General features: G+C 39.3%; 1 protein-coding gene and 2 long non-coding RNA genes across 28 annotated transcripts; 2 read left to right on the forward strand and 1 right to left on the reverse strand.

The window, feature by feature from the left end:
- Positions 1-24,830: 24,830 nt before the first annotated feature.
- NETO1 (neuropilin and tolloid like 1) lies at positions 24,831-155,197 on the forward strand. 10 transcript variants are annotated; one of them, XR_007411637.1, is made up of 12 exons: positions 24,858-25,191; positions 27,166-27,219; positions 27,453-27,590; positions 34,174-34,422; positions 94,477-94,518; positions 94,633-94,760; positions 104,776-105,004; positions 129,278-129,391; positions 135,092-135,650; positions 136,640-136,714; positions 150,264-150,736; positions 151,149-155,197. XR_007411637.1 is itself a non-coding variant. In XM_049111840.1 (11 exons), exons 1-10 carry the CDS (start codon positions 25,164-25,166, stop codon positions 136,698-136,700), a joined length of 1,602 nt encoding a protein of 533 aa, XP_048967797.1. In that variant the 5' UTR covers positions 24,858-25,163; the 3' UTR covers positions 136,701-136,714; positions 151,149-155,197. The 10 variants fall into 10 exon arrangements, 8 of the variants coding, with proteins under 8 accessions (XP_048967799.1, XP_048967803.1, XP_048967797.1 ...); XM_049111840.1 differs by lacking the exon at positions 150,264-150,736; XM_049111827.1 differs by lacking the exons at positions 150,264-150,736; positions 151,149-155,197 and adding an exon at positions 145,772-148,523.
- A 391-nt stretch (positions 155,198-155,588) lies between these two features.
- LOC125755357 (uncharacterized) lies at positions 155,589-176,369 on the forward strand. Its single transcript, XR_007411688.1, has 3 exons — positions 155,589-156,065; positions 158,199-161,576; positions 174,411-176,369. It is a non-coding gene; the product is annotated as an uncharacterized LOC125755357 (long non-coding RNA).
- Positions 161,462-186,515, reverse strand: LOC112643977 (uncharacterized). Of its 17 annotated transcripts, none has more exons than XR_007411686.1 (9): positions 185,356-185,524; positions 184,965-185,083; positions 184,004-184,080; positions 182,320-182,456; positions 179,218-179,327; positions 177,080-177,824; positions 176,243-176,422; positions 164,817-164,937; positions 161,462-161,738 (listed from the first exon to the last, which is right to left on the reverse strand). It is a non-coding gene; the product is annotated as an uncharacterized LOC112643977 (long non-coding RNA). The 17 variants fall into 17 exon arrangements; XR_007411687.1 differs by having other exon boundaries at positions 185,372-185,515; XR_007411644.1 differs by lacking the exon at positions 185,356-185,524 and having other exon boundaries at positions 177,080-177,180; positions 177,458-177,499; positions 177,684-177,824; positions 184,004-185,237.
- Between the last annotated feature and the right edge of the window lie 101,843 nt (positions 186,516-288,358).

The raw sequence follows: 288,358 nt of genomic DNA on the forward strand, positions 1-288,358 counted from the left end.
TATGAAAGAACACATTTATTGTGTGTAAGCTGCCCAGTTACAGTAGCCCTTAGAAACTGATACACTCCCTACACATTGGCCCAAGGATGTGACTGTAGGGCCCTGGCTCTAGCGGCCCAGAGGCAGCAGAGCATTGGCAAGGACGATGGCAGCATTGTGGAGTCCTTCTTTCTGGGAACACGGCCTCCTCTTCAGTCCATGAGTTCTACTTCAGAAAGCTGGCTCAGGGCCAGAAATGGAACAAAAGATTTTGACATTTTGGGGGGATTTCAGCATCCTAGGCATATCTCCTTGATGTATTCTGGTAGTACCAACCCTGCTGACTTGCCATCTATGTTGTTCTTAGGGTTGCTGTGTTCTTTTAATTATCTCCATAACTTGCAGTAGATTAGCATTCTTTCCTGCTCTCATTCCAATATGATAATGGTGACACTCTAGCCACTTGGTTTCTTTTGTTTTAGGGTTCTGTTAGCCACATTGCTATTATTGTGCCTAATTCTGTAATGACTTCTCTTGCCATATGCCCTGGTGTAAGAGGAAGGCCACCACTAAACATTTGGTGATGCTGGAGCTCTGGTCACCAGCTCATTCTTCATGATGATAGTTAATGGTAGATCCTTTGGACTTTATTGTGGATAGTAATCCTCTGCAGGTCTTACAGAGTATGCCCTCACTAACATGCCCATTTACCCCAGCCTTTCCATCCCTTGGCCACTGTCTGCTACACAATTCTGGCATATCAACTTCACTTAGTGCTGGAGATGCAAGATGCAAAGGAGGGTGGACATTCATCTGGGCTGAAAAGAGGAAAATTAACTGAAAAACCTTTATATACAATTGTAGACTGTCATACCCTGCCTTCATGCACAGAATTTTGCATGTCTGGCATCTGTCTTCCCTCCCATTCCCTAGGCAGGAGATCCAAGCTTTCGTCCCTGGGGAAATTAAACTTTCTTAATAGAAGAGCAATCCATAGTCTAGAATTTGGTTCTCTCTCAGCATAATTACATCTAGCCTGCTTCCAATCATTCTTAAGCAAATCTGACAATAGACAAATCTTATAAATGTATCCAAATTTCCCCTATCTTTTAATCACATTATTCATAAAAATAAAACCAAGTACGGACAAACAGATACTTGAGAAAGCCTCCAACTCAAAGTACCTATTGAGGCTCCTACTGAGATGAAGAAAAACAAAACAAACTAAATAGACCAAGGTGAAATCTCATAAAATTTAAGATAATCAGGAATAATAAGAATATTCAGAATGCTTCCAGAAATAAAAACAAAGTTAAGTTACATAAGAATAAGTTTCAGAATTTTTTTCTTTTACTTCTTATTCTCAATACCAGACTCTAAATGCTTTCAAAATATGAAAGGAAAAAATATTTTCAATCTAAATTGTTATACCTCACAAAGCTGTCAATTAAGTGAAAGTCAAATAAAAGACTTTCCAGTCATGAAAGAACCCAGAACAATTTCTTCCCCTTGTAAGCTTTTCTCAGGAAATTATATGACAAAGAGTTTCAGCCAAACTGAATATTAGGCCAAAAATGTTTTTGATCTGATGTATCATTCAGGTCACTTTTCACTTTGAATATCCTAATACCAACAAAAGTAGCATAAGCAAATAACAACAGCAGCAGCAGGGATCCCTGGGTGGCGCAGCGGTTTGGCGCCTGCCTTTGGCCCAGGGCGCGATCCTGGAGACCCGGGATTGAATCCCACATCGGGCTCCCGGTGCATGGAGCCTGCTTCTCCCTTTGCTTGTGTCTCTGCCTCTCTCTCTCTCTCTGTGACTATCATGAATAAATAAATAAAATCTTAAAAAAAAAAATAACAGCAGCAGCAGTCCTTAATGAGAAGGATATTCTTTACTAATTTGCATAATGGTTTAAGGGGGAGGTTGATGTTAGACTCAAATAGTGCTTTCCACACGATTGATGACCTTCATCTTGTAGGTCACTCTTGGACCTGCTTACTCAATCCTCTCTTCCTTTGACTACAAGTGAATGCAGGGATTCAGGCACACCCTCTTAACCTCATGTTTTTGGGAGAAAAAAACAGCTTTTTTTCCTCACAGTGACAAAAGACAACAGTATAATCCCTGATCACTCTTCTTGGCCCCAACTGATTACTCTAGCAAAGCTGGAACAAGACGAATTAGAGTACGAAGTTTAGACTATTCAGAATCCACCTCCTGTTATGAGGATCACTCTCAGTAAAATCATTATTATCCAAGAGTGGAATAAGGTGATTCCCCCAAAAGATTTCATGGCTGCAGAGCAACAGATGCCAAATACCCGCTACACGGAAGAAACAGGAAACAGTACATTGAAAAACAAAGGAATGAATGAATATCACCAGGTTTATAACCTAGAGGCAACTAGATCAATCGGGAGCTGGAAGAGAGAACATTCAGTTTAGAGATTACCAAGAAAAAAAAATGTGATTCCCCTAGAACACTTGCTAGGTTGAATTTTTAAAAACCTATTTTATTATGAAGGGGACATTACAGTAGGAAGAGAAAGTCTGAAAGCCCAGTGACAAACAAAATTTCTAACTGAAAAGAAATATAATCATGTTCCACATCTTGACTTTGGAGTAAACATTATTTACCTCATCATGTCTTTATACATCTTTTATTTAAGTAAATCTTTTATTTAAGTAAATATACTACAAATCTCATGAAAAGATGAAGGAAGGGAGGTAGTTTGCCATGAACAATAGATAAATCTTTAGCTGTCATAACAGGAAGGAAATGGGCTGTGTCTCACTCTGAGAACTCAGTATACGGTGGCCTAAGTAACTTCACAGATATGGGTGTTAGCACCCAAATGAAAAGCTGAAGGATGAAAAACCTATTGCCTTGGAGGGAAAGAAAGAGGGAAGGAGGAGGAGATCGTTGTTTTTCTTTAAAAGTCTTTCATGATTACGTTATTTCTGTCCATGTTCATGTTATTTGAGAAAAATAACTTTGTAAGGAGAAGCTCAAGGTGTCTCTGTTGGTCCAATGCCAACTTCAAAACCGTGGACTTTTTGAAGTAAGAATCTTCCAATGTTATTTCCATTATTTTCAATAATTTGTAAATTTTTGTTTTTCCTTAGATTTGCTTGTCTGAACGAAATATCTCCAAGAACTAAATTGGAAACAAAATGGCCATTTTCCTTCTTGCATTCCACTAATGTCACCTTGTCACTGTGGGCTGGTATGATCACCAGTCAGAAGTTTGTACAGCCCAGGTTTTGATGTCATGGACCAACAAATGAGCGTATGAAATTGGTTGGATAAATGAGGGTGCGAGTCATCATATACAAACGGTCCGTGCATGGCTTCCTCTCTTGTCTACAAAATGACATATCCAGTCTTATCATTCAACTTCTCAGCAGATACTAAAAATTGTCTTTAGGTAACAGTGACAGGAAAAGAAAACAAAGATCTGTTCAGTTTTCTACAATTTAAATGTATCCATAAATGAACAAGACCAGCAAACTTGAATGAGAAAGTAGAAATGTATTATGTCAGGAAAAGAAGCCTACAGCTTGTGAGTGAATCTAAAAGAAAGTAGAGAGAGAGAGAGTCTTGTAGCTTGCTGCCATTCCACCTGTTTCTGCTGAGTTGCGTTTGCCAATGCCACAGCCTATCTTAGTCCTGCCTCGTGGGTCCTCACTTCTTCTCCTCCACCTACTCCGCTTCTCCAGGCACCTGGTTCCTCTCCCAAGTTGCTACCCCACACGATTTGTGGCAGTGACTTTATGCACAGTGATATCTTTGCTGTTTGATAATTCTTGAAGCTGACTTAGGAAAAGGCAACGGATGACAGATGATGTGGCTTCGGGTGTTACTAGCTGCAAATTATGCATTTGGTGCTTTGTTTTCCTGATACCCAACCCTTTCCTCTATGCGTATCATGGGGTGCTTTTAAAGGGACCAATAGTCTGGAAAGGGTTTTCCATCACAGATGTTGAATTTTAATACAAACAAACCTAAACACTATTTAAGAAGCCTTATAGTCAAAAATCTAAATGTTAGTGTGTGTTAGAGAAAATTTTGTGCATTTTTTTGAAAACTAAAAATGACTTAATAATAGTATAGATTTTCCACTTCCTGGAAATTCTGGAGGTAATTTCAACAGCCAAGTGATATCATCAAACCGTTTCTTTCAATCTTTTCATACTACCATCTTCAGTATATTGACATTAGCCTGAAGCTTGTCCCCTCTTGGTCAAAGTGGCTATGTGACTACCTATTTGTATAAACCCGAAACATTCTTGTAAAGATTTATATGAGAATGCTTACAATTGCTGTGAGTTTGCCTCCAGGCTGATATAATCATTAAAAAAATAATAGATTATATTACCTTATTACTCAATTTTGGGTCCTATAAAACAATTTATCAATAGCCAACTAAGACATAGGATATTTTGTCCCTTGAAATAAACAAATAATAGAAATTCTTTCTCATATACAGCGTATTTTGGTTAATTCAATTTTCTAAACTTAGCTCTTATTCCTAAAGTATTTCTAAATGGCAATTCTAGTAATTTCTTACCATATCAATACTCTATTCATTAATTTAACCATTCATTTCATTTACACACCAATATTTATTTATTGAATTAAACAAGTAATAACATAGTGGAGAAGCAATGTGATCTAATGTTTAAATGTAAGGCTTCTGCAGCAAAACTGCCTATGTTTGAATCCGCTCCTTAGTATATAGCTCAATCTCCCCATGCCCTAGTTTTTCTTTTTGGAAAAAATGGATAAGCACATACCTCAAAGAATTATCCTTTTTGTATCAGTTACCATATGTAAATTGATTAGGAGAATGCATGGTTCTCAATAATGACTAAATAATCATTACTATTTGGTTAAATGCAAATAAACAAATACACAGTATTGAAGGAAAAGATATACTGTTTTCATAATTGCCATATTTAATTGTTTCTGTATTGATAGAAAAGCACCAGGCATCAAAAGCAAAAATAGATAAGTGAGACTACATCAAAGTAGAAAGCTTCTGCACAGCAAAAAAATAGTCCACAGAGCAAAAAAGCAAAACTAAGAAAGAAAATATTTGTAAACCATATATCAGATAAGGGGTTAATACCCCAAAACACATAAGGAACTCTTATATTCAACAACAAATGAACAAACAAACAAAAAAAACCCAGCAAGAACAAAACCCGTGACCAAACAAACAAATAACCTGATGGGAAAAAAAAAAAATTGTGAATAGACATTTCTTCAAAAAAGTCAAAAAAGACATACAAACAAAAAAATAGAAAATAAGAATTGTGGTAAGGATGGGAAGAAACTGAAGCTTTCTTACAACGTTGGTGGGAATAGGAGATGGTTCCCTCTCTATGGGAAACAAAATGGAGGTTCCTTACAAAAATGAAGAATTGAACTACTTTATGACCCAACCATCTAACCCTAGAACATGGAGATCAAGATCTTGAAGAGATAACTTGTGCTCCTGTGTTTACTGCAACATTATTCACAGTAGCTAAGTAGTGAAAACAATTTAAACATGTGTTGATGGATAACTGGAAAAAGAAAATGTGATATATATCACACAATGGAATATTAGTTAGCCTTAAAAAAGTATACCCTGCTGTATGCGCTAACATAATGAACTTTGAGGATGCTATGCTAAATGAAACAAACCAGAGAGGGACAAATACTGCATAATTTCATCAACATGAGGTTCCTAAAATAGTCAGTGTCATGGAAGCTGAGAGGATAATTGTGGATGTCAGCGGCTGGGGGAAGGGGGCCAGCTGATCAGCAGGCATAGAGTATCAGTCACACAAGATGAAAAAGTCCTTGACATCTGCCCTGCAATAACATGCATTTAAATAACAATACTGTGTTCTTCACTTAAAATTTTGTTAAAGGGTAGATTTCATGTTATGTGGTTTTACTACAATTAAAAGAAAAAAAAATCAGTTCAATCAATTAAAATCCAGAAACACTGGGTTTGTTTTGGGTGCATATCCCACACAATCCAACAACCAGCTGAGGACCTGTGTTGTTCATGGTCTGCTTCTCCCCCTTGTAGGACAACACCTCCAGAGGCTGGGCTCTCTGCAGCTATCCCTGCTGTCAACCCGACCAGAGCAGGATTTCTTCAGACAAAATTGCTTTAAATCATATTGTATCAATTTGGACTCCTTTTCTGTGCAAATGATGATAAATCAATGTAAACGGACTTCTGAGAAACTAGACTTATTGACTTATAACACTGAAAAGCCCAGGAGTAGTACTTTAGACACAATTTAATACAGAAACTCAAATTATTTGGAATAATTTGTATCTGTTCTACTTCTACTTTCTCCTCCCCTCCTCCTCCTCCTCCTTCTTCTTTCTTCTTCTTCTTCTTCTTCTTCTTCTTCTTCTTCTTCTTCTTCTTCTTCTTCTTCTTCTTCTTCTTCTTCTTCTTCTTCTTCTTCTTCTTCTTCTCTTCTTCTTCTCCTTCTCCTTCTCCTTCTCCTTCTCCTCCTCCTTCTTCTTCTTCTTCTTTTGCTATTGGCTTTTATTCTAAGGTTTCTCTTTATTCCCAGTCTTACTTCTTCCTCTCTGGCACCTGTCCCACCCTGAAAGCTTGCATGCTTCTTTCCTTGCACATCTGTATTACCCTGTATAATACAGATAGATTGTATATTGGTATAAAATTATCCTTCCTGAGCAGGTTCAGTAATACTTAACAGACAACATAGCCATTTTCTTAAAACCCTAAGGTAAACATCCATTTGGCTCCTGTCCTATGGAGATACCTCAACGGACTCCTACCTGAATATTTGACAGAAGTCGTGTCGCTATGTCTCATTGTTTTGATCACATGATCATTCCTGACCAGTCACTCTGGTCATAGAATTTTCTGCATTAGTTGGCTGACCCTAAATCATCCTGTAACCCTGGAGGCAGGAGTGGAACAATCTATTTTTACATTTCATAGTGCTTAAGCAAAGTGCAGACTTGTTAGATTTTAATAATCCCTTTAAAAACTGTGTTCCATCTTCCATTTCTAGTCTCCAAACTCTGCTTTCAGTGATAGGGCTTTTATTTTGCATTCAGTATTCCAGAAGAGCAGATTTTCTTTTCAAGCACCTCTATCCATATGTATGTAGTTACGAATCCTGAGTTGTGTGCCTAAAATAAAAGAATATGAGTCAAAGGTATATACTAAGAATAAATCATAAAAAATCCTTATTGCTAAGGGTAACAAGGACAATGTGTTCCATCTTTAAATTAATGTATAGATTGCCTAAGGAAAGGCAAATCCTTCACTTCAAAAAGATGGATAGTATGGTGCTTGAGAGTAAAGTCTAGGTAGATGAAAATAAGGTATTAAATTCTGTCATGAATATTCATTTTCTATCTATCTATCTATCTATCTATCTATCTATCATCTATCTATCTATCATCTATCATCATAATCATCATCATCATCCTGTATTTCCCTATCTGTTTATCCAATCTATTTTCATTTATTGAATGCTTTTTTCCTATTTACGGGGGGTCAAATTATGACTTTTTCATTCTTTTTAAAGGTAGTATACACTCTTGGTATCACTGCCGAATTCAGTTGGCCTGGGTTTTGCAAAACATACCCTTTGGCTGTGTAAGAAGTGTTACTCTAGCAAGCACACCGGCGCTTCATGAATCAATCTGACCTTCTCTCACTGCCTTGCAAATGTACTCTCTGTTTATTCAATACAGAATCTTCTTGAAAAGGAAAATAAAAACGTGAAGAGAAGAGACTTTATATATAAGAGCTTTGCTCTTCTCTTGAGACTATGTCATCTGAAAAAAAAATAATTCGGGAGAAATTCCAGAAACAAACAAAAAGATTAATTGTTGTGATCACAAATCTGCACAAATAATCTATTTGACACTAATTTGACTAGCCCCCTGGATTCTCACGAATCATCCTTAATATGTTCTGTAGGTTTCTGTAGCTGCCACATTTATTACAATTATTTTTCCCTTTTTCAGTTTTGAGAAAAATTTTTGCATAAGATTTCAGGGGGAATCTCCTTGGTAGCTATATGCATGTCATGAGGAATGCTTCATTCAAATTTGGAAATAAATTTGTTTTGTGGAGCAAAGGAAGACAGCTGGGTATAAATCTAGCAAACTATGCATTCCATGAACAAAAATATGACTAGCTCCATTTTCTTATTTCTGAACTTAGCCTAACCCTCAAACCCTAATATTTGCTCAAATATAGGAAAACAGTTATTTTCCATACTGAAGATAACATGATCACTTATGATTTAAAATTTACTTCCTCCCTCACCTTCCTTGTTTCCAGACCAATGACCAAGTTCAAGGATCAGCATGTCCCAACTGGGGAACTCCTGTTACTGCTTTGAGAAGAGAATTAGTAGCAGGAACTGGGAATTAATGGGCAGGTACCAGACTGGGGACAAAGCATGAATATCAATAAGGTGATTTTGATATGAGGGAACTTTCCCGTGACCCAGAATGTAATGATTTGACAAGGATACTTGAAGCAGGTACTGATAATAAACCACTGGAATGTTTCCTTGATGCCTTCAAAGAATAATGTCTTACAGTGAATCATCTGAAGATGCTGCTTTCAAGGGTACGACATAGCACCTTCAAGATCCATTCCCAGATATGGTTGATGATCTCTTTTGCCTCAGAAGAGATAGGACTTCCCCAGTTAAGCCACCCTGAGACCTTAATCTAGTAATTGGTTTAGAATCAATGAAGGGAGCTGAGGTTCAGACCTTGAGAAAATACTTATCCACCTCATGGCATTTGCCTGAGGGTAGGGAAGTTATGCGGTTTTGAGACAAGGGGAGGCTTTTCTAGCATGTGTAGATGAGATACTTGTGCTGGCCCAGAGGAGTTAGAGGAATCTGAATATTCAAAGTTCTCAGGCACAAGCCACCACCTCCTGACCATCACAGGTCTTAGGGTCCCAGTACATTCCCATTGCAGCCTGACTTTAATACAGATGCAGTCGTGACTGGCAAATGCCAGGGCACTCTGTTTTAATTATTCTTCTATGCCAACTTTCTGTAGGCAGAAGCCTCAGCCATTATGATATTATACCACACGGGGGGCATTAAGCTTCTGATTATCCCCATCAATGGAGTATTTGTTACTATATGACCAGTGAATGATTCAAATCCAGAATCCCATCTTTAGGATTGGCATCCCAGGAGCACTTTGGGTACCAAACCAATTGTTTTCTTTGCTTTTCCCTTGAAGAAAACCAAAACCAAAACCAAACCAAACTAACAAACCAAAAACAACCTCTGGAATAAGAATCTGTACATAAGTGGTTATTTTAGAGGTTCTTCTTGGAAGTATTATCAGGGTATAAAGTTACTGAGGCTAGGAAAAGAATCAGCCATCTGTGTGTGTGTTATCCAACAAGCTACTGCTGGGAAGTTTAGAGGTCAGGGTCAAACATGGGCCTGGGGATCCCACCACAGGATGAGTGAGGGACACCAGCTCCAGACAGTCCTTGTTTGAAGGTTGCTTGCACTTTTCCCCCTGGCTGAGAGCTACTCAAGGGTGGGCCTCCAGAGAGAGCCTGTTGAAAACCGTTGGCACGTGCTAGCAGTGGAAGATGAGCCAGTGTGAACCGACAGGATAAGGCCCAAGAGGATAATGCTGCACCAGAGTTCATTGTATCTGGTTCTGATGCTGAAGCTATACCAGCTTCATGAAATGAGATTTTCAACTTTACCTCTCTTAAAAAAAATCTGAAAAAAAAAAAAAAATCTGGAACGCCGTGTATAGAACCTAGATTATGTCTGCAGAGGTAAAATTTGTCATGGATGTAATCTTGTCTTGTCCCGGGATGCATTTAATGTATTTTTTCATTCACTCATGCATGTATGCATTCCTTTCTTTCCTTCTTTTTCTGTTAGTGGTGAGATGAGAGGTAGTGAATAGAATCAACAATTCAATTTTTTTGCAGTTACTGATATACCCAAGTTTCTGTATTTTCTTCCACAAATGTTTGTCTTTCATATTTTACTCTACCTTTATACATGTCATCCTGGCTTTCAAATTTGTTTACATGTGGTTGTTAATAATATTCTTTGGCTTGTTTTTAATCTCTGATTTTCTCCTTTTCTTTTTTTACGTTGTTTACATGCATCTTATTTCCTTTCTTGTTCTTGTTCAATCTTGTCAGAGACAATCTATTTAAAATGGTTTTTCAAAGAACTAGAATTTGGATTTAATAATCATCCCGATTCTTTCGGTCTATTTCACTGATTTCTAGCATTCTCTTTGTTCCTTCTTTCTTTCTTTTTCTTCTTTTAAACTTACAGTTTTTTATATGTAGGGTTTTTGTTTGTTTGCTCTGTATTAGAAACCTCATTTGCTTCTAAACACTGCTATATAGCAGCCCACAAATTTAGAGATTTGTCTCTATACTTGTCATTAAATTCTAGATTTGGATCTTTCCCTTGTAATTTCATTTTTGATCTAAAAAGCACATATTAAATAGAAGTAATTTTAATGTCACTGATATTATTGTTTTGGTTTCCAGCTACGTGGCACTAAACTATACTTTGCATATTAGTTTCTAATATTACTGTATTCTGATATTTGATATATATGCTTATTCTTTTAATTTACCAGTTTTGTTTTTTTGCATAGCATGCATTTATTTTTAATAAATGTTTACTAGGAGTTTAAAATATGTTTATTTTAATTGGATTTAAATTTCTGCTTATATCAAATAAAATGATCTTATATTCATGGGTTCTCAATCTTTTAATTTCAGATATATTTAATCAAGTTTCTGAGGTGACTGCATTAAGAATTTTAAGCTACTATTATTTTTTTAAAAGATTTTATTTCTTTATTCATGAGAGACACAGAAAGATGCAGAGACACAGGCAGAGGAAGAAGCAGGATCCCTGTGGGGAGCCCGGTGTAGGACTTGATCACAGTACCCCGGGATCACAACCTGTGCCAAAGGCAGATCAACCACTGAGCCACCCAGGTGCCCTTAAGTTACAATTATTATTTAATATAATTCACTATTTTTTCATGTATCCTTTGTTAGAAAAATGTTAATCCAAGGCTCAATTTTCACTGCAAGTATGTTCAGGAACATTCTATCAGTTTGCCATATACTCTTTTTCTACAAATATATGACAACATTTTTTCCTTCATGATGTTTATTTTGTTTTAGTTCTATTTGGTTAATAAAAAAATTGTCATCTGGTGAAGAATCCAAAAGACTCCACCCCCAAATTGCTAGAACTAATAACAGCAATTCAGCAGTGTGGCAGGATACAAAATCATCACACAGAAATTGGTTGCATTTCTATACACCAACAATAAGACTGAAGAAGAGAAATTAAAGAATTGATCCCATTTACAATTGCACCAAAACCCATAAGACATCTAGGAATGAACCTAACCAAAGAGGTTAAAGACCTGTACTCTAATAACTATAGAACATTTAAGAAAGAAATTGAGGAAGACACAAAGAGATAGGAAAACATTCTGTGCTCATGGATTGCAAGAACAAATATTGTGAAAATGTCTATTCTACCCAGAGCAATTTACACATTCAGTGCAATCTCTATCAAAATACTATGGACTTTCTTCACAGACTTGGAACAAATAATCCTAAGATCTGTATGGAACCAGAAAAGACCCTGAATAGCTAGAGGAATACTGAAAAAGAAAACCACAGCTAGGGGCATCATAATGCCTGACTTGCAGCTCTATTACAAAGCTGTGATCAACAAGACAGTATGGTACTGGCATAAAAACAGACACATAGGTCAATGGAACAGAATAGAGAACCCAGAAATGGGCACTCAGTTCTATGGTCAACTAATCTTTGACAAAGCAGGAAAGAATATCCAATGGGGGAAAAAAAAACAGTCTCTTCAATAAATTGTGCTGGGGAAATTGGACAGCCACATACAGAAGAATGAAACTGGACCATTCTCTTAACACGATGCACAAAGATACACTCAAAATGGATGAGAGATCTAAATGTAAGGCAGGAATCCATCAAAATCCTAGAGGAGAACATAGGCAGCAACCTTTTTAACCTCGGCCATAGCAACTTCTTGTAAGATACATCTATAAAGGCAAGGGAAACAAAATGAATTATTGGGACGTCATCAAGATAAAAAGCTTCTGCACAGCGAAGGAAACAGTCAACAAAACTAAAAGACAACCTACAGAATGGGAGGAGATATTTGTAAACAACATATCAGATAAAGGGCTAGTATCCAAGATCTATAAAGAACTTATTAAACTCAACACCCAAAAAACAATCCAGTCAAAAAATGAGCAGAAGACATGAACAGACATTTCTCCAAAACACCTACACATGGCCAAGAAGCACATGAAAAACTGCTCCATATCACGTGTCATCAGAGGAATACAAATCAAAACCACAATGAGATACCACCTCACACCAGTAAGAATGGCTAAAATTAACAAGACAGGAAACAACAAATATTGGCGAAGATGTGGAGAAAGGGGAACTCTCATGCACTGTTGGTGGGAATGCAAGCTGGTATAGCCACTCTGGAAAATAGTGTGGAGATTCCTCAAGAAGTTAAAAGTAGAGTTACCCTATGACCCAGCAATTGCACTACTGGGTATTTATCCCAAAGATACAGATGTAGTGAAATGAAGAGGCACCTGCACCTCAATCTTCATAGCAGCAATTCCCACAATAGCCAAACTGTGGAAGGAGTCTCAATGTCCTTCGACAGATGAATGGATAAAGAAGATGTCGTCTATATACACAATGCAATATTAGACCTCAGGAAGGACAAATACCATTTATATCAGTGTGGACGAAACTGAAGGGTATTATGCTAAGTGAAATAAGTCAATCAGAGAAAGACAATTATCATATGGTTTCACTCATATGTGGAATATAAGAAGTAGTGCAAAGGACCATAAGGGAAGGGGGGAAACTGAATGGGGAAAAATCAGAGAGGATAAAAAGCCTCCTAACTCTGGGAAACAAACTGAGGGTTGCCGGAGGGGTAACTGGGTGACAGGCATTAAGGAGGGCCCAAGATGTGGTGAGTACTGGGTGTTTATACTATATGTTGGCAAATTGAATTTAAATTAAAAAAGGGGGGAAATAAAATTGTCATCTGGGTATACATATTTGACTGTGATGCATTTTGCTAATCATTTATTCTAGGTCTATAAACTATGTGAAATATTTCCCTTACAGATATCTTGTTTATGAATTTCATTTTAGTTGATATCATTTGATACTGAATCAGAAACACTGTTTTCATTGATATACTTAACCCCTATGTGTTCATGGTAATTAAATTATAATTGAAATAATTATTATAGATATATTGTAATTACAGTTCTCTTTTGCTTTCTTGCTTTATTTATTTAGTTATTTATCTGTTTTTACTTGCATCTTATGTTGGATGGGTTGAATATTTCTTAAGTGATACAAACATTTTACATTGTTCTACTCATATAGTGATTACCCCTAATTTATTTATATAGAGTTAAACTTGCCTTCCCTACCAACGGCTTGTGATATTCAATATCTATATTTTTTATCCAAACCAGACAGGAAACTTAAAGCACATTTATCCTCTCTGTTCTTTCCACCTTCCCCCATAATGCAATATATGTCAATTGCTCATTTAGAGAACAATAAATCTTCCTAAGACTTTCTTCACCTTTACTTCCATATTGTAATATATCCTCCTGAAGTCATTATTCTTGTTTCTTTAACACATCTAAGCATTCTTTAAAATTGGGTGTGCTGAAAACATCTTTCTTTTCCCTCTTGAATTTAAGCAATGGTTTGCAAGCAGTGTTTTTCTTTAACATTGACAATACAGCTCTATCAACTTTTTGTGCCTAGTGATGCTTTTCAGATCGCTGTGAATATAATTCTACTTTTGTGACATGATCTATGTTTGTTTCTGTTGGGCTGTGTTTGTTATTGTTTTCTTTTTCCTTTCTTCTTAATGTTTCAGAATTTCCTTTTGGTTTTGATTTTATTAAATGTTATTATTGGTATTCAAGTTTTTTATTTTTCTCTCCGAAATAAGCTGTTCAGTACTCATATGTGTTTTTTTAACTTGAGGTCTGATAAGATTCTTTAATTATGTTATTATTAACTTGAAATACTTCTTATATTTTGTCATGTTTTTAATCCTTTCATTCCAAGGTGTATGTATAATCTTATATGTCTATCCTCCACATCTATTAACATTTTCTGGATGCCTTCTGAGAAAGTACTTCAATTTTGACCATTTCAATACATTCATTAGTTTTTTTAACATTTCAACAATGATCATTCTCATACCCAATACTTCCAATGTCTTCTCTTTCTGTGTCAGTTATCTATTGCTATAGAATAAACCAACTCAAAACCTAGCAGCTTAAAGCAATAATCAATTTATTAACTCATGATTTTGTAGTTTGCAGTTTGTACTGTGTTCAGGTAGGTGGTTTTAAAGCTGGTCTTGTCTGAAGTCATTCATTCAACAGTAGTCATTAGTGGCTCAACTAGTGTTGTATGGTCTAAGATGATCTCACACAGACATCTTGCAGATGGTTATGGCACTTGGCTGGGAGTTTGTTGTTCTAGGAGCCTTCCCTGGGGTGGCTCATCTATGTTCCAGGTAGTATCATCCTTTAAGAGGATGTCAGGTTTTCTCAATGATGATAGAAGAATTCTCATCAGCAGGAGGTTGAGCCCAATTTGTAAGTACTTGCTAAGTCTATGCTTATATCATGTTTGATAATGTCTCATTGGCCAAAGTAAGTCACCAGATTTAGGTGGTAGAAGTGAACTCCATGATCTTTATGGGGGGGTGGGGTGGGCATCAATGTTATATTGTAAAGGACTGTAGGAGAGAGAGGAAGGGATTATTGTAGCCAGGTAAGAGAACATTCTACTCAGCTTTGTAACTTCTTAAAGTTTTCAATAACCTTCTTTTATGGTGCATATTTCTTCCTATGCTTGTGTAGGTATTATGCCTTGTCTTCTTTTCAGAGTGCTTGCACAAAGTCATTTGTTATTCTCTTGGGGCTAACAGCTATTTTGATATGATGCTTATTGCTAAAAGAGAAGCAAAAATCCAAGTGTTAGTTTGTTCTTCTCTGAGTTTAGGGGATGGGAGTTTAGAGTGTGTCTCAGAAGAGGAAAACTCTTGTGTTTGTATCTTGATTTCCCCATCCTTTGCTCACCTCATAACACTATCCCAAGTTGACCAACCCAAGAAGGATTGGATATAGATTAAACTAAAAGATGCTGGTAACTGCACTATTTCAATAGCTCCCCAGTATAGCCTCATTCCTGGTCTCCCTGGATATTGGGTGTTGTCAGCCTCACACTCACCCTGATGTGTTCTAGCTTGAGGACAGCAATGGGGCAGTTGCAGCAGATTTTATTTTTCAAAGATGGTCTTCATAATATCTCCAATCCCACAGGCTTTTCTGCAATGCAACCATGTCATTCCCCTGTTGAGAGATGGATTCTAATTTTCTATTCCCTGAAAACTGAGTGGACCCCATGACTTCTTTGACCAACAGATTATGACAGAAATGTTATCATTCTGCACTTGCATCATACACTTTCTCTGGTCTTGCAGTTTGCAGTCCCTGTTGAGTCAGAAAGCACTACAAGAAGGGCATGTAATCTTGAGAATACCATGATGTGAGAAGCCCCGACCACAGTGGAAACACGGGAGGAAGATATCTCATTAAGGAGAGGGAGAGCGAGAGAGAAGGAACAGGTGTCAGACTTTCGAGTAAGGGAGTTTTGTGGAAGCTGAGCCTCAATTCTTGCCATTTCAGCTGATACTATGTAGAGCAGAACCAAACCACCCTTCCACACTCTTCCTGATGGTTTGTTTTCAAGCAATGCCCTGGAGCAGTTTGTTACACAGAACAAAATTAGTACCTAGAAGTGAACAGGTGCTGCTTTAAGAAAGAGCTGAAACTAATGGCACTGTCTTGGGGACTGAGTGGAATTGGAGGCCCTAGAACCCTGAGGAAACTGATGTAGGAACTGAAAAGACAATGTGTAAGTTGTTACTGAGCAGAAGAAAAGTTGGCATGTGTTGTGTAGTGATAGAAAGTATAACACAACTGTTACCTGTGATAATGTAGCAAGTAGAAAATATACCTAATGATGGAATGAATTTGGCTAAGGAGCTGAGAAAATGCCAACAGGTGTCTTCTAGCTAAAGATGAAACTTCATCTTTCAAGCAGAATTTAAAGGAAATATGAAGGACCTAGAACGTGCTAAGTTCAAAAAACAAAGCTTTTTGTCATCCTTGGCCTTTCTAAGGTCAGATCTGGGTTAGGTCCAGTGAAACCAGGCCTCACAGTAAGTTCAAATCAAAGGTGAAGTTATAAGAATCATGGTTAAAAATGCAGAGAGAAGAAAAGGCCTCAAGAATCTTATGTGTATCTTGTAGATCCTCTCAACTAGACCAAGAGAGAAACTAATAGTCTGAAAGCATTGTTCTATGGTGCCTAACTCTTAGCCCAAGGCTGAGAGAGAAATCACTCAAAGAGATTAATGAATTTGATTTTTATCTGATGGAGGAGAGCCGTTCCAATAAGATCTATAGGAAACCCACAATGTTTTTAATAAAAGTATATTGATCTAAGCTTCAGAGCAACACAATGGTAGATTTATGGCATTAATACAAACTCTCTGGTATGTCTGGGTGTCTCAGTCAATTAAGCATCCCATTCTCTTTTTAAAAAATATTTTATTTACTTATTCACGAGAGACACACAGAGAGAAGCATAGATATAGGCAGAGGGAAAAGCAGACTCCTCACAGGGAGCCCGATGCGAGATTCGATCCCAGACCTGGATCACGGCCTGAGCTGAAGGCAGATGCTCAACTGCTGAGCCATCCAGGCATCCCAAGCATCTCACTCTTGATTTCAGCTCAGGTCATGGCCCTGGGGTCCTGGGATGGAACCTCTAGTCCATGACACGAAGTGCGGAGCCTACTTGAGGGTTCTCTCCTTCTCCCTCTGCCTCTCCCCCTGCTTGCTCTCTCTCTCTCTCAAATAAGTAAATAAATCTTTAAAAAAGCCATGCAAACTCTTCCTCAACAACCCCCGCCTTCCACACACACGCTCATATCCCCTTGCCTGCTGTGTATCTGCTATCTCAAGTCAGGATACCAGTATCTTTGATTTCTTGAAGAGCATCTCACAATATTTGTATTAGTTATTGAGCATGGCTGTGATATATGCTAACCTCTCTCAGCTTAGATATGAATCAACATTGTTACATTAAATTATAAAATCACATATGTCTTAATGATAGAAGTATGTACTATAGGGATTGGTAGAGACTGAGATATAAATTCAGAGATAGTACGGACATAGACACAGAAATAGGTATGGGTAGAGATATTATCCAGGTACTTAGGTTTTTTATGAAATTGCTTCCATCTACCAGACACAAGAATAGGTAGTTTCCATCACTGTGTGAATAAAAAAAAAAAAAAAAAAAAAAATAGCAACATTTATTTACATATGCCTGTCAGGCTCAGTGCTTTGTATGCAAATATGTTTAATCATTAAATAACTTCTGTATGTTACTATTCTTGTCTTACAGGTGAGAGAAATAGGCTACGAGAGTTTAAGTAATATTTACGTATTTACTAATTGAGAGATCTTGCATTCTACCACCAAGTTCCTGACTCCAATCTTCTTAACTTGTACACATCACATTTAGACACTGTAAAAATCTTCTTAAGGAATTGTCATGTCTTCTAACAGGTGATGCTATTTAGCTTGGTTATATGTAAGGCGTACCCACCTGCTTTCTCCTTATGTTGCGTGTGTGTGTCTGGATGAATAGGTAGTAATTGTCTCCGGTAAGACTACAACAGTTCAATGAACTCTGCCATTCCCCACTTATACTTTCTGTGTACCAAGGCATTTCTGCTCCTAGTGCTTTTTTTCCTACAATGCACCTGCTTTTTTCTTTAATTGCTCCTTGAACTCTTTTTTTTTTTTTTTTTTTTTTTTTTTTAATCCTAACCCTCATGGACACTTATGTTCAGCAGTGGTGGTTCTGGAGGCATAACACAGTTCGGTCAGAAGTGAGGAAGGACACCAATGGCAGATTAGGGCTTTCCTTTGAGCTCAGGGGAAGGAATTCAAGTTGAACAGCAAGGTTTGTTTTTGTTTTTCACCATGAGTTAGAAGATCTGGATTCCAACAGTTACTATGTTATAAATAAAGTAACACTGTGGAAATTACTGCACTTCCTTTGCTCTCATTTTCTTCATTTTTAAAATGATAAAATGGGAGAAGATCAAGTACTGCTAACTCACACGCATAAGCCTTAACCATTCTAACTCTTGTGTCCCAAACAGTCAAAAGTGGTGTCGTAACAGTTTTGGCAGAGATGTAAAGCTACGTTAGTGAAAATGGTTCAATAGTGTGGATATTTCCTACATCATGTCTCAGAGGAGCAGAGGATGGCAGAGATTGTGGTGAGTGATCAATTGTTCGTCTGGATTACAAGGGCTGCTGACATTGGGAATGTTGGTAAATTGTGGTCCAGACATGATTTTTAAGTGAAGCAAGGACCGTTAAGAATTTGGACTTAATAAAATACATAACTCAGAAGCATCAGATTTTAACCTTTGACCAAAAGAACTGTTGTGCTTTTTCATTATTAATTAAAATGATTTTAACTTAGTCTTCTCTGATGCTAGCTCAACTCAGATGTTACTCAGTTCTCGTACCCTGACCTCGTGGGAACTGGTTCCTATAATACCAAACATGCCATCCAGCTTACAGTCTCTAAGCAAACCTATTTAAAAAAATAAAATATTCAAATTTGTATCTTGTGCATATATAATAATTCTTACCGGTCTGGGTCTGTTCCATTCTTTCCCTATCTATTCCTTGACAGAAGGCCATTCTGTGCAAAGGACTGTGTTAAGACAGCTATCAGAGTGCCCCTCAGAAGTTTAGTGCTTTATATCCTTTCCAGCCACCTCTTCTTTTCTTCCACTCAGTTAGAAATCATCCTTTTAGAAGGAACAGCAATTATGACAGGAGGCATGTACTGTGCACAGCCAGTTGTAACTATAATAAATCCTTTATTTCCAAGAGACCTATATTGAAAAATTAACTACATATGTCAATTAGAAAACTATTTTGAAGACTACTATTTTAAATGATACATTTACGAAAAAGCATTGATGGCATTTTCCCTTGATGTTTTAAAATCATCGTAACTGTAACGCTTGGCAAAAATTCTGCTGCAGTATCACTCCCTCTGAAATTGTATTTTTTTGCAATTCCGTCTGCCCTAAAACTGGAGGAAAGAGCTATTTTATATTTCTCTTCTTGTCTTGCAAAAGGAAATGAAAACATTTGGGATATTTCCTGATAACATATTGAATATAAAAGAATGGACATCCAAGGAAAGAAGAGTAGATACATGACTTTGCTATTATATATATTTAAAAAAAACAGTATTTTGATTCAACATTCATTTCCATAAACCATAGCGGTTCACTCTAGAATTATTTCATGAGTCAGACATAAGTCTTGTCCTAGCCCAATATTCAGGGTTACTCTCAACAAGCACATCCTGACTTTTGCTATTTTCTAAAGCATCTACTTGACACCCAATGAATCACCATCATAATAATATTATGTGTCCTAAATATATAAAGGAAGTAAATTTCAGTGATGCTTTTAACTTATATAATTAAAGATAAAACATTATTATGATTTTTAAAAAAGATTTTATCTATTTATTCATGAGAGACAGAGAGAGAGAGAGAGGCAGAGACATAGGCGGAGGGAGAAACAGGCTCCATGCAGGGAGCCCAATGTGGAACTCGATCCTAGGACTCCAGGATCATGCCCTGGGCTGAAGACAGATGCTCCACCGCTGAGCCACCCAGGCGTCCCAAGGATAAAAAATTATATCTGACCCATAGGCCATAATCACATATGTGATTTAGCAACTTTAAGTGAAACTTTGTATTTCTTAATGAATGTTTTGCCATGAAATGCATACGTTTGTTTTTCAGCTAAACTTATATCTGCCAAATGTGGTTAAATGCCTTTTTCAACCAGAGATTGTTTTCTTCCCCAAAATCACAGTGAGTAGATGCTGTGGCTTAAGTCAGTACAAAGGTGGATCCTGTACAGAGAGTACAGGATCTTTCTATCTCAGGATGATCATTATAGACGTCTCTTTTGTTTATGCTGATTTATAGACTACAAGCTATTCATTAGGCTAGTGATTTTTTTAAAACATTTTTGATGTTATTTTTATAAGCCACTGTCAACTAAATATCAGTCAGAAGGAAAATAAGGTTTTTCTAAATTTTTGCATGGACTGGTGGATCATGGAATTATTTTTATTCATCTCACATTTCCCCAGACAGAGATAATAATACATTGTTCCTGGAGCACGGCTATCATTTGATATGAAACAGTGTGGACAATGACCATACAACTCTAAGTACTGATGAAAACTGGCTAAATAGCATAGTGGCCCGATAATTTTCCACCACAAGAGGCTAATGGTCCTGTGATACCTAACAACACAACGTATTCATACTTCTAAGAAAAACATGTTTTATTTCTCTAGCCATGTTCATAAGATATCTTGCCTGGTTTAAATGTAAGATTTCGATGCTTTTAACTATTTTCTGTAAAATGAAGATTTTCTACGCTGTCATGATATATTTACAGGCTGTTCAAGGGAAATGGCTTCCCATGTTGGTTCAAACCAGTTTCATGTAAGAATTGCAGACAATTTTTAAAGACACTCTGATATTTGTCAACACATATGTATGAATAAATGTGTTTGATAAACTAACACCATGATGGGTAGATTGGTGAGTTAATAAAATGAAAAAAACTCACAACTTTATGTAACTATGTAAATAAACGAAAATAATTTCTTTAAAATAAAATTGTTTAATATAGAGTGTGTCAGAAGCACTATTTCATTTGTTGTTTTGTAATATCACCTGTGACAGCCATATGAAAACAACTTTGAGGATGCCAATACCACAGATGAATTAAGGAAAGAGTCCGAGAGGCTCTGGAGCATTTAATTTTCTATACAGAGCTATGAGCAAGCAGACAAATACTACTTGCTTTTGAATCAGAGGAGCAAGTGTCCTAAACCAATTCTTTTAAGGGCTTTGTTATAAAGTGGAAGTGTAAGGAAACCACTGTCACCTTGACTGGGTTCCAGAAGTATGCATTTAGCCTTATCTTCTAGAAGCAGTCTCTATTTCGAGGTTGATTTTGAAGAACTATGACAAGCATGCTCTTCTGGGACAGTTCTTTGAGGGAAAGCTCTCCGCTTATAACCACTCCGTTTCAAAACAATCATGTCTTGAGGTTGGACCATATGTATGCATAACCTTCCTTGGAGAAGCTCAACTTTTCCCATATGTTGGTTTTTCTCAGAAAAAAAATATCTTGTGGGTTCCCATTAGGGAGGTAGCATTACTCAGCAAGTGGCGGTTCTGAACTCAAAAGTGAGAAGGCAGTGTGCCAACAGAGCAGAATGTGGTGGGTAGTTAAAAGTATTTCTGCATGCCTGTGTAGGAAAATGAATAGAATTTTCAAGGAAAAGTTGCAGTCACAGCCCAGGAGGATTAGGGCAATAGTTCAAAGCCACACCACGGGTCAGTCTCAGTCTCTGGGTGAGTGAGCGGAGGACCTGGTCCAGGACGTGCATACTCATGCCCTCAGCACTGAGGTCTGAGCAGAAATGCCATGTCTTAGCCCCAGACACGCCCAGGAGAGCGCTGGGGTTCATAAATCAAACAGGCCACTATGTCAGAGAATTGGACTTGCAACACAGACACGCGGAGCCATTAGGTTATGGTGGAGCAGTGAGAAAATGTATAAACGTTTGTATCACCCCTGCCATCCCCTCCTTTTTTCTCTTCTGGGATTTCCTTCCTGCATTTCCAGCAAAATTTCGGTGGCCACTTCCTTGGCCCAGTAACGTTCGGGGTGCTGGGAAACTGACCTGGGTGAAGAGTAGGAAACACGTTAGACATACCTGAGTGGGTGGATTTAGCAAAGACCAAGTTTCTATCCTCTTCAAATGGCAACTGAGAAATGCAGTAATTTCCCTTCAGATATATAATTTAACATCGCTGCTGTTGGATGGTTTTATCATTTTCCTAAAGAAGACATATTTTCCGGATGTAAACTGTAATTACCATCCGGTTTTAAAGGTTTCAGCCTTCCACTATGAACATTTGGTGTGGACTATTTCTCAGGGGCCGCCCTCCCGCCTCGGGCCCCTGCCTCTTCGCCATCTATCTACTCACGCATCTACCAGCCACTCTAAGGGGCTCCTGACCACCCTCTGGTCGCTTGTGCTTCTTTGCAGTTGGGGCATCTCTTCCGCATCTGCACTCCCCTCCACCCCCAACCCCAGCGCTGGCGCAAGAATCACGCAGGGGTCCCCCGACTCCCGCGGGACCCCCCCCCCCCCCCCAGCCTACTTCCCTCTCGACCCTTCTACAGGGACTGCGTGGCCAGATACAACTGGTTTCCCGGGCGCTCCTCCTGGCTTCCTGTGGATGCGCCAACCCCGGGCTCTTGAGCCGGCAGCTCCTCTCTCCCGCGCCAAGTTCGCGTGGAGCTGGCGCTCGGCGGGTGCGCAGTCTCTGCTGTCGATCTGTCCCTCTGGCCTTCGTTCCTTCCTGCCCCATCTACCCACCGTTCATGAAATGGATGGAAAGACACACGGACACACGCGCGCGGGCACACACACACACACACACACACACACACACACCCTCTCCCGGCCACGTCGAGGACTCGCAGTTGCCTGGGATCCAGGAACCAAAAGCTCAGTGGAAGGAGTCTGGAGGTTGGGTCTGGTCCCGGGGAGCCCTGCTGGCCTCCGGGGTCGCCTCACGGTCCCTCTGCCACGTGACGGGCAGGAGCCCCCCCCGCCCCCGGCCCCCAGCGGCCACCGTGGGGGGCAGGCGGCCCGGGCGCGGGCACCGCCACCCGCACGCACGCCCCCAGGCGGGGGCCCGCGCCGCAGCAGCAGGTGCGGGGGGTGGAGGCCAGGCCGGGAGCCCCGCGGCGGCCGCAGCCCGGCGCCAGCGCTCTCGCGTCGGCGCTCACGGGCCTGTCCTCTCTCCTCGGCCTTCGGAGGTGATCCCAGGCTCCGCGGCGCCCCGCCTCTCGGCCGCCGGCCTCCTTAGTTCTGCCGAGCCCCCAACCAAGCCCCAGGCCGCGCTCGGGAGCGGGGGGTTTGCGGGGGGCCGGGACCGCGGAGGCGGTGGCGGGGGGGGGTCTCCGGCTTCGGGGCCGCGGGGTCCGGGTGGCGCGGCCAGTCCGCAGCGGCCGGGGAGGGCGCCGGGGCCGGGGCCGGGGCCGGGGCTGGGGCGGGGGGGGGGGGAGGAGGTGCTGCGGCAGCGGCCGGGAGGGCCTCCCCCTCAGTCCCGCCGCTCCGGCCCTCCGCCGGCCGCCCGCTGTTTCCCGTTCCTTCCTATTCATTTATTCGCATTTTACGAGCCGGGGCTGTTCCGGGGCTGTTTCCCCAGCAACTCTTCCCCCCCCGCCCCCGAGTTAAGCGCGCTGTGCGCGCGCGCCTGTGCCTGTAGAGGTGGGGCAGGAGGGGTTCTGGGCTTGCCTCGCGGGTTCTAAATGCCGTGGGGAGGAGGAAGGCGACTTCGCAGAAGCAGTTTGCTGGGGGCGACCTCCGCATCCGGCCAGGCCACTGACCGCGAAACTTTTGCTGCTGCCTTTGCCTGCGGCGCGCCCCGGCCTCGGCTCCAGCCCGAGAGCGCGGCCCACGGCAGAGCCCGCCCCCCGCCGCCCCCCGCCCCCGCCCCCGCCCCCACCGAGCCCCGAGGAGAGGGAAAACCCGCTTCCTCTAGACAGAGCAATCTGTGGGGTACAGATCGACCGCAATCTCCAAGCCTCAAAAAGTGAAAACTGAGCCCCAAAGGGGGTTGTCACGCGATGGCCCCTCCCCCTCGCCCGCCGAGTACCGGGCGTAGGGATCCGGCTGGGGATTTGCCTGCTCCGCTCGGGCCCCCTCAGCCCGCGCCGGCCGAGTGACGGATCCCAGCCTGGTCCTCACCCCCCTCCCCTCCCCTCCCCCCGGGATCCGAGCGCGTGTGATGTCCTTGCAGCCGCCGCCGCCGCCCCATTCCGCCGCGCACCAGCCCCGGGGGCGCCGGCCGCGCCGCGCCGCCCAGGTTCGCCCCGGCCCCGGGCTTCCCGGAGGGTCGCGCAGCCCACGGCTATGACTCAGGCGCCCACCTGGTAACTCTGCCGTCTTCCCGCTCCTCCCTCCTCCCCCCTCCCCCCTCCCCGCCCCCTCGGCCACCCCGGTTCCCCTCCGCCACCCTCACGCCTCCTCCCAGACGCCCACCCACCCGCTCCTCTTTCCGCAAGATCGCAGAGGTGGCGCGGAGCCCGCGAGCCGATGACGGACCCCTTCCCCCTGTCTTCAATGCCTCAGCGGGAGATCCCCAAGGGCTGGCGAGAGGAGGGCTGCTGCCGGACGTCCTCCCGGAGACGCTGCTCCGACCTGCTGCTCGTGGTGTATGAAACTGGGGACTGAGCGCGCCCCAGCCGCCGCCGCCGCCGCCCGCCCCGTCGCTGCCGTCGGACTGGACTGGCCCCCGCCTCGCCGCGCCCGCCGCCCGGCCCCGGCCCCGGCCCCGGCCCCGGCCCCGGCCCCGGCCCGGCCCCGGCGCCCCAGGGCTCGCCCCGCGCCCGCCGCCGCCCGCGCGCCGGCTGCCCGCGCGTCCTCCTGACAGCTGCGGCGGCGGCGATGATGCAAAGGAGGAGGGTGATGCCGCCGGCGGTGCCGATGGTGGCGCCCGGCGCCCGGGTGTGATGCGAGCGTCATGGTGGGGATGCTGGCTTCGCGGCGGTGAGAGAGCGAGCGACGGCGACAGCGACAGCGACAGCGAGCCAGGGGCGGAGGACGCCAGGATTCGGATCTTGCTGCTGTGTGGGCTCGGCTCTCTCCCCCCTCCCTCTCCCCCCTTAATTCGGTTGTGGGTTCGCACATTTACAATCCCCCCGACTCCGTCCTCTCCCCACCACTGCAAGTCTTCCCGTCTCTAAATGGAATTCGTGGAGCGCGGAGCCTCTGGTGTAACGAACAGACATGATCTATGGACGCAGTTTGTTGCACAGTGAGTACCTTTCCCGCCGCGCGGGCCCCGCGCCGTCCCTCCTCCTCCCCCCTCCTCCCGCGTGGCCGAACGCGCAGGGAGCAGCCTCGCCGCCGCCGCCGCCGCCGCCGCCGCCGGGCCGGCGCCTGTAAACTTTCTGGGTTGCCGCGCGGTCGCGGGAGGCGCGGGGGCGGCGCAGGACCGCGTCCTCCGTGCGCCCGACGGCCTGGGGCGGGGGCGAGCACGTGCGGGAGCGGCGGCGAGGGGGCCCGGGCGCGGGCGGCGGGCGCGGGCGGCAGGGGCGGGCGGCAGGGGCGGGCGCGCGGGCTGAGTCCTCCCGCGGGGCCTCCCGAGCGCCGCCGGCCCGGGGTTCACCCCAGGAGGGACTCTCGGGCGCCTGCGGGAGGACGAGCGCCCGCGCCCGCGCCCGCGCCGGGGGCCCCGAGACCTCGGGTGTCGCGCCGCGGGGTGCGTGGGGGCGCGTGCGGCGGGGCGGAAAATGGCCTCGGAAGGCTGCAAAGTAAAAGGCAGCGCGAGGCAACGAGTGCTGGAGATTTCACGTTAAAAAGCTAGGATTCCAGCGTGAGTCCTGTGCCACGCGGCTCAAAGTCCGGCTTTGTGGATGCGCTCGTCGTAGTACGTGTTTCCGCGTGTGATTCCATCAAAACAGGAAAAGCAGAGTAAAGACAGCACCGCGCGTACGTCCTCGTACTGACGGCCGTGTACCTGTGTGCTCGTGTGTGTCTAGAACCATGGCAAGTTAAAATAAGATTTTATTTTATTGATTATTATTATTATTATTATTATTATTATTATTATTATTATTATTTGCCTGTTTAAACCACCGCCACGGCCAGTGTGATCTAAAAGCAGATGAGCAGGCAGGAGTACAGATACGGGAACTGATACACTTTCTCAGACATCGATAGAAAGGCCCGCATTCTTTTCTTGGAAGAATCTGAAAACAAACGCGTAAGCTCCTGCCGAGAGCTTCAGCTTGGGAAATCCTTGTGAATTATACCTTCCCTTTCCCAAATTAATTTTGAGTGGAAATAGGATTACCCACCTAGTGGAATTTAGAGCTTTTAGGGAACCAAACAAATAACAAGGACAGAGTAAGAGAGGAAAAAACTAGTAATTCTGAAGACTAGCTTGTTTTATTACTTTTCTAGTTTCAGGCTCTATAAAAATGTTGAGTGAATCAAGATGTGAAAGTAAAACAGAGAAGTTCCGGTTGCGGGGGGGCTTTGCAGACTTACTCTTGTTGCAGATCATCTCTTTGGTAACTGAAAAACTGGCTCAGTAAAATCCTCAGAGAAATCACCTTTCTTACAGTAAGAGTCTATTTCTGGGTAATACTAAATATTAAGTCGAAGTTAAGGTTAGGAGGAATTAATTTCATAGCTTAGGAAGTGGTTACTTGGTGGTATAGTACCTTTTTGTAAGAAACATTTTTATAATGCTGCTTAATGCCTCCAACCCACATTTATGTTTTTCTCCTGTTCCCCTCCCCCCACCGGCCTTAAAGATTTGCCTAAGTACTTATTTTCTCAGATACAACACCACCTTAGGTCAGTCATGGAGTCCTTCCACATCCTTTGTCCTTACAGCCTTTCAGCTGGTTCACTCTTCCTTCAGAGGCCCTAGCAAAGCCATTCCCCAAGGGCAGTTTAGAAAAAATACGGGTCCTGAAGTCCTACTCTAATGTGACAAGACTAGATTACAGTATTGCCTCTGAAGTCTTGAGGTACACATATGCAGTTTTTGAGTCTCATCCATCCTTAACTTGCATTACTTCCTGGAGGGATTCCGAAATTTTCCTGATTTGTGCATTTCTAACCAGTTTTGGCATATTCTGAGTTAACGTGGAACAGTTAACAGTAATACAATTAATCTGCTTTGATATTATTTGATCCTTATGTTGTTATAGAATGTGATCATTTCAGTGTGTATTGATTGATATGACCTCTTTCTAATTTTTCTTTTCTGTTTCAGTTGTAGCAAGTTTAATCATCTTCCATTTGTCTGGGGCAACCAAGAAAGGAACAGGTGTGTTTCTTTGGGAAAATGCAGTGGAAGACCTCTAATTATTTACCTTTTCCTGTGTTCCCTGTATTCTTAATATTCCAGAATATCTGCACATTTTATAGTGTGTATAACTGATTGATTTTGACTAAGACAACATTTGAAAATTAATTTGCTAATGGATATTATAAGAATGTCCTCTCTATTTTTAGTCCTAGAGAAAACTGGATGATGGCTTCTGTTTTTATTTTTTACAGAAAAGCAAACCACCTCGGAAACTCAGAAGTCAGTGCAGTGTGGAACTTGGACAAAACATGCAGAGGGAGGTATCTTTACCTCTCCCAACTACCCCAGCAAGTACCCCCCTGACCGAGAGTGCATCTACATCATAGAAGGTAAGGGGGATAGAGCCAGGGCTGGGGAGAGCTCCAAGCCAAACCTGGCCACCTCTATGCTTTAGACGGAGAGTATTGCCTACGGACGTTACAAAAATTGGTTTTGGAGACCGTGCAGAGAAATATCTCTTAATGAATCAATAACTGTAAAATTTGGAATCAAGCTAATTATTGAAATTATTAGTAATGGGATATGAATAAGTACATTCTGGCAAATAAAAGCTAATCGATAACAGTTGATTTTGCAGTTGATTTAATTGATTTAGAATTCTAAATTAATGGAATGGATGCAGAGTTGGCATAATGTTACCTAATGTATAACGATTTTAGAAACTAGTATTTTTTGGGTGACAGTAGAAAAACCTATATATTCGTTATTTTTTCCCTTAATAATATCAAGTACAAAAATACATCTTAATGTCAAAAATAAATCTATAGTCATGTTTCCAAACAATCTGAATGATAGCTGCCTTAATTTGTGCTCACAAGTGACATTATCATACTTCAGTGCCAAAGTCAGGATTCCAAATTATGATGCTTCTTTTCATCATTTTCTTTCCTAACTCAAAAGATAAATAGTGCTGAAAAAGAGATTCATTTGCCTTTGAACATTTCCAATTTCCATTACCCTTGCGGACACCACTCGATTAAGTACAGCTTTCTAAAATGAATGATCATTTCATCTAGTGATGAAGATTTCAATATTGTTTAAGTGTTAATACCTAATAGCCCCAAACCTGCAACCCTTCTTCATCCCTCCACCCACTCAGGCAGAGACAGATTGAGCCATCTTAATGAAAAAGACAGTGTATGCTCAGTATTTATACCTAAATGAGGGGCAAGTTCATTTGGTAGATCTTTGAAAGAGAAATGCTCTCTGTTTTACTGATTCCAAGAATTCTTATCTAGAAATGATTCTTTTTCCTTTCTGTGACTTTTAAGTTAAAGATACTACCTCTCTCTTTTTTTGTGCTTGAGGGTGAACTTTTACTAAAGACACCCTGCGCTAAAAGCAGAAGGGAAAAGAAGCTTCTTTCATAAAAGGATAAAACTGAGAAATCTCAGCTCTGGCAGTTTTATTCCTCATGTGATTGATAGAAAAGGAAATTGAAATATGGAAATTCTGGCTTATACTTAGTGGTTCTTTTTACCAAGTTAATATTCCTTATCTATTATATGCATATGTGTGCGCGTGTATTATATATACATATATATATATAAATATATATATATACATATATATATAAAATATATATAACTCTGAAAGAACTTAGCATGTATTAGAACATTTAATCGTAGGAAGTAGGGTTTTTTTGTTGTTCTCATTTTATAGACCGAGAAATAGGCACAGAGAGGTTAAATGTCTTGCTTAAATTCACATAATTTGTGTTTTGAAGCAATGGTATTTTAGAACTTTGAATTATTAAAAAGAATAAAATCAATTAGTTCTCTCATTTAAAGGATTAATTCAGAAGCAAATCTTTGCAAATTAATTGTGCTTTCGTGTTTATAGTTATTTAGAATTAAAAAGCATCACCAGCATTTTATTTTAATATTTATGCACATATTTACATTCTTTCGTAGTTATGTCAAGGCCAAAACTTAAAGTTGTGAAGTCAATAGAATCTCCTGTTACTATTAATCATACGTCTACACTCTTTTTGAAGTACTTCCTACCAGCCACTGTTTTTTTCTTTTTCTTTTTTTTTTATTATTTTATTTATTCATTTGAGAGAGAGAGAGCATGAGAAAGAGCTGAGAGCACAAGTGGGGAGGGAGGATAGAGGCAGAGGGAAAGAGAGAAGCGGACTCTCCAATGAGCAGGATGTCTGACATGGGCTTCCATCCCAGGACCCTGAGACCATGACCTGAGTGAGCCAAAGGCAGATGCCTGACCGACTGAGTCACCCAGGTGCCCCTAGCCACTGTTTCATCCAAACATTTATTTAACAAATATTTATTGAACAACTACTAAGAAACCAGCACTCTTCTAGGTACAGTTTAGAGAGTCTTTAACAAAACAACCATGGAACTTGCCTGGGGAACTTATAATATGGTCTGAGGACCATGCCCCTTTCGTAAACAATCTAAAGGGACCCCAAATCAGCAGTATTTGGAGCAGAGAGGAGAGGAGCCTATCAGGAGGAGGAGATACTTCTGCTTAGTTTTGAAGAACTTCTGAGAGGTAATTCTCTATACAGAATGGCCTGTGCAAAAGTTTGAGATACGGTGTGATCAAGACCCATGTGTAGAAGAGGAACAAATAAGGAGGCTCATGAAGTCGACAGTCTCAGATAAAGGAAAACTTGGTTTTCTATCTACTCCAGCCATGGCAGTTTGAGCTTTGTATGATAGACAGCAGCGTGACATGGAAATAATTTAGGTGGAGAGATAATGTGTTGATATTTTGGACTGAAGCAAGAGATGTAAGCAGAAGCTTTTGTGAAAGACCATGTAAATCACAGAGAAAGCCTGAACTACACAAGTGGCGTTGGCTGTGTGTGGTGTCAAAGGAAGAAGTGAGAGGTCTTTGGGAAACTGAGTCATGAGTGATGGAATGTGGGGAGGAAAGGGAGGAAATCTCAAGACTATTCCAAAGTTTTTGGCTTGATGTATAGTTGGAATTGCTATGCCAGGTAAAGAACATGGGTGGAGAAAAAGGGTTTACAGGAAAAAATAATGAATTCCATTTTGGTGTTTATGGAGATGTCCCGTAAAGAAATAGGATACATGAGTCTTTAGCTGACGGGAGAGCTCTAGGCTAAAAATAGATATTTATAAGTCATAAATATGGATTGTTGTTGAGACTCTTGGTATGAATAAAATGATGCAGAGAGAATAGTTGGAGCACTATGTTTTAAATCTTTCAAAAAATACAGATGCTTGGGTCTGTCCCCAAGAAGTCTGGTTGAATCGGTCTTTGATGGAGCTGTGGGCCTCATATATTATAATAGCTCTCCATTGGAATTCCAGTGGCACCCAGAGCACTGTTCTAGAAGGAGCGGAAAGATGACATAGGATAGGTTTCTGAAAAACAACAGGTAAGGGTTGGGAGCATAAGGAGAAGGGTAGCAGGGACTGTGCAGGACAAACCTACAAGATGGACTGGAGGTCAGGTGAAAGATGACCTAGCATATAGTGCAGGTAACATTTCAGGAGGAAGGGAGTAGTTAAAGTACCAGTTATCACAGCAAAGAGAGATGAGGAAAAAGCAAACACATCTATTGCAGGAAGCCTTTGAGAGGCTGATGGTAACCTTAGGATTTGTGCACTCATTGCCCTCATGGGGGCAGAGGCTGGCTCACAGATGATGGAGTTGTGGGGGGTGGATATTGGTGGACCGAAGGTAGAAAGACAAATTCTCTTTGTCCTTTCTTCTTTCTGGGGGCATATTGTCATGTTTCATTATGAAAAGAGTAGCCTATTCGATAGAAAAAGGTAAATGTAAAATACAAGAAAGGTCTAAGTCATCGGTCAAGTTTCTTGAGGGCAGATAGATTCTGAGGAATGAGGGTGGAGTCCTAGTCCCAGAAATAAAGATCCCTTTCATGGATTTCAGCTTGTCCACAAATAGGAGGCAATATCTGGTACCTCTGTGCACTATTCAGGTGAAAGTACTCAGACGTTCCAGTGTGTCCAAAGACATGTTAGGAGGGGTTAAGACCTCTCAAAAAGGAACCTCAGATTTAGATACAAGATGACTTAGAGAAAATGTAGAAGCGCAAGGCAGCTGTGCATTAGTGATTGGAAAGGGAGGAAAATGTAAGTGTAGGGAGCTAAACTTAGTTTCCAGGGACTCGCATACACTATCATCCCTTTTTTAAAAAAATATTTTTTTTATTTATTCATGAGACACACAGAAAGACTCAGAGACATAGGCAGAGGGAGAAGCAGGCTCCTTGCAGGGACCCTGATGTCGGACTTGATCCCAGGACCCCAGGATCACGACCTGAGCCAGAGGCAGACACTCAACCACTGAGCCAGGCATCCCTATAATCACTTGTTTTTAATTACAACAACTCTATGACATGCTTATTTTTAAAACGTTATTTTACTGCCTTCTAAAATTCAGTTAGTGGAATTTCATGTATGAGTGTGTGTAGCTCAATGTGCTGGACCAAAGAAAGATGGACTGTCCACATTAAGTGTAGGCCTACCCAAAGCCATGATGATAGTAAGTGTTGTGAAGGAATGTTGAGAGGTTTCTTCATCCATGTTGGACAGAAGTTAAGCAACAGTGAAAATAAAGATATACATAAATGAGCTCATGTTTGATGGCCCTGCATTTCTTAATAAGGAAAAATAGATTGATATTATTGCTTAATAGAGATTTAAGTAAATTAGCAAAGGTTGCCCTCATTGCTTTACTATTCCCTAAGCCATACATTATTTACATCTAAAAAAAAAACATTCTTCATTCTGAAATTGTTTATTTTCCTCTAAAACTTATCATACTGGCTTGCCAAAGAGGAGATAACCAACCAGGCACAGTCTATAAGATTGTAATACATATAAACAATCTGCTTAACGCTAATAATAGGTCCACTTTCTTAAGCCTTTGCCTTTTTGTTATGGGACTAATAACCTCAAGGGGAAAAACATGGTTTTCCAAATAATTTCTTAGGATACTTTCCAATTTGCAGATGTTTAAAAAAATCATTGAAACATCATCAAATCTACCATTATGGTAATAGTACATTTGTTGACCTCTGTGAATATACAGTAGTGGTTGGTAAAACCATTCCTGTTTTTTTTTTTCTTTCTTTTCTTTCTTTCTTTCTTTCTTTCTTTCTTTCTTTCTTTCTTTCTTTCTTTCTTTCTTTTTTTTGTAAGAGTAATAAATATCTCTTCTCAATGTCCAAAGAGTCATAAACATTTTTTAGAGATTAAAAATAATTCCTAAAAAAATAATAATAATTCCTAAAATAGTCTTGTCACATTCATTGACCTTTAATCGAATGAGCTCCGATTATTCTATAATTCTCTAAATTTCAAGTCATCATGTATCTCAATTCTCTATAAATTTTTGATATCCATGCATGCAAGGCTTTAATTTTAAAGCAATCAAGGATGATATTCAGTACATATTTAAGAACTGGTGTGGTGTGGATAGCAGTCATTCAGAATGATTACTGACCACATGGGGAGCAGACCCTGCTGTGCCAGTTTGTAACTTGCAAGTTTCTGGAGGGTGTTGGTCCCTGAAGAGGGCCACATGGCCAGGAAGCACTCAAAGGACTCAAGGCAACAGCTGTTTACTAACTAGGATAAATGTGTGCAGATATTTCGACAACTGTTATGGCTATTCTGGGGTATCCTGGCTGAAGATCAGTCTGGAGTGCCAGGATTTTGAGCTTTTTTGGACATGGCAAAGGAAGAATGCAAGGGAACTAGCAAATGCATCCATGTGGAGGTTTCTAGAGCTGCTGGCCAGCCCTATGAGGCTCTTCCTGACTCTTTAGAGAGCTATAAAAAACATTTATGAAGATAAGCTCATTTACTATTCATCCAACAGAGATTTTTTTTTTTGAGAAATCCTCAATGACAAGTACTGTACTAAATGCTGAAATAAGGTGAATAGATTTTGTCTTTAGTGAGCAGATTTAGAGGAGTGGTTCTTTTAAGCAAGATTTTCCTGCATAAAGAGGAGTTAGCAAATTGAAGATAGATACTTCAGAAAGTGGTAAAATACATGAGAGCCTGAAAGAACCTGTTGCCTTAGAAAACACAGTGTGTCTGAAGTGGCCTGAGTTTGGGCTGTGTGTGGAGTGGAGAGACCCTGGAAGTATGAGTTGTAGGATACCCATAAAGCTCCTGCAATGTCAAGTGCATTGATCATTTTCCTGTAGCTGATAGAGAGTTGCTGAATAAGTTGAAACCTGAGGGTAACATGGTAAGATTTGTGTGCTAGAAGAAGTATTCTTAATGCCCTTGGATATGCATTTGGGTCTAACCAAGACGTTTGACTGAGACTATTTGAATGTTTGGATAACTCTCTGCTGAACAATTCCTAAGTGGTTTTTTTTTTTAATATTATTCATGAGAGAGACAGAGAGAAAGGCAGAGATACAGGCAGAGGGAGAAGCAGGCTCCCTGCAGAGAGCCTGATGCAGGACTCAATCCCAGGACCTCGGGATTATGACTTGAGCCAAAGGCAGATGCTCAACCACTGAGCCACCCACCTACCCAAAAGCCACCCATTAAGTGGTTTTTGATCTTAAAACTGGATACTTAAGAAGATATGGGAAAGGTGACAAAAAGACGTCTACTTTCTAAACCTGATGTTAGTGGTCTTTTACAAAAATACTGTGATTTATTAGGAATGTGTTAGACATCGAAATGGTCATTTTATGTCCAAATAATCTTGTGTGCAACATCATGAGTTTTAAGGAGCATCCCTAAGACATTCTTACAGAAATGTTATCCCTTAGAATGCTAAGTGTTAGAAACTTGCTTTGCACTTCCATGCATGTCATGCTCAAAGTTTGATAGAAGATGTACAGATGAAATCTGAAGTAGAATTACAAAAATCAAACTAAAGAGTAAAAAATGGCCTTCTAGATAGAATCTTTCCTTTTTTCAGCTGCCCCAAGACAGTGCATTGAACTTTACTTTGATGAAAAGTACTCTATTGAACCGTCTTGGGAGTGCAAATTTGATCATATTGAAGTTCGAGATGGACCTTTCGGATTTTCTCCAATAATTGGACGTTTTTGTGGACAACAAAATCCACCTGTAATAAAATCCAGTGGAAGATTTCTATGGATTAAATTTTTTGCTGATGGAGAGCTGGAATCTATGGGATTTTCAGCTCGATACAATTTCACACCTGGTAAGTGAGGGTTTGGTTTTTTTCTTATATTTTTTTCTTCCTTAGTTGTCTGTCTTTGTAGTACAAGAACTTTTGTAAGACAACTTCATATTTTTTCAAAGAATTTTCTAGCTCTTTTTAAAATCACATATACAGTACTTTCTCTTTTCGTTTTATAAATTCTGAATGGAAAAGAAAGTTTCCTTAAAATTTAGTCTCCACTAGAGGTGAAGTGTAGTGATTCAGGGGTCGGCATGATCGTCAGGAGCACAGTTAATTAAATGGACTTCCATTATGCTGAAATGTGTAATTTGAGAGGAAGCCTGTAATAAAGAAACTAATTACAGCATACATTGAATCCCTATAAACTTGAAAAGGCAATTGTAGTATTGTAAAATGTATCCATCAAAATAATCTTTGGAGAATTTGAATGAAAAATTCTTTTGTTCTGAAAATTATAATTTTTAAAGCAAATGGTTCTTAGTATAAAGCAGTATAATTCCTTTTTAGAAATGCAAATTCCTAAGAGTTCTGATAAAAGCAAAACTGAGACCCATAGTGGCCAAATACTCATTTACAAGGTCTGCAGAAATTATGTGTCATTATACAATTACGCATTCTATGTCAATTTTCCTTTTAACCTGCTAATATCAAAAAAGAGTCTGTGATGTTGACTGGCTCACTTGATGAGTTGTCATTTATTACAATAAAAATTGGTTATCACATTTTTGAATTGCAACATCAGGCTGAAGCGATTTGAGATTTGATGAAGTCATTTTTTTTAGTGGAAAGATGACTCAACTTACATAAAACGTGTTATTTATATGTAATTGCATATTTTTCCAGGTTGTATAAATTGTTTTACTAAGGTTATAACAGGCAATACATGAAATTGGAATATACGTAAAATTTGTTGAAGTTTCTATTCCATGTTACTGAGGTAGCAGTATAAGAGCAGGGCTCAGATGCTCGGATAAAGCACTGAAATTTTTTAAATAATTAATATAAGATTAAAGATTAATGATTCATTATGATATCATGGTTTATGTTAAGTAAATCATATATTAATGGTACCATATGTGCTAACCTTAAACATTAGGAATGTTTTCATTGTATCACTAAGAGACATTGTGGTCTTAATTATGCTTTGTTAATATTGGATTGTTCACAGAAAGCATGGGTATTTCATATTGGCGATCAAACTAACTTGACGTGTTCTGAAAAGTTGCAAACATTGGGATTCCTTTATTAGTGCTAGAGTTATAAATGGAAATATTTTTTTTTTTCTTAACTGATACTTTCGGGTATAACCAGGACCCAGAGATAGTTCTAGGCTTTTTTATAAATTCTGTTTTCATCCTGGGATTGGAGATCATGGGAATAATGTCTAGGATTTTGTATAAAATTGTAGGGTCAACCCTATCAAATAAGGAATGCGGTTCACATTTCTAGCTTTAACGGGGAGAACATAAGTGTTGGAGCTCAGTCGGCTCTCCCAGGGTTTTAAAAAGCCACTCTGTTCCCTGTGCGATGTTCTCTGGGCCGTGTTCCTTTCGAGCCACTTTATCTGTATATAAAAGGAGACTTTATTGCCATTAACTAGTGAATCAGACAGAAACGTGAGGAAATGATTTCCATGAAATTGAGGATCAGTGATGGAGCCAGGCTTCTGTTTCCACTTAGATAAACTAGAGTAAGTACATGGAGAGGCACACACTTGGCTTATGAAGGGACAGTAGGACCATAAAAGGGAGACTTGTAAAACTTCCATGACTGCAGACATTGACGTTCCGTGGCCCATGGCCATTGCCTGAGTGGCACAATCATCTACAGCTCATTCCAGAAAGAGGCAGTATTGAGGAAGCCAATTAGTTAATGAAAGAGGAAGGGGGGTGAGGATGAAGTCATAATTTAGACAGCATTTAAGGACTAGGGAGTCAGGCAGGCTTCAGTTTAATTTGGGCTTAATTTTGATTTGGTTGTATGCTTCAAGCGGTGGTTTGGGGAAATTGAAAAGGTAGAGTTCCTGAAGTCAGCCTCATGATTTAAGCCATAAAGCACTGCTGAAATCACCAGGGCATCCCTGTGGACCGGGTATTGGAGCGGGAGACCCTGGCCACCTAGGTTACTTCAAGAGCTGGACCCCACTGTGGCTGGTTTTGGAACAGATCTGGCCTCAGTCCTGACTTTCTTATTTCTTGCTTGCTGTAAACTGTGGACATAGTCCTTCATGGTCTGTGCCTCAGTATTTTAATTTATAAAATAGGGATGCTATTGACCACCACATAGGATTAATCGAAGATTGATGGCTTGCCAACCAATGCTTATTTGTGGATTTTTCACTTCCTAGGAGATCTCAACTATTGGTTGCTATTATTTTAATTTATTTGATCATGTGTTCTTTAAGAGCAAAGGGGCCTCGTTAATAGTTTATTGAGAGAATGAGTGTCCCAGAGCTTTTAGATTATAACTGCTCTTCCTCTGATTTGGGGGGCAGATGTGTAAAACTCATACCTGTAAGATGTCACTTTTCCCTGTTAGTTTGTTTAAATGGGTCTAGGCCTCCATGCGAGGGTTGTAATTATTTGTGATGGCAGCCATAAAATATGTCTGAGCAGAAATATCAGTGGGAAGGCCAGGTGATCTTTCTTATGTTTGTGAGCTTACTCCCATCTGGAATCTGGATCTTAGTCTCAGAAACTTGAAGTCAGCTTACTGAGAATATACCCACTTTTAGGAATGAATCACGTCAACCAAGCTAAAAAGCCTGAACATGCATGTAGACATGTACACATTGATACACACACACATACACACGTACACACGTGTAAACCTACATGCATTCTCAATAAGAATTCTTAGAATCACACAGCTCAGTTTTTCTTGTAAGCAAACATACATACATGGATATCAGGTTTATAATAAGATTATGTAGTGAGTGGCAATCCAAATAGTAAAACTTAATTACATAAATGCCTGTTGAGTAGCACCCAGCTAAGGTACATGATGATTCATCTCCATAGCGTGGATCATTTTTTCAAGGGTGCTCTGCATCTCAGACTGCCATGGTATCAATTCTCTGTACAGCCTCTGCTTTCATCCTGTCTGACCGGGACACTAATTTGGGTCAACTCTTGTCTCAAAATTTGTTTCTATTTCTTAATACCTGAGTCTCTTTGACTTTTCTTCCTACACAACGTCAAAAAAAGCCAGCCTTTTCCTTTGAGCTCCTGTGTTCCTAGTAGCCATACTTCTGGACTGGTGGTGGATGGGAGCTAGCTAATTGGAGGTCATCTGTGAATATGCCGGGTAGGAGGGCAGAGCCAGAGAAGATGCCATTGAAGCACTCTTGAAGGGGTAGTTCCTGTTTCTCCGGATACATTGGACTAGTCCTCACTTTTTATTTCATGGATTATGGTTATCTTTGGATACTGTGTCAGTTCCCTGGCCCACGAAGTGCTGATGAGTCACCTAGGGTTATAGTGGAGCATGCATAAGGATTGTGAGGTTGAGCAGCAGTCAGAGAAAAATCAGCTGGGTGTAACCCTGCAATCTGCAGAGACAAAGGACAAGGGTGGGGCCTGGAAGGACTAAGGGACCCTGAGCCCTCATGGGAGGCTCCAGGGTGATGTCTGTAAGGGAACCTCTTCCTGTTTCCTGTGTAAACAGACTTGTGTTGCTGGGTCTCCTCACCAATGCACTTCCAATTCTGAGAAGAGGAATGAGTTAGAATCCCTGAAAATGGTAAAAATTACATGATGGAAAATTTGGGAGCCTACACATAATTTAATGAGAAGAGGTATAAAAATACTCATTGTGATAAAATTATATTGTTTTCTCATCTTCATAAGACAATTTTCTTTATCTTAAAGAAAGATTTAAATCAAGTGTATTGCAGAAAGATGAATAATGATTAGCCTAGCTAGGTAGGGGGTAGAGGAGAATAAGGATGAGTTGAAGGGATATAGATGGAGATGGTGAAGATTTATTAGCATTTATTAATAATGCTTTCATATTTTTAAAGGATGCTACATTTTTGGTACTACTTATGTAAATATCAAAGAAGAGAAATACTATAGTCGATAATCTTTAGATGAATTTTTGGAGCAGAGGGATACCATTCATCCATTTTTTTTTAACTCAAATTGAGAATGCTTTTCAAGTAGAAAAGGATTCTCCCTTCCAGCCAGCTGCCTACATACCTCAATTTTCTTTACCACTGGAAAATATAAATGAAGGAGAAAACGTGTAACATCTGGTGTATCCCCCAGTCCAGTAGCGTTACGAGAAGCTTTATTCAATATTAAGGAAGAAAAACATCTAGGATGCTCTACTCTTGGGGAAATTAATCTTTTCAATCTCTTTATGAACAAGTATCTTTTGTTAGCCTTGTACTTTTCATCTTAGCAGAGACATTTTCTGCTAATCATAGATATATAACGTAATGTTTATGAACTCTCCCTCTTTTGATGATTTTTTTTTTCTGAACGAGTTTTGTGAAACAATGTGTTATATACCCTATTGGAGAAATTTAACTCAAGGATTTTGCCTCAACATACCAAACAGGTGAGGTATTAATGTGCAAGTGAGTGGAGTTGTTAAATATATTGAGATTATTAGAATACTTTGTACTTAAACAGCACCTTTCATCTGAGAGCTGAAAGTGCTTTAGGAACATTCTGCCCAATTCCTAGTTTCCTGTTAGACTCCAAGCTGATTGACATCAAAGGCAGTGGAAGGGATATACTGCAGTGATTGAAATTGAGTGTTCTAAAAAGATTTCTATGCATATTAAATGAAATATATTATTTAGGTAAAATATCATCATGGACTCGATGCTATTTTAATTATCTAGCATAGTGCTTTTCTTCTTTGCCTCTGAAATGTGAAAGTATGTGCGAGTATCAACCATATTGAAAGCTCTTACATTTTCGCTTCTACATAATCAGAGTTGTGATATATGCTCTGGTGAGAGAGGGGAAAGAATGCATACATGTATCTATATCATTTTTTTTCAACAACTGAATTTTAATTTGAACTTTGCTCTAAAAGATGAAAGAATAAAAGGTTTTAAAGGCTGAAGTTGGAGGAAGGACTTTGTCTAATTACTTGTTTTTTCACATAGAAATAAAAGATTAAGTACATTGAGACAGATGGCATTGTGTCGTCTTTCTATTATCTTTACGCTGTATATCCAAATAGTCTAACTTCAGCCCAGCAAAAGCTGTCAAAAAGAAAATGTGTGATACAAAATCACGTTTCCTCTTCTTTTTTTTTTTTACTGAGGTACAATTGACATGTAATATTGCATTAATTTCAGATGTATAACAATAATTTGATATTTGTGTACATTGGGAAATGCTTACAAGAAGTCTTGTTTCTCCATCACCACATAAGGTTTTACATGCAATACATTATTATTGGCTGTGGTCACCGTGCCATACATTACATCCCCACGACTCATCTGTTTATGACTTGGAGATTGTACCTCTTGATCTGCTTCTCCAGTTTCACCAACCCTCCAAATTCCCTCCCATCTGGCAACCACTAACCCGTTCTTTGCATCTCTGAGTTGAGTTTTGTTTTGTTTGTACATTTGGTTTGTTCTTTGGATTCCATACGTAAGTAAACTCATACAGTATTTGACTTTCTAAGTCTGATTTACTTCAAATAGTGGTGTAGTGCCTTTAGGGTTCGTCATTGTTGTCGCAGATGGTAAGATTTCATTCTTTATATGGCTGAGTAGTATTCCAGTGTGTGTGTGTGTCTATCAGGGAATTCATTGTCTTTGTACGTATGTGTATATATTATCTTCTTTAACCGCTCATTCGTTGATGGACATTTGAGTTGTTTCCACATCTTGCCTGTTGTAAGCAAGGCTGCAATGAACATAGAGTTCATTGTGTATGTTTTTCAATTAGTGCGTTTGTTTTCTTTGAATAAATACCCAGAGGTGGAATTGCTGGATCATATGATAGCTGTATTTTTAGTTTTTTAAGAAACCTCCATATTGTTTTCCACAGTGGCTGCACCAAGTTATAGTGCACCAATAGTGCACAAGGGGTCCCTTTTCTTTTTTTTAAGGGGTCCCTTTTCGATGCGTTCTTGCCAACAGTTGTTATTTCTTGTCTTTTTGACAAGATCTATTCTTGGAGATATGAGATGATGTCTTACTGTGGTTTTGATTTGCATTTACCTCTGACGATGGGACGTTGAACATCTTTTCATGTGCCTGTTGGTCATTAGTATGTCTTCTTTGGAAAAAATGTCTATTCAGATCCTCTGCCGTTTAAAAAATTAGGTTGTTTTTTGTTATTGAGTTGTATGATTTCTTTAAATATTTGGGTTATATCAGAAATATATCATCAGAAATGTGATTTGAAAATGTCTTCTCCCATTCCATAGCTTGCCTTTTTGTTTTGTTGATGGTTTGTTTTACTGTGCAGAAGCTTTTTAGTGTGATATAATTCCATTTGTTTATTTTTCCATGTGTTACCATTACCTTTAGAGTCAGAGCCAAAAAAGTATTGCCAAGAATGATGTCAAGGGGCTTACTACCTATGTTTTATTCTAGGAAGTTGTGTGATTTCTGGTCATATATTCAAATCTTTAATCCATTTTGAATTAATTTTTGTGTCTAGTGTAAGATAGTGGGCCAGTTGCATTCTTTTCTGTGTGACTCTCCAGTTTTCCCAACACCATTTATTGAAGACACTGCCTTTTCCCCATTGTATGTTCTTGCCTCTGCTATAAATTAATTGACTGTATATGTGTGAGTTTATTTCTGGGCTCTCTGTTCTTCTCTTAATCTCTGTGTCTGTTTTTATGCCAATACTATGCTGTTTTGATTACTCTTTCTTTGTAATGTAGTCTGAAATTAAGCACAGCAATGCCTTAATCATTGTTCTTATTCTTAATATTGCTTTGGATATTTGGGACCTTTTGCGGTTCATACAGATTTTTGGATTATTTGTTTTATTTCTCTGAAAAATGCCAATGAGATTTTGGTATGGAATGCATTGAGTCTATAGGTTACCTTGGATATTATGGATATTTTAACAATATAAATTATTCCAATCCATGAGCACAGAATATCTTTACATTTATTTGTATCTTCTTCAATTTCTTTCATCAATGTCTTGTAGTTTTCAGTGTACAGGACTTTCACCTCCTTGGATGAATTAATTCCTAGGGTTTTTATTGAAGCAATTGTAAATGAGGTTGTTTTCTTAATTTAAGAATTTTCTTGATCCTTAACTATCCTAATTGATAGTTTTTTTTGTTAGTATATAAAAAGACAACAGAATTTTGTTATTGATTTGGATTCATTTAATAGTTCTAACAGTTTTTTTGTGGAGTCTTTAGCATTTTCTGTATGTAGAATTACGTTGTCCTCCAGTAGTGACAGTTTCACTTCTTCCTTTCTAATTTGGATGCCTTTTATTTCTTTTTCTTGATCCGGCTAAGACTTCCAACATTATGTTGAATAAAAATGGCAAGAGTGGGCATTCTTGTCTTGTTCCTAATCTTAGAGGAAAAGCTTTTGGCTTTCACCATTAAGTATGATGTTAGCTGTGGGTTTGTTATAGATGTCCTTTATTATGTTGATTTACATTCCCTCTATACCTGCTTTGTTGAGTTTTTATCGTGAGTGTTGAGTTTTGTCAAATGCTTTTTCTGCATCTATATTTGAGTTGATCATGTAATTTTTATCCTTCATTTTGTTAATGTGGTATATTCTGTGAATAAATTTGTCGACATTGAACTATCCTTACATACCTTGAATAAATCCCAGTTGATCCTGGTGTATGTATATTAATCATTTTTACTGAATTCAGTTCGCTAATATTTTGTTGAGGATTTTTGCCTCTCTGTTCATCAAGGGTAATGGCCTTTTCTTTCCTTTTCTTTTCCTTTCTTTTCCTTTCTTTTCTTTTCTTTTCTTTCTTTCTTTCTTTCTTTCTTTCTTTCTTTCTTTCTTTCTCTCTCTCTCTCTTTCTTTCTTTCTTTTCTCTCGTTTTGTGATGTTCTTGTCTGATTTTGGTTTCAGGGTAATGCTGACCCCATAAAATGGGTTTGTAAGTATTTCCTCCTTTTCAATTTTTTCGACAAGTTTTAGAATGATAACTATTAAAATTTTCTTTGAATGTTTGGTAGAATTCACTGTGAAGCCATCTGATCTTGTATTTTTCTTTTTGAGACGGTTTTGATTATTTATTCTATCTCCCTGCTAGCAAATGGTCTATACAGATTTTCTACTTCATGATTCAGTCTTGGAAGACTGTATGTTTCTAGGAATTTATCCATTTCTTCTAGGTCATCCAATTTGTTGGTGTATGATTGTTCATGGTAGCTTCTTATGATCTTTTGTATTCCTTTGGTCACTTGTAACCTCTCTTTCATTTCACATTTTATTTATTTAAGTCCTCACTCCTTTTCCTTTGTGGGTGTAGCTATAAGTTTATCAGTTTTGTTTATCTTTTCAAAAAAAAAAACCCAGCTCTTTGAAGCCATTTACCTTTCTTCTTGTCTTTTTAGTCTTTATTTCATTCTTTTCACTCTGATTTTATTGTTTCTTGCAGTCTACTAACTTTGGGCTTTATTTGTTTCTCTTTTCCTAGTTCCATGGGTGTAAAGTTAGATTATTTATTTGAGTTTTTCTCTTGTTTCTTGAGATAGGCCTGTGAGCTCTTAGAACTACTTTTGCTGCATCCCGTTGATTTTGGTATGTTGTATTTTCACTTGTCTCAAGGTATTTTTAATTTCTTTTTTAATGTATTCATTGATTAATTAGTTGGTCAGCAGAATGTTGTTTAATCACCACATATTTGTGATTTTCCCAGTTTCCTTTTTTGTCATTGATTTTCAGTTTCACACATTTTTGGTCAGAAAAGATGCTTGACATGTTTTTAATCTTCTTAAATTTATTGAGACTAGTTTTGTAGTTCCTCTCTCTTTTTTCTCTTGCTTTCTTCAGTTGTAGTTTGATGTCTTTCTTTGGTGTTATGTTTAGATTCCACTCTTAGTATCTTTTGTGTATCTACAGGTTTTTGCTTTGTAGGTACCATGAAGCTTATCAGTTCACATATACTAGTCTATTATAAGTTGATAAAAAATATTTTTATAAAGATTTTACTTATGTACTTTAGAGTGAGAGTGTGAGCAGAGAGGAGCAGAGGAGGAGGGGGATGGAGATAATCTCCTGCAGACTCCCTGCTGAGCACAGAGCCCTGTGTGGGATTTGATCCCACAACCCTGAGATGGTGATCTGAGCCAAAATCAAGAGTCGGTTATTTAACCAACTGAGCCATTCAGGCATCCGGCAAGTTAAGTTTGAATGCATTCTAAAACTGTATGTATATACCTTTCATTATGTTTTATGTTTTTGATGTCCGCTTTTACACCTTTTTATTTTGTGTATCCCTTAACTAATTGTTTTAGTTATGGTTATTTTTATTTTTGCTACTTTTGTCTTTTAACCTTCATGCTAGCTTTTATAAATAGTTAATCCACTGTCTTTATTATGTATTTCCTTTTACCAATGAGATTTTTACTTTCATATGCTTTCTTGCTACCAATCAATGCTATTTCTTTTCAGCTTAGAGTAGTTCTCATGATGTATAGCTCATACATCATACTTAATGGTGAAAAGCCAAAAGCTTTACCTCTAAGATTAGGAACAAGACAAGAATGCCCACTCTTGCCATTTCTTATAAGGCCAATTTAATGGTGGTGAACTCTTTTAGTTTTTAAGAAAAACTTAACTCTCCTTCAATTAAGAATGATAACCTTGCTGGATGGAATATTCATCGTTAAAAACATTTTTTGCTTTCAATACTTTGAAAACATCATGACACTGTCGTCTGGTCTTCAGAGTTTCTGCTGAAAAATCTGCTGGTGGTTTCCTGGACATTCTCTTTTTTTCTTTTTCTTTTTTTTTTTTTTTTTTTTAAGATTTTATTTATTTATTCATGAGCGACACAGAGAGAGAGAGAGAGAGGCAGAGACACAGGCAGAGGGAGAAGCAGGCTCCATGCAGGGAGCCCAACGTGGGACTCGATCCCGGGTTTCCAAGATCATGCCCTGGGCTGCAGGCTGCGCCAAACTGCTGTGCCACTGGGGCTGCCCTGGACTTTCTCTTATATGTAACAATTTTTTTCTTTTTTTTTTTAAGATTTTATTTATTTATTTGAGAGAGAACGATCACGAGCAGGGGGAAGGGTAGAGGGAGAAGCAGACTCCCAGCTGAGCAGGAAATCCGATGCAGGACTCGATCCCAAAACCCTGGGATCATAACCTAAGCTGAAGACAGGCACTTAACTGACTGAGCCACCCAGGTGGCCAAAAGTTGTTTTTTTCTTGCTGCTTTTAAGATTCTTTCTTATCTTTAACTCTTGGCATTTAACTATAATGTGTTATGCTGTAGGTCTGTTTGGGATTATCTTATTTGGAATTCTCTAGGATTCCTGGGCGTGGATGTTTGTTTCTTACAACCCTTTGCGTCTCTGTATGTAAGCCCCATTGGTTTTTAAAGCCAAAATTTTTTTAAAGATTTTATTTATTTATTCATGAGAGGCATAAAGAGAAGGAGAAGGGCAGAGACATAGGCAGTGGGAAAAGCAGGCTCCCCACAAGGAGCTCAATGTGGGACTCTATCCCAGACTGTGGGATCACACCCTGAGCCAAAGGCAGATGCTCAACCACTGAGCCACCCAGGCATCCCAACCCAAAATTTTTGAAGACTCATCACTCCAGTGCAGGTCTCATGAGTTAGAATGCCTGATGTAGGGCTCAGACTTCTTGTTCCTCAGTAATATATTCTGTATGTGTGAGATTCTTCCCACTTCACCTGCTTGGCAAAATCGTGTCTCTGCTTCTTCTCACCTCTTAATATCCTTTGTTGTAGAGGAGCTATTTGGATAGTTTTCTGGTCTTTTTCAGAGAAGATTGTTCTATATCTAACGGTGGAATTGATGTATCCATGGGGTAGTTGAGTTCAGGGTCTTCATATGCTACCATCTTGAACCCCCTCTCACATTTCTTTTGGGGGCTTAGTTTTTAAGAAATAAAATAAAAAATTTGAGAGTCATAGCAGGAACAAAATTATGAGTGTGTAATGGACACTGACATATTCATGTGAGGGCAGTTTTGTATATTCCTTACTTTCATCCACCCAGCCTGTGACTTAGTTCATCTGATCTATACAATACAGGACTTAGGGGGAGGGATGAGGAATAGAGAGACAAAATGCTATTTGGTCTTGGTGGGTGTTCAGGAGAGAAGTTGAGAGTGGGAGAGAGGATTTCCAGGATTAGCTGCCATCTGTGCAGAGAATACTGAAGGCAGTAACAAAGGAGAAGGAAGATTTTTAAGAAGTTTCCTGTACAGAAAGAATGCCTTCTTCAACTTGTTTCCTGGAGAGGCAGAGAAAAGTGTTTTTAGTTGTTTATATTTATTTAGTGGTTAATTGCTGGCACATGAGATTGATTACAGTACATTTGGGACTCGACCACATGGAGACTCAGGCATATTTCTGTTGTAGATGTGTATTTTCTTTAGATCTGAAAGAGAGCTTGGAGTTCACCTCATTCAGCCTTTTCATTTTAAAGATGAAGATACCAAAGGTCTAGATAAAATCTGCTGCCCAGGTTTATGACTCTGTGTAGAAGTTAAGTTACTGCTTGTTTATGTGTTATATAACAATTGTGCTGATACACCTTCAAAGCTTAGAGGTATGACTTTAATTACATCACACATTGCAAGCACTTTTAGTACAGTTATATTAAGAAGTTTAATTAAGGGGGCAATACTGTATCACATTTTACCATTAGCTGGCATATGAATTTAAAAATTAATCTTTTTCATGTTGTCTGAAATGTCTTTCCATTCAAAATGACCAAAGAGGTAATGATGTGGCTCCTCTCCCTCTAGTGTGTTATAAAACTCTGCCCTTTCAACCCATCGGAGCCTGAGGTGTGTGATTCATTTCCTGTTCTCAAATATCTGCTGTGATTGACATGGTCAGCTGTGTGTAAAATGTTCTTGTGACTCGAAACCTGAGGCTCATATGTGAAATACTCAAGGGAAATCTTCCATTTCTGTCTCCTGGGTCTCCCACAATTATTCCTCCTTCCTTGCACATGTCTCTGGCTTTTTCTTGTGATGCCAGTTGCTTCTGATCACCAGCACCATACTCCAGAGTTGCTATGCACGGTTGTGTACCTCAAGGACACTCAGCTGAAGGAGAAGGAAGGGCTGATCCCATTTACATTCAGATGCCCTGGGGCAGAGCTGTATCCTGAAGTCAATAGTGCTTACTAATTTGCACAAAGGTGTCTTATGGAGGAGCTGAGGGTATGCCTTTATCAATCACAATAACATCAACTCTGTACCCAGTCACACAGTAGTCCCAGCATCAAAGGGCCAGCTTCTACCCTTCACTTAGATAGTCTTAAAGAGAAATTATAGCATTTAAGCAAGAGGAACATATAAAAAACAAACCAAAAGAAAAAAATAATGCATATGTTCTATCTTCATTGTCATGTTTTTTTTTTTTTTCTGGGTATCTGGAGTCATCAAGCTTCTTGGTAAAATAATCTAGAAGGTTCTCCTGTTTAACTTACCATTGCATCCTCAAGAAGTATACATTTCATATTATAAACATTTGCTGTATTTTGCCTCAGAAAATATTACCTAATTTTAAAAAATATTATCTTTCATAGCAATTTGCATATTGTTTGAGGCCTATTGTTGTTTCATTTCTATGCAAAAAAATCAAGAAATTATCAGGAAAGCAACCCATAGTGTTTTTTCTTGACCAAAAGTGTTTCCCTGTTTTAGAATTTGTATGCCATTATAGCTACTTAAGTATAGTTCATACAACTATTCTTAAAGTGAATGCACAGAATAGCAATTTCCACTAGGCGGTATTTGCCACTACATTTATTCAACAAATGTACTGTAGAAATGCAGTATATACAAGATAATAGGGATCCCTGGGTGGCGCAGCGGTTTGGCGCCTGCCTTTGGCCCAGGGCGCGATCCTAAAGACCTGGGATCGAATTCCACGTCGGGATCCCGGTGCATGGAGCCTGCTTCTCCCTCTGCCTGCCTCTGCCTCTCTCTCTCTCTGTGTGACTATCATAAATAAATAAAAATTTATAAAAAAAAAAAACAAGATATATGTACTATATATAAACATTGTACACGATTCTGTCCTCCATACGATGAGTTTATATTTTATAAGATAGTGAAAATCAGATAGACTGTAGTAAACAGAGTAATTCCTCTCCACCCTCCCCCCACCAAAACATGGTTATGACCTAATCTCTGGAATCTGTGAATATATTTCATTGCATGGTGATGGGAATTAAGATAATAGATTGTATCAAGGATGCTAATCAGATTACTTTAATGCAAGGACATTAATTTGGATCAACGGGGAGGGCCCACTGTAATCACAAAAGATCATCAGTGTGAAAGAAGGAGGCTGAAGAGTCAGTGTCAGTATGATGTAAGAAAGAATCCAATGCCTCTTCTGTCCTTAAAGATGGGAGAAAGGACCATGAACCAAGGAATGTGGGGAGCCCCTAGAAACTGGAAAATGCAAAGTGGATTTTTCCCTAGAACCTGCAGAAAGGAAAAAACAACCTTGTCATCACCTGGATTTCAACCTAGTGAGAACCATTTTAGATTTCTGACATTAAGAACTGTAACATCATACATTTGTGTTGTCTAAATCATCTAAGTTTATAATAATTTGTTATAGTAGTGATAGAAACAGATACAGATTTTCCTACCTGAAAGTAGAATGCTGCTGCAAAACTCATCTAAAAAATGTGGACATGGTTTTGCAATTTGGCAGTGGGCAAAAGCTTGAAAATTTTTGAAGAGAAGCATGATAGGAAAAGCCTGTATTGCCTTAAACTGACTGTTAATAGATATATGGGTATTCACAACGTTGCCAAGGAGGACTCACGAGGAAGTGAAGAGCATTGTGTGGAAACATACATGCCTTAAATGATACATATGTCGTCATATGCAAAGTGCTGATAGAAATATGAATGGAAAGGTGCCAATTTTGAGGACTCCCAAGAAAATGAGGGACATGTATTTGGAAACAGGAGGAAAAGGAATCCTTGTTCTCAAGTCAGAAAGCTTACCAGAATTGTGTCCTGGAATTATATGGAAAGCAGAATTTTTTTTTTTAATTTTTATTTATTTATGATAGTCACAGAGAGAGAGAGAGAGAGAGGCAGAGACATAGGCAGAGGGAGAAGCAGGCTCCATGCACTGGGAGCCCGACGTGGGATTCGATCCCGGGTCTCTAGGATCGCACCCTGGGCCAATGGAGAGCAGAATTTAATGTAAGCAATGAACTTGAGTATTTAACTGAGATTTTCAAGGAAAGTATTGAAGATTCAGCCCGGTTTCTTCTTGATGCTTTAGGAAGAAACAAGAGGGAAGAGACAGATTGGAGAAAGAACTTTTAAACAAAAGCAATTGAGGCTTAATGATTTGTTAGATTACCAACGATTCTAAAATTAAGAGATTCACATCCCATTGACATTTATGGGATCTTGGGATGGGGCTGAAAAGACATGCTCTAGAGAGAAAAAAATGAAGGTAGAGCTAGCCAACCTTTTCCTAATCCTATGGAAAGATAAAAACATCAAAATATTCAGTCTCACAAAAGGCTCTTTCAAATGATTAAGTGTGTGACTCATAAATCTCTTCAGTCATCTCAGCAGAAGCCAAAAATAGACATGGGATTATCTAGAAAAGACCTGTGGAGGAGACTCTTGGCTAATAGAGTGGATCTTGTGATATACACAGGAGACTTATGAGGTTGTTGAGAATGTTGTATCAGCAGAAATGTTGCCATCTTGAACTGAAGGAGACAGAATGAAGTGAAAGAAAATGGTAAGACCACCAAATATCTACAGGCAAGAAACCTGCTGATAAAACTTCTCAGCTCCCTGGGCATGTTCTACTTTTCATGCAAGAGGAAGGCTGATTCAGCGGGCACAACCCCAAGCCCAGATGATGGGATTTGGAGCCCAGAAGTAGAGCTGAGAATCACAGAAGATAATTTCCAGGCCTTGAAACCAAGTGCAGTTTTCCAGATGGATTTCACAGTTGGCTTGGGACTGTTGGAATTCTTTTTCCTTCTACTTTTCTCCCCCTCTAAGAAAAAATGTCTATAAATGTTACCCTATGCCTGCCTCACCATTGTGTATTGGGAGCAGGGAAGATGTGTCTTGAGTTAAAGGTTCACAGATAGAGAGAACTTGTGCCACTGGGAAGTAGCTCTTCCATACCTGAGTTAGCTGATACAGATGTTGAGCTGATGGGATTTGAACTTTGAGTTGATATGTAGTGGGTTGAGATGTTTGGGTGCCTTGGAATGGGATGAATGTATTTTGTGTGTGGGGTGGGCTTGAATCTTGGTGGGCCACAGGCTAGATCATGGTAGAAAGAATAATGGCCCACAAAGATGTCTTCATTTAGAAATCTGGAACCGGTGTGTATATTCTTTTACATGGCAAAGGGAAATTAAGGGTATGGACAGAATTAAAGCTGCTAATCAGCTGACCCAAAGATAAGGGAATTATCCCAGATAATCTGGATGGGCTCAGTGTAATCATAAGGGTCCTTCAGTGCAGAAGGAAAAGGCAGAAGAATCTGTCAGAAGGATATGATGTGAGGAAGACTCCAGCGGCCCTTACCTTTGAAGATAGAAGGTGCCCATGAGCCAAGAGATGCAGGCAGCCTCCAGAAGCTGAAAAAGGCAAGGAATGAAGTGTCTCCTAGAGCCTCCAGAAAAGGAACATAGCCCTGCCAACACTTTGATTTTGACTCAGTAAGACCCATTTCAGACTTGACATCCAGAACTTGTAAGATAATAAATTTGTGCTGTTTTAAGACATCAAATTTGTGCTAATTTGTGATAGGAGCACAAAGAAATTAGGGTAGCATGTCATTAACTAAAATGTCTTAAAATTTGGGGAGTGATAGAGAAAGTAAACAAATAATGTAAGGATTCATTGTTGGGAAGAAGAACATTATACTTTTGAGTCTATCAGTTGAAATTTTTAAAATACCTGTGTTCCAAATGGAGAATACCAAATCGTTTCAGCTTGACGTTCCTACACGTAAATTGACAGTCTCCTTCTATGTGGATGTTTGCATATGTCTGTAGATATATCATTTGATTTTATGTGAATGCCATCCTTATGCCTAAATATGGCTGAAATCGCAACAAAGTAATGACTTGCAGTCCTTCCTGAAGATGTACATGGGATGGTGGTATTTTTGTTTGTGGTAATAATAGCTATTTGTAGAACCTGGCACTCTGGAAGCCTCTGCTTCTTCACGGTGTATCTGCCCGATGCCTCTGCTTCAAAAGAGCTCTGCTGTCTGTTCTTGCTTGCTCACTTGGCCAGCTTCCCACCATTTTCACAGCTATGCTGACTTGCTTGAAATTCTGCCTCAGTACATCCTTATGGCATTTTCCCTTTCCGACTACTTTCAGACACCTCCCTTCAACTAGACTACCACAAGAATTACAGAGTGATAATAATATAGTAGGACTCTTGACAATCAGCAAGTCATGTACCCACAAAAGAACTAAACTTGACTTTTTTAAGCAGGAGGACATGTTAGTCATGAATATGTCACTTCTGTTCTGTTCTCTATTGATCAGAACCCAAATCAGAAGTCTTTTATTCCCTGGGAACTTCTCTCCTGAAATTTGCACTTCAAAGTCCCAAGGAGGTTCTCTAAGTGATTCAGAGAGAATTGTGATACAGAAAATCAGTTCTACCTTAAGATATTCCCAGACTGTTGTACTTTCTGATGCTGTGTGAGAGGAAAGTGTAGCAGATTGGGCGGGCAAACAAAGTAGAATTTGTAGAATGGTCAGTGGCTGCGCTGAGGGAACTAGGAAAGAAGACAGTTGTCACAAGATGGCAAGTAAAGTCCGAAGTCGAGGGCTTCCATGGGCATGAGGATGAATTAGCTCTGCAGAGACCTTCTGCCATAGATAATTGGCTAACTGGTGAGAAAATTCTTCGTAGTTTTTGTTGCAGGTGTTTATTACTATCTTTTTTTTTTATTGAAGAAGAATTTCTTTTTTTTTTTTTAAGATCTTATTTATTTAAGAGAGAGAGAGAGAGGCAGAGACACAGGCAGAGGGAGAAGCAGACTCCGTGCGGGGAGCCCAACGTGGGACTTGATTCCCGGTCTCCAGGGTCACACCCTGGGCTGAAGGCGGCGCTGAACCGCTGAGCCACCCGGGCTGCCTTTATTACTATCTTTTAATAATAATTTTCAAATTGTATTTATAGCTCAATTTTAAATTAAGGGACAATGAGCATTTAAACAGTAATACAACCATGCTGATGTTTGGTTGACAGCTGTTTTACCTTTTATATGGTTTTCACTTAGACCATCCCATTTGTTATTTTCTTGGATTCTTCCTCTGCTTCTGCCTGCCACCCATTCCTTCCAGCATTTTCCATTTACTGCCAGTGGCTGCACACCTCTTTTCTTGACGACTCCCTGGCAGTGTGTCTCCCACTCCCTTCTCCTTGCTGCTCCTCCAGGCTGTCGAATATCCAGGCCCTATATTGCACTTCCTGACTCTGCCAGTCCCATTCGCTCTTAGTTTTGCTTTTGTTTTGGTCTGTTTCCACATGTTCTAGAAAAAAAACGATCCAGATACCATTTCCATCTGAACTATTTATGACCCCCTAGCATAGGAGAGATGTAGCAATTATATAAATAAATATGGTAGTTAGGTTTCTGTTAGAAATGTCAAGGTTGGCACTTAGGTTCTTTGTGCTAAACTTTTCACTGCCTAGGCTTCAAATTGGAATATGGTTTTTCTTTTAACAACAACTTACATGTTCTATTCTAGAACATAGAGTAATCCACAGTAAAGCCCGACTTCTGTGAAGGTAAAAGTCACTCTAAAAAATGTGATTTGGGGGAAAAATGTGATTTGGGGACACCTGGGTGGCTCAGCGGTTGAGCACCTGTCCCTGGCTCAGGGTGATCCCAGTCTCAGAATCGAGTCCCTCTACAGGCTCCCTGCCTGGAGCCTGCTTCTCCCTCTGCCTTGGTCTCTGCCTTTCTCTCTCTGTGTCTTTCATGAATAAATAAAGAAAATTTTTAAAAAATGTGATTTGGTATGTTTTTCTCATTATTTTTGGATGAAGTATTCATTCCTTTATGCCTATAAAGTACCCATGTTCTAGAGATTCTCACTGTTTTCAGACTATTTGCTTTTTTTTTTTTAATTTTATTTATTTATTTGTGAGAGACACACACAGAGAGGCAGAGACATAGACAGAGGGAAATGCAGGCTCCCTGCAGGAATCCCGATGTGGGACTCAATCCCAGGACCAGGATCACGCCCTGAGCCAAAGGCAGATGCTCAACTGCTGAGCCACCCAGGTGTTCCGGTTTCAGACTATTTTCAATGTGACTTATATTTCCTCATCAGGGAAAAAATATTAGTAATTTTAACTCCTTAATAATTTGAAGCTGTAGTATTAATACATATTCAGCTAAAAAGAATTTATTTTAGGTCTTTCTTTTAAAAGATGTTGGAAGATACTTATTTCCTTTCAGCAAGTATTAGCAATGTGCCAAATCATTACTATAGTTTATTTGTATGTGTCTTTAGTTCTCCATTTCTTCATAAGCCCATTTTTCTCATAGTCATAGTTTTTGCATAGTTTCATATAGTATATGGACTTGCATATATATATGTGTGTGTGTAATGTACACACATATATATATGTAAGTACACACACGTATATACTAGTATTATGAAATGTGGTCAGACATGGGCCCTAGTGCTAGCTTTTGGCTAAGTTCAGATTCTGGCTTGGAAACTTTCTTATGTGACTTTGGCGATAGCAATTTACTTAATGTCCTAGCTTTAGTTTCCTCATGAGAGACCAGCACTAGACACATTATCATTATAGATTTTTCTACCTAGCGATGCAGTCAAAATACTGACATTACTTAACATGTGGCGTGATTTTCCCTGAGATCACATTTGAACCTCTGATTCATTGTTTTGTAGATCCATTCAACAAAAATAAAAGAATATTGACCCATAATTGGTTCAGACTCTATTCTAAATGCTGAGATAAGGTTGAGATATAGACTCTGTTCTTGAGGAAATTAGTGTATTTGAAGAAATTGTATTTATAACCAGTGTGATGAGTACCATGGATAAGTGGGGGAGCCACTGGATGAGGCCTGTACTGCAATGGCATTTCCCCACACAGCCCTCCCTCCATCCCTAGGATGGGGATAGACGGAGACCTAGACAGAGGGAGACGCATAGATGTGTGTCTGCCCATGCTTACTCAGCCATAGCTCTACCATGCCCCTGAAGAGTCCATTACAGAAATATTCTTTTTCTCTGTCAACACCAAACTTCTTAAAAGGAAGGAACTTTGGTTTACACCTTTAAATTTCCAGTGCCTTAACTGTGCCTAGCATTCATTGACATTTAAAAAAATTGATTTGAATAAATACTTGGATATGAATAAATGAATGAATGAGTGGAGCTGAATAATCCAAGAAGGTAGGAGTAAGATACTAGGTATGAAAAAGCTGGTAACATGTATGGTAGGTAGTCAAGACCATTTAGAAAGTAGATGTGTGACTTTGAAAGGAGAGAAGTTGAAAGGACCAGAAGAATAATCGGATTCAGATAGTGAATGGTTCTGTAACCTCTGTGAATGACACCGACATAACTTCAGGAAAGGTCAGAAATGTGCTAATATTTTAAATTGAATTGCAATGGATGGATGGAGTAGAGACAGACTAAAAGCACAGAGAATGAAGATAAAATAATTCCCACTGCACGGAAGAAATTGTGAGAACCAAGATTTGAGTAGCGTGTGTGGCACAGTAGTGAAAGAGCAAGTTAAAAGATGTAATGACACATCAGGTGTGCATGTAGAGAAAGAGAGGTGGAAATGTCTGAGGTAGCTATCCTCAGTGATTTGGTGATTGTGTCCTAACTTATGTTGGAGAATAAAATAATAGAAAGTGATACGTTTGCTTTTAAAGATATTGAAAGAGAGGTTACCGATGCCTACGATTTAGATAGTTGGACTGAGAAAGGGGATCCTCTTTTGCAAAATATTCTTATATGTGTATCCTGCATATTTACAGAAAAAAATAGCTTCTTTCTCAGTGAAAGTATCTGGATTTATTTATTAGATAAAACACCTCTCTCCCAAATTTCTCTGTGAAATTATCTGGCTTAACAATAAATAAATGTAAGTCATTCAAAATTAATTCATATGAAATAATGGTATAATTAGGCAGTGATTCCTGCTTTCTACAATCTTATTATAAGATATTCATCTTAACAAAAATAATGAATTATTGAGTTCTTACTATATACCAGGCATTGTTCTAAGCACTTTGCGTGCATTATCCCATTTGATTTTTATAGGTAGTATATCATTGCCATTTTTGGATTTTTGGATTTTTGAAAAAAAAAGATTAAAAATGTAAATACTATGCTCAAGGTCATCTCTCTAGCAAAGCTGAGACTTGGATAAAAGAATTTTTAGGTATTAGTCCCCACCGTCAACAAATTATTTGCTTCAGGGCTTAACTTCTTAAAAATATTGATTTTTTTTTTCACCCTTTGTGATTTGATTGTGGAGTTTTGAGATGTTTTTGGTGATCCTAGAGTTTCTCTTTTCACTATAGTCTAACATCTTTCATACAGCAGCAACATTTTCCCTCATATAATAATTAAGCAAAACATTTGCCCTGGATTTTTAAAATCTTAATTATAACATTTTATTTTCATCATTGGTATCATCATCATCATCACGTTAATCATCAATATTAGTAACAATAGTATCACTGCTTATAATTTATGTTATGAGTCCATTTTTATTCCATAAAAATAATATATTGTCAAGTACATCATAATGCATATTTGTCATAGGAAAAGACTAATTCACTCAATTTCTGTGTTGTCAGCTAGTAACAAAAGAGTAAATGACTGTTTCAAATATTGAAATCATAACAGGCCTCAGTCATCTTCATTTTGTATATTTGCCCCCACAGAAGCTGAAGAAATATAGATATTTCTTTGTACTTCTAATGAAAATAGTGAAGCAATTTCAAACTTAGAAAAGTTGCAAGTGCAGTGACACCCTTTTTCCTCCCGCCTGCAAACATTTCCTTATATATTTTGTTTTATTAAGTAGAAATAGCATCTATTGGCTTTTTTTTTTTTTTAATTAAACTTCAGAAAGAGCTCTATGTCTTTTCTCTTTATTGCACTTTCTTGACCGCGGGTGCCAAAGTGGGACAACCCCTGGTGTGTGTTAGTGGTGACAGGTCCGAGTGCCACAGACCTCGGACCCTCTCTGAGGGACACAGTAAGGGGACCCTCTCCGAGGGACACAGTAAGGGGAGCACAACTTTTGTGCCAGGCAGCACAAAGCTAAGACTTTACTTCTGGGAAGTCTGGCAACAGGTTAGGGAAGTAAGGTGAGCCTGTGTTTTGCTGCAGTTAGGATACTCTCCAGCTACTAATGAAAACAAAACAATTAGCCCCTCTGTGCTTGAGATTTCTTGTCTGCCAGGTGCTTATTACAATGACTTTGATCTGATTTTGCAAGGACTAAGTAAGATAATATATATGTGATCTGTTAGATAGGACACTGTGAGCCTTCTTTTCTCACCTTGGGCCTGTTTATAAACTGTTGGGAACCATTTCATCCCTCCATACCGAAGCCACAAATATCATAGCCAAGTCCCTGATCCACAAGGCAAATTTTGCTAAAGGTTTCTCAAGGAGCTGGGTTAGGTAATTATTTCAAATATCAAAAAACAGATTTCCTGAATATTTTATTTAAATATTTACTTCCCCTCCAAATATTCTTTCCTTCTCCCTATCTCACATTCTTTTGTCTATCCATAAGTCTGACTCAGCCTCTGCCTCCCAGATGCCTCTCCTTCATCCCTTTGATGATCAGAACAACACCTAGAAGAACAAATGTCACCAAAACAGAAGGGTACCAAATAGTTAAATAACCAGCAACTGTTTCCCCAAATTTATGCTGCTGGTAAGGGTGAGGAAGGGGCTCCCTTCTTTGGAAAATAATACATTGCCTGGGGTGATATGAATTAGCAGGGACACTACAAAAGGTCGCTAATAACCTGCTATTAAGTATGTTGGTAGTCACCATTCATCTGCTCTACTTAGTGTCTACCAACCTTTTCATTACCCTCCCACTGTGATCACATCTGGTGTCAATCATTCTACCTTGAACCCCTAAAACAAACACTGGGTCACCAGGAAATTAACCCACCTTTAAACTTAAATTAACCACAATCTTATATCTATATTGTTGGTTAAATCCCAGAGTGCAATTTTCAAGAAGCTTTTTTTTTTTTTTTCTTCCTCCTTTACCTCTGAATTTGCTATTGGAGCAAGCTCAAATTCCTTATTGGGTTATATAATGCATGTTTGTGGAAAATTTCTTTAGTCCACTAGCAGTCTTTCTGAGATCTTTATAAATCATCCACAATAATTATTCCCCTATTGCTTGTATCATTGGAAGAATGATCCTTGAACTAGAGAATGCTTGACTGGCACCCAAAGATTTATTTGTTGGGTTGTTTGCCTTTAGATGGCACTCTGATAATGTCTGTGATGGCTTCCAGATCTAGGGTAATCACTGGACACATAGAAATTGAATGTTACTAGATCAAGGGTACTTATTTAAAAAAAAAAAAAAAGGTGCTTATTTTAAGACTATTCTGGTTTCTCATGAGAGAATAAAAAGCAAACCGAGGATGGAGAAGGAGAATTGTGGTTAATTCATTCTTAGCTTTCAGTATTACACTTTCCCGCTTCCACCTGCCATGTTTCCCTCCCTTGTCCATGGTCAGAACTCACCTTAGAATCTCATCTGGTGTCTCTTTCATGTAGATATTTATTCTGAGCTCCTGTCCTAACTGGAAAATGCTCCTATAAACCAGTCTCTACTGATGGGGAGTTGTACTCAAGCCAAGTCAGGACAACCTGCATTTCAAATGGTGACTCATAAGCCCTGAGAAAACTTCCTGGTTTCAAGGGAATAAAACACGGGGGTTATACTTCTAGGCAGTGGGACAAATGATGAAGGGGTAGGAACAGCTTCTGACTCTGAGAGCATTGGAAATCCTTCACTTGTTCTCCACGTTCACAACCAGTGGTCATTTAGCACCTGCTTTGTGTCCTCCAGGAGTCGGAGATAAATAGACAAATACAGTCAAGCAAATACAAAGGACTATGGCTGAATTAAAAACAAAATCATCTTAATAAGAACCATTCTTAAATATTCTTGGATATTGGAAGCTTAGAAAAAAATTAACCTTTCCCCTTTCTCTGTTCCTTTAATGTGGATAATATCTCTCTATTTACACTCTCTATATACCTTAGGGAAAGTATGTACTTTATTTTTTGTGAAAAGAAATTAGAGAAGTAGGCATTTTAAAGACATTTGAGGTGTTCTACTAAAATGAGAGAAGGTTATCTCCCCTTCAAGGCACTTATGTAATGCCAAGGTCTGATGGGTCCTGGATTAAGAACAAGCCATGTGACCTTGAGCACGTCCTTCACCCACTTAAGACTTCCATTTGCTCATTTATAAAAGAAGCGTATGGGACTTGATGTCATCTGAGACTGTTGAAGCTCTAACATTCTAAAATTGTAGAATCATTCATATCCCATTAAAAATGTTTTTAGAAATGTTGATCACTTGATTTTTCAAAACGAATTTGTATTGTTTCCCCTGTTCCTCTGTTTTATAGGTGAGTAATTTGAACTTTGGAACCTGTCTCAGCCTGTTTGGGCTGCTATAACAAAATATCAGAGACTGGGTATCTTCTACACAACAGGAGTTTGTTTCTCATAGTTCTAGAGGCTGGAAGGCCAAGATCATATTGAGTATCTGGTGAGGGCCAATGTCCTGGACCATAGACAGTCCTCCTCACTGTGTCCTCCCATGGAGAAGGGAAAAGGCAGTTTTCTGGGGTCCCTTTTATAATGGGATTAATCTCATTCATGAGGGCTCTGTCCTCATGACTTAACCACCTTCCGAAGGGCCCACCACTTAATACCATCATCTTGGAGATTAGGTTTTCAGTAAATGCATTTGGGAGGTCAGGCAGAAACATTCAGTCTCTAGCAGAGCAGTTAAGTGCCTTGTACAGCCTGGTGTAGCTGGTGACTAGAGGAGCTGACCATGACAGCCACTCTTTCTAACTCCAAATTCTATATCGTTTCTTTTGACTCAAGTAGGGAGGGGACAGATTCAAAATCTTCACTTCATATATTCAGCAGAACTTCTTGTTACTCAGTTCTTAAGAGCTCTGCAGCAAGACAATTATCATTATTTTATTTACTTTTGTTTGACATTATAGTAACAGAAGTATACATCTGTTAAAGGTTCATGTGATTGTCAGTGATTTGTGAAAGAGCAGAAAAAAATAACAGGCAAATCTACTTAGGTCCTCTATGCATTACTGCCTTCAACCTCCACGACAACCCTAAACACTTAAGCATTATTACAGATATAACAGGATGTAAGGTTTTCTGTTGCCTGCAAATTTTAGTCAAAACCTTACAGTTGAGAAAAATAAGTAAGGAAAAATGTTAAAATTCTAAGGACAACTGTTAGGTATATTCATGTGGGACTTAAGTGACCAAGACTGTGCCTCAAAATTCACCCCACAACTTCCCAACAGACTTTATTATGAAGAAACCTGAAAATTCACAAAGTCTTAGAATAGGAGAATTTTCATCCTGGTTGGAGATTCTCTAAGAGTCTTAAAAGAGTCTTAAAAATTTTGAGTTCCCACAAGTGGAGCTGGGAAGTTGTCCCAAGAGACGAACTGGCACCATGTGACCAGAGAGTTCTGGGACACCTGTGCCCAAGGGTTTGGAAATACATGTGAGCCAAGGGAATGCTGCCTGCTTCTTACTTGAAGAACTTAAGAGGCTAGGATCTGGTTGGACTGGCTGGTGACAGAAGCAGAAATACAGGGGAGAAGAGGGTCACACCTGGACTCTCATGTCTTGGCGTAGCAAGATGTATGTTTCCAATGGGCCAGGTGGTCCCTGCCCAGCCAGGTGGACCATCAGGGAGGTAAAATCTAGTGGACTTAGGAGAGCGGTCTCACGGCATGAGTCAAAGAGGACAAGTTGAAGAAGAGTCCAAATCGCTCTCATCACTGTGACCTCTGTGTGAGAACCATTATTTAAATGCCTGCCACTCACAGGGATTCCTCAATAGTCAAGAGATAATTCCTAATTTCTACAGCTAAATCTATAAACTTCTGCTCCTTTTCCTTTAACCTGTGACTCAGCCAGATAGTTGCAGGAGATAAGAGGTTTGAGGAAGCTAGGAAGAAGGAAGGAAGGAAGGGAAGGAAGTCATGTCTCCCCTCTCCCTCTGCAGGGCTCTCTTAGAGACATCTGTTAGGGATGGAGAGGGGAGGGGTCAAATGTGATGATATGTGACTATTGGATTTTGAAATGGCTGGAATATCAGAAAGGGAGTCTTAACTGTTCATAACAAGTGGTGTCTTAGGAATTAAAAACCTGGGGGAGCCTCCCAAGCTCTCATTTACTAACAGGGAAAGGAAATTCTACCACAGTCAAAGGCTAGAGTGGGAAATGAAATAAAGTAAGATTATTCTTCTTTGAACCCCATTGAGATAAGCCACCAAATCAGTTCTGTATATAATTATTTTCCTTTAATAGAAAGAAGAAAGTAGAAGCCCAAGAAAAGGTGAAAAACTTACCCAGCATCACTCAGTTTACAAAGTCCAGCAGAAAAATCAAAGTCCTTGCAGTCTGACCCTAACACTTGCCTTAACTCCTATGAAGTACTTCCTGTGTAAACTAAAATGACAAATTAAACTTAGAGATATCTTCACAGTAAGGAAGAACATTACTTTGACTCAATTTTTATTTTACCAAGAAATGCAGTGATTCATTGATTCTTAAACCTAGGGTACTTGGTATCCTTTCATTTGTGTTACTGCTCTGTCTCCAGAGATCCAATTCTGCATTCAGAGCTACTCACTAGGCATCCCCTAAATGCACTCCAGATGTTGAACTTATGATGTCCAGCCTTGAGCTCATCGATTCCACACCCCAGATGAAGACGGAATATGGAACATTCCCTAAACCTAGGATTTGTGATTGCTCAACAGCACTATGGTTCCCCTAGAAACCCAAGTCCACATCATATGAAATAGATTTGATTTTCTCTTTCCTACTCACTGAGTCCTCACCTCTCACTCAAATGAAGTAGCAGAAGATGAGGGAGTCAGAACCAATCTAGGTGCAGCTTTGAATTACATAATAGCAAGTCTAATTTAAATCTTAAGAGAATGAGTAAGTATTGAAAGCTGAGGAATATGGGAATGCCATAGTTTGATCTGTTATTTAAAAAGAGTATTCTGCCTTTCGAGGCTGCTTGATAAACATTTGTTTGTTTGAACTGACCTAGAACGTGGCGTAGAAGTGGAAGGTGTACCACATTGCTTGATCCACGTATATATCCATCAGGGATTATCACTGTCCTGTTAGCTGACACTTCCATCACCTCACACCATTATCATTTCTTCTCTGTGGTGAGAACATTAATGAATCATTTCTAAACGCTACTCTCTTGTTCACTTTGTCTTTACACCTTTCCTCTTCCTGTCTCAACACAGAAGGATGGCTCCATTCCACTCCAGTATGTGTGTGTGTGTGTGTGTGTGTACCTATATCTTTTCCTTGCTCTCTCACATTGCATTGTAATTATCTATTTACATATTTTTTTCTCCCTTTACACTGTGAGATTCATAAGGAAGTGAGTCACATTTGTGTTCCAAACATTAGCCATAGTGTCAACATATGGAAGGATATACTTCTCACCCATTTATTTCCCGACACACTGCTGCTTTCGCTTGCAGGTCCCATTTCCTCTTCAAACTCGAGAATATCAGTATTTTCTCCTCAGAAAACTGTGGTTTTCCTTCTGTGTTTCCTATTTGGGATAATGACACAGCCAACCCTGCTCTGCCAAGCAGTGACCTGCCATTATATCCACCATTCTTCCCTCTACTTTATGCTCATGTACCACAGAAGTGCTTTCTGGTGATTTTTTGAATCTCCACCTGATCATTCTACCTCAGCACTAATTTTAGGTGCTCCTAATATTGTTTTTTACCCAAGTTATTAGAACAGATTTTTATTTATTTTTTAATAAATTTATTTTTTATTGGTGTTCAATTTGCCAGCATACAGAATAACACCCAGTGCTCATCCCGTCAAGTGCCCCCCTCAGTGCCCATCACCCATTCACCCCCACCCCCCGCCCTCCTCTCCTTCCACCACCCCTAGTTCGTTTCCCAGAGTTAGGAGTCTTTACGTTCTGTCTCCCTTTCTGATATTTCCTACCCATTTCTTCTCCCTTCCCTTCTATTCCCTTTCACTATTATTTATATTCCCCAAATGAATGAGAACATATAATGTTTGTCCTTCTCCGATTGACTCATTTTACTCAGAATAATACCCTCCAGTTCCATCCACGTTGAAGCAAATGGTGGGTATTTGTTGTTTCTAATGGCAGAGTAATATTCCATTGTATACATAAACCATATCTTCTTTATCCATTCATCTTTCGATGGACACCGAGGCTCCTTCCACAGTTTGGCTATTGTGGACATTGCTGCTATAAACATCGGGGTGCAGGTGTCCCGGCGTTTCATTGCATCTGAATCTTTGGGGTAAATCCCCAACAGTGCAATTGCTGGGTCATAGGGCAGGTCTATTTTCAACTCTTTGAGGAACCTCCACACAGTTTTCCAGAGTGGCTGCACCAGTTCACATTCCCACCAACAGTGTAAGAGGGTTCCCTTTTCTCTGCATCCTCTCCAACATTTGTGCTTTCCGCCTTGTTAATTTTCCCCATTCTCACTGGTGTGAGGTGGTATCTCGTTGTGGTTTTGATTTGTATTTCCCTGATGGCAAGTGATGCAGAGCATTTTCTTATGTGCATGTTGGCCATGTCTATGTCTTCCTCTGTGAGATTTCTCTTCATGTCTTTTGCCCATTTCAGGATTGGATTGTTTGTTTCTTTGGTGTTGAGTTTAAGAAGTTCTTTATAGATCTTGGAAACTAGCCCTTTATCTGATACGTCATTTGCAAATATCTTCTCCCATTCTGTAGGTTGTCTTTGAGTTTTGTTGACTGTATCCTTTGCTGTGCAAAAGCTTCTTATCTTGATGAAGTCCCAATAGTTCATTTTTGCTTTTGTTTCTTTTGCCTTCGTGGATGTATCTTGCAAGAAGTTACTGTGGCCGAGTTCAAAAAGGGTGTTGCCTGTGTTCTCCTCTAGGATTTTGATGGAATCTTGTCTCACATTTAGATCTTTCATCCATTTTGAGTTTATCTTTGTGTATGGTGCAAGAGAGTGGTCTAGTTTCATTCTTCTGCATGTGGATGTCCAATTTTCCCAGCACCATTTATTGAAGAGACTGTCTTTCTTCCAATGGATAGTCTTTCCTCCTTTATAGAATATTAGTTGACCATAAAGTTGAGGGTCCACTTCTGGATTCTTTATTCTGTTCCATTGATCATTGTCTGTTTTTGTGCCAGTACCACACTGTCTTGATGACCACAGCTTTGTAGTACAACCTGAAATCTGGCATTGTGATGCCCCCAGATATGGTTTTCTTTTTTAAAATTCCCCTAGCTATTCGGGGTCTTTTCTGATTCAACACAAATCTTAAAATAATTTGTTCTAAGTCTCCGAAGAAAGTCCATGGTATTGAGTGTAGGGATAGAGGGAACATTCCTCAACATCTTAGAAGCCATCTACGAAAAGCCCACAGCAAATATCATTCTCAATGGGGAAGCACTGGGAGCCTTTCCCCTAAGATCAGGAACAAGACAGGGATGTCCACTCTCACCACTGCTATTCAACATAATGCTGGAAGTCCTAGCCTCAGCAATCAGACAACAAAAAGACATTAAAGGCATTCAAATTGGCAAAGAAGAAGTCAAACTCTCCCTCTTCGCCAATGACATGATACTCTACATAGAAAACCCAAAAGCCTCCACCCCAAGATTGCTAGAACTCATACATCAATTTGGCAGTGTGGCAGGATACAAAATCAATGCCCAGAAGTCAGTGGCATTTCTATACACTAACAATGAGACTGAAGAACAGATTTTTAGCTTGGGCTCCTACTTCAGAATCGCCAGCCCCGCAATTCTCAAACATCTACTAGAATGGGCTTTCTAAAATTCACACCTAATTGTGAAGCTGGCCTAATGAAAATTCTTTATTGGCAACTCTTTGTCTGCAGAGTACAATCTAAAGTCTTTAGTACAACATACAGAGTGTTTTGTGATCTCCCTCCCTGTCTAGCCTCATCTCTGGATGCTCCAGTGCCAGAACTCTGAGCATCTTGAACCACACTCAGAACACCCAATGTACCACCGCTTGTGCCTCTGAGAACACTTGCTCCATCTAGAAAGTTTCTCCCATTTAGCAAATTCCAGTTTCTGGTTTACAACCCACATGAAGTCCACCCTCTCTGTGAGGTACTTTTTATGTTTATCCCTACTCGGGCATTCATAATCTTTCCATTGTAATGTTAGACCTCCCCACACTGCCTGCCCAACATATTGTGAGTTCTTTAGCCTAGAAACTATATATATATATATTTTTATCAGCAGTGCCTGAGAATTACCATCTATGTACCATATTTTTACTCAAATGTGCCAGTAAAAACTCAAGATAATATTTTATTTCTCAGTCAATAAAAAAGTTGGAGATGGTTTCAGGGCCAAAAGTAAACATGTAAATAACTTAATGATTTATAAAACATGGATTTTTCTCTATCTTCAACTTCATTATGATCTGAACAACAACATATGAAATTGACAACTAAGTTTTTTCCTATTACTTTTGAATCATTCATAAAGAAATCAATTTCTTAACTAGTTGATTAACTTAAAAAACTCACACAACTTCAAAATGAAATTGGCTCTTGGGCCCAAGTATTTTATCTGTATTTTATCATCTAGCAGAGACTATGTGTATAGGAAAATTATTAGTATTGAATACTAAAGATCTGGCACAAAGTCACACATATGCAGAACCTTTTTTCTTTTTTTTTTTCTTAAGATTTTATTTATTTTTTCATGAGAGACAAAAGAGAGAGGCAGTGACATAGGCTGAGGGAGAAGCAGGCTCCCTGTGGGGAGCCCGATGTGGGACTCTGGGATCACGCCCTGAGCCAAAGGCAGACGCTCAACCACTGAGCCAACCAGGCGTCCCTATGTAGAGCCTTTTAACTGGTGTTCCAAAGATTTTTCTACAACAAAATAAAAGCTGTGATTTAGAAGGAAGTATCTCACCACAGGGAGTCTGATTAAAATCCTGCTGCACCAGTTGGTAGTCAGGTGGCTTTGGTGACATTCAGATCTCTCACCTGGAAAGTGAGAACAACAGAATGAAGCTGTCAAGTTAGGGTGACAGTTGAACAAATCCAGGCATGCGAAATTTTCAGGACAATGAATGGAATGTTGTTTAGTAAGCATATATTAAGGAGGGAGCCTGCTTCTCCCTCTGCCTGTGTCTCTGCCTCTCTCTGTGTGTCTCTCATGAATAAATAAATATTTTTTAAAAAAATAGGCATATATTAAAATCACTCTTCTTTGCTAGTTTCAATGTAAACCTTTGAACCTTTAATGAGCATTTGGACAAGAAGCATGATTAGATCTGTTTCCAGAGTAGGAAGAAATATGTCCAGTGGGCACTTGTAGTCCTAAGCTAAGTGCAGCCTGCCAACTGGTTGTTTATTCAATCAATGATTACTTTGTCTTGCTTTTCCCTCTTTTGATTTTGTATTATTTCAAAATTACCGTGGTGGTTGTCATGGCAACCAAGGAGCCAGAACTGAAGGAAGGGAAGTGTGATCATATAGTAACTTTTTGTTTTCTCTGAGAAGCTCTATACCACCCTTTGCCATATTTTTCTCAGGTTCCTCATCATTAATCATCCAAAGTGCAGCTCTCCTTGCATTTTACCCTGTTGAGAGAAAATGTTCTACTTCTCTCATAAAATATTTTTTCCCAGATCTTCTTATCCTTGGTGACCTTCCTCTGCTTTAAATTCCTGTGTCATTCCTCTTATGGACTATCCCCCCAGATTTGGCAGTGTTATTTATTATATGTTATTCTGTAGCATTACATGTTGATGTATTAAATATTTCTAGGTATGTGTAGCATCCTGATCTGAGGCAGTGTCTTATTCAGTGTTTACCATGGGTCTTTTTTAATCTATCTATCTATCTATCTATCTATCTATCTATCTATCATCTATCATCATCTATCTACACAATGATTATAGGTTTGTGACCAGAGAACAGCAAATGGAATAAATATTTAAAAACATTTTACATTAATAATAATTATTTACATTGGAGAATGTTCAAATGATCCAAGAGAATTTCTGACTTTTTTTTTTTTGCTCATTTTATTTGTTTCAGGTTACAGATATCATAAATCCTACATTAGAAGATGGAATAGAATAGTATCATTTGCAAGTAAAACTATAGCGATATTAAGAACAGCTTTTATTACACTACTATATAAGTAAAAATATGCATATAAACACTCAAACTATAAAGATTTAAATGGAAACCTGAATTATAATAAATACTCCTTCAGCCTGTCCGTTACTAATAGCCTGCAGAAGTGAGAGCAGCAAGCAGAAATATATTAGGTTAGTCTAGCCACACATCAATCCATTGGATGACACTAGGAAGCCAGAGATGTTGTGTAACAGGACTTAGAAACATTAACTGCCAGATATTACACAGGATCTCCAGAGACAGAGTTCTAAGATCTGCTTATTGTGGTGTATGGGTTAATAAAAGCCCAAGGATGACTACTTGACTATTTCTTTAGTCTTTAGCAGTAGGATTTGGAAGTGGCTGTTTCTGAAGAATAAATAGAAGTAAATAATATTTTATGTGTTGATATGGCCCTGAAAGAAATTTGATCTTTATGAGGATGATGCAATTCTCCCCAATTTCCGATCTTAGACTTATTAACCATGGCAAACAAGAACGTTTCTCCTAAAAATATTTTGAGTCATACTGGAGTTTCTGTGATGTTGTGAAAGATTTTTTGATACGTTTTGGGAACCATGTTTTTATTTTATTTTCTAAGAATTACAAAATATTCTACATGGCATCAAAACTTAAAAATAAGTACATTGTAGGGCTAGCAGGAATTTTAAAGATCACGTGGTTCATCTATCAGTTACTTATTTATTCATGTGCTTGGCACTGGAGGTAAATAAATAAAACTCAGAGAACCTGCTCATATCCTACTTGGGGAGACAGGGGGTGCAATGTGATATATGTCGTAATAAAGGTAACATATGGCTTTCAGGAAGTAAGAGCCCCTGAACTCTGCTGAAGCAAGGCAAGAGAGAAACACCCAAGAGGGAAAACCAGATCTGGTCTCCAAGCACTTAGGAGGAAGGTATGACATAGCTTCCAGGCTCTGGGACTGCAGTGCCCAAAGACAAATGTTACTCTTGCTTTTCTATCAAAGAGATTGCAAATGATTTGGCTTGGTTGACATAAAGACTATGCAAAAAAACATAATGAGTGATGTGTTTGGGAACATTACCAGGAGAAAGTCAGGGTGTGCTCTGCTAACATGTTTGAATTTGGTCATGACACAGTGAGAACCACCAGAACATTTTATATATGGATAGGAGCGTAGTTGAAACATAGAAACATCACCAGATCACCAGAGAGCATGTTGGAAGAGGCTGCAACTGTTTATGAATTGGGAAGCCGTAGAGATGTCCAGGTGAGTTAATACGAGTTCCAGGGATAGCACTGGAGATAAACAGGAAGATGTAGCTTCAAGTGTTAAGGAGATATTAAAATTTGTGGCATTTGGTTTCCAAATATACGTAAGGAGAAATGACAGTGAATTTTCATTGGTACATTGTCAGCTTGAGGTACCTTTGAAATATGGAAGTGAAATCACCCAATGGCTTTTGTTCTCTGACACACCAGACTGCAGTTCTCTGAAAAAATCCATCCTTTTTCATTCATTATTGTAGCTCCACGTGTTGCACAGAGTTTTAAATTAAGAAGAGGGTCAGGTCAGTGGAACCATGTGTCAGGCCTCTGCATGGAGCTGGTAGTAGAAACTATGGGTGGGGAGGGATGGCATTTACTCATGCAAGGATTGTCAAGTAAGAGAAAGACAGGATATTTGAATGGAGTAGACAGGCTGCTGTTGGAGGAACCAAAAAATTATTCATCAGCAGGGTGGCTAGCAAGTGTTAGGGCAAAGGGAGTTTCGGATGATGGAGGACGGGTCCTAGAAACCACGGGAAAGAGACCTACTCAAGTCACATTAGTGGAATAAATTATCAATCAGGTCTTCAGATTAGAAGGAGTCAGTGATATTCCTGCCCAATACAGTTTCCTCGCAGGGGGCAGGTAGAGTTCAGACCATGGAGACCTGAGTGGTGGGTAAAGCTGAGGACTGGAGGCCATCAGCACAGGGACCTCACCCTTCTGGGTCCTTGTCTGGGAGAGCAGGCATGTGACACGAAGGAGGGAGGTGATTGAATTTGAGGAGTGGTGCAGAGTCAAGGGGATGCTTCTAAGGTTCACCTTTTGTCCCTTCTTTATGCAAGTCTTGCTTCCACCAAGAATTAGCCTCAAGGTAAGTGTCATTATGCCTTGCTTCTACCCGGTGAGACCCACTCCCACCCCCTGCCCATCATACCCCCCCAAACAAAGTGTGCTCCTGAAAAATGTTCTCCCTCTCCCCCTTTGAGGAATTGCAAGCCAACCTGAAGCCCCCATGGCCTTTGGTCTTTTTGTTACTTTTTCTCCTTCTTGCTCAGGATCCTTAATTTAGATGCCCCTGTCCCTTTGAGTGCCCAGTAGAGGAGATAGGACAAGAGTTTCCTGAGGATGCATGTGGTGCTGTTGCTGAAATTCACACCTAGCTGCCACCCCCATTTCCGGCGTTTGGATCCTGTCCAGGATGCTCAGCGTGTGGATGCAGACACCTCGTTTTTGCCAATCCTGGCAGCACCACCTCCACCCTCTGTCGCCTCTGCCAGTACAGCTCTGCTGTTCCTACCTCAGCATAGCTGCTTTCTCACTCTCGTTGTCACTTCCCCAAGTCCTCGGCCGCCTTCTATTCCCCATACGATGGCATATGATGAAAGATTGATCTCTTAATCCTTTGATTCCAGCCACATACGTAGATCTGGGGACAGACATGAGGCAGCCTCAGGGACATACACTGTGATCTTGCCAAATCACCCATCGTCTTTATACGTACAACCAGGAGTCTCTCTATTCTTGCAGTGAGGTTTATTTACTTCGCCGGGGATAGATACACTCTAAACATATTCAGAAGTGTCTTAACCTGCCTGGGCCAAAACCTAGGGTAATGCCTTGTGGCCTCAAGCTGAAGTGAGGCTATGTTCATTCCTACATAATGGGCATGCTGCCTTTACAGCTGCTAGGATGTGCTGGAGAGCCTGCAAGAGCAGTGTTCTTTTGTTCCCAACTAAGGAGCACTGGTGTGGGTGTTGCCTGGGTCTGAGAGAAACTGGCCAATCTGGTTGGTTCCCTAGGGTTCCTCTCCTGTCCTTACCACTCCGTCTGTTTCTCAGTCAACTTTTTGGCAAAGGAGCCAACAAAGTGCTTTGTATTTCCAAAAGTAAATAGACACTGGAGTAAAACAAATATAGACCCATTGTAACAGCTACGGTAGAAGCTGGGTGTTAAAGGATACATCTCAGTTCACAGGTTTGAATGTGGCAGGTGTGTTGGGAATGTGCCAGACCTGAAAATACAGCAATGATAATAATAATGAATGACGTTGTAGTAAGACTTCATAACTGGTTGGAATGTCTTGGTTATTTTTGACTCTATATTCTTCCAGAAAGAGAGAGAGAGAGAGAGAGAACAAGAGAGAATGAGAGGGCTTATCATGTTCCTTCTTATCAAGAAGAAAATCACTTCTGGGGCTTTGATTGGTCTATAGATCAACTTGAGGACAGCTAGCAATTTTAATATGTTGAGCGTTGTATTTAATGAGCATGGCGCCATGCTGAGTCTCTCCTCTTATTCAGGTCTTATCTGATGCCTTTCACCACTGTTCAGTAAGTCTTTTAAAATGTTTTGAGCCCCCCTTTGGTTTTCGAAAGGATGGCAGTATTCAGTTTCTCAGCGAAGTGGATTTATTTTGTGTTATTAACTTTTAATTTAAATTGTATTGTGATCAGAAAATGTGGAGTGTTCCTTGTTAGCATTTCATTTGTTTACTGGTCTTTCCTGCATTTGAGACTGTTCTCAGATCATTTTTTCTTTTGGAACTACATCAAAATTTCCTTTAAGACAAGCCTCTTAGAGATAAAATCCCTCAATGTTTACTTACTCTCTAAATGTCTTCATTTCCCCTTCATCCTTGAAAGATCCTTTTGCTCACTGACAATTCTAGGTTGACAGGTATTTTTTCCCAGCTCTTAGTAGATATTATTTGACTGTCTGTTGACTTGTGTTTCTGCCATTGAAATGTCTGCAATCATTCTGTCACTTCGTTTAATTGGCATGGCCTTTCTTTCTGCCTCTTCAAGGTTTTATCTTGATCATCTGCTTTGTGACTCCATTGCCATGTCTGGAAGCATGGGTTTCCTTTTATTTTTTTCGTGGAAGATATACCTTATAGATCAGTGGCTACTTATTTTCACCTGTGCTGAAGAATTCGGAGCTAATATTTCTTTAAATATTACCAGATGTCATTTCTGTTCTTTAACAAATTTGTATATGGAGATTCCATGTTTAGTCTCTATGGTTTTTTAAAAATCATTTCTGATTATCTGCTTAGTTTTGAAAATGCCACTTTTGAAAAAAAGTGTATTTTATATTTGAGGATTCCCAACTCTAGAATCTATTATTGGGTGTTATTTCTATTGGCTGTCATGCAGTGATTTCCCTTTTGTGTGTGTGTGTGTGCATGTGTGCGTGTGTGCTCTTTATTTGTCCTTTTAATCTATTCCCATTAATATGTGTGCTAATTTTGGGGAAAACTTTCCTCTAAGGATGACTTGTTATCCTTCTTGTTTCTTTCTGTAGCAAAAGAGAACACCTACCTGACCAATACTATTTCAGCATCCCTCCTAAAGGGTCAGTGTAGAAAAGATTCCCAGATCTAGCTTCCCAATGCTCAAAATCCCCACAGAAGTGTTGCTGAAGGATTCATGCATCAGAGAAGATCTGTTTCAGACCTGACACTCAGACCACTTTCCTGCCTCCTACTCACCAAATTCCTCTCTCCTCTGAGTCTCTGTTTTGGAATCCAGATGTTTTTCTCCAAGCTACTGAAGGCTAGTCCAGTGGGGTCCAACCACAACAGGGCCTCAGCCCATCGCTTTGGGATTGTTTGAGCCTGAGAGTCATCCTGTGGCTGATGAGACCAGGAAGGCCTCTGTGGGTGTGACTGTCAGGACTTCTGTTGGGGAAGTGTGTACACACACATGTGGAGATGTGTACACGTGTGTGCACATGCATGCATGTACAGACGAGTGTGGTGCTTCTCCGAACTCCTAATCACTAGTAGTACAACAAACAGAGGCCTCAGAGTTATTGTCAAAAATTACTTTGTTATGAATATATTAAATATCAAGAAAATATAGAGGGACTAACTATAAAATTCTACAAACTTACTACTGAGCCTTTACAAATACTAGAAAGTTACTATGAAATAGGTAACTTACAAATTTGAGAATAAAATGGTAACTGCTAAAGATACAGAAATACAGTCAGTAGTTTCCAAGCCATCAAAGAGTAAAACAGGAAACAGAAATCATACAAAGCAAAAAGAAAAGCCAGGAGAGTAGGAGAAATGAAATGAGAAGAAAAAGGAAGTTTAAGAGAACACAAAATATGGTTGTAAAAATAGACCCAATGTTTTATTAATCAATATAAATATAAGAGTAAATTCACCAATTAAAAAAAAATAGTGAGAAGAGGATTCCACCAAGGAAAAATGTCAAGAACATAATACTTAAAAATAACACACCTGAGCTTAAAATACACTCTCCTACTTGCAGGAGGGCTGGAAATTAAGGAATATAAAAAATAAGCATTAACTGAACAAAAACCATCTACTTCTGATCTCTTTCCATGGATGCTACTCTTGGCTTATGAGTCCATGGCTGGAGATTTCTTACTTGCTAGAACTTTCACAAGAACACTTGACAGTGTTTCTTATTCTATTATTCTAAAATCAAGGCGTGATTTTATATTTAATCCCAAATCTCTTTTATGGTAATTTAAGTTACTTTCTCATCTCAAGAAATGAAATAAATACTTAGGAGCTATTTTCATATTATGATATCCTCAGTAGTTAATGAATATTTTTCAGAACATAATGTTCGAAAGGGATACCTAATTCATCTGCACCAAGTATACAGAGCCAGGTAATTATAAATTCAATTTGAGATCATAATTTTAAGATTGAGGCTCACAAAAATGTTATGAGAGAAGAAACATACTAATAACAGAATGCCGTGGAAATATAATCGGAAATAAAGTTATCTCCACCCAAGTCCCAGTGCATGATTTGAGTCCATTAGATCGTTAACAATCATTACGTGAGTACCCGCTAAATGGTGGGAATTCTGAGAGTGTATTTACTGAGATTAAAATAACCTGGAAAACTCTACCCACTTTCAGAGTTCTACCTAATCCATTAGGAGTTCAGGATGAGTAAACATTATTACTGTAGAGCAAAATTCTATAATACAGACATAAAAGTGTATGATAAAGTCAAGCCCTTGTTCCCAGCAGAATTTTTTTCCACAGCCAGGGTGATCTTTCAAAAATATAGTCAGACAGAGTCACTACTCCATAAACCATCCACTGGTCCTTCTTTTTGATAAGAGTTCTTTCATTACTAAGCTCCTCTTTGGTGATGGACAAGATAGTGAATATTTTGGGGTCACACTATTTCCGTGGCATTTACTCAGCTCTGCCCTTGTGGTGGGTCAGCCGCACCAGACAGTGCATAAGCAAGTGGGTATAAATTTGATGATGGACAAGAAGTTCTTTTGAATATCTTTTTTTTTTTTTTTTTTTTTGGAAGGAGGGAAGAAGGTTGGAAGATTTGTTGCTACTGCTTATTTCATTTCCAGAAATCTGACTGTATAAGCAAATTTGATAATTTATAAAACAGCTTACAGGACAGTATCTGCCTCAAGTTGAGTCTTCAACTTTTATTCCTACAACAATCCATGTTTTTCTGATAGGAGTAGCTCAGTTATTCTCTGTTTTATAGTTACAAGATGCACAAAACTCAGGGGCAGGAACATGTCACCCTATTTTATAACCAAAATTCTGTTCTTGACCTGTGCTCATAATTGTGCTTGGCAGTAGTCAAATGAATTTTAACCAGTGATTTTCTTTTTTTTTTTAAAGTCATATTCAAGATTCGACTCAACTCTTTTTGATGTACCTTCTTCAGATGGCTTCTGCTGTCTGCTCCACTTCCCCAAGTCCTACAAGGGAACATGAGGGGGCAGTGGTCCTGACCTTATTTTCTTTGTTTCCTTTGCTGTGACATGCAGCTGCCAATTAGATTGTTGCAATCTAATTGGTGGTATGGATTATCCCCAGAGCTGGCTCGCTGACATGGCACACTGGAGAGCCTGCGGCTTCCTGGCATTGTGAGCCCATGGGAGTCAGGCTCCCTGTCCTAGTCCACTGACTCACCCATGCACCATGGTCCCCCTGGTGTCCACCCTCTCTGCCCCCTAGCTCTCTGAGACCAGAGTCCCAGCTAAGCTCCCAGAGAACTCCCACTATCCTCTCTGTGTCTGTGAGAGAGACAGATTCCCCAGCAGCTGTGAGAAGTCAGGGTTGAGTACAAGACCCTTGATCCTCTCCTTGCATAGGCTCCCCTTCCCACACGGACTCCTCCTTCCCTGATCGGATCCCAGCAGGAGAGGACCAGTCCCTCTTCTCCTCCCTTCCCCTACCCTACCTCTACAGGGACAATTTAGAACACTCACAGGATGCTAGCAGGGGAAGATCCAGCAGGTAACCTAGGTGAGCAGTGACATGTCCCATGACTGCCTTATGCCTTTCCTGTTACAATTCCTTTATACTGGATCTTAGAAGGAGACTTCAATTGTGAGGCAATTAAGACCATGGCCTCTGCCTACATTCAGATTCTGGCTTTGCCACCTGTTTTGCAGCGTGACCTTCTCCAGTCGTCTCAGTTACCTGAAGCCTCACTTTCTTCAACTCTTCAACTTTGACAATGAGGGTGATGACCACCCTCCAAGATAGGTATCACTCTGAGGATTAATGAGATCATCAGTATCAAAGCTCCTACACAGGGGACTGGTATAGAGTAAGACCTTGCTAAATATTGCATGATTCTTCTGAGATATTCCCTTACATTTATTGATTTATATAAAAGGAGGATATAAAGGGCAAATAAATATCATTTCCTGGAGACAAGTAAGGAGCTAAGGAAATGACAAGATTTAGTGTGTCAGCCAGGGGAAGTTGTTTCAGGGTCAAGAAGCAAAAGGGGATCTACGGCCATTTCCTGGGCAGGAGAGGGATGCAGGGCAGATCATGAAAGGCTCTGTGCCATCAGTATTAGGCTTTTCAAGTGAAACAGAACCAATAGAATATATGTGTCTGTGTATATAGGTAATACACGTATGGCATACTTAGATATGTGTGGATTTATTATAAGGAGTTGGCTCACATGATTATGGAGTCTGAGAAGTCCAAAGATCTGCATCCCACAAGCTGGAGACCTAAGAGCTGTTGATTTAGTTTCACTCTGTGTCCAAAGGTCTGAGAACCAGGACAGCCACTGGCATAGTTACAGTCCAGAGCAAGGAGGCTCATGAGTCAACAGCAGTTTTTCAGTTTGAGTCCAAAGGCAGGAGAGGACTGATGTCTCAGCCTAGCAGTCTGGCAGTGGTTCTCTCTGCTGGTTTCCCTTTTGGTTCTATTCTGGAATTCAGTGTATCAGTTAATGAGGCCCACTCACATTTGGGAGGGCAATCTTTTTACGTGTTTAGAGATTTAGAGATTAGTTTCATTCAGAAACAGCCTCAGAGAAGAGAGAAATCATGTGTGGCCAAATGTCTGTCAAGACATCTTATGTTTTCAAAGCTGTGGCCAGGAGATAAGATGTCTGGTGAACAAATGGCACTACCAGGAGGAGTGGCTGGGCTGGGGTGGAGAGAGGCACCGAGTTCTATTGCCTAATGAAGTAAAGGTGGCAAAGTCAAAGACAGGCCTCTGTATTCTATAGTTAATTTTGCCTTCCAGTCTGCCTGGTGGTTTGCCACTGATGAACCTGCTGGTGTAACTGGTCTATATGGAGGTACATTGCAGTTCTAAAGAGGAAACTTTAGAAGCAGGGACTTCTAAAATTTCATCTTCCCACATTTATTATTCTTTTCTGAAATGGAAAAAAAAATCCTTTTCTCATAGTCTGTATATAAATTAAATGAACATGAAGTTCAAAGAAACCTATACATCAAAGAAGCCTCTTTAAAATATTTTTACCTATACATCAAAGAAACCTCTTTAAAATATTTTAGAGTAGCTCATAAATTAAAATTTGTCCAGTGTGGCTTTATTTTTTTAAGATTTTTAAAAAATTTATTTATTCATGAGAGACACACACACAGAGAGAGAGAGAGAGAGAGAGAGGCAGAGACACAGGCAGAGGGAGAAGCAGGCTCCACGCAGGGAGCCCGACACGGGACTCGATCCCAGGGCTCCAGGATCACACCCTGGGCTAAAGGCAGGTGCTAAACCGCTGAGCCACCCAGGAATCCCCATAGCTTTAATGTAAAATGTACTCTTTCCTTGTCATTCAAAAGCAGTAATAGAAAACCTTTTAACTTTTTTGGTGCTAGAGTAGTGCCGTCTACGTGTTTGAGTTTCTGTTGCATTCATCTCTCATCAGCAAAATAAATTTTGAAATAGAGACTGGGAGTGATTTACCTAAGAAAAATTAGGTCCTGAAATAATATTTAAATTTAATATCCTGAAATGCTGTCTTTGTCACATCAAATATAATTCAAAATTAATGTTATGTATTTTTTCAAAAGTACACATTTTTTACTTTCAGCGATTTTATGTAGAAATATCTCTATATTTAATGTTGTTACTGTGGCCTAATATTATTTTACTTTTGCTATGTATCACTGTGTGAAAATTTTCATGATAAAAATATCAGTGTTCAAGAGAAGGGATTTTAGCATGCAAATTAAGGAATGAAATTATAATTATGTTAAGAGTTTTAGTGTTTTCAAGTTTTTTATTTAAATGAGTCTCTTTAAATCCAGGTTCTTTATATGTTTTAGTGTTGGAATTCCCAATAATTAAATCCTTTTTTACTAGGAAAAAACATAGGAATGTTATGAAAATATCTCATTTTGAAATAAATCCAATATTGATGTCAAATATTTTTGAAATCATAGCATCACTTAATTGGAAAGTGTTAGTTGATTCTCAGAATTTCAGCAAACATAGAGCTCTTTAGAATCTCGTCATTTTCTGTAAAGCAGCAATACCTAATATATAAATAAACTAAGGTTTGCTATAAGGGTATTTTCATCATTGGATTGGAATGTGTAGCGGTCTCCCTATGGCACAGTTTTATGTGGCAGACCTTTCTTATGCCTGCTGGGCTGGATGTGATTGCCACATGATTGCTGTGGCCTCGCATTTACACTCTCCAGAATAGTTCTCAACACAAATAGGGAACAATGTTGAGAGACAAAGAAAAAGGAGGAAAGTAAGAAGAATGGAGGATGAGAAGGGGCAGGGAGAATAAGGAGCCGTGATTTAGATTCACTGTGGCTTCGTAAACTGATGGGCAGATGGAAAATAAATGGAAGAAAGGACAACTCATTGGAGTTTGTGTGGAAACATTTGCATCTAAATCAGTGGAAAAATGGAATTCATTATAGAGGCGAGTGTGTTTTAGGAATAGAATATATATACACACACACACATATATACATAGACATAACTACACTTCTATTTTTATATTTTTTAGCTAATTGTTAATTTCTGTGCTATTAATATTGGAAAATGATACATGTAATTGCAATAACTATCATGGGAGTTTCAAAGGAATGTATTGCTTGTTTGCTTTGTTTGACAGATAAACAATAAAGTGGTTTTTTAAAATAAAGATAGTAAGCATAATATTTTATGGTATAGGTTTTTCCCCAAATTGTAATATAAATATTTTTACTAAGTCAGTCATAACATCTCAATTAGCAAGGGATCCTCCTTTTTTTAATGCCTTGGTTTTAATTTTAAAATCTGAAAATACTGGATGAATAAGGTCTTAATTTCTAAAGGATTGGCTTAAAATGGTAGAAGGAGTACTTTGTTCTGAAGAGCAAACCACCTATTTTTATTTTGAGGAAGAAGTACACGAGAAGCTTCCACATTTTTCCCAGCATGCCTCTGCCATGCAAGGATTCGAGGTCTTCGTAGAAGAATGCCCTAAATTACTCCTTGTACTTTAATACTGTTTCTTAAATATGGAGGTACATGTTGCCAGAGGTAGAATCTGGCATATATGCTATTGTCAATATTTTCCTTAATATCCTCAAGCTGCAAGAGACAAGTGCATGAGAGAATTTATATTTCTGCTTGAAAATTTTATTGATTTCAGGAGTCTTCTAAAAGTGAATAGATGGTGTGGTCAAATCCATTTTCTAAAGATTTCCTGCTAATTTCCAAACAATTATTGCTAAATACATCCATATCCTTTTAGTTTCATCTTTGATCATGGTGTGATATTTTTGATTAACAGTAACTACTAAAAATCAGGAAGTACAAAGGTTGGGTTTTCTTACTGCATGCCAACCAAAGGTTAATGTTATTTAAGACACACACGCCAAAGGTTGTGTAGATGTGTGACCTTTTCATCTCCAGGAGGTTGCACTTCATAGCTCACTGTACCCATGGCTATTCACCAAGCTCTGTTTGGACTGGCCGTGGGTCTAACACAGTATTTCCTTGCTATGGGGTTTCTCTATAGTTCACAATATGAGGACAGACTTCCCTTAAAGCAAATGAGAGAGAGAGAGAGAGAATAAGAGAGACATAGAGACACATAGAGCAAGAGAGGCAAGAACAAGATGGAAGCCACTGTCTCTACCAGTTTGGAAGTGACATCCCATCACTATTAGTGGAAGTGAGTCACTATTAGAAGTGAGTCACAGGTGTAGCTGTAGCTCACGCTGCAGGGGGAGCAGTTAGCCCACGGATGTGAATACTAGCTAGAAAGTGGGGAACATGCAGGATTTTCCTAGAGCCACCATACTGCATGGTATTTCAATCTCTGTATGTAGGTTTCATAGGTAAGGATCTTTTGGTATGTGTATTACCCTTTTTCAGTAAAAACAAGAACAAAACCAAACAAAAGGCTCTGAAATTCAGTGCATCAAAGCAATAACAGTGTGCATTTCTTTGGTTTCTGTAAGCTGACTAGTTGGTTCTTCTGCTTCATGTGATGGTGCTCTGAGCATTGAGTTGGTCCAGGGTCCTCATGCCCATGCCAACCAGTTGGTATTGGCCACAGGCTGGGAATTCAGCTGGGGCTGCTGCCTGGGGAGACGTCGTTGCCCTCCACATGGCTTCTCCATGTGGTCTGTTGACTTTCCTCACAGTGTGTATTTGCTGGGTTCTGTATGAGCGAGCATCCCAAGTGTGAGTGCCACAAAGGAAGAAAGCAGACACTGCCAGTCCCTTGATGTCTAGCTTCAGAAGTCTAAGATGACACTCCATTCTGTTGGTCAAAGCAGCACCAGGGCAAGCTCAGGTTCAGAGGGAGGACACATCACGTCCACTTCTTTTTTTAAGTTTTTTTTTATTATTTATTCATGATAGTCATAGAGAGAGGAGAGAGAGGCAGAGACACAGGCAGAGGGAGAAGCGGGCTCCATGTCATTAGCCCGACGTGGGACTCGATTCCGGGACTCCGGGATCGCACCCTGGGCCAAAGGCAGGCACCAAACCTCTGAGCCACCCAGGGATCCCCTCACGTCCACCTCTTGATGGGGAACTGTCATCCCCATACTGGAGAAGAATTCTGCTGGAGAACATCTCTGAAGATAGGCTACCTCAGTGTGCACCCTGGCCATAACTAGGACATATACCTCCCACAAGCTACAGGTGCTCACCTCCTTCCAGGACCCTCCACTTGTCACTCTGTATGACACAACTTGAAATCCAGTATCCCATCATCTGTATCGGGTCCAGGTGTAGGTGGCACTGCATGGCAGCGTCCTATTGGCACAGTTGATCAAGTACAGTTCCCTTGATAGCAAGACCTGTGAGCTAAAAAGTCACATTATCTGCACCTCCCCCCTACCCCCGCCTAGTATGCAATGGTAAGTCTGGGATGGAAAGCCATTAGAAAGAGGGAAAATGGGAGGCTCACAGTAGTGTCAGCCATGGGCATTCTCAGATCCAGCCTGACACAGGTTACCATGTCCTCTGATGGGCAGCAGGGACTTCTTGTCTGGGGCCCATTCCCCCTGGGTGCCCGGGGTGGCTCTGGCCACCAACCTCTGGGCTCTGATTCTGGAGTCTTCCTTCCTTCTCCCTCAAAGTGGCTCATGTTCTCAGGGTTCTCAGGGTTCTTCCTGACTCGAGGAGGGTAGCCCCCTGGAGGCCTCTATTCATTGTGAAGTCTTTGTGTTGCTTTGAATCAAAGCCAGTATGAGAGTCATCAGAACTTGGAGGCTTCCTGTGTCCCACAACATGATGCACACCAGCGTGCTTTGGGGGGATATGCCCAGGGTCCTCTGAGATGCCTGCCGGGCCAAGAAGTGGGCTGAGATACTCCATCCCCCTGCCACCAGCCAACAGCCCCACTGCTCCCCCTTGGAGGAGGGGATGGATCTGCTGTCAGCACTCTTCATTGATCTCTGTCCTCAGACTGTTTTATGTTTGGAATAATTTTCAGGTTAGAGAAGGAAGAAATAGACAATAATGGGGTCCTGAGTTGGCAAAGCCACCCATGGTTCTGATGAAGAATTTCTTCTCAGGTCCATCTGCATCTGTACCGTGTGGCAGGTACCTATGACAAAGCACTTAGCACTTTTGACATTCTTTCTGGAAATCGCCTTAGTTTAACCTCCCCAGCTCACTGAGTGTGCTGGCTAATTTCCATGCTACCTAAGCCACCGTGCTACCCAAGCCACTTTCTACCATGAAATAACACAGTGGTGTAAAAGCCCAGTAAAGTTTTTGCAACTGTCCTTCCGGCTACCATTGAGAGTTTTGTCAAGGGCTTGCTGACCTCCAACCACCACCTAAAGCAGAAAATGGAATTTCTTTCTTTTCTTTTCTTTTCTTTTCTTTTCTTTTCTTTTCTTTTCTTTTCTTTCTTTCTTTCTTTCTTTCTTTCTTTCTTTCTTCTTTCTTTCTTTCTTCCTTTCTTCCTTTCTTCCTTCCTTTCCTTTCCTTTCTTCCTTTCCTTTCCTTTCCTTTCCTTTCCTTTCCTTTCCTTTCCTTTCCTTTCCTTTCCTTTCCTTCTTTCCTTCTTTCCTTTCTTTCTTTTTTTAAAGATTTTATTTATTTATTTGAGAGAGATCAAGCACAGGCAGGGGGCAAGGGGCAGAGGGAGAAGCAGCCTCTTCACTGAGCAAGGAGCCCAATCCTGGACTCGATCCCAGGACCCCCTGGATCGTAACCTGAGCCGAAGACAGACCCAGTACCTGCTTGAGTCACCCAGGCACCCCAGAAAATGGAATTCTCTTTAACTGGAGCAGTAGCAATGTCCACCACCATCAGCAGTGGATATGTTCTCCTTCACCCACATCCTCACAAAACGTGATGTTGTCCATCTTAGTCTGTTCTTCTGGTTGGTTAGCTGTGTAATGAGATGACATAGTTGTTTTAATTAGTGTCCAGTTGTTGACTATTAATAAGCTTAAGGAGCTTGTGTTATGTTTCCAGGACACCTGGATTTCTTCTTGTGTGAAATGTCTGTTTAGAACGTTTGCCCATCTTATGGTGCATTGTCTCTTCCATACTGTCCGTCTGTAGAGACTAGATATTAGGATTTGAAGTCTATATGTGGCGATAATATCTTCTTGCAGGTGTGACTTGGGTTGGCACCCACCTTCCTCCAGTATCCTACAAAAAAATCGTTCCAGTGCCTTCTGGCTTCTGTTAAACACAAGTATTTGCTCCTTTGAAGAAATTGCTTTTCTCTTTCTCTAGCTGTTCTAAATATTTTCTCTCAACAGCTTGTAAAACACTGAATAATTACTTCTTTAAATATTGTGTGCTCTCCATTTTCTTCCTTCTACCTAGAAATCTGATATGATCAGCAACTCTCTATTCTGTCTTTTATTCCCACCCAGAGGTGGAATGTTGGGGTCCTGTATTGATTCTATTTTTAATTTTTTGAGGAACTGCCGTACGGTTTTCTGCAGGAGCCATACCATTTTACATTCCTACCAACAGTGCACGAGAGATCCAGTTTATTTACATCCTCACCAACACATGTCGTTTTTTATGTTATTGAGAGTAGCCATCCTAATGGGCATGAGGTGGTATTTCACTGTAGTTTTGTTTGCTTTTCCCTGATCATTAATATGTGACATTGAGCATCCTCTCATGTGCTTGTTGTCTATTTGTGTATCTTCTTTGGAGAAAGGTCTATTCAAGTCATTTGTCCATTTTTGGAATGTGGGTTGTTAGGTTTTTGTTGGTGGTCATATTGCATCTTAGGAGTTCTCTACGCATGCTGGACATTATTAGTCCCTTATCACATACCTGCTTTGCAAATTTTTTCTCTTGTTCAGTGAGTTGACTTTTTATTCTGTCAGTATGCTCTTGATGCATACATTTTTTTCAAGTTTCATGAAGTCCAATTTGTTTTATTTCTTCTTCTGTTGTCTGTGCCTTTTGTATCCTATTTAAGAAATCATTGCCAAAGTCAGTGTCATGAAGATTTTTACTAATGAGTTCTAGGAGTTTTATAGTTTTAGGACTTACAATTTAGGTCTTTGATATATTTCAAGTTAATTTCTGTGCATGTTAAGTAAGGGTCTGAATTCATTACTTTGTGTGTGGATATCGAGCTTTCCCATCACCATGTGCCCCAAAGGCTGACTTTCCAACATTGAAGGTCTTGGCATCCTTGTCAAAACTCATTTGACCTTATATGAGAGGATGTATTTCTGCTTCTCCTGTCAGTTTAGCTCAAATTTTATTCACAAAGCACCAGAAGGAGGAGAGGCTGAGGCAAAGAGACTGACTAGGATTCTGCTACCCCAAGGTGATGAAGGCCAGGGATAAGAAGCCCATGGTAGGCTGGAAATGGAGAGAGAAAGAGATTTTACAGTAATGAGTTCGTAGTGAGAGATTTTACAAAGAATATTTGAAAGCTCTTGATATTGTTTTGATGAAAGCAAAGGTGTGAAGGAGTCAAGTTAATTTTTAGAAATTTTCAGCTCAGGTAATCAGGAGAAGGCTAGTAATTAGTAAAGATGAAGAGTCTAGGGGAATAAAACTGATGAGATCCCATCAATCAAACTCTCTGACTTAATAAGAGAGACCTAATTCTCCCCTTTCAACTTAAAAATTATGGTATTGATTTACACTGCCTTAGACCATTACTTTGGGGAATCCTTGCATTATCTTCACATCTCCTAATGAAATAACTTTAGGCGCTCTTATATTTGAATGACAGAAAAATTAGCAAAGAGAGTATGGATTTAGTAAGTGTTTCCATAAACAGCTAGTTCTCAAACTGCAGTCTCAGGCAAATGAAGCATTGCAAGTTTTGATAATGTAGCACCAGCTTTACAATTACACAAATATTTGTTAAATGCCAATGAAAAACTCAGTACAGCTTTTCTAAACATTCTAAGATCTATATTTCAACGGAAATACTGAGTTGTATTTTGATGTAAGCTAGAAAAGTGTTTGCTTCTTGCAATCTTTAGATGAGCCATTTGGGGTCAAGTGGACCCTGACAGCCCAGCTCTGTCTGGAGCTCATTTTATAGTTTTCCCCAGTTCCCAAGATGGAGGCTAAACTTTCCAGAAATAATTCTTTCTCAGAGGCGGAGGAATGTAAGAAGCTGTAGTCTAATTTTCTTAACATGTGGTTCAAAACCAGGTACTTGATTGATCACTTGTAATCTCAAATGAAATAACCATTAAAAAACACTGGTTTCAGAGCTCCTGGGTGGCTCAGTTGGTTAAGCATCTGCCTTTGGCTCAGGTCATGATCCCAGGGTCCTAGGATGGAGTCCTGCATCCGGCTCCTTGTTCAGTGGAGAGTCTGCTTCTCCTTCTCCCTCTGCCCTACTCATCCTCTTTCTCTCTGTCATATAAATAAATCTTTAAATACAATACACTGGTTTCAGACACCCATTCCAACTTCAGAATCACTGTGATTTTGGAAAAATTAGTTCCGGGGGAAAAAAAGAAATGAGAGTAATGCAAACGAAATGATTCCGGATCTTAATTTTTGTAATCATTTAATCTCCCTATACTTAAATGGACCAAAGTTACTTGCTAATGGAGGAGGCAAGTACATGGTGAGCTTTCCAGGTCACAGACAGGTGTGTGCATCTAGGAGAAGCCCTCTGAAATCGCCAGCTGTGACATGAGGCACAAAGTTTTTTTTAAATGGCCTTCATACATATTCAGATAAGCTCAATTTCACCATTCTCTAAAATTAAGGTATAAATTTTGAGCTAAATTGACATAAAGGAGCTTTTTATACTTTGTATATGTTGTCATATGTTAAAGGAAAGTTGATGTCTGGGCATTCACCGTATATCTATCCTTATTTGGATATTTGTAAATATGCAGTAGGAAGTATGTTATGAGTTTTCTGCAGGTATTCTCCAGTTGATCTCAGGCATTTGAGGAAGTGAGATGAAATCCTCTTTAATTCCAACATTAGATGCTAATAGAAATAAGTGCAGGGTAGCCCAGGTGGCTCAGCGGTTTACTGCTGCCTTCAGCCCAGGGCATGATCCTGGAGTCCTGGGATCGAGTCCCATGTCTCCCTGCATGGAGCCTGCTTCTCCCTGTGTGTGTCTGTGTCTCTCTGTGTGTGTGTGTGTGTGTGTCTCTCATGAATAAATAAATAAATAAATAAATAAATAAATAAAATCTTTTTTTAAAAAAGGAAATAAGTGCAATATGCAGAATAGATAGTGAGGTTACAACAATGCGGTTTGGTTTGTAAATAATGGTTTTAGAGCAACGAAAATATTTTAGGTATATTTTTAAAACAATATTTTAGATATTTTGTATCCAGGAGCTAAAATTCCCATCTAAATATGGATGGGATAGTTTATATAGCGCTTTATATTTTAAGAAATCTTAATCCTCTCCATTATCTAACTTATTTTCATAAGTTCTCTGCTTGGTACCAAGCCCAGTTGGTATTTTTAATCCTAATTTTTTTAGAAAGGAGGCGATTAATACCTTAGAAGGTAGAATTCTGTCAATAATTGTTGCTATATAACACAGGTTTAGCATCATTAAATCTTTCTGGTGAATTCTTCTTTATGAAATTAATATTTGACCTCCTTTTTGATGTATATTTTGATTTTGCTTTTAGGGCCATTTTATTTAGCATAATACTGTTTCAGAGGGCTTTTTTTTTCATTTTTTTAATTGCTTGACGGGAATATCATTTTGTGTCCTTTTAATCTCAATCATTCACATCAGTATGCATTGCACATACATGGCTTTTATAAAAAGCATGTGGCTGGATTTTGTGGATTGGAAGGATGGCTAGAGTTCAATGATTCTGACCTTAGTCCAAGAAGATGAGAGTTGTGAGTTAAAGTAAGGACACACTTTTAAAGACAGACATGGTAACTTCAACTCTTCATCCAGGTGGGCAGAAATGCATCCTCTTCAGATTATTCCATGTGCATTTCCAGGATTTATCAAGAGATGCATCACATATGCATCCACAACAGCCTACTGGTAGGAACAAAACTTGGCATTTTGCATTTGCTCATTTTTTCCAATCCCATCATGGCTCCACTTCCCCATGTGCACTGCTAGTGCCTGGCATAAAAACTCTAGTGTCCTTGCCAAGGGCACCAACAGAGGACGCCCCCACAATCTCCAATTAGGGGCCATTCCAGCTCTATTTAGAACCGGCTAAGGCTCATCAAATCCACTGGAAGCATGAAAGATGTTGTCTTGAAGCTACATTTGCGTGGCTTGTACAGCTTTATTATGTCCATAGTATAGTTAGTTAGCTGTAAGGTACAAAGCTTCCTTGTGATATTTGCACTTATATTTTTAAATAAAATTAGGAAAACATAACTTTTTCTTGTATCTGTTTTGCATTTTCAATGACAGTTTGTTTAGCAACAGTGACACAGTGGAGTAAAAAGAAGTTGATGTGAGAATAATGCCAACCCCGAGCATGCTCTCGCACACGTGTGCGCATGCACACACACATGCATGTACACATACACACAACTTGAGGTGCCAGCCCCACTTTCAATTGGCATGTCAGTGTGGGGAGCACCTATGTAGCTGAGTGCCACACTTGCTGGCTGAGGTCCAGACTCTCATTTCACCCTCATGATGTCATTCTCTCTCTCTTCTAGGTATGAAACCTCAGATGCAAGCCCCATACTACATGCCATGATATTTGCTCTATTCTATTTTTTTAAGAGTTTTTAAAGTTTAAATTAAGTTAATTAACATATAATGTATTATTAGTTTCAGAGGTAAGGGTCAGTGATTCAGCAATCTTATAAAATACCCAGTGCTCAGCATATCACATACCCTCTTTAATGTCCATCACCTAGTTAACCCCAACCCCTCACTCCCTTCTCCTCCAGCAACCCTCAGTTTGTTTCCTGGGATTAAGAGTCTCTTATGGTTTGTCTCCCTCTCTAATTTTATCTTGTTTAATTTTTCCCTCCCTTCCCCCATGATCCTCTGTTTTGTTTCTTAAATTCCACATATGAGAGAGGTCATATGATAATTGTCTTTCTTTGATCGATGAAACTTTTTTTTTTAATTTTTATTTATTTATGATAGTCACACACAGAGAGAGAGAGAGAGAGAGAGAGGCAGAGACATAGGCAGAGGGAGAAGCAGGCTCCATGCACCAGGAGCCCGACGTGGGATTCGATCCCGGGTCTCCAGGATCGCGCCCTGGGCCAAAGGCAGGCGCCAAACCGCTGCGCCACCCAGGGATCCCGATCGATGAAACTTTTTATGGTCAGTTTTGCCTCTCCCTGATTTCTATGAAATAACACTTCAAAAAAAATTCTTTTATTTGAGTGTAGTTGACACACAAAGCTACATTAGTTTTATGGGTACACTATTGGACTCAACTTCTGTACACACTATGCTATGCTTACCTTCAGTGTTGCTACCCTCTGTCACCACACAATGTTATTACGATCTCATTCACTCTATCCCCAATGCAGTGCCTTTTATTCCTGTGACTTATTCATTCTATAACTGGAAGCATGTTTCCCTTGTGTATATAGGTAAACATTGCTGGATGTTGGGAAAGCAGTGTATGTGAAGTTGTTGAGGGGAAGAAGAGAGCATTGGAAGTGTCCATTCGTTGACAGGGTTGGCATTCCAGCTGTGCCAGCAAGAAATGTCTTACTAAACCAGATCTATGAAAAAAAGATGGTTCAAAAGATGGACTTGTTTATCTGAGGATTCCTATTATTTAGGATGTGTTTCACTGGATGAATGAATAAGGGCTTCTGAGAGAAGTGTGCAGGAGGCAGGGAGTTGCTAATAATCAATTAAGAACTTCCCTGGTTTTCTTTGCATTCAATATGTAAACACTAAAATCCAACTTTGGACTATGTAGACTTTATTAAAAAAAGATTTTATTTATTTATTCATGAGAGATACAGAGAGAGAGAGAGAGAGAGAGAGAGAGGCAGAGACACAGGCAGAGGGAGAAGTGAGGCTCCCTGCAAGGAGCCCAATGTGGAACTTGATCCCGGACCCTGGGATCACGCCCTGAACTGAAGACAGAGGCGCAACCACTGAGCCACCTAGGTGTCTCGGACTATCTAGGCTTTTTAAAAATTGTCTTTAACACTCTTGGTCTTCTGATGATTTTTTCTTCCTTTCTTTCCACAAATTTTCTCTTTATTCTGAATGGTAAATGCCTATTTTCTCTATAGAATAATACCATTGTCTTGTGACTGTCTATCAAAAACAAACACTGTAAAAGCCTGTTTAATGTGAGCACAAGCAAAATCCAGATTGTTTGCATATGTTTTATAAGAAAGAATTATGCTTCTTCAGTTTATTTAAACATGTGAATATGAGCATCTTGAGAAAACTTTTTATATTACAGCCAAATAAATAAAACAAGGGAACGGAACATCTGTACAAGCCATGCAAATATCAATAATATTTTAAAGGGTTTGCCAACTTCCTTCAAATTCTTTAAGTTTTGATTTCTAAAATCCATATATGAGTCAATTTTATGTGAAACCAGAAGTCATGATATGTAAACTCGATGCCAAATTTAAAACCCTGAGAAAGAGAAACTCTATGTGAAGCTGTAATTGCCAATCTTATGCTTATAGATAACAGTTCCCCTAAAAAGGTTTAAAATATTATACTATGAATTTTATGTTAGAGCAATGTTGCTTCTAGACAAGAGTGAATAAATCAGATAATATGATGATGCAAGCTATTTCAGTACTATGCTGTCAGGATTTGTTGCAATTATTTTTTAAAATGGCCTCTTAAGTTCAGTTAACTGATCAGTGGTTTTCAATCTTAGTAGGAAGCAGGGAGCCAACGTTGAGGTGGATTACAGGTGAGGAGAGAAGAATGGAGACAGCGACGTGGCCATGGGAATGGCAGTTAGTTTCCATGCAAGAGCTAACTGAATAAAAATATGCCCACAGATATTACAGGACTTTCCAAAATAAATGGACAAGAGAGGTGAAGACATTATGTAGCTAATAGCATGATTCAGGATGTGTGAGATTGTGGAAGTTTGAGGGAGATATTAACATTCTTTAAGACTAGCCTGACGGGTAGTTGAGCTGTGCCTTGCAAACATATCCATGTATTGAGGTTGAGTTTTATAATCAGAGGGTTTTGTAGTTATGGTTACATGGCCAGGTCAGGCAATTATGTTTTCCTATCAACTGTTGTTCAAGGAATACCACTGTGTTTTGTGATATAATGGCATATGTGAGCTGTAAAAAGCCTAGACCAACAACAGTTTTGATTGAAAATAAGTTTCAGATATATTTAATGATCAGTTCAATGTTTTAAGTTAGCTATAAAGCTGTTTAGGTTTTAGGTCAAAACAAGTCGCATTTTTCTAAAGTAATTGAGCCTCCATTTTGTTCATTTGTAAAACGAAGATGCCTCCGATTTGATTCAGTTATTGTCTGATCAGATAAACATTAATTTACTAAAAGTCAATTAACAGTATGCCTAGCATTGTGAAAATTTTTGAAAATGAAACTAATGCACTGCACAGTCCTGAATTAATAAACTGCAACTTTGAATTTTGTTGGAAGAAGATATTTATCTATGATACAAAGGTGGGGCTGGCTAAGGTGGAAATTCTGCAATATTTTGTCCTGCCTTAGGAAATATTGAAGACCTCAAAGTGCTTCGCTTATATGGCTATATTAATCAATACTTATTGTATTAGACATTCAAGCCAGCAACATTTTAAGTAGTTGTTAATAAATAGAAAAATTATACTAATAAATTAATTATGTGTTAACCTAAAAACATATTTTAAAGGCATGATTGATATTAAAATATTAATTTATAAATATTAAAGGAATAGAAGAATCACACTCTTTTACATTTTTAGAAATCTATTCAATGTTTGGCTTATTAGAAGATAACTAGATTCTCACATCTTCTTCATTAAATGTGTTACAATGTATTTTTATGAAGTAAATGAAGAAAATTCTGCCTCATAGAGATACATAGTTGAAAAAGGGAAGAGTATTTTCCATAGCCTTTTCAGATGGATACTACCTCAAACCTAAAAAAGTGTTTTTTTTTAAAGATTCTATTTATTTATTCATGAGAGACACACACAGAGAGAGAGAGAGAGAGAGAGGCAGAGACATAGGCAGAGGGAGAACCAGCCTTTGTGTGGGGAGCCCAATATGGGACTCGATCCTGGGTCTCCAGGAGGGAGTCCAGGGCAGACGCTCAACTGCTGAGCCACCCAGGCGTCCCAAAGTCATAGTTTCTTAAAAATTAGTTGCAGTGAGGAATGTGAAATTTTATCAGTGAAGTTTTTCTCTTCTGCTCATTAACATCTACCTATGGCTTTTTTTACCCATGCATGACTTTTTAATGTTATGCATTACTCTTTGACAGTTCTTGGATCACTGTTAGGCGATCTTCCATGTTGACCCATTTCATCGTTGAACATCAAAAATCATCCTGGTTCATTTAATCAACAATCACATTTAAAAATGCTCTAAATATTGAATAGCTGTCAGATACACAGGGATGGATATGGTTTTCTTTACTTGAAGCTTGAATTTTATCATTGGCAGCAAATATTGTCAGTTGTTTTCTTTAAAGTCAACAGATTCACAGTGTTCATTCTGCAGAAAAGACATGTACTCAAAATTTTAGATTTTAAAAAAGCAGCAATTTTTCATCCAGGAGACTTTTTAAAATAAAATAGTTCTTTATCCTCACAAATGCATGGGGATGAATTATACAATGAATACCGATGGCCATGGTCTGGTGCCATTGTCTTGAATCGTGCTAAGGCATCAGTAGTTTATTTACCGTTGCTTTTGCACCGTCAATGCAAATGTCAACACAGATGTTCCAGCATAACTCATAACATTCAAAAGTTCTCCAAAAATTTGAGTATTTCAGCATTGCTCACATTTGTTGCTGAGCATTTTACTTAGAAAAAGGTCTTTGGTGATTGGTTCATGCTGACACTGGATGAACTCAAGCAAAAGAAGCAAATTCAATCATCTCTGTACATCTGTTATAGAAAAGTAAAATTCTGTAGACAAGATATTAACTCCTTCTTCTTGTTTAAAGCTAGAACTTTAAATCAGCAAGTAAGCAAGTTACTATATGGTTGAAAAGCAGCAGAATCCCCCCCCCCCCCCCCCGCCGCCCTTTTTTTTCCTGACTATTCATCCGGTAGATACTCTTGAATGGCAGCCGTGCATTAGTTCGTTGTTTTGTTAGGCTGTCATCTCTTGTGTGTGCTTCTCCAGCCAAAGCAGGATAATAACTTGTTTCATAAGATGCCTCAGTGACTTTAGCATTTTTAGTTTCAAAAGTATAGTAAGAGATTTTAGCTTCTAAGGAGCTAATTATGTCTACATTTGAAATATCCAATACTTTTTTAAACAATTATTTATCTTAAAATATCTTTGCAATCGATCCATCACAGTGAAATCACTAGAAAATATTTGTTTGCCTAAATCACAAGAAAACAAAGTATTAACATCTATAAAACTGAAGGAATGATTGCTTTTTTTTTTTTGGAATGATTGCTTTTTTCATATTTTCATTTTTTACATACAGCCTTTCTGTTGTATTTGGAGTAAATTTCTCCTTTTCATGATGAGTAAGAGACCTCCTTGGAATATTAGTGTTATCCTTTTCTCCAGATTTAGACCTAGACCGTGTAAGGGTGATGGAGAAAGTGAGCCTTTGAGTCTCCTTCATCTCCGACAAATGCCTCCCCTGCACAGGAAGAAATATTACAGATATATTTCTATTATTTCAGAGGAAATTGAATTTCATAATATACATTTAGGTAGAATTTTTAAAATTAGAAAAAAGTAAAATATTTTATATATGTATATGTAATTATAAAATAAGACAGAAAATGTCCTAAATTCTAGTTGTGCTTCCCTGTAAGTTCAAGACATAATTCTAGATTTCATAGTAGCAGTGTCTTGGACAAAAGTGTGGTTACAGAGATTATAGCAGGGAAAATTGAAGTGAGCCAATAAATGTCCAATAACATTGTTGAGAAAAGGCTGGATTAATCTGTGAAAAGGTACATCATTTATACCCTAAATCCACCACCTTAGAATATTCTTGAAAACAGAAGCCAATATTTTAGTAACCACAATAGTGATAGTGTCATCAAATATCATGTAGGATCTGGAAACTCTGCAATACATTCCTGAGAAACTGAGAATGTGAAAAGAGCATTTTAGTGGTATCATGAACATAGTTTGACCTTTTGGGAACACACAAAAAATCTAAAATCTCTGTAATTTAATGTAACTGAAGTTAATTCTTGGTTATTGTATTTTTTGTAGCTAGAGAAATATGCTAAATTCAATAATACCTATGATGTACCCACTGTATATTCCAGTGGGATGCTAGGCCCTGGAGAGAGAGGAGCAACAGACCAAAGTCCCCTGTAGAGTGTGCTTCCTTAAAGTCTGGTGGGACTCAATGGCCAATAAGAAAGTAAATAGATAGTAAAACAGTAAGTGAATTTTGATAAAAGAAACCATGACAGGAGAAGAGGGAGTGAGAGGTAGTGCTACTTCGGAGAGGCTCATCCAGAAGGGCCTTTTGGAGAAGACAGTGCCCCCATCAGGAGCTGAAGAAGGAGATCCAGCTGTGCAAAGACATGTGGGGAAGACGGTACAGATGTCCTGGGTGCTGGGGGTGGGGGTGGGCAGCCTCACATCTGGAGAAACAGGGAGGGGGGGCGTGTTTCAGAGGAGACCGTGAAGTCGAGAGCCTGTGATTCATTGGGCGGGGGGCAGAACACAGAACACACAGGGACAAGAACACACACAGAATGACAGTCTCTTAAAAAGAGCTGTAGTTTTATTCTACAGGCAATGAAAAGCCAGGTGAATATTACAATTTGATTTCTATTTTTAACAGTTTATTCGAAGTGCTAGTGGAGAACAGTTTTGGGGAGTCTAGAGCAGGAGGTGACTTCCTAAGTCTGGCATCGCCATTCTCCTGCGTAGTAATTCTTATTATTGCCCCCGAACAGAAAAACCAATCTTAGTGTTCTTAAATTCGGTATAGGCTGCTTTAACAAGTTATTGTGTTGCTTTTTTTTCTGCCTATTTTGCAAATCATAGGGTCCACTGATTATTGTGACTATGATATTCCTGGTGGCGAATTCAAATGGAAGTACAGAAACAATTGTTTCCTAAAGTTTTTTTCTCCCTCCCCCTCCCCCTTTTCTTAACCATGAGCACTCTCACCATTAATACAAAGACAAAAATAAATTTTCAATTCCCAGAATTGGCATTTCTCTCAGCATTGACTAGCATGAGTTGCAAAAATGACAAATGTTACCCTTCAAACCAGAAAATGGAATACCAACTACATTTTCACAAGAATCGAAGGATCAGCCATGCAAGGCTTGAAACATTCTAATCACTAAGGATTATTATTATTATTATTATTATTATTTAAAGATGTTATTTATTTATTCATGAGAGACACAGAGAGAGGCAGAGACATAGGCATAGGGAGCCTGATGCAGGACTAGATCCCAGGATCCCAGGATCACAACCTGAGCTGAAGGCAGATGCTCAACCACTGAGCCACCCAAGTGTCCCTAATCACCAAGAACTATTATTAAACATTATGCAAAATAGTTAAAAGGATATACTGAATAATAAAGAATCTGGATAACTGAAGTGGGCAAGCTTGCTATAAAGTAGGGAAAATATTAGGTCTCTTCACTACTAATATAACTGCTTAATGGTGACAACCAATTTGAGTAATTCTGTACAAAACATAGTCCTTTTATTGTACATGTTAAGTATTAAATATACATTTTTTTGAGGGATACCTGGGTGGTTCAGTGGGTTAAGCGTCTGAGTGTTGATTTCAGCTCAGATAGTGATCGCAGGGTCATGAGATTGAGGCACATGTCAGGCTCCATGCTCACCATGTCTGCTTGAGATGCTCTCTCCCTCTGCCTCTCCCTCTACACCTTCATGTTTGTGCACACACTCGTTCTCTTTCCCTCTCAAATAAATAATTTAAAAAATATCTTTATGCACTTTTTCTAAAAGAATAACCAAATATACATTAACTTAGATGAAGGCAAAAAATCTACTTGGGGGTATCCTGATCCAAATTAACTATTTTGTCCTCATTTCTGCGTCTTTATGGAAATTGTGTACAGGTGTTCTATCTCCCTCTTTCCCTCTTTCCTTCTCTCTTTTTCTTTTTCTTTCCTTCCCTCTTTCCTTTCATCCTGCCTACCTCCCTTCCTTCCTTCTTCCAAAAGGTAAAAGGACTATTTTCAAAATAATTATACAAGGATATTTGCATCTTGATTCCCAAATGTATCACCACATTATAATTGTGTTCTATAATAAAGTGCATCTAAATAGTTGACCCAACTAAACTGGGCCTGGCTGGTCCAGGCCTTTTAATTTCAGTGTATCAGTACACATTACTGTTCAACAAAATTCGAAAAAAACATGTAATGAAAATAAATACAGTGATACAGTCAGTCTGCAGCCACAGGCTTTGTGTTTCCAAGCACACAGCCGTACAAAGAAGTGCACTTGGATACACACAGATAGCTATGCACACACAGTCTTGATATCCAGAAATAATGGTCTCCTGAGAGTGCTACCCTTTCATATTTCAGCCCTAGACTCTTGTTTATCAGTGTCTCTCAACATATTTCTAGCTTTATAAGATTTTTAATGTACAGCCAATACTTTAGTAGTAAAAAGAAATTAAATTTCACAGTCATCTTTTTAAATTGGGTGCCAGGTGTCTCCAAGAGAAATCAGAGCCATTAATCCCCTTTATTTATAAGTAAAAGAAAATCCAATTCAAAATACCTGAAATTATAAGGATGTACATTGTTTCAAAAAGCAAAAGGGAGAAAGAAGTGTGACTACAGAGTAGAATACAATGCTGTGTGAGGTCCATAGGGATTCACCTTCTCTAGGTTTCTATTCTGCTCAGCCTTGAGAATTAGCATCTCCTCACGTTAGCTCCTGTCAACATCATAAGCTGACCACTGTGCTGGATCCCAAAGACACCCATACAAACCAGACCATAGTGTGAGCCAGAAAACTATATAGTCTTTGTTTCTCTTTTTTTATTGAAGAAAACTTCCTCAGAAGTCTTCCAGCCGGCTCACTGTTAACATTCCACTGGTTGCATACCTAACTCAAAATCAACTTCAGGAAATGGAAACAAGCCCACCATTTTTGGCTTATAATAATTAGGATGCTTCTGAGGCTCATGATAAGTCAAACTTCCCCCAAGTACATGAGCAGAGAAGGACACCTGCCCGGACCTGGGGCAGGTGAGAGGGAAGCCAAGGGCAGGACTTGGCGTTGAGAGGGCACAGTGAATACTGGGGAATACTTTGGAAGCCAGCATGGAATAATACATTAGGGAAGAAGATCTGATGGAAACAGGATAGTACATCCTGCCTGGGGAGAGAAGCCCTCAGTTTCACAGCCTAAAGTTGTACTTCCGGGAGTTCAGTAAAGAAAATTGTGTTTCATCAATCTACAGAATCCATTAAATCAGATCAAATGATGATATATGTCATAGACAGAAGTTTACACAAAGCTTGAATTACCTGTGGATACATTTTACAAAAACATTTAGTGTCCGATTAAGGATTTAGAGATAAGGAGTTAATATCTACATTTGATGACTAGATGAAGAGTGGCATTGGAAGGTTTTTAAAAATGGCTTCCTTTGTATTGATAAAAACCCTATGGTAATAATTCTTTTTTATAAATTAACATTTCAGTCTTACCATTATCAGTTTTTTATTTATCCACTTAATTTCTCTTAATATATTTTTTGGCAGGTTCCTGAATAATTTAATGGTATTGTACTCACCATCATTTTAAGTAATAAATGCAGAATAAGACTAATTATCTTTTTCTCAATTTTTAAGATCCTGACTTTAAGGACCTTGGAGTTTTGAAACCGTTACCAGGTTGGTAAAATACTCCATAATGTTCAGAGGTCTTTGTTTTCTGCTCTGGAATATACTTTTGGTTTATTATTCAAGCTCCATTTTTGTATGTTTGTTTGGCATTTCGTTATGTAGCATGTGAGTTTGAGATGGGCGGTCCTGAAGGAATCGTGGAATCTATACAAATTATGAAGGAAGGCAAAGCCTCTGCGAGCGAGGCCGTGGATTGCAAGTGGTACATCCGGGCACCTCCACGATCCAAGGTCAGTCTTAAGGTGAAAACAGATTTGACAGTCAGCTTGGGAACTGTCTGGAGCATGCACTGCTTTGAACAGACTGAACATGCTTAGTGGGTTTCAGAGTGCAATCAGAAGCTTTTACTTTATTTGGGTTTGAAATGCAATTTGTCTTGCCTCATCAAAGGAAGTTTTGATGTCATAAATAATATGGAGAAGGTGTTTGGAAGATATCACTTGATCACCTGGACGAGAGACCCTACTGTGACTCCCTCTTTCTGGAAAATGGATCAAAGTGCTATGTGTAAGCCATGGGTCTAAGTATAATTACACGTATGCCCTCACTGTCAGAATCTGTAGTTTGCTCAGTTTTCAAACTATATTGTATCTTTGGAAGAAATTGTCCAGGTCTTGCAAAATCATGTATCTCTGGCATATAAAATATCTTGTGATAAGACTGGGGGACAGTGGTGAACAGGACCTAGGAGAGCTTGGCCCATGCAAAGAAGCCAGCAGGACTTCACTGCCTATTAAGTTTTTTTTTTTAAAAATTATTGTTATGAAAAAGTACTGGTCTAAAATGACCAAGTCTCCCAATCTTCTCATCTAGGGGTCTAGATTTTATGTTGATCACCTTGATGTTTAAATGCTGGCAATAAATTTTTGAAATTGTAAATTTACCTTATTAAACTAAATATATTACGGGTCAGATTCAGACTCAGGCCACTACTTTGGAACTAGTTCTTTAGAACAACCATATTTATCCTCTTATTGATATTTTAAGAAATACTGGGGATGATTTTGTGTCAGTCACTGTCATAGGTGGGGAGTCTTGCTCATTTGCTTATCCCTCTCCCCTTATTGTCATTCCTCAGCTATACAGTTTCAATCAAGCAGTATTGATTAATTAGGTTTGTTGTTGACTATTTTTGAGATTGAAAGAGTTTATTATTGGGATCCCTGGGTGGCGCAGCGGTTTAGCGCCTGCCTTTGGCCCAGGGCGCGATCCTGGAGACCCGGGATCGAATCCCACGTCGGGCTCCCAGTGCATGGAGCCTGCTTCTCCCTCTGCCTATGTCTCTGCCTCTCTCTCTCTCTCTCTCTGTGTGAATATCATAAATAAATAAATAAAATTAAAAAAAAAAAGAAAGAGTTTATTATTTAATTAGTAGACTTAGTGGCTCTGTAAATCCTCAAACATGTTGGAGAGATGAAGAAAGCATGTTATCCCTTGTCTTCATGTTTCCAGTTTAAGTCTTAGACAAATATGTAACAAAATAATCCAAGGAATGAGACATGAACATTAAGATGTTCATAAGGTGTAGTAGAGAGAGGGAGAAGTCTGCATACACCTGCGAAAGTAAGACAAATGTGGAATCAAATTCAGCCAGGATGTCCACTGAATCTTAATGAGAAACAACATTGTGTTAGGTAGACTAGGGAAGGGCTCTCTAGGTAGAAGGAGTAGCATCTGGGTCATCAAATCAGAAGACAGTGAGCTTTTTTAGGAATTAAGTAATTGAATGTGACCAAATAAAAGCATGGAGGCAAATAAAGTTTGGAGGTGGATGGTGAGTCTTTTAGCCAAAGAGCTCTGTAGGTGGCTAAAGAACCTGGATTCATTGTGATCGCATTAGTGATATATGGAGGAGTTGAAGCAAGAAAATGATGTGATTAGTTTTGCATTCCAGAAAAATAGTTCTTCCCTGCAAAGTAGGGACAGAGGAGCGCACACCACAAGCAGAAGACTCAGGAGGGAGATGTGGCAATGATCCCCATGGTTGAGGCTAGCTTATGACGGTAGATAGGCAAAAGAAATAATCAAGATCAGTAGAGGATAATTTGGTGGATGAATATTCAAGATGGGGTGAAATAGAGTCATCTTTGAGGATGTTTGTATTTCAGGAAACAGGTTGCCTTTCATCACTTGATTTTCCCATGGAGATGTCTCTGGGGTCTGCATACAGTTTGCAGTGTGGCATACTTTCTCCAGACTTCCAGCTACAGAGATTCAGAGCCATTCTCCATCTTGCAGCTTTGCCACTGGCAGAACTCTTTGCATCTTTGCAAATCTTTGAAAACTTTTATTGTATTAACAAGAAATACACAGTATTCCTTTTTTTAAAAAATCAAAGGCTGTTCGTGACATAAAAGCCAACCCACTCCCTGGATTATAAAGGAGCTAGATTGCAGTTTATTATGCTCTCTTACGTAATCTGTGGGTTCACATGCAAGTGCTAGTCATTTTTCTTAAACTCTATGAATGAAAGATTAAAAAAATGTTTCTAGCTGGAGTCATTTGATCCCCACCTCATTGTTGTAAGTAGCATCTTTATCACTACAGTGGTGAAGAGAGGGTTTTTATGGGAGTGTAAACACACATCGTTTTTTTTTTTCCCAGCTGTAAATAGGCTGTCTTTTGTACAATTCCAGAGCAACAATACCCAGTGTACCTGTCTGTTAGAGAATTTGGCATTCTGTGACCCAAAGGGGAAGCCGCCTGCAGAGCTAGACAAAGATGACTCTATTGTGACAGGCTTTCTCCGTTAAATTAAAGGTTAGAGGATAGGAAGTGGCTTTGAATAACTGTGGAGAAAAGCAAGAACTGGATATGACTGTCTATGTGGGCTTTCTATTTTTGTGGAGTTCCTAGCAACTTATGAGAATAGACTATCAAAGCACAAGTTAAACTTGAAGTGGCTCATGGCGAATATTTGAATGATAACTGGGGATTGAAACATCTTGCACAATGCAGGTGCTCAATAGTTTACTGGGGTTCTATTAAACTTTTTTTTTTGGTTCTACTAAAATTTATATCAAGTATATATATTGCTTCTCGGACTTGACAAGTAGAAAATAGTAAAACAGTTAATCACCTTTAATTAGAATGTAATTAGTACAGAGTTTTTAGAATTTGGCATACTAGAGCCAGAAAGAACGTTGGAAATCTGATACTGGTTAGCTCATTTAACAGATCAATAAGCTGAGACAGAATAATGAAGTCTTAGATGAGTTAATAATAGAATATAGAGATACCTTTGCATAGACTCTAGAGGAAGGGTGTTGTGATGTCTTTTCCTGGATCTGGTACAGAAGAGAACCAACAGAAAAGAATGTTGGATGATCAAATCATGGTAACTATTCATGGAATTCCAATAAATAAGTCCCAGTTTACCTAATACCAAGTGAAGTATCTGTCATTCAGTTAAAACTCATGGAATAAAAAACTGATGTATATCTAGAAAAATGAACATGGTAGCATAGCAATCTTCAGACACTTAAAGGACTGTCATATGACAGAGGAACAGGAGGATAAGGATTAATCTTCATGGTTTCAAGTACTACGATCTATTTGAATGCTTGAAACTGGGAAAATAAAGCTTTTGATTCAATATGAAGAAGTGTTTGGTCTTTGTTTTAATAATGAAACTCCCCAAAAATCAAATTAGAGTCCATAGGAAGAATGCAAATGAAGTTTGGCAGAGATTTTGCACAATAATTTAAAAGTCAGGTAATTCTTCGGCATAGATAATATTAAACTCCTCTCATGACCAAACCTTGATGAGTCTATGCTAAATGATTGCACAAATATTTGGTTTGTTAGCACAGAGCTAAGGCAAGATTTCTCTCTCCCGATTCCCCAGTCCAGTGTGATGTCACAAAAACACACTATTTAAGGATATTGTCAAATTTGTTAAGATAGGAAAAGGGATAAGTCAAAGACTTCTAAGAGTGCACAAATGAAGATGATTAACTTCATGATTAAGGTGTTGGAACAATAAATTTCTATCTTTTAGTAATTGCCCATCATTTAAAACTTCACATTAATTTTTAATGTGTTGTTACTTGATTCAAAATGTTTTGAATCAAATTAGCATTTTAAATAAAGAGGAAAACTTGACAAATATCATAGATCAATATCTTATAGTGAAGTTGTTTTAAAGTAAATTGTATAATGAACTTAATTGTAGGTGGAATCTTAAAGATGACACCCAAGATTTCCAGCCCAATCAGTGGGACTGTGAATATAAAATATCACATAACTGATTATGTTAAATTACCTGGCAAAAGGGATTTTGCTGATGCAATTAAGATTACCAATCAGTTGGCTCTGGGTTAATTAAAAACGTTTATCCAGGTGAGCCTAATCTAATCACATGAGTCTTCTAAAAGGACTTTCTTTTTCTTTCTCTTTCTTTCTCTCTTTCCTTCTTTCCTTCCTCCCTTCCTCCTTCCTTCCTTCCTTCCTTCCTTCCTTCCTTCCTTCCTTCCTTCCTTCCTTCCTTCCTTCCTTCCTCCCTAAGATTTAATTTATTCATTCATGAGACAGAGAAAGAGGCAGAGACATAGGCAGAGGGAGAAGCAGGCTCCTTGCGGGGAGCCTGTTGTGGGACTTCATCCCAGGACCCCAGGATCATGACCGGAGCCAAAGGCAGATGCTCAACCACTGAGCCACCCAGGTGTTCCCAAAGCTGGCTTTTTTCTGGCTGTAGGCAAAAGAGGAAGTCAGAGGAAGTAAGAATGTTTTCTAGGAGATCGAAGTGATCCCTGGGAAATGGTCATCAAGAAAACAGGAACCTTGGTCCTAGAATGCAAGCAGGTTGGTTTTCAGCCTCATACACCCTTAGCAGAGAACACAGTCAAGCCCACAGTTACTTGTATCCTGCAGAACTCAGAGATACTAAATGGGTCTTGTTTAAAGCTGCTCTATTTCTGGGAACTTGTTATGAGGCAAGGAGAAAACTAACACAACAGATGAAGGGTAGTAACTGAACTCACTTACAATGGTAAATTTTAGGGTTCGAAAGACTGAGTTGGCCTTTATTATCTCCTAAATGAAAATAAAAATTGGGTAAACCAAATGAAACTTTTAGCAGATAATCACCAGTGAACATGTCGTGATTCCACTTTGTATCTAACTGAAATCTCAGTTTTTATGATCAGATTTTGGAGATGGACTTGAAATATTTTGATCCTCACTGATGTAGGCCAGAAAATCATTTTAGTATGCTCATCGGGATTTCTTGTAAGGTGTGTCATTACGACATTTCAGAAAAGAGTATGATGTTCTGGTTTTCTCCTCCGAATAAAGAGGGTGCTGTTACCGTCCAAATTCATGGGATATCATGGCTAAAGGCCTGGCATGTCCAGTCATAGGTAAAACAGCAAGCACACAAGTCCTGTCCTATACACTTTTAGACTGTGGTTTTATTTATCAAAGTGGAGAGTAGTGTTGGAACCATGGACAGCGTTTCTTGGGCTGTTGTGCATTTAATTTGTATTTTCATGGCGAAAACTGTTCTGGCAAATCTTAAATAATTGCCCCAAACAATGTCTGTTTGCTGCATATCATTGTGACATGAGGGGAGGGACCAGGTTGAAAGGTTGGTATTAAACGTTTGTTTGTAAATATATTACTTGGTAAATTGTTAGCTCAATTTACTTGCGTTAAGTACACCAAAGGGATTCTGCTCTATTAGTGCGATTTGGAAGACAGATACTGCCAGAAATTGCTTATGTGTTCTGAAGCTCCTCTGGTCCTGTTCAATAAATCATTTTGTCAGCTCAAACTCTTTGTGATTGATTAGAAAGAAGAATGCATCAAAATGATTCACTGAGAGGAGATTGTAATCTGACTATTTTACTGGAGTTATATATGATTCTGTTTATCATTTTCCCTTTTTCTCAGCAGAGAGACTAAAGAGCTTTCTGTGGTTTTCTGCCTTAAATAAAACCCATGTCATGTGACATTCTCCCCTGTGGTGATCTTATGGCACATGCTTTAAGCTGGCCGGATATCATTTCAATCCCAATATAAGGAAGGCTTTCATATGATGTATCCTAAAGCTAGTGTAGGGAAGCTTGATCATTCTTCTCGCTAAGGATAGTTGGCTTTTGCATCAACCGCTCTGCACCCAGTAAAGCTAATATCCACTGGCATATTTTATTTCTTGTCTTAAATGATTTTAAAAAGTGAAAAAAAAATAATGGAATGCTTCAGAAGTGAATACATAAAATCTAGTGACTAATTGTTCACTTTCTCTATAAATAGTATCCTGTCTACCAAGAATGGCCTTTAAATAGAGAAGGTGCTTAGACCTCGGTCATTGAACTTCATTGTAAGAACATCAATTAGTCCTCTCGTATGGAAAATGGGGACGCTCTCTTGAGCTGTCAAATGAGAAACCACGCGCTAAATATGCAAATTTACTTTCTAACTATAGCAGTGCTCTTCTATAAAACAAACTTAAGAAAATTTGAGACAGTCATTTATTTCAGAGGGACACATTTATTTTCTGTGAATCTCATTTTTATCTTGATTGTCAACATGTTTCCTGGCCCCTGTAGGAAAATCGAAACAGTTTGGCTTTGCTTGCTTCTTTATTTATTTTGTTGCAGTTGGTTTTCCTTAAGATTATAACTTTCTTTCTGGAACATAAGTCTGTGAGAATTAAAAAGAAAAAATTACACGAGTCTGCACAGGGCGTATGAAGGGGCAAACTACCTACCAGGCAGATGGGAGTTCAAGACTTATTTATTAACCTGAGGGCTTGGATCACTTTGAAAAAGTTACTTAGTTTTTTCCAATCTTGGCTTTTTCGTGATAAAATGGTTATAACACATGTCTGTTGTTGAGAGATTTGAGTGAAATCATGTGTTAGCGCAATGTCTTAAGTTATTGCCAGTAATAGGATGCAGATAAATAATTAGCATTTTAAGCTGGGCTTCTACAGGCAATGTGAGGCTACTTTGAATATGTTTCACGCATGTTGGGCCACTGACTCACTCAACCTGGAAACATTAGGCTCTCGGATATCTTTCTTTCTTTAATTAGTCAAATGATTACTTGTTTTACTTTCTGTGGGCAGAGTGTTTGGTTTTTTAGAGCTTTAAAAGGACACTGGAGGGAGGGGTTACTTTACATTAGATTCCAAAGGACCTTTTTATGTACCCTACTCACTATTTTCTCCTACTAGGAGTTTTGTATATTTACAATTGTGGTTGCATATTCTTTTGAGGGCTAATAAACTGTTGGATTGATTGTATTGTATTTGAGACTATAAATGCATACTTGATTTTTGTTGCATTTAACATTGCCTAATAAGCATACCTAGACTTTGTAAGTATTTTTATTTTTATAGAGGTTCCAGTCTGTTTATTTTCAGCCAGGATGGGGTGATGAAAATAGCTTTAGAACAAGAGTTAGGTATCTTAATCCTATTTAAGTCTCTCACATTGATTGCTTACATCCCTTGAGTGAGCTGCTTGGTCTCCTTTGCTTCAGCTTCCTGGCAAAGGTCATTGGAAAGACCCAATCCCCTTTTTATAAATCCATGTGATAATTTGAAAAGCAAAGTAGTTGGTGAAAACTTGGAAGGTTTGAAATTTTCAAATCTGCCTTCGTAAAGGAGACATTCTGGGATTTCCCGGATAGTTTTCAGGAACATAATATTTGGTTGGGAAGAGAGAATCCCAGATGGATTACGTGAGTAATAGTTGAACCTCTGATAAAATAAAACATAACCTGAAAGTGAGGAATAGGCATACTTTCTTAGGGCATATGTTTTATGTCTGTAGTCATGGCAGTTAAAGTTAGCATCGAAGTGTTTGGAAATTTTCGAGTAGCTCCAGCTGCAATGTTACATATTGCCTATATACGAAAACCTCACCAAGCAAAGCATAATGAAACTCAAGGGCTTTCCACTGTTTCTTAATTTTTGCCCATTTTTTCATATTTCTCTGTTGTCCTCCTTCCTCAAGGTTATATGAGTATTTCCTGACTTGGGACACACACTTTTAGTCAGTTTTCTCTTACAAAATCCGCAGCAGACTGTTTTGTGGTTCCCTGATGTTTCAGAGTTATGTTAGAAAGACCTTGTTTGGGGGAGTTTTGCAGTTGATTTTTCCTACTGCAAATAATAAGATGCCAATTAGTCTATGTAATTATTATTTATAGCACTTACAACAGTCTGCCGTATAGGGCCCTGATCAATAATTGATAGGGAGCTAACAAATGAAATCAATAACAAACTAGAATTCACCAATCAGTCATTCACAGGTATGTCCTCTTACAAACTCTGATGGAGTGCCTCACATATACAACACATGGTTTAACACTTGAAATTCAAAAAGGTGTACTTCACTACACCAGTGTTTTAGGAACACATGGTGTTAGTAAAAATTTCATAGAACCAGTAACTAAAGCTTAAAATACGTTCAAAATAATATTTTAGCATAGAAGATGCAGAGAAAATTCTGCTATGGTTGGGGAGTAGGAGCAGTGAATATTTTGCGCTGGGCTTGTGACAATTGAATTGGACTTTGAAAAACCAGGAAGAACTCAGTAGGCAGAGAATAAGGAATGGTTACTCACATATAACTAATGTCCTGTGCAGAAAGGATGGCATTTTGTAAAATAAGGGTGAAATGTTCAGACCTAAGAACAAAAATTTGCCAGTTCATGATTTTTAAACTTTTTAAAAAATTATTATTATAACCATTTGGAAGCCAGTTGAAGATTGTAGTGTGATTGTTAAATCTGTTTCTTAGAAATATAACTTTGACGGGGCTGGGCTTTGGGAGTGTAGTGGAAAGTTAGAACCTTAGACATATCCAGGCCAGTTGGGAGACGGTTGAAATGTCATAGACCCTTCAGCAGAGATGTAAACAACCATTTTGAAGGTCAGATTAACAAGGATTACTGCCCAATTCAGTAAGATCATTGAGGGTGCAAGAGAAATTTCTTATAATTTGAAATACAGAAGCTTTTAAATGTAAGGCAGACATCTGGAACCTGAGAAATGTTTGTTTTATGGGATTCATAGTTTATGAATAAATAAACAAAAATGAGTATAGAGATGAAAGAGATGGATTGTTAGTTGAACACATGTCTCCAGTTTACGCCCGTGTTACATTAATGGAGGGGTGTATGAGAGAAAATAGCCTGTAGCCTTTCGTGTTCAAAAACATAAAATACTTAGATATTTTTGAAGGATGCCTTCTTCGTTTTAGAACCATTCCAGAAATCCCTCTCATAGTGCACAGATTTTTTTTTCTTTATGTCCCTTCTGTTGGTATGACATTGGTCTGTGTGTCATGGATTAATAGACACACACTTTCAACACTGAGCCTCATTCCTTTGGGCACTGGTGTGTCCTTGGTGCCTTGAATAGTGTCTGGGACAAAGTCAGAGGCCACAGTGTAGATAATGTTGAACCAGTGGGTGAATGGACAGATGACTTTTTTTCAAACCTATCTTTGGCTGAATTGCTTGTGGTTTTGTAATGCACATTGGAACAGAGTCCAATAAAATCTGTTGATCATAAAACAACATGTCTGCAGCAGTCTTATATTGTGGAAGGGTCATAGCCTAGGGAGTTAGAGACACCTTGTCTGGCATCCAGTTTCTGCCACCCGAGTCTCTGTTTCACCATCTGAATTTATAGAGTAGTTGGGAGTATTTAAAAATAATCTATGTAGTATGTTGCATAGGAAATTTTTACTCATTAAATGTTAATATAATTTTTATTTATGTGGACTTAACTAAATGGCTTGACTCTATATTGTGGTGAGAACAGTCACAGATTAGCTCTTTCCCTTTCTCTCTTTCTTTCTTTCTCTCTCTCTTTCTTTCTTTCTTTCTTTCTTTCTTTCTTCTTTCTTTCTTTCTTTCTTTCTTTCTTTCTTTCTTTCTTTCTTCTTTCTTTCTTTCTTCTTTCCTCTCCTTCAAAAATGAAACTGTAGTTGTGTGAAATGATTTAAACAAAGTGAAATTAGAGACCATGTTCTGATACCATTTCTGTTTTCCTTTAATAGTAATATACCTTATTTATTGCCATACATTTATGTGCATGAAGAAAGGAAAATAACATCTGAAAAAAATTACTAAACACAGTTTGATCTTGGTTGTACAGCTTTACCTCCTCCTCTCCACAGGGGAAAAAATCATAAGATTGATTGCCATCAGGACTACCTTGTGAGACTAAAGAGAAATCCTGTTCTGCTTTGAGGAAATGACTGCATCTTTGTTGTTATCTTCCAGATTTACTTACGCTTCTTGGACTATGAGATGCAGAATTCAAACGAATGCAAAAGGAACTTTGTGGCTGTGTATGACGGCAGCAGCTCAGTGGGGGACCTGAAAGCCAAGTTCTGTAGCACTGTGGCCAATGACGTCATGCTCCGCACGGGTCTTGGGGTCATCCGCATGTGGGCCGATGAGGGCAGTCGGAACAGCCGGTTTCAGATGCTCTTTACATCCTTTCAAGAACGTAAGATTCTCTGCACTTTATTGTTTGTCCTTCACCTAGGTCATAGGCTGCAAGGCCCATCAACTGCTAATGGTGTTTGTCCCTGCAGTGTGAGCACACTGGGGTGTGTCTCACAAGTCCTTATAATCACTGAGATTCCCCTTCCTTCATTTTGACCCAGTGACAGGAGAGTTACACATGACATTTTGATTACCTGTTTCGGTGCAGGCATCATCGCCTTGCCTTAAGACAGTTCACTGTTCAACTGGGAAATGATGATTTGTCTTGTCTTTTGCTTAGCTCTTATGAAGTGAATGGGACTTCAAACAGACTCTGATGAAGTTTGACTTTCAATCTTAAAAACCTGCACAAAAATATTTGGTCAGGCTCTCTTTAGTAAGCTTCTCTTGCAGTCCCCTTTATTGCAAATAGGTCTGAGACAGTCGAGTTCCAATTAAAGTAGGCAAAGAGAGGGAATTGCTTGAGAAGAGAGTAAATAGAAAAAGTTTCAGAAAATATTTAAAATGGCACAATGGGTGATATCCAGAGTTATGTGCAAAGCACAGCAATTTTAGGAAATTATGTTCTAACAAATAATGAGTCATATTAATAGATATATTTGGAATGTTCTTTAGAAACCCTGAATAGCTCATGTTTAATAATGTTATACAAATGAAAAAAAAATCCTGAAAAATTCAGCTTTAAGAAATCAGCATCTTGTATTTTGAAACTGTATTTTTTAAATAGAAAAAACAAAATGTTTTTGAAATCCTCAAGATTTCTTGGTGATAGGCACAGCATGTGCTATTTTTTTCCAACTCACAAATATTAAATATACTGGACAATTCTTTTATATAGTGAATAGTTTTGGCTTGAAATTCCTCTCTAATTACCCAGTTGGAGAATTCTAGGACGCCAGAAGTACCAAATGTCACTCAGTCTTTCGACAACTTGATACCATCATGGAGTGCATTATCTCTCCCAGTGTTATTGCAGATTTAAACAGCATGTTGCTATCATGCCCTCATTTCAGCAGTTGATCAAAATGTTAAAGGTAGTACATCTTTATTTCAGCAAGGTATTGGGCCAAAAAAAAAAAAAATTAGTCATTTTCTTGACTAGGGTAGGAAGAAATTCAAGCTACAAGATAGCACATTTCATGTCCTCACTGCTGATCACTCCACAGTAGCCAATAGCTTTTGCCTTTGGTGAGAGGTGAAAGATACTTAATATTCTTCTCAGTCTTGGGTGATAATATGTTGAGAATTCCTGATTAAAATAATACACATATAGAAGGGCTAACCTGTATGTTATCAAGGTTTTACAAATACCACAAAAATCTTCAATTTTTGCCAAAACTGTACCATAAAATGTAATAAGGATAAAATGAAATTATATATTTATGTTTCAAATATCAACCAAAACAACAGTAGTGTAGAAGAACCCTGATGCCTAGAACTTTCTAAAGTTTTATTCCATTCAAACACAGTATGAGCTAATGCTTTTTATTTTTGTCAATTATTTAAAAAGAACCTTAGCAGTCTCGGCTTATATTAAAGAAAGTGAAATCACTCAAAGAAGATAGTCTCGTGGGAAAGCTGCACTGGTCAAACAGCAGATTACATAATCTGTTCTTTTTTGAGTTTTATGAACAAGGAGGCGAGTAATCATTTGGAAGAGGTTAACCAGGATGTAAAAGCAGCTAGAAACATGAGACGAGCCCAAAGGAGAAGTGTTTGTCTTAGAGATTTTGTTGTTGTTCAAAATGTGATAATTGCCTTAGACTTATGTTGGTGATATGGATTAATGTCTGAAAGGTGAGATTTGTTAAATTGTAGGGAAACATCTGAGTGAAATTTAGGAAAAGCATGTCTAGCTCATAGGAACTGGGATATTCCAAAACTGAGTGGATTCCCATAGAGGATATAGGCTGTGCATAAAGGGTGATCTCTCTGAAAACAGATCAGCACATGGCATGGATGGTGGAGGGGAATGTCTGTGTATTGTAGGGAAAGGACTGATAAACCTCAAAGGTTCAATTAAATTCTAGCAGTGACTGAGTTATATAAATCTTTAAAATTCTGCTGATTCAAGAAATGGTGAATTATATCATACTGTGTAAATGCCATTAGAAATACTTCTATATGGGCTAAAAGATAGAGTTTTCATGCATGTACGTAAATGGTCTGCAGGTCTTCCATCATGTGGGTGGACTTTTCAATGTTGAATTCAGAAAAAAAACATGACATTCTTCTTCTGTAGGAGGAAAGTACCCATTCTTTTATGTTCCTGTGCAGTGGATGGATTATCACTCTCATTTCAGTGAAGAGTATTACAATAGCATTTTCTGTGATCATCTCATAAATTTTACAATAAGCTTCAATTAGAACAAATTTATCCTCTGTGTCATGTTGCCATGTAGCTTTTTGATATTCTGCTTTTTTTTTTCTTTTTGGGGGGCTAACACTGGGTGGAATTCTACTGTATATGCCTAAAATCAAAGTCATTCTGTGATGAAGGGTTCACTATGGACTAATAAGTCTTTCTTGATTAAAATCAAAGTATTCCAGATAGGAGATGAAAATTTCAAAACAACAAGAAGTGAACTTCAGTCAGTGCTGCCACTCAGAAAATGAGTGGTTTGGGTCATTTTAAGGGCTCTAAATGAGGATACAAAGGAATTGTATTTAGGGAGTTTCAAGTTCCCCAAATGGGATTGTTTTATTTGATGCTGGTGGCTAAGAGAGTATTTTGAGTTACATTTTTGTTTTTTTGATGATGACAGGTATAGAACTTATATAATATATATTATATGCATATATATATAGTTTATATATAATATACTATCTTATAAATAATTATATAATACATATAATATTCATATTTAAAGTATATCTCTCTAATCTTACTCCATACACACCCACAGACACAGAGTAAAGATTAGAAGTGTGAAATCAATGACAGCTTTGTCTTACTCAAATAATAAGAAACCACCTTCATGTTTCTTGGTTCCTTGATACTTTTCTTGGTTGTGGACATTTATTGGGTAGTATCTCCAGCACAGTGTTGAGAGGTGCCTATAGCATACTCAACAGTATTCCAAAATCTGTCAAAAGGTCTTGTGTTGGGACCATATGATGTCTTTTTTTGATATAGTTGATACCCAATGTTACATTAGTTTCAGGTAATGAAGCTTAGTGATTTGACAAGTTTATATATGATGCTATGTTCACCACAAGTGTAGCTACTATCTACCCCATTACATCCCTGTTACAGTATCACTGACTGTAGTCCTTATGGTGTGCCTCTTGTTCCTGTGACTTATTCCCTAACTGGGAACTTGTACCTCCCACCCTCTTTGCCCATTTTGCCCAGCCTCCCAACCCACCTCCCCATCAGTTCATTTGTTGTATTTATAGGTCTGATTCTTTAAAAAAAACATTTTTAAATTATTTTATGTATTTATTCATGAGAGACAGAGAGAGAGAGAGAAGAGAGAGGCAGAGACAAAGGCAGAGGGAAAGTAGGTTCCATGCAGGGAGCCTGATGTGGGACTCGATCCCAGGACTCCAGGATCAAGCCCTGGGCTGAAGGCAGGCGCTAAACCACTGAGCAACCCAGGGATCCCCTGATTCTGCTTTATATTTTTTTATATTTTTAGATATTACAGAAGAGTTTAGAGACCATCTATTTCAATCCCAAACATTGTGTGAATTGAAACAGAATAAGAAAAGATGCAGGAAGTTAACTGGATTTCCCTGCACACCCTCAACTCCATGCTTAGAGATTGAACACTACTGTGGCAAGGATTTAAGACCTGGCCCCTGAGCTCATACGTTCTCTTGTTGATAGCTTTGTCACTTATAAGGAATGGACAGAGCTTCTATTGTCTAAAGATGATGATGATAAAGATGGTGATAACAATAGGTAGCACTTACATGTCACTCATGTAGCTCAAATATGTCAGCAGTGGTTTATGTGCTTTAAAAACTGAATTTTGATCTTTCTGTCCTGTCTGCTGCATCTTATGTCTACATCTTATACAAACATGCTAAAATCATACAGTACACCACTTTCATATGACCTAGAAGATTAGATTCATGTAAAATTAAACAAGGGACTTCTGCTCTGGAACATACTACTCTGGACACTAATGGATGGAAATAGAAACATATTTTCAAATCATCATATTTTTACATTTATATTTGAATAAATTACAGAAAAGTGAAAGAATGTGTAGAGGGAGAAGGGAAAGAGAGACTCAAGCAGACTCCCCGCTAAGCATGGTGCTGGATGTGGGGCTTGATCCTATGACCCTGAGATCATGACCTGAGCCCAGATTAACAGTTGGATACTTAGCTGACTGCACCACCCAGGTGCCCCTGCATCACTTTTTATAAGTCATTGATTTTACTATAAAAAAAATCACTCAATTTTTTAGAAATGTGATTATTGTTAGTATAATTTCAATATTGAGCATACTTATATATGAAAATTCATAACCAATCATGATGGAACTGCATAAATAGACATAATGGAAATGTTAGTGAAATGTGTTCAAATTGAGCTGCCTGCCAAACTTTTTCAGCTTTTTCTGTGTAACATAAATTTGCAATAACTAGAATGGATGAATAATGTAAGTAATATCTAGTTTTGACTTCGGAAATTCTGCTTTCAGCTACTCTTCTGCTTTCATTTAGAAGTTTTGCATCATAAAATCTCAGTCACTTAAGACTTGATTAATGAGTAGCATATTTCTGTTAAAAACAGACAAATACAGAGAGGTAAAAAACAAACTGTCCATTTTAAGATTGTAGCATGCTGTTTATAATAATTTGCTAAAATGAGATAATTTACTTACTTTTTTATTTGTGGCAAACACTGTGTCAGGTATAAACTATAGATTTGTTTACAATGAAGACATACATACAATTGCACCCAAATTCAAAGGAAAATGGAGTTGAAGGCAGAATTTTGAGATGAACCAAAAGATTCCCACCTCACATCCCTTTTCCCTTGAGGTAGGCAGAACCTGTGAATCCCTTGGGATAGCGGTTCCATGATTAAACTGCATTCTGGGGACACCTGGGTGACTCAGGGGTTGAGCGTCTGCCTTCGGCCCAGGGAGTGATCCCGGGGTCCTGGGATCAAGTCCCACATCAGGCTCCCTGCACGGAGCTTGCTTCTCTGCCTGTGTCTCTGCCTCTCTCTGTGTGTGCCTCTCATGAATAAATAAATAAAATCTTTTTAAAAAATTAAAAAAAAAATAAACTACATTCTGTGGCAAAAGTGATTTTGCAACATGCAGATGGCCCTTAATCAATTGGCTTTGAGTTCATCAAGAGGGAGATTTTCTTGGGTGGATGTGAGTAATCAGGTGAGCTCTCTGAAATAAGGGGAAGCGTGAGCCAGAGGAACTGCTGCCCTGCAGGAAGAATGCAGACAGGTGTGTTGTGTACTGCTTGCCTGTGAGAGGGGCAGCCTTGGGGAGCCCAGAGCATCTGGCTGACAGCTCGCAAGAAAATGGGAACTTCAGTCACACGACTGCAAAGAAGTAAATTATGCCACCAACCTGAGCAAGTTAGGAAGAGAACCCTGGCCAAGGTGCAGTCCACAGCCCCAGCAAACACCTTGTTTGCACCTTAGGAGACCCTGTCAGAGGACCCAGTGCTCGGACTTCTGGCTTTGTGTGCTTATAAAATGGGTGTTGTTTTAAGATCCTAAACTTCTGGTGGTTGTTCCACAGCAGTAGAAAAGCACTGCGGATTTTGGTACTGAAAGGGAGCTGTTGCTGTAACGAATACCTGAAATGTGGACTGGAAGGGTCAGAATACTAATGAGAAGATGTCACCAGAAGCCCAAAATTCTTGTAGTGGGAGCTATCAGATAGAACTGCCCAACTTCAAACATATGTCACCTTTCAAAGAAGGGAAGAAAGACTCCTAGAGCAGCACCAAGAATGTCAAGGTGAAGCCCACCCTGACAGAGGGTTTTTCCTCAAACTAGAAACATAGTCCAGAGAAATCCAACATTTACTCTGCTGGACTTCAAAACTATTGCTATTTACTCTCCATTCTCCCAACCGGAATCTCTATGGCCATTATGCTGCGCCTCTCCCACCATTGTGTTTTGGGGTATTGGGGCAGGTGGCTTGTCTCTTTGGTTCCTTGGGTCGACAGGTGGAGGGGAAATGGGCCCCAGGGCTGCAGTTCAAGGACTGCACCCAGGAGCCTCTTCTGCACCACATTTACATGGTTCAGATGTGAGCTTTGGGACCTTGAGCAGGTGCTGCATTGCAGTGACACTCGTGGGAGACTTCAGAAAGAGAGATGCTATTTTGCATCCATGAAGGAAGTGAAGCGTGGGAGTGGGGGTGTCAGCCAGCTGGTGGGCTGTGACAGGCAGAGTTTTGTGATGACCCCAGTATTATCTATCTCTTGATGTACAGGCCTTGCAAACACCCCTCCCCTGGAGTGCAGGAAGAATCTGAATATCACAGAATGTCACTCCATGATTGTTGTTACGTTTTGTGGCAAAGGGGATTTTGCATAATAGTTACCATCCCCAAATCAGTTGATTCTAAATTAACCAAAGGAAGACTATCCTAGTGGGTCTGACTATACACAGCAAATATTGGTAATAAGCTTTTTTGAAAGAAGGCGGAAAGGTCAGGGATGGGAGACGTCAGAGGCATTCTAAGCTGTAGCAAATATCCTGTGGCTGTAAGCACACTGCCCTATTGTAGGGAAGGCCATGTGGCACAGCGTGTGGGTGGGCTTTGTGAGCTGAGAATGTCACCCGGTTGACAGCCAGGGGGTTGACAGCCCCATAATCCAAGAGACCGAGTTCTGCCAACAACCAGAATGAGCTCGAAGGGGACCCCATGCTCCAGATGAACCCCAGTCCAGTTGCCTCCTTGATGTTGGCCTTGTGAGACCCTAAGGAGAGAACCCCCAACACAGACTTCTGACTCATAGAACTGTGAGATATAAGTGGGTGTTGTTTTAAGCCAGTAAGGTTGTAGTAATTTGTTACTCAACAGTAGAAAACCAAAACACATTCTTTTTGTAATGAGGTGTGCTTTTGAATGCAATTGATTATCCAGATGTCTATCTACATAAGTTACTTGCATATAGTAACTAACATTTTTTATTAACTGTTTATTGCTGTTTCTAGATTCAGTAGTTGAGGAGCTGTGGCAAGATAGCATTGCAGGAAATATATAAAAAAATAATCCCTCCAACATCAGCTTGACCCTAAAGGTTGAGTAACCACTCCTATGTCATATACCTAGTCATCAGAGTTTTCATTTTGATGATTTATTCATATGCCTTCATTTGTTCTTTTGTTCCTTCCACAAGCATGTGAGCAGCCAGGCGCTGAGGTGAGTGGATGGTTGCTCCTCTTACGGTGCTGCCACACTCACTCAAACTAAATTCCAGTATGTGACTCACTTCAGAAAATGTTCATTTATGTTTGGTACTTTGCTCCACAGCTTCACCACTTTGTCCTTTATTTCAGCAAATTATCCACTGAGACACTGGATTCTTTTCTCATAGGAGATTTTTGCTCTTTCTCTAGCATTTGTTATTAGTAGGATTTTTGCTCTTCTGCCACAGTGATCAATTCTTATTTCACCATTCAGTTTTATTATCGTTTCTTGTTTGAAGCATATTTTGGCATGCTATCTGCCTCTTGTGTACATAATTTACATTCCATCCTCAACAGTGCATGTTCCCAGTTTTGCAGTATGCAAGTGCACTTGTCATAGGACATCAGTAAACTAAAGCTGGTGAATTCTAAGGGAGAGAAAGTATAGAGATATTTGATTATGAATGTAAAATGCACCAAGTTCACTCACACTCTGAGATTATACACCAGGAAATATTGATGACGATCAACTCACAGCAATAATATTTAATCTCTTCTCTAGAAAAAGCAAGGGAAAACACATTCACAAGTTTGGAGTAAATGGTGAGATGGAAAGACATTGTATTTACATGTATTTCATGCAAGGAGAAAACATGCTGTTTGTTACAGGAAGCAGTGTTGCCAATTATGACACAGACAAAAATCTAAAGCGATGTTTTTATTGATAGAGATCTCCATGCCTCAGTTTTGAGTTGGTGTGCTTTAAAAAGTTTTAAGACTACTTCATAATATAGGAAATATTTACTTATATCTGTCCTACAGCTGCATAAATACCAGATGGCATAGATTGAAATTTCAGTAATATATGAAATAGGCTGGAAGACTGCTGTATATGTGTCCTATTTTGGCACGTCTTTCTCAAGCAGACATAAAACCCTGTACGGATAAGAGAACATATCACATATATAAATATCCAAAATTTAAGATGTATTATTATAAAAACATAATTAAAATTTAAAAAGGAAAAGCTTAATTGAATGATTGGCAACATAAACAGCAGGCAGTGGGGTAAATATTCTTAACCTAAAAGGAATAAAGATGCTATAAGACGATTAGAGAAAGTTATATAAACATACCAGATAAAAATGGGGCAAATAAAGTGAGAAATAAATCCATGAGAAACAAATGGCCTGTTGGTACAGGAAACACACACCTTTCTGTATTAAAGAACAAAAGGATATAAATTCCAAAAGGAAAAAGACCTCATTTTCATCTATCAAATTGTTTTGAAAAATAGCGATAATTACCCAGTTTTGAGATAGTGTAGTAAAATGAGAATATATGTATGCTGGTAGGAAAGGGGAAGTTTTCTGAAGGGTAACTTAGCAGTATGTGTCAGCATTCTAAAGCAGGTTTAAAAAATAAAAATAAAGTCTCTCCTACTGATCTAAAGAGTATACCTAGGAATGTGTATATTAGTGATAAGATTAGTATCATTTAAAAAATGAAACTTGCTTGAGTGGCTTGGTTAACTGGTTCTTGGAACATGCATATATTCTTTTCACCCTTAAAATGATGTATTAGACTGATACTAACATTGAGTATATGAAAAAATAAAATTTTAAAAGCAAGTAGCAAACAAACCATGTGCAAGTATACTTTTGTAAACATGTGTGATAAATATTTAATATAAAGTATTTATTATATATGTAATACATGTGTATTAATAGTGACATAATAGTGATGATTTTTAGGTGATGAGTTTTTTGGATTCTCAAGGTTTTATGATTTTTCTACAATGAGCAGTTTTTTTGGTAAACATTTTTTAAAGCAATAATATAACTTTGATAAGACTTTGATATGACTTTCTGAAGGGATTTATTAAATCTAAGAAAACGAGTATATATGTTTTGTATGTGTATATATAATATATTGTATATTATATATAATTATATATAATTTTATATGTTTTATAGGTATGTATGATATATAAATAAATATATTTTAAGTAGACTCCATGCCCAGCGTGGAGCCCAATGTGGGGCTTAAACTCACAACCCTGAGATCAAGACTTGAGATCAAGAGTCAGAAACTTAACCAACTGAGCCACCCAGGTGCCCCATACATATGTTATTTTCTGTGTTGAGAAAATCAAGACCCATGTACAATGTCAGGAAATGATAACTGATCAAGAGTTTTTTGGGGGGTGGTAATTATGCCAATAGGTGAGGACAGGTCACTATCTAATGACCTGTTCTTTTAGGCTACATAATTACCAAGGTCTCCACTAGAATTTCTGCACTTTTTACCTCCAAGATCTTCTCACTTGATGGCTTTTATATAGCATGACAGATGCTGATGATTGAACCTGCATTTTTGTAATGTCCTTGGAGAACTAGAGGTCACATCAGTCCTTCCTCTGCTGGGTGATGTGATTAAATCATTGAATTTCTGCTATTATTTTAAATGATGTAAGTAGTTAGAAAATGTTACTCTTGACCCATTTCACAAATCGTGACTCAGGAGTTGCAGGGTGTCCTGGTTGAAAACCATCACCCTCCTACATCAGAGATCTCATTCTTCACATTTCCTATTTCTGGCCTTTTCTGCCCCCGTTGCGGTATTGTGTGGTCATACCTACATCTACAGGGGCTGGTGGATCGTGTTCTGATTACCCTCAGAAATGAGCTACTTGGTATAAATAGGCATATTGGCTTCATTCCTAGTGCTACTGTAACAGATTACCACAGATTTAGTGCTTAAAACAATATAAATCTATTATTCGAAATAGATTTCAGTGGGCTGAAACCATGGTGTCAACAAAGCCACTCTATTGGGAGGCCATAGTGGAGAGTGCATTCCCTCACCTGTCCCAGCTTCTAGAGCTGTGTTCCTCCCTTTGTGGGTTATATAGCTCCTCCTTCAAAGCCAGCAAGGTAACCTCTCATATCTCTTCACTTGCTTGTTATATCACATTCTGCCCCTTGGAGCTCCTCCCTCCCTCTGTAAAGATACTTGTGATTTCATCAGAAATCCAGAATAATCTCCACATTTTGAAGTTCTTACTCACATCTGCAAAATCTCCTTTGCATAAAAAGCAGCATTCACAAATTCTGGGGATGAAGATGTGGGCTTCTTTGGGAGCCATTATTCAGTTTGCCACAGTAGATCTGATGCTCTTATTTTGTGTTTATTTGATTTATTTTCATTGAAGTGACATACTCTTCATCTGAAATTATGGGGGGAAAAAGGTATTTGACTTGAAGACCAAAGGTACACAGCACCGAATGGTAATGGTCTATCTACACACATGTCCCATTCATGCCCTACTACTGAGTAAATAGTCTTCTATATAATGAATATAATAGTCTTCTATATAATTTAAAAATTAAATATTTTTATTACTATAGAAAAAATACAAAAAGGGGATGCATCAGAAACCTGTAATTTTGGCAAGTATATACGTGTTTAGAATTCTAAAATTAATGTTAGACATTTTTCAAAACAGAATTACAAATCTGAAAAAACAAGTGTTTTGTTGTTAAAAAAAATTGAAATAGGATGCGAATGTATGTAAGAATACCCATTTGGTACCAGTCAGTCCATTCTGCTCCTTTCTTACCTGTAACACCTTGACTTTAAGCCTCAATTTCTTTTCTAGAAAATGAAGGAGACATTATAGAACAACTGTAAGTTTTAAATATGTGTTCAGAGCAAATGGTGGCTACTCATGTGTTTGTTAATGGAATAACAACCCAAGGAAATCTTCACAGTAGTTTCTTACTTGCAAATTTAATGAGAATTTTGAGCAAAGGATAATAATATAAAATTGTATCATCTGCCAGGGACCCACACCCTCCCTTCTTTTTAAGCATGTGGTTGAGTCCAATTGTAGCAGGAAAAAAACAGCCATCAGAAATATTTTAATATTTTAATTTAATTATTAATGGACATTTATTGTTGACTGTCATTTAACTCCAATTATGTTTTTTTAAAAGTATGCATATAGATATACAGGTTGGTGGAATAATTAAAATTTAAAATCAATTTCCTTGAGTTTTTTTAGACCAAAATATTTAAATAATGTTGGTTTCTATGTTTATTTGTTGAATTACTTAGAAAACTTCACAAAATTTCCATTGAACTTTTTAGATCAACGTGGTCTCTAGTTAAGTTGTCAGTCTGCCAAGAATCCTGTGGACAAGAATAAAGACAGTAAGTTCCTTGTAATTTTTGGTAGGATCCTCGGGGATAGCATATATTGATCCCTTTGATGCTGGCTTTACAGCTGCAGTAGTTTGTGTCTACCACTGAAAACAGACTGTATATAGTTGTTGGATGGAAACAGGAAACTATTATTCTGAATTGTTAGCCTTTGAACTAAGAGAATCACAAACTTAAGGTTATGATGGTCCATGTTTTCTCCACTCTAATCTTTATTTACCTCAGTTCCCACTTTAGGGACTTGGCATGTTCAACAATGAAACCAATTATAGTAACTTTAACAGAACAGCAGGTCTAACCAACTGTTGCAGGCATGTGTACAGCAGTCATGAAAACAAAGCCTGAGACACACGTCCAAGTACTAATAATAATCAGAATACAGATTCCTCCAAAGAAATATAATATATTCCTTATGGTCATTATAGCTTTGTGTAAATGCAGGTAGTGAAGAAATCATCATGTAGCTGATCCAAAGCAGATATAATTATAGTATAAAAATGTATGCTCATTCTTGGAATCAAACAGAATGGATAAGTCATGATGGGGTTCATGTCCTATGTGAGGAAAGAAATGACCTCTATCTATCGAATATAATTTCCTCATGAAGATGCTTTTCTTTTCTTAATGTAATGTCTTTTTGGAGCCATAGCAATGTACGATTCTAGCAGAAAGATTGGGGGAATCTAATAAATGTGAGTGGGATTAAATTGAAATTTGTGAATAGATTTTCTTGTATTTTAAAAAAAGAGATTAAAATGTATCTTAATAATACTGGATATTTTGACAGATAACTAAGTCACATTGGAACATAGAGTTTTAAAGGCAGATATTGATCTTTCAAAAAATATATGAAGATGATAAAGGAGATGAAGAGAAGAGGCATAAATCTATTTCTGGCCTGAAATCTGGTCAACATTTTTCAAATAAAATGTCATTTTCTCTAATTGCATAGCTTGAGGGCCCTTTTAAGTTTAAAGTATGGTGGCAGGGGAAATTTTTCCATTTATTTTAGGGAAAAACAAAACGTTTGTTTTGGAGACAATTCTGAGGCCAAATATATATTTTTTTTCATTTTATGTGTTTGTAATTTAGAATGCCATGACTTAAAATTATACTTAGCAGCAAGCTATAGACTTTTGAATGCAGTTTTTGAAGTTTTTGGTTTTTTTTTGTTTGTTTTTTTTTGTTTTGTTTTGTTTTTTTATTGGTGTTCAATTTACTAACATACAGAATAACCCCCAGTGCCCGTCACCCATTCACTCCCACCCCCCGCCCTCCTCCCCTTCCAACACCCCTAGTTCGTTTCCCAGAGTTAGCAGTCTTTACGTTCTGTCTCCCTTTCTGATATTTCCCACACATTTCTTCCCCCTTCCCTTATATTCCCTTTCACTATTATTTATATTCCCCAAATGAATGAGAACATATAATGTTTGTCCTTCTCCGACTGACTTACTTCACTCAGCATAATACCCTCCAGTTCCATCCACGTTGAAGCAAATGGTGGGTATTTGTCATTTCTAATAGCTGAGTAATATTCCATTGTATACATAAACCACATCTTCTTTATCCATTCATCTTTCGTTGGACACCGAGGTTCCTTCCACAGTTTGGCTATCGTGGCCATTGCTGCTATAAACATCGGGGTGCAGGTGTCCCGGCGTTTCACTGCATCTGTATCTTTGGGGTAAATCCCCAGCAGTGCAATTGCTGGGTCGTAGGGCAGGTATATTTTTAACTGTTTGAGGAACCTCCACACAGTTTTCCAGAGTGGCTGCACCAGTTCACATTCCCACCAACAGTGTATGAGGGTTCCCTTTTCTCCACATCCTCTCCAACATTTGTTGTTTCCTGCCTTGTTAATTTTCCCCATTCTCACTGGTGTGAGGTGGTATCTCATTGTGGTTTTGATTTGTATTTCCCTGATAGCAAGTGATGCAGAGCATTTTCTCATGTGCATGTTGGATTCTTACTCAGATACTTAAGTCAAATTGATACCGCTGATGTTTTATTTTCTTCCCTTAAGTTCATTAAGAAAAGTTTAGCTCTTTGTTAGAAATTAAATCATTTTCAGAATTTAATGGAAATTTGGCACTTCACATCCATTTTACTGTTGAAAATTTTTTTGTTCTGATACCTGTCAGTCAACAAGTATTTATTTAGCATCTCCAAAATGGCATGTGTTATTCAAAGTGCAAGTGAGAAAGCAGTGCACAAGATAACTCCCTTGCTTTGCATTTTTATAAGAGGAGGGAAAAGATGTACAGAGAAGTTAATTAAAGAAGATAAACTCAAGTCCTAATAAGTATTATGGAAAAACAACAGCATAGGTAATATGGTGAAGAAGAGTGTGGATCTCAGTGCCCCGTGGTTATGGTGGGTGACACTGGAGTTCAAGAGGCAGCTGGGTCAAGATTTTGAATGAGCAGAAGGGGTATTGAGGAGTTTGAATTTAATCTAACTTTTAAAGTAAAGTTTTGGAGTTGAAACTGGGGTGAACCATAGTCTGATTTATACTTTTATTTCTTATTCTTATTTTTAAAAAGATTTTATTTATTTATTCATGAGAGACACACAGAGAGAGGCAGAGATATAGGTAGAGGGAGAAGCAGGCTCCCTCTGGGGAGCCTAATGTGGGACATGATCCCAGGACCCCGGGATCACGACCTGAGCCAGAGGCAAATGTTCAACTACTGAGCCACCTAGGTGCTCCTGATTTACACTGTTAATGAAAGTCTCCTCTGGCTGCTGTGTCCATGGACCTGCTATAGAAGAACAGTTGGGAGATCCCTGGGTGGCGCAGCGGTTTAGTGCCTGCCTTTGGTCCGGGGCGCGATCCTGGAGACCCGGGATCGAATCCCACGTCGGGCTCCTGGTGCATGGAGCCTGCTTCTCCCTCTGCCTATGTTTCTGCCTCTCTCTCTCTCTCTCTCTCTCTCTCTGTGTGTGTGACTATCATAAATAAATAAATAATTAAAAAAAAAAAGAACAACAGTTGGTGGCAGATGGCCATGAGCCACTTGTACCAGTGGAGACCACAATAAGAAGTTAGTAGATAGCTAGATGATAGCTAGATGATAGATAGATAGAGAGAGAGAGAGAGAGATAGATGATAGATCTGACACAACTAAAGGCCATTTGGATGTGAGTGTTATGGGAGAAAGGCCTCAAGAATGACCCCAACCCTTCAGCCTTAATAGCTGAGGGTATGGGTCCTGCTCCTTATTAATGTCAGGAAGGTGTGTGAGGGGAAGAATGGGATTTGGAAGGGGTAAAAAGGATTAAGATGACAGCTGTTTTCCGTAAGCCCATCCAGCCATGTTCCATTTGATGTGATACTTAGAATCCCTAGTGGAGATATTTTGCAGGAATTTGATGGAAGGGCATAAATCTGGACCTCAGATGGAATTCAGAGCTATAAGGGTGAGCCCAGGAGAAAATAGAGTGTCAGAAGCTTTGAATCTGCTGGGATCCCCTAGGGGAAGGCTGTGGAGAAAGAAGAGAAAGGACCTCTGATAATGGCCAGGAGACTTGACTACAGGGTTCTGAGAAGCAGAGGGAAAGTTCTCTCTGTCATCTAAATCAATTAAAATCTTTATTGATTTTAAATAAAAGTAATTGTGTTTCCAAGTATGCTAGATCTTGCTATTTAGTATTAATTCATTGCTTAAATATATAATGCAGATATGTATCACATTTACATATTTATAATAAATTTAAGCTTTATTTCCATCTCTCAGGCAAAGAAGATGATAGGCTCTAGAGCATCTTGAGTATCAGAAAGTTTTAATAAATTAATGTCTTCAGGGCTGATAAAAGTTGAATTCAAAAGCAGAAGCAAGTGTCCCCCAAGCTACATCCTCATCCTCCCACAGCTCCACACATTTCTGTGACCATTTCCCTCCCAACTTCAGATTGGAGGACTAATGAGGAATAATGATGAGCAGAAATAGAAGACCCCATGGCTGGGGTATGAGTGTGTGTGAGTGTGTGTGCGTGTGTGTGTCGACACCACAGAGGCCAGCGCAAAGTGGGCGGACTTTTGACAAACTTCACATCAAAGAAGTTAGAAGAATCTGAAGCAGGCACGAAGTAGGAGGATGTGCTTGGAGAGAACGAGATTTGGATTTAAAGATGTGGAGGGAGTATCTGAGCTGTTATTTAGATGATATAATCATTAAAAGGAAAATAGGATCAAGAGTCACTTCTGTTTCCAAATTTTCTTGGTGAAGTACCATGTTCTTTGAATTTGAAATAACCTACTATTGATAACTTTATTTACCATAAAGTACAAATATTTGAAATATCAATGTTTCCAGATAAATCTGCCAGTTTTAAATTTCTGTTTTGTTTTAATATTTCCTGAGAGTAGGATTCAGTGAATTTCTCTATTTAAAAAGAATGAAGTTGGATGAAAACACTAATTTGAAAAGATATATGCAACCTTACGTTTACTGAAGCATGATTCACAATAGCCAAATTATGGAATCAGCCCAAGTGTCCGTTGGTGGATGAATGCATAAAGAAGATGTGGCAGTTATACGATGGATTATTACTCAGTCATTAAAAGAATGAGATCTTACCATTTGTAACCACATGAATGGATCTAGAGAGTATTATGCTAAGGGAAGTAAGTTAGTCAGAGAAAGACAAATACTGTATGATTTCACTCATTTGTGGAATTTAAGAAACAAAACAAACGAATAAAGAAAAAAGACAAACCAAAAAAACAGCTCTTAACTACAAAGAACAAATGGATGGTTTCTAGAGGGAAAGTGGGTCGGGGGATGGGTGAAAAAGGTGATGGGGATGAGGAGTACAGTTACCAGGATGAGCACTGAGTAATGTTATAGAATTGCTGAATCACTATATTGTACACTTGAAGCTAATATAATACAGTATAATAACTGTACTCAAATTTAAAAACAACTAAAAAAGAAAAAAATAATAAATTTTTTTTAAAAAAGCCATTGGGGAGAAATAACCCTAATATAGAAGGAGCATTAGTGATTTTAGCATTAAAAAAAGTTATTACAAATTTAAAAATTTTAATTACAAGAGCAGAACGATATTTATGAACATGTGGCACAATGCTGAAAAATGATGAAACATTCATGATTAGACCTTTAATGTTACAGCAAATATGGTTTATGATTCTTTTTTAAAATTTCAAATAAAACTTTATGTTGAGAGCTATGACTGCAGTTCTTTCTCTTGTCCTCCCTTACCTAATGCCCCAAATTACTTTGGTTGTCTTCTACTGAAGTTTTTATTTCTTAAAAATCCGCAACATATAGGTCTAGGTGTTGTCTCAGATGCCATGTAGGATTTAAACATCCCAACAGAGTGAAATGCTATTTCAGGAAATACGGTGCACGCTTGCCACCTAGTGGTGAGTGTGGAAACAAGTGAGGATTTCAAAGCAATCCCAAAGAACGTGAATTCAGAGAAAGACTAAGTTCACTAGTTATTTTCAAATATAGTAAGGTATAAGTGTTATGTGAAAACTATTATTTTACTGGCTAAAATATGAAAGAGAAAACAGACTTTAAAAAATACTATTTGTCTTTTTCATGAAAAGTTAGAAGATGTTTCCCAATTACAAAATATGTGTTGTGTATATATGTATATATGATATGTTATATATATTATATATGTGTGTATATATAATATATATGTTATATATATTATGTATATATACGTCTCACTGTGTGTTATACCCAAATATGTATATACATATTTTTATGTGTGTATGTTCATATGGAACGTTTCTCAATAAAAGCTAAATATAACTTGTGGATATCCCAGAAATAGCCATTGCCCACATTTTGGCTTAGTATTTCCAGTAAAATCTTCCATATGTATATTTGTATGTGAGGCTTTATAATCTAAAACACTCTGTATCCTCATTTGTAATCCAATTTTATACCTTAGTAATTCCCCATGCTGTTTTCTATTCCCTTCAGAAATAAGACTTCTCTCCCTATAAGTTTTGAACACTGGGGCAACACTTCTCAAGGGTTTGCTTTTGCTTCTGTTCCTGTTTGTCTATCAAGTGGTAAACTGATACAATCGGAACATCTGGATTAAACAAAGCTAAACAGATTTCGTGGTGCCAGACTTCTGTGAACAAGGAAGGGTCCACCAAAAGCTGATGTATGGAAGTGCACCATGCTTCTCAGTCTTACTAATTCACAATACATTCCTTCCTCACTAGAGCAAAATGTTGCATTAAATTTTATGTTTCCAAAGAATTTATCATGGAATATTTGGATAAATGTTCACTTAAGATATTTAAAATTGAAATTTTAAAATTGGATTTTAAGTTCTCATCAACACTGTCAAAATTGATACAGATACTAGATCTGTGTGTTGTGTTTCTCTGTTCTGAAAATTTTATTACTACAGTTGGAGGACAATGTTGTCATTTTCATCCAAGCATTAGTTTATAGGATCACCAAGCACTTCAGAAAAAACACTCCTGGATTTCATATTGGAGCCAAAACATCAAGATCTATTCTACGCACTTGCCTATCTTGGCTTTCCAAGACCTAAATACCTCCCATTTCAATTTAGGGTTAGAAAATGCACATTATCTTGATGGTCTTGTTATCTTATGAATCAAGGAATATCATAGCTATCTTATACACCTAAAACTTCCTCCTGTAAAGTAATTCAAGCACTTATTAAAATCCACATTTTGCATTGTATTTAACACGCATATCTATTTTGTTTCTTTTTTAGAATTGAACTTCAGTAGTATTTTACACAAGGCATGGGTATAGCAAATAAATTTCTCCCCAAGATATTAAAATAACTTAGGAAGTTTCAGTTTCAGTAAAGTCCTGAATGTATCCTAGGTGTATTTATTGTAGTTGCCTATAAAGAAGGGAGAGTAGTTGCAGACTTATTTTTTTTTCTTTTTATACATAAATATGGAATCAAAGAACTCAGAGATTCAAGTCTCTGGTATATTAGTGACTGTTTTCACATTTAAATATATTGCTAAATTCATATAATTACTTTCAAGGTGGAAGAGGGATAAACACCTGAATTTCTGCAAGTTGCGAAGTTAATTATTTGTATTATCTATCATGGTGCTACTTTGTGTAATATTAGATTTTTTTTTTTTTTTAGAAATAACTTAAAACCACTTTTTGACTCCTAGAAGGGAGTTGTCTGCTTAGCACTTGTGATTGGATTTTTATGAGATGAATGATGGGTGTTGTAGGAAATAACAGCTTGGAGAAAGATATGCGAGAGACGCTACTAAGATAAATATTCCCCAGACATTTTTGAGAAAAAGATGTCTCGTGATACATAATTTTATTTTACAATTTCTTAAAGTGGCTATAGACCTGGCTGTGGTGGAGCGCCCTGGTGTGGCGTAACGGTCAGCATCCGTCTGCTCCGACTGGTTGGTTCCCATGAACTGATAGACATTTAAAATATTACCCTGAGATATAACAGCTTATATATCTATGTGCTGAAACCCACTTAATTGCATTATTTCTCTTACAAGGTTGTACTAGCTAAAAACATCAGTGCTTTGTTGTTACACAAGAGAGTAGACACCTATGTGTATAACTCATCATTTTAGACACCGTTTATTGCATGCTATAATGTATGAATTTCAGGTCTGCGTTCTCATTTAGTGCTGACGAGAGATCTGTGAATGACTTTCCTCAGTTTACAAATCAGGGAATTTAATATTAATTCACATCACTTTTGTATCCTCTATCTGCTTAATGTTGTACATTTCATTTATTGATTTAATTTTTGGTAATTATTATCATAATTCAAAACCAGCTAATGTGCATCTATCCTATACCATTGGACAATATCGGTTACAATTTTTAAAGACTGATGACATTTAATTCCCACAACCGTATGTGGTAGTCAAGATGAGCCCCCGCCTTACACACGTGTAATGGAAGCTGGGGCATTTTAAGGAATGTTGGCTCAAGTTCACACAATCTGGACATCATGGATCCAGGTTTCAGTCCCAGACATTTTGAATCCATGGCCCCTGAGCAATGCTTGCCTTCTGGAACAGTTTGTGGTTACAGCTGTAATGCTTGCATCCACAGGCTGGTACTCTCCTAAGCTGTTGGCATTATGAAATCACTTAGGTAAGTATGATCCTTATCCCCATTTTACAGATGTGATAACTGAGTAAGTGTTCATGGAAGGAGCCGTCTCTCCTTAGGGATTATCAATCCTTGCAGCCGAGATGCAGCTCTGCCCCCAGGAGTGTTGTCAGGACTCTGCCGTCCCGGGATGAAGTGTCTGGAGAAACACACATGAAGCTTCATTCTAATATGCAGTCTTTCACATAACCCAAAAATATAATGCTTTGCCCGAAAGGGTATGTATTGGTGGAGGAGGGAGGTGGGAACGGTGAGGTAAGACCCATTATGTGATGTTAGAATATCCATTTTCTTTGTTACCCGAATGATTTAAATCAAGAGCAATGCAGTGTTTGTACACATGACCTTCTTTTGGCTGAGTAGATTATTTTACTACATTCAGTTTCTGTCTTTTTCTTAAAAAGAAATACTTAACATTGTCAGCTCTCCCACCAAAGCAAGATCGCAATAGCTGCACTCCGGATATTTCAGTACACTTTATAATAGTTCAGCAATGGGCCGTCTGGGTGGCTCAGTCAGTTAAGCATCTGACTTGATTTTGGCTCAGGGTCATGATCTCAGGGTTGTGAGATCGAGCCCCACATCGGGCTCCTTGCTCAGTGGGGAGTCTGCTTGAGATTCCTTTGTCTCGTTCATTCTCTTTCTCTCAAAAAAAAAAAAATGAGTTCAGAGGCAAAAAGCCATGAAAATAGTTTCTTCTATATAGTTAGCTTTTTAAAAGCCAATATGAAGCTATTTTTTTTGCTATTTTGATAATAACAGAAAACCTCCTTCTGGAAATAAGTAGACTTTTGATATTGGGAACTAGAGTGTGAAGTACTCTGAACTGTGAGTATAGCTTCCTTGGCCACCATGTTATTATGAGTAAATCTTACCCTTACTTGAATTCCATCCACGTAATTTTAGGAAATGAAGAAGCTGATTTTTAAGAGGCAAGAGCTTTTAACAATGTATATTGAATTTCTAAGTAGAACAAGTCCTCCACAAACTGGTAGAATGTGTCCTTCTCTGCCATTGTAAGATTGCTGAGGAAATGATGGTGAGGTATAGTTTCTGAGAATATCACAAATTGGATTATACCTGAAGACCATAGCACTGAAGGTTAGATCTCCATTAATAAACACACCTGTTAGAGTCTCTTGCTTTCTGGGATATTCAGGTATGCATGCACCCTGACCAGAGTTCATCTGTTCTTTTTTTTCTTTTTTTAAGATTTTATTTGAGATTGAGTGAGTGAGTGAGCAGGAGGAGGAGCAGAGGGAGAGGGACAAGCAGACTCCACGCTGAGCATGGAGCTCAACACAGGGCTCAATCCCATGATCCTGAGATCATGACCTGAGCCCACATCAAGAGTCAGATGCTTAACTGACTGACCCATCTAGGCACCCCCAGAGTTAACATTTTGCTCAGGAACATTAATCAATTAAAAATATCTGTCGAATATTCACCATAAGCCTAGAAATGTTAAACCATATAAGAGATGAAAAATGAACATTTTTAGGAGGCATACCCTTTTCCTTGAGGAACACATGGGGAAAGATGATAAGCATATGTTAAGTGTTAAGCTCTTTTTAAAATTATGAGTATAATAGGATATAAGAAAAATAATTTTCCTGGTAGCTTGGAATAATATTTCAACACTGTACAGATAATACCATGCTGATATGATTTGGATAGTAGAGTGAAGAATGGATATTGCAGGAAGAGAGAGGGGAAAGAGTGTTTGCCCTGAGCCACAGATTTCAGGCATGTGCTGAGGGTCATGGGGAATAATGTCAGTATGTAGAGTGGGTCCAGACATCCTTGAAAGTACAATAAGAATGTAGCTTGCTCTGGGAGGCAGGAGGGTGCCATTTCATCTTTTCAGCAGGAGACAGAAATAAGAATCTTTAATGAACCATTTGCCTGTCTGCATTGATATGAGAGAAATACTCAGACATACAATAGCAAGAACATTCAAAACCCAATATAAATTGTTAGATATTTGTTTCTGAGCCATTGCAATATTTGCTTGTTCATTTTTGTTTGTTGTTTGCATAGCAATTCTGTAAATTCTGGCAAAAGTAAGAAGAAAAAGATAATACTTGGAATAATAATAATTTTAAAAAGTGAGATGATTGCAGTTACCTGGCACATTTGCCTCCTCATCTGATGTGAAGAAGCGTGTCAGGAATGTGATTTGTTGACAGTCCTGGATTACCTGTTCTGTTACCAGTCAAACCACCAATACGTAATGATCACTGACACTGACACACTGATTTGTAGTTTAGGAAACATGTTCACAACCACAAAGCAGCAGAACTAGAAATAAAATCCCATTTGGAGAATTGAGAATTCAAGTTCCAGTGCTCTTACCAGTATTCTATTGTATTCCATTCCATTACAGAATGCAATGTCATTTTTATTTATATACTTAAAATTGTTAAAACTAACCATCCTACTTAATAGTAATTGTAGCAATTTTTCCAACTCATTCTGGAAAGGCAATAAATAATGCTCTCTTAAAGGTATTTTTTACTTGATGGATAACTGTATTTTCAGAACCACCAATTTATTAGTGCATATGTACTTTTTACAGTTTTTTTCTTTTTTCTTTACTAAGACATTTTGCAGCCACTCCATTTGTAGAGAACTTCTTGTTCTGTGTACACATTTTGACAACATTCATTATCTGCTTAACAGACCATATCAGTTCTGCAAAAGCCATTATGGTTGACTACAGAAATTTAAATTTAGTTCCTTACTAAAGAGCAGATTTTTGCAATCATGTATCAGATCATTAAATTTTACATTATAAAAGGCTTATATGATGCTTAACAAGTCACAAGCCCATGTTAAGCATGATACTTTCTTTTCAAAATGACTACTGAGTATTTTCTACTCTATGTTTGTTCTCAAAGTGACTACCACATCTTAAAGATTTTAATCTTTAGTCAGGGACCTAAAGTCAAACAAAGCCATGGGAAGAAGAAATTGTTTTCCTGTGAAGGGGGTGGCAGGGAAGGTTATGGAGAGTCAGAAGGAATCATTTTTGCTTGGGCTACTGTATCTTTGCCATATTTTTTATTTTCAAGACTCAAGTGTTTTTGTTTTTGTTTTTGTTATTGTAGTTAGGATTTCTCTAGGAGTGTTAAAATATACTAAGTTGCCTTGTGCAAATTATTTGCCTGACACTTTGGTTAATATAGCAAATACATTTAAAGAAGGTAACTTTCTAAAATACTCGTGATATATAGTCTTGAAAGTGAAAAAGTCATTACAACTTGATGGGCATTTAGATAGTACTGATCATTAATCTTCACTGATCGATTGACCAAATTATGTGTTTTGTATCTAATATGTTTCTTCTAGAGTGCTATCCTTAAAAGGGTTTTAGAACTATTATTGAGAAAAAAAGTGAAACACTAATATTACATTTTATGACAAGTGGGATCATTATGAAGGTTAAAACAAAAGTTAGCTTTAAAGCATGGTTCATAAACTATAATCCCTAATGTGGTATTACCACATGGATTTAGATTATTCTAAATATCCTGTTACTCTGATAATGAAAGAAACAGATTTTCCTAATACTGAAGTCCTATCTAATGTTATAATTTGCTATATTAAACTCGTCATCATTTCTCATATCTATGTATTGGATTCATTCTGTAGGTTCTTACTTTACCTCCCAGCACCCTGAATGTACACTATGATCTGGAAATCATGGACCACTGTACCTAAAGTTACTAGAATGTGTGAAATACATGCAAAGTAGGCTAATTTCATCCCCATATATATGTGTAATGTTGATGATAATATATACTTCCCTTATGTTGTTCAGGATTTTCCCTTGTCCTGAATTTCCATGACATTCTTTGTTCTGTTCCTATGCTTCAATAATGTTGTAAGGATTTGTTTAATATATATTTTTCATTAGTATTTTGTAAGCCTGTGCTCTACAAAATTATTTCAGTGCTAATTAAGACTTTTTAAAAAAGTTTTTTAAAAAATTATTTATTCACTGATGACACACAGAGGCAGAGACATAGGCAGAGGGGGAAGCAGGCTCCCTGTAGGGAGCCTGATTCGAGACTTGATCCCCGGACCCCAGGATCATGCTCTGAGCCAAAGGCAGATGCTCAGCCACTCAGGCACCCGTAATTAAGACTTTTTGCACTGAACAACTAAATTTGTACAGATAGAATTTCAGTGTAAATCATAGAGTTATGTGTGTAGCAGGCATTAAATTTTTGTTAAATGAATGCACTGAGTCAAAAAAAATAAAAAAGAACCCATATAGATAATGTACTTCATTTTTATGATGGAAACCCTCCTGTGCCAGTTTTACAAACTGAGCACATCTAGAGAAGTGCCAGCTCTGTTAGCAACACAAGAAATAATTACCACCATGGCAACACTTCTGAGAATGGAATGTCGCATCATTTATCTCAATTTGATGGCAAATTATCATTCTAATCTTTTTGTTTTTAGATTTGTGATATGAGTGATTTCCTACTGAAGATCAGTTCTAACTTTTTTCTTTGTTTTTATTTTCTTCTTATTTTTTTAGCTCCCTGTGAAGGCAATACATTCTTCTGCCATAGTAACATGTGCATCAACAATACGCTGGTCTGCAATGGACTCCAGAACTGTGTGTATCCTTGGGATGAAAATCATTGTAAAGGTAATGATCAGACCTTAACATTTGCAAAAATCCTCTGCCTATAGAGTGGGAAGGAGTTTATTACAACGTGGAGATGTATCAGACAGACTTACAATTGGACTTGTATATGGGCTTTTTTGAGCCTCTTGTATATTTTATAATTCATTTGTACACGTTTTTCTTTGCTTTTACCAGAAGTTTGCTCATTCATTAATGCACAGTAGAGAACCTTTAGCACTTGAATGCTCATTAAAGACATCTGAGTAGAGCCTGCCGAGCCGTGGAGAGGAAGCGAAGCTTTTAGTGCCGTGTGTTTTTCCCATCAGACCTGGTGGGAAAAACATAGCCCTTCCTCTGTGCCAGCCGCTCTCATTTATCCCAGTCTATCTTCACTGGACAACATGCGCATGCCCTAGAAGCACATTGAAGGAACATTTGTGCTTTCAGGTACTTCCAGCCAATTAACTTGACTTCAGTTTTGGTATCAAAATACTTTTCTTCCTTTCCAGTGAAAACAGCTTCTGATGCCCCTGCTCCCTTTCCTAGCCTGGACACAAAGGTTTGTTTACGTAGATAGCAATCCTTGGCTCAGTTATGAATGTTGTATGTTTTAGTTAAGGTGAAAATGCCAGGCATATTCTTTTATTCAGATTCAATATTAACTGATTTACAAGCAGAAAGGAACAGGCAATAAACTCTTTCATGCATAAAGACCAGTATTATCTATTAACATGTTTTCTGTGGATAAAAGCAGAGAAGCATTGACACAGCAGCCATGGTTCACAGTCAAGGAGAAAGGCATATGCAGCCTCAATTGCCTTGATGGTGGGGGAGGTGTAGGTGATTATTCAAGGAACTACTTCTGAATGGATGGGAAATTAATTTGTGTAGTAGAATCTTAAATGGGTACTGTAAATGATTGATAGTCATAAGCTTTATTTGCCCAATGGGATTTGTTCCCACATATATAAGGACTATTTGACATGAGAGAGGAGTGACGAGAATATGAATGGATATGCATTATGAGCTTCCATGTTTATCTTCTCTAGATGGCAAGACCGGTATTTTGTTTTCTAGTTCATTCTCTTTTGAGAGGGAAACACACTTTTACCATTTCTATTAATTGTGACAGGCTCATCTCAGAGACAATGTAGGTTCAGTTCCAGACCATCACAATAAAGGAATTATTGCAATAAGTCAAGTCAAATGAATGTTTTGGTTTCCTAATGGATATAAAAGTTGTTTATACTATACTGCAGTCTGTTAAGGGTGTGATAGCAGTATGTCTATAGAAGCAATGTACTATATAGTTTAATTAAGAAAATACTTATTGCTAAAAAGTGCTAACCATCATGAACCCTGTCAGCAAAATCTCTGATCACAGGTCACCATAACAAATACAATAATGATGAAAAAGTTTGGAATATTGTAAGAATTATCAAAATGTGACACAGAGACACAAAGTGAGCAAATGCTGTTGGAAAAAGGGTGCTGGTAGACTTGCTCAATGTCACAAAACTTCAATTAAAAAAAAAAACCACAATATTTGTGGAGTGCAACAAGGTGAAGTGCAATAAAATGAGGTATGCCTATAATTTATTGGAGTTAGTTCCATCAACCAACAAATGGTGTGTCCTAAAAAATGTCCCATGTGTCCTTGAAAAGAGTGTATGTTGCCATTGTTAGGTGGATTGTTCTAGAGATGTAGGTTTACAGCATTATTCAAGTCTTCTATTTCTGTTTCCATTTTCTACCTTGTTTTATCTATTTCTCAAAGTACCTATTGAAGTCTCCAACATTATGGTTGAATTTTCTGCTTCACTTCTGAAAAATTTTCAATTTCTGTATTTTTGAGCTTAATTGCTAGGTTCATATATGTTTAAAATTGTTGTATTTTCCTGATTGGCCCTCTTATTGATCATTATAAAACTATCTTCTTATTTTTGATAACTTTTTGCTTTAAAGTATTTTGCCTAATACTAGCACATCCATTCTGCTTTCTTATAAATGAAGTTTGTATGCCCAATCTTTTTCCATCCTTTTGTTTTCAGTCCACCTGTATCTTTGGATATAAAGTATATCTTCTATAGACAGTGTATAGTTGGGTCTTCTTTTTGGATTCATTCTGGAAATATTTGCCTTTTCATTGGAGTGTTTAATCCACTCATATTTAATGCTGGTATTGATGTATAGTTGGATTTATATCTGCCACTTTACTTCTTTCCCCCCTCTATGTCCCATGTATTTTTGTCCCTCTTTTCTTCCTTTATTGGTCTCTTCTGCACTGAGTGAATACATTCTTCTGTAACATTTCAATTCCTTTTTAATGTATTTTTTGAGTTATTTTCTTAGTGATTATTTTAGGGCTTACAACGTACAGCCTAACTTCTCAAAATGTATTTTAGTTTTATTCTAATTTAATCTCAGTGACATTATTTAATATAGCTCTGTTCTTTCTTCTTACCTATTACTTTCATACACATTATTTTTATAGTTGTTATAAATCAAAGAATACATTGCTGTAATTATTACTTTACATAATTTTATAGCAAGTGTATACTCATATAGTTCATTATATAACCCTTCTTCTTTACCATTTCTGATTTTCTTCCTTTATTTCTGTGGATTCACATTACCATCTGATGTCACTTCCTTATTCCGGGACAGTTTTGCTCCTACCTACCTCACTTATAATGTTAATTCCAAATATATAATATTTCTTTAAGTTATAGGCCCAACAATACAATTTTATACATATGACATTATTCTTTTTAAAAAGTTAAGAGAAGAATGCAGAAGTTATATACAACTATACAGTCCTTTGTAATTATGTATATAATTGCCTTTATTGGCAATATTTATTTGCCTCTTTAATTTACTGTCCATTTAATTTTTTCATTTGGGTTTGAATTACTGTCTGAAGTCACTTACTTTCAATACCAAGAATTTCCTTTAATATTTCTTTTAAGGCATTTCTTTCAGCATTAAATTACCTTTATTTTTGTTTATCTGGAAAAGTCTATTTCAGCCCCATTTTTGAAAGTTAGTCATACTGGATATTAGGTTTTTGATCAATGAGTTTTGTTTTTTGTTTTTTGTTTTGCCGGCAGCATTTTGAATATGTCATGCCTCTGTCTTCTGGCCTCCAAAATTTCTAATGATATATCAGCTGTTAATCTGATTGGGTTCCTTTCTAGGTGAGGAGTTGTTTTTCCCTTGTTGCTTTCAAGATTTTTTGTTTTTTGCAACATTTTTAATCTTCTATGTCAGAGTGTGCTTATCATTTCATTTATCTTAATTTGGAATTTGTTGAAATTCTTGAATGTGAATTTGTTCCTCAAATTTGGGAAGTTTTCTCCTTTTATTGATTTATTTATTGAATCTTTTCCTTTTACTTTCACTCTTTCTACTCATCCATTAAGTTGGTGCTGTTGATGGTTTCCCTCATTTTCCTGAGGCTCTGTTCATTTTTCTGCATCTTTTTTTCTTAATCTCCTTTCAATTGCATAATGTTCCCTCATCTCTTTGCAAGTTTGCTGATACTTTCCTCTTCCAGATGAAATGTACTGCTGAGTCACTCAAGTGAAGTTTTTGTTTCAGTAACTATGTTGTCCAACTCTAGATTTTTCACTTTTTTCTGCTTCGTAATTTCTATTTCTTCATTGCTGTTCCGCATGTGAGGAAGTCTTATCCTCTTCTTTTTCTTTACTTCTTTAATCATTGCTCCCTTTAGTTCCTTGAACATATTTATCACAGTTGCTTTGAAATCCTTATCTAAATCTGATCTGGCCCTCTGCAGGCTTTCCTCTCCCCTGTGTGTGGATTGCATTCTCTTGTTGTTGTTGTTGTTGTTTTTACATGCTTTGTGATATTTTTTTTGGAAACTTCATGTTAGATAATGTATTGTAGCAATTCTGGATATTGATTCCTCTCTCCCTAGGGCTTGATGCTCCTATCGTTTTCTTGTTTATGTGTTTATAGGGATAGACAGGGCTGATCTGCTTCATTGACGTCTGTGCCTGATGTTGCTGTAGGGAGATCATGCCATAGATGCACATACCATAGTCTCAGATAATCATGGTTCAGTAAGGCGCTCTCTGACCATCCTTTCTCTGTTCTGTTTATCTGTCTTTGTCGGTATCATACCCAGCTATTAGTCTCCACTAATTGCTGAATGAGTGTTCTGTGATTTTGGACAGTTCCCAGGAGTATAAATTATTCCAAGGTTTGATCCAATTAAATTCAATTCCACTGGGGGTTAGTCTTTGAGTCCAGCCTTTATGATTTGTTCTAAACTAGGAGGCTTCTTCTTCTTTTTTTTTTAATACCTGATATTTTCCTGGTATTTTATGTTAAGCTTCTACTTGTTCTTGGGTCTGGTTTGTTGCTACCAAGGAGCTTGCCAGTCTGCTTTTAATCGATTACCAGAAGAATGTCTGGGTTTTTGTTTTGTTTGACTTTGTTTTAGATTTCTACGCTTGAACTTTACCACACTATTTCAAAAAAAAAAAAAAAAAAAAAAAAAAACTTTCCTTGGGGAAAGCTAGAGTGCTCTCTGCTCTTGTGGCCTGCCTCTCTTCCTGGGTAGAACTTCTGCATTACTGCTCAGGGTGTTGAAAGGAGGCAGGAACAGTGACCAACTTCTCTCAGAGGAACACCCCTACTTCATGAATAGAGTACTGGTGAGGATGGTGACCTTTGGGCTTCTCAGATTGCCTCTCTCTCTAGGCAGATAGATTCTATGAGTGAGCTTGGGGGAGTATGACCAGAGACACACATCCTCAGCCTGTTGCACCCAGTGTAGAGCTTCCATCCTACCAATGGGGCTGGGAGGAGAAATAGAGCCCTTGATAACTCAGCCTCTCCTGCCTAGAATAGAGTACCTACCTGCACTATGGATTCAGGGGTTGGGGAGAAATGCTTGTGGCTTGCTCCTCTCGGGGAGATACTGTAGCTGTAGGTGGGGAGTATTAGGGAGAGGAAGCACTATGCTGTTGCCTGAAACCTCCCTAAGTCCCTAAGTAAGCTTCCATCATGGCCAGTTGGAGTGGGGGTGGGGGAACAGGTTTAAAGGACAGACTCTCACTGTTCTTAATGAAATTCCATAAATTTTCTTGAATAAATGTACTTGCATTTGCTGTTTCCATTAGGACAATCTCCAGAAACTATATATATTTTTAATCATTTTTCCCAGTTGTGGTTGTTTCACTGGGGAAAAGGCCCACAGACAGACTCATGCCACCATTCCAGAAGTATCTGTCATGAAATTTAATTACCTTTTGGTCTCAGAAATTGGTGTTACTTTGAGTTCAGTTATTTATGTCTGGAATAAACTCAGAACAATATAGGTAGGGTCATGTTCCCACTCGTAGAGTTTGAGATGTTTCCTTATACCTATGAGAAGAAAAATGATTTATTGTTTTTAACGTAACTACTTGATTCCCAAATGTCATGCTAACAGGTCTTGTAAGATCTTCTCCAAATGTATGTTTAAAGTAGGGATGCTGGGCAACGGGAGGTCTGTCTCTAAGGCTAGAAGATGGGGCCCTTGTGGAAAGGGAAGCTTCTTCTTGTTTCATTTTAAATATTTTTTCATGTAACTATAAGCCTGTAAAAATTCTGTGCTCAGTGTACTTCTTTGTAGGTGCTTTGACTACCATATTAATGCGTGGTGGATTGTTTCTTGTTTTGTTTGTTGTTTTCACTCCCCTCGACCTGTAGAGAAGAGGAAAGCCAGCCTGCTGGACCAGCTCACCAACACCAGTGGGACTGTCATTGGCGTGACTTCCTGCATTGTGATCATCCTTATTATCATTTCTGTCATTGTGCAGATCAAACAGCCTCGTAAAAAATATGTCCAAAGGAAATCAGACTTTGACCAGACAGTTTTCCAGGAGGTGTTTGAACCTCCTCATTATGAGTTATGTACTCTCAGAGGGACAGGAGCTACCGCTGACTTTGCAGATGTGGCCGATGACTTTGAGAACTATCATAAACTGCGGAGGTCCTCTTCTAAGTGCGTTCACGACCATCACTGTGGGTCCCAAGTGTCCAGTACGAAAGGCAGCCGCAGTAACCTCAGCACGAGAGATGCTTCTGTACTGACAGAGATGCCCCCGCAGCCCGTCAAACCCCTCATCCCGCCCATGAACAGAAGAAACATCCTCGTCATGAAACACAACTACTCGCAAGATGCCGCAGATGCCTGTGACATCGATGAGATCGAGGAGGTGCCAACGACAAGTCACAGGCTGTCCCGACACGACAAAGCCGTCCAGCGGTCAGTATCAATAGATTTTTTGATGACACCTATAACCTGAGGACTGAAATGCCTCCAGAATAATTGTGTTCTATTTGAGCTTCATATTTCAGTTTCTCTTTTTATTAATGATTTAAATCATAGTGTCTCAAGTTTTTCCCCACTTTTTTCCGTTCCAGTGCTATCCATATCCTTCCTAAACCCTGTTTGTGTACCTAGGTGTGTGTGTGGGTGTGTGAGCACACACACATGCCAAAGATCATTTATTTCTACACACACATGATATTTATTTCTATGAAAATTATGGCTTTAATTTATATTATAAATTTGTATTGCTAATTTGCTTCCTTCCACATAGTCATGAATTTTGCTCTCATCAATAATATACTTTCAGATATGAAATGATAGTTGAAAATAACTGCCTTACCAAGATGGTTAAGCCATCTTGTTGAATAATTTTAATGTAAAAATAACATATTTTGCAATATAATGTATTATATTTTTTTACGAAAGTGAAAATACTGAAATCCTGTTTTCCACATATCACATAATACTTATATTACAAATTGCATATGATAGTATGGTATGCTAAAATACTAAACATTTATATTTAAATGTAGAAAAAATAGAAAAAATTGATTCATTTTCTTTTTAATATAAAGATAATATTATCTGTATTGTATTATTAGCCCTAAAATCGGTAAAAATTTTGGGGGAAGAAAATTTAGTTTAGAAAAAAATCGATTTTAGATCCCCAAATCCATATGTTCTGTTTTGCATGTTTACTAGCATTTAGTTTGTTTTATATATGGACATACTTTCTCAATTCATTATGCATCCTCAAAACCTAAAATATTTTTAGTTGATTTAATATTTTTGCATGCTGATGGAACAAATCTATTTCCTTAGTTTCATGAATTTTTAGGAATGCTTTTAAGTAAATACTTGTATGCATATTTATTTTTTGTGCAAATATTACTTTGTTGAATGAAATAGCCATAACATTCCAGGTTCTGCCTCATTGGGTCTCTAAGCAAACATGAATCTGAATACAACACAACTAGGGTCTAAAAAGAAAATTCAAGGTAAGCGAATGCCCTTGGTTCTTTCTCCCACCTTGTTGTATTCTGTTTTGTTTTGTTTTGTTGCAACTGTCTTGTAGATTTTTTAGAGAATGTGCTATTTATTCATTATTTCTTGAGATAAGTGTTTCATAATATTTCATAACCAGAAATATACTGGATTCAATGCTGATGGAGTGATGATTTTTAGTATACATATCTTTAAAGTAAATGTTCATATTCTTACCATCAGGCATTGTACTACAATGTTAGTAAAAGAGGATGTTAAATTAGCAAGTTAATTTTTACATGATTTAAGGTTAAAATCGAGAAAAACTAGTAAACTTGTTTCAAAAATATCAGAAGAAATGCAAGTTTTTCAAAACAAAAACAATGGAATATTGTCTCAATATAACTGAAGTCAACATATAAAGCTGGTAATTTTCTTATTTAATTTGGCAATATTCTAATCAGACTCATATACTAAGTATTTGGTGGTACTTATGCAATCTGTGCACTCTTATTTTTGCATGAATATGTAGCTTATTTCATCAAGATTATATGCAGCATGTTATGCCAAATTCTGATATCAAATTTGAATGCTTAACAATGTAAAATGTTCCATAAATACTAGTTGTCTATGTGTACATCTATTTTGTGATCAAATACCGTAAGAGCTTTTATTTTTAGCACTTGATAATCTATATCTATATTAGACTAATTTGTCTCCAATTAAATTTGCTTGACAGCTAAACTCTTCAAAACACTTCAAGCCTATCAACTATTCTTGAATTAGGGGAATGCATTTCCATGCTCTATCTTACCTTAATAAATTGGTGTATTTGTATGCATTTTTCATTGGGAGAAAATGTTTTAACTGTGTTTTATTTTCAGAGAAGAACTATTTATACAAACATGGGGACTGTGAAACGAAAATTCTATAGTGAATTGTGAAAAGTGGACATATTTCTAAATTCATTCCACTGCCTTTATCCAAACTTAAGAATTCCAGACATTTGTTATTCCTTCGGCAAGACATCCCCGCTGCACAATGATATGTTCATTTCGTAATTTGGTTGCTGGCCACCAAGTGCTCCTTAGTTTTTAAATACATTTTGAGATTTACTGGAAACTTGAAGAAGAAATTAGTTCCTGATTAAGACTATCCCAACTTTTATTTTTACTGTTAGTTTCACTTTGTTTCTATGTTGTTTCATGTCCTTGTTATATAATTGTACGTTGTGTGATATGTGAACAACACGATTTTGGATGAACTTTGTGTTACATGTACGTTGTTTTCATTAGATAGACTGCTTGAAAATAGTGCGTTCCTGAGGGATTTTGAACATGCTACAGTTAAGAAGTGAAAATATGGACCATGGAAGCACCAGCTAGAGTTTTATGGACTATAAACATCTGTTGTTGTATTATGATTAAATGCAGCCAAAAGTCATGAGTAAAAATAACAAGATTGCAATAAGAAACATCTCATTTTTGGGGGTTCTTTCCCAAATGTTCCCCCCTCCCAATTTCCTTTTTTGTTTTCTATCAAAGGAAGATACTAAGTTTCAGAAAGAGTTTTTGAAATCAGGTATTTTACCATTCATACCCATCAATAGAAATGTTTTTTGATTAAGCACTTAGCAATATGACTGAATTGAGAGTTTGAGAAAATACCCTGCATGTCAATACTCGATATTTGAGTTGGAAAAATATCCTTTTTATTAGACACATTGTAAAAAGCATGCATTCTCGAAAACTGCTGTTACGCTTCCATTTCTTTGTGTCATATGCTTGCTACTTGTAACTTTTTATATAAAGATATATAAAAATGTATAATATTTCCTAACTTGAGTTAAGAAAAATGTTTTCTTCTATTAGAGTGATAAAAACTGACTTACATAAGTGCACACTTTATATCAACTCTTTCTACCTGTTAGGCTCTAGGATGTCTTTTAGTATTGAGGCTTACTTCTCTAAATTTGATCTCTCAAATTTTATGGAATATGTTCTCCTTTTAGAATAGGAAAATCTTTTTAAATGCTTTAAAATCACAGGCCCTTTTATGACCCAAATTATACCATTCTGGGTTGTTCTCATACTCAGGTGCACATATAATACCTGAAAGCTTACTAATCATGATGTGTTTAATATAAATAAAGTAAAATCATATACTACATTTGATTGCCATTGAATCATATACACACTCTCGAAAGTTTGATTTAATAAATGGATACTTTTTAAATATTCAATGTGTATTCTTAGAAAATAAATTTTAAAAGTCAGAATTACTATAAATCTGCTTACCAACATCTCCAAAACTGCTGAATTCTACAGAAGTCTGTCCTTCAAATAATAAAGTACTCCGGTCTATCACAGTTAAAACTTTGTGACTCAAGCAGGCTTTACGAATCCATAGATGAATTACTTACATACATCTCTGTTAGGAATTCAACTTCATATATGCTAGAAAAACAAATGGGAAAGAAAATAAAATTTTATGATAGAAACATTAAAGAACTATCATAGCAATTCTGAATAATCTACCTTGAAAAAAAGTCGATATTCATAAATAATCACTTCCATGAATGTGATAAACTGATGAATAGAAAAAAATATATTGAACATGATAAAGAAAGATTATTTCTATTGTTTTGCTACATATTTTATACACATTGCTCATGCCATAATTTAGCCTTTAGTATTTGACTTGACTGATTTATTTAATTGCATGCCAATTTTTATGCCCTTTAATTCAAATGTAATGCATCCACAGATTATTTTTGAAGTGATTAGCCATATTTTACTTTCCCTATGTAGAAATCTTCATAGGACCCTTAACAATTTGAGTGAATAATCTCAAAAAAGTATGATATTCATGTCAAGACTTATCTATAACAGAAAAAAAAGGAAAATAAATGAGGTGAACCACTTGCCATTCACTTGCCCTATAGCTGTGCACAGGCAGTTCTAAATATGCAGATGCTTCTGATCTGCTGGTTCACTGCTTAAAAGATATTTGCACTAGAAATCCGCTAATGAAACAACAAAATCCAAACACACTAAGCAAAATGATAAAAATGGATTTCTTATGTATATTTAATACACAACAGCTCCAGGGGAGAGCACAAATATTTCAAATGACGACTAGGTCTCCTCAGTGGTCATACTAAAAATATTTAATATCAGTCATTGACGAATCACAAAGAAAGGTAGTGTGATGTCAGGGCAGAGACCTCATGGCTTACATTAGCCCTCAAGATCTCTAGATGCAGGACCTTGAAAGTGTGGGATTCCACTATACCTCGGAGGCCCCTGGAAGAAGCTCTTTAAAAGCCAGTACTGAAATGTGTCCATATATTAAAAACTCCTATTTACTGGTACATCAGACCCTATCACCTGAATATCAACTTTTCATTTACATTCAAATGGGAAGACACATCGTAGGTAAGGAATGAGATGTTTCAAGATGTTCAAGATGTTTCAAATCAACTTATTTTAATAAATAATTATATTTTTTGATAAAGTGAATTCAAATATGACTTACACAAGTGCTTTATTGATTCCACAAAATGTTCTCCAAAAACATAATTACACACTATGTTAGTTAATTTGAAAATAGCTGTTTTCCTTTTATTTCTTTATTTTTGAATTCACTTTCAAAAACTGGGAGACATATCATGAGTCTATGCAACACCTGTGAAAACCTGCATTCAGCCTCTTACTTTTGTCCAAGTGCATTTCAGTTGCCTAATTCAAGGTTGGTGTGCTGATTTGGAAACAAAATTTTTTGTACCTGATTTTATATACATGCAATTGCTATGCATCATATTGCAAAGTAGACATACTGTGATGTTGGTTTTCCATAAATCACTTTCATTTGGTCAGATAATTAAAATGTGGCTATAAACGTAACTGTAGATAAATGTCTTTGGACTTTTGAAGGAGAACAATCCACACTGGAAATGTTGACTTTTCTGTTTTGCATCATTTTTTTTCCACTAAAAATATTTCAGTGGGTCTGACTCCATAAACTGTTATTCCTGGTGTTTAATAAAGTTAGGACTTTGACAAAAACTGAATGAATATTCACATAAGCTGTTGCATCAACTTTTTCTATGTTTTTCCTCCCTTAGGAATTTGAGTTTTCCTCAAATTTGATAGCTTTTAAAAAAAAATCCCATGAATGGATTTTCCTTGACCTCAGAATATCATAATAAATGACAAAATATGATACTGGTTCCTGTTACCTTAATTAAAGTAATGGCAAATAATTTATTGATGTTTTGGTGGTAAAATAATAGCATTTTATCTTATTATGAAGTTTGTATATTTCAATGATGAAAATGAGTCCTGTCAGATTCCAACTCTAGAGGGAGGTTAAATAAATAAAATCTCTAAAATTCTCTGAATCCTAAATGTATATGATTTGAAAAGCAAGTTTCAGGTTTTTCTAACTTCACTGAAGCGAGTCAGTTTCAATATCATGTCTACTTCTGCGTTCTTTCTTCCCTTTGCTTGTGTCTATCTGTTACACTCATGGCATGGGGGGCCAGCCAACAAATTGTTACATATGAAGAATAGAAGAATGAAGCCTTGAATTTATGATAAATCTCTTATCATATTTCATTAAAATTTCCCATTCCTCTCTTAAAGTTTGGAAAAAAGTAGTAAAGTAAAATATATCAGAAAAATAGCCAGAAATATGGTTTTATAAATAATTTTGTTCCACAAATCTGAGGCCCTTTGTTAACAGATTTATCTTGATTAGTTAATTTGTTAATGAGTTGCTTAAACTGTACTACAAATTTCTTTAACTGACTAATGTCACTCAAATAAATCCAGTGGTGTCATAGAAATACCAAACATGAGTGACCAATGTCAGGCACTCTTAATACATCATCATTTTTTTGTGTAGGTAAGGCCTCTGGTTCTGTACTTCTTTCTGCATTATTAAAGAAGTAAATGCCCTCTTAATATGACTTTAACTCCTCAGAGTAAGAATAATAAACTCTACCTACTTCAGACTTATGTCATTACAAGGGTATAGGGTTGGTTTCCAGAAAATTGTTTATTTCTGCACTAGCACGATTATGTAGTGAAAACACTGCTTTATATTCCTAGAAATGTGCAGTCAGAATATTCTTGTTTGTCCTCAACTTTCTACCATCTCTCCAAAGTCTGAGGCATGCCATTTTACATTGATCGATTCTTTGAAAAGTTATCTTTTTACTCTCCTAATGGTCCAGATGTAGATGCAAAATGTAACAGTGAACAGAAAACACAATGTATACATTGCTTAAAAGAAGACATTTCTATTACGTAACATTATGAAATTTGTACTTTCTCATCACTTTCTCACCAGTTAAGTTTAATATCAACATAGCCAGTCATTTTGATCCTGTACAATCTATATACTGGGATTCTTCCTAAATGCTTTGGGGATGGTTAAAAAAAAAAGGCAGCAATCTTGGGGAATAGGATTATGGAGCTTCAGAGGATGAAAGGTGTTTAGAGGAGCTAGATCCAAAAAATGAAGACCAAAGTTATTTGCCAAGTTTTTCATGTTAAAAAGCTAAATGGTTCTCGCCTTCATAATCTTGTATGGAAGATAAAATATATTCAGTTGTCAAGAGAATACAATGCAAATGATTTTTTAAAAGATTTTATTTATTTACCTGAGAGAGAGCATGTGTATGAGCAGGGTGAGAGGCAGAAGGAAAGAGAGAGAGAATCTCAAGCAGACTCTGAGCTGAGCGTAGAGCCCAGTGAGGGGTTCATTTCCACAACCCCAAGGTCATGACCTGAGCTGAAACCAAAAGTCAGCTTCTTAGCTGACTGCACTACACAAGTACCTCCAGATGATGTTTTATAATAAAGAAGTCAGTAGCATAAATATAGGATACATATATCTTCTCAGGAATCAAGAAAGGCTTAATGAATAGTTGTCCTTTTGAGCAGGTCTTGAAGGTTGGAGATCATCAAATACTGGAGCAAGGAGAGATTTTCACCTAGAGAAATTGGAGCAGGGAGTAGTTGGGAGGCCATGTATTTTTTTGACTTAGCTGAAGAGTAGGAGTTAGACAAAAGGAGAAATAGTAAATATAGTTGGAAGAGTAGGTTGGCATTTGCATCATGATTTCTGAGTGCATGTAGTTTCATCTCAAGGCATTCATATTTTATTATAAGGACAGTATTTTAATGTTTCTTAATGTGATATGCTTTATGAATTATACTTTAAGTCGAATCTTCTGATGGCAGTATGTTTTCTCCATTGAGATAGGAATGAGTAAAGGAAATTAAAACAATACAAAACAAAACACTAAGAAAAAATAACTGTTATATCCAGAAACATCTGTCTTGCTTTTCTGTTTATCTTCTGCTGTATTTTTTTTAACTCTTAAGATTATGTTTGACTAACCAACCCATTGAGCCCTATGTGCTGCACACCATTTGGTGTGTTTTACAGTCAAGTATTCCATTGATCATCTTACCAAGTTCAAACACTAGTAATAACAATACTCATTGTTACAGTTGTGGTTGTTATTCCATTTATTTACAAAGATATTAAAGAGAGTTTTCTATTAACTTTTCTAAGACTGCACAATAGGGAGTGATAAATCTGGCACCAAACCTAGTCTGATTAATGCCCAAATCAGCCAGCGATCCTCACTTACCTATGTGCATATGACTCTCTGGTAGTCAACACAGCATGTTTTGCTGAAAGAAGTCAGTTTGTATTCATAGTAACTCCATAGTTCTGTGTTTCCTCATCTGTAAAAATATATATTATAGCAACTTCTCTTCACCCTGTATCATTGAAGGATAAAATGACTGTATTGGAAGATATTTTTATATCCTTATGAATACGTAGTGTTTAAGTCATGTGTAAACTTCATTTATAATCGGCATGAAACAAGCACATCATCTATAAAGGAGCAGTAATGAAGAATGATTTCCAGTCTTCTTGTATTCACAGTGAAATGACTCACTTTCAGAACTCACTGATTGTTATTCACTAAAATGACGTTTTCTCTGATGCTTATTTTAGTGCATTATCTTACTGAACTCTAGAGGCCCTAGGTGACTCCAAAAGCCCTAGTCATCAATATACACAGAAATACCAACGCTTGAAAGAAAATCCTGTTTTCAATCCTAGACAATTGTTCAATATAAATTTGCATGATATAAATAGTGGATAAGCAAGCATATAGACAGTTACATAGACAATTACAGTTTCTGAGCCACACTTATAAAATGTGGTATAATGTACTAAAAAATAATGCATCCTTTTTCGACAGGAAAAATTCATTTTTTTATTTTTGAAAGATTTTATTTATCTATCTGACAGAGAGAGCACAAGCAGGGGTTGCTGCAGAGGGAGAGGGAGAAGCAGGCTCTGCAGGGAGTCCGATGTGGCACTCAATCCCAGGACCCTGGGGTCATGACCTGAGCCGAAGGCAGATGCTTAAACATCTGCACCTGGCACCACCCAGGTGCGCTCAACAGGAAGAATTCAAATTCAAACTTCAGGTTCACTTCATACTACTTATGTGCTCTTAAAAAAATAAAAAAGCTGTTTGAATCCTCTGAGCTTTGAAGGCTTTATCTGTGAAAGGGAGAGCCTATCACTAATGAAAAAGTTGCTGAAAGATTTGGAGATAATGGTATCCAACAATGACACGAAATCAGTGATAACCAACCTGGGGGCTGAAGATTTTCCACTGTGTTTTACCGTAATTTGTACTCTAAATTGGAAAAATGTCTCTAGTCTAAAGCACTTTCATAAATCTGTGAATCAGTCACTGCTAACTAAACAGGAGTGCTCCATATTTGTGATTAGCAAAGGTTTAGAAAACTCAGGAAAAGATCTCACCTTTCAGAGGTGCTAATCAACTGATATCAGTGAGTGAGGGATTATGAAGGATGGGACCAAATGGCAGGAATGGAGTGATTAGTTAGGTGACAAGAGTCAGACACTGCCTATAACCATCTGACCTCAGTGAGGAGGATGCTGGAAGAGAAGCCAATACAGATCTAGTATTAATAATATGAAATTGAAAATTTCTGATTTTTAGAATATAAGACCATAGAATATAAGAAAATATAAGACCAATCTGGGTATCTTTCAAAAATAATTGTTAAGTGCACAGTGTGTGTCGGTTAAATGAGCAAATGAGTAGAACAATTTCATTTAAGAAATAATTAAATTTCTTTGTCACAGAAGCACTGTCCCAACTTGTCACCCTGGCCTCTATTTATGTAGCCCTTCCTTCTAGAAGTTATAGAACTAAGTCATATTCTCAAGTATGCCTGAAGCAATGCTATTTTATAACTGGTATTGCTGGCATGCCAGCTTTTTAAAAAATTATTAATTAGCAGGTTGTGTTTTCCAAACAAGCAGAGACAAAATACAAACAACAACAACAAAGGTAAGTCTTAAGGTACAAAAACTTAGAATAACATTTAAATAGGATTGCTTGAAGTACATATCGATTCAGTATACTTGGGAACCATGGGCCATTCATATTTTTTAATTTCTCACATATGCCAACTCTGTGAATGGAAGTGTCTTTTAAAAAATATCACTCTTTAAAACGCAGCTTTTCCAAGTAGATCAGCATTGTTCAGATGTAACCCATGAACACGTTTTCTTACAATAAACTTGTCCAACTTTCTGAAAAGACAGTCTTTATATGTTAAAAATGATTAAGTCATTAATTGCTAATAAAGTATTTTATAAATTGTTAATGCAGTTGGGAGAAAATGCTCTCTACTCCCTTTCTATAACCAACACTTATCTATCATTTTTATAAAGTATGTAAGTCTTTTCTGACCAGATGCTTATCCTTTAGTCTCTTGTAAATAAGTACTATTTATTTCAGGACGGGGCCTGTGGCTGAGATAAACTATCTCACCTTCCAATTGATGGCTCTGAATCACCAGGCCTGGGACTTTGCACTTTGGTCCTTTCCTTTGCCAGAGGGTCCCCGCCAGATCTCCTAAGAGGGCAGTAGAGAAGGATGGAGTCGGCTGAAGACCTCAGGGACTTACTTGCTTTTTGCTTCCTGTTTCCATCAGTGTCATCCAAGCATCATTGCTTGGATTCAACAGCAGCCTCCATCTCCTTGAGGCACTTGGAGACCACGCCCCCTAGCATCCCTCAGAGGTATCTGCACCAGCAAAAGCATGCCCTCTTCAGACCGCACTGCTGAGCCCTGCCTCCTCAGGATACCTTCTAGATTCTAGATTCTGAAAACCTCAGTCTCCTATTGGTTTTTGAGTCTGAGGCCTGGTCAGCCTTCACATCACTTAGGATCCTTGTGTTACCTCCTTATTCCTTCTTTGTTTTCGTGGCCTTTCAACCCTACACAATAGATTCCCTGTATCACAGTCCCTCTCAATGTATCTGATATGTTTTCTGTTTTTCTGGCTAGAGGATTATGATGGATTTTAACTGACATTCTTGTCCTTGCTAAGAGCGTTTTAAAATTCTTACCTGAGATTCTTTTGCTTACCTTGTGACACTTTGCCTAGTTAAATTTCATACACTGACAAAATTATTTCTGAAATATTAGTTCTAGAGAATGAACTGTTAAAATTTACGTGACTATAATGCATATATTTATAATGAACAAGTGTTCCCTTTCATGGGTTGGGCATTTCTCAAATCTTGTTGGGACTTATAAGGGGGAAGAGGTTTATATTTGTAGTGACATGACATTGAAATGAAAATCATCATGGATCCTCTTTCTAATTCATATTTCTGACCTAGCCAGCTCCAGGCAAATTCTTAATTCATTTATGTGCACCATAATCAATTTTTGTGGATCTTTAAATTTTACTTTATTCTTCAGGAATAAAGTTTTTGTCAAAATGGTTGGGCAGTTTTGGCCTATAGATGCCTTCAGGAGAGCCTAGAGGTCCTGCTCTGGTCTGTGAGAAATTTCAGAGCATTTTGAAGGGGCTAATAACTTAAATTCTAACTAACCAGCCACAGAGCTTTAAATGTTAAATGTTATAAGTTCGATTTTTCACAAGGAAAGGCTTCAAATCTAATCACCTCGTGGTAAGAATTTTCATCTAAGTCAACCACCATCAAACTTTTATGTCAAGGGAACAAGGAGACAACGAAATGTGGCTCATAGGTGAACTAATTTTGACTCAGTCTGTGGTCTATTTAAATTGTGATTTTCTGCAGTTTGTGATTATACAGGGGGAAAAGATCCATTTTTCTGGCTTAATCAGATGAAACCATAGCTAGTTATGATAAACTCATTTCATACAAAAAGTATTCTTGACACTACTTCAACCCAGACTTTGCCCAGAACACTCACATGTTTTCCCTCATAAATCTAGCAAATGTAGCCATTTCTGAAGGCACAGAAAGAACAGGTTTATCTCAATGGAATGAGAACCAGCAAAACAGGTTTAAAAAGTTTAAAGTATTACAGTTTGAAGTATTTTACAGGTATTTACACAGGTAATCCTCACAACAGCCTTACAAGATTGTTATTATTAGCTTTGTTTTACAGATGAGAAAAATAAGGTCCAAAGAAGTTAAATATCATTCCTAAGATTCTGTAACTAATAAGGTCGGGATTTAAACTTTGGAAGTCTGGATATAGAATCTATAGTCTTTTTTTTTTTTTTTTTTTTTTTTAAGATTTTACTTATTTGAGAGAGAGAGAAAAAAATACAAGCAGGGGGCAGGGAGCAGAGCCAGAAGGTGAAGCAGACCCCCTGCTGAGTAGGGAGACTGACATGAGACTTGATCCCAGGACCCTGGGATCATGACCTGAGCTGAAGGTGGATGCTTAACCGACTGAGCCACCCAGGTGCCCACGGAATCTATAGTCTTAACCATGAATCAAATTGTTTCTTATTGATTTCCCATCTATTAATTTTAATGAATTAGTCACTGTTTTATTTTACTATTTTTTAAGATTTATTTATTTATTTATTCAAAGAGAGAGAGAGAGAGGCAGAGACACAGAGGGAGAAGCAGGCTCCATGCAGGGAGCCTGATATGAGACTGGATCCTGGGTCTCCAGGATCACACCCCTGGCTGCAGGCGGCGCTAAACCGCTGTGCCACTGGGGCTGCCCTTAGTCACTGTTTTAAATCCACTCTTCCTAACCTCGCAAGTACAGAGACAGAAAAGACAAGGCTCAGGGGTTATAAATAATATAGTCATTTCTCCTTGAAGGCATGCTTTAGGCATTCCCGTAGGGATCCTGAGAAAAATAATGGAGAATCTTTATCTATGAAATGATTTTGGCGTGGTCTCCTTTGGTTGCTTACAGTACATGCATTTAGAATTTATGGATTTATGTATGGTTCAAGATCTGCCAAAAACTGTCAAGAGTCAGCATGTGACTCTATCAGTAATAAATGACAATGTTTCATAACTAAAGTATCTTTGTGTAAGTGATGCTCTGCAGACACCACTTAGAGAGAGAGTCCCTGTATGTAAACTGTGTTGGGGTTCGCCTACCATGCTATGCTGTCAAGGGTCCTAGTGAGTTCGGTTTGTACAGTCATGTTTCCATATGCATTCCATTTAGCTCATAATTACCTGAATTCTTTGAATTACTGGTGAATTTTGATTCTGTATGAAATATGTGATTCTTGTAAGTCTGATTTGAAATCTACTTTTTGCTTCCTCAAGGAGTTTCCTACAGTTAAATTCTTTGAGAATTCCAAGAATTTCAGTGCCAAAGCTGTATGCTACCTTTGGCTTGTGTAAGTGGTTATCATGAGCACTGTTAACTTATTCAATAAACACATCACAAGCAACAGCAGCTTGTTCAATAAATATTTATTGAATCCATACTAGGTGCACAGAGCTGTTTTAGTCACAAAACGGAAAAAATACTCCTTTTGTGTCACATAATCTAGGTGAAGGAAACATAAAATAACAAAAATGTGAAAACAATAAAAATGATATGGCATGTTGTGAATGTGCCTTGACAAAAATGAAATTAATAAGGCTGTTAGGGAACAAGAGTGTTGAGATACCAAATTGGCATTTCGTATGGAAAAGACCTGGGCAGCGTCTCTGAGAATGTGATGTCTGACCACAATCTTAATGGAGTAAAGTAGTGAGACTTGTCAATATCTGAGGGAAGAGTTTTCTGGCAGGAGTGTGCTGGGTGTGGTTGAGAAGACATGAGTGGGGACAGAGCAGGAGAGAGATGGCAGGAAGCGATGAAGGGAGTAGCCTTGGAGTAAGATCAGGTAAAGGTCATCAAGTAATGCTGGAAAATACGGATTTTGTTCTGTATTTGTTTTAAAATGGGAAGCCACTGGAGGGCTTTGGCAGAGCAGTGGCACAACATGGCTCTGCTTTTCCAGCTCTGCTCTGTCTGCTGTGTTGAAAATAGTCTGGAAAGGAGTAAGGGGAAGGAAATGCAATGGTGCAGCTGAGAGATGAATCAAGTGTGGCATGTCTGTCAGTGCAGTCAGGAAAACCAAAGCCACTGTATGTATTCAAGGGATTAAAACATATGTAGGGATTAAGGGCTTAAATAACCTTTGGGAAACCTGAAGAGTAAAGGTCAGAGAAGCTACATTAAAGCTCTTAGCTTGATGATGCCTGGAAGATTCTACAATTCTTAAGATTCTCTGAAAAATGCCACAAAACTATGTGAGGCTACAGAAGGCAAGTGGGGAGGGTAGTTGTGAAGAACACGCCTGCACATATGTGAGTATCAAACATGCATCTGGCTGCAAGTGCCTTTGGAGAATAATGGCCTCCCTCTTATCTCCTCCAGTCGAATCTCGCACAAGTGCTTATCACTGACAAATCCTATCCTTCATTTGTACCTTGTAAAATTCCTGGAATTATTACCTCTTTGTCGAATTGCCTTCAAAGTAATTTTCTTTTCATATGTCATTCATTATTCAATGGCTTGATGTAGAGATAAGATAAATACTGTATGATCTAACTCTGTCCTCCTGGAAGCAGGGGTTTACCTAATTAATTTTGTTATACAATAACTAAGTTGTATATTTTGATATCTTTCTTTCCTACTAGTGTACTAGCTTGTTGAGGAAGGAAAATCCTTTTCGTTTTTGTATCCCCAGAATATAGCACCTTCCTGAAATATCCTAGATGCACAATAAATACTTTTTGATTGAATGAAAAATTTTCCATAATAAAAGAAATTATCATGGGTCAAATTGAATGCCAACACTCTGAGACAATCCATATGAACAAGTGGAGAGGTGTATATTAAAGTGATTTACACTAGAGAAATTATCCGTATAGAATTATGATTCAAATTTGGGTGAGTTTGTGAAGGGAGTATAGAACATGAATAAATGTGAAGAGCAGAAAAATATGTAAGAAGCAAGATTTTTTAAAAAGAAGGTATACAAGGCACAGCAAGGCTTGAAACAGCTGTGGATTATTTGGAGTATACCATTTCATTTTTTTTCTGTTATTCTTACTATTTAATCAAGGGAATCTTTCAACTATTCCTGGTGGACTTGGGAAGAAAAGATTAGAGATTTGTATTCTCAAGGTTTACCAAGTATAATGGAATTGATATGCTTGTATTTTTTTCAGATACCATTACACTTTTGGTGCAATTCTTTGTAAATAGACAGCTCAATCTTCTTGTCAAGTTCTGAAAGGATATATCTAAGAACTATCCAAGAAAACATTTTGGAAATTGTGCTTATTATAAAACAGCAATGCAATCACAACAAAACCCTATTTAGAACCGGACTCTATGCCATTGCTTTCCATGGAGCACTCTTTACCTGACGGTGCTGGGCAGGTTAGAATACCTGCTCCAGAAGCTGGAGCTCAGTCACAGCAAAGGCAAGCAACACACACATCTGTTAAGAGGGTCTGGTTTTCAACAATAGACACTTAGCTTTCTCATGACTTAGAATAAGCATTCATCATGAACATGACAAGTTGCTACGAGTAAGATAAGGTTAACTAAAGAAGATTCTTGGATACACATGGTTTTGTTTAATTGTATCCTGACTGTCATTCTGAAGGAAGATATTATTACATTCTTCATTTTATAGGTAAGTAAACTGAATCTTAAAAGAAGTCAACCAATTTATCCAGTTAACAGCCAATGAATGGAGGGGCTCCCAGGTTCTCATGTAAGCTTCCTACTGACACACTCATTTGCTACCAAAGTACTGACTTCATATACTGAGCCCCAGATATGGGCTAATGCTTGATATGCACTTTCCAAATTCAACCTTTGGAACCAGATTTTTTTGGGGGAGTATAACTAGCCCTGTGTTTTTTCTTTTGAGAGGATTGATGCTTAGTGATGTTCAATGACCAATGCCAAAGAAAGAATTTAAAACCATTTGGAGGGTAAAAGCAAAACAAAACAAAACAAAAAACCAATATATATGCATCCTTATCTCTATGAAAACTATTTTTCTCCGCATCAGTAGTTATTTATTTGGTTTCTCTTTATAGGAATTATGTTGGATTGTCTGTTGTTAATGAAGCACCACCAACACTGTCTACTAGGATTGCAAACTAGGTTTGAAAGTATCCCTTCCCTCTCTAGCTCTGAGTTGGAGTTTGTCAATGAGAGGAACTCATAAAGGATTTGGAGGGGAAGATGGAGTGGAAGTCATTCTTCTTAGGAGGCCGCAGTGGGCAGATGTAGCAGTTTCTCAGCCACATCTGTGAGCTCCCAGTTCTCCATCATGGTGACCAGATGTAGAGGCTCCAACAATCCCCATGAGCTTTGGCTTCTCTCCAGTTCCTGCGGTGCAGTGGCTGCTCTTCCAGGCTTTCACTAGTCATCTCCTCTCACATTGGTGGGATCCCCAACTCCCACACTAAATTCCTCATTCTTATAATTTCTATGGAAATTCTATTTTCCTGACTGAACCCTGATGGATACAGGTGGAAGATTTGTCCTGTGGTCTAATCTAAGTTGTGTCATTGCCAGTAAAGGTGCAGTGATTCTTGGCCACTGGGTGGAACACACTTGAAATTTTAAAAATTATGTATATTGCAATAAATTCACTTCATTCTACCAAATTGACTGTGGGTGGGGGTGGGTGGGGGGTATGATAGAAGGCATCAGAGAATTAACATGGGCAAATAAGCCTGTGGAAATGATACAGTGAATATTTACCCTAACTGCTTTGACTGGTGGAGTAATGCCAGTAGGAGGACAAGAAACAGGAATGGCATGTGTTGGCTTTGATGTCAAGTGGATTGCACACCCATAGGCAAGAGGATTCTGACATTATTCAAGCAAAAATAGGAACAGTTTTCTTCTCAATGTCTAGAAATGAGACTAAGGATTTAATGTGTTAATAATGATATTGGTATATTATATACTGACTATATTTTTAAAAATCTGTACTCTAGAAAATGTACTTTACTTTTTATTATCAATATGGCTACCATTTGTTGAGTCTGTACAGAGTTTGAGCCCACTGAGTTTATAAGAAATTACATATATTTTTTGTGATAGGTAATGTAGCACAAGCATATGAAAATGACATGTTCAGGTAAGCAAATGTTTTTAAAAGCCTGGATTTTTAAATCATAGATCATAAATATAAGGTCTTACTACATACCAAGGGACAGCACATTAAACTATATTTGGTGGGGAAAAAGAGCAGCTTCATGTGTGCAGGATATACAAACCTAAAACAAAATGATGGCACTGTCACTGATGCTGTCATAAAGATTAATGCAGAGGAAGCCTTTTGGAAACAAAACCTGCTATTAAATGTTCGTTATGAGATTCAGCCCCATTTATCAGTACCCACTAAATAAAGATTAACAGCCTTCTCTCAGTTACAGATGTTACTTATTCTGTCTATGTCTCTGAGAGATAAAAGAATCTTTATCCATAATACTGCTGCCAATTTATTATTGAATAGAATTAATATTAAATGCATTGTTTGTGTACACAGATATATTATTTGACTCTTAATAATCCAATCAAAACAGTGATACACCATGCTGTCTATCTATGACTAAACCAGACTATAGACAACATTTTGTTAGACGCAAGTGAATACTGATTTTTGAATGCAAAACATGATTTATTGAGTATAATATTTCCAAAATAGCATGAAAAAGAGCTAGGTCTATAGTATGGTGAATGTGTCATGAACCTTCCCCACAGCATCACAGAGAATGTATCGAGACAATTCCCAATTCAGAATGTCATTTACGGTGACGACAAAAACACCTGGCTTCTGCCTCTCTCACTTGAAATGTTGAACCTCTTGGAATCATCATAAATGGTGATGTTGCACAAATGTCCAAGAGGAGACTTACTTGGCGGTGTTTGCCTTTACATGTGTTCAACAACATCATGCCAAGTTTTAATGTATAAACTTAATAAAAGAATTGTGTCAGAAAAAAATACATTCTTGTATTCTTGTGTTCTTGTGAGACTTCTGTCTTGATTACTGGATTTTACAGCTTCTAAATATCCACTGTCCCTTGTTGTTTGACCTTCATTTCAGCTGAAACACCATCTGTCACTGGTCTGCAGTCAGTTCTCAGTACCTATGTTCCTATATCCCTGTTGGGTGGTGCTCACTTGTGTTCTTCAACCCACCTCCCCAATGAGATAAGCATTACACCAAAGGGCCAACAATTAGTGAAGGAAACAGTCATCCCTCTAGATGGGAAACTCCATGGAGAGCAGCAGCTCTGTGTTGTTTGTTTCAATTACCTCCCTATCTACAATACTCAATATAATTCCAGGAACATAGCAGGTTATCAATGTATATTTGGTGAATGAAAACATAAATGACTTAGATAAAATATTTTTAAATACTTTCTTTTCTTTTTTCCTTCCTTCCTCCCTCCCTCCCTTCCTTCCTCCTTCCTTCCTTCCTTCCTTCCTTCCTTCCTTCCTTCCTTCCTTCCTTCCTTCCTTCCTTCCTCTCTCTTGCTTTCTTTCTTCACATCAAGGGACCTTGTAGCTTCCAGCACCAAGACATTTTTCTTCTATAATAGTCATTTTGGCAGTAGTAAGATATGATCCGTGAACCATACAAACCAACATTTATATCTCACTCTCCTTACAATGTCAGAGGCAGTGGCTTCTGCAGCTCTGCTCCCCATATTTCTCATTCCAGAGCTGGTCTGGAGGAGAAGCTTACACTGAGGACATGTGATTCTCATTGGGGAGGAAAAAACAAGATCTTTGGAAGACATTCAAGTGATATTTCTGAAATTTCTGCTTGGTCTTGGTTTATTTCATATTCGCTGCATTCCACTGGCCAAACCTGTAACAATGGTCAGACCCAGATCTGTGGGGAAGAGTGCAAAATGTCTGACAAAGAAAAGGGGAGCAAATCATTGGCAACAGTAATGCAATCCGCCTCACTTCTCTATAAAATTTCTCCTGTAAAGTATGTTTCAGAAAGTAACACCCCACTCTAAGTATGACTTTCAAGGTCCAGAATTCCTTATTCAAAATGTTTAATTAAAATTATGGAAATTAAAAAAAAGTACTTTGGCATCAAACACACTGAATTCAAGCTTTCCAGTGAATATATCTGTGACCTTTATAAGTTTCATAGTTACCTGCCCTCTGTGCATCTTAGTGCCAGGATATGTAAAAAAATTGAACTAAGGTATCTACCTTGTAAAGTTGTCATGCAAATTGCATAATAACATGTAAAAAAACTCCAAAGACAGCTCCAGATTTAGAGCAGCACCGCGCCCCCCCCTCTTCTACTTTGTCTGAAATGTCTTCATGCTAGGATCAACACTTAGTTTCACTGCTTTGCCCAGTACCTGTTGGCCTCCTGAAATCCACCTTCTTTTGGCATTTTTAACAAGAACACGCCTAAGTTACTCATCAGCAACTGGTTTTGATACTGAAAGCTGGGTATTTGTTTCCCACCTCCAAGGGTTAGGGTTCGACTGGCTTCTGTATCTACTATATTCTCCCAACCTACAGTATTTGGTATAAATAAAGGAGTGGTCTTATTTTTCCTTTTTAACTCTAGAGATCTTCTAGGTAACTGTCATCCTTTCCGTCCTTTCCTGTACCCTTCTTCATAGCAAAGACATAGAGAAACTTATGTAAGAATATAGTTACTGGCAACAGGAAACTCAACTTTTCAATTTTGTTCTTGAAGAAGAATCTCTCTTCTCTCCCACCCACATTCTTTTAAAGCATCTCAGAATAAAGTGACTGTTTGTACTGTCTTCCAACTTGAATAATCTGACAGATTGCTTCTGAAATGAATCTTAACTTAAATCAAAATACAAAACTTTAATTAACAAATGCAAGTAATGCTGTACATATGGATTTTGCCTAGCATCATGACAATTTTCCTATACTGCTTATCAGGCTTTTGGTAAAAATCAAGAGTGCTTATTAGTGTGACTTTCGACCAGCAACAATAACAAAATATTTATGGCAAATATATAAAGCATTAGAATATACATGTATAATTATATATGTACATTTCATATATGTATAACAAAGTTCAGCAATAAAGTGATTTAATTATGCCCCTGTAAAACTGTCTCATTTTTGTGTTTCAGAAAATATTTATTTGACCACTTTGTCTTTCAGTCATCTGTTCATACATTAAATAGACATTTATTTATAGGATCTGTACTAGACACTTCTCCTGAGAGTTAGAAATGTAGGTATGATCATTCATGTTCTCATGAGAAATAAAAGTAAATAATTATAGTACCATAGATTTGAGCTACAAAGAAATATATTTTATTTATGTTGCATAATATAGTATAAATTGAGTATTGTGAAAGCAGTAGTTCCCAAAGAATATTAAAAGGATATGTTTCTACATGCCTGAAATTGGTCTCTCTCTCTCTCTCTTTTTTAATATACATTGCCTTCCTGTGACCTCACAATGACAAACTTTCTTTGGCAGTGGCACAATTCAAATGTAGTGTGCCTGGAGACATAGCCTATGCCCCTCCAGTGACTCTTAAGCTGGGAGTCAAAGGAAAATATGTTTTCTGGGAAAGAGACTTGCCAAGGCCCTTCCAAAGAGGAGGAGTGCTGCCACTGGTTGAGAAGGGGGCAGTCCGTTCCAGATGCTCTGCCTGGGAGGTGAGACCAGACAGGAAGCAGAAGTCGAGTTGTACACTTTCCATCATGAAGGTCCTGCTCAGATTATCTTCTTGTAAATTAATATATTCACTCACCGTTCACTCTTGCAACTCAAACTTTGCTTAGTGTCATGCCGGATCTGAAGAGACAATGATGTACAAAAAAGAGAGTGGTTCTCTGACTTTGAGAAGCTTATGGTCGTTAGCAGAGAAGAAAGTCATCGAGTGTTCATGCAAACCAATCAATGCAACACAGTGGGGAAAATGAGATCATATTCTTGGAAGGTTGATGTGAGAGAAGCCACCCAGGTAGGGCAGAAAGCCTGAGTTTAATTAGTCTGAACCTAATTCAGTGATGTTCTTGGGCTCTGAATATGGAAATTACCTAAATTTCTGTCACTTTCTGGACAGAGTTTTCAGGATCCATTTTTCAAAGTAGCCATAAGCTACTAATACTATAAGCCATTAATGCTACCCTCAACCCCATCTCTTGTCCTGTAAACCTCAAGGGTTTTTTAATGTTCCTTTGAGTTTCAATCAGTTCAAACTACAGTTGACCAAATTTCAACAAAGACAATCCCTCTTTAAGTGACTTTGAAGGTTCTCTGGCCCTTCCTTTCTCAGTCATCATATATATTATTTCCAATTAATTGCTATTACTGACATTCAGGCATATAAATTTTCTAAGTGGACATCCTAGATTAATTTCCTTTCCTTTTGATAAAGAACATGCTGACTTAAATATTTCTTTGGTGCCAAATTGGAATTTCAGAGACCCAGTTTCATTACAGTAACTTCTGTTTTAACCTGGGGTCTTTAGGATCATCTTACCTCCTTTGTTTGCCAAATTGACTTTTGGCAATCTCTGAGGAGATTCACTGTCTTTCTTGCATTCCAGAGTATGCCTGACTTTATCAGTCTGGTGTGGCCACCGCTATAGTCTGCTTTCAGAATCTTGGATTAATGTATCACAATATGTCATTTCAATAACAGTTTTTGTTGGTTGCTTTTCTCCATTATATTTGGATATTTGCAATGAGGGATGGTCCTATTTATATTTTATCAGTAGAATCTAGCAGAGTGATGCAGATGATGTCTAATAAGTATTTGTAGAATGTATTAGCAAATTTCTTCCACCCAGTCTTAAACCAAAACTTTACTAAGTATTCTAGTCATGATTTCTGGCATGTCTCTTCCAAAATTGCTCTTTATTTATGAATAATTATCCTGCATTATGCATGAGTAGACACTTTTTATCAATTAACCCATCTGAACTGCATTACCATGTGAGAAGGAGTGGCTGGGTCTATTTGTTTTTCTATCATAAAAGTTTCCCAAGAATTAGGTGGATGCTATGAGGTTTTTAATCTCTTTTGGAACCTGAAGATCAAAGCAGTATTCTTCCAGAGAAATAGCAGAGTGAATATAAATTTAAAAAAATCTTCCTTAAGTAACTAAATTGTTGGTCAATATTAATCATACTAATTATAATAGTCACTATATAAAGATTATTAGGGTCTTGGAGGGGATAATGAAAATACCTGGTTTTAGAAAATACACATTTCAGGGGACAAGAGGAGACAAAATAGTAAAACTTCAATATAGGAGTTAGCATACTGAAGTTCTATTTCCTTATTAACTTCTATTTTCTTCAGCTTCTTAAATTATTTTTTTCAGATTTTATTTGAGAGAGAGTGCATGAGTGGGGGAAGGAGCAGAGAGAGGGATAAGCAGACTCCCTGCTGAGCGCAGAGCCCAATGCCAGGCTGGATCTAACAACCCTGAGATCATGACCTGAGCCAAAATCAAGAGTTGAATGCTTAACTGACTGAGCCATCCCAGTAGCCCCAACTCTGTAAATTATTAACAGCATTTATTGTATTCTTTTGTGACTTATTTATGGAATAAATGGAACTCTAATAGATATAAAGTTTACTTCTTTAGCATGAGTAAAAGGACAGAGATCACTTTTAATTAATTTACATGACTAAGCATAGTCCCCTTGTATTGATCATTTGTTATCATTTCCATTTCAGACTTATTCATTTCTACCCCATCACTCTTTTCCTGCCACCCAAACAAAAAAGATGCTTCGGTCCTGGCATCACAATCATCAGGGTGACACATAGTACTATTACCATATATTGCTGTATATTATATTTCATATACAGAAGTCCTATTCTCCCGGCCACCTCATTAGGGTGACCACAAGGAATGCTACCAGTATTTTTTATACATAAATGTACATCATGCATTTTTGTACATACTGTACTTTTTTGTCTCTGATTGGGGATATTTAATTATTTATATACATTTACAAATAATTGGGGTGATCTAATAGCTAAACCTACCTATGAGTGCCTCTCATTAGTTCCCACCAAGGTGGGTACTCAGTATTGTCTAGACATAAACTAACATTTTTACATTTCTTTTGTTTTTTAGTCTTTGCCCAAATTGCACTCCCTTCTCAGTCTTCTTTGTGAATGACAGTACCTGGAAGCATTGGGGAATCAACTCTTTATCCTCTAATAAAAGGAACCTCTATCAAATGATCTACATAGCATAGAGTATTCTGAGAATCATCTAGCCCAAACTCCTGGCTTTGCAGATGAGAAGTTGGAAGCCAGAATAGTCAAGTTCCTTCCTGAAGGTCTCTCAACAGATCAGAGAATACCACCTCATTCCTTCTCATTGTCAGTTCAGTGCTGTCTGCTGAATGCCCCCCACATACCATGTGAACTCTGTCAGGAAAAAACAAGATAGATCTAATGCATCTGCAAAGCAGATTTCATTTCCTAAGACCATATTTTGGTCAATACTAACAAAATCTGAAAGGGGAAATATTGTCTCTTTAAAAGAGAGAAAAAAAAAGAAATAATGGGTCTCTGCAGTCATGATGCTGTGGACTTTAATGATTTCTCGAAATATGCTAGACATGGAGAACTTTGGGGAGGGGGGGGCGGCCAGCAGAAAAGTAAGCTGTAGACGCCCTGGCATACTAATTACCAAACCAGTTGACAGAGAGCCTTAGGTGCTGCTATTGTCACAGCAGATAAAACACATCCTTTTGGCTTGTAAAGATTTTGGAGTCTTTTCATGAAACCAGATGGGTTCTAATTAATGCAGTCTCTGTACACAAGCCTACATCTTTTTATTCCTAACTGGCAGCCTGAGATCCATTTGGGATTTACCTAATGAGTCTATTCCAGGAAACTACCGTTTGCATTAATTAACTCTATGGTATGAATAGGGGGAACACGTAGAGCGTTGTTAAAATTGAGGACAGAATGACAAACTCCCAGTTCTCTGGACTTTCAGACTTTAAGAATTGTTTTTATAAGGTGGAATGATGTCCCCAGTACCCTGGAGAGCTCCGCAGCCTCAAAGTGTTGTCACTGCGCCCCTTCTCTTTAACGACAGAATCTTAATTTTGTTTGGAGCATCTATGTGCCCAGCTAAGTGTCCACCTCCCCAGCTACACACAGCCATGTGGATGAGCTCTAGGCAGTGATGCCCAAGCTGTTCACTGAGTGCGGCTTCAGCAAATGGTATTGGTTTTGGCCAAAAAGGAGTCAAGTGGGCCACAACTTTTACTTTCTCTTCTTTCCACTTGGACTGTAAATGTAGTGTCTGAAAGTGAAGTGGTTATTTTGATTTTATAAGGAAAAAATCGCCATGATGAAGGTGGCTGAGCAGAAAAATGTACAGAGTCCAAGACACATTGGCCTCATGTATACATATATTTCTCTGGGCTGGCCACTGAAATTGAAGACCCAAATCCCCATTGGCTAGTCATTGATATCCAAAGACAAAGGTGTCTAAGCTCTCTCTAAAACATTTTTCCCATTTAAGTATAAAAAGTCTTGTATTTTAAGAGTCATTTTTGCTTGCATGCCATGAGTCTGCTTACCTTCATGAAAATACAGGAGAGAAAATGTCCAGCCTCTCACTCTATCCAGCACAACCACATTCTACTCAAAGCATTTGTGAGTAAGGAAGGCTTCACCAAACACTTGAGGATCACAAGATGTGTTTCCGGTCTTTGAACCCAATACACATTAAAAATCACGTAGCTGAGATTTTAAATTTTGTTTGTCATTTTGGACTCTGCAAAAATGGAGATTTTCTTGACAATTTTTCCATGTAATGGCTAGGGTCCTGTCCTCCCATGAATCTTCTCTGCAGTCCTCAATTCCCACTTTTATGTTTTTATGTAACTTCTCTTTGAAAGCTTAAAGGCAATTCTCTCTTTTCATCTCATGACCACTGGTCTGATTTTTTCTTTTGAAGCCATCCTACCAACACAAAGCCTGACTTTCTACCTCAACCATGTCCTAAAGTATTATGTATTTGTTTGTTCATATTTTTAAGAAATATTTTTATGGTTGCCTTGCTGAGAAAATATTGGTATCAGTTATTAAAACATACAGATTATTTTCACTTTGTTGTAAGTAAAGGAATGAGGTATGTATACATGTTGATATCGATTTATGTCTAATTTTATATTTCTAGAAATTACTATATGGGCTGCATCAAATAAATTTCTACTTCAAAGGGCAGATATAGTCTTTATAAATGTCTTCTAAAATATTGATAGCATCTCAGAAGGTTTTGAAAACGGAGCAAGTGTCGCATAATAGGAAAACCAGATGGACCGGCAGGCGCTTAGCTGTTGTGTGACCACTTATATTTCTGTATCTCCCTGAATTTTCATCTATTAAACAGAAAAAATACACTGTGGTTATTATGTGGCTTAGAAGATTAATGAGACTGTAAATATAGGCTGCATGAGATAACACGAAAATGCTGTAAAATGGTAGATTGTTGAGAAAGATAATAAATCTTAATTTTTAGATTCTGGACTCTATTTTTTTTTAACCAAGAGTTGACCTGAATTTTTTAAAAGATTTTTTATCTACTAATTTAGAGAGAGAAAGTACAAACAGAGGAAGGGCAGAGGGAGAAGAAGAGGAAGAGAGAAAATCTACAAGCACACTCCCCCTGAGTGCTCAGGAGCCGAATTTGAGCCTCATCCCAGGATCCTTAAGATCATGACCTGAGCTGAAACCAAGAGTCTATCGCTTAACTAACTGAGCCACCCAGAAGCCCCCTGATCTGAATTTTGATAATTGAGGTTTGCCTTAGATTTCTTCTCAGTATCTCTTCTATAGAAAATTCGGGCAATGAGCTCGTTATCCTAGGTAGTGGTGATACACCATTTAGTAACACGTTACTATATGAAGATTGCTGCTAACCAATGACACAACAGGCAATGAGTACTCTACAATCAACTCAAAATAGTTTTCCGGTGTGGTAAACTCACAGAGAACACAACCACCAGCACCCCCTACAGTGTGGCTTCAGGATGACTCACTTTAAAGTATTTCCTTTTTTGCAAGTGAAATCATCTGTAGATAGTTAATGTGAGAGAAAACAAGTGAAAAGAGGTGGTTAGTGTTAAAGCTTGGAATGCAGCTGACGATCATTAACCTAAATTACCACTCACCAGCCCACAGAGACACCAAGCGGAATAAAACCAGGGAGATTTCCTATATGGATTCCAGAATACATACAACCATGTGGTGTGAGTATCGCTTGATCCCTCTGGAAAGGTTGAGCTTTTATATTTTAGAATCTGTGTCAAGACCACATTTAGAATATAGAAAGGAAAAATGCATTTGATTTATTCTGTTTATTTTCCAGAAATAATAGACAATCAAATAACAGATAAAAATAGGTGAATGTTTCTCATGCTGTTAAATTTTTACAAGAAAGAAAAATTCCAATTTCATCATGAAATTCTTATATATCTCTGATTGGGTAAGTTATTTTTTTTTCTTCACTATCCAATTATTTCAGCATGAGATATAGAGTTGTTTTAGGAAACAATTTTGGGGTTAAAATGTCCTTGGTATGAATAACCCACATCTCTGTGGTCATGTTACCATGCAGGATGCCTCTTTCCAATCCCAGGAACACATGCTGAAATGACATACAGAAAAAATAGTTTAAAATATGAACACCATTTACTATTTCATTATTTATTTCCTAAAAGCTACACTTTATAGTCAAATGTTAGATGTAATCAGATATTGCCATGTTGTGTAGATATAACTGATCTCTTTTAGAAGCAGGAATTCCTCATGGAAATTTTACAAAAATGACTTTTATAATATATAAAACCTATACTGTATTACATTATAAAAATGCATGGAAATATTTTATTGATCTCTTTAAAGTATTGGATGTGAGACTTTTGTAGATCTTTGTAAAAGTATATTTTAAGGAGTCTTGAAATGTAGACTAATACATTTTATCACTTAAATATAAAAAAACAGTGTAATTTTTAAAGTATTTTTTCTAAGAGCTACAGTTTATTAAGTGCTTACTATATGCCAGGAATTGTGCTCACCAAGTTACAGGTATTGTGACACTCACAGTGACTCTGAAGTAAGTATTACCTTTCCCATTTTAAAAGGCTTAGAAAGACTGAGAATCTTGCCAAATTCTACATAGCTAGGGCTGGGCCCATACCTGGTTATCAACAAAGCTCATATTCTTAACATATTGTTAAGAGGTGTTCCTCTCTAATATTTTGCCAATGTTTTATATCCTTATTTCTATTCATTACAAAACTTTTATCTCTATGGCTAATATTCTTATGATTTTAAAAATAGTTTCTAAAGTTTATATAACAATAGTGTGGTGATAAAGAACTTCTCTTTGATTCAAACAAAGTAACCCTACAGAGACACATCATTGATTCTGTGTTCAAAATGGCATGCTTCTGCCACTGCAGAAGTCTTCATGTGATGAACTTGACCTTTCTGCCTTAAACCCATGCATTTCCAGTTGAAGACAAAATCCTTAGACAGGAGTCTGGGATTGTAACTCTCCTCCTCTGACTTAAAAGCTGTTAAGTACCTTTGTGTGTAATGAGCCATGTGAGTATTGCATCTAGAACAATTCATGATTTGGGGTTTTCCAGTCTAATAACATATCATGAAGTTAGTAAGCCTAAAATTTAAGCTAGACTTGAAAATAATGTCCTTAGGAGCCTTCAGCTTTATTACTGACTCCAGTTCTCCATCTAGAAACTGGAAACTACAATGCTTAGATGTATCACAGTGGGATGTCGTGAATGGCTAATTACAAGGACTCAGCTTATTAAAGTTGTAGATAATTGCTAAGTATCTTTTTAACCTCTGCTCTGCACTGCCAGAGAAATAGAGGCAGTGAGCTTAATGGGTTTCTTCCATTCTAAGGGCTCCATCTTTAGAGTTTGAACATCTGCACAGTGTCCTTGTCGGTGAATATCAAGTAGAATAGAACACATTACTAAAATAAAAAGGGCTCACTGGTTCAAAATAGAACATTTACCATTAAATATCCACTATAGTAGTTCCTACACAGTCTTTCCCCAGCTTCCAAACATCCATCTCTTATCTCCTCCAAGTCAACCACAATGGCCTCCTTGTTGTTTCTCAAATGGCAAAGGCCTGCCATTTTGCCTTGTTAGCTCTTCCCCTATATAGCCACGACATTGGCTCACTGATTCAAGGTCTCTGCTCACTTATCATCCTGACACAGATGACTTCCATGGGTTCCCTGTCTAAAGAGTGCTGCTCCATCCTCTTCTGCCCCTACACTCCACCTACCCCACTGCCACCTGTCTTGAGCCCTTGATCCTGCCTTATTTTTTTATAGTGATCATGATCCCTTAGCATATTGTATTTGGTGGTTTTATTCTCTGTCATCTCATTCTGTGACGGGAAGCTCTGTGAGAACAGGGACTTTTGTGTGTTTTACTGATTACTGTATTCTCTACATTAAGAGGGCACTTGATATTTTAAGTGGTTACTAAGTACTAAGAGGTAACTTAGAGGATAACTAAGAGGATAAATATATGGGGAATATTTCTGCATTATATGTTCTCCAGTCTTTATTTCCCAAATGCCTGCTTCCAATCATCACTAGTGTGGTCTACATTTGATTTTGGACATTTATAAGGCAGAGGAGAATTTTGTCCTTCAGAACGTTTTAAAAAAGAACTCATAACTCACAAAATCAAACTCTAATATAAACACTTAAAGAGAGGGCAACAGAAATCTATGGCTCTGACATAGTATTAGTTTTATCATCATAGAAATCTGAACATATTTTCATCTTTCTTTGGTATACATGGCCTAGCATAGGCTGAGGTTCTGAAAGACCGGAGTTCTAATCGATTTGTAAGACATTTGCCAACTGAGTATTGCTTGGACTATACCTTCAGGAATAATGATGCCTACTTACATTTTTTTCTCATGAGATTTTATTAAATAAGATCATTCTAAGATACTTAACAAAATGACTAATGTGTATTGAGATCTAGTATGTGTTAGTTTTCCTTCTTCCCAGAGCAAGATATATAAATCCTTATTTATCCTGGAAACAGGCAAATGTCTCAAATCTCTATTTTTTCTCCTTTCAAAGACTGGCTAAGTCACTCTGCAGGTATATCTGCTGTTGATGAAGCTCTGAAAGGCTCTTTCTTCTAGCTACTTCTTCCTTTACCTGTGGCTCTGTTGGACCCTTTCAGTGATACTTTATTATTTGAGCTTCTTGTCCTGCAACAATCCCATTAATATTGGTGTTTCTAAGGATTCTGTCCTTGTCCCTTATTCCATAAATGTTTTCCAAGTGATTTTGTTCATTCTTCTTTTTAGTATGATCTACTAATGCTAATGATTCCCCAGCCCAGCTCTTTCCTGTAAGATCAGGCTCCTCTATTCAGTCAGTGCCCTGTCAGCTGACATTGTCTCTACTAATGTTGACAAGTGGAAAAGCTTTTCCCCCAAGTGAAGTTGGTCTTTTTGCTGTATTTGCTTGATAACTGGCTGGGAGGAAGTAGGAAAAGGGAGAAGACAAAGCTGAGTTCTGGTTTCTAGCTAATGTGACAGCTACAACTGAGAGAGAGAGACAGAGACAGAGAAGGAGGTGACAGAAATGTCCTGGCTCTCAAATATGGTGTTGGTTACCCAGACAAGGAGCATCTGCCAAGCTTCTCTATAAAGTTACCTTAAAGTAAGTTTAAGTTCACATCAACAGAGATGATTCAAATCAAACTTGATAGGACACAATGAAAATAACACACTATACTTCAGTTTTTGCTCCACAGATGCATTACCTGAGTCAAATCCTATAAAGAGAGGAGATAAACCAAAATGAAAGGACATTCTAGAAGATAACTAGCTTGTAATTTTCAAAAGCATCAGAATCAAGAAAAGATTAAGAAAGAGACCTAATTAATTTAAAGACATGATTTTGATCTGGATCATTTTACTCTAAAGAATGCTTTTGAAGTCACATCTCCCTTTTAGACCTCAGTTTCTCCTTCTGTAAAATGAGTAGCTTGGATTTATTTTCAAAATGACAGCTGACATTTATCAAGTGTTTAGTTTGCCCTTGGCACGTGTGCACATGTGCACTCATACACACAAATGTTATTGGAACAGCTAGAAAAACTTAAATGAGATCTAAGGGTGACATTGTAGTAATGTATCCACTTTTGTTTCCTACTTTTGTTGACCATCTTGTGATTATATAGGAGAAAGCCCCATTTGTAGGAAATCCACACTCTAATATTTGGAATGATGGACAACATGTTGACTACTTTTTCTGAAATGGTTTTGGGGGAAAAGTTCTTTGTATTGTACCTGCAATTTTTCTGTGAAGATTGAAATTATTTCAAAGTAAAAATAATTTTTAAAAAAATGTAGACGTTTTCTAAATGGTAGATAATCATGGCTATCTGAACTGTATAGCAACCTAATCAGATTTCTATCTCAAATGGTCACTCTGGCAGTTCTGTGGAAAGTGTATTTTGAGAGTGGGAGGGTGGAAGGATTGTAACACTCGTGACATGTGACTTTTGGGGAAAAACACAGCAAGGTCCCTATTGGAAGAATGCATTGCAAAATAGCAGTCCATCCTCCAAGCTGAGATTGTTTTAGGCCAAACTCTCAAAGTACATGACTATATAAAGAGTCTCATTTTTTTTTTTTTTTGAGTGGGAAATATCAGAAAGGCAGAGCCAGAACATGAGAGACTCCTAACTCTGGGAAACGAACAAGGGGTGGTAGAAAGGGAGGTGGGAGGGGGGTGGGGATGACTGGGTGACAGGCACTGAGGGGGGCACTCAATGGGATGAGCACTGGGTGTTATGCTATATGTTGGCAAATTGAACTCCAATAAAAAATAAATAAATAAATAAATAAATAAATAAATAAATAAATAAATAAATAAAAAGAGTCTCCAGGAAATGCAGACTAGATGGAAAGCTATAGCAGCTGTCTACAAGATGACTTCCAGACATATTTTGGAGATTGAATAGGTAGTAGAGGCTGAAAGATTTTATATGGAGGGTAAGGAATAGAGAAAAATCTAGAATGACTCATGAGGTTTTAACATGAACTCCAGCAATGGCTTAGTATATGGCTTTATATATGGAGAAGATGGATGAGCAATTTGGGGAGAAAAATCAAGAATGTATATCTTGTTATGAGTAGGCAATTTACTAAAGAAGCAACCCCATGGCCAATATGTATAGATTAATATTCAACTTCATTAGTATTCAAAAAAACAAAACTTTGAAGCATTTTCACCTATCAGATAAGCAAAATCTTTTTCATATTTTCTATTACTATAGTAAATATGAAATAAGAATTGCAAAACTTATTTAATAACAGATGTTTCTGGAGTTGGAGAAAATAATATCTCTTACAATTTTGTGCAGCAAATTTGCATCACACTAAGTTGCAGACACCTCTTTCAGCATGTAGGCAGCACCAATGTTCATGCTTTGTAGTGGTCAGAGACCACTGGAATCCATGGTCTTGGCCAGAGGAGAACCAGTGAGCTTTCTAGGTGTAGCCAACTCACAGGACTCCATTGTTTTCTAAACACACTTCTTTTGCCAGCACACACTCCTTCACATGGGATGTCTTCTGCTCCCAGAGGGTTTACTGCTTCAGTGCTACTCATCTCTCAAAACTAACACTAGTAGCCCCTTCAAATTCAAATTATTCATACGGCCATCTATTCATTGGATTGGTCTTGATGTATTTTCCCTTTTTACTGGTGGCTCAGATAGCTTTTATTTGTGTGAGTCTGTCTTACTTATTGCACAGAGTGTTTGGAAGATTTTACTGGATAAGACTTAAGAAGCCTGCATTGTTATTGTGCACTCTAATTCATTGCATAAATGCAGTACGACTGTTATTACAACCAAAAGTCAATCAACTTTTTAATTGATTATTGGCATTCAGTGGATATGGGGATAATGTGTCTTGATTCCATAAGATTCCAGTTGCAGAACATTAACAGTATATGTATGATATTCTAGATTCTCCAGTTTTTAATATTCTCACTGTTATGGTATTTTACACTTAAGAGGATAGATCTCTCTACATCACATCTAAATCTACATCTATATGTTCCTTTTCATCCATTAAAGCTGAAGACATAGAGTCTATTATTCCCAGATATATTTACTAATTATTTTGTTCTTTGAAATTAATTGTAAATACTACCATATTATTTAAGAGAATTGATGGGTTTACGTTTTTAAGTCAGTTGAACTAGCCATAAACAAAAATAAGAATCCTTTATTTAAAAATCAAAGCTGTGCCAAACTTTTGGGAAAATGCAGTTTTTCCTGAAATATCAATTCAGTAATTTCTAACATATTTAGTTCTATCTTGACAGCTCTGAGAACTGAACCACCCTTTTGAAAATATTAAATCAACAACTTGTACCTTGCTTCATGCAACACCATGCCCCCGAAATCTTTGGCATACATCAAATGATGTTTTAAAAGCACTCAGGGAAATCACTGTTTGCAAGAATCAAGTGATGAATTTTCTTTTAATGTGACTAACTGTTTTGTAAGTTATGTCCTCAGTTAAATTTAGAATTTGAGTTTCCTATCACAGTAACTCAAAATAGTTTATGATATTATTCTGGAGGCTGGTTGTTACCAGCCTCCAGAATTTATTCAATATAATGTGGAACTGTTTTGAAAACCACAGTAGGATAATTTTTTAAATGGTGAGAAATGGCTGTGTTAAATGTATTTTAACTATAAAATAGTCCCTAAACATGGTCCCTCACTGGGATGTTGCTGCAAGGCTTCTATGAGAATGCTCAACGTTGACATTGTAGCTGACACAGTGAGGCGTCATAGAGTAGGCCGTGTTTGGGCAGTTAATAAAGTGTTTTTTTTTTTTTTTTTTTTCTGGAAGGAAAGAATGATCTGATCAGGGCATAAATGTGCAGAAAGGTACAGTTGATTAGACGGGTAATGTGTTCAGGCCACCATCCCTGTCATCCTGTCTACCTGGGGCCAGGCAGGGGTGGGGGGGTGGGGCGGTTTCCTGCAGCCATGCTGGGTGATTTATACTTTATTTGTTGGCAATTAGAAGACAAGGAAGAACTAATATAGAAGACCAGAGCCTCATGGGTGTGATGGAAGAGGTTGATTCTGTTCACTATTTGCCAAGATTGCTTTGACAAGGGCAAGTCTGGATGTGTGCGAACCAATTAGAAAGCACTGTGAGAGTAACAGCAGCCCTGTGTGTTCACACGTAGCTGTGTAGGATATGTTTTCACATGTTGTAAAGTTAATTTGTGTAGTAGTTCACTCCTGAGAACAGAGAGGCCCAGAGAAGTCTTAAATGCTCACAAAAGACAGCAGTGCTGGTAACTAGCCCGCTGGGGTGAGATCACAGGCCTGAGGATGGGCACCAAATCCCCACCAGGCTCTGTGGTCAGTGACCTGCACCTGCCTTCTGGTGGGCCGGCCAACAGCACCCACCTCTCTGCATGTCACCAACTGCCCTGTGTGTCAGCCGGAGGAAGTGTAGTCTTGTGCATAAAAATAAAAATAAAAATAAAAATAAAAATACCAGAGTTCTGTTTGACACTAGCAATTTTGGGAGAAGGATAAGCAGTCTGATCAGAAATAAACTGAGAATTGGTAGAAGCGGTTTCTATGATCAGCTCTGCTACTGCCTGGCTGTGCCTTTCAGTAAATCGCTGAATTGCGTGATTTTCCCATGTGTAAAATAAAGAACCAAATGATTTTCAAGGACCTTCTAGCTCTAAGATTCAGTTTATATTTCAAATAGAAAGTATCTGCCTGGAGGCATTAATATATTGTTCACAGTTTCACAATAAACTACTTTCCAATAAATGAACTGCCTAAGGCAATTTGAATGAGTCTCTTTCTCCCTCTGTCTGAATCTTTCTTTCCCCCTCCCTCTCCCTCTCTCTCTCTCTCCCCCCACCCGCGTTTCCTCATTTCAGATTAATGACACACTAATTTTATACTAATTATCCTATCTGTTGCATTGACTTCTGACTTGATTGATCACATAACTCATACTCATTCTCCACCCGCCCTGTTTTCTCAGCTGAATTCCCCGAGCTTCCACTTGTGTACTGGATGTTAGGGAGGGAAGCGCCGTTACCCCCTGGGGGAGGGCTCCCAGTGGAAGGCATTTTATAAGCATGGCTCCCACTAGGACCTGCAGTTGTCTTACCTGCATGAAGCTGCTGGTAATCAATTGGGCTGATTGATCTTACATGCGTTTTGAAGGATGTTTATACCTGTCATTGAGTTTTATAACATCTCCCTCATGTTTTATATCAACAGTATTGAGTAGTTCATGGTATTCTTTTACTGTTAGGAATAGCAAATGACATTTTGATTCTTTTTTGCTCATATAATAATTATGAGCAGGGTTTTAAGGTAGACTTCCCAGGTAGGAACCTATAAGTGATGGCGGGTCAGTGGTAGCTATTCAGAGGATAGCATCACATCAGTTTGTTAGAACTTTGAGTTTAAAATGAAACAGCCTCGTAATCATTCCTTCTGATATTACATGCAAAAAAAAAAAAAACTTCCTATAAATCCCTCCCAATGTGTTAAATCAGTGTTTTATTTTTTATTTATTTATTTTTTTAAATGTTGGTTTATTTATTATTTATGATAGTCACAGAGAGAGGCAGAGACACAGTCAGAGGGAGAAGCAGGCTCCATGCACCGGGAGCCCGATGTGGGATTCGATCCTGGATCTCCAGGATCGCGCCCTGAGCCAAAGGCAGGCGCCAAACCACTGCGCCACCCAGGGATCCCTAAATCAGTGTTTTAAAATGTTTTTGCCAGATGTTTAGAAAGTACATCAGCTGCCTTCCTTTCTCTTGAATCTAAGTTGTCCTCATTGGGATCAGGGCTATGGAATGAAGTCTCTATTTTTCTTTAAACAACAAAGCCCTTCCCAGAAGGAGGCTGTTTCTAATGTAAAAGAAATGTAAGTGCATTTGAGGGAATAGTCTAGTTACTCAGTGTCTAGCAAGGACTTGCAAGTGGAACTGCTTCTCTGAAATGCGGTAGATATTTGGTTTTCCATTTGATTCTTCTTTATATATACAACACTAAAGCATTTAAAGCACCACAAAACTAGTACTTGATGGTAATCATTATTACTAATTTCTAAAAAAAATAAGGTAAAACACCATACAATCACATCAAAATACTAAGAAACTGATATTCTGTGACAGAGACACTGATTCATCCTTAGCTTCTGTTGTAAATCTTAGTTCATTAGCTTTTTTTCTTTTTTTAACTCCCTAGGGATCATTCTCTAAATCCTATATATTCAGTTCAGTGTGTTTGTATTTTCATTTGGTTCAAAGTACTTCTTTTATTTCCCTTGAGATTTCCTTTTTGACCTAAGGAGGATTTAGAAGTATATTGTTTAGTTCCTACGTGTTTGGGGGTTTTCCTGGCTCTCTGTGTTATTGATTTCCAGCTTAATTCCACTGTGACCAAGGAACACCTTGTATATGATTTCAATTGTTTAAATTTACTGAGGTTTGTTTTCTGACTCGGGGTATGGTCTGTCTTGGTAAATGTGCCATGGGCACTTGAAAAGAGTGCAGATCCCATTGCTGTTTGAAGTGTTCTGTGATTATAGATTAGATCCTGTTGGGTTGGCAGGATTGTTGAGTTCTTCTCTACCCTTGTTGGTTTTCTATCTAGTTGTTCTATGAATTGTTTAGTGACAGGTGCTGGTCTTCAACGGGAAGTGTGGATTGTCTGTCTCTCCTCCTGATTCTGTCCATCCCTGATGCATTACCATTATTTTGCAGCTCTGTTGTTTGGCACATGCACATTTGGGGTTGCTATGGCTACTTCTTGGTGGATCATTATGTAATGTCTGTTTCTGTTTCTGGCAATTTTCTTTACTCTGAAGTCAATGCTAACTGATTTTAATAGAGCTACTTCTGCTTTCTTTTCATTAATGTTTGCATGGTAGATCTTTTTTCATCCTTTAATTTTCCACCCAGCCGTATTATTATATTTGAAGTGATTTTCTTATAAGCAGCTTATAGTTGGGTCAGTTTTCTTAGGTCTATTTTCATTGTTTGCTAGTTGGTTTTGCTTTGTTTTGTTCATTTTTTTATATACATCCATTTTACAAATCTCTGTGTTTTAGTTGGAGTGTTTAGACCATTCAATTATAACGTGCCTATTGATATTTTTGGACCTACATCTGCCATTTTCTGTTTTGCTTTCAGTTTGCTCTGTTTTTCATTTATCTGCCTTTCTGGGAATTGCTTAAATAATTTTTAGAATTTATCTTGATTTATTTATATGGCATTTGGATTGATCTTGTATGACTTTTAGAGGTTGCTCTAGGACTATATAACTCCAACACTTACGGTCTACTTTGGGCATTTTACCAGGTTGAGGAAATATAGAAACTTTACTTGTCTTTATATTACCGTGGTCTTCCCCATTTTTAAGTAACTGCCTTAAATGTGTCATTTACTTGCATTGAAACCCACATAAGGCCATGCTATGTTTTTGCTTCTACCATCAAACATAATAAAGGAAACTCAAGAAGGAAAGTCTATTGTATTTATCCATTTTTTTGCTTCTTGCGTCCTTCCTTTCTTTCTGATGTTCCACAGTTGATTTTTTGTGGCTTCCTTTCAGTTTAGAGAACATCCTTTAGTCATTCCATCAGATCATGGGGGCTGGCAATACGTACTCTTGGTTTTCTTCATCTGTAAGTATCCTAGGTCCTTCATGACTGAAGGATATTTTCACTGAATACGGAATTTAAGATTGACAGGCCTTTTCTCTCTGCATTTAAAAACCCTTTATTTTGATGAGAAATTCCCCATCATTGCATGTCAGCTAAGATGTTCTTCACTACTTTTAAAGTTTCTTTTGTCCTAGGTTTTCATAAATTTGACGATGTGTCTTGCTGTGGATTTCTTCAGGTGTTCTTTGTAGTTCATACAGCCTCTCAAATCCATAGGTCTACATCTTTGGCTAAATTCATGAACTTTTTAGTCATTATTTTTCAGCTACTTTTGCAGTCCTGCCCTCCCATCTCCATCCAGGACCACCAAGGCCCGTGGTTCAGGTCTTGTGCTGTAAGTGCCCATGCCACCATTGCTCTGTGCGTTTTCTTCAGTCGGCTTTTCTCTTGTTTACCTACTGTTCAATAAACATTGTTCTGCCTTCAAGTTTACTGGTTTCCTTCTGTCTCTCCATTCTATCCACTGAGCTTTTTGTCTTAGTTATTGTATTCTACAGTTCTAAAATTTCCATTTGTTTCATCTTTTATCTTCGATTTCCTTCCTGAAGACTCCTATCTTTACTTTCCTTTGTGCTTGTAATGTGAAAGCTTTGTTGTTGTTGTTAATTCCTTATCAAACAAATAATTTTAATATCTGTATCATTTTGGTGTTTGGACTCTTTTGGTTGATTTTTCTCATTTAAATCAAGTTTTTCCTGGATCCTGGTGTGGTGGGTGACTTTCAATGAAACCAGAACATTTTGAGTATTATATTGGTATAATCTGGGTCTCATTTCCATCTATTCTTTTAGCTGGTCTCCCCTTACATCCCTTAGACAGGAGAAGGGAGCAGCACCTCTTTATTGCCAGTGGGGTTGGAGGTCCAGGTTCCCACAGTCAGTCTCTTAATACCAGGGAGTAGGGTAGGGATGCTCCTTACTCCATTTCCCTATCAGACCCTCAGTGGCTTGGAGGCATAGGGGCAGCTTGTTAACGCTCCAAAGTTGGCCTTTGCTAACATAGAGGGGAGTGGAGAGCTTGGCCTCATTACTGCTGGGCACTAGACCATTGGTGATAGAACCCAGCAGGGAGGTGAAGGTGGCATCTCATTATTGCCGGATGGGGCTGGAAGTCCAGGATCTCCATGTGAGGGCACCTTGTTATTGCCCAGCTAGCATGATACCATCCATTGGGGAGTTTAGAGCCTGGGGAAATCAGAAATCTAAGCTCCTTGCTCTCTTTGTTTGTTTGTTTGTTTATTTATTTATTTTGTTTTGTTTTGCTCCTTGCTCTCTTTGATGGCAGAGGTAGAATAAGGCCTCTCTTTTTTTCTTGTAGTATTTGCTGGAGTAGAGAGATTACTGTCTCAAATGTTCTATTTCCCAGTACACCCCCTTTCCAGATCCTTGAGCCAGAAAGAGCAGGTTTTTCTGACTGCATCCATCCATGATTCCGAGTTGCCAGTAGAATTCTTCAGCTTCGTATGTGGTTTATATGAGCCAAAAGAAAACCCAGGAACTCAGTTAACTCCTTTCTTGAGTTTTAAGGTCACTGACTTGTCTGCCTTCTTCTCTCTACCTTTCAGAATTTTCTTCTGTTTGCTTTACATATAAGGTTCAGAGTTATATTAGTGCTTAGCAGGAAGAAGAGGGGAAAAAAGTACTTCTGATTCATCTTTATCAAAGTAGAGCTTCCCTATATGATTCTTAAAAAAAAAAAACCCAAAAGAAGAAAACAAAAACATGTCTTCAAGGTGCGGCATTCCCATTAATTTATTAAAAAGGGAGAATGTTTTATCTGTTGACAAGTCAGAAAGCTCATGGTGTCATCTGTCCCATAGCCAGCAGTAGAGATGGAGTGACAAGGCCCTTCAGAACCTGAGATTCCATCATTGTTGAGAGGTAGCAAGCATTTATAGGGAGTGAGTTACAGAGGAAATCAATCGGGGACTTGTTACATTAGAATAATAGGCTCACATCACCCCTACAAATAATCATCCTTATGTTCCAGGAGGGTAAACATGATTGATGTACAACTAAGAAGTGTGAAGGCAAGATAATACACTTTTAACCAAGACACTATGATGATGATCATCATCATGATTGTATTGTGACTATTATATTGTGACTATTTCCAGTAACTTCAAATATCAGGACCAAACAAAAATTGTACCCAGTTGTCATACTTGCTCTGAATCATACTCTGCTGTACTATTCTTGCTGAGGAAACAATTTAATACATGTTGTTTCATACTTGAAAGCAAACGTGTACAATTTGTTTAGCATAAAAAATTTAGCTCACTTCCTTTACTGCAAAAAAAAATATATATATATATACTTTGGAAACTTCAATATTGAAATAGCTAGCATCGATATTATTTTATACTGGAAGAATGTTGGTTTCATCGAGAGCATTGAATTTTTAGGTTTTATGCATTATCATTCAATAGTCATGGTCTAAAGGATTTGGTTCATTCAGTTCCTATGGCTGCTTTATATCACTTCTCTCTACCTTTCAGAATTTTCTTCTGTTTGCTTTGAAAGGGTATTTCAATGTTTGCATTGAAAGGGTATTTCAATAGGCAGATTTGACAAGAATTGAAGAAGTCTTTCAAAGAAGTATTACTCTATTTTTCCTAACTTAAAAGACATATGGTAAGTAAAACCAGAAAACTTTTTTTTTTTGTTTTAGAATTAGAAGGATCCTATGGGATCCAAACCCTTCCCCTACGATAAGATAGATTACCAGTTTTTATTTTAATATTCACTTCCTTGAGAGAATAAGTTAAAAAACTTAGCAATTGAAAAAAAAAAGTGTTTTAAATTCAAGGTAAACTATTTAAGTCATTGTCATGCAACTGATTTGATTTCTGAGCCCATATATGCATGATGAATACTAATACAAAAACTATATGAAGCTCAGATATGGCAATGTGCCACCTGTAAGGCCAGAGAGCAGAGTTCCTGTGTGTGTGTGTGTGTGTGTGTGTGTGTGTGCGCGCGTGCGTGCGCGCAGTGGAGAGAGTGTGACTTGGGAGTGATGCAGACTCAATTTTGAATTTCCAGGCATCAATGTTTGCTTTCAGTTCTCTCCCTTAACCTGCATCACATTTCTTGCCTCTCATAAAATGGGGAGGAAAGAATGATGGATTTTATAGATTTGAGTGATGATGGATAACCTTCCTTTGGGAAAGAACACTTGGAAGCATTTTTTCCCCTATTATATATAATCTTGCTCAACCATTCGTCTAAAGTGACGTAAAGGGGACCGCGCTTCAAGAGGACACTTCCTACCCCGCTCTCAAGGCTCATTTTACTCATTAAAGGAAAAATCACAGCTGTTATCCCACAGCTGTCACCAGACATCCTCTGCCAAGTAAAGCAGCATCAGGAAGTTAAACCAAGATCAAATAATCTGAGGCTTGCTGCAGGAATGAAGAGTACACTTTGCCCCTCCAGAACACTGATGGGTCTGCCATCACCTGTTCCAGAGTAAGAAGTAGAGACTGCAAACATCCAGGCACACAGGGAGTTGCTTTCCTAAGCATTTGGTTAGCATCCTTAGTAAGTGAAAGCCCCTCCCACCTTTGTAATTGTTAGAATCATCCTCCAATTTTACTTAAAGTTGTGTGAAAAGAAATAAAATAAAAATACACTTATGCATAAACAGTAGGAAAATATTTCCCTAATGATGACACGTTTTGAATTGATTTTCAAAAATGCTCTCTCTCTCAAGAGAGTAAAAATGTATCACCAAACATCTATAGACAACTCTCTTTTAAAAAGATCATTGCCTTATTGCAGTTTCTAGATTCTTGAGAAAGTCTAAGAGAGACATCTACTGGAGTGAGGAGGACATGTCATGTTATCAGATAAGTTTTCTGTTTCAGGGAAATAGCACAACTACATTTCCGTTGCCCTAAGATTTTGTACCATATACTTCCGTGATGAGCACGTTACCATAGTTATGAAGATTCATTTATGAAAATGTGTGAACACCATGTGGAGGCCGAGAAAATTAAGGCCTTTCCACTTTAAGTTCAGTGTTAGCACAAGTACTGCTATCCCAGGCCCCTGTGAATAAGAGCTAAAATTTACATTACTTCAGTTACAGGAAAAAAACAAAAAAAAACAAAAAAACAAAAACAGTTTACAGCTTAATGTCCCAGAAAGCTCCATATTAGAATGAGAACAGAGCCCAAGCCAGTGGCAGGAAGCCCCACATTAGAATGAGAACAGAGCTCAATGCCCTTGAAAACCCCATATCAGAATGTAAACAGAACTTGAGAAATTCCTCCCCCCCCTTCTAGAGGTCCCCTAGAGCAGCCCATAAAACTAAGCTGAACCGCACCTTGGGGTCCCAGTCCCTGCTTCTCTGTGTCGGGTATACTTGGATCCAAGCGTGAGCTTGTTAATAAACCCTCGTGCGCTTGCATCACTGTTGGCTCCTTGGTGGTTTCTCGGATTCGCAATCTTGGGCACAGCACCATATGCTCAATTGTCAGGAGAAGGCTAAGCATTAATTCAAAAGCTGAATACAGAAAATACTTTGGTAAATCAAACAAGTGTTGCTCCACCTCTAAAAAATTATATATAAATTATTTAGCCAATGGTGGATTTTTTGTTAAATACTAATTTTTATTAAAAATTTTAAAATGTTTCTTTAAATCTTATATACAAAAATCATAGGCATGATTATTTTATAAGCTAGAAAACTAATATCTCTTAGAAATTGAACTAGTACAGCATTGTAATTTAAAACAATATAGGCCAATAGAGGTCAGATTTTAGAAGTAGCCACATAAAAAATTAAGTGTCGTTTGTCTAAGTAATAAAGGCAAAAAGCTAGCTGGGATACACAATGACAACTGAACAGACTAAAAGCAGGAGTTTTAGGTCCTTCTCCCCTCTGCTTGGAGTAGCTGTGGATGAGTAACTCCAAGGGGCTGAACGTCACATAAAACTTACTGGAAGCTCAATTGCACCAATGCAATTTATATAAATTTATATAAATTGTCCTGATTTATCTAAATAAGCTTGGAATCACTCTCCATGCAGGTCAGCCTGGCTGCGCACTGAGGACACTGAATTAATCTTGTAGATACACAAAATATAAATATTAGGTATACTCAGATTCTGTGTCTTAGTTCTGCCTGCTATAACAGAATATCAGAGACTGGGGACTTACTCCACAGAAATTTATTTATCACAGTTCCAGAGTCTAGGAATTCCAAGATGATTCATTTCCCGGGGTGGACCCCCTTCCTGGCTTTCCAGAGAGGCCTTCTTCTTCACATAATGGAGAGAAAAACAATCTTGTCCCTACCTTTTTTGAAAAGGCATTAATCCCTTCATGATGGCCCTACCCTTATTATTGAATCTAACCCCAATTACCTCCCAAAGGTCTCACCTCCAAATCCCACACTGGGATTAGGATTAAACATATGAACAGTTAACAATATTGTATTATGCTGTGGAGGCCGAGAAAATTAAGGCCATTCCACTTTAAGTTCAGCGTTAGCACAAGTACAGTCCCAGGCCCCTGTGAATAAGAGCTGAAATTTACCTTGCTTCAGTTACAGGAAAAAACAGTTTACAGCTTAACGCCCTAGAAAACCCCATATTAGAATGAGAACAGAGCCCCAGCCAGTGGCAGGAAGCCCCATATTAGAATGAGAACAGAGCTCAATACCCTTGAAAGCCCATATCAGAATGTAAACAGAACTTGAGAAATCCCTCCCCCCCTTCTGGAGGTCCCCTAGACCAGCCCATAAAACTAAGCTGGAACCCACCTGGGGTCCCCAAGTCCCTGCTCCTCTGTGTCGGGTGTACTTGGATCCAAGCTCGAGCTTGTAAATAAACCCTCGTGTGTTTGCATCGGTGTCGGCTTCTTGGTGGTTCCTCGGATACGTAATCTTGGGCACAACAATGCACTTTAAAAAAACACCAGAGAGTAATTTCATGTTCAGGGTTCTTACCACAAAAGAGGAGAGACGTGAGGAAGTGTTTGGAGGTGATGGGCGGGTTTATGACCTTGACTGTGATGATGGGTATATATATGTGACAGGGGCATATATGTGCCCGAATTTATCAAAATACATACATTATATGTGCAGTTTTTGTCAGTTATACCTCAATAAAGCTGTTCATAAAAAATTATGTCACTTAAGAGTTTTTAAAAACAGAATGTTAAGGAGGTTTATGTACTTGGAATATCAAGGAGTCAATGTAGAAATTAATTAACTAAAATAAACCGTATTTTCTTCTAAAAGTTTACTGGGATGCTTGATGATAGAATAAATATGAGTGTTATGTTAAAAGCTTGAAGGATCTGAATATGAACTTAATTGCAAGTCAACAAATGATCTTGGGATAGATAGATGGCCGGTACATAGGTAGATAGGTATCAGAACAGTGCTGGTTTGTTGGATATCCCTGTGAGAAAAAGATTATTGTTGAGCCCTACCTTGTCCTCTTTTACATGTTTATTAAGCCCTGAAAATTATATTGAGACCCTACTTACCTATTCTTAATAAAACTCCAAGCTGAGTATGAGAGAAGATATGTAGCATAGTGAATCAGGATGCCCAAATTTGTACCCAACAACTTTGAAAGACAGGGTGAATTTCAAAATACGAAATTCAACAGTCATGAAAAAATTTTGATTTGGGTATAAAATAACAATTATATGAAGTGAAGCCAGGAGGAACTGTGAGTGCAAGACAGTGCCTGTCGCATGCGTTGGGTTACAAGTGACCTCTGTGCATGGCGACAGCCTACTATGACTGCAAGATAATCTTGGATTAGATTAATGGAAAAATGGAATCTGGGAAGAAGAATAAAATGCTGATATACTTCTTATCACATGGAGCAGGACCCCTGCACTATAAGGCAGAGCGAGATAAGCTGAGGCCATTGGAAAGAGCGGTGATAAGGATGACACTAAATTCTGGGTCATAAAAATAACATTTGAAAGTATACTGGATGGTTAGCCTGAAGGGCCAAGTCTTAGGAAGGCAGGATAGCTCCACATGGGCAAGTGTTGTGCTTATTTTCTGTATGAATAGACGTGGGCAGGACGGAATGTAACAGGCGAATACTTCAAGTTTGAAATAAACAAGTGTCTGAAGAAGACATATTTTTCCCTTGGAAGAGACTGTGGAATAAATATTTGTTCTACATCTATGATCATGTAAAATTGCCCATAAATTGCAGCAGCATATCCTTTTTCAGCAAGTCCAGTGCAGCCTGTTCTTGGGAACAGTTTGGAGACAGACTTGTGTTGGGTCAATAGAGCACAAGTGAATAATAAAAGCCAAGGCCTACGTTGAGCTGGCCAGTTGGCTCTCTCCCACACGGTCCACTTGCAGCGATGAGGTTGATCTACACGACCCCCGACAGCAGCGTCACAATGTTGCTGTGACTCTCCTACAGACCTAAAATAAACACATGCAAAGATTTTATTTAGCTCGTTGGTTACTGGTGGGACCAGTAGATAGGAAAGCCATTTCAAACAATAATCCAAAGGCAGACACGCACAAACCATCAGGAGTGCGGACATGAATTTGCACAAAATGCAATGTTGGCAACATCTTTCTTAAAGGTAGAAATTAATTGAATTTCCACCTAATAAAATGCATTTGAATATCTATGAAAAAGAATTATCATTACCTTCAGTTTTCTGCATCTTAAACAGGCATAAAATAGCTCAGCCAAAAAAAAAAAAAAAAAGGAAAAAAGAAAAAACAGAGAAAGCTAGAGGATCAGATAGCCTCAAAGGTCTGTGAGATGTCCCAACATTTAATTGAAAGAACACAATCTCTTTGCCCATTATTAAGTCTTTGAAGTTCCTTTTAGACAAAAGTTAATCAAGTTGTCACTGGGTGGAGTATTAAAAATCATTTCATTTTCTAGATCACTCTGTGATATTTGAATATAGCTTGAAAGGGGCTTGAAGAAATAAATGGCATTGGTAAAACAAATTTCATTTCCATTCCTGTCTCTCTGAGCCAGGTTTTTAAGCACTTACATTTGTAAAAACAGTAAAATAGAAATAAAATTGTGCCCCACCCTACTTCATTGTAGCAAGACGTGGTGCTAACACACACAAATATAAAGTATTTGGAAATGAAAGAAAACATCATCTCTCTCTCTCTCTCTCTTTCTCTCTCCCCCTCTCTCATGAGATTCATGTCCCATGAATTTGCTTTTCATGCCTAATATTTCATAAAACATATAGTAATTTGTTTCTCAAAATGCTTTTGCTAATAATAATTGCAATAGTCAGGTAGTCAAAAATAAATGTTTACCCTAATGCCTTTTGAACACAGAGAAGTTGTGCAAATTAAATGTACATGCTCAGTTTTGTGGCACAGACATATGGCAGGATATTCAATAAACCATGCTTCCAGATGTTCTCCAGCAGAAGCAGGAAGGACATACAGATTCAAGAAGAAACTGGTCAATGTAAAGTCGTTGGCTTTTAAAGAAGAGCTTGTTCTGGAGCATTTTAAATGGCTTACGATGAATATCAGATTGCCATAATATTTAGATTTTAGGTACGCCTGGGTGGCTCAGTGGTTGAACGTCTGCCTTTGGCTCAGGGTGTGATCCCGGGGTCCTGGGATCGAGTCCCACATTGGGCTTCTTACTGGGAGCCTGCTTCTCTCTCAGTTTGTGTCTCTGCCTCTCTCTCTGACTCTCTCATGAATAAATAAATAAAATCTTTAAAAAACACTTATATCTTATTGAATACTTGCAGAGGATTACATAACAATTTTATTTTCCATTGTCTCAATATACTTTATCCCTGGATTATATCCTTTATAGCAACGTATACTGTAATGAAAAATTATAGATATCTATTTAAAAAAGATACTAGAGGGACCACAGTGTTTTCTTTAAAGTGACAAGGAGCAAAGGAATAACCACCAAAAAAAAAGAAAGGAAGGACTGTGCTTGTTGACACAATGGGGCCTGTGGGAGGAGGGAGGCTCCCTCACACCCGGAGCTCCAGAGAGTCCTTAAACGTCTCACCTTTAAGACACTGTGAATGGATCTGAATCTCTGGCTACGTAGCATCTTCAGAGTATATTTTGTGACCACTTAGGTTTTTCAAGATCACTGTGGTAGCTTAGATACACCTCAATATACCATCCTCCACCCTCGACACTGAGTAGTATCCTTTCCAAAATGCAGCCAGAATAATAATTTTTTTGGTGAAGACATATGCCTTTTTTCTTTTCTTTTTCCTTCCTTCCTTCCTTCCTTCCTTCCTTCCTTCCTTCCTTCCTTCCTTCCTTCCTTCCTTCCTTCCTTCCTTCCTTCCTCAGCTTTCCAGGGCTCCTGGTATAAAGACCACCAGAACCCCCCTGCCTGTCCCTGCAACCTGCAAAAACACCCCGCCCCCACCTTCTCTCCCCCCCTCACTTTTTTCCAGCCCATCCCACCTCCTTTCCAGTCCCGAGGGTGGTCCCACCGACTCCCTCTCTCAGGACCAGTGAGTGCTCCAGCTGACGTCCTCCTCCTGCCCGTCCCCATCAGCTCCTTCTCATCACATTTCAGATCATGTATGCCGGCCTCAGATAATTCTTCCCTGACCAGCAGACTAGAACCGGCTCCCAATTTTACCTTCCCAGCACATCCCATATTTACTTGCACAGCACTTCATGTTTGTCATGATAAATATGTTTGTGGAATGATTTGATGACCTCTAACTGTGAGTTCTGTGAAGGCAAGAACCGGGTACATTTGCACACCATGCTATGCCAGCATCTACTTCACTGCCTAGGATACAGTAACCACTCAACACTTTCTAAAATACAGTGAATGACTGTTAGATCAGATACAGTCTACCTAGAGAAGGAAAGGAAGACACTTTAGAAATGGCCTCATAACTGTGCAATGTCACACGGGTAGTTGTGCACTAATGCGCCAAGAAATAGTTCCTTTAGTACATTTTGCAATTAATTTTATATACAGCCTCAGATGCAATTTTGAGGCCAATAGCCAGTCCCCTGTAACATCCGATGGCAGCTGGGAGCCCACGGAAGGGCTGTCACAGCCCGGGCTGCTAGTTCGAGTTAAGATTGTGCTCGGTCACCTCGTCTTTCTAGGTTTCCTTGGTTTTCCCATTTGTAACATCAGTATCGTGTCAGATCTGTATGATGTGTTTAAGTTGTGAAATTCAGTGAAATAAGAGGCGTAAACCTGCAAACTAATTTTAACAGCTGCATAGAGTATTCAAATCAATGGAAACAGTGACAAATTGTAGCAGTTGGGACAGAGAAGTCCTAGAAGCTGGTTGCCTATCAGGAGAAATAAGCCAAGGCAGACAGATCAAGAGTGAAGGACCTGAAGAGGGAGTAGCCAAGGTTTTGAACACATGATGTTTGATTTTCATTTAAAAAAAAAAAGAGAGAGGAGCACCTGGGTGACTCAGTGGTTGAGCGTCTGCCTTCGGCTCAGATCGTGGTCCTCGGGTTCCTGGGATGGAGTCCTTCATCGGGCTTCCCACAGGGAGTCTGCTTCTCCCTCTGCCTTTGTCTCTCATAAATAAACAAAATCTTAAAAAGAGAGAGAGAGAGAGAGAGAAAGAAGGAGAGAATTCAAATCAGACAAGTAGGGACAGAATCAGGCAAATTGCTCAAAGCAGTTGTCACAAATAGAAACAAAAAAGAAACAAAAACAAGCTCATATATAGAAATTTAAGAAATAGTTGCAATGTAATAACCATACCTGGAAAGTGATTTATTTTTTCTTTGTTCTGGTGGACTACTTCAGATCTCAGATTGTGAAATCATCTTTAAGTTCTATTGTTTAAGATGTTTACATGTATATAAATAAACGTGTGCATAATGGGCCCGTTGCGAGGGTATTCACCTGTTCTGTGATCCTCCCGCAGTGCTTGGAGCTGCTTGCCTGGGCCACCAGCAGGACCTGGTTACCTCGAAAAGCCTCTCAGTTATTGAGTAGCTGCACTTCCTGACATGTGACCCCCAACCCCTTTCCACCCCATAACTTTATGCAATTTCACACGGATAATTGTGTACTAATGAGTCCAGAAGTTGTTCCTATAATATGTTTTACAATTAATCTGGGGCACAGCCTCAGACAGTTTTGAGGCCAATAGTTAATCCCTAGTGACATGTGCCCAGGAGGAGATATCGCTCCCTCCCCGCCAACACCCTCCCTTCTCCTCTATGAAAAGCTAGCAGCTATTTCAAAGACCGAGAACTTCCAAGGAAGAAACAGTCTTATTAGAGTCTAAGGGGAGTTTTTAATAGCGTCGCAGAAGTAGGCCATCACTGTACCCTCAGCAGATGTCAGAGAAGGTGACAAGCTGAAACGTTTGACATCACCCTGTCTGATTGAAGGGAACATGGCCAGTTGATGGCTGGAGGTTCATTGTCCCCTCTAGCTTCAGGATTTTATAAAATCCTTAATCAAAATGTGAGTTTTGGTTTTCTATATAACTTAGATAGAATAGGTGTGTGTGTGCATGCAGGTGGCTTTTGCACTTTTCAAAAATGAATTATGTGAGACTTCTGTAAGGTCTAGTCCCAACTGTTTGCACATTTGTCAACTAAGCACCTGTAATCAGTCCTAGTAATGACAAAGTAATCAAGGCATATTAGTGGCCTCTTCCCCTTGGGTGCGATGTAGGGGAGCCAACAGGAGACACGGGGAACTTACGTCCCCCTCCTTCCTCACATCCCCAGCTCCCTACCCATTCTGCTTTCTTTACCCTGCCTTCTGCTGTCTTCTTGTACCTGTTGGTTGTCTCACGCCCAGGGATTTCCAGTTCTAGGAGAGAGAACTGGGGAGGCATGTGGCTCTTCCATCTTTCCCAGAACTGATCAATAGGCCTTTGAAATACAATTATGCTCAATTATTTTTCTGCCCAACTGCCGAAAATTATGTGCCCGTTGTAACAAGAAAAAACCCAGTATTAAAAAGGGAGTAATTTGATTAAAGTGATTTCCAGGGGTAACGTGCTATCTCGAACGGCCCATAGAAACATCACAAAACATATTCACTTTGAAAGCAGTGATGAGATGGCTTCAAAAGCTGACAAACCCACATCTGTGCTTGCCCGTTTTTATTCACTTACTGGAAGTTCTTTGAGCCACATCTTTCCATCTTCCTTTGAGGCTGAGTGGCTGTCAAACTGAGGAGATGCAAGGGTGTCTGCTAGGGGAAAAGGAAAACAAAAACAAAAAAACAGAACAACAAAGATTAAAAGCTTTTGATGCATGGAGCGATCTGGGTCGCAGTGCATTTATCTTCCCCCCCAGGAGAACTCCTGGGACTTCCGAGGACATGCGAGTGACAGGAAAGTTCTCTGTGTCTGGGCTCCGCCAAAGTATCTTGGGGGCAACCAGAGCTCCCACGAGAGCACCGCTCCGCACGGGGAGGGGTGCGGGCACAGACGCCGTCCAGGGACACCGCCACGGCCGCGGTTTCCCACGGGGACCGAGCCGCTACCTCGCAGGTGCTGCTCTCACTGAAGAGATGCAGGAGCCTGATGCTCAGATGCGGAGAGGCGGTCCCTCCGGGATGGAACAAGGCAGATCACCAAAGTCCCAGGTGCCCCCAAACGTCAGCTCCTTTCCCAACCCCCGAGGGCCCTGTACGGGCGGGGATGGTCCTCGGGCGCAGCTTAGCGATTAGGCTGCACGTTGCACAAGAGCTTTTCGGACTTGGGAGTCCGCCGCCGCCGCCCTGCACGGTGCCTCCAGGGAGCGCGGAGCCCGAGGCCGTGGGCGGCACGTGTCGGGGATGCGGTGCACGGACGTGTGGATGCGGCTTTGCGAGCGGGCCCTGCACCGAGTCCAGGACCCGACCCGAAGCACCGCATTTCTGCGGATATGCGGGTTGACCTCTACCCGTGTTCGTGTAAGATGTATACGGATCGTCTCCGTGTCCGGTAGGTATTTATTACACACTATACGTGTGTAAACGAGCATGGATAAGACGGGGAAAATTAAAGCGTGTTCTATGTGACTCTTGCTTTAAATTTGGGGTGTCTGTGAAAGAGAGCGAGCGGGGCCACGCACGGAGGCAATAGGCACCTCTCGGGCCAGCATGATGACGGGGCCCGTGGCCTCGGGGCAGGCGCGCTTCGGAGGAGGCCCCCTCCCGTGCCCCGGTTATTCAATCGCACACGGATCTAGATGCTGTTTCCACGGTCCTGGGACACAAAACTCCGGTTGAAAAAATCAGCTGACCTTCAGATGGGGCAGCTATCCCTGCGGGGGGGCCCAGGGTGCTGGCGGGAGGCCTCAGGAGGAGAAGTGGAGGGGGGAGGGGGCAGGACGGGCAGGGGGGCATGGCCGGGGGAGGGCAGGGGGCAGGGGCAGCGGGGCACGGCGGGAGGGGGGGCGGCGAGCCCCGCCGCGTCCTACGACCCCGAACCCCGTGCCAGGGAACGAGGGTGGGCAGTGTCTCCAAGCTGAGGATGACCTCCGCCGGGAGCCACCTAAGAAGCCGCAGGGAAGTCCTGAAACCGCAGGGAACCGGATTCTGCCGACAGCCCGAGTGAGACCGCAGGAGGCTGCCCTCGGGGGCGCCGGCAAGGAATCAGGCCGCGCAGCCTTGCCCCGGGCCCGCGACGGAAGGGGGCGAGGGCGGCCCCGCCGAGCCCCCTGCTCCCCAAGCAACCTCCCGGAGCCGCGCTGGCCGCTCGCCCCGCAGCTCCCCGCCCCGCAGCAGCTCCCGCCCCGCAGCTCCCCGCCCCACAGCTCCGCCCCGCAGCTCCGCCCCGCAGCTCTCCCGCAGCTCCCCACCCCGCAGCTCCCCCCGTCCCGCAGCTCCCCCCGCCCGCAGCTCCCCCCGCCCCGCAGCTCCTCCGCAGCTCCCCGCCCCGCAGCTTCCCGCCCCGCAGCTCCCCCTGCCCCGCAGCTCCTCCGCAGCTCCCCCCGCCCCGCGGCTCCCCCGCAGCTCCCCCCGCCCCGCAGCTCCCCGCCCCGCAGCTCCCCGCCCCGCAGCTCCCCACCCCGCAGCTCCCCCCGCCCCGCAGCTCCCCCCGCCCCGCAGCTCCCCCGCAGCCCCCGCCCCGCAGCTCCCGCCCCGCAGCTCCACCCCGCAGCTCCACCCCGCAGCTCCCCGCCCCACAGCTCCACCCCGCAGCTCCCCGCCCCGCAGCTCCACCCCGCAGCTCCCCGCCCCACAGCTCCACCCCGCAGCTCCCCGCCCCGCAGCTCCACCCCGCAGCTCCCCGCCCCACAGCTCCACCCCGCAGCTCTCCCGCAGCTCCACCCCGCAGCTCCCCGCCCCACAGCTCCACCCCGCAGCTCCGCCCCGCAGCTCTCCCGCAGCTCCCGCCCCGCAGCTCCCCGCCCGCAGCTCCCCACCCCGCAGCTCCCCGCCCCGCAGCTCCCCGCCCGCGGCTCCCCCTTGGCCCCAACCAGCCGATAGATCCCTGCTGGCGCCTGTGGCCCGACGGGGGAAGGGCTCAGGGCCGCGGTCGGCGCTGCCTGGTGCCCTGATGGCAGCCGCGTGTCTCGGCTCCAGCGTAGCCCCTGTGGGGACAGAACTACCGGCTACTGGGGAGGGGCGGCGGGGCTCCCAAAACGCGGGGCCCGAACGTGCTAGAAACTGCCCTCCTCGCGCTGTCTGCGAGCGCGCAGGTCGACCTCCGCCCGGACACCGGCGCTGCGCGTGGCCGCTCCCCGGCCTGGGCTCCCGGCTCCGCAGCCCCAGGCGTCGGCTCCCGTCGGGCGTGAAGGGCGCCCAGCCCTCGGCTGCCGCGGCGGGTCCCGGGTCCCGGCCGATGCTGCTCGGATCCCGCAGGGGGAACCTGTCGCGGGCCTGCCGTGGGCCGGAGCCTCCCGGAGCAGCTGGGCCGGATGGTCCCCGGGACCCCGGGGCGGGCGCGCTGGTCCCCCACGGCTTAGCCAATGCCTGGGCGTGGGGTGTGCCGCCTGCTTCTCCGTGCCCACGGGGGCTTCTGTGGCGCGCGCTTTGCCCAGGCGACCCCGCGGTCAGCGGCTCTTCCTGCCCAGGCCGTGCTCCCCGTTTCCCCCACCCAGACACCTAGTCAGGCCTGAGGTTCCCCCTGCCTCCTCCGCTCCCAGGGCCTTCCTGTTCCGCAGGTCTCGCCCCCACCAAACCTCTTCCACTGGCACCTGCTGCCCCCGGGACCACCCCCAGGGCTGCTGGCACCATTCAGTGCTGCTGGTGGTGTAGGTGGTGCAGAGCGGTCTCCCTGGCTGCTCTGGACACAGCTCTACCCCCCCCCGCCCCCCCTCCCCCCCCGTCCACCCCCATGTGCCCATGGCAGGAACTTGGCTTTTAGCTCCAGCACAGCCGCCTTCTTGTGAGTGTGTGAGCGGTCCCGATCCTTTTCATTATTCTGTTTCTTTTTCTGCTTAAAGCAGGGAGCTTCTATTTCTGTTGCAACCGAGGAGCCCACCAGGGAGGCCGCCCCAACCCTGCAGCCTCCAAACTCGGACAGACCTCTTTCCAGAGTGTTTTCAAGGAAACCGTGATAGAGAGAAGCCCGTTTTTATTTACCTCGTAGGAGAAACAGCAAATAACCGCTGCCTTGTTTAGAGGAAAGGTCCTAGGAGATGAGATTTTCAAGGTCACGGTTCCTGAGCCTGCCAGGAATCAGGTGAGCTTGGATCTGCAAACAGGTGGCGCATTGTCGATGAAGTCAACTCCTGGCCTAGGGACAGGAGGCCAATTTGGCTTCAGAACGTCTCCATATTTTTGGACCTTGCCTGATTCATACACTTTATCCCAAAGGCACCTTACGTCCGCAGATGAGCTTTGCTTTGTCTTGTAGGTACTCTCTCTTCACAATAACTGCGTTATCCAAAAGTGTGCTTTCATTACCAGCTGAAAGTTTGATAGGCAATCAGGGAAACTCATCCCCTAGGTCTTGGGAACTGTCATGTCCTTGTCATCCTGAATCCTTTTTCTGAGCATTGTCCCGGTACCCCGTATTGATTCTAAGGTGGCAAGTTTCCTTGCTGTTCAGGGTCCCAGACTTTGTCCCACATCATGTCTCACTTGCTCATCACGACGATTGTCAGAGAAGTTAATCTCTGCCTCAGTGATGAGGACACTGAGGGGCTCTGAGGTTAATTGACTTGACCAAGATCACCAAGCTCATAAATGGAGTAACCGGAATCCAAAATTAGGTGTCTTCATTGTAAATATCATTTGTCTTCTGGAAGAACGTGTTGATTTTCTCACTGCGTGTTATTCTGGTTTGAACTCATTTCTGGATTTGGCATGAGTTAAATTCAATTACACTGTGAGTGAGTTTTTTGTGAATATGTTTCGACGAAGAACCTACATTCTACTTTTCTTATAATGTCTTATTCCAAAGTAAATTTATTTTTGCTTTTAAAATATGGTTATGTAGAGGTGATTCATGAAGAAATGAAGGGAGCTCATCTTCTTTTCTATATGCAAAATTGAAGGGCCACTTGACTCTCTCTATATATAAAGTTTATCTTTATATATAAAGTCTCTCTCCCTCTCTCTATATAAGCTATATCTATAGATACAAATGTATTTATTCCTGTTTTATATATATAGATACAAGTATATATTCCTGTGTGTGTATATATATATATATATATATATAAAGCTGATATATATAAAGTTAACATGGTGATTTCTTCAGATAATAAGTTAAAAACCATATAAATTGCTTTATTAAAAATCCTTTAAGATGATTTCAGAGCTCTATTTTGACAGTATTGTTCTAAATTGAACCTATTATGGGGTACCTGGGTGGCTAGGTTGGTTACTCCTCTCTCTTTTTTTTTTTCTGATTTATTTATTCATGAGAGACATAGAGAGAGGCAGAAACACAGGAAGAGGGAGAAGCAGGCTCTCTGCGAGGGATCCCAATGCAGGACTTGATTCCAGGACCCTGGGATCACGACCTGAGCCAAAGGCAGACTTGCAGGCACTCATCCACTGAGCCACCCAGTCGTCCCACTCCTCTGACTCTTGATTCGGCTCAGGTCATGGTCTCAGTGTCATGAAATCAAGCCCCACAGCAGGTTCCACACTCAGCGGGGAGTCTGCTTGAGATTCTCTCTCCCTCTGCATCTGTCCCTCCCCCTACCTGAGCACACACTCTCTCTATATATAAAATAAATAAATCTTTATTTATAACACATCTATTATTATGCAGAGAAACTTCTATTAAGAATGGCACCACCTGAGCCACCTGGGTGGCTCAGTACATTAAGTGACTGCCTTCTGCCGGGTCATGATCCCAGGGTCGTGGGATAGAGCTCCCCCCATCCCCCATTGGACTCCCTGCTCAGTGGGGAGCCTGCTTCTCCCTCTCCCTCTGCCCCTCTCCCTGCTTGTGTTCACTCTTTTTCTTTCTCATATAAATAGATAAAATCTTAAAAAAAAAAAAAATAAAACGGCACAACTGTTTGAAATTCAGTTAGCTACAGATGCAATCTCACTGCCTCCTGGTCTCCCCCTGGATACCTCATGCACCTGGACAACACTGGTGTGATCCAGCATTCCAGATGTCTCATGAGTTCTCTTTCAGCACCGTGTGCTGTGTGTGTGCACCTCTAAGGTAATGTCCAAGACATTGTCCACATTGTCAATCACCACGCAGCACTGGCAAGCGGGAGAATGAGGGCCGCACGGGGCCTCGGGTCTGGTTAAAACTCGCCCTCATGCCCTCCCTAATGTGACATGTGAAGTGTGGATTTTCTATGCCCTTTGTCTCTGTAAGTGCTTACGGGGGACTTATGTAATCTTCTGCTTGACCAGGCAGGAACCAGCGAAGCAGGGCTCCTTGTCTCACCATGTCAGCCTCTTCAGTTCAAAATTTTCAGATGGTCATTGACCTACTTCTGCTTTTGTTTCAAGGTTTGCTCAAGGTAAACACGATTTTAAGAAATCTTCAATGAAACGCCTACACTGGTCAAATGGATTAGAGATTTGGATTTTAAGGGAAAATAATTGATTTTATTAAAATTGATGGAAACATAAATTCTTTAGGGATGTCTAAAATGGATTGCAGTTGTGGAGACAAAAACATATTCTCAATTATTTCTTCCAAATGACTTTCTGGTAATAGAAAATCCCGACTTAACAGAACCCTCGGAGGGCTGAGTGGTGGTAGTACCTCGAGGACACCACGAGAGGGGGCTAGGGACTCTCATATGGACAAGAATGGAACTTTCTACAAGCACAGAGGTTCTAAAATCTTGCTTTGGTGGCTGGATCTCATCCAATGAACCAGCACTCCCGAATTGTGTACTGATTGTTTTAAATGTGATTAAAAGCCTAAAATACAATTATTTTATGTTAATGCCTGTCCCTTGCCTCTCTGCCTCCAGAAGCAGTGGAATAGAATAGGCATGAGCATTAAAGGGGAAACCGCCCCGACACTTGCATATGGAAATAAGTGCTTCCCCTTCCACACTCCACAACCCCTCCAGGTATTGATCACAAGTCAAATAAAATACAATATTAATTGCAAAATAGATTTTGACCGCCTGTTTTCAAACTAGATGAAAAATTCATGGTTTGCTTCTAGTTTGTTGATGCATTAACTTTCATAATTAAAAAAAATGTTTGCAATCGACTTGCTGTTTTGAGTGTAGGCGATTGAGCAGAGGGCACCCTACGAAGAGCTAGCAGAGCATTAGCGGCCACCTGCTTATGGGCCGCAGCCCTGAGGCCAGGTGAGGGCCCTCAGGAACAGGTGTCTGCGCAGGTGTGACGTGTGGGAGGGTGCACCTGCCACCCTACCTCTGCGGCCTCCCCTCCTGTGCGTGTCTGTACAGAAGGGGGGCCCTTGATAACAAGCTGATAACGTCAGCTTGTTTTATGCTTCTCGGAAGACTTTAAGGCAATAATTATTTCAGAAGTTAATTGGGAAAAAAAAGGGAAGAAAAAGAAGTTAATTGGAGTTAAGGAGATGTTCTCTTAATGGATTATCATTCAACCCAGATTTCCTTTTCCTTATTCATTTTATTTTATTTATTTTTCTATTTCTTAGACATATTGACATCAGCCCATGTGACTAGGGCTACTTCGGGCTTAGCTGGATGCTCTCTGCTTTGTAAATTTATAGAATTTCTGCTTCCTGTAGTTAGTTGTATGCTTACCAAGAGGTGGTTTTGTTTCTTCACCACCGTGCCATGGCTGAGCTTATTATTTTAACTGTAGCATAGAATCAATTGTCATCTAAAGGGATGAGATATGAAGCCACAGGAAGAATTTTTTTCTGTAAAAATTATATTGAATAGTTTTGAAAAACTTGATAGAAATAAGTGGGAAAAAAACCACTGTGTATGAGTGAGAGATTTAGAAGATTGAAGAAAACATAAAAATTCATTCTGATTCTGAAATCGGATTGCTTCCCAATTCTGCAGATTCCTGCTCTACGTTAGAGAAAATGAAACTGAAAATCTTAAAAGATGCCATATGGCTATTATTTACTCAAGATGGACTAGATCAAACTTTACTAAAGGGAACACAGTACAGGCAACCACAGCGGTCAGTTTTAAAATCACACAGTATATTTTAATAACTTTTCCTGTCTTTGTGTTTCAAAAGATGAAATTAGCTTCTTTGTCAGTCCCTGTCTTCTGGATTGTGGAAAGCTTTTAAATGTATGTTTCTGAGATTTTTGTCATCTATTCGAATTTACATAGCCATTTCATGATTGACGGTCAATCAAATAGGTTTCAACTTCTTGCTGTGGTTTCTCTGCCCCTCAGCTTCCTTCTTTTTTCTTTTCCTTTCCTGAGGGGGCACCTATGGCAGATGGCATCCTCCCAGGGTCCTGACAGAGGAGTACAATCCCCACTGCTCTAGGCTCTCTATAGCTGTCCCTTCTTCCTTCTGTTACCCACCCCCCATTCCCACCAAAGTCAACAGGCCACCAAAAAGGACACGCTCCTCTCTATGACCCTGATTCCCTTAGTGCCACATCCCTCTGGTTCATCTCCTCCACAACTGAAGAGCTTCTGTGTCCTTCCTGTGATGGAGGAAGCTGTGCTTACAGACTGAATCGCCCTATGCAGTGGTTCATGTTATGAATGTCCAACTTTGGTTTGGGTCTATGTGTGTCCATATGTCATTCTCTCTACTTTTCTTAATACTAATAGATCTGTTGTGTTTTCCACGTATTACTCTTTTGAATTTGAAGAATGAAGCCAAAGTGATAACAGCTGGGAAAATGTAAATAAGCAAAATTTCCCTGATTTTACAAACCTATTTTCTTCATTCATTTGTTTCAGGAGTCTCCCTACAGTGTTTTCTGGAATGGATAACTGAAGGTTGCTCTTTAAAAGCAAGAGGCTAAGAGAAATATATAAAATAAGCCCAGACATATGGATGCTTCATGTAGTTTTGAGTTCATTTATTTATCTGCCAACGTTGTGGTTTCAGAGCTCTTTTTTAGAATGGAGCATTACCCCGTGGGGAAGGGGGGAGGAGAAGGGGCCCTCACCTAGCCCAGAGGCCGTGCAGGTATACATCTTCAGGCTATTATACTTTTAATTCCTTTCTTGATAACCTTTTAATATTTTCTAACTTTTTGGTATTTATTCACAGAATTCTTGATTATTCAGTAATTTTCATCCGTTTTGTACTCTATAATTCACACTCTTCCAGGCATTTGGGTGCATCCTTCAACAAAGTGGAGATGCTTGCACCGTGGGTCTTATGTTCTTGCATACAACATCCATAAACAAAACTAACAGGTAAGTCACATAGTGAGGAGGTGGTAGGTCCTTGGGGAAAAGTAAAATGTAGACCAAGAAGGATTTGGAGAGCATGTTGTAAATTCAAATGAGCTGGAACAGGCGGGCTTTCTGGGGAGGCGCCATGAAGTAGACACTGGAAGGGAGCATAGGGTTTAGCTAGGTGGACACCTAGGGGAAGAATATTTCATTTTATTCAGAGGAAATGGTGGGTGCTGATGGTGGGAGGTGGGGATTGGCCTGTGGGCTTCCTGGAGGAGAAGAAAGACAGTGTAGGTGCAACCAGAGAAGAGCTGGGTGGTGGGGGGGTGAGACTCCACCCACAGAGCCAAACCAGTTCCTACTCTTCAGTAGGTGGAGCAGCCTGGGATTTTTAGTAGGTGGAGCAGTCCTGGGATTTTCTATGTACTCCTTGGCCATGATGTGTCAACAGTGAGATGAGTGAAAGATGAAATGGAGGATCTGGACTGAGGGAATGGAAGGAAGAATTTGCTGTCACATAGCTGGGAAAGCTGCCATGGAGCAGATATGACGAGAGAGATTAGGATCACACCATGCACACAGCATTTTGGGGATGTCTATTAGACGTCCAAGTTGCTATTTCATATTGGTGGCTGGCTGGATATGAGTCTGAATTTCAGGAGCTTGAGACTTAAAACCCAGATATAGAAATTGCCAGTATATAAATGGTCCGAGGCCACAAGACATGGTTGGATTAGCAGGGGGTGAGTAAGCACAGAGAAGAGAAAATAAACCTGAACCCTTGACACTCAGGAAACTAGGGGAAAAAAGGAGAAGCCACAGACATGTTCCTAAGAGGGGAAACCACTGACGTAGGAGGAACGAACACCAAGGGAGTATGGTGCCCTGGAACCAGTGCAGAGGTATGTCAAGGAGGAGGAGGAGGCATCTGTGGAATGCTGCTGATGGGTCAGTAAGGAGAGAATGAGAGCTGACATGCAGTGAGCACCCTGTGAGGGTTCATTGGGACCACAGCGAGGGCCAAAACCCCGGGCAGTTTCTCATTTATGATAGTGTGAAACCCCAGACCTTTATTTGGTGGCCTCCCTTTGGAGGGCATGACAGGATGATTTATTTCCTTGATGTGCTATTAATTAGTGTAGAAGACCCTGATCATCTTCCCAGCTGAAAGTTACACGTTTTTGCTCCTTTGACTTGGCTCCTATAGTGATTCTAGATTTGTTTGACTTGATTTCTTCAAGTTCTTTATCATATTCTAATGAGAAGATCTGAAACCTGATTTCTAAGCTGGATGTCTTCTCTTCTAGGGTCTTACCTAAACGTAGAAAATAAACACAACAGAGTAGCCCAGATTAGCCCCCCTTTAGTGCATGGTGACATTTTAGTGATAACGTGCATTTGCCTGTGAACAGTATGCCCTCTTTGACTAGGTATTCTTAGAACTTTGGTTTAGTGTCTCTTTATGTCTTGCACCCTATCACCGATTCTTGGTCCCACTTCTTAAATACCGGGACTGACTTGGAGAGGGACTCGGTGCGTGCCGCTAGTAGAACTTTGTGTCAGAAATAATAAACATGCCACTATTGTTTTGTGTTTTTGTTTTTGTTTTACTATAACATGATATAAATAAGTGACCAAGGAGAATGCATTCCAGGAGGATTCAACCACAACCTCAGAAGATGAGATTAAGAAATTTGGTGATGATAAGTCCAATATCGTAATTTCATTTGATGCAGAAATACTTCTGTGCCCAGAGACTTCCTGTCTATGTGTGCATCTCTAGTATCAATCTCTTACTATGTGAAGATAACTCGGAATTTAGATAATAAATATACTACTCTTTTTTTTTTTTTTTTTTTTTAGCCCTACAAATGTTTTCTGGCCACAGGTATCAGCTGTCCAAAAATTCTAGGAAGAAACAAGAGAGAACACTTTTCGTGGCCAGATCTATCCAAAATGATCAGATTGGGGACTGACGCAGCATAATTTTGGGTTCCTGCTGGCCCCATGCTCAGCTCTATTTGCATCCAACTGCTTCTTGTTTTTCCCACCGAATGGGAAAGCTCTCTTCCTTCCTCTGGGATTTGCTTTGCGTGCCTTTGGCATGACATTGGGATTTATGGATTTGCAAGCATCCAACCCACATGTCCTTAGGAGACACGACGACTCAGGTTGCAGAAATGCATGTGTGGCTCCCAAGGCCGGTGGGGCTTCCACATTCATGGGACTTGGCACAACTTAACAGCGCCCGCGGCAGGTGCACCGCAGGGTAGTAAGGGCAGGCACTGCCTCTGTGAGATCTTCGTGCTCCATCTCCGCCTCTGCTCTTCACTTCATCCTGAAGAATTCCGATGCCCCATTATTCCGGGAATTGAGGCCGAGGAGTGGAAAACTCTAATTGTTTCTCCAAAGTGAGAAGCCACTTGAACAGCAGAATCAATTCCAAAGTAATTACTCTTCCTCGGGGTATCTCTTGAAAGTTTATCTAGTGTTTGAAAAAAAAAGAAAGAAAAATACAGTCCTTGAACTTAGGTGGAACGTGTGAATTGAAGTTCAGAATCAAAAGACTGTCGCTTTCTCTAAGTAACCGCGGGTTATCTCCCTGGGAAAGCCAAAGCACAATGAGAAGCAGGATTGTTTTCAGGCAGTTTTCACAGCTAATGTAGTAAGTGTATTAGGTGGAACGCACATCCCGGGTTTCTCTGCTCAGGAAGATGCAGAGGGAAGTGCAAGGGGCTCAGTGAAGAGTTTATCTCTGTATTTAATCCTCAGTGAAACAAGGCTTCATACTTGACTGGGGTTTCCTAAGAATTTTAAAATAAATCAGTATTATGCACAGTTGTATGATTAAGAGGCTATGTATATTCACCAAAACCCAGTCTCATCTCCCCCAAAACCCACCCATAGCCAACACTGCCATGAATCCTGAGCCAGCACATCCTGGCGGATGTGAGAAAGGACACAGCAGAAATCACTACGTGAGCAAACACCCAGGCTGTAGTCAGAAGGAAGCTCCCCCAGAATGGAATATGTTCCCAAGTGCCGTGAAGAGAAGCATTTGGAGGCCAAGAGAAGTTTTCCCATTGGAGAACTGTTGAGAAAGATGGTTTGTTCTCTACCCACTATTGACCAAGCTTCTCAGAGAGGATGATGATAAAGCTTCTAAGTAGCTCTGGGGAACCCAGGAGCAGGGGATGCTTCGTTTCTCCTGGGCGAATATCTGGGAAGAAGGGGGAACCCCATTTTAGAAACTGCTGGTGATTTATCCAGGCAGCAGGATCACAAATAGCCTCACTAGGTCCCCTTGGTGTCACATGGAAGCCATAGGACACTTCTTGTGTGACCTGGATAAGCATGTAGAGCATGAGTGAGCAGAGACGAGAGGCCTTGCGTGTAGATTCTTATGATGGCCCAGCAGGGCCTGAGGGGGTCACCGAATGAAGACACAGAACAGAGACTGACCACAGGGAACAGGTGCTTGCTCCCAGAAAGTCACACCAGTACTTGGCCCCTTAGAACCCACAGGATGGAGAACATCTCCAAAAGCTTGAGATTAAACTTATGACAACCCGGGAATGAAGGTTCTTTTTGATAGATACATGAGTTTGTGATTTGTGATCTGAATTCATGATCCATGTTATAAGGAGAAAATAGAACATGCTGTGTGAACATAACAGAAAACCCTATTTTTGATGACAGGACCATGGACCATCTCTCTGATTATTTGGTCTTGAGTAGAAAAACCAAAGGTAGAGAGAAGTTAATATAGGGGAAAGAGCAGACTCTTCGGAAGAGGCAGGGCTTATGGGAAGGTGTGGAACTGGGAAGGAAGAGGAGATTCAAGATGAGTAAGTGCAGGGGTGAGACCCAGCCGAGGGCACCGGGCTGCCCAATCAGGCCACATGTCCCAAAAATTGTAGCAGACATCAGCTTTATCCTGAGTGGAGTGGTGGGAAGGATCCCAGCAGGGAAGTGACATGCTCAGATTTATGTGTTAAGAATCCTCAACTGCTGTGTGACAGACAGACTGAAATTCGTACAAGGATGAAATCGGGGGAACCTGTCAGGAGCCTGAGAAAATAGTGGCTTCCAAATGCCAGTGACTTTGACCAGGGCTCTCTGCTCAAGGTAAATTTTGGATTTGGTGATGCACCGAATGGAAAGGAGCCCAGGAATGCTTTTTAGCTTGAGCAGCTGGGCAGGTGGGGAGTTCTCCTGAGATGACAGGGCTGCAGGGGCATGGAGGTAAGTGAGGCTGGGCTGGGAGAACAGGTATTCCTTCTGGATGGCTTCAGTCTGAGATGCTCAGGAACCAGGAATAATTCAGTATAACCGGCAAGGATTGGATCTCTACCTGCAAGATAAGACTAGCAATGCCAACAGCATCTGAATATTCAAAATTTGCTTCTATGTGTATTCCTCTCCTTGGGTTTGTGTTTGATTTGGAAACGTTTAGTGTTCATCACTGCAACTGTGAAAAGCACTATTTTGCTGATATATTTTTCTATATGTTAAAAATTAATGTGGCCCTGGAAATGTACTTATTTAATTATTTTTGAAGGTGACGACATACTTCTCTTTTGATCCATCACGGATAACTCTATAGCTAGCTCTATGAGAACAGATATATCTAGGTGTTTTGTCTTTGTTTTTTTTTTGTTTTCAGATTCTCAGGTAATAACTCTGTTGCTCTTGTGAACTTTACCAGTAAAAGTTGGATCCACGTTTCAAAAGAAGAGGGCTAGATAAATTAGTCATTTTAAATTGATAGTGTTACAGACATTAAATACCCAGATATTGGCTTCTAAATGTCATTCTCTAATAAATACCACTTGTTGTTAGAGCTCCCAGGAGAGACGATGGATTCTAAGTCCAGGACAGCAAATGCATAAGATGGGCCACATATAAGAATGGGGAAGAAAGCTGTTAAACATAGGGAAAAGGAGGCCGGGGATATTTTTAAGTAATGCAAGCTGACTGCAAAGTGTTACTCTGCTTGCGATCCGGGAACAGAAAAAGGATGTTTGTGGAAAAACTGGGGGGATCCAAACAAAAATCGACCCTTCCGTGAAGCTTTCTGTATTTAGTTCTGATAAATGTGCGGTGGTTATATCAGATGCTACCGTCAGAAGACACTGGGCGAAGGGTGCCCAGGAATCGACTGTCTTTTGCAACTCTTTGGGAAATCTAAGATGATTTCCAAATAAAAATACTGAGATGAGAAAAAAAAATCGTATTTGGAACCATACTAGCCCAGTAGCTGACTGGAAAGAAAGATGTTGAAGGCAGTTCTTATGGAAAAAAAAAAAAAAAAGAAAAATTATTGTGTAGAGTCCTTTTTTGTCTTTCGTTAGCCTGGTTAAGGTGCCTCACGGTGTCAGTGCCTGACACTGGGAGTGATACACACGGAAGTGGTGTGTGTGCGGGGCTCAGTTCCTACATCTGTGCTGTGGGGCCTCTGGGAGCACAGGTGCAGAGGGTGTGGAAAAGGAACTCTTCGTAACCGGGGACCTGCCAGTCTAGACTAGCTCATCACCCGAGCCACTAACGGCTTTTGTTCTAATCCACCAAACGATGGTGAGAAATGCCTCTGAGACCAGCGTGACGGTGGAATTAGTGGGTCCTCTACCGGCAGCAAATTATCCGTCCCTGTCTTTGGCTTTTCTCGGTAGTGCTTGGCAGCTTTGCTTATTTCTCCTTCCTGGAGGAGGCCTCTTGTGACTTCCTTTTAAGCCCCTGCTGCTGCAGACACTTTCCCAGCTCATAGGCTGCACCTGCTCAGCTCTCCCTGCCCCCCCTCCCCGGCCTCGGCCCCACCCTCCCCTGCCACAGCCCAGGGGACTCTACTCCCCTCCAAAGGCACCCACCCGGGAAGGGGGCTTCCCCATTTCCCATGCGTTAAAGATCCACGAAAGTTCACAAAACCGAGTGTCTCTAGGCCACCAGCCTCGAATATCCGACAGCCAACTGACATTTCCACCTGCCCCCAAATTCAATCTGTCCCCAAAGCAGCTACCTTGGTTTTGTGACCAAGTACGGGCTTCTCCGTTTTGTTTAGGCAAATGCTCAAATACTCCCTAAACCCCTTGTAATCACTGTCTCCTTATTCTTCATGTTTATTCTGAGAACTCACGGCCACCTGCCATCGTGTGAGCGTGTGTGTGTGTGTTCGTCTTGCTTTTGTTGTCTCCCTCCTTGAAATATAAGTTTCTGAGGGCAGGAGTTTTGTCTTCCTCATCCTCTTAAATCTCAGAATCTAGAACGATGTCTACACAAGAGAAATTCAAGAGATACTTGTTCAGTGGATAAGTGGAGATATCAGGCCATAAAAATAGGAATGAGTCAACGAAACAATCAAAGTCCTCAATCCTTTTGTTTGTTTGTTTTAACTTATGATAAGCACGAGTCCTGGGTTCTGTATGGACATGGGAAGATAGACCCAGCAGCAGAGTTGTCTGCCCAATATACATGCTCCACTCGCTCTTTCATAACACCACCCAGCTTGAAAAGGGGGCAAGTGTGAAGTCAGGAAAGGACTCCCTTCTCTATTTCTTTGTGAGTAGATTATGAATATATGTGACAAACTTGTAGCTAATTCAGTGTTAAGTGAGAGGATTGTTTATGACATCATGGAAGATGAGTTTAAAAGATGCTAAGCCATATGTGGCATGCCTCTTTTTGTCCTTTCTCTTCCTCATCCGTACAACATGGAATATGGCTGTAATGGCTAGAAACCCAGCAGCCATGTTGTGCCATGAGTTGATCTGCTGGATAAAATCAAATTCTGTGGAGGTAGAGCGGAACAGCCATAGTCTGGCCCTGAATAAGATGTGGGAATTGCCATACTAATCATAGATTTCTGATCTCTGGGTTTAAATTCCACATGAGGTAAAGCCATGTTATTGTATTTTATTTTTCTGATAAATGCAACAGAACCTAAGCCTGGTACTGGGTTTGAAAGGCATGTCTTATATGTGCTGTCAAATATGTCTTCATAAATGCAGTCTCTTCGGCTTTTTGCTGCGTCCCTTATTTCCTGCAGGCCATCCAAGCTGCTCTCCTCCTTCCCAGAAAGACAGCCCCGTAACAAGGAATAATTAAAATACAGTGAGGTCCCAATTCATATGCTGCTCAGAGACAGACCGAGAGAGAAAGGAAAAGAAAAGGAAGGAAGGAAGGAAGGAAGGAAGGAAGGAAGGAAGGAAGGAAGGAAGGAAAGAAGGAAGGAAGGAAGGAAGGAAGAAAGGAAAAGGAATCCAAAATGTATTTTACTAATTGAACACTTAGAGTGTGTGCATCCGTGTGTATGTGTGTGTTTCTGTGTGTCTGTGCGCATTAAACATTCCACGTTTAGATAAAGACAATTAGGAATCAAGAAATCAAAAAAGCATAGCAAGCAAACAAAATGTGTAGTAATGAGAGTTTTATTAGCTCTGGCTTTGCTTTCAGATTTTCGCTTGGTTTGTTTGGTACCAGTTTGTACTTCACAGCTGCTGCTTCTTTCCGAAGTTTCTTACATCTCAGGGCAGAGTACCAGCCAGGTCACTCCGCTATAAATCAACCCCAGGTCTAGAGGAAATGAAGACAATGCTTGTGTTCCCCAGTGGGCAGTAGCTGAATTGAAGAGAAACAGATTTTTTTTTTTTTCTAGCTACCATCCTAGGGCTCATGTTCAAATTTGGGGAAGTGTTTATTTTTATTCCATCATATTATGAAGACTATTGGTGACACAGAATCAGCCAGTGAATGAGAGGGGGGAAAAAAAAGACAGCCAGTTATCTTGATCGTGCCACTGAATGTAAGGGGAGAAGAAATGGAAGCCCATCTTGATAGTAACGCGCAGGGTCTGGTGTGGTTGCCCTGCCAACGAGCCGGGGGAGGCTGCTGTGTTGGAATGTGGAGTAGAGGCTGACTTTCACACTTCCAAAGTGTTAAAGCAAAAGTAGGCTTCAGAAATTTTCAAAAATTCATCTTTTTAAAATACTGCAAGATTTAGCCAGAGAGCTGAAAACCCCTCAACGTCCATCAGTTGGTGAGCCCATAACAAAATGTGGTATATCCATACAACGGTGTTGGATTTGCAAGAAAGAGGAGGAAGTTCTGACTCATGTGACATGAACAAATCACCAAAATGCTGTTAAGTGACAGAGGCAACACACAAGAAACCATCAATTCTGTGACCCCATTTATCTGCAGTGCCCAGGTCAGCCAGAGGCAGGAAGTAGATTTGGGGCAGGTGTAGGGCCCAAATCTCCTGTAGGACAGGAGAAATGGGGGTGACCCCAGGGAAGTATGGGGTTTCTTTTTTGGGGTGATGAACAGAAAAAATCACTTGCATTGTTGTGATGGTTTTTACTATGCTGTGAGTACACTGGAAAACACAGATTTGTATATTTTTAAATAGGTACATTTTATGGTCTGTGAATTATTTCTGAAGAAAGCTGTTAAACATAGGGAAAAGGAGGCCGGGGATATTTTTAAGTAATGCAAGCTGACTGCTCAAAATAAAAGTCATGTTTCTTCCTCTATCAGAAACGGGCTGCCACTTATTTGTTGTTGGGAGCTGGTATCACACGACCGTACAGCAATAATATCGGGGGCCGCACGCAACCATCTAAATCAACGCAGGCTGGCTAAGCCCAGGGTTACAAGATGACACAGCAGATCTTTCCCTATGGAACAGGAAGTCCACTTGAAAATAACACATCTCTACTTCATTTAATAAGAGTATCTTTTTAGGGGATAAGTACCAAAAACCCAAGTTAACCTAAATGTGCACAATTCAGCACAAATGGAAATATATTTATGTAAGTTACATATGAATTATTCAGTGTCCAGACACCAATCTTATTTTGCATGAAATTACATTGATAGTGGCTACCCGGTCCTGATGCAAATTAAACATTCGCAGAGTCTGACCCTCTCTTTCATCTCTGCACTGGATGGGGCTGAGGGGATGACCTTCATTATACATAGTCAGTTCTTTCCATTTTTCCAAAAATGGCAGGTAATAGGCCCTGCCTGAGGCTATTACTGTAAAGGACAGGAACAGAATAGCATTACGTGGCTCTGCAGGACGCTCTTGGGTGCCATGTGGGGAATAGAGCAAGGCCCAAAACACTTGCCCTCAAAGATCTTCGCTTCTAGGTGGAGAGAGGTTAATCGATCAATACGATTTAAGGAACCGTTAACAGGTGACGGCCCCTTCGAAGACACCCATGTGGGTCTTTGAAGCAGCCTGAAGTTCATCATCAGTCTAAAAGGATCCTGGAAACATTCTAGAGGAGGGAAGCTGGAGGGTTCTGTACAATATAGGTTTGATCTGTGCAATTAACCATTTCTGCTCTTCTCCCATTATACCTGGATTTTAAAATCTCTATGGCTCTCTTCCAGGCCATAGAGATTCAAGTAACTGAGAGATCATTTTAGGGAATGCTTTCCACTTTTCTTCCAGTCTCCAATTTTTGGATTGACTTACTGTCAGTTAGCTCCTCGCCACAGACTCGATCCTAGGAGGGATCACTGATGGGAAGGGGGGCAACCAAGGGGAGGATTCAGTCTGCCCATTTGGGATTCTAGCCCAAACCTCTATTAGAGTACTAACTGCTCACATTGTTTTCTCTTTGTTTTTATTTCCCCCTGGACACTGGCACAGAGGTTCTCACTATTTGTCTTGGGGCCCTCGATGTTTGGGGACATCGCCTCTATCCTCTTGTCCTGCATTGGTCTATCATTCTGGGGCGGGGAGCTGGCGTTCTTCGGGTGATTAATAATTTTTCCCATCGAACCTCGAAGGTGCTCTGCATTTTGGCCTCTCCTCCCTGTCTCCCCGCATCACGTCAGTCTGCAGCCTGCTGGACCCAGGATTACAGGAACTCAGTCTGCATGTAAATATCCTCCCTGATGTTGACTGAAACTTTTAAAATACATGCTGGGTGAATCAGGCGAATTCTGAGCTGACCAGTGACCTCGAAGTTCTGTGACATTAAAGTCACACTGAAATCTGAGAGGACACCGTGGCACTGTAAGACATGGATTGCAAAAGCAACTGTGATTTACGAGTCACTACGACCCGGAGAAAAGAGGGACCCAGGATCTCCTGTGCCGTCGGGATGGCGCAGTGAACGAGGTCTACACAGCCTAAGGCCCTGGATTAGATTCTCCACTTTGCTTCCGAGGTTGGCAGGTAAGCTCTGAGGGCTTACCCTCGCACCTGCCTGCGTCCCGAGCAGATGCTGCCCTCTGCCCACTGTCATCTGAGGCCGCTGGCAGGAAGCAGAAGTAGGAAAAGCATCCCGGGTCTGACCTGTCATCTTCCTGGTTTTCAACCTGCACCAGCCTCTGTGGCCTCATTCCTTTCACCGGCCGATATGGCTCCATTTTCCCAAAAATTAACAGTAAATTAACAGTATTATTTAAAGGGGGTGAAAGTAAATAAATAAATAAAGGGGGTGAGACATGTGCGATCTAGAAGGGATAACTAGATACCCAGAGAGGAGAGGAAATCACAGATGCCCAGTAAGTGGCTATCTCAGTGTTTACAGGTGGACTCCCCCACTCCCCCGCCCCCCCCCCCCCCCACAGCTGGACCTCTCTCTCAGGTGTCAAAGTGCCAAGGGTGTTTTCCTACTTTGAGACACAAGGCCCGTCTCATGATCTCAAAGGTGGTGGCAAGCTGATTGTTCTTCATCACACTCCTTCATCAGGAAGTTCAAGCCTTCCCTTTATAAGATGAAAGATCAGCATTCGTTATTCAGAAGTCGGGTAGCTGGAGTCTCTCCGCCTGGTGTTCATAGCTGGAGGCTCACGTCACTAAGTGACTAAGTGAGCAGGGGGACAGAAGCCAGAGGCGACCGCCCTGTAGCAGGGTTGGTGTGCAGAAGCCGGGGGACAAAACTGTCAGCAGCAGCAGGGGCAGCACCGTGTGTGTCCTGAGCCCAAGAGGTGAGCAGGAGAGTCACCCCCGGCCACCCTGCTGTATCACCGTGTAAGTGCTCTAGCGTGCCAGGCACCCAGTCGCACGCCAGGTAGCCCCTTGGGAGATGAGTGACGGCTGCGGGGCCAGAAGACTCACCCGCCGACCTTCCTAAGCACACCCTGGGGTTGATTGCTTGTAATGTGTGTTCGCTGTTGAAGTGCTCTTTGGAATTCTCTGCATTTGCAAAATCCTTTAAGGCCCAACTTAATACATATTTATTGAATCCGTTCTATATGCAAGGCACTCACAGCATGTTGTAATGTGGGTATGTTCACGCCACTGTCAAAAATCTACTTACATTAACTTATATGCACAAAGGAAATAGAGTATAACTTTTCATATCCTACATATAATCAGTCTCTCCTGTAAGGCCTCCAATCTAAGCCCCCCACTGGGTACTAGAGAAATGAAGAGCACCTCGCTGTCTCTTCCCATTTTAACAGGTGCCTTTCCAGAAGTGATTTCCAGCTATTCTAAGACACATTTCCTTTCAGAGATGATGTCAGATAGATACGGTGGCTCCTTAGTTAATGCTCAGTCTTTCAGCCTTTTCCACCTTCTCCCCCTAAGGGAGTCCTCCTGATGAGAAAGCGGTAGTGTGCGCTCACGGCCCTCGAGGTAGGGGCCTCTTGTGGGCTTGGGGGTGGGTGCTGTCGGGCTCCACCAAGCAGCCCTCCCCACACTGCTCCTGAGCTCCGCTGGCATCCTGTGACAAAGACGGTGACTCGGTCAGGACATGGCCCTTCCTCTCCTGCTGTCCCAGCGCTTCTTACCTCTTGGAGGGGATGACATGCGATTTCAGCTCTCATTTGATCTCTGTCCTGAAGTCAAGCCTGAACACGTTTCCTTCTTGTTTGTCTTCCCCTCTCCACCGCTACTCGGTGTATCAATTGAGAGGCTTTTTGGAACTTCGGGATCCTTCCTGCTCCACAGGGGATCAATGCGTTTTCTCTGTCCAGCCGGGCTGCGCTCTCACAAGGGAAACACCGTTCCATCCATCTATGCTGGTGCAAGGTGTGCCTGGCACAGTGGAGCTGCAAGATTCCTAAATGTGCAGTGGTCGGTAGTCTTCCTCTGTTTTCAGATTTCCTTGAAACTACAATACAGGGATGCCTGGGTGGCTCAATGGTTGATCACCTGCCTTTGGCTCAGGGCATGATCCCGGGGTTCTGGGATCGAGTCCCCCATTGGGCTCCCTCTGTGGACCCTACCTCTCCCTCTGCCTGTGTCTCTGCCTCTCTCTCTCTCTCTCTCTTTGTCTCTCATGAATAAATAAATCAAATCTTAAAAAAAAGAAAAGAAACTGCAATAGGTGCTGTGGTGCTTTCCACACCTATCTGTAGATTTTTTGACACTCCTTCCACAGTGGGTTTAACTTTCTTCCATTCCGTGCAGGTTGGGTCATCCTTAGTTACACCTGTCTGATTAGCTGATCAGACTTTTCATGTTCTCTCTCTCTCTTTCTCTCTCTCTCTCTTTCTCCCCCACTTTCATAAATGAGCCACAACATAAGAAGTCCAGCTAACATGAATTCATCCATATGGAGTTAGAGAGAAATGTGTGAGGGGCCTCTGCTGTCTCCCCCACCTGGTCCCGCCCCAGCACCACCCTGTGAAGAAACGAGTGAGCCTGCCTTCCAAGGACTTTAGCCCCCACTTAGCGTTGACACAGCTGACGCATTGAGGAGCAAAGCCTGCCAACGGTGCAGACTTGAGCTCTGTGAAGGTACTGGGTGGCACATAACAAACCCATAGCAACTGGCTCACACCCTTGCCCCAATTCTGGGACTGCAGCTGGAGAGGAAAGGACCGGATGTCCGTGTCTCAGCCCTACTTTTTTTGATGAGTCTCCAGTCAGCCCTTTCTCAATCACCCCAAACCTGAAGATATACACTTTCTATGTCTTCCTCAAGTCTGGTTGAGGTTTTCCCTTCCTCAGGTCAAAGATTAAGTTAGCCAAGCCTGCCTCTTGGTCCATTGAGTGGCCTATGGATGAATGTGTAGCTTCCTTTCAACAAAGCTTGGCTTTCAAGATTGTTGTCTAGTGTAGGATTCCAAGCAGTCTTCTTTGTGGCTCAAAGCTGTGGCTCTTCTGGTCAATACCATGTTCTCTTTCCCTGGGATCTTCCAGCTCTTTGCTTATCTGAGAAGAGAAAGGCAACAAGGAAAGGCAACCTAAAGAGGAAATGATGTGCCATTTCATCAGACCTAAAATAGTGTCTGCATTAGACAATGAAGCATAAAACATGTTCTTTGTCTTTGAATAGCTTTTGAGTTATTTCCAGTAAGTAAGAAACAAATACCGCCCCCCCCAAAAAAACCCAAAAAACAAAAAACAAAAAACCCACACTAAAAACTTCTTGTATTGTTAGTTTCCAAATGAGAGATGCAGACAGTACTTGCATATTCAGTGAGTGAGATCATTCAAAATTGTTGCTACTAAAGACGGTTTCAGGGGGCAGGACTTGAAGTAGTTTCTAAAGACAGGAAGGCAGGGTGGTAGAGTGGGAAGAGTGTCTGGGTAGGGGAGGCAGCATGGCAGGGACGCAGAATCGGGAAAGCAAGAAGTATATGCAGGGTAGCACATGGCTGAATTTGAGAGAAGTGCCCGTGTGTATATCCAGGAGACCAGAGGACAATTGGATCAGTGAGTAGTAGTGGGTTGAATCAGCAGCCGAGGAATTCGAGTGCTATTTTTGGGGGGGATAATAGGATCCAGGAAAAGATTTCGAGCAGGAAGATGACACGATCTGAACAGTAATTTAGAAATATAATTTTACCCACTGTACGTAAGATGAATTAGAGTGGTCAAAATGCTATGAAGATCCAAGAGACGGAGATTACCTCGAAATATGTGTAAAGCTCTTAAGGCATAGTATGGCAGACTGTAATAGTTAAATTAATATTGATTATGGTATCAATATTATCAATTTTATTCTTACCAAGATAAAGGGGGAAGTTGTATTCTTAAAGATAATGGCAATGCATCTGAATTTGAAAGAATGGATACAATTTAATAAGTAGACACCCAGAGTCTGTATTAGGAAAATAGAATAGCAAGAAAATAATGGAAACGAGAAAGTGGATGCTTATTGAGAACCTATTTGGGAATTGGTTTGCTTAAAAGACAGAGTGAAGGTACTCAAATTAAAAACTTTATCTGGGGATCCCTGGGTGGCGCAGTGGTTTGGCACCTGCCTTTGGCCCAGGGCGCGATCCTGGAGACCCGGGATCGAATCCCATGTCGGGCTCCCGGTGCATGGAGCCTGCTTCTCCCTCTGCCTGTGTCTCTGCCTCTCTCTCTCTCTGTGACTATCAAAAAAAAAAAAAAAAAAAAAAAAAACTTTATCTGGAGTCAAATCACCAGGTGTTTTCAATATTCTGAGAAATAAGTCGTATAATAATAATAATAATAGGTTAATATTTGCCATGTATGATACTAAACACTGAGTAAGGAATATTATTACACCCATATTACAAATGAAGGAATTCATGCCAGTCATAAATCTAAAAGGTGGTATATTTAGGATTCAAATCTGGCTTTGTCTGATTGCATTTATGTTTTAGTTATTCTCTCCATCTTACTTTAGGTTTTAGTAAGTCCAGTGGAAGCCAATAAAGACTTTAGTGCCAGGAATGCAACGCAGATAGAACCCTGAGTTAGGAGCATTCTGCTGGTGCTAGTGTATTAGAAAGATTGATTCAACTGAAATTAGAAGCTGGGGTCCAGCAAAGGAGGGTTGCTGCACTATTCTGTGCAAGTATTGAGGACTTGAACCAAGATGGGTATCATAGGATTAGAAATATGTTCAGGGTAGATATAAACAGGAGATGGGGAACCAAAGGCAATAGTGATGTTTCAAAGCATGGTGAGATGTTGAGAGAACAATGTTTCATAAAGGAAATCCAAGAAGCAACTACGGATAATTAGTTTCTGGGAGGAAGGGATGGAAGGCACAGATATGGCAGTGACGTTGACTTTGAATGTGCCTTAGTTTAAGTGGTTGCTTTTGGCAACATGGTGGAAATGTGTCAAAAGTCATCTACACAGATAGTCTGGAGCTCAAAAGATAGGTAGGAGTGATCTACATAGAGTCTTTGAAAATGGACAAGAGCTTTCAGGGTAAAGTGAAAATATGTAACATTGGATGAATAAAATCAACACAAAATGGGTCATGCGGGCGATTTTCATAAATATCTATCCAGGTATCCCATCTGAGAAGGGATCATTCAGTGTGCTGATACTAGAACCAGGTAGTTTTCTAGATGTCAATAAAAGGTCAGATGTCTTTTCTTATAAGAGCATCTCAAATCCGAATGTGACTAAATTAACATAAAGCTGTGAATGGGAATAGATCTAGCACAAGGAAGTATTATAATGATGAATACCCACCAGGTGACCGGTAGGAAACCCTGAGTTAGGAGATTGGATCCTGAGGATTTGTCAGTATCACGCCAGTGCCCTCTGGCAGGAAGAAAATATTCTGATGCTAATGACTAGTCTTGATATTTAGAGAAAAATCACTGTAAAACAGAGAAATATGTTTCATCTACTATGAGATCTTGATGTTTCTCTTAAAAATCACTTAACGTCTTTTCCCTTGGCTCTCATAGCAACCTCCTGGTCGTTGTTTTGTTCTCTTGGGGGACATGATGGCGTTGCTCGTCACTCAGCAGTCAAAAATATCACGGATCCACAAGGAAGGTTTCTTTCTTGGGTTTTACTTATCTCTAGGAAATGGATAAAAATGAGGATAAGAAATGCATAACACAACAAGCCAGTTGCTAAACTTAGAATGACTACACTAAGAAGCAAATGCCCCTTGAGGCAAATTTTCAACACATATTTGGCCATCTTTTCTGGTAGCTTTTTCCTAAAAACTAACATGTACATGATAACAGAACTATGAATTAAATCTTTGCAGTATGTGAGATGGCCAATTGGGTGAGGGTGGAATGTATGGAGAGAGAGAGAAAGGTGGTAAAATTCATAACCTTGGAAAAGATTGGCAGTATAAGGAGATGGAAATGGGTTTGGATCCATTAAAAGATAAAAAGAAAGCGCAGTCACAGAAGAGGACAAGAAAACTTTCATGTCCTAGAAGCCAAGACAGGAAATTGTTTGTGGGTTAAGTGCTACAGAGGATAATGTTACATAAGGAAAAATAGAATTCTTTGAGTTTGGTGAAACAAAAAAACAAAAACAAAAAAAAGTTAAGAAAACCATAAAGAATAGTTGTGTAGAGGATCAGAGACATAAGTTGGATTTCAAAGGCGTGTAAGGGGTTGAGGACATAAAGAATTGTAATGGTGGTTGGTTGTTTTGCAGAAGGTGGATGTGTAAAATTAGGCAAAATATAAGACAGTGCCTTGTGGCCATCGGGGAGGTCATGCAGGAGTGGGTGGCATGTTGGGGGAGGCATGGGTACATGCACAGTTCAGCAAGGAAAGCACAGGTTGATTCTTTTCCCCAGGTGGATATCCACATTGTTTCCCCAAATAGAAATTGTACTTTACAATTGATGCTGTTGTAGGAGATGTCCTTATTCTGGGAGAATGCTTCTTGAAATTGCATTTTTAAAAGTAGAGATCTATAAAATGTTATGACAACTTCTTGAACAAATGTCACATTTTAAATGTTCATAGCCAGCGTTCATATCTCCACAATCTTCCCTGTGTCAGGATATTTTATTTTAGCAAATTCTGCATTGCAGGGAATGGAGTGATAAATGTCAGTTTCTTAACTGCATTAAATGGGATTCTCCACATACCTCTGTTGCTTTGCAGATGATAGTTTGAGTCATTAGCTGGGGCTTATCATGAAAGTACTGGAGGGTTGGAGTGGCAGCTGAGGGTTTTACAAATAGCAGATCAATTCAAGTGCCTTTTCCTCAATCTTTGTTTTTCTTGGCAGCTCTGCATTACATGACACTCTTAATGACTCTCTCCTTCTTGAATGCACTCTTCCCAAGAATTTTGCTTTCTCACTTGCTGACTTTATCTCTTCCCCTCAATCGGAATGCTCTTTTCTGTTCTTCTAAAATGGTTCCTCTGGATGTACAGGTGGCTCAGTGGTTGGGCATCTTCAGCCTTTGGCTCAGATCATGATCCTGGGGTCCCGGGATCGAGTCCTGCAGTGGGCTCCTTCAGAAGCCTGCTTCTCCCTCTGCCTGTATCTCTGCCCCTCTCTCTGTCTCTCATGAATAAATAAATAAAATTTTTTTTTAAAAAAATAAAATGGTTCCTCCCCCTTGCTTGTCCCTTGTTGAGGATTTATTTCACCCTATTTTCTCTCTTCTCTTGAGATATTTTTCATCAATATCTCATCCAATCTGATATCTATCACATTTATATGACTTGCTCTTATGTTTTATAAACGCATTCTTTTCTTTTTTATAGAGCTTTCCAAATTTTATTGTAAAGTTTATCATCACTTCAACATGTAAATGTGTAAAACAAATATATTACAAAAATATAAGGAAAAAGCATAATGTATTTGACCATATAAAAATGTGAAAACAATCATGGTTCAGTAATATCATAAGCAAATGACAAATGAGGAAAATATTTTTATTAAAAATGATCAAAAAAGGATTTATTTTTAAGAGTCTCTTATAAACATATTTTTACCAACACCACAGTAAAAGGAATGGACCCGAACTTAACGATTTATGAAAGAAAAATGTAAATGACATTAAACAAATAAAAATGATAAATATTCATATACATTAGTAATGAAACTGTAGCATGTAAACTAAATAAAAAATATTTACTCCCATCAAATAAGTCAAGATGAATTAAAGTTAATACTCAGTGTAATCAACATCACAAAGGAGTACTATTCTTTAATATAAAAGGCAAAATTAGTGGAAATGCTTTCTAAAGAAAAAAAATATGTATAAAGAGACTTAAAAATATTTCTAATCACTTACTTAATATTTTCTATTTCTCGATTTCTATCCTAAGGATAAAAAATCATATATTTGCCCTAAAACTTAGATGTAGTGATTTTTACTTCCCTAACACCGCTATCATCATGCCACCTCTCCAAAAAGAACATTCCTGTGGTCCCACTAGAAAAGCTAAGTGGCCAAGTCTTGAGTGACGGCACTGATGAGGGACTCGTCATTGTCCATATCATGCTCACACCCCTCAATACTACACCAACTCTGTCTGGGTCGTGTTAATTACACAAGAGACCTAAACCTGCACTTGCACCTGCATCTGGGAAAATACGTGGTATCTGCATAAAAGATCCTAATTTAGGTGCAAGTATATGCCAATGTGAGCAGGTCCTCCACGCTCCTAGCCTATGAGGGAGCTGGCCTGGAATAAAGATGCTGCAGTAGCTAAACAGATAGAACTAAGAGTGTCTAGACTCTAGAAATAGAAGTAATGATGAAGAAAGTATATGCACATGTCCAATGATCCCAGATGATTCTGTTTTGGTGCTATCGTTGTGAAATACCAGGTCTCACACAGAATCAGTAAGAGCCCAGGCAATCATTTTTGTCCACTGGTTATCTTTACGTGTTCAATATGAAGCCTCAGTGGCACGTGACACTAGTTTATGGTCTGTAGCATCTGTAGCATATGTCGTCTAGGGGGTAGTAGGCTCCACCCTTCTCCTGTTCCTTTGTTACACACACCTACATATATGCACACTCACACATGCAAGCAAAACTAGCTAACGTTTAAAAAAGGCTCAGTTGGGCTCAAAGCAACATTTTTTGACTTAAAATCCCATTACCTTAGGGAAAAAAAAGGTAAATTAATGAATCATGTGACAAATAATGACACGATGCATTCCTTAACACTTTCCTTTTTTCAAACTCACTTGTCGAATAACATTGCTGTGGTGCGTTACTTTGTTATGGTTTCAAATTCTCTTGTTTTATAGCTTAAGTAACACTGTTTTGATCTAGGGCTGAGTTCATTTGCACTGAGAAGGCTGTGTCAGGATGACGTGGTCAAAATTGTGCCACTGGGTGCTCATCCTCATCCAGAGGAACATATGAAGGAGTGACAACGAGGTGACAGACATTTAGAGCTTAAATCCCGAGAATTTGTGATGATTTACCAAGAGTGTTCAGTCTGGGCCAGACCACTCTTTGCTGATATAAAAAGCACTTCGAAGACCTTGGGGCATTAGCCCCTTGCTGGCAGCAGTGAAAACCATGCCCCATGAAGGAGATCATCTGCCTGCCAACACCAGCACCATGGATAGCACCCGCGCTGGCGCCTCGGCCCTCTGTTCTGCCATGGCAGCTGGTCGTCCGCTCTTGGTTGGCAAAGCCACCTCTTCAGAGAACCGACTCCCAGGAAGGTACACCTCAACTAAATTTGGATTTTATTTCTTTCAGCTCCTCTTTGCCTGGAACAGCAGTATGCTGAAGCTATCATCGATTTGGAGGATGCTATTACTTTATTGGCTTTTAAGGAGACCTTACTCTGTGTGCTATTGGCTTGTGAAATATTATTATAAGTCATAATTCCCCCCAGTGAACCAGTGTTAAATTAGTGGCAAAAATAATCTCAGTCTGTGAGTATAATTTGCCATGAACAAAACAAATGTCTACAAATAATGGGCTGAGCTCGAAACTCTACCTTGCAAATGAAACATGGTCTCTTGAAATTCTAGCAGCCTGGCCTGAAAGCCCAGGGCATTTGAAGTGGCCTAACTACGAGCTGTTGAAGCAGAGGACACGGGGAGGTCTTGATCTTGCCACAAAGCATCAATCAGACATCACATGCTGGATAAAGCGCTCCCCCCAACCCCAACATTCTCAAAATACCACCAAGTTTTAGTTGCTGGCATGCCTTGTTGCTTGCTCCTGGCTAGAGTAATACCCTCTTGCCAAATAATCCTCTGGTGACTGCATCAGTGGCAGTGGATGCTGTGCAATTAAAAAAAAGTGTCCAGGATTTCCTGTGGCGTTATGGGAGATTATGTGGCATATGTCATTTGGAAAAAAGCAGCGCTAGAACAACATATTTCAGAACTGCTTCTCCCTTGGCAAGTCTAAAATAGATGTGTAGGAAATAGCAGATGATTCACAGACCACTTGGAATTTCGTCATCAGCATAAATGGAGTAAGAGCGTACAACAGGTCATGGTGTCCGCCAGTAAGGGTGGCGGCATAACTAGGCTCCCTGTAGGTGACATTAGATATAAAAATGGACTAGATTGAGTTTTCTTGGCACTTCCTCTCCAGATCTTCTGGGATATATTTTCATTTTCTGTGAGCATGGGGATGGAATGGAGGTGTGGGCCAGGGGGAACTCCACTCTAGCATTTTTCCTAGGAAAAGTCAGCTCCTGAAGGGTGTGGGATGAACAAAAAGGAGGCATAACAAATAGTTAAGAACTAAATATATTTCCAAATACTTACACGTTTTCTTAATACTCGACATTGCTTTAGAACCTATTAGAAGCCACTGTTTTGCAGATTGATGTATTTGGGGACAGTCCTTTTGCTTATATGTATGATGTGAATATAATTACCTATCGTATCATATGTAATGTGTATCCATAGTTGAGTATTATCACATACGTGTTATGTCTATGAAGTCACATAATGTGTCATGTACATTGTGCAGATAGAGCTGTCAAAGCCTGTCTCAGCCCATGGGCTCGCCAAGATTTGCTATCACGATGACCTGGCCCTGCTATTTTCCCTCTTGGGATGTTCCTTTCCTTGACCTTCCCACGGCAGCTCTACCTTCCTCATCTAAGCCACCTTCTCCTGACCTCTGTGTTCAAGAGATTCCAGTCCTTCTGTCTCCCTTGCCCTGCAGTGTCTGCTTCCCTCAAAGCTCATCCCAGGATTCCAGATGCTCTTACTTATGGACCTGATTCCCTATCTGACCCCTCCTCCCCTGTCTGTCCCAGGGAATGAAAGCTCTCTGAGAGCAGGCACGCGGTCCCACAGGATAACCCCAGCGCCTGGCAATGGCAGATACTTCCTACATAAATGTTGACCTCATGGAATGAAGTCTACTTATCAGGTACCAGCTTCCCTCCAGGGAGAAATAACATGGAATGTGGGCTCTCACAGAGCCACACTTATCATGTTGACAAGAAAAGTCTTCCTGTCATGGTAGCTGTTCATTCAAATGTGACATGTAGCACACTGCTGTCACTTTCTATTCACACCAGCCTGGGTGCCCGAGAGAAGCACCAGCTGCCAGCGTGTCAGGGCTGTGGCTCAGCTCAGAAAATGTAATCAGAGTCTCAAGAGCTTTTCATTTGCAGTCATCAACTGACTGCTTAACAGTTGCAAACTTAGTCTTGAGAGAAGAGTATGTTAAGTCACTGGTGAGCAGGTCATACGCTCTAATATGTGAGGATTATTTTTCATTTCTTCTATGGCCCAATCACCAGACTTTGGGATGTGCACAAGTATTTAAACTCATCACAAAACAACTTTTGTCTTCAAGAAAATATTGGCCTATAGGGAACATAGTATTTTACAATAGTTGGTCAGAGTCCCTGAGGTTCACAGTTTATGGGAAGGGAAAGAAGATGCTCTGCTCCCACTCCCTAGCTCACGGGCGCTGCTTGTTTTCTCTTTGCATCTGGGCTTCACTGGGCATTGATTGTGACCGTGATTAATTCACCTACATGGGGTAAACATTTCGGATACTTTTTCCTATGAATAGAAGGCCACACGACTGACTCGATATTTTAAATGTGAAAATTCAAGGCCAATGATGTCATCATAGTGAGAATGATGAGTTACCAAATTTTGCAGGTGAATCTTTGATGCCAGGAGTTTACAGATGTAACTTGCTCCTTATCACGCCCATAAGTGGAAATAATTTCCATTTTCGATAGGGAAAATCGAAGTTTGTGGTCCTATTCGCAATGGAATTTCTTCTAAACTTTTGTCATGAGACAGTTTCTCAAACTAAAGAGGACACCAGTGTTGTGGGTTTTCTATTGCTTCTGAAGGGAATGAGATGATAAGTTACCCAAAGAATATGTGGCTACCTCTAGGAAAGGGAGGCTCCTGGCCGGGAGGTTATCTTGTGAATATCTATATACTGTGAAAGCTTAGAGAATATTTGTTCCCCCGTTTACTGAGTGGAAAGACATCCATATAGATTGTTTTGCCCCATGAAGCAGAAGCACCTATCAGGCACTTAATAGTTAATTCTGTTTGTCATTTTATTGGCCACATTACATTATCCTACTGTGTTGTGACTCATTAAATAACCAATTTTGCCATATTGTATAATCTGTACTGAGTCGGGGTGGGAAATGCTTGCTTATATAAAAATAACAAAATGTGAGGTCTTTTTGATCAGGAACTACATACCTGACATTTGAATACTTTTGAGTAATATGTCCTCTAGATAATATTCTATCTCACAACAGAAAAAAATAAATTTGAGTTTAGAAAATCTAAATTATACATGTTAATAGAAGAAATATGCCTGGATATTTCCAATATGAGCCGTTTATTGAAAAACTTCTAACGTGGAGGACAGTGTGATTTTTCTTTTTAAACAGTGGACATCAAACTTTAACAACAAATTACCTGTTTGACTCAAAATAAAACGACATATCTTTTTGTTTACTTGTACTTTGAAATAATTTGCCAGTATAAGGATATCGTCATCATTTACAGAGACATTTACTTTTTTCTCATCCACTTTCTTTCCTTTCCCATGGAAATATACGAAGATAAATGCCAATGATTACTGACTTTATTTTCTGATATGACAGGATTGGCTATAGCTTGAGATGTTATTTCTTTTAAACGATACCCTGGTAGATTCATTTTGAATAGGGCCTTTCCATCAGAGGACTTTTGAAAGACAAATATTGTCTCTTGAGTTTTGAATAATTTTGTTTTCTTGCCCTCTCCAAACTTCTTATTCATTTGCTGATTTTAAAATAATTGGGACTGATAATTTTCCTGAAACTGTCTGCCATGTATTCTTTTATAAAATATTATTATAGAATCAATTGACTTAAGGAAATAAAATGAAAAAATCACAATGGAAAGAACAATCATAATGTGCTGAAATAAGAATGTGCACCCAGAAAGAATTGGCTTGTCTTGAAAAGAACCACCCATGGTCAGTTTTTGTGTTTGGTTTTTGGCTTTTGGTTTTCACGGAGAGAGAGGCAGAGACATAGGCAGAGGGAGAAGGAAGCTCCTTGTAGGGAGCCTGATGTGGGACTTGATCCTAGAACCCTGGGATCATGCCCTGAGCCAAAGGCAGATGCTCAACCACGGAGCCACCCAAGTGCCCCCCATGGTCAGTTTTTCCTACTCTCCTCAGTTGCATTTCCTAAATCTTTGAAAGCAAACATTCTAGGTTAAGAGAAGCGATAAGGAAGAGGGCTATTCTGAGCTACTTCCTCAGTCCCTTTTCATGTCCCAGCGTTAAGTACAAATGTATGTGTATAAGCTCTTAAGACTTTTTTTGAGGGTAACTGAAGGATATCACTTTGTAGAAATACCTTATGACCACAGGAGGCCACTGTGACTACAATTATGAATCCCTCTTAACAGCCAGCCTTGCAACAGAATGTAGACTTGCTTGTTAACCTACTGCTAGACTGCTCCTTCCTGGAGCTCCTAAAGCATTTGTTTATGCCACTTTTATAACATTTCTCACACATGTTATCAAATACCTACCTACATAGACATCACATCCCTCATATTGTAAGCCCTCATGTCTAGTGTATTTCTGCATTCCCAATAAGGATATACTTTCTGTGGTGCTCAGTCCACATTAAAGGGAACAAATGAAGGCATGAATACATGATTGGCAGATGGTAGGTTTTAAAAATTAGTTTCAGAGATTTAGATTCTGATTTAATAATTAGTGAGATCTTATCTAATATATCTGAATACAGTCTGGATCACACATATCCTTCACATAATAGGTAAAGATTAACTGAGATTTAATTAAAATGGATTATATCATTGACCATAACAGCAAGTTAGTAAAATAGATTGAATTAGGCAGTGGGTACTATTAAATCCTCTCTGATATATTTGCCTATGTTAGTGAGATTCCATCAAAATTTGTTTCTCATGAAATTATTGCATATAAAGCATCTTTAAAACCCTTATACATTCAGTAGTGATGGACCAAGTATTAGATTACTAGTTTTGAAATCATAAAAATATGCATTTGGTGTACATCTAAATCTGTATTATTCTTAGTTTTTAAAAATGATTTATTTATTTATTTATTTATTTATTTATTTATTTATTTGAGAGAGGGAGAGAATGGAGGGGCTGAGGAAGAGAATCTTCAAGCACCTGCTGAGCACGGAGCTGGGTGTGGAACTTGATTCTAGGACCCTGAGATCATGACCTGAGTTGAAACCAAGAGTCAGACACTCAACCTACTGAGACACTAAGGTATCCTTATTGTTAGTTTTAAAATCATAAAAATAGGGACACCTGGGTGGCACAGTCAGTTAAGTGTCTGACTCTTGGTTTTGGCTCAGGTCGTGATCTCAGGGCTGTGAGATCAAGCCGGTGTCAGGCTCTGTGCTCTGTGCAGACTCTGCTTGAGGTTCTCTCTTCTTCTTCTCCATCCTACCCATGATCTCTCTCTCATATAAATAAAGAAATCTTTTAAAAAATAAAATAAAATCATAAAAATATACATTCTGTGTATATCTAAGTGCAAACAATACAGTTTCTTCTTTCACTGCATTTAAAATTATTAAATTATTTAGTGTTTATTTTTTAAATTAATTTTACATTTTAAACTCATGATACTTTAAACAGGAATTTGTATGATGCCACAGTAAAAGAAAGTGTTCTCAAACAAAGTGCTCAGATGTGTGCTGAAGTATTACCCTGTAACACTCTTCTTATAGACCTCTGTTTAGGTCTATACATTTGCCTACTAGGGCTCCTTGAATTTTTATTTATTACTTTTTAAATATTTTAGTTTATGCATGAGAGACACAGAGACATAGGCAGAGGAAAGAGAAGCAGGCTCCATGCAGGGAGCCCAATGTGGGACTCAGTCTGGGATTCCGGGATCATGCCCTGAGCCGAAGGCGGATGCTCAACCACTGAGCCATCCAGGCATCCCAAATTCTTAATTTACTAATTAAAAATAGTTTCTAAATTAGAAATACGCCAAGATGATTGTGAGGGGGAGGAAAATAAATGACCCCAGAATGTGCCATGTTGGCATGTGGTTTATTTCGAGTTGAACGCAATCATGGTTTAACATACTCAGAAAGAGGTTTTTAGGGGTTTTTTTTACCCTTCTCCCTAAATCCTTCAAAGAATTTACATAGAAAACCTGTCCCAGAAGACAGCTAATGTCAGGGATAACTTTTACAGCAGAAAGACTTATCTGCATGACATGGCAAACATTTATTTGCCACACATTTGCTCTTCCCATCTTCCTGTGAATTGTCTTCCTCTTCTTTGAAGACTCAGACCCCTACCCCCTTCTTCTTGGCTCAGGATGACATGGGAGCCCCAACTGACCAACTGTCCAGAAGCCTCATCTCTCTGCAGTTGTTGTGCGCACAAAATTAAATTTGTTTTTTTTTCCTTTTGTTAATCTGACTTATGTCAATTTAATTATTAGACCAGCCAAAGAACCGAGAAGGGAGAAGACAAGATTTTTCTTCCCCAGCAATAGGATGATAGTAAAGAAACAATATTGGCCATAAGTCTAACTTTAATCCAGAAAGAAGTATTTTAGTATTATCAAAATCATCAATCATGGGCTGGTATTATATTCCCTTAAAATGCATATGTAATATTTGTAGGCTGCTGATTCAAACTGCATCCCCAGCACATTGTGTCATGCCTAAATTTGTGCAAGTTTGAACTGCATATCCTGAATGAATTTCAGATGGAAATTTGGAGCTCTATTGTTGGTGAGATATTTTGAGGAGATTTGGTATATGGCAAGAGTGCCAGGCTTTACGAGAGATGAATTTTGACAAATGATGGTCCTGAGATTCTACTTCCAGGACTTCTGCCTTCAGATTTGCATAAATAAGCAAGTTGGGACATATCGCTGTGATTTTCCATCCCCAAATTTCTTTAGTGACAGGGGTGGAGAGGGAGAAAGAGTCATCCCTCCCATGGCCTGATACGTTTCCCAAGTACACAACTACAGCGGCGCTTTCCAGATTCAGAGTGGGTTTTGAAACAAGTAACCACACTAATTCGGATTTTTTTTAATAGGAAAATATTTGGGGCAGCCCCGTTGGCTCAGCGGTTTAGCGATGCCTTCAGCCCAGGGCTTGATCCTGGAGACCTGGGATCAAATCCCAAGTCAGGCTCCCTGCATGGAGCCTGCTTCTCCCTCTGCCTGTGTCTCTGCCTCTCTCTGCCTCTCTCTCTCTCTCTCTCTCTCTCTGTGTTCTCATGAATAAATAAATAAAATCTTTAACAAAATAGGAAAATATTTCTAAAAATATACACTAGTCTTCCTTTTTTAATAACTATAGAGCACCTGTGTAATCTGTTCAGGTTCATGGGTTGGTGGCCCCAAATGTACCAATTTGCCATATTGATTATTTTAAATGAAAATTACCTATGAAACAGCCAGGGTACAAAGGACACTCTGACCCTCCATTGCGCCCTGAAAGCAGGAAATAAATCTCCTGAAAGTCATACTCCTTGTACAGGGAGGTCAAGAGGTATCTGTATCACCAGACACAAGGAATTCAGTACTGAGCAGCCTGAGTAAACAAACCTTGTTACTTCACTAATCTGCTACCCAAGTGCAAACTCCTCTATTTCATCAATTCTTCATATATATATTGTTTGTCTAAAAGACATAAAGCTGCTCCTTCTGGTCACTTTTTTGAGCCCCATATGTTTATGAGCTCTCCTATGCACAAAATTAAGTTTCTATTGCTCCTGTTAATCTGTCCTATGTCAATTTAATCATTAGATGAACCAAAGAACCTAAAAGGGAAGAAGTGACGTTTTCTTCCCCTACTCTGGTTTCGATGCTGTAATTACAAACCTAAGACAGTTGAATCAGGACCATATAATTTAAACCAACACCCGGGATCAAAACAAGATGATAAATTCTTTTCAGGTTGTCTTTCTCCTTTTTTCCCCCAAAGCTCAAGTGCCATAAATAGCACCTGAGTTGATCTATTCCCATAAGAAGGTGGTTATAGATTAGTGTAGAACTTTCCAGTTGCTAGGAAACAGAAATGCCCATTAAAAAAAAAAAAAAAGGAAAAAAGTCAGTTCTTTCACTAAAGAAGTTTGCAAAGCGTCTAATCCCCTTGTTAGTATGCTTGTGCCACGGAGCTCCTCCGCAGGAAAGCATATTTTACCGATTTCCTTGTAGAGAGGAACAACTATCCTATTATTAGATAGGTAACAATTTTTTGGAGTTCCTACAGAGATTTTAGTTTTAAAGCAGAGACAGCTTCATAGCTACTCTTACTTTGCCATGCTTGAGAATTCAGTGAGAATGATTTTGACACAGTAATGGCTCATATTAGCTTCAGAGTATGAATGGATCTGTTATTATGTGTTTGAGTAGAGTAGAATAATTTTAGTGTAAGGCTGTTTGTGTCCCTCAGGTCCATGTGAAAGAAGACAGCAAAAGAATTCAACAGATATTAAAAAGATTGCAGTGGCAAGAAGAGTTTATGCCTTTGAAAGAACGCTGGACCTCAAATGAAAAGCCTGTGCATTATAATCAGAGCTGCCAACATGCTGAGTGTCCTTGCATCTGTCAGTAAAGTGCTGAATCTCAATTTTCTTATCTAAGTACTAAAAGTCTGTGTGAGCGCACGTGTGTGCGTGCGTGTGTGTGTGTGTGTGTGTGTGTGTGTGTTGCCTGGAGCAGCAGGTGTTCGTCAATTCTTTGTGTGTGTGTGTGTGTGCATGTTCGTCAATTCTATTACCTCTTCCTTCTGCAAGCATTCATTGAGAATTTGCTGTAACCAGGCACAATGCCAGGAAAATTCAGTTTCAAAAAAAATCCTTGACTCCAGAAAGTTCACCCAGTAATGGAGGAGCTAAACCAGAAGTAAGCATTTAAAATATTGGGATGCAATTGCAAAGCCAGGAGTAAGAACAAGACTAGTCACAGTGTTTCCCGAGGTTTATTGTGCACTGAACTGGGCGGCTGACTGCTTAAGGGGGGGCCTCTATCTAGATGCCATGCAATAATTCATCCAGTAGTATAAAAAGTGACGACCATGATGGGATGTGGTCCTCTAGGGGATTAACAGTTTTATCAGGTATAAGATCATAGTGCATGGACCTGCAGTAATAGAACTCATACATGTTTAGCTTGTGGGATTAGACCCTTCCAGCATATCTGGAATGATACCATGTAAGATTTTATTTCCCTTTTCAAGCAATAGCCATTTGGATGTTAATTTTATAACTTCCAGGCTGATATCTTTTGCTTAAGAGAGACAGGTGGTTTGGTTCAAATGGATTTCCAGTATCTCAGGAACCCAATATTAAAAAGTGTGGTATCAGAAATAGTTGGAAATATTTGGAGTTGTTTATTCTAAATACTAAGGATGATGAAAGCACCTAGGCAACAATGATTTTTTTTCACAGCTTCCATTTAGCCTTTTATATACTGTGACCCAGCTGGCATTTTATATGATCCTAGAGAAAAAGGAGTCAAGTTACTGGAGAAATACTGATGCTTTCTAGGCTTTGAGAGTCTCAATACAGAATTTGCAAATGATAATTTTTCTTGCTTCAATTTCAAAGAAATTGATCCAAATCAGCAGTAATCAATAGGTCCACAACTAAAGTTAAATGCCTTCTTCCTACCTCACTTAGCATCTCTGGAATGTTTCTAGAAAACAGCGACCTGTCCTCTTTCTTTTGTCTCCAGTCCAGACCATCCTTTGTTTATTTTTATTATTTTTTTAAATTAATAAACTTCTTTTTTCTTATTTCTTTTGCCTCTTTACCTTATTTATTTTTTTGCTCTAATAGAGCACATCAGCAAGATCCTAATATTGTGTCTAATTTTTGATATTTTAGTTTCTGGTACATAATTGTAAGTTTCTGGTTATGCATGCACGTGTGTGTGCATGTGTGTGCATGTGTGTGTTTAATGCTGCCTCTGATTTTATAAAGCAAACCAGAGTGGAAGGATTAGCTGGCACTTCATATTATGCTAATTTGTTGGCAAAGTTAACACACTTAAGAACTTATTGATTTGTTTTGCTATTAATTGATAATGAAGAATTGATTTCGTTATACTACAGTAGATAGCCAATGGATTGTTGCCTAAATTTGCTGGACTTTATAAGCTATATGTATAAATATAGTAGATGGTTGACTGGTCCTCACTTCTCTGCTGGCAACTGGAGCAGCCTAGTTTCGTGAGGCAAATGCGGTCATTTTCTTGGTTTAAGAGGCACATTAATGAGGTCAGGGTCCCAGATTCAATTCCACTTCAATGAGCCTTACCCCATTCCATTGCCATGGGCTGAATTTTTGAGTATAGATACCCATCCAACAAATAAATCCATATATAGGCCAAAGGGGAAGTAGTGAGAATGTGTGGATGGACCATAAAAATTCATCACAAGTTAGAAGGAAAACTCAGTTTATGAAACAGTGACTAGAAAATGATTGAAGAGTAAACACATTGGCTGACTGCCAGCGCCAAGAGGATATTTGAGGGTGCTATGCAGGTGTCTCAGGAGAGTAAGGGCAGAAGATCGGGGACAGGGTAATGTGCTGTACAAGTCCTTGACAATGAAGGGGTCAGTTCTAGATGCTGTCAATGCTGGTGACTTGGATCTTTGGATATCAGACCTTTCAACAATTACCTTGACTCCTTGACTGCAGAGCACTACTACCCCCCCGCCCCACCCCGGGAGTTCTCATCCTTGTGTGGGACAGCCTAGATTCAGTAACTGATTATTGAGAGGCAGAGAGAGAGATAAAGTCATGGTCATCTCAGTTCAAATCTGGACACTTCTAATGGGACAATCTAATTCCTGAGCACTCAGCTAAGGGTGGTCCTGGATGACGGCTCAATTTCTCCCTCTGTCCAATTATGCTTCCTTCTCATCCTTCCCGTAGATAGGGATCCTGGAGGTACTCTTTAATACCCATCCTATGTCCTACACTCCCATGCAGAGATGTCCTCCTTGGAAGCCTGACTGTGGTAAAGACATTTTTATCTTCCATCTCGTGCCAGGACTATTTTCAAAATTTGGAGGTCCTAGTATAAAATGAAAGCACAGGACACCCTATTTAAAAAGTATTCAATAATTTCAAGATGGCAAGGCAGGGTATTAAACCAAGTGTGTGGTATTCTGAGTGCAGGTCCTGTGTGATGACACAGGTTCCACCCACAACCCTGCAACCAGCCCTTCTTAAGTAGAAATGACTGTTTTCGTCAAGAACATAGAGACCATAAAACCATACTTCAGAGGATTTACTGGGACAGATGATACAAAGATAACAAGAGAATAGTTTTAGAATCATGCAAATAGATTCCTGGTAATAAATAAGACTGTAGGCATTTTATAAAATAATTTGACAAGAAACATGATGTCATTAATTTCTGTGAAAAAACAGACCAGCAATAGCTGAAGCAATAAATATATGTGGACCAGAATGACTTTCATTTAAAATTTTGACCTTTGAAAACTTATAGCACAAAAAAGTGAAAGCACTTACATTTCTAGAAAGGGTCTGATCTTATGCATGCCAACATGCCAACAATCGCTAATATGTGCAAGTGATTGTCTCCCATGTAATGATTGTCATACATTAGCTGTGTATGAACCCAGCCCCAAATTGAGCATTGTCATTCCAGTTTTGCAGATGAGACTACTGAGATGGAGAAGGAATGCTAAGTCATGCAAATCACAAGGAGCAGTGTTTGATCATTGGGAATCTTGCTCCAACATCCCATCCAAACACCATGCCATAAGAAGAGGAAGATAGTACACAATATTTAACTTGAGCAATAACAAAGGAAGATAATCCACACTGGAGTTGTCTGAAGACAGTTCTCTGAGATTTGCGCTGTTAAAGATTAATCCAATTTTTAAAAAAATAAATATTTATTTATTTTAGAAAGAGAGAGAAAGAGAGAGCCCACGAACAGGAGGGACAGAGGAAGAGGGAGAGAAAATCTCAAGCAGATGCTGCACTGAGTTCAGAGCCTGACATTGGCTCAATCTCATGGCCCTGAGATCATGACTTGAGCTGAAACCAAGAGTTGAAGGCCTAACCAACTGAGCCACTCAGGCGCCCCAAGATTAATTCAACTTCTAATGGAAAGAGATTGGAGATGAATAGACTCCTATAGTGTTGTGTTAATATGTTTCAAATTTATGAATTATCATGTACATTCACTCACAATTCCAGGTATGTTGAAGATTGGACAGAAAATTAACAAACTTTGTAAGGTTGCATTCCACAGGGAAGATTCACTCCCTCTCAATTCACTCTTTTGTTACCAATATGGAGTTTTAAGTCAAAACATCCTCCCCTTAGCCTCATGTCTCCATGGATCCTTAGAGATAATTCCTGAGACAATTGACAATCATAACCAGGATGTCAATGTCTGAAGTGATGAGCAAAATCAGGAAACACAGCTCTTTTTGGAATAGTATTTGGCCAAGGCACAGTCTTATCAGGGCCTGCCAAGCAGCAACCTCTTCTTACAAAAATAAGAATAAACATTACATTACTACCACAAATAATAACAACATTATGAGACTCTTAAATAAATATAAAACATTTATTTTGAAAAAAAGCTTCCTAAAGAAAACTATTCTATAGTTTGTGCTGTAGAACATTTGCTTTAAAAAATTCAAAATAGTATCTAGAATGTATTTATTTATCCATTTCGCTATTGGTTGGCATTTGAGTAGATTTCAGCTTGGGTCTATTAGTGCCACAGTGAGTGTTCTCATACACAATATTTGAATAGTCTGTATTTTCACATAATGGAATACTCTACAACATTGAGAATAAGTCAACTCCAACTGGGTGCAACAAAGTGGGTAAATCTCGTAAAAATAATGTCAAGCAGGAAAAGTCAGACATAAAACAGTATGCACTGTATAAATCGATGTATATGAAGTTCAAATATGGACAAGATGATTGAGTGGTATTAGAAGCCAAGATTTGGAGGGAGATGACGTGCTCATAATGGAACCATTCGAAACTAGAGACCTGAGGAGGCGATCAGACTTAAGACATAGTTCAGTGTCCAGCTTTTCTGAGAGCCAGTGGTCATCAGAGCAGACTCCCCATTTGCCGATTTGCCTTCCATCTGTCCTCCTTTGCATAGTGAGCCTGACTTCCCATTGAGGATTAATAATTCATTTTCACATGAGTTTATAGTTAAGGAAAATTTTTATTTGCTGTCACTAAAATAGCTCCCAACTTGATGCATATCTGAAATTCTACCAATCCCAATATTACAAATGATCTTTTCTGTGGTTTATGACACTCTGCCTTACTAATGAAAAGCCCTCTAGGAGTAGTAACAAATTACAACCTCTCTAGGACACAGGGACACAGGGAGTTCTATTTTCCTTTGTAAGCACAATGCTTTGTGCATGCCTTCTATCTGGTGTGACCAAAAAAAAAAAAAAAAAAAGAAAGAAAAAAAAAAGAGTAAAAAGAATAAATATTTGCTGAATGTGAGAGAAATCCTGTCATTACATACTGAATGAAGTCTTCCAGATTCTTTCCCCAGAGGTATTTTCTACAGGAGAGACAACAGAGGCATGTCTTTGTGGTCCCTGGACCACAAAAATGAGAAGTCATGGTAGGCTGGGGAGCTGAGATAAATGACAAGGAAGGCTGAAAATGTGAAAATAATTTGTGCTTTCTACACAACTTTGCTGCAGAATGGCCCGGATCTTGATGCATCCAAAATCACAGTAAAACAAAATATTTAGCAGTAAGTCTGAGAGGCAAGGAAATCTATAATTATTGTGTAACTCACAGACTCATTTATTTATGAATCTATTCATTTATTCAAGAAATAACAGGCAGCCCTGGTGGCTCAGTGGTTTAGCACTGCCTTCAGCCTGGGGTGTGATCCTGGAGATCCAGGATTGAGTCCCATGTCAGGCTCCCTGTATGGAGCCTGCTTCCTCCCTCTGCTTGTGTCTCTGCCTATCTGCCTATCTCTCTCTCTGCCTCTCATGAATAAATAAATAAAATCTTAAAAAAAAAAAGAAATAACTGGTCAGTTGGCACTGTTAGCAATCACTGTGTTGGCAATCACTGATACAAGCATGAACAGGAAACAGCTATGGTTCATGTACTCCAGAACTTAAATATCCAGGTAAAGAATTTAAGGAAATACACAAATAACAATAAAAGTTTAGCAGGGGTAAGTGCTAAGAAGGAAAGGAATCTGAGTTTATGAAAATAAATAAAGGGACATCTGATTCAATCTAGGGAATCAAAAAAAGAAAATAACAAGATCTGAGATTGACCTATCGGTTGAACTTAACAGTAGGAAGGTCATGAGACATTTTTAAGACAGAACAGATGGATGTGCAAAAGCCCTGAGGCAAGAAGAACTATGACACATTTAAGGAGCTTAAAAAGTTCACATGCAGTTCAAAATCAGCTGGATGGAAGACAGAGGGCTGTATCTAACACCCCCTGTGGGATACATGAGGGACTTTTGTGTTTGTTCTAAGAAAAATGGGAAATTTTTAAGACTTTTTTAAGATTTACATTCTTAAAAGAGTACAGATTATAGTTGATCAAGAGTGGATGCAAGAAAATCAGAAAAATGTCTAAGAAGCCTGTGGATTTTTCACATATATAAGGGCAAAATAAGCAGAATTTGGTTGGATAAAGAAAATAAAAGAGACTAAGTTGGTAATGACAACTTTTATAAAATATATAATTAAATAAAACATAATAATTAGATAATAATATAGTTGTATTTTACACAATTATATATAATTTATCTGTAAAATAGTTATGTAATTATAATTATGTAAAATATAATTATATATTCCTAATTTAGAGAAATGAAGAAAATGACAGTGTTAATAAGGTTAATAATGACAGTGTTAATAAGGTTAATAAGAGACTCTTGGTTCAGGTTTTATCACATTGATTGTGAAATGCTTTGGAAGCTTCCAAGGGAAGGTGTCATTGTGTTCACAGTCATTATAAAATCACTAGCCATTTAAGGCATTAGGATGGACTAATACACTTGGCTTTAGAACACATGATGGACACTCATGTTATATATCAGCTGACCAAGGGTTATTGACTGAAAATATCATGAAATATTCAAGAATACAGAAATAGAATAGCATAATACAAACACTCATTACCCCGATACAACAATTTTCAAGATTTTGCCGAATATGATTCATCTCTTTCTTTTTAAAATATGCTGAAACATTTTCAGTGTCATGTATGTCATTTATTACATGTCTCTTAAAAAATATGCCACTATCATGTCTACTGCAAATAACACCCCTAATGCAATAAGGTGAAATAAAAGTATCATTCTTTAATGATAATTTTATGCATATCTAATACCAAATTAACAATAAATTTTCACAGTTTAAAAAGTCTCTTTTTAGAATGTTTTATTTGAATGAGCATGCAGGGCAGCCCGGGTGGCTCAGTGGTTTAGTGCAGCCTTCAGCCTAGGGCCTGATCCTGGAGACCTGGGATCGAGTCCTGTTTCAGGCTCCCTGCATGGAGCCTGCTTCTCCCTCTGCGCCTCTCTCTCTCTCTTTGTGTCTTGTGAATAAATAAATTTAAAAAAATCTTTGAATGAGGATGCAAAGTGCACACATTGTTTTTTTAAGATTATTATTATGTCTTTTGAGACTCATTATTTGATAGCAGTTCAGTCTCCCATTCGTGCCTTTTTCTTTTTATTTTTCATTGATGTACTGCATAAACTGAATTGCCCAATAAAATATCCCATATTCTGGACCTATCAGCTTGGTTTCTTGAGATCAGTTAAGTTGCTCTCTTACCTGCATTTTACATATAAATTCAAGTTAGCTTTCAAGGATTGAAAAGGTTCAACATTTTGGCAAGAACATTTGATAGGTGGTGTGATGTGCTTCACTTTAAATCATATCAGAATGCAATATCAGTGTCCATATTTAGTGGTGCTTGGGTTGTGTTTTGTGAGTTCAAGTGGTGACAGGTAGATTCCTTCCCTGTGACTCCCAGTATCAACTTTTCATTTAATTTTTGGGATGGACTTTCCATGACTGAATTTTCATTATGTGTTGAAAAATGGCCATTTCTTAATGTAATCATTCCCGTCCCATGTAATAGGCAGAATTCTTCTGGAAAGTACTTTTTCAAATAAACTATATCTATTTGTATATCATAAAATATAGTTTATAAAGAGAAGGCTTAATTATTTCCTTCATCAATCTAATTTTTAGAGGAAGATGTGGTACGCTTATCACCAAATGTGCCCAAAATGCTGTTATTGCTTCTGCCTTGCTGGATTTCTGTTGATGTTATCTAAATGCATTATGGGCTTGTGTTATATGGTACATTCCACCAAATTGCATTATTCTCTTTTAATATATAATTCTCACAATTCTAGCCAATGGCTGTATCATCATGTTGGCTTCCTTGTCCTTTGGGACTACCATTTGTGTGTTTCCTAAACCACAATGGAATTGGCCACTACTCTGAAGATGCAGGTTCTTTAGAGTGGGGAATGATATTTAGAAACCATTTTTTGAGTGCGAAGGTGCTCATTAGTACTCTTCCACTGGCATTACTTCTATGTTTTTCTGAAGATAATTAAAATATGCATATTTTTAGAAATGAAAAGAAATCATGCTTTCATTAATCTATTTCCAATTCCAGTTAAGCACTGTTAGATTTTTTTAAGAAAGCTCTCTGATTTTTATATCGGTGTACTTCCTCCTACATAGATAAAAAATAGACCTTTAACAATCCTAACATTATTACTGAATTGCTTTATCTTCAGTTAGACCTACAAAATAGTTTCAAAACAATCTCAATTACTTATACTAAAAAATGAAATTTAAATTTAAAATTAAGCTTAAGTGGTTTTTTGTTTTTTGTTGTTTTTTTTTGTAGTTCTGTTCATCTTTGCATACATACAACTGTGTATACAGAACCTTGATAGTCCTACATTTTTAAAAAAATAATCCTTTTCTATGTTTATTTCAGAAGCTTCAACTTTCATTTGCAGACTTGCTTTTTATTCTGAGATATTGCTTTTCTTTCATTCAGTTTCATTTTTAAATATGCAAACCATTTACATTTTTCAAAGTTACAATATAATAAGATCTATTCAGGAATATTGTTTTCTTCTCTATCTTCTCCACTTTCCTTGTAGGTAATACGTTTTATTAGTTTTTAATTTGTTCTTACAGTGCTTTTTTTTTTTTTTATAAATATAACCAACTGAAGATACCTATTTTCCCACCCCATTATTACACAAAATACAACATTATGTGTATATATATATATACATAATATATAATACATAAGTATATACAATATATACAAATATATATGTATATATAATACATGAATAATTTTGCAAACCAAAGTGTTGAAAGGAGTAAGACAAATATAATGTAACTAAAAACTGTTTTCTAAGAAAATGAAGAGAAATAGCAGTAATTAGAAAGATATAAGGCATGCTACATCATATTGGGAAACGATTCATAGCGATTGCCTTTAAAGTTATTGATGCAATAAAAACACCAACTATAGGATTACATGATTGTTGCTGCTGTGTAATATAGTAACACTAAGTAGAAGATCAAACCTGACACTTTGCTCTGGACAGCCCAAGTGGTGTGTATGTCTATTTGTCTGCGATGAAAACACATATAATCACCCTTATAGACAACCTGAGTTTGCCTTTGAATCAAGAGTAGGGCTTGCTTGAACTAGTTCCATGAATAGACCAGTAGAGGTTACATATGAGAGAGTTGTGAGGATAAATATGTAGGTTTAGATATAAGCATGTGTATATTTATGCATGTATATAAAGCTAAGTTGGAGCAATTTTGTAAATTTACTTATATATCATACACAATAATTAGGATAACCCACAAATTTAAAAATTTTCATAGTTCCCCATCACCAATTGGAAAATAGCATAAAAAATTTAGCATAAACAAATATGTACTTTAGGAATAACAGTCTAGTGTTCTACTTAATATGAGTGTGAAGAGGCAAATAAAGTAATTTTTTATCATAATCCATGTAGCAGCTAATGGAGACACAGGGGCCTGTCAGGAAGAGCTGCAAAGAAACTTTTTGCTTCAGGAATAAGGAAGTTCTCAATCTAGAGAGAGGAAGAAAGAAATCTGACTGTTGAATCCTACAGAGCTTCTCTCCCAACCTAAGTTAGTCTGAGAGTTAATTGGATAGAGGCTCGTGACAAAGTGCTAAATACATAACGTAGATGTGACATGGCTGGGTGTTCCTTTTCAGATTCTAGATCAGTCTGTCATTCCTTTGACATTCAGGCTCCTGGCTGTTATTATTTTTTTTTTTTTTGGTAAGATTTTATTTATTTATTTATGAGAGACAGACAGAGAGAGAGAGAGAGGTAGAGACACAGGCAGAGGGAGAAGTAGGCTCCATGCAGGGAGCCCGAGGTGGGACTCGATCCCCGGTCTCCAGGATCACGCCCTAGGCCGAAGACAGGCGCTGAACCGCTGAGCCACCCAGGGATTCCCCTGGCTGTTATTTTCCAGAAAATTTTGAGATAATTTCTTTTGATAAGTTAGAAAATATGCTTCCCAAATTATCACCATATCCTCAATAAAAGGTGGTAAAAATCTATCTGATAATCAATAAGATTTCACAGAGACAGGTTCACCAAAGCAACTTTGCTTTCTTGATAATTCTTAAGCTGGAAGAGCAATTTTTGTTTTCTTTATCTTTCCTCAAACTTACTTTCCTAAGGCTGCTTCCAATTACTGTCTGCCCCACACTGGTTTAATAACAGCCTCTTTTGGTATTTGATCACTTTGTATTAAAGTTTCTTTTTCCCCATGTCTAAATAGTATTCAATATGAAAAGAAATTATAACGTTGCAAGGTGCATTGCATATTGTCAGCCCAATTTGCCTATACAGTTACCTATTAAATTATGTAAGAAAATCATAAACTATTTCTCCAAAATTAAACATTCATGATAATATTGTGGCATATCAAAGATGATTATGTATGAGATAATTAAGGAGATCATTTCCATCAGGATATTGTCATAGAGAATGCAATATCTCAAAGAAGAGGAAGAAATTTTGGGGTTCTAGAAAACAAGGGAATTATGAGGGAGAGTGGAGATGGGTCTTATGTCAGAATATCTGAAGATGCCACAGTCCTTTGTGATTAACCATTTTATTGAACAAGAAACAATAGGGTGTTTCATAACCAGTCCTGTTTTCTGGGAGCACAGGGCTCCAAAAAAGTTCAACATCATTGTTATATTGTAAAAGCTCACTAGACATCATGAAATAAGTAAATTTGCTTTACAGGTCACTTTTCATAGATAATCATCGAAACAAAGTAAGACAAAGCAAAAATGACTTAACATGCGTCGTGTAATACAAATGTGTATTTCATTAACTAATATGAAAATGAAAATTCATTCTATATCTTCTAATCTGCATTTTAGAAGATTTTTCTTCATCTCTTTGTGTTCTTAACTGACAGACTATTTTACACTTATAGACTCAAGCAAATATACATGTATTATGCATTCAGCAAGAGATCTCCTTGTAATACACAGCTATGGTAATTTGGAGTCACTATTAACATAAACTTGTTTCAAATCCAGAGTAGATATATTTTTCTGGAGCAAGTTACGTTAGCTTGATAAACACATATTTTAGTTATCAAGAAAAATTCGCCAACTCTACAGAAGTAATGAATTTATTCATTTATTTTAAATTTTATTTATTTATTCACGAGAGACCCAGAGAGAGAGGCAGAGACACAGGCAGAGGGAGAAGTAGACTCCATGCAGGGAGCCTGACGTGGGACTCCATCCCGGGACTCCAGGATCACACCCTAGGCTGAAGGCAGGCACTAAACCGCTGAGCTATCCAGGGATCCGAGAAGTAATGAATTTAATGACATATGTTTATTTATTTTTTGAGTCAAATATTTTTATTTTTATTTTATTTTTTATAATAAATTTATTATTTATTGGTGTCACAGTACCACACTGTCTTGATGACCACAGCTTTGTAGTACAACCTGAAATCTGGCATTGTGATGCCCCCAGATATGTTTTTTTTTTTTTAAATTCCTCTGGATATTCGGGGTCTTTTCTGATTCCACACAAATCTTAAAATAATTTGTTCTAACTCTCTGAAGAAAGTCCATGGTATTTTGATAGGGATTGCATTAAACATGTAAACTGCCCTGGGTAACATTGACATTTTCACAATATTAATTCTGCCAATCCATGAGCATGGAATATTTTTCCATCTCTTTGTGTCTTCCTCAATTTCTTTCAGAAGTGTTCTATAGTTTTGAGGGTATAGATCTTTTACCTCTTTGGTTAAGTTTATTCCTAGGTATCTTATGCTTTTGGGTGCAATTGTAAATGGGATTGACTCCTTAATTTCCCTTTCTTCAGTCTCATTGTTAGTGTATAGATATGCCATTGATTTCTGGGCATTGATTTTGTATCCTGCCACATTACCAAATTGCTGTATGAGTTCTAGCAATCTTGGGGTGGAGTCTTTTGGGTTTTCTACGTACAGTATCATGTCATATGCAGAGAGGGAGAGTTTGACTTCTTCTTTGCCAATTTGAATGCCTTTAATAATGACATATATTTAACTATGTAGCAATTTGTCAAAGTTTAAAAGTACTTTATATTAAATTTCATATTTAATCAATGGCTTTTTTTCAATTGATAACCTAGAATTTTATATAGGCTACATTAAAAACTTAATAGTAAAGTTTATTTTTTTCTTCATTAATAATAAAAGAAAAACAGTTTACCTAACCTATCATCTTTGGGAACGACCAACAATCTGCTCTCTGTATCTATGGGCCTTTTTCTTTCTTTCTTTCTTTCTTTCTTTCTTTCTTTCTTTCTTTCTTTCTTTCTTTCTTTCTTTCTTTCTTTCTTTCTCTTTCTTTCTTTCTTTCTTTCTTTCTTTCTTTCTTTCTTTCTTTCTTTTTCTTCTTTCTTTCTTTCTTTCTTTCTTTCTTTCTTTCTTCTTTCTTTCTTTCTTTCTTTCTTTTTTCAGATTCCACATATAAGGGAGATTGTGAGGTTGTATATTATTTATCTTTCTACGTCTGACTTATTTCACTTAACATAATGCCCTGGAGGTCTATCCATGTTGTCACAAATAGCAGGATTTCATTCTTTTTTATGGCTGAGTAACATTTCATTACATATATATCTCCCATATCTTCTTTATTCATTTATTCATCAATGAACACTTAGATTGTTTCCATATCTTGGCTATTATAAACAATGCTGCAAAGGCCATGGGGATGCAGGTACATTTTCTAGTGAGTCTTTCCATTTATTTGTATCTGCTTCAATTTCTTTCATCAGTGTCTTGTAGTTTTCAGAGTACAGGTCTTTACCTCATTTCAATTTATCCCTAGGTATTGTATCCTTTGGATGCAATTGTAAATAGAATGGTCTTGTTTATTTATTTATTTTATTTCTTTTCCCTATTGCTTAATCTTAATGCAGAGAAATACAACAGACTTCTGTGTTTTGTAACCTACCACTTTGTCGAATTTGTGTATTAGTTCTCACAGTTTTTTTTTTATGGAATCTTTATGACTTTTTTATATATAAAATCATGTCATCTGAAAATAGTGACATCTTTCTTTTACACTTGCCTTTTATTTCTAATATGCCTAATGAATGTGAGTCAGACTTCCAATAAATATGTTGAATAAAAGTGGTGAGGATGGGTTCTTTGTCTTGTTTCTGATCCTAGAGGAAAGGTTTTCAGCTTCCACCATTCACTACAATGTTGGCTGTTAGCTTGTCATGGAAAGACTTGGTTATGTCAAAGTACGATTTTTCTACACCTACTTCTCTACACCCACTACACCCATTTTGTTGAGAATAAATGGATGTTGAATTTTGTCAAATGCTTATTCCGCAACTATTGAGATGATTGTGTGATTTTTATTTTTCATTTTGTTAATGTGATGTATCACATGGACTGACTTGCAGATATGGAATCATCTTTGCATCTCTGGAATAAATCCCACTGGATCATAATGTCTGTTCCTCTTAACACATTGTTGAATTCAGTTTGCTAATATTTTGTTGAGGATTTTACATCTCTGTGAATTAGGATTACTGGTCCCAAATTTTCTTTTTCCTGTGGCATCCCTGTCTGGTCCTGGTATCAGGGGAATACTGACCTTATAAAATAAGTCTGGAAGAGCTTTCTTCTTATCTATTTTTTGGAAGAGTTTGAGAAAGACTAATATTAATTCTTCTTTGAATATTTGGTAGAATTCACCCATGAAGCTGTGTCGTCCTAGACCTTTTATCATTGGTGGGGAGGAGAGTTTGATTACTGATTCACTATCCCTATCAGTAGTCAGTCTAGTCAGATTTTCTTTCTTCATAATTCCACCTTAGTGGGATGTATGTTTATAGGAATTTATCTATTTCTACCAGGTTGTCCAATTTGTTGGTGTATGATCGTTAATAGTAGCCTCATGATCCTTTTATTTCTGCAGTGTCAGTTGTAACATCTCTTTTATTTCTGATTTTATTTACCTGAATCCACTGTCTTCTTTTCTTGGCGAATCTAACTAAAGGCTTGTCAATTTTATTTATCTTTCAAAGAACCATATCTTAGTTTAAATGAACTCCCCTATTACCTTTTTAGTCTCCATGTCATGTTTTGCAGTACTAATGTTTATTTCCTTCCTTCTGCTAACTTTGGGCTTCATTTGTTGTTCTTCTTTTTTTCCCAGTTCCTTGAACTGTAAGATTAGATGGTTTATTTGATTCTTTTATTATTAATGAGGTGGGCATCTATGACTATGAACTTCCTTCTTAGAACTGCTTTTTCAGATGGTCATCTAGAGTTTTACAGAGACTACATTTTAACGCCAATAGTTTGATTACTGTGGATATGGTATATAAATAGTATACATTTTAAAATAAATCTTTGGCTTTTTCAAATCAGATATGCAATTCTCAAACCACTAAAACCAATAGACTAAGTCTTTCCACTTTCCACATAATTTGTTCTCTAATGAAGTCTTAATGCACACACATACACACCCAAACAAAAACAACAACAAAAAAATAAAACAAAACAAAAAACAAACAAATGAACGTTTTATTTGGCCATCCTAATGCATTCAATGAAAGAAGAAAATAAAACCTCAAACCTCAGCATTAATAGCATGCCTAGTAAGTTCCAACAATCATCTTCATGTTTGGATACTTTGTTAAATTAATTCTTAGATGACATTGAAGTGATATATATGAGTACAGACCACAGAAATTATTCAAATGTGTTATTTGCTTTCACTTTAAGGTTTATTTCATTTTAATTGATTTGTTATTTATGCTAAAATTCATAAATAACTTCTAAGCCAGATGCATATTGTCATTTGTTTATAAAGATGTCACTATGTCTGAAGGTAATAGGCATCCTTTTCCAGTAAGACTCACTCCAGTTGACTTAGGTGAATGGTCCTGAGTGGCAGCCCGTTGTACAGCCCACTGTGAGTTGTGAACAGGGCTGTTAAAAAATGTAATAGGAAAAACATGATCCTAGAGGCCATTTGGAAATCTCTTTGACAGAAAGTAGCAGAAGAAATACTGTTTCACAAAGAGATTTCAAAGTACTTCCCTGGGCTAGAGGAATAGATTGTCTTAGAAGACATTTTGAATATAAATTGCATATATCACAACACACTGAAAAGGGAGACAATAATATGAATTTGAAGGGCAAAGTTGTATAAAAAAATCTAACACTTCAGTTCTGGAGTCAACAAGCTTGAGATCTATAAGACTTTCAAAGAAATGGCTGGGCTGTGGCTTGAGGAAAACATGTAAATAAATGTGTCCCTAGGGCCCATTGCTACTGACAATGTTCAAATAGGTGATTTTCTGCATTCTGAACAAGCTGGGTATCTGCCAAACGACAAATTTCTTCCCCTCTGCCACTTTATCTTCTTTTGTGCTCACCCACTACAACCCCCTTCTCCTGACCACGCCATTATTCTGTGTTGTGTTAGTGTGAAGACTCTAAGCTTCTCCAGAGCCTTGCATCAGTAGGGCCGTGCCACAAAAAAGTGGAAACGAGATAGCAGGATAAACTTTCCATTCGAATATATAAGAACAAAGTCACTGTGGCCAATAAAAACCTAAACTGTGTTGCTGAGTCGTTAACTAAGTGCCAGCTTGTACCACAGTGTAAATGGCATCTTTCAATTCAACAAAATGATGGAGTTGCCATAATGAGAGAAGCACTGGGTAGGGTGATCAAACCCTATGGAGGGAGAAGACAGCCTTTGTAAAGGAGCTTGGTGAATCCTGCCCCACCCAAATTCCTGTGAGGTGGTCCTCATCTGCCACACCTGAGAAGGTGACCATATTTAGAAATAGGGCCTTGGGAGATATAATTAGTTAGTTGGCTGGGTCCTCCTCCACTATGACTGTCTTTGTGAACAGGAGAAATGTGAACACAGAAAGACATCATAGGAACATGAAGGCAGAGATTGGTGTTGAGTAGCAGAAGCTAAGGAATGAAGAACAGAGGATTACAGACTCTCCCCTGAAGGAACCAATCCAGCTGCCACCTCGATTCTCGACTTGCAGCCTCCAGAACTGTGGGGAAGTATATTTCTGTTATTTAAGCCACCCAGTTTGGGGCACTGTGTTGAAGAAGCCCTAGCAAACTCATACAGGGTTTGACATTTATCCTGGGAGGAACAAGATAGAAACACCCATTCGTGAAATACGAAGCAAGAATACAAATCCTAAGAGAAGAATAAGCAGAGTCAAAGAAGGTTTTAAGGTTCGGGTGGAGGTAGGTGGGTGTCGCAGGCCAGGAAATATCTCCACAGATAAGGGTAACATTGAAACTAAACCTTAAGGCAATTGACAGAATTGGGACAGGGGAGGCAGGAGGGGGGCTGCTTCACCCCAGGTGGAGGGGAGGTTTCTGACCACAGGAAGACATCACAAGGAGAAAAATATAAAAAATGTACATCTCAACTGAGGGAGGTAAGGCCCCAAAGGAAAACTGGGGCCATTCTGCAAAGGTCGTTGAATGTCAGGCTGAGGAGGTTACCTTTAATTTGGCAACAGTGGACCTTTGATGTTCTATGAATGCACACGCAAGCACCAACGCATAGAAAAGCATATGCAAGCACGCGTTCACATGCACACACACACGTATAATTAAGCTATATGATCGTTTAAATCAGACTACTACCCATGACAAGACTTTGCATCCCAATGGAGATAAACACACAAAGAGTGATTCATGGATATTTGATATAATTTCAGGATGACACCGGGAAAGGCTGGTCACAGTAGGGTGAGGTATGTGGCTCCTACTTCAGCCTGCTGAGGTGTCACCTGGGCCTGGGATGAACCTCAGCTGAGGGGGTTGTCACACAGCAGAGACTCTTAGTGAACTTGCAAGGCCCCAAGGAATGATGGCGAGAGGGGCAGTGAGGTGGGAAGCAGAGGTGGAAGGGCAGCCACAGGAGAGACCCTCCACTCCCAGATAACACAGCCATCCCAGAGACTGAATGGCATAGACAAAGGGGGCAGCAGCTTTGTACACCAGCTGATGTGACAAGGATTGCCAGGTACTGGGAAGATATGCAAGAAGTCTGCAAACGGGCGCTTGGGGGGCTCAGTCGGTTAAGAGACCAACTCTTGATTTGGGGTCAGGTCATGATTTCAGGGTCATGAGATTGAGCCCCTCACAATTCTCTTTCTCTAAAAATAAATGAAATAAAATAACAAAATAGCAAATAAAATAAAATAAATAAAATACATAAAATAAAATAAAGTATCTGCGTACCCCACCTTGGCTCAGGAAAGGGATGAAGTGAAGTTTCCATCAGCTTCTGGGAGTCACAGCTTGTGCACCTGGCAAATGGGAATCTCTCCTACTAAATTGATCCATGAAATTTAAAGAAAGTGTTATTTTACAGCTTCTCTTAGTTTTAAGTAGAGACTGAGGTAGATGGTTTTCTGTAACAGTTTGCTCGGGCAAAGCACCAGCCTTTACTGTCGCACAGGTCTGGAGGCCAGAGGTCTGAGATTAGGGTGCCAGAGGGCTGGATCCTTCTGGGCCTCTGTTCTTGGCTCCTAGATGACCATCTTCTCCCTGCAGCCTCATCTGGTCTCCCCTCTGCACCTGTGGCCCACTCGAGAACTCCTACCAGGGCACCTGTGGTGTTGGAGTAGAGCCCCACCTGTGGGGCCTCGCTTCACCTTAATCACCTCTTTAAAGATCTTCTCTCCACCATCTGCACAGTTGTATTTCAGGTCCTGGGAGGGAAGACGTGGATGCAGGAGTTTGTGGGGGACACAACTCAGCCAGTAACATTTCCTGTTTATGAAAATGCATCAATGTCCAGAGAGGCCAGTCTTTGTCCCTTTTAGGCCTGTCCTTAGGCACAGAACCTTCTCTCCCTCCTCCGTTGCTTCCAGCCAGCCCCACTCCACCTGGGCACAAGTGAGCTGTGGAGCACGAGGCCCCTGATGTGGCCTGGGACCCGGGCTCTCCTCCTTTCCTCAGGTAGGCAGGCTCCTCTGACGCACTTGCTGTTTGCTGACAGAGCATGAATCAGGGATGTAGAGAAATGTGAGGGCCCCTGTGAGGGGGTCCATGGGGCTCTAGCCGAGGCCTGTTAGCATCACTTCTGGTGCATCACTCCCGAGAGAAGAGGGCAGCTCGTTGGTGCAGGCTCAGAAGGACACAGTGGTGTGAGGGGTCCCCAAAGTGGGGGCAGAGAGAAGAAAAAATAGAAAATGAGTACAGGAACTGCTACTTCTCTTATTTTCCCTGCATTCAACTCCCCAAGAGAATAGAAACTCAAGGTTAAAGTGGAGATTGATACCATGTTTCAAAAGCTAGGAAGGAAAAGAAAGGATTTCCAGGAAGGATTTCTCTTCCCAAGATTTGCTTACTAGAAACAGAGCAGTCACCTGATGGAAAGTGTTGTGGGAACTATTATTATAAATTCACCAGGAATAATTCTAAGATATTTTTACCATCATAAATAAGCCTCAGAGAGAGAGAGGAAAAATGATAGATATAGAGATGGCTCATTTTGGCAAAAATAGTCAGATAAGAGGTTGGTTGCAAGCCTGTTGAAAGAGTTCAGGGAATATGCCTTCAGATAAGTCTGTACTAATTGCTATTCTCTTTGGAAATCAAGCAGCTGCCAAGAAGGTATTGATGAGACTACAGCAGTTGTGGCCAGAGAAAAAGTATGTTGAATGCTCCTAATAAAAGTGACAGCCTGATTAGGGAAGAAAGAATTCAAAAACTCAATGCAGAGGGAGAGAAGGGACTCAGTCACCTGCTCAGACTTCTAGATTCACACACGGATCAGCCACGTCAGGCCCTGATTTGGCTGACATCTCGTCTTGGTGACACACTTACATGGAATGAACAGGACGGAGAGGGATTCGCGCAGATGTCAGAAAGGAAGCTGGGACCGTGTGCTTGGTGGGAGGCTCTAGAAGCAAGGACAAGCAGCCCTTAGACTCTTTGAGTTGACATCTGGCTTGAGGAACCAGGAAGTGGCCACAGCTGATCCCACAGGAGAAAGGAAACACTTGATACTCTTCCTTCTTAGAAAAGATGCTCGTTATCTGCTGGATGAGGAATGCACCCTTGTGCATTTGCAAGTGAGCTGCCTTGATCTCCGACCTCCGTGTCTTCTAATCCTGGAAACCCTGTGGGGCTTGTGTCAGCTTGCCAGGGCTGCCATCACAACCTACCACCGACTGGGGGCCCAACCAGCAGAAATCTGTCTCTCAGACTGGAGTCTGGGAGTCTGAAATCAAAAGGTAATCCGAGTGGGTCCTTTCTGAGGGCTGTGAAGGAGAAATCGGCTGCAGGCCTCATTCCTTGGCTTCTCTTGGTGATCATGTGGCTTCCTGTGACCAAGGAAAATATTAAGATTGCACTGGATGGAAAAGAATACATAAATTCTGTTTAGGGATATTTTTTAAAAAAATATTTATTTGAGAGAGAGAGAGAGAGAGAGCCAGCATAAGCAGGGGCAGAGGGAGAGGGAGAAGCAGACTCCCTGCTGGGGAGGGAGCCCGTTGTTGGGCTTGATCCCAGAACCCTGGGATCATGACCTGAGTGAAGGCAGATGCTTAACCAACTGAGCCACCCAGGCACCCCAAGGATATCTCACGAATATTCAAAGCTTTCATGTCAGGGAAGATTCTCAAGGACCTAGTGGGAAAAGTGACAGCATTTTCCTGGCATCATTGAACGGACTGGAACCGCACAACCGACTGCATGGGTGCAGAAGTAGCCAAGTGCTTTAAAACTTAATTCGAAGAGATTGGGACTGTGATCTTCTTCCAATGTATTTAGCTCATAGGCAGACTTTTCCTGCCACTGCAGCATTTAGACAAGCACCAAACTACTCTGGGTGCCTGGATGTGTAGACGACGTGGAGATAAATGTCACCCTGAAAAGCAGAGGAGGAAGGCTTGGCTGTGAGGTGTCTCTCTAAGGAGACACCTTTTGCTTTTCCTGGTAGTGACTCAAGTAAAGGGGAAACATTGTAAGTTAGGAAACTCTTAACTAGTGCATAAGAGTTCTTGTCCTACCCACACATAACAGGGACTCGATGCAGCCCCAGATACATGTCTACTCAACGTCTTCAAGGGATCCTTGGAAAACACTCCTTAAATTCCTATTATATCTGACTCTTTATTGTCAGTATGCAATGGAATCATTTGCACAGAGTAAAAAAAATAATGGAAGTTAGAAAAAAATATATGTAATAGAAACATTATTTCATGTTTCAAACTATTTATTGTGTTATCTCTGTGCATTTATTATGAAAAGTGGAAAGAAATTCGTTGGAGCCAGTTGGGTTCAATTTCCAGGCTCGCTTGGTGTTGTTAACAGAAGGTCAGTAATTAACTTCTGCATTGCGTTAAAAAGAAATGATGAGGTGTCTACTAAGAGGGGAAGGTGAAGAGTGAAGGGTGTGCAGATCCATTAAACAGGAGGATGCCTGCGTTTCTGCACCATGTTCAAATGTCACTTTGCAGCGCAAGAAAAGATATACATGTGGGGAAGTGGGCGAGGCAATCATATTTTGCTTGACTGTGAATTAATTTCAATTAGAAACTTATTTTGAGAGAGGAAGAAGGAAACGTGGCTAATTTGTCATGAAAGGTAGGGTCAAGTGTTCAGATATAACAAGGAGCTAATTACATACAAAGTAGGGTGACATATTCTTCTAGAAATTTTCTCTAATCTGCCCTTTCTTCCATGGCAGGCTTTGGTGGAAAGGAATGCCATTTTAGCCTTCGATGATAATGAAGTGTGTGCCACTCTTCCTGGTGTGGTTGGACCAGAAAAGCTCTCTAAGGACAGCATATGACTGGTGAACTGTGTATCCCCTAAAACACATGTATCCTACCTTAAAAAGCTAGGTAGGCAGGTAGATAAAGAGTTTGCATTATGCAAGATAAACAAAATTTAAAAAGTGATCTATTGTTTACATTACCCTAGAAGGTCACCTCACTGGTCCTAATTCTACCAGAAGTAATGAAGAGACTATGGAAGACATTTGACCAAAAAAAGCAGGAGAAGAAAGTTGTGGTTTCATAAGCCCAGGATAATCATCTGTGGGTGTTTCTGAAGAGCAGACTATGATCCAATAGGTCTAGGATGGACTCAATATCTGCCAGTCCAATAAGGTCCCCAAGAGGTGACATCATGCTAGTGGGTCTTAAACCACAATTTGAGGAAGAGTAGCTCAGGGTACATCATAGATTCTCAAATTTGGTTGTGCCATTTGAGAAGTCCTCTCTCCTAGTCCTTGTCATCAAGATATTGTTGTACTTGGTATGGGATGCAAGCCTGAGAACCAGGACATGGAAAGGACACTCTGTGGTTCCACATGCACAGAGGCTGGAAAACTTCTGGTGTGAATAGCATTCTAGTTTTTAGAAAATAACAAGGATTACTCCTCAGAGAAAATGAGTTCCAGAGGCTATATTTTTCCAACTGACAGCGGAGTCATTACGATACTTTCAAAGATTATCTCATGCCTTTTTCTCTGTTTTGGGTTTCCCACTGAAATGTATTAAGTAAACTATAATGAAATTTCGGTTTTATCGGTATATTTCCTTTGATGATGCAGTGGGTAGATGATTTGGGATTAGAAATATTTCAAAGAGAATGTCTAGAAGCTAAGCACTCACACAGGTGACTGGTGCAAGGATCTGCGGGGGGAATGGCAGCTTTAAGAAGAGAAATGGTATAATTTTCATTACCAAAAGCCTATTATTCTGAACCATGTAAAAACAGAAAAATAATAAAATATGAATGGACAGATTAGCATTTTAAGGGAATCTCTGAAAGCTTTGAATGATTCAAGAATGTACAGTGACTACTTTTCACATATGGATTTGAGTTATGCTGGCTATTTAGTGATTTAGGCCGTGAATCTTTTGTTAGGAAAAAAAAAATATATCACTTATTGAATTAAAACCTGAAAAATGAGGAGGTCTGAATAAAAATTCCAATGACCTTAGTTTTTTCCAGGGTTAATGGCCCCACGCCTTTGAAGAGATATTTTATTATTTATAGATATTGGAGATTTCAATGAGAAAGTTTTTCACACAATCTGAAAACAAATTGTAAAGTATGTCACAAGGAGAGGAAAAAAGTAAATCATTAAAGGAAAAACAGGGAAAGAGAAAGAAATGAAACCAATTTATTGAGAGTCTCTTGGTGGCATGAAATATGTATAAGTACTCCCATTTAATCCTCTCAGTAAGCCTGGAAGGCGGGCTTTATTATGCTGGTTTTATTGGTGGTAAGACCACTTATGTGACCTTGCTGGTGGCAGTAAGTGGCAGTGCTCTGTTGGCCCCTCCACACCACGAGGGGGCAAAATATAAAGGTGTGTGTGCTCGTCAGTGTTCGACTGGAGACACAGAACCAGCAGAATGTCATGAAGAGAGTCATTGCAAAGAATCAGTTCATGAGATTAGGAGGCTGCGGGGTGGGGTCAAGTTGTTGAGAAGTACGAGTTGGAAACCAGGCTGAAATTCTTCCGGAAAACCTCAGCTCTCCCCCTTAAGATCTTTTGACTGACCGAATGAGGCCCCCTCAGATTATTTAGCATAATGTTCCTTACATAAAGTCAAGGGGTTACGGACTTTAATTTGAACTACAAAAATGCCTTTACAGCAGCACCTAGATTACTGTTGGATTGACTGGAGCCTGGGGCCTGAGTAAAGTTGACACATGAACCTGACCATCAAGGTGTGTTTGGATGTGGGGGTGTGGGGCTGGGGGTCAGGAGAGGGGCTGACAGGGTGAAAAGGAGCTTCACTTAAAACTAGAAATGGAAAGAGGTTGGAAAAAAAGAAAAGAAAACTTGCAAAAGCAGAAACTGTTGGAACAAAGTGAAAATATTACTGGAATGGGATAAACAAATGCACGGTTTAGGTACAGGGGACACTAAACAGAGAGTCTTCCTCTCCCGACCCAGAGCAGCCATGGGCAATGAGCTTCATAATCTTCCCTCCACTCCCTTTTCTTGTCAGGAACCTGTCTGACCCCAGAACATATTTGAAGGCGGAAGTTCTTTATAAAACTGAAATGAATAATGCATGGAATTTGAAGTAAAATCTAAAAGTCTGACTACTTTCATTTTGGGAAGAGCGTGTGTGATGGCTGGTTTTATTTGTCCACTGAGAGGGCTAAGGGATGCCCAGATGGCTGGTGAGACATTATTTCTAGATGTGTCCTTGAGGGTGTTCCTGGAAGAGATTAGCATGTGATGCAATGTACTGAGGAAAGCTCCGCCTTCACCAATGTGGGTAGGCACCACCCAATCTGTTGGGTGCCCAGACAGCACAAAAACAACCAAGGAAGACCAAATTCTCTCTCTCTTCTTGAGCTGGGACATCCATCTTTTCCTTCCTTGGATGTTGAAAACTCCTTCAGCCTTTGGAATTTATACCGGTGGCCCCCTGGTTCTCCGACCTTGGACACGGACCAAATTATTCCACCAGCTTTTCTGGTTCTCCAGCTATTATGGGGCAGGCCATATCTCAGCCTCCCATGTGGGACAATTTCTAGCAATCTCCACTTACATATGCATCTTTATATACCCTGTGGGTTCTGTTTCTCTGGAGAACCCTTGCTAAAAGGGAGAGGGTCAGAAAGGGGCCAATTGTTAATTATTGATTAATTGTTCTGGAATCAGTCAGCAAGCAACCTGCCTTGCAAAGAGTAACTGGAGCACAAAGTGATAGGGCTTAGCCTGTCTGAGGCCAGCGCTGTCTTGCTCTCCTGCAGACACGGCGAAGGCACCCTCAGGTGCGCCACTTGGGGAAAACATTAGTCTGGCTGCTTGCAGGGGAGTGAAAGGAGAGGAGGGATCAGCAGGGTTGGCTGAGTATTTCGCTTCCTTGTCTTAACCCCTTGGCTCTCATGAGGGACTCTCCCCTCTGCTGGGAGGCCCATGCTTACCATGTAAGGGGTGCTCCATACTCTTCTGGAGTACTGACTCTCTTCCAGGATTTTCCCATTTCCTCTCAGCTCAGCCTTCCTATCCACCTGGGAGAATCATGCCTTCTGGCGGAGTCCCCAGAGCCAACCATTAGAGTAAGGACCGCCCACCCTTCCCCAGGAGGTCTACTCAAAAAATCACCTCCTAGACTCTTCACCTACTTGACTGGTGGTCCCTATATCTACTACCTCCTACACCATGTGCTGAGCTTTGTGTGTATGTGGACATTTTTCATTTTTGAAAACTTGAAGTCTAAAAAAAACTCTGCTTAGTCTCATCACCTGGCCTTACCAATACCCTTGGTATTTACCTGTGTGCCTTATGGAGTTCCTCGCATCTTTCCCCCTCGTCCCTCACCCCCAATCTGGATCCCATATCGGCCCAACTACGACTTACCCCATCCCAACTCCCTCTTCCTCTTGACGTTCGCAGACACCTGCCTCACACATCCCATAGCTCAGGATCAAGTTTATAATCTTTCTTTTCTTTGAATCATTTTGGTGGCTAAATTTATCATCCCACATCATCAACACATTGTAGCATTAAAGAAAATAAACTCATATTACCAACATCTAACTAACTTTACATAATTTATTCCAGTGGGAAATCTGAGTTTCTGCCAATTCTGGAGAAAAATGTGGGGCCAAGTGTGGTCTGGAAGGGATACGTGGCAGAGTGGTAGCCTCAGGGGTGTCCTGGAGCAGCTCTGGTCCCTCCATGGAGCAGCCAGGATTCCTGGGGCAGCTCCCCCCGACCATCTCCACTGGGCTCTGAAACCCCAGGATTTCAGCACCTTTCCTGCCGTTTCTCCATCTCTCCAACCAGGGTTGAGAGCCAACCCTCATTATTGCCCTTGACCCTCCTCCTCCCTCAGATTGCTTCAAAGAACTTGATTTATTAGTGTTTCTTTCTTTCTCCAGGGTCATCGGCTATCTTTTTGTTTGTTTCTTTTCCTACTGGCTCTTTGTCACAGCCTTATGAAAATGGGCCCTGATGTGGACATCCTGCATGAACCTCAAGAAGTTTATTTTGCTATATATGATCATGTAATTTGATTAATGAACAAATAATATGCTTCTAGGAAAAATATAAAACTGTATTTTTCACAGAAGGGAAAAGTTCAAATCTAAATTAAAACAAGATATATGAAAAAAGATGACATTTAAAAATTTTTAAGTTAGCCTTCTTGTCAGGATTGCATTAGTAAAATCATAGATCAGTATTATGACCTCCTTCAATTCAGCTCCATGACCTTTTCTTCTGGGAAGTCCTATCGCCATTCTGGTCCAATCATACCTTTTAAATGCTCTTTTTTTTTGAAAGAAACAATAAATTCAGAGAAAGAATATCTTGCTTTCATTTAGTGACAGGCTTTTGGAGGAGTAAATTCATCAAAAAACACACTTCCTAAAAAAAATAAAAATTGACAGTGACAGAGAAGTCAGCAATACCATCGTGATAGCTTCAAGGTTTAAAAAAAAGTTGTGCAAAGCAATCATTGCATTGATAGTGATTCTGATAGGGGTGTTGGACTTCTTTTTTTATTATTCTTTGTCCTTTTCACATTGTAGCATTCATCATTTATCATTTCAAGTTAATCAGGGTCGAGTAAGATTTGTAAGCAAGACAGTGGCCATACTTAGGGTTTTCTTTACAATTCATACCTCGCTGAATAATTAGTAGATCAATTATATGATAAAAATTGATTTTAATCCCTTTTTCCAAAAACTTTGCTGAAGATAAAACACCTATCTTACCGGCTTCTGTCATATTGATGGTTCGATTCAGAAAACACATCCTTTCAGCTAAAAATTGGCCAAATATATCAAGGAGCTATCAAACTTAGGAGTAGCTCTTTGTCTTTGGTAATGCCATGAAGTCAGTGTAATAAATGTTCAAGCAGAATTCTCTAGAAAAATAATATGAATTAAACAGGATAAATATGACAAACACAGTGATTTATTGGAATATTATTTACATGCTTGTTTTTATATTTTATTTTATTTTTTTATTTAATGCTATTTTATCTTCCTGACTTGATTTTTCAGCTGCTTAGCCAATTAGAAAGAGAAAGTTAGGACTTAAATATCATTATTCACCTGAGGGAATCAATGATTTATTATTATACAGTAGGCTACTGGACTGGATAATAAGTTTGCAAGAATATTTACAGAGTTTTGGTTATTCCGTTATCATGAACATCCCATCCTAAATCAAAATCCATGTACCAATGCCATATTTCTATAGTCAAGGATTTCTGTCATTGTCACTGTTTTTTTGCTTTAGTTTTACGTGATTTTTTTTAAAAAGAAAATTCAGTTAATGTAACAGTCAATTCTAACCAAATGCAATTTCATTTATTTGTGAACGATACATTAATTTCAGATGCATTTTCCTATTCATTTGCCATGAACAGTGCTATTGAAACTTTGAGGTGTCAGAAGCCCAGTGGCCCAGCCCTCACCTTCGTAGATCTTACAATGGCTTCTAATTTCCACTATTCTTCCTGTCTCATCCATGGTTTCCCACAACATTGGATCATACCTTGCCTCTGCCTCTTTACCTGAAATTCACGTCTCAAGTCCTTGTGTCTTAAATGCAAAACTATTCTAGTAGACTCACCGAGAACATGCTAAATGCCAACTGTTCACTCTTAATCCTTATTTTATGATACTTCTATGCCTTGTTTTTGCTTTTGACCCACTTACTCCTTCCATGTTAACTCCTGACTCTTACCCCACGCCTGTGATTGAATTTAACCACTCTCTGCACCTTCCAAGTCAGTAACTCTGGCCCCAGGTCTACCCAGACTCCAGGATCACTCCATGAGGACTTGCATAGGCAATGCCAATGCAGATTTTTTAAAGCCAAACTCACTCTAAGCCAAATTAACTCTTTTATTCTCTTCTACTTTTGAAGTTGGTTGTTAAAAGCTTTTCCTTGTCAACCAGACCAGAAACTTGATATTCATTCTTCTTAACTTCTCTTATGCTCAACAACTGTCTGCAATTAACTTCTGTGTTCGGTGGATTTTGCTCCCTAAATATTTCTTCAATTTCTTCTTTCTGTTCCTACCAGTGACCTTGGGCATTAAGGGATATCAGTAACTATTGTAGTTGACCTCCTTGTCATAATGCTGCCTCCCTCTTGCCCACCCACTGCCAGCGAGCCACAGGGCAGCCGGATGAGTTCTGTACGATGAAAACTTGGCCAGAGCAGCCCTAAGAGTTCCCTGGCTGTCTACTGCATGCCAGATGAACTTCTCTGGCTCCTAAGGAGCAAGCTCTCCCACCAGCCAGGCCACTGTGATCTGCCTCTGCCTCTGTCTCGGTCTCACCTCCTCCCACTGTTTCTTACTGTGTGTCATTTACAGCCTGTGCTCTGGTTTTAATGAAGAGCTTCATCCTCCCTGAGACACAATTCGGCTCTAGGCTTTCAAAGCTTCCTCTCTGCATTTGCCTGCCTGGGACCTGCCTTCTTTTCCTTCCTGGGCCTAAGTCCTCTGCTAGTCCTCAAAGACCCAATCAGATGTCACCATCTGCACTCTGGCCCACACTGCTACCTGCCCCCATAATAGACCCCATAGAACCCTGAGCTCACCCCTGTTGGTACCACTACAGAGCCCTGGAAACTTCCTGTAGACGTCTGGCTTTCTCACTAGGAGGGCAGGTTTTCGAACTCCAAAATGGTGTCCCCTCAGCCTTTTTGCTGGACCTTAGCACAAAACATGGTAGAAACTCAAAGTAGCACCAGATGGAGGTGGTGTTGGCACAATATTGTGAATGTCCAAAATGAATGCCCCTGAATTATTCACTTTAAGATGCTTAATTTTATGGTGTGTGAATTTTGCCTCAATATAAAAGAAAAATTAAAACATGCATTTGTTTAACTGTGCATTCAAAACATTTAGATTCAATGAGTGAATAAAACTTAAATTCAGAAAGACACCGAAGCATTTTAGAGGTCAGAATCGACCGATCGTGTGGGGGCTCTTGCAGCATACACATAACTTCCTCACACTTGTTTGAATTTCCAAAGACTGTGAGAACAGACTCCCTTGCAAATCTTAGCTCCAAATAAGTGATAAGACGGGGAATTCTTATGTGAACTTGTTTAGGGCGAGGCAGTGTAGCAAATTACTAAGCCATGTATTTGCTTTATGGCTAAATGAGCCAACTGACATAACGGCGATTTATGAACTCCAGAGTCCTACTCAAATCCAAAGTAATCTTTATCATTATTATTATAAGAATATTAGGGAAGGCCAAACACTGTCCTAGCTAATATTCAGTGATTCAGTATATCCCGTAGCTGACATAAACACTCACAAGAAAGACGTAACCTATTAATTTGAGCACAGATGCATTGTTATTTCAGAAGCAGTTCGGCATAGTGGTGAGAACACAGGAGTTGAAACCGGGAGACAGAGCTTTGGGTCTCAGCAAGACTTTTTTTTGACTCTGGGCTGTAACTATATTACACAAGCTCCATTGAGCCTTAGCTTCTTCATAGAGTTACTACGCTTCCTATTATGTTAAATTCTTTTGTAAAATGAGAAACACTATTCAAATGCAAATAATCATTGACATTGAGGTCAGACAGAAACAGTAAGCCTGTACCATCAACAAATACACAGAAATCATGGGGTTTTAAAAATATAAATAATGGAAACTAGAACTAGAAGAGAGAAAAGACTTTCCTAACTAACTCCGTAGTCTTTTTTATCAGCTGTGTTCACAGTTAAACATATTTAATTCGCAGTTTTGGGCTACAGAAAAATTTGAGCATCCACATAAAGAAGCAAATGTAACCAGTGATTATCCTTGTTTCTCTTATCCTTCAGATTTTGTTTTATTATGGTGAGAGCCTTAATTCACTTTTTAGGTGAACAAAGTGAAGGGTTGGTTTCCATCTCAAGTTACACAGTAAGTGAACAGCGAAGCAAATCGATGCATTTTGGCTTCCATGAGGAACTACATTTAAAAGATTTTATTTTTCTCTTGTATTTTCAATTTATGTGGAAAATATCGTCACTTCATGCCAGTTTGATTTTAGGAATGCTTCTATAAATTTTAAAAATAGAAAAATAAAGCTGTGTTTTTGAATCCACGCAACTTTATTAAACCCCCTATAACATATGTGTTCTGTGTTATCTGAATGTTGATGGTATTTTACTGTCATTTTCATATAAAAAATGCTGAGCTTTGTATCTAATTTTGTGCCTTTTCACACCTTGTAACTGGATCGTATGTTCATATAGATACTTCGCAGTGATAGATTGAACATTTGAAAATTTCGACCTCTCCTTTAGAGTTTTATTCCTCTGCTAGTGCAGGGAAAAAGAAAAAAAGAGAGAGAGAGAGAGAGAGAAAAAAAAAAAGCTAGTGCTGAAATACCATTCCAATTTGAAACCTCAGAAATAACACCCCCAAAGACCTGCTTCACTTATTCTATGTTGGAGAACTCTCTTAGATAGTTAATGTCTATTTATATGGTAATTGGTCCCCAATATATGTCTACTTTTCCTTTCAGCTGGATTCCATTTTCACCTAATAACATCAGTCACTAACGTACTGTGTGAGTACAAATGATCTTCATGAATAGTGTTGAACAGATCAATAAAATGTTCAAGTTTGGCTTAAGCTGCATGCTTAACCGTTCATGAATTAAAATGAGATGAGAGAATACTTGTGAGTAGTAGGTCATTACTTTTCTTTCAGTGATTCTTTGGGAAGACTGGCCTCTCATTTGGTGGAGGTCTAGTCTGCCCTCTGCTAGCCCCAGCTGGTCTCCTGGAGCCACCTGGGAATGTACGGAAAGGATGATAAAGAAATTCACAGCAATTTTCCCCACCTTGACCATATTGAACTCAAATCATCCACCTGCATCATGTATTAAATGGAAGAAGAAGAGCAGGGGGGGGTTCAAGGAGGCCTGTCTGAGGAGTTATTTAAACTGGGGCCAGAATGAGGATGTAGCAGTACCTGTGCCTGCATGGGGAAAGGTCTCTGGGAACCAGGAATGTGTGCTCCAAGGCCTCAAATTGGGAACTGATGTTTTGGATGAACAATCAGGGGCCCGAGTGCCTGCAGAATAGTGAGTGGGGAAAACAGCAGATCAGTGAGTGAGCGAGGCATGTACGAGCCATAAACATCAGGCCCCACAGGTCATGGTCATAAGACTGTGAGGAGGTTTCATTAAACAAACAAGAAAATATGTCCAAAGTGCCTCGCAGAGTATCCTGCACACAGCAAGAGCTTAATAAATGTGAGACCAATGGCTTCAGCCCTGAGTGTACAATGCACAGCCCAGGATGGTCCTGCCCCGACTTGGGGAATTTTTAAAAGGGTCTCAGTCCCACTCCCAGAGATGAAAATTGACAAGTGTGGGATGGCTGGGACGTGATTGTGACACGTAGCCAAAGCTCAGAAGCACTTTGTTAGACTTTATCATAACTGTCAATGATCAGAAGATTGACTTGGTTACTTCGTAGCCAGAGCTCCTCAGAGACAGAATTCTGGCCACTTCCATCTTCTGAGATTCCCAAAATATCAAAAAAAGAACCAATATTGAAATAAGGGTGGTAAGTCTTGTGATACCTAATCTGTAAAATTAATGTTAGTAAGCTACAAAAACAAAACAAAACAAAAAACTCCTAAACATTCACGGTGTCCTGGATGCTAAGGGAAAACGAAATGCAATGTGTGGGTGTCTGCCCTAGTAAGCAGAATCGGCTCCGGAGGCAGAGCAGGAGAGTCTGGGAGTTGTGTTTGCAAGGAGGGTGGGTGTGGGTGACAGAGGATCAGGGCCTCAGCTCTGGGCAAATCCAGGAGCAGCTGCTTTTGTTTAAGGAGAGATGCTCCAAAGCTGTGGGTGGGTGTCCAGGCAGACCGGTCCCCAGACGACTGTCCTCCCTCCCTCCCTCCCCTCTTTCCCGGAGCTTAGCTGGTGGGATGCTTAGGAAAAAAAAGCCTGGAGATTCTGAGTTGATGGTAATGTGGTGCTATAGAATGCATGCTTGTGTCTTCCCTGCCCCTTCACATGTTGAAGCCTAGTCTCCAAAGTGATGGCATTTGGAGGTGGAACTTTTGGGATTTCATTAGGTATGGGGGACATTGGCAGGATGGAGCCTCCATGATGGGATTGGTGGCTTTATGTGAGGAAATATGAAAGCCCAGGGCTTTCTCTGTCTCCATCATCTTGAATACACAGCTAGGCCATCTATGAACCAAGAAGTGGTTCCTCACCAGCCACCGAATCTGCTGGAGTCTTGGTCTAGATCTTATACTTCCAGCCTCCAGAACTGTGACAGATAAATATTTGTTGTTTAAGTCTCCCAATTTATAGTATTTCTGTGATAGCAGCCTGAATCTGACTAGGACATATGGTATGAGGGAAAGCCTGCCTGCCCAGTGCTTGGGGAGGGGGTTGTTCTTCACCAGGTCAAAGCCCACCCCTGTGCTCCAGATTCGGTCTCTGCCCAGGAGACTTCCACCACATGTGGCCCCAAATATCAGCAGATTCCTGCTCTGCTCCCCCTACAGAGAAGGCTGGGCCTTCTTCTCAGGGAGTGAACCTCAGGTGCAGTGACAGGACCTGGCTGGGAATGCAGGCCCCACTCCCTGAGTGTAGCTCACTGAAAACTTAACTATTTAGACATAGGATACAAATGCTGTAGTAGGTCTAAGTTAGGCATTCTGACTCCAAGTGAGATTGTGGTCTTTTCTTCACAACTAATTATCATCTAGCTCTAGACCTCATTTTTAGTGTCTGCGCTGGGAGTGCTGCAGGTACGCCTTCTCCAGTGTTTGTTTTTTCCAGTGAGCTTTCCAGTGGATTTGAGGCTCTGCTCTTTAGCTGGTCCTGCACGTGACACACACGTCACAAGCATTTGCTGAAAAACATCGGGCAATTCTTTAACTCGAGATTCAGTGCTCAGTGTTGGCAAAGCACAAGACACAGGCAATCTCTCTCCTGGACTTGGTTCCCAGGCCCTGGGAAAAGCTACTCCGCATCTCTTGCCTCATGCATAGAAACAAAATGTTTCTGTTTCCAAACACCATGAAATAGCTAGTGCTTTTCTCACACTGGATACACAAATCTCAGAGTGGGGAGGCTTTACTGGGGGGAGCACATCATGGTGAGAGTGATGTTCTCTTTCTCAAAACTCCACACAATCCCTCTGTATGTCACCCACTCCACCCAAGGCAATAGCAACCAGGAGACCTCAAATGGCTTTTGTCTGCAAATCAAATCATCCATTCATCCCTCTTAATCTCTCCATGATGCATTTTTATGCTTTCTCTTAAATCATGTATGTAAATATTTTAGATTATCCTGTGTCTTTCAGAAAACTTTATGTCACTGTACTTGCCTAAAGTTTTATTAAGTTGGTCAACTCAGATAAACAGGGATTTTTTTTAATCTTCTAAATGATTCCTATTTTGCTTTCTGTGCAAATTTTTATCTTACCATTTTTTAAAAATATTTTTCTGTTTAATAATTTGAAAGAGAGAGAGCACGAGTGGGAAGTAGGGGCAGAGAGAGAGGGAGACCATCAGAATACTCACTGAGCAGGCAGCCCAAGGCAGGATTTGACCCCAGGACCCTGGGATCATGACCCAAGTGGAAGGCAGACGCTCAACTGACTGAGCCACTCAGGGACCCCTTACCATTATTTTTTTAAAAAGTCAAAACTGCTTTAAGTTTTTTGGAAGTATGAGAGAAATATATCCTCCCCCCAAAAAAAATTTTATTTAAATTCTAGTTAACGTATAGTGTAATATTGGCTTCAGGATTAGAATTTAGTGATTCATAACTTACATATAACACCTAGTGCTCATCATAACAAGTGCCCTTGAGAGAAATATGTCCTAAATAAATACTGAAATAATGAAATAATTTCAAAGCAAATATTTTTGATGTTGAACTAATATCCATGATCCCTAGTCTTTCCAAGGTAGAAAATCAAATATATTTATAATTCTTTAATATTTGTCGAGCTTCATGTAAGACTTAGTCCCTCTTTATCAAATAGGATGTGCTTAAACAGAATCACACATAAAACAAGACTGTGTTTTGATCAGTTGACATATGATAGCCAGAGGTTCACATGAACCTAAGGCCAATGATTCTATATTTGCAAATTCAGTCTCTGTGGTGAGTTTATAAAACATAAGTACCAAGATCAATGAGAATCAAGTGTACCTCCAAATATGTCCCACAAAAGATGCACAGAATGCCAGAAAATTTTAAAACAACATTAAGGAATTTAAAGTAGTTTTAGTAATTTGAGATATATACCATGCTTGTGTATGATAAGACTCCACACAACAAAAATGTCAGATCATCACAAATTATCTATATAGTTAATAAAATTTCCATGAAAATAAATAACACTTTAGATGGAGCTTGACAAGATGTTTCCAAAATCTACATGGAAATGCAAAGATCCAAAAATAGACAAAGCACTCCTGAAGGACAAGACTGTGGGAGGACTTAACGGCCATACAAAAAAACCCACTAATTCTAAAGCATATGTTGTGGTACAAGGGTAGACAAAGAGAGCAAGGGAACAAGGCTCTAAAGTGCCCCAGGCAAGTATGGCATATTTATGGCATAAATCCTCCAGAGCAGTGGAGGACATGTGGTCTTTCCATAAATGGTGTGGGGCTAAAAGAACCTCCTCAAGACAAAATATAAAGAACTTGAACCAATTGCATTTCATTTATGAAGAAATAATTCCACAGCGATTATAAGTGTAATACACACACGTAAACAAATGTGAATTAACTCTACCAGCAAAAAATAAATTTAATTGCATTAATAGATTATCTTCATAGTATCAGGACAGAAAACTATTAAACACAATACAAAAAAAATTCACCAGGGAGAAAAATACTATAAACCGAATGGCATTAAATATAAGATCGCTTGTTCACCAAATTTCAGCATTAAAGGAATGAAAAAGATACTATTTGCAACACATATAATCACAAAATGCTATTTCTAGAATATATGGAAAATTCTACATTTCTATAAGGAAAGACAGAAAACCCATGAGAAAATGAGCTAAAAATCCAAGCAAGTTGAGCAAATATAATGAGATGTAAAGAGGCTATTCAAATGATTCAGTGGTCAATATACATGTGGAAAGATACTTAACCTCATTAATGATAAGCAAGATATTAATTAAACAATGAAATTCACTATCCATCAACAAGAATGGCTAAAATTCCAACCATCAGGAGATGGCAGAGATAGGATAGGGCTGAAATGGGGGACCACTGAAATGCTCATATATTGATGGTGGAAGTGGAAACTGTTTTATTCATTGCAGAAAATAGAATATATTGATAAGTTGAAGATGCTGGTGCCCTAGACTAAGCAATTCATTCCTCAACATATATTGTTTTTTTTTTTTAAGTTATTCTAACACATATTACAAGAGGAAGAGTTTCTTCATGACTACAGCAATAAGGTTTATCGCAATATGGGAGGTCAGACTCAACTCCCCATTACAGGAAAGACCGATGGGAATTGAGAGCCAACCAGGAGAGTGGCGGTCAGTGACAGAAATGACTAAGGGGCCACATACAATGTCAGGGGTTCTTGCTAAAAGTAGGCTGAGGACCAGATATCAAACGTGGGGGATGAGGAACTTCACTAAATATCAAGAGTTATCAGATGATGAAATCTGGAAAATTCTAGCTAAACTGATTAGCATGATGGTGCAAAGATTCAGCTAGGCAGACCGAAGATGGGGGCGGGGTGGGGGTAGGGGGCTGGAAGTCAAGGTTGAAGACCAGTCCAGAGGAAAGCAGAGGAGGCTGTTGAAATTCTGGTCAAAATAAGAGTCTTTGTTAGTAATACCCGGCCCAGACCGATGCATATGTGTGCTAGGAGACACATGCACATGCACGCTTACTGCAATATTATTTATCATTTCCCAAATGGCAAAACTGTCTAAATGTCAATCAACAGTAGGGGAACAAAGAAGTTAAGATATGACATACAACGTAGTACTTTACAATGTTGAAATGAGTGACCTATAGTTGGACGAAACACCTCAACGAATCTCAAAAGCATAATGTTTCATAATGTTTAAATGTTTTGTTAAATAAGCTTTACTTCCAAAGTGGGACTGGAACTCCTGATCCCAAGATCAAAGAGTCACTTGCTCTACCCACCGAGCCACCAGGTACCCCCATACATTATACTTTTTAAATGGGTAGTTTGTGCTGTTACAATTGTACACCTTTCAAAGAAGGGGTCTCAAAACCCCAAGTTTCATATTTCTAGCCAGAAGTATTAATCGTTGACCTGTTGCAATTCCAAGAGAGTTTCATTCTCACCTACATTCTACATACCCTGAATTCAATACTGGCTTTGTTAAATCTTGTGAGACAAACATAGTATAACGAGAAATCTTTACGGCAATCAATTCAGTGGTTCTGGAAGGGCCTTGAACATAAATGGGTAGCCTTTTTTGATTGCTAGTTTCTAGAACATGCCTCAATTCTGCCAACATCAAATCTGCCAAGATACCTTGTTTTTTTGAAACTGGAAATTGCTAGCCATATTCTTTGACCTAGTGATACCAAAAGCTCGCCTGAAAGCATTACATCAAATAAATAGATCCATGTTAGTTAAAGGGGATTATATATATATTTTTCCCTAATGGATACCTTTATTATACTTTTGGGGACATGCAAAAATTGATGGGAATTCTTGCCTAGATCAAAATGGTTTATCCTTCAAATTCTAGAGAAGACTTTACCAACTTCTTTAGGAATAGTTCCCAATAGTGAAAAAGCAGGCATGTTATTCTGTGACCCAAGCGGTCCAATTAGTGGTCTGATCCATTGTCCTAATTCTCTCACTCAGAAACAGTACATGGATACCCACCAAGGGCCAGCATTACAGGAGATTTGGGCATAAAGATGAACAAGATAAAAATTCTTAAGGATCCGTTTGAAATGGAAGCGTAGTGACACAAGAGGCCTCAATTCAGGAGACAGAGCGTCACAGTTAATGGTTAGGTTTGACCTTTCAACCACTTTGAGAAGATGAGAGGAGAAGGTGCATTTAGGAAAAAGAAAAAAGTTGAACCCCCTCATGATTTTTATTTGTACTTTTATGTATGGCGATGAAATACAGTTTAGGAGAAGCTAAACTTTCTCTTTTCCTTAAACCTCTGCCACGATTGCATTTTTCCAGACAGCGTGTTAAATAATTTTTATAGGACAGAGGTTTGAAAAATGTATAAATTGTGTTTTTTTCTGCATGATAGCATAGTAAATACCATGCACTCTAATAGCTGGATAATAAGGCTTCTGAAAATTGAAAATCAATATGGTTTAAATGGAAAACACTACAAAAGGAAACTAAAATGGAAGGATTCTCAAAAACAACCTTTGCAAGCATGCTTAATAGAGGAAGGAGAGGACAGACGTGTCCTAATAAACAGGGAGCATCGTCTTCAACAGTATTGCTTGTCGTTCTCATGCTTCTTTCATGCCTCATGGGATGACTTCAAGCCAAGCTCTGTTTGGTTGCTCTGTGTCTCCATTATCTCAAAGGAAGTGGAGAATATTTTGTGTAGATGCATCACGTCATCCTTGAATACAATTCAAGTGTCTTTAAATCCTTTGCAAATATTTGTAAAGAGTAAATGAATCTCTGACTCAGTGAGGTTATATGAATTTTTAACTCGATAATACATCTGATAGATTTGATATTGAAATTTCAAACACTTGAACATTAAAATATATCAGATCATTGTCCCTATAACAAAAACTGCAGGTATTTAAAATCTCCATGCTACAAATGAGTGAGTGGAAGCTCCAGAAGGTTAACCAAGTTGCTAAAGCACTCAGGCTGTGACACACAGTCCTGACATAGCAACCCAGACCTGCCTGACAGCAGAGGCTGAACACTACCTACAAAAAATGCATACCATAAGTTTTGAAGCATAACACATCACTACTAATAAATGATCAGAACAATTTAAGGTGGCTTAAATTTGCTTTGTTCCCTCTACCTTGCTGTAATATTGGTGGTAACAGAGGTACTCCTAATGCAAACTCTTACATTATACGTATTCCTAATATTCAGAGAACACATATAGCTTAATATTCTTTAAACATGCACTTTCGAAATGGAAGTGAAATCACGTATGATGACTCTATTTGTATCATTGCAACCAGGTACATCAGAAATAAAACGAACCCAGTAAGTGCTGTGCCAAAGGCTACCCAGGAGTTTCACACCTGGCTGAAACCATTCCATAGATTACTGAATTTGAGAAATACCAAAGTGCTAATTTTATAATCTATGGTGGACTCATTTAGACACTGGGTATTAATGCAATGGTTTTTCTTTATTGCTGAGGCTCATATTTAAATGGGAGTTTTTATTGTGGTAAAGAGAAGTCACCATAAACTTATAAATGATTTAGACTTTACTTTTCCTTGGCTATCATTGTTTAGGTTAAGTCATGTTGATATACTAATGCAATAAAAATGTAGACAATAAAGTACAATAATACACTGATAAGAAAGTTTCTCTCCTTAACTTTGCACTTTCAAAATACATGGTTTTTATGATTATAAATCTAATTTGTGGCTATTGTAGAGTATCTTTTTTAAAAGGTAAAGTATATAAAAGAAAATCAAGATGTTCTGGAGATTACAATTGCTAATATATTAATACGTATGTCTTTATTCTTTCATATATATTTAAATAAGTTTTTGTAATATGGAAACTGCATGTTTTTCAGCCAATTTTTTATTATGAACATGTGCATTGCCATTAACATTGTTAATGTAATTTTAATGACTGTACTTTTTATGGATTTAGCAAAATATGCTAAAGCAATTTATATTATTCTGATTTTTAAATTCTTATATAGAATTCTAGGATGAAAATATTTGCACATATGTTATATTCATTTTTTAAAAGTAATGCTCTGATAATTTTCTAGATACAGAGTTACTGAGATAGCAAAGATAGGTGTCTTTAAAATTCTTGAAATATTTTTCTGAGTAATTTTCTAAAATCTTAAGAGTTCCTTTAGGAAAAAAAAAAAAAAATGCAGCATTTGTCTTTCTTTTCTCAGGTCCCAGTACAGGATCTGGCACAGAATTGGTACCTAATAAAGACAATTTTAGAGTTCAATTTTTGAACTGATATTGTTTGAGAAATGGAGCCATTTTGTAGTCCTGCCAGAGATGCTGAAAATGCTATTGTCATAGCATTGAAGATACTCATTGTAAAACATTTCTAAATTTTTTTTCTTAAGTAGGCTCCATGCTCAGTGTGTGGCTTGAACTCACAAGACCTGAGCAGAGGTCAAGATTCGAACCAAGCAACACAGCCACCCCAAAATATTTCTAAATTTTAGAATTAGTATTTTGTCATTTTATTTTATGTAACCTTTGCTTAATAGTGAGAGTGAATATTTGTTATCTACTTGTGTTTTCACTGAGATGTATTCCAATATACATTTTAAAAACAGGGGAAAAGCTGGGGCCTCCTTTTGGTGCGGCCTTTTGGCCTGATGTTGCAAAAGACAGTTGCCTTACATATTCTGAGCAGGGCTTGCCTGCTCCCTGAGCCATTACGGCTTCTCTCTCCTAGACTGATGCATTACTCGAGGCTCACATTCTGGAAGAAAGTGGGGTGCAAAGTTCTCATTAATGAGCCATGCATTTAAGGACATGGAGGAAATACAGACTCCGGAAGTGGTGTAAATCAGTACTGCAGGACTGGGGCACCTGGGTGGCTCAGGGGTTGATCGTCTGCCTTCGGCTCAGGGTGTGATCCTGGGGTCCTGGGATTGAGTACCACATCAGCCTCCCCACAGGGAACCTGCTTCTTCCTCTGCCTGTGTCTCTGACTCTCTCTCTCTGTATCTATCTTGAATAAATAAATACAATCTTAAAAAAAAATACTCCAGGGTTCAGTGAACTCCTTAGTTCGTTTTAGCTTTAGTTTAAGTTCTAGTTTTAAATTAACAATTTTTTATGAGTTTTGTTTTCTAGCATAAATACAGCTCCAGGCTTAGAGAATTGACCCTTGAACAGCACAGGGTTCAAACTGTATGGGTCAACTTATATGTGGAGTTTTTGTAGTACAGTTCTATAAATATACTTCCTTTTCCTTATGATTTTCTTAACATTTTTTCCTCTAGCTTACTTTACTATAGGAATACAGTGTATAATACACATAACACTCAAAATATGTGTTGATCAACTGTTTATGTTATCTGCTCGGATGATCTAGCCTCGCGCCATGCTCAGATCGCTCACCCCACAACCATTCCCTTGGCAACTGGCTCCAAGCATCTTTCAACCTCACCAGATCCTGAATCTCTTGGTCATATGTCCTTGATGACACTGCTTTCCTGAACTACCTAGCTTCAAGTCTTATGATTACTCGATATAATCCCTTCTGTGCTATGCTCTCAACTTTTTCTCTCTCACTCTTCCCCGCTATATTGTTCACTTGAGAACACCACAGTCTAAATCAATCCATCATCTCCTGCTTGCATTTCTACAGTGAACATGGTTAAAGAAATGTGCATACCAGAGGACAGAACTTGCCCATTAAATTCATCGCTGCAAATTCCAAGTGGCCCTTAATGATTCCTGGCAACCGTGTCTACTTTTCTATTTCATTTACCTCCCCATCCTCTTCTTTTCTGTCCCCAAACCCAAAGCACCACTTTTCTCATTTTTATTCTTGGCTTTCTATTCACTGAGGAAATCAAGCTTCAGAATAGAATCTTGCAAACTCCCACTACCACATCTATTCACTTTCCGGCATCTGCACCCACATACTTTGCGTTCCTGCTGTTCACATAGATGAACAAACCATGATCCCAACTAAGGCTGTCCCCTCCATCTGTGCACTAGATTCTATCACCTCCCACGTACACAAGGATGTGCTTCAGTAATCCCCTGCTTTTGACATAATCACTTAATTAATGTTGTTATTGGACTCACCCCGACCCCCCCGCTATATCAGCTACCACCACATTTCTTTGTTCCCTTGGTAGCAACACTCCTCGAAAGTTGTATCTCAACTATAAAACTCCTGGGAAATAACATGGGAGAAAGCCCATATGATTTTGGTTGGGTGGAGAATTTCTCCATACTACACCAAAAGCATAATTGATGAAACTTTATTAAAATTAAAAACTTCTGCTGTGAAAGACTGTCAAGAGAATGAAAAGAGAACCACAAAGTGGGAGAAAATATTTGCAAAAGACACTGGTGGTGAAAGACAGTGATCCAAAATATACAAAGAACTCTTAAAAATCAACAATAAGAAAACAAACAGCCTTTTTAAACATAGGCAAAAGACCTGAACAGATACCTCACCAACAAAGACACACAGATGGCCAACGGATGAGGAAAAGATGCTCCGCATCAAGAGTCAATAGGAAACACAAATTAAAACAAGATACCGCTGCACACTGATTAGAATGGTGAAAATCCACAGCACTGACAACGCCAAATGCTCCAAAGATGTGGAGCAATGGGAATTCTCATCCGTTGCTGGTGGGAAAGGAAAATGGGATATCCAGTTTGGAAGACAGTTGGGCAGTTCCTTCCAGAACTAAATATGCTATTACCTTATGAGCCAGCCATCATGCGTCTTGGTATTTCTCCAAGGAATTGAAAACATAGATCCATACAAAAGCCTGCACATGGATGTTTATAGCATCTTTGTTCATAGTTGCCAACAGTTGGAAGTAACTGAGGTGTCCTGCAGTAGGTGATCGGATAAATAATCGTAGTGAATTTGGAAAGTGGAATATTATTCATTGTGAAAAAGAAATGAGCTATGAAGCCATGAAAAAATGTGGTGGAATCTTAAACACATATTCCTAAGTGAAAGAAGTCAATATGAGAAAATGATCTACGGTATGATTCCAACTATATGACATTTTGGAAAAGGCAAAACTACGGAGGCAGTAAAAGGATCAGTGGTTGCCAAGGGCTTGAGCACAGGGAGGGATGAATTGCCAGAGCACAGAGAATTTTTAGGGCAGTGTAGTTGTTCCATATGATACTTAGACTCTTTTGCTTAATATTTCCCTTTTACTAAGAAATCAGGTTTAAATTTTAAAAGTTTGTATTTCATTTGTGATGGATACATCTGTTTCCTGCACCGCCCCCTTCGCACGACCACCCCGGAAACTGTTCTGGTAAATCATACAGGTTTCTTGCTCCATACCAGCAATCAAACTTTTTTATTTTTATTTATTTTTTATTTTTTATTGGTGTTCAATTTGCCAACAGATAGAATAACCCCCAGTGCTCATCTCATCCAGTGCCCCCATCAGTGCCTGTCACCAACCAAACTTTGATTACAGTTTCCAACTGCTCCTACAACAGGGCCATCGGAGCAGCTTTTAACAATTGAATCGGAGCAGAAGTGACGTGCAGGCCTCTTTGCTTTCATCTTCCTGTGATTTACTGGACAAGTGTGGCGACTTTGTTGAAGATCACAAAGCCACAGAATAAAAAAAGAGTCTGAGTCTTTGAAATACCTCTTGTGGGGAAGCTTCCTTGTTGACCAGGAACATCTGTTTCAGACTTCCTCTGAGAGAAAAATAAACTTTTTTTTTCATTCTGAATTAGGTATTTGGGGGTTTCTTTCTTGGAGCAGCTAATTTTGCCCCAACTAATATATCTTTCTCTAATAAAAATCAAACATCTTTTGACTATGAATGATGAATCTAGCTTTCTGTGGAAGTCCTTAAATGAAAACTTGTAAATTTTCATATTGTAAGTAAAAAACTGGAATAAGTTCACAAATATCCATATTCTTTTGTAAGTAAGTTGTATAACTTAGAACTCCCCTATTCTTTCACGTGCCTGCATTCAGAAAATGTGTTTTTCATATATAATGAAAAAAAGTAATATAATGTATATGTTTTATAAGGAGTGTATAAAATTTGCTCAATTCAAAAACCTCAGATAATAATATTCTAATAACCAAAATGCTTCTTAAAATGGGATTTGTTAGGTTTATCTCATTAAAAATAGCAAAGCTATTTTACTTCACGTTATCATCAGTTCATTGATTATTGCCGTGGACCAATTTGGCAACCATTCAGGAAGCAAGATAGATGAATTTGAAAACTCCACAACATTCACACAATGGTCAGGAATTCCTTTCCTAACACAATACCAAGTGACTCTTCAACTTTGTGATTTTCTAATTATACTTTAAAATATTCCACTAGTCATCTCTTGCTGCATCATGACTTTGAAATGCCAAAGCCACTGTCCTAAAAATATATCCATATTTGTGCATAAAACTCTTAATTTTTTTTTCAATGATCCTGTGAGATATTATACCCTCAGTTCTAATAAATGAGCAAATCTCATTTGGCCAACGACCAAAGGTTTCAGACAGTGGGATAGGGGGAAGGGAGAAGAAATGCTGAAGTTTCTGCCTTGATACAGAGTCCCATGGATGCTCGATTCAACAATATTAGTCAGTGCAAAGGCCTCCAGAATGCAATTTAGGTAACTTGGTGTTAAAATTAGCAATAATATATTCAGACAATCCTGTCACCTGTTTGTAAGATCAAATACAATGAGGGGTTTCTTTCCAAAGATTTGGAAGGTAGTTCATGGCTTTGATATTTTGTGATCCTGTTACTCTTATATTAACTTAATAAGGTATTTAAAAAGCCCTTTTAGCCCTTTCAATTAAGAGACCAAAGTTGTTGTCTCTTATATCTGTCAGTTTTCCTATTTTTTTTTTCTCTTTGCATTTTACAGGAAGAATTCATATGCCTGGCATTCTGCTGTAATGCACTTAGGGCTGATATGTCTTTGTGTATAACTGAACACACTGTTAGAACTATAGTTTACTTTGCTATTGTCCTATGTGGAATCTTCACAAAAAGGGGTGGGACCGAGCTACGGATGTGCATTCTCTTGTCAGAACCAAACCTTACAGTGTTAGAATACACACACCTAACTGCCAAGGTGTCAGTTTTTCCTTTCATTTTCCGAGCTTGTAGCTTTTTCTGCATTTAAGGGGGTGTTTTCAATTTATTCGCTTCATCCGTTTCTCCATTCTCCCCACAACTTTTGTCTCTTCCACCTTCTTCTAGGCAACTTTCTCCCTTCCCTGCCTTGTGTTCTGGTTTCTCCCAGTGTCTACGGTTTGTTTCCAATCATCTTTCCTATGTCCCCGTTTTCTGCCAATGAACATTTGCCTTAATTTTGATGGAGGAACTGACCTATTCCATCGCGCTTCCTAAGCGTGTGTTCCTGTGTTAATCTGTCACGTTCACATGTGAAGGCTCCCTTGTTCAAATCTGTGTTGACAAACTGGTTCCGAAGTATAGATACACAGGGTCCTTGAAAATACGCTTTAGTTTTTCGTGTATTTTAAGAAATCAGAGAAACACCCAGTATCATATATGTGATAGATATATGTTCTCTAATTTCTTGAAATATATATAGTATATAAATAAATAAATAAATAAATAAATAAATAAATAAACAAACACATACATACATACATACACACATATATACACTTTCCGGAGGGTTTTGTTTTTTGTTTTTTTTTGTTTTTTTGATTTCACTAAATAGTGAAATGGCCCCCAATAGTAGTGCTGAAGCTCTGGGTAATGTTCTGTTAAAAGATAAACTGAGGCATGTTAAAAATTTTAAGGATTTATCTGAGCAAACCTGGCTTCCAATCAGGCAGGACCGATCTGGAAGTAGTTAGGAGGTCTTCACCTCCAGGAGTTCAGGTAGACAGAGAGAAGGCAGAGAAGCAGAGCCAGGAGATTATGGATCATTTGTTATGGAAAGCCTTGCTGGTGCTCGTGATTATCCTTAGTGTTTCAATTTTGTGAACTTGAGACATTTATAGGCTTAGATTTTGGTTTGCTCAGGTAGGCCACTTGGCATTTGAGCCACATCTGGCTAGTGACCTCCTTGGTTAATTAATTTAACAGTTATTGAGCACAAAAGGCTGTGATGTGCCTTATGGAGAAAATACATGTGTTTGATAAGCTTCCTTCAGGCATGACTTACAGTATTGTTGGCCTTGAGTTCAATGTTGATGAGGCGATGTGACCTATTGAATAACAGAATCCTGGAGAAGCTGTCAGCTGGCCACTAAGTTTCTCCCTTTTTAAACTACATATCTGACACTTCTTCATGTATTTTTTATTTTATTTTATTTTATTTTATTATTTATTTTATTTTAAGATTTTATTTATTTATTCATGAGAGACACAGAGAGGCAGAGACACAGGCAGAGGGAGAAGCAGGCTCTCTGTGGGGATCCTGATGCCAAGATTTGAACCCAGGACCCTGGGATCATGACCTGAGCCAAAGGCAGTTGCTCAACCACTGAGCCACCCAGGTGTCCCTTCTTTGTGTGTTTAAAGCAAAACAACTTATTGCAGCAGATTGATTCCAGAAGCAGGTATGAGAATCTGTCTTCTGTTAAGCCATTAAAACGGCAGTAAAAGGATAAATAAAAATATAAAGCAATTCCATTTTCCCTAAGTTATTTTTTATGTTTAGGTAAATATAGTTAATTGTATTAAAGTTATATGTATGTTATCAGTTTATTATATTATTCATGTTAACATTTACTGGGTTGTTATTTTTATTTTATTTTTTAAAGGTTTTATTTATTTATTCATGCGAGACACAGAGAGAGAGGCAGAGACACAGGCAGAGGGAGAAGCAGGCTCCATGCAGGGAGCTTGATGTGGGACTAGATCCGGGGACCCCAGTATCATGCCCTGGGCTGAAGGGAGGTGCCAAACCACTGAGCCATCCAGGGATCCTGTGCATTGTTATTTTTAAATGTAATAAGAATAGCTCTAATATAGTAAACAATGATAAATATAACTAGTGGTGTGCTGGCAATCTAGCTCGCTAGAAAAAAAAAGCAAAAAACAAAAACATGGTGATGCTGATTAAGGTTTGCTGATTTCCTTGTGGCAAATACTCCAGTGCCGTGATGGCAGACATCTGATAAGTAGTAGTCTGAGAGAAGTTCCAATATAAATGTCTACATTTATGAGTGAGACAACCATGAAACAACAAATCCCTGAATTGATACTTCAGTCTTACATTAGAATGGCTTTCAGGCTGTATAAGATCTTTTTAATACTAGAAGATTATTTCCTCAATTGTTTTTACACTCTTTAAAATATAATAGCTACGGACTCAAAACACAAAAACTTAATCTTTGTCATTAATATGTTCTTTTTTTATTAAAGATTTTATTTATTTATTCATGATAGTTACACAGAGAGAGACAGAGAGGCAGAGACACAGGTAGAGGGAGAAGCAGGCTCCATGCAGGGAGCCTGACGTGGGATTCGATTCTGGGTCTCCAGGATCGTGCCCCGGGCCAAAGGCAGGCGCCAAACCGCTGCGCCACCCAGGGATCCCTGTCATTAATATGTTCTTAAATCAACAAAACAATAAATCAACCCTTGCCCTGTAGCATTTGTCAATTGCTGTGGTGTAAATATTCCTGCCTCAACCAACTTCAAGCGACCTAGTATCACCCATTAAGGAGTCATGAAGAGATGTGTAAAAGCACATCAGTATATAATATTTTTGCTTTACAGAGAGATCAGCGATAACCTCAAAAGAATAGATAATAGAAAACTGTAGCTAAATCTATTAATTTTGTTGGTAATATAAATTATTTGGGGTTTTAATTTTTAATAATGGATCTTTCTGAAGACTGATTTGCATTTTTTTTTTTTTTTTTGAAAATTTACCAATCATTCTTGCCAGCTGGCTCCACTGCATTACTGAAAGGCTCCCTCTATGGGCATATTCAAGCTACTAAGGGAGCTTACCAAATGCAAAGTTGGGAGTAAAAGCTCAAAATCAGTTCTGGAGAGCCTGCTAGCTGGTTTGAGCACACTATTGGACATGAGCCTCATAAACAGCAACTCTTTGAGGGCCTCCCATATTATTAAGAGGGTTAGAGGTTCTAAGATCAAACTTTCAGAACTGCTGAGTTAGTGCTTAGTGAGTTAATTGGTTTTGAAGCCTGGAGCCAGTGTGAGGATTGATAACGATCCTGGAGAGAGTCCCAGTGGTTCAGAACATGATTTCATTAAACACGGACGTCATACTTCTAGGATAACAGGCACAGCGGTATTTGACAGAAGAGGTGAGAATTCAAAAAAAAAAAAAGTGATGAGAAGTGAAATAGAAGATTCTGAGCGAGAACAAGACTAGAACTAAGTTTGTTAAAAAAGAAGTGAGATGAGTCCTATTAATCTCAGTAATGTTACTATTGTCCTTCATTTCTCTATGAAAATGTTTGCTTTTTAGTTTGACTCTAACTGGTGTGGAAGACAAACACTAATGCAGACTATAATTGCAACTTGTAATTGCAATTGCATTCTAGCATCTTGTTACAACAGAGGCATTTGAATCTGCTAAACCATTTGAGAAGATTGAAAGGCAAAGTGAGTCTAAACGAAGTCCGAAGACTTGGGGGAGCCAAGCTCCTCTGTATACTAGGTGTTGGGGTTCTGAGGGTGATCCAGGAGGAAGAGCCTGGAAGAAAAAAGGCGGGAGGGAGAGGAGAGATGATCCACGAGGCTTGGGTCTACGTGAAATGAAGTATAACGTTAGGATATGCTCAGTATGAAGTTGCCTTGTTCATGTCTCCTTCACTCCTGCAGAGTCCACCTCATAGCCCTTGCACACTGGTGTGCGTGTGTGCACATGGGTGTGTCCTCTCACATGCTTCAGCAGGTGTGTGGATGCTGCAGGAAGCTGGATTGCCCCAGGCTGGTAACTCTGATATCAGCAGTGAGATGACTCATAACTGAAATAACAAGTCCACGTAGGCAAGAATTTGAAATAAGAAAAAAAAAAAAAAAGAAAGAATTTGGAACAAGAGGTGACTGCTAGAATAGAAGCTTCTAAAGAACTCATAGACATTTTAGGAAGAGCTTCGAACTTCCATTGAATACAGAATGGGTTTTGGAGGGAATTTATTTTTTGGTTACCTATTTAGGGTAGCAGAGATACCCTAGTTTAAATCAAACCACACTTTTCACCTCTCTTATGTCTCATTCTGATGAGGTGCTAAAATACCATAGACTGGCTTATATACAATACACATCTATTTCTCACAGTTTTGGAGACTGGAAGTCCAGGGTCAGGGTTCTGGAACATTCTGTGTTCAGTGAGGGCTTCGGGGTTTATAGATGGTGCCTTCTGACTCTGTCTTCACAGGGTGCAAGGGGCTAGGGAGCTCTGTGGGGTCTCTTCTACAAGGCATTAAACCCACTGTGAGGCCCCACCTACACAACAAATAATCTCCCCAAAGCCCCACCTCTGAATACCATCACTTTGGGCATTAAAATTTCAACATGAATTGAGTGGAGACGCAAATATTCAGGCCATAGCACCTCCATTTAGGAGCGATTTTCTACTCATCTATCAGGGCTTACAAAAATAATGCAAATATTAATGTCTCATTAAATTGGTCTGGTTTGATGGAAGTAACTAACCATCCAATAGATTCCTTTTAATTTAGTTGTGAAAATTTAATCTGTGCTTATTATACCTTCGAGATCTGCCTTTTCATAACGTAAATCTGGATTCACTCAATTGTCATTTAATTTCTGGATTCACGGTAAATGTTTATTACTTTCTAAAAGCAACATATGGGAGTGTGTGTGTTTGTGTAGGTTTAGGTCTTTGTATAACTGTATTGAAGTCTATGCACCTGTTGCTGATTTTAACGTGAGGTTTCTCTAATCATTAAGACAAAAGCCTTACGATAGTATGACTTACGCTATTCGTGCACCATTTGCCAAAAGAGAAAAGGAATTCTAAGTTCAGTGTCCTAGAAGCAACTTGCTTTCAATTTCCTGTAGTTTAAAACTAGCAACTGCCAGCAGGTATCACCGAGCACATTTCAACTGTCAGACAGTATCAGAGAGATAAATAAAATCACTAAGGTAACCAGCTTCTAAAAACCCTGTGACTCATGAAGGCATTTTCTCATAATGTCAAACCTAAATTATGCTTGGAAGACTGAAATTTTAAACTGCCTCCTTTAAAAGTAGGATTCATTTTCCACTATTGTCTGTTTCCAAAGGCTCTAAATATGCATTCAGCATTTGTGCTATATTGGTTTCTTTTAAAACTCAAAATAAAAGCAAAACAAAATAGTGAGATAAATTTTTCTTTACTTTTTTTTTTTTTTTTTAGTATCAAACCTGGTCAAAGAGAGGTGCCTTACTACATCAGTCAAATTAAGTCACGTGAATTCCTGTCACGTTAATAAAATAAGTGATGTGTTGAGAAATTGTGATGAAATGGGAAATTTGCCTGGACAGAGCAAACATTGTGTCCAATCTCAAAGGTCTCCTTTTTCTGACTACAGCATTGCATTCCTAAGCCTGAGATGTACTCCATCCCCTTTGCAACCATTTCTCAATTATATTTTGCCCCTGCATCTCCTGTATTGCCGGCTTCTATCCCAGTCATGCTACTCTCACACGATATCAATCCTCACCCATCAGACCCACACACTCAATTTATCTGATACATAGCTGGCTTCAGATAGCTGTCATCTGTTGTAAATGAAGTCCCAGACGTGTGCATTGCTGACTGCTCCCCAAAGGGTAGTAGCGGGCACGTAAAACAAGTGATGCACTTGTAGGTACAGTGCTGTGACTTACTTCTGCTTGTAATCAGTTATCACATGCCACATCCCAGGCAATCGTGTAACCTGACAATGGTTCTGTGCCTGAGCACTGCAGACCACCTGCCAAAGATTGCAAAAATACAGCCAGGATGCCTTTTCTTGTCCCCAGACTGGTGTATAATAGTAGTTCATATGGGCCTCCAGAGTATTTTAAGATTAATGTCTATGTACTTTTTAAGCCTTTGTGCTAATGCACAAGCTAACTGCTCCACGGACAGAGGGGAGATTATGAATGAAACAGGCGATTCGTTATACTTTCCATATCCAAGCAACAGAAAGGAAGGTTCCTTTTCAATGTTTTTATCTGTCGGGGACTGCTGAGAGGTAATACACATGGCGGCGGTGGTCTGATCATTTTCTGCAGCTTTCTGAAGCTTGCCAATTGCAAAATTATTCCTGATGCAAGTTAATAAATAATGTATGCACTGTTAATAGATCCAAAAATCTTAAGTTCCTGTTAGAGAGAGAAACTGTGCCAGATCATCAGAGAAGTGCTATATTAAATTGGAGCGGGTAGGAGGCAGAGAGAGAGAGAGAGAGAAAGAGAGAGAGGAAGAAAATCAAAGATGTGTTGATGTCATGGATGCTACTTTCACTTTAAGAACTAAAAGTAATAAATTTTAGGTAATCAGAAAATTTTGTTCTGATCCTTGAATATTTTTATATAATATTGTATTTTATTTCTCTTCTGGTTTGAAAATTAACTTTTCATAGTCTCATAACTTTATGAAAGTTAATTTCAAAGACCTGGGGTTTAGCTCTGTTTGTTTGTCTTAAGAGTGACTTCTAGTTTACTGTTTTGTTTTGTTTTTACCTAATGAAAATATACACCCTTATCTATATTACAATTGATTTATATCATATATACGTATGTCTCTGTGCCTCTAATCTCAATACCTCTTACGCATCTCACAATGTTAATATACAATAACTGTGTTTTATTTTTTAAACTCTCAAGACAATATCCACCTTCATGTATGCATACATTTCTACATACAGGGATCAGCAAACTTTTCCCATAAAGGACTGGACGGTAAATATTTTAGGTGTTGCAGCCATATTGCCTCTGTCACGACTGTTCGACCTTGCTGCTGCGATGAAATTGGAGGGCAATTCATAAATGGATCGGGGTGACTGTTCCTAGGTCCCTGGGTCAGACTCTGCCATCCTCTGTCCTAAGGAAAACTTAATCCAAAACAAAGTGTCTTCCAAATTTCTCCTATCATCCCCCAGGTCATTGTAACATTTTTTTTTTTAACAGACTATGGGAATTCTCTTTTGGCTTAAAAAAATGTGTAACATGTTATACTTTAGAGGCATGAAGATAGCCCAGTTTTCCTCATGGATTCCTGTGGATTGATCGTGTACCCAAACCAGATGGCGTCCCTTATCCATCTGCATGGGTGGTCGATCTTCATGGCAGGTTTGTATTTGGGTGCAGGAGGGGATCCAGGCACCCAGCACCTGTCCTCTTTAAAGCAGAAAGGGCAGGAAGAAGGGCAGCTGGATGTATGTGCCCAAAGCCCTTGTGTTTCTGGAAAGCAATAGTTCTGTTAGGTCCTGCCAGCGAGCTGCATATAGAACCGTGAACAATGGAGCTAGGTGGAGTAAACACCCTTCTCTGCCCGTTCCCTGTTCAATGAGCTCCTTCCTGGGTTCATGTGAAGAGTTGACACTATTATCTCCACAGAGAAAAGGATCAAAATGATAGATATTTGATCAATGAACGTATAAAAAATTAACAAATGTCAGTGAGGTGCATGCCTTTGACTGGCCACAAAATCATGTGCTTTGTATCTTTCTTTTAACCACTTTTCAATGCACTTTGTTTGATTTCAGCAACCCCAAGAGATTGCATTTCAAAATGGCTTTTCATCTCCTATACCCTATGAAGTGCCCTTTAAAAGTCTAAACAAAATAGTGTCATCTGTGTCTGTGTGTCACCTAGCTTTGCATTATCCTCAAAAAAGTCAAATGGATCTGCTCCCATTGGATGCCATTTTGAATCCAGGCTGGTGGCCAGTAATAAAAGGTGCTTTCTCCAAATCACTTTTCAAACACACACCCAACCCTACATTGACCAACACGTTTTATCTATTTGTCTTTCGTGCTAACCTCTGCTGTGATTATCACTGAAGTGTTTGCTTATTTGAATATGCAATTGAATTATGTTTTATATTAAAATGAAAGCAAACCGCAAACACATGAACACTATCAGATTCAAGATGGCGCCCCCTAGTTTTGTGGTCTGGGCAGGCCTCTCTCTGCTTCTCAAACATGTTGAATGTTCGTTTCACTCAGGGGCGGTCAGGCTTCAGGGAAATAATCCTGTTAATCTGTGAAAAGTGGACTTGCAAACTGCAAAGAACATTGGTTGTTGTCCTCTGGCAGATTGTATTGCAGATTAGACAAAATGTCTAAGGCATAGTTGTGTGGGCACCCACACCAATCACATCAGAGACACTTAACTTCACAAGCTCAGGGAGGCTGTGCTGTGACACACTGCTTCAGATTGCACTTAATATATATATATATATATATATATATATATATATATATATATTTATATATATATTTAAATTTCTGATGATGTTTTAAAACTTTATATATATATACAAAAACATGAGGAAATGTTTATAAGGTTACCTATCCGTTGACTTCTGATCCCAGAGTACCCCTGGTTTTCATATCTGTTCTTTGCTCTTGTGCTCTTCCCAACAGCTCTATGGTCTCAATGTAGGGGTAGTGGAGCAAAATGACGGGTTGCTGCAGTGAAAGAGACAGCAGAATCTTCCCACATTCTCCCTTAAATGCATTCGCGGATTTGGAAAGGGCTCAAGGTAACCCTCGGACCCAATGGTTCACTAGAGGGACTCACAGAATCTGGAAAAGCTGTTATATTTGTAGTTGCATTTTAGTACAGCTGGGGGATACTGACTGTAATCAGCAGATGAAATGAGTGCAGAGGGCAGGGTCAGCAGAGACCAGGTGTGGAGATTCCAGCTGGACTCCATCAGTTCCTGTTCCACCACTGGTCCGGTGTTCCTGTGTCCTAGTGAGGATGTGTGACAACACTCGTGAAGCATTGCCAGCCAAGGCCACTCACCCACTCTGTGGTGTCCAGACAGTTTATGGGGGGTTGATCACCTGGACATGGCTGACCACCTGTGTCACTAACCTTAATCTCCTGTCCCCCCCCGAGGTCAAGGCCCCTACCATGGAGCACACCGTTAGCATAGATCTCCCCACATCTTGCCTGCAACTTGTTCCTTTTTGTCGTTCCTTAGCTCTTGAATAGCCAATCAGTCTTACAATTCTCCTTCCCACATTCTGACTCTCATTCTTACCTGTTCTAGCATTTTCATTCAATGTGAGTTTATTTTATGAGAAAAATCCAAGGTGTTACATTTAAAAATCCAATTAAAACTAGGGCAAAATAAATTGGCATGCACTAGGTTGATCCTATTTTTATGTGTTTATTCTTTACACGGGGATGAGTGCTGCGCTGGAAATGCTGCAGGAGAAGAATTCTGTAGTAGATTTCAAAGCACTGATATGTGTGGGGAAAGAAAATAGTGTATTTTCCTTCTTCAATGACTCTTTAGAAGTCAATGTAAGAAGGACAGAAACATTTGCAGTTTTTATGAGTGTGGTTTGAAAACACGCATCTGTGCATCATTTGGCTCTTTTCTCTTATATCCTTAACCATTACTCTGCTGGAAAGATGACTTTCTGAGCTCGCTTTCATCGTGGCTCCACTTTAGCTTGTGGGCATCACACGCACTCAGAATCTTGCCTGTCATTTGCTTTCAATGGGTTTATTTTTCACTTTTCTTATTTTTTTTTCTCAAAAGAGTCAAAAGGAAAGCCTCAATTTCCCCTTCAGGCTTACAGTAAAGAGTCTCAATAGAACCTATCCTCTGCACTCTGCAGCCACCCCAGCAGAAATAGACACTGGGGAGGGCTTAGTGCTGGAGGCTCACTACCTCTTCCTCACACCACACCCAGCTCACAGCAAACAGGCCTTTAAATCAGGCAAGTGGAATCTTCTTTTCTTTTCTTTTTCTTCTTCTTCTTTTTTTTTTAAAGATTTTATTTATTTATTCATGAGAGACATACACAGAGAGAGGCACAGACACAGGCAGAGGCAGAGGGAGAAGCAGGCTCCATGCAGGGAGCCTGATATGGGACTTGATCCCGGGTCTCCAGGATCACACCCTGAGCTGAAGTCAGCACTAAACCACTGAACCACGTGGGCTGCCCTTCTTTAAAAAAAAAAAAAAAAGATAATATTGACATTAATGATTACTAATTGAAACTCACATGCAAGTGCTAGAATATTCAAGGTCATATAACTGGAAAATTGAGGCCAGGTGGTGAGGCCAGGTTTGGAATTACAGTGAGACAGGTTCATCTCCCTTAATGTTTTCTTTTCCCTTCTTGTCTGCATCATGACAACTGGCACAAAAATTCCACATTTAGGGGCACCTAGGTGGCTCAGTGGTTGAGCATCTGCTTTCGACTCAGGTCATGATCCTGAGGTCCTGGGATGGAGTCCTGCATCCAGCTCCCTGCATGGAGCCTGCTTCTCCCTCTGCCTGTGTCTCTGCCTCTCTCTCTGTGTCTTTCATGAATAAATAAATAAAATCTTTTTAAAAAATCCCACATTTAGGGGTGCCTGGGTAGCTCAATGGGTTAAGTGTCCAACTCTTGATTTTGGCTCAGGTCACGATTTCAGGGTGGTGAGATGGAGCCCCACATCGGGGGGGGGGGTGGTCCATGCTCAGCAGGGAGTCTGCTTGAGATTCTCTCCCTGTCTCTGCCTCTCCCCTCACTTATGGGCTCTCTTTTTCTCTCTGAAATAAAATAGATCTTTTTTTTTTTTTTTTTTTTTTAAGAATTCCACATTTATTAGCTCGTTGAAAAGAGTAAATTGGGCAGCACATGTATTCCAGCCAGTAGCGGCCAGGCTACACTGCAACAAGCCACAGCCCCTAAACCTTACTAACTTATGACACAAAGGCTTATTTCCTTAAATGACTTCTCAAAAGTGCCCATGATAAATTAAATATAAATGTAAAATGTGGCCCCAGATTTAGTAAAATATTATATTTATATATTATTATATTTATATATACATGCAATATATTTATACCTCCTTCATTATGACCCCCATCCATGCATGCATACACAGATGTTCATGATGTTTTTTCCTGACATTTGCTAATAATAGAGTTTTTTTTTTTTCTTCCTCCAGAAATAGCTAGTTTCCTTCAACCAAATGCACTAACCGACAACACAAGAGGTTTGGGACACACGAGGAAGTGGTTGTGTGGCATCAGTGGCAGCCTCTAAGGGGCATATTCAGAGCAAAGTATCTTCCCATTTTAAACATAGCATTTTCATACTTAATAATGGAGGGTTAAGGGATGTGTGCCCTTCTTTACCTTTTATTTTATTCTTGTTTTTAACCAAAATTGAGGAAGCATGGGGGTTGCAATTGTGAGAGACTAGCCCTCGTCCTTTTTATCTTTTATAAATTAACTTGTATCTAGCACTCTGCCTGGTATTTCAGCTTAGGAAAATTCAGAGATCATATTTCACATTCTGTCCCTGAATTTCCTATTGCTTTTTCTTTGGAGGCATTTAATTTTGCTTAGTTGGTGAGTTATCTAAGCGCAAAAGTCCTTTATGGCAATCTTTTCTTTTAATACAGTCAGTTAATGAGATCAACTTTTTAACATGAATCACTTCTAAGAAGTAATTCTGAACTCCACCATTCAATTCCTTTACTTGAAACTTGGAAGGAAAGGGAAAAAAATGTCCCCAGTTAAAGGAACTTGAGAAATCTGTATCCTCAAACTCTTTTCTTTTCTTTTTTTTCTTCATATTCCTCATTGCTTTGGTTTTGGCAGAAGTCCAAAAGGCTTGCAAAAGAGTTTATTTTGCTCTTCAAAATTATTCTTGTCACTTTCTTTTGAACCTCCGCCAGGTAAATCAGGCATAAGAGATTTCAAACTTGATGATACATTTCAAATTGACTGCTTTCATCACAGTCAACCCCAAATACGGAGAGTGTAATGAAAACAACAAATATTAATCGTCCCATGATTTTCACTTCCTTTACATTATTAGCCCTGTTATACTCCAAGGATTATGAAGAATAAATTATAGAAGAGATTATGTGATTAGTTATTAATTCTTTCCCTGCAGGATTGAGAACCAAAGGATGCTATAATATTTCTTCATTACAGAGCTATGCACTTCCCCAGTGACATAATCAGTTTGCATTGACGCATGGTAATGAGGGACAGGTAGCAAACTGAAAAGTGAATCTGACAGTTGTCTTCAAATCTCGTTTTAGCCAAACATTTCAAGTTTCCCCAAGTCCAGACCTTTTATTAGAATTTATAGCATCAATCAGAATTAATACTGTGATTTTCTTAGGGGAGGGAAGGGTGCAATTTACATATTTTTGGTTGGCTTTCTAGGCTTGAATTATAGGCTGCGACTCCATTTGGCCTGCATGTTTACCCTGTAACTCAAATCCCATGGCCTAGATTAGGTAGTTTTCTCTCAGTTGGATCATATATCCACCAGGTGGCAAATTAGCTGTCGTTCCTGAAATTATCCAAACATAAAGATTTATCTGTGCTCTATATCACTAAAAGATATTTTATATTCATTTACCTATTAAAATTACATTTTTATTGCTTGAACCCTCCCTAGAACACACGCACAGTATTGGAAAGTGGTAGTCCACTTACAACACCTCGTCTGTTCCATCCCTTATGATTTTTCCTGCGTTAGCTTCTTATCTGCCCTTCATGCCTATAAAAAGAAGTTGGTAGCTTCTTCTGTTATTTACTGGTTTCAATTTTGAACCCCTTGAAGGATGTGGGGAACCCCAATCCTGCACATGGATACTAGTTAGTTGTGTTTTCCAAAGTCCTTTTGGCAATGCTGGCCCTGAGATTCACGCTGGTTTTTTCCTAAGTGAATCCCAGGGGTGAGGCCCAGGACAGAACTAGCACCAGGACACATTTTCCCCTCTCTGCTCTGCTAAGTGAGTCCCCTCTTTCGGCTCCTGTAGAGAGGATCTCTAGATTCAATCAATTCTCCTCCATCCTTTTGCACTTATGTCAGAAAATAATACATTAAGAAAACGTTTCTCATGTCTTTTAGTAAAAATGAAGTCCCAAGTAATGCAGTCACATGGCTATAAATTACAAAATACAGAAGCACACAGGATTACATAAAACTAATACCAGCTTCTTGTCTGTGTCATCCTAATGCCTGTAGTAATTTTTTTAAACGATTGTTGTTTTTTTTTCCCTCTCCCTCACCATTTCCCAAAGTCTAAATAATGTGTTTTTATGTTTAGTCATTAATTTATCAGCTTTATTCAATAGCTATTTATTTCCTGGCTAAAATTTAGCTCAAGGACACTAGTCTCTTTTATTTAGGAAATATATTATTTTTATGTTTTTAAAGGTTTTTTTTTTTTTTATCTATTCATTTGAGAGGGAGAGAGAGCACATGTGAGTGAGCATGAGCAGGTGGGGAGGGGCAGTGGGAGAGGAAGTAGCAGGCTCCCCACTGAGTGCGGAGTCCTTGGATGCAGGAGATGAAGACTGCAGGACCCTGTGATCATGACTTGAGTCAAAGGCAGATGCTCAACTACTGAGCTGCCCAGGTGCCCTGAAAGACATTATTTTTAATCATATTATTAATCATCTTTCTACTTGCATATCATGTACTCTTTTCCTGTAATTTCAGTGAGCATCCCAGCATCTTTCATGAAAACTAAGGACATGTCACTGGCTCTCCCCCGCAACATCTTATGAGTGTTTCCTCTCATTTTTCCTTTACCAAATGGTTAGCATCAATAGCATAGAAAAAGTTGTTTCAAACCATGCTTTTAAGTAAGGAGTGTGATGATTTTTTTTACACATTTTGAAAAGAATATAAAATTTTAGATTGTTATATGATGACCTAATGTGAATCTTTTTCTTCTATTAAAAAAAAATCTTTCTCTCTGATGGACATGTTAAGAAGCAGTGAAATTCAGAAAACACTGACAGAACACGATAGGCAAAAGAAAATCATAAGTTATAAGAACACAGGGACTAGGACAGCCCAGGTGGCTCAGTGGCTTAGTGCCACCTTCAGCCCAGGGCGTGATCCTGGAGACCCGGGATCGAGTCCCACGTTGGGCTCCCTGCATGGAGCCTGCTTCTCCCTCTGTCTGTGTCTCTGCCTCTCTCTCTCTCTCTCTCTCTCTGTGTGTCTCTCATGAATACATAAATAAAATCTTAAAAAAAAAGAAAAGAACACAGGGACTAGATAACAAGCTTAACAAAAGCAAAAACAAAAAAACCCCAAATCAGTGGTTGACTTTTACATGAGAGGTTGGCACTATTGCACAATCACAAAATCATCAAAAAGAAAGTTCTTGCACTTCTAAGTTGAAAGTTTTGGTTGTCAAAGGTGAGTCAAGGTTAGGGCAATTTATTTATTTAATGAAGTACAGAGCTGTACTAATTAATATCAACCTCTATGACCAATATGGATTTCATATTTGCTATATTCCTCACATAATGTTGCATATGTACATATCTGAAAAACCTCAGTATTGTTGCCCTGTTAGTTGATCAATACTTTTTTTCCTGCTTCTATGAAAGCCACACCACATGGCTAAATGGAGCTAGAGACCCAAACATCAGTCCTGCTCTGTGAAGATGTACAGAGGTTAGTGATGATGTGCACTTGAAGGGTGTATGAAGGACAGATCTTCTAATTCTGAAGGCTTTGTGCAATTTTCAGGCTGCCCATTCTGCTCTCTTCTACTCAATTCTATTTCAGACCTCTCAGAAATACAAATGCTAACGGATGCAAGCACAGTATTAAAGCATGCTCCGATTTTCTGGTTGCACGTCACTGTCTCCTGGACAGGAGGCTACACAAATTTGAAAGCTCTTTAAACCAAAACCAAAACCAAACTAACCAACCAAACAAACAAAAAACCCCACGCCACTAACAAAATCAATATCTCCTCAATCTAATTTTCCTGGATGAGTTAATAAATATTGTCAGAATTTCGTGGGTTTTTTTTTTACTTGCTTTTTTTTTTAATATATTATTTATTTATTTCAGAGAGAGAGCATGAGAGAGCACAAGGAGTGGGGGCAGCAGAGGGAGAGGGAGAAGCAGGCTCCCTGCTGACTAGAGAGCCTGATATGGGGCTGGATCCCAGGGCCCCGGGATCATGACTTGACCTAAAGGCAGACACATAACCGACCTATCCACTCAGGCGCCCCCCCTCCTTTTTTTTTTACTTACTTAAGTCATTTTGCCCTTTAGGAATTTCAAAAAGGGCACATGAAGACATATGATAAAATTACCTAAAACCACAGCTTAAGAAGCAGCTGAGTCCATTTATAAGTATACAAATATAAGTAGAACTCCTAACAAGTAAAGGTGTGCATTAGATACGTTGATAGCGAGACAGAAAAGTCATAGTCATGGTACCTCTTTGCAAAGAATTTACAACCTGTGGGCAGGCGAGATATTTGATACAAGTAATCCTAATGCAGGCCTCACTGTAAGCACCGCAGCAGAAGTCTGAACAAGATGATAGGAAGACAGCCATATATCATCTTTAGGAAATGATTTAATACATAGAAACAATCAGGGAACATATTAGTATCAGTCCACCATTTAAAAATCATTTTGTGCAGAACATCTTAAATAACATTATGAATTAGACCCAAACTTAATCAAATTCTTAATATTCACTGAAAGCTTCTTAAAGGCATATGGAGGATTTGAAAAAAAAAATTGAAAAATCAAACCAAACCAAACATCCTCTCTGTCAAGTAAGGCAATTCATATTATACTATTTTTCATGATACAAACTTTTTGTTCCAGTGTTTTTTGAAAGCTAGGTAAAAATATATCTGCCTGTTTAAGGTTCAGAGTCTAGGTCATTTCCAATGAGTATCACTTTACGAATGAAAGTACCTGTCCCTTTCTTCGAAATCCACCTTTCCCAGGACCCTACACAATGGTCGTTGCCAGCTCTCAAAACTTTCTCCATCCTCTGACTTCTCGGCACTGACAGTAAGTCAGCACTTTCTTGAGTTTTTGCATTTGGACTCATTAACGCATCTTCTTTAGCTCCCTACGTGGTTAGAGTTTCCTCTGGAGAAATGATAATATAATATAGTCTGTGCCTCAGATATATTAGAAATTTAACAAATGCTTATTCTTATTGGAAATGATGAGGCTCCTGAAGGGAAATCCATATACTTCCTTATAGATTATCAGGAGAAATCAGAACGAGGATTTATCAAACACAAATCTAGTCAACCCATCAAGGGATAAATTTTATTTCACATTTTACTTATTTTCAAGTTAATTTTTAACTTGCGAGCACTCTAGTAGCGTAAATAAAACCCAAGCTCCATACAAAGAAGAATATTTTGGAGTCACAACCAGGAGAATGTTTGCTTTTGTTTATGTCTACAGGGTTGCTGTGTCTACCAATTCTTAGCAGATCCAAATACTGATTTCACTACCCCTCTGCCTTTGCTGCTAGGAACCATAACACCTTTTGCCTCAGGAGACAGACAGCTACTACACATTCCCCAAAAACACATTATGAAACTTTTAGCCTGGGTAAGTATTTACCTGGTGATATGAACATGAACTGAAACCCCATGATGACGTTTATGGAATAATAATTCCTGATAGACCAGTCTTATAGAGGATGATAAACTGCCCTCAGTGTCAGTTAAAAATGCATCTAGAAAGTTGTTTCTCCTGTTTCCTCAGTTGTCCTTAATTTGTCTTGCCAAAACTGAGCTTCCAGACAAGCAAAAAATAGAACTTTGTGTAAGATTTTTAACACAGAAATTTCTTTCTGAAAGAATGTGTATAGAATGTAGTGGGACAAACTTGGGAAAATGGCATCATCGGGTGATAATGAAACAGACCCGGTATCATCACACCAGCAGACAGAGTTTTGGCTTCCATAATTTATTGTGTGACCACCAGCCCATTTTCTGTTGTGAATTTAGCTTCTTTTATTTAACCTTATCCTCCTCATAAACATCCTAATGGTAGACCTTCAGAATGTTTTTCGGGTGTTAAATTCCCCATAAAAACAGAAGGGTAGGGCCGCCCCAGTGGCTGGGTCGTTTAGCGCCGCCTTTGGCCCGAGGCTTGATCCTGGGGACCCTGATCGAGTCCCTGCATGGAGCCTGCTTCTCCCTCTGCCTGTGTCTCTACCTCTCTCTCTCTCATTGTGTATCTCTCATGAATAAATAAATAAAATCTTAAAAAAAAAAAAAAAGGAACAGAAGGGTAGATTTTTGCTCTCCCCAGTGTAGCCTGCAGTCCATCAACATTGACCATGGCCTGCGAGCTTGTTAGATGTAGACTTTCAGGTCCCACCCCAGGCTTAGCGATTCATAATCTACATTTCCAACAAGACTTCCAGATGATTCATTTGCTCATTGCAGTTTGGGCATCATGGGCATGTATGGTTTCCTTCCTCAACTTCACTGCCCTCCTTTCCTCTATGAATCTGTATTAATATACATCTCCATAGTCTGGTCGAGTTAGGGTGAAGAAAGCAAATGAAGGAGGTGAGCAGTGGGCAGCCATGGAACACAGATGCCGCGTGTACGTGATCAGAAAAAGAATCCAGCCATTGCCAGTTCAGTGCTTGCTCAAACCACCAGGGAGCACACATTTTATTTTCAGGTGGAGAGACTTTTCTTAAATATATGAGCTCTTGCCCTCTGATCTCTATGGAGAGGATAACCCTATTTCTCTTAAAAACTTCTGATCAACGTAAAAATAGATTTCATAGTGGATTACATCAGAAGAATGGCTCCTAAGACATAACCAGAAATTTCCTAGCGTGGGCAAGGCATAATTCTAAAACATGAGCCTTCAAGTTGCTCAGTATCAAAACCTAAGAAACCTGTGAATGTCTTCTTAATATTCCACAAGGACAGCCTCTTTCAAAGAGTAGTCTCAAGATCAGCAATTGATAGCAAACATGAAATAATTAGTTTCTCCTCTCAAATACCTTTTGAAGCCACACCAAAAGAGACTATCTTGACATCTAAGCAATGTTCCAGTTACATTCATCTTATGTTGGACTGAAATATTCCCATCCGTAGGCCAGTGTATTGCAGTGACCCAATAGGAATACCTTCTGATTCCCAGGTCCCTAGGGTGATGGCAGGTAGCCTAGCTGGACTCAGCTAGGAGATGATGACAAGGAGTTCATTAAGATATCTGCTGACTCCAGGTCACTAGCTGCAAAGACTCACACTTCAAAAACAGAACCTACCACACATAGTTCCTCCCTAAACTACCAACTCCTTGCTCCTTTAATTCTATCCTATTCTCCACCTTGTTGGTTTTTGAGGATGTAGGCATGTCCTCCGAGAAGATCTAAGTAAGGCTCTAAATAGGACGTCTGGGTGGCTCAGTGGTGTGGAGCCTGCTTCTCCCTCTGCCTGTGTCTCTGCCTCTCTCTCTCTCTCTCTCTCTCTCTCTCTGTGTCTCTCCTGAATAAATAAAATCTTTTTTTTTTTTTAAAGAACAAAGGCTTTATGTTAAATGAAAATTTGAAAATAAAAACCTATTTCAGAAAGCTAAAATGGTTACATGCCTCGTATTCTTAAACGTGTCTACAACATTTTTGGACTTAAAGCATTATTGAATACGTACAAATACCACACACCTCTATAAAATTTATTCTTACAGGGGAACATGTGAGAGAAAAATGTCCATGGACCCATAACTTCATAGACTATTTCTGAAAGCAGAAGAGCAAAATAGTTTTTGTTTTTTCTTAAATCATGTATGTTCTTATTTTTAAATTCATTTCTAGTAAAAATATATGATTCAAGTTTATCACCTGTACTCAAATGTTCTGAATATAAAGAGCCTTGAACACAGACATGTAGCTCATTCCGAAAAGGAAGTTATATAATTACACTACAAGAAAGAGTGCTCACAGTGAACTTCAGGAAGTGCCATGGGTGTATATTAAGGATTCTCTATGAATTCTGGGAACTAGATTTTTATTTGTTTGTTTGTTTGTTTGTTTGTTTTAGCAGGAGTTTGCCAAAGGACGTTTCCTCTAGTAATACTATCTTATATCGAGAAATAAGAGTTGAAAAACAGCGTCCTCATTTATAAAGAATTTTGTTTTGATAGGATTAAAATGACTAACACGAGGCACTTGACCCAATTTGGTAAAGCAATAGAGACATTTCCTATCATAAAATAGAAGAAATTAAATCTTAGGATTGTTTAAGACAATGAAACATAGCTGAAAAAATATTATTTTTTTCTTCTCTAGTCAATAGTTTCTATGTCTGCTGGTATGCTTTATTTTAAAATATTAGAAGTCCATCAAGTTGCCAATTTGCCTTGTTTGCTGATGTTAAGATATGCCTTATTAAGAATTAAGTAGCCTGTGACAGTGGAGTGACGAGAGACTAGATCACTTTGTATGTTTGCAATACTTTTTTTAAAAGATTTATTTATGTATTTATTTGAGAGAGAAAGAGAGAGAGAACACAAGCAGGGGGAGGGGCAGAGGGAGAAGCAGGCTCCACAGGAGCAGGAAGCCCAGTGTGGAGCTGGATCCCAGGACTCCCCAGGTCATGACCTGAGCTGAGGGCAGTCACTTAACCTATTGAGCTACCCAGGTACCTGTTTTCAATACTCTTGTCTCATAAACTCTCATATGTACTAATATTTACCCCCAAATACATGTCTAGACTTAATTTTTTTAAGTTTGAAAGGCACTGGAGAGTGAAAAACGGATTACTTTATAATGTAATATGTTCATTTTATAATGTTGCAGAAATAGTACATGAGGTCAGAGGTTGCTCTATAATTTATTACTCTTCTATTAAAAGCAAACTTAAAAATCATTTTTAAAGAATATTGAATTTGGAAACCTATATCAGAAAAAAAATAGCTGCTATATGGTTTTTGAAGACAGGCATGTTCTTTGAATGGCAGAGGAATTGGTTTAGTGCATGCTGACTGCATAATGCAATCTTAATTGACTTGAATTCAGCTACTCTGGAATATTTAACTATCAGCAAATTCTTAGCTAATTTGACTGGATCATTATGATTATTTAGTAACTTCAGTCAACAATTACAAACCGGTTGCTTCTTCGACAATTCCTGGTCTTTCTGTTAAACTGAATGAGAACTGGTTTCAAGCAGTAAAGATTCTTTTCTAATGTTTCTTATTTATTGAAGTGCCCACATAACATGGAGTATTTCATGGGTGTTATATATGTTGGACTTAATGCTCATTTCAATTACATTGAAAAATACGTGTATTTTTGGATATTTAAACAATTTAGCATGTATAACCTAAAGGTATGCAATATTTAGAATTTTGATTTTTTTCCACATCTTAATAACCAGCTAGAATAACATTATACCACATTGGAAATATACTTGTAAATAATTTTAGAAATTTGTATTTTTACTAAAGTAAACATAGAATGACCTGAGACCTAAGCAAACCCACTCCTGGCTATGTATCTACCTGAAGGAAATGAAATCAGGATCTCAAAGAGATACTCACACTCTTGTGTTCATTGCAGCGTTACTCACTATAGCCGAGGTATGGAAACAAACTATGTGTCAGTGGATAAATAGACAAAAAGTGTGGTACATGTACATAACGCGATAGTACCCAGCCAAAAGAAAAAGGAAAAAATCTTGCCATTTGTAAAATCAATCCAAAATGGATGAATTTAGAGGGCATGCTAAATGAAATAAGTCACATAGAAAAAGGCAGCGGTGCATGGAGTCACTTATACGTGTAATCCAGAAAGAGAAAATAGGATGGTTGTTGGTGGGGGTGGAGGAGAAGAGGAAAAGGGGTGACGTGGATCAAAGGTACCCAATTTCCCTGGTAATAACAATACGTTTTGAAGATCTAATGTAAAGAACGGTGACTATAGTTAATAGTTATATGGTTATATGGTTTGTATACTTGAAAGTTGCTGCAAGTAGATCCTAAGCATTGTCATGACATAAATAAAAAAGAATGAACTCTCTTACCTATGTGAAGTGATGAATGCATTAATTACCTTGATCTTGGTAATCATTCTACATATAGTCATCAAAATGTACACTTTAAATATGTACAGTTATATTTGCCAATTATTCTTCAGTAAAGTTAAAAAGAAAATTAACTTCTGCTGATTAATGTTTACATGTTTATTTTTTTAAAGTAGGTACACGTATTCACATCCAAGTGCATAAAACACTTATTTTTTTTTTTCAGTTTTCACATGCCTAGAATACAATCATAAATGTTATATATCAGTTTAGAGACACAAGGAAAGACTATCATGGATGCTAAAGATGTACTTTAGGGATAGTTTCTATCCAAAGAAATCAATTTTAAGCTCTATTAAAGATAAATATTTAGGACAAATGAAAGGAAGGGAACTTGAATTGTCCTAGCCCTCCCCTCTTACTTTATTTTAAAGAAACATTAGAATACTTTTCTCTTAAGCTCTAAGTGACCATTTGTCTGCCACAGGGTGATCTGGGTGTTAAACTTTATCCTAGACCATACAGAAAGGACATGGTGCAATTTCTGAGACCTTACAGACGCTCAGTAAATGACACTGCTGGCATTGTGGTTGTGGATGGGATGTCCCTACACTTACAGAGAAACGACTCTGCCGCTGTAGAGTAGTAGGAATTCTAGAAGGAATGGCGGCAAGTTCTGGTAACATGAAAATGGAACGGAAGTAATTCCTGGGATAACCAGAAGACATTTTCACTTTAAATCTAGGTTATATTCTGAAAATCTTTCTAAGCAGGTTGATGGGCTACAATTCTATCACGACCTATAAGGAGACAACCTAAGCATCTTCTTAGAGATAGAACAATCAATCAGTGAATAAATAATGTTCTTCGTCAGTCTGCTTGCTGCTTTTCACAATGACTTTCTCTTTAAAAAGAGCCTCAAGCCTAAATTTAAGCCTAACCTGGTTTTTTTCTCCCCTTATATAAGAACGCTTCCTGCGCTAAGTCCATGATTTAGCTCACTCCATAGATTAAAGGTTTCTTGATTTATAGAGTTTAAATAGTGTTGCTGCCACATGGAAAAGAGCTTTGGCTTTAATTCTCCCCAAAGGTGATGATAATAATTTGGTTCAAGCACAACATTTAAGACAGTTGTTTAATAGAGCTGTTATTTAAAGATTTATAGATGTGTGAGAAGTATTGCAACTTAATTAGCATCCCCAAACTGGTCTAATTATCAGTCTGTGCCTCACATTTTTTCATAGACCTAGTGTCCTCTGCTATTTATTCTTGCCCCCAAATCGGTCCTCTCTTTGATGGAATGACAGAGTTGTGCTTATTGTGACGATAATAAATAGACCGATGCAATACTGAAATGAAGTAACTATCTGAGAGTAAGAATCAACAATTTCCACTGTGTTAAGCTAAAAAGAAATGGCAGCAAAATATGACCGCTTTGAAAAAGTTAAAGTCCAGTACATCTGACTCCCACGTTATAAAAATGTTCAAATTAAGTACTTAACTTCCAGCGAACATCCTTAGGAGGGTAACAGTTTTGGGGGACATTTTAGATTTTTACTCTTTTGCATGGTACGTAGAAAACATTTGGGTCAACAGTTCTTTTCATCCCATTTTTACAACCATACTCAATATTTTGTCTCATGTCATAATAAATATGCAATTCTTTGTCCCTGTCTCCCCACACATCCATCTCGGTTAACCTGATTGGAAACGAATTTAATCTCATTGCTTAGATATGAGGCCTTGTCAGTTCTAAATAGGGGAGAGCCCATGGGAAATAAAGCTCTGAAAACCCCCTACCCGAAAAGACGCGGCTCGTAGGGTGGAACCAGAACACTGGCTGCAATATTCAAACAAAAGAGGGGTTAGGTGGGAAGTCTGGAGGAATAAGAAATACTTTTGCTCTGTTCTTAGGAACAGCGTTGGGCGACTTGCATGCTTCTTCTTCTTTTTTTTTTTTTTTTTTCCAGCAGCCTGTCTGCACAGGCACCCTCTGCAAGTCAAAGGGCTAAGTATTTTTCTCAACGATGTTTTGAAAAGTCAGGTCGCAAGAGGGTACATTTAAACACAGTCTGGGGGAGGCACAGACTATACAGCTCAGTGGTCTGTGCGCACGTTGTGCGGCCAGTGACAACCAATGATAACCCGACTGCAGCATACATCACCCTGGCAGAGCGTCTGTGCGAGCAGCGGAGATCTGCAAAATCAAGTGTCGCCACGTTTGGCCAGACCGAGGGTACCGAAGGATCCCGGGAAGATCGCTGGTTGTTGTCATATTTTTTGCAGAGGACAGGACTGCTGCTTTCTGGGTCCCAGCAGACCGTCAGCGAACCTCATCCCTGTCCCCGGGACGCGGCCACCCCGGCGGCGCTCGCCCGCCCGCAGGCTGCGGCAGGGAGGCCCCGGCGCCCGTAGGTGGCGCCCCACGTCCGTGCCTGCGCTTCTCGCCCGCGCTTGGGGCGCAGCTGGGAAACCCGCGCGTCTCCCCGGGTCGTTAGAGCTCAGAGTAGGCATTTTAATAAACAAGCGCGAGTGCCAATGCGCTCCGGGAGCCTCGAGGTTCAGAGGAGCAGACACAAGCCCAGGCGGAGGCGCCTCTTTTAATCCCTGCCACAGTCTGACATTTCCCAAACTGGAGATTCCGGAACCGCAGCCTTTAAGCCGTTAAAATCCCAAGCTTTTTCTCTCCATTCCAGTCCTTTTTATTATTTTTATTTTATTATTTCACTTTATTTCATTTCACTATTTTATTTTAAGAAAACAGCTCTACCCCCTAATTATGAAAGTAGTCGCGCTATTAAGGATTAAGACTTGGAGGGAATTTGGAAAAGCAAAGAAAGAATCGAAAAGAAGAGGCGCGACCGGTGCTCTGAGGGTGCCTCATTATTAAAAGCGAGGCGTCCGGGAGGATCTCGCTCTGGGTGTCTGGGTGAGAGCCGGACCTGGGCGGTGCAGGGTGCGGCGGGGCGCGGAGAGCGGGCGCCGAGCCCGGGAGGGGGCAGTGCGCCGAGTCCTCCGGGCGCTCGCGGTGGCTGCGCCGTCTGGAGACGCGAGCAGAGGCTGGGACTGAGGGGCCCCGGCGGGCAGAGCCGGGCTGCGGGCGCGCGGGGCGCGCGGGGCCCTCCTCGGCGGCGGGCCCGGGGTCGCCGCAGCACCGCGCGGTGCCTGGGACGTAACGGGTGCGGGGCGCGGGGCGCGGGGCGCGGGGCGCGGCGCGGGGCGCGAGGGTCCGAGGAGCTGCGGGCACGGGGCCCCGCGCGTGGGGGAGCGGGACGACCGGCGCGGCGATGCTGGGCGCGGGGCGCGGCGCGAGGCCCCGGGGTGCGCGGCGCGGGGCGGACCCGGAGCGGGCGCGGGCCGTCGCGGGAAAGGGGCAGGGCGGGGCGGCGCGGTTATTGGCCAGGCGCGGGGAGAAGGGCTGCGCTCCGAGTCTCCTCCCGCCAGCGCCCGCTCCTCTTCTCTAAGCAGAGCAACTTGGCGGACTGCGCGGCTCGCTCACCATGGATGTTCCAGGTAACCGGGACCCAAGCCTGCCCTCCGCGATCGCGCCTTGATTGCATTCAGGCGTCTATTTTACCGAGGACCTTGGCGAGCCTGCGTTCCGGGGAGGGCGCGCGACCGTATCGGCAGCATCGAGTGCCGGGGCCGGGGCCGGGCCGGGGCCGGGGCCGGGGCCGGGGCGAGGCTGCGCCCGGAGCAACAACTTCTGCCTTGTTGGGTGGCTGTCGGAGGAGTTGTGCGGGGGCCGTGGGCGGTGAGGGGAGAGGCTCTGTGCGGTTCGTGGCCCGACTGGGTGTCGCAAGGACCGGTGTAGCCCGGCGGGAGAGGAGGGGGCCGCGGAAAAGTGCGAACGCGCGCTCAAGTTGGCGGAACGGCCCGGGGCCGCCTCCCGGGCCGGAGAGGAAGGGCTCGGAGTCTGGGAACGAAAGCTGCGCCGGGAAGCGAGCCCGGGACGCCCCGAGGTGCGATCCCCGGGTGCTGCGCCGGGCCCAGCGATCCGAGGGGCTCCTCCAAGGGCGCTCGCTGCCGGCTGCGCGGACCTTGGAAGTGGGTGTTCGGGTTTTAGAATCTCTCTTCTTCTTTTTTTTTTTTTTTTCTCATTTTTTTCCCCCTCTTATTCTTATTCACCCTAAGGAGCTTCCTTGGGGTTTGATCTTGGGGCGGAAAATGGATACGATCTTAACTAAGTGGACT

Source organism: Canis lupus, chromosome 1 (genome assembly GCF_003254725.2).
Source record: "Canis lupus dingo isolate Sandy chromosome 1, ASM325472v2, whole genome shotgun sequence".
Taxonomy (NCBI): Eukaryota; Metazoa; Chordata; class Mammalia; order Carnivora; family Canidae; genus Canis; species Canis lupus.

What these genes read in the sequence shown, in the direction of transcription:
- NETO1 (XM_049111840.1), top strand. Translation starts at nt 25,164, where the DNA reads ATGATCTATGGACGCAGTTTGTTGCACA. An exon ending in GGCAACCAAGAAAGGAACAG is followed by an intron (nt 27,220 to 27,452) that starts GTGTGTTTCTTT and finishes TATTTTTTACAG; the next exon opens with AAAAGCAAACCACCTCGGAA. An exon ending in CACGACAAAGCCGTCCAGCG is followed by an intron (nt 135,651 to 136,639) that starts GTCAGTATCAAT and finishes ATAACATTCCAG; the next exon opens with GTTCTGCCTCATTGGGTCTC.